The sequence below is a fragment of the Haliotis rufescens genome, unplaced genomic scaffold (genome assembly GCF_023055435.1).
Source record: "Haliotis rufescens isolate VD_foot unplaced genomic scaffold, xgHalRufe1.0.p SCAF_10, whole genome shotgun sequence".
NCBI classification, from domain to species: Eukaryota; Metazoa; Mollusca; class Gastropoda; order Lepetellida; family Haliotidae; genus Haliotis; species Haliotis rufescens.
Genome location: NW_025963780.1, coordinates 3355717 through 3644074, shown reverse-complemented (window position 1 = coordinate 3644074; position 288358 = coordinate 3355717). Strand labels below are relative to the sequence as shown.

At 40.6% G+C, this 288358-nt stretch overlaps 4 protein-coding genes across 7 annotated transcripts; 2 read left to right on the top strand and 2 right to left on the bottom strand.

The window, feature by feature from the left end:
- The first annotated feature begins 48228 nt into the window (after window positions 1–48228).
- Window positions 48229–164938, top strand: LOC124119073 (calcitonin gene-related peptide type 1 receptor-like). Of its 2 annotated transcripts, none has more exons than XM_046481470.2 (13): window positions 48229–48923; window positions 92631–92741; window positions 96619–96725; window positions 101653–101768; window positions 121313–121439; window positions 123014–123167; window positions 145321–145387; window positions 149192–149255; window positions 150212–150291; window positions 154265–154400; window positions 155134–155175; window positions 160560–160736; window positions 161912–164938. In XM_046481470.2, exons 1-13 carry the CDS (start codon window positions 48800–48802, stop codon window positions 161969–161971), a joined length of 1365 nt encoding a protein of 454 aa, XP_046337426.1. In that variant the 5' UTR covers window positions 48229–48799; the 3' UTR covers window positions 161972–164938. The 2 variants fall into 2 exon arrangements, with proteins under 2 accessions (XP_046337426.1, XP_046337425.1); XM_046481469.2 differs by having other exon boundaries at window positions 160560–160745.
- A 55019-nt stretch (window positions 164939–219957) lies between these two features.
- Window positions 219958–227566, top strand: LOC124119070 (uncharacterized protein 1-like). Its single transcript, XM_046481466.2, has 3 exons — window positions 219958–220072; window positions 225735–225811; window positions 226674–227566. Exons 2-3 carry the CDS (start codon window positions 225757–225759, stop codon window positions 227366–227368), a joined length of 750 nt encoding a protein of 249 aa, XP_046337422.1. The 5' UTR covers window positions 219958–220072; window positions 225735–225756; the 3' UTR covers window positions 227369–227566.
- An 18000-nt stretch (window positions 227567–245566) lies between these two features.
- LOC124119078 (glycoprotein 3-alpha-L-fucosyltransferase A-like) lies at window positions 245567–265504 on the bottom strand. 2 transcript variants are annotated; one of them, XM_046481477.2, is made up of 2 exons: window positions 265227–265504; window positions 245567–246906 (listed from the first exon to the last, which is right to left on the bottom strand). In XM_046481477.2, the coding sequence occupies exons 1-2, from the start codon at window positions 265278–265280 to the stop codon at window positions 245569–245571; spliced, it is 1392 nt and encodes a 463-aa protein (XP_046337433.2). In that variant the 5' UTR covers window positions 265281–265504; the 3' UTR covers window positions 245567–245568. The 2 variants fall into 2 exon arrangements, with proteins under 2 accessions (XP_046337433.2, XP_046337434.2); XM_046481478.2 differs by lacking the exon at window positions 265227–265504 and adding an exon at window positions 250218–250349.
- Window positions 265505–266864: 1360 nt separating this feature from the next.
- LOC124119079 (alpha-(1,3)-fucosyltransferase C-like) lies at window positions 266865–287334 on the bottom strand. 2 transcript variants are annotated; one of them, XM_046481479.2, is made up of 4 exons: window positions 287239–287334; window positions 286342–286463; window positions 274833–274933; window positions 266865–273270 (listed from the first exon to the last, which is right to left on the bottom strand). In XM_046481479.2, the coding sequence occupies exons 2-4, from the start codon at window positions 286366–286368 to the stop codon at window positions 272181–272183; spliced, it is 1218 nt and encodes a 405-aa protein (XP_046337435.1). In that variant the 5' UTR covers window positions 286369–286463; window positions 287239–287334; the 3' UTR covers window positions 266865–272180. The 2 variants fall into 2 exon arrangements, with proteins under 2 accessions (XP_046337435.1, XP_046337436.1); XM_046481480.2 differs by lacking the exons at window positions 286342–286463; window positions 287239–287334 and adding an exon at window positions 275610–275891.
- Between the last annotated feature and the right edge of the window lie 1024 nt (window positions 287335–288358).

Here is a 288358-nt window from a genome sequence, read left to right as displayed (position 1 = left end):
GTGAAATTAATGCAATGATGAGTCACCACATTAATGCGAGTGTCCACCCCTGGCCTAAAATACGTCAGGAACTTTATAAGAGTAGCCTTGTACATAGCACCCAGACTGTAGACTCAGAATTCCATAAAGGAGTTCTGGCTGACGTTCGACCGAATAATATCATTTGCTATCTTCACAAACTTAACTTCCATTAGTGTATGTGAAAAGTTCATATGTTCATAGGCTTCTTCACCGAGTGTACACTGTAGTGGACGTTTTCAGTTAAGGTTTAGTATTATATCTTGAAAAAATTAGGATATTATTGTCATTGTTATTCCTTCAGATTATTACAAACACAACTTATTTTATGTTTCACATTAAACAGTGAGTGAGTGAGTGAGTATGGTTTTACGCCGCTTTTAGCAATATTCCAGCAATATCACGGCGGGGGACACCAGAAATGGGCTTCACACATTGTACCCATGTCGGGTATCGAACCCGGGTCTTCAACGTGACGAGCGAACGCTTTAACCACTAGGCTACCCGACCGCCCCACATGAAACAGAGAGAGGTATGGAGATTAAGGAGATTTGGGCATTATTAACATTATTTTTAACTCTTGAGGATATTATGTTTTGTTTTTTGTTGTTTAATGCCGCACTCGGTAACTTAGGGATATTACAACATACACACATGTAAGTTGAGTCTGTATTATTAAATTTGTATTGTTTTGCAGAGACTTGACAAAGTGATAATGAATGTAAAGTCCCTATTCTGAAAAGTAAGCATATAATAGATGTAATTACCAGAAAAAGTGCATAACAAATGATAATCATATGTCACGACTCTTTTGTACGTCGAATTCAATGATATTTGTGATATGGTATAGCTACACGATTGGTTGGACACGGACTGGTCATGATACGCCAATGAGAAATTGACATATATTTGATGTTACATGACTAGACACTGATATTATCTCTCATGTTTATCAGTTAACAAAAGCGACAAGAGCCCAGCCAAACGTCGACTGCACGATTCCTACCACATCAGGATCCGGAGCGCGTGTCATGATTCACTATCAAACAATGATGATACTGGGCGCTCGCCACCTGGGGACCGCCACAATCACATGCAAAGGCAATTGTTTACCCTAATAGGCACGGGAACACACGGTACATATCAAAATAGGGAATTGCATCGCACATCATTTGGGTCACTGATACGTCAAATCTGGAAATGCCGTCTACACGTCCAACACAAAACCTTTGGAAAGCCCCATGCACCCAGGCCCTGAATCCCTTGAACACGACCAAACAACCCCCGAGCACGACGCTTGTCGAACTCCAAAGTTATGATAATTACAGACATTTCACCCTAACCCAAAGTAATCTATTCTAGTTCTGGAGTAGATCGTATTTACCCGTATTAATCGTGGTATGACATTTAGTGCCAGTTACAGGAGCCCGCGATAAACAGAACATGATAAGACACGCACCAAACCTATTCTCTTGATGTATAGGTTGCTCTTATTTAAAAAACTGTTGGGTTAACAAGAGTGAGTGAGTATGGTTTTACGCCGCTTTTAGCAATATTCCAGCAATATCACGGCGGGGGACACCAGAAATGGGCTTCACACATTGTACCCATGTCGGGAATCGAACCCGGGTCTTCGGCGTGACGAGTGAACGCTTTAACCACTAGGCTACCCGACCGCCCGGGTTAACAAGATACGCGTATTATGCTATGCTTTCTTTCCCGCTGTGCTGTCATTCTGATTTGAAATAATGACATAAATTGTTACCGCTCATCTTCCCGTATAATTTAAACAAGGTTGGGTTCATGACAAACATATTTAAATATATACAACAACTATACTTACTTATACTAAATTTGATATCTTATTATTTAAAGAAAATACCTGTGAAGATCCGGGTTGGAATACGTTCCAAGCAACCCATGCTTGTCATAATCGGCGACTAACGGGATCGGGTGGTCAGACTCACTCACTTGATACATATCCCAATCGATGCTCATGGTGTCAATCACTGCATTGTGTGGTCCAGACTCGATTATTTACAGACCACCGTTATATAGCCGGAATATTGCTGAGTGTGGCGTTCAACAACAATCAAACAAAAAATATTATTCAACACCCTCCGACATTTAAACTACACATAGTATAATCAGAGAATAGAATAGACTATAATTTATGGTCTCTGGTGTAATATAATGATTCGAATGCCTGTAACGGGCATTGTTTAAGAAGGAAATAATAGCGGATTTGTCCTCTTGATCAGATATGCGCTTCAGTAGTGGTTTTGTATATCTCCAGGTTGGTGTTTACAGTGTAGCTCTAATTATTTGTTGATAATTCAACAAGCAAAATAAAACAAAACTATTCTACCATGGCGATAGGTGAGGTGAGGGTTAACGTGGCCTTCAAGATTATTGCTCTTATATGGCGACCTGCATGCCGCACGTGCATGTGTGTGTGGCTGCTTGTATAGTCCGGAGATTTTAGAGTGCCAGTCGACTGAGATACCATGCCACATCATGAATACCCACTCAAAAACATTGTACTCCGAGCGGACCAGTCTTTATTTTAGCCCCTTAATGCCGAGTGTCAGGCAGGGTAACAACAAGTACCAGCTTTTAACGTATTCTGGTGTGACGAGGCCGGGGATCGAACCACCGACCTTCCTCTCTCCGGGCGGACCTTCTACCACTGGACCACGGAGGCTGTCGATCGCATTTTTCGCATAAATGTCATGCTCGCATTAATTTCATGATTTACTGAAGATAGATTTGAATATTTCTGAGCAACGATCATGTTAGGGTAAGGGAAGTAAATCTTGTCTCCGCTTGCAATTGGATTCAATCGGGCGAGCAGTTCCGAGATCGCAGCTTGACTGTTACGGCCGAAAGGCGGAATCCATGTTGCTCACGCTCCGCTGATCACGAGGCCTCATTTGTCTGTATTCTGCTTATGAGCCGGGATGCGCATGAAACATGGGTGTCAAAACGAATATATTTACCAATTATACGTACGGTCAATTAGCCAGTCCAAGAGACAATACCCTGGTTCTACCACCTTTAGGTGTAATCAAGTCGCATGCCCCTGGTTCACGGTTCGTCTGATCTCCCGTCATAAAACCACGATGATTATTTACCTGGAGCCTCAGACAGCGCCGACTTCCTGTGTACATGTACGTACATGGCAATAAATGGTTTGACAGTTGTTTGACGGAATCAATCAATAATTATTGACAGAGTGATGTAATTAAATTTTGTCACTATTCACAACTCCTATTTTGATTTTCTATTGTTTAGCTGTATTTTCGATCAGTTTTATATGTATAAAAAATCTTCTCTAGTATTTATAAACCAAACATAAAAACATTATATAAGAACAATTGTGTTTCTAAAACGTAAGTTTTCTATTAAAACAACCATGCAAGTAAGATTTCAGCCGTAATATTACTTTAGTTACTGGTTGGTTTGGTTCGTTCGGGGATTTAACGTGCGCTTTCCGCATGTAATAAATTACATTTAGCGTATCTCGCACACGGGGAAGCACTTATACTAAATAGGAAAAAAAGCGTAATGAATAGATAAGAAGTGCGACCCAAAAAAATGTAAATGAAGTAAACCTAAAAAATTAATCTAGGGGGGTGGGTTTGGCTGGGTGGGGTGACGGTAGTAAAAGAATAATAATAATAATGTGGAAAAGTTTTGGCGTGGGAAGGCACGGCGTCGGCTGGCGAGCTGGGACCCGTTCCACAAAGCGATCTTAGCGCTACGACTGTTGTAAGTCAGTGTTAAAGAATGGGGTGGGGGGTTGGGGGGGGGGGGGGGGGGGGGGGGGGGGTGGTGGTTAGACACTCAAAAATTGACCTATTAGGCATATACCTATCAGACATTACCCTGCTGGATAATAACCATCAAATATTGACCGTTAGCCATATGCCTTTTATATATTTACCTGTTAGGCACACACTTATAACCATCAAACATGTGCATTGACCTGTAGGACATACACCATCAAATATTGACCTGTTAGATATAAACCATCAAAAGCTGACCTGTTAGACATGTACCTATCAAACACTGACCTGTTGTATTGGACATGTACCTATCAAACACTGACCTGTTGGACATGTACCTATCAAACACTGACCTGTTGGACATATGCCTATCAAACACTGACGTGTTGGACATGTACCTATCAAACACTGACCTGTTAGACATGTACCTATCAAACACTGACCTGTTGGACCTGTACCTATCAAACACTGACCTGTTGGACATGTACCTATCAAGTACTGACCTGTTAGACATGTACCTATCAAACACTGACCTGTTGGACATATGCCTATCAAACACTGACCTGTTAGACATGTACCTATCAAGCACTGACCTGTTAGACCTGTACCTATCAAACACTGACCTGTTAGACATGTACCTATCAAACACTGACCTGTTAGACCTGTACCTATCAAACACTGACCTGTTAGACCTGTACCTATCAAAAACTGACCTGTTAGACATGTACCTATCAAACACTGACCTGTTGGACATGTACCTATCAAACACTGACGTGTTGGACATGTACCTATCAAACACTGACCTGTTAGACATGTACCTATGAAACACTGACCTGTTGGACATGTACCTATCAAGCACTGACCTGTTAGACCTGTACCTATCAAACACTGACCTGTTAGACCTGTACCTATCAAACACTGACCTGTTGGACATGTACCTATCAAGTACTGACCTGTTAGACATGTACCTATCAAACACTGACCTGTTGGACATGTACCTATCAAGTACTGACCTGTTAGACCTGTTCCTATCAAACACTGACCTGTTAGACATGTACCTATCAAACACTGACCTGTTAGACATGTACCTATCAAACACTGACCCGTTGGACATGTACCTATCAAGTACTGACCTGTTAGACCTGTTCCTATGAAACACTGACCTGTTAGACATGTACTAATCAATCGTTGGCGTGTGGGGTGAGTACGTTCCTCATATCTGACTGTGAATACTTTAAAAAACATTTGACATTGCATGTTACACTTTGAACGACCTCAAAGTTGCCTCAAATTTGTTGGCATCTTTTGAGTTCTTCACGCAACAAACAACCATTTGACGTTTCTTTTATAAAGATGTTAATGTTTAAATTTTAGTTACTATTTCAATATTTATGTGTCTTTCGGGTTTAAATTTGTATTGTTGAAATTTCCAAATTGTCGAACTTTGATTGCGATTTTTAAAAAAAGAATCAATTTATCAGTTTGTATTTGCAAAAGCTTTTAATGTCCATGTTTAACGCAATGTCTGTTTTTCGTAACTAAATATATGTTGCTCATTCAAACCCGTCCGATTAATTTTCACAGAATTGTGTTTAAAAGTCCGCTCGCAGATTCTGTAAACATAAAACGTCAACGCCAGAGATTAATGGCTCTCGATTATCTGCCGAACAGATTCCATTTGGCGTAAAACACAAAACAGTGAGGACAATTATGGGAACCTATTTCCATAGCGTCACACTGCTATGTGTGTTAATTGGATTAACTCTGTATAACCAGGAAGAAACATCTCCTTTACTCGAAGTCTTCGTCCTATCAAATATGTTTCGAGTCATCCGATGTTCAAAACAACCGGTTAGCTAAATCCTTGACCGGGCATTAAGTCACTTCACTTGTAAGCGGCAGAATAATAAATAAAGCGACTAAACCCTTTCTATATCCAATAGAAGTATCTGCATAAAGCAGTGTCGATAGTATGGTTCCGACTATATCATGAGCATGTGTTTATGCATCACTATCAAATGGCATGGTGTTCGCGAAAAGGTTAAGCGTATCCTGCCCCAACGGTGGCACCCGTCACAAACACATGCATCCTCCACATTTCGGCCATAAAACGTTTTGAGTGAGTGAGTGAGTGAGTTGGGTTTAACGCCGCTTTTAACAATATTCCAGTTATATCACGGCGTGTCAGCTTAATGTGTGAGGAAAGCCCGAAGTGATGCAGGTCTCAGACGTTTACCACTTCGGTGAAACCCACGAGCACGGGTATGGTGCTGACAAACCTAGAAACATAATTGCGGCGAACCGGGATTCGAACCCACAATCATAGGTTTCTGGCATGCCCAAGGGACGCAACTCTGCACAGCGAATCGCGGCGCCTTAGACGACTGTGCCACCCGTGCCCCCTAAAACGTTTTTAAAGCTTCACTGAGGCCTTGAAAATTGTCGCCTTCATCAAACAACTTCTGAACAAGAGTCGTATGACGCTCTTTGAAATCTTGTTAGCAAGAGCATGCTCGATTGTATCTCGAGTTGTGAAATGTAAAAACCAAAGGCTGGAGCGGCTGGAATATTGCTTAACATGAAGGGCAAGTTGACTACTGGAAAGTTGATGTCATCCCTCTTGTCGTACAGTCTTGTGGAGAGTGTTTAGTCACCATGAGTCTTTATGCATCGATCTTAATATGATACAGATTCAGAAGTAATTCAATGTTAACATATCGTTTCCAATTTCATCAAAATCAGTAAACGCGCTAGCGTGAGAATGGATTGTCTGGTCCAGATTCGATTGGTTACAGGTCGCCATCGTATGGCAGGTGTATTGCTGGGTATGGCGTGAGGCAACTATCAAACACTTACTTTGGTCAACTCCAGGAAGTGGCCGGTGCTAAAAGGGGAGCAGGACATGGGTCTCACTGATTTTCAGTGATCATTTCATGTAATTTTGATCATTACGTCTTTTGAGTGAGTGAGTGAGTGAGTATGGTTTTACGCCGCTTTTAGCACTATTCCAGCAATATCACGGCGGGGGACACCAGAAATGGGCTTCACACATTGTACCCATGTCGGGACTCGAACCCGGGTCTTCGGCGTGACGAGCGAACGCTTTAACCACTAGGCTACCCGACCGCCCCCATTACGTCTTTTGGAATCTGTTTCGACAGAAAATCAATACTAATTCTCCGGCGTTGACGTTCTATATAGACCTTAAAACGTCATATCGAGAAGGCCAAGGTCGAGTTACCAAGTCTTAATGTTACATACAACTGAATGACTTAGGAATAAAGCCGTGCTTAGTTTCACACGTCATTCATAGATCACTGGCCTAATCATAAACCAAACTGCAAAATGACGTTCAGCATTATTCAAACCTTTGCGACGGTTGATACCACGGCTGGGTTTCTTACGTGGCGCCCATCTTTGGAAATCGAACCAAATCATTCGACGTGAAGCTTTAACCATTTGGCTACCCAACAACTCTTGTACAAGCTAACACTACTGTAAGGAAAAGCCAATGTGACCTACCATCTTTAGAACAATGTTCATTGGTACAGTTGTACTTTAGATGAACAAATAAAAAACACCATCCTGGATCTAAATGCATCACGTCATTGATAAATACCTGACTATGAGTTCAAAGTGGTATCCCCTTGCTTTGAACCCCTTGCTGTGATATAAAATCCTTCTCGGTGTCCTTTTGACACTGGATAGAAATATAGTGCTGATGTAGCAGTTTTACTACGCATATTATTTGTTTGTTTGTTGTTTAACCCCGCACTAAGCAATATCCCAGCTATATGGCGGTGGTCTGTAAATAATCGTGTCTGGATAAGACAATCCAGTGATTGACATCATGAACATCCACCCACGCAATTGGGATACGATGACATGCATCAACCAAGCAAGCGGGCCTGACTGACCGATGCCGTTAGTCGCCTTTTACGACAAGCATAGTCGCCTTTTACGGCAAGCATGGGTTGCTGAAGACCTATTTTACCCTTCACGGGTCAATGAAATCTTTGGTAATGTAGCAGTTTCTGTCCACATTTTGCTCACCTTGCTTGTTCAGTTATCACGGACACGTGTGACGTTATCCGTTGTATCATGTCATCGCATTTCGGGGGAGGTCATAGCATTCCAACTATGGTAGACACGTCGAGAGTAGATTCTACCCCTGATCTTCACGGGTCTCTACACATATAAGGAAAACCTGAGACGAATCAGTGATTGTGCAAGGAAACAATTCCATTACGAATGGCACGGTGTAGGTAGCCTTCTTGACAACTACCATGAGGTCAACACGTGATTACAATGTACCTGGAAATGCAATATCTTCAATTGAAGTTTAAGACACTGTCGTATCAGTGAAGACGTGGATTTTAACCTGGCCTTCCATTACTATATTCATCCAATGCGACATTTAGGTACAGAGGATATTATATTACAGATATACAGATATTACGCATGTACCGAAACGTCGCATTGAAAGAATAAAGTTGAAATTCACAAGAACAAAACTCATGTAGCAAGGGCAACAGAAATTATTATAGCTCTCAGGTGATTTTATCACATGTTTTTTTTTCAGTTAAAAATATCTTCAGTTAGCGATATTGCATTTTTACAAAACTGAACTGTACTTGGCCTCAGTTAAAACGTTTAAACATTAAAAATACAATTTCTATTAATACACAAGTGTTGGTAGGTATCTAAGACTGAGAATCAATAAATTTCTTTTTTCGACAAAAAAACATTGTAAGGGCCATGTGGTTGCAAATGTATTTATTACCCCAATCTTCATTGAACATATCTATTTTTACACACAATTACCCAGCAACAGATGACTTTTTGCAAACTGTTGCAGGAAGAAGTGATGGTTAAATAGACTCAATCAAATTTAACAACAGTACTTTCAATTTTCATTTACATGAAAAAATCTGGGTATAGTTTCTTTTACCCTACAGTTTATATACAGTGTGGCCGAGTATTGGCTATCCTCTCCACGCGTGTGCTCGTGGATACTACACATATACCAAACTGATTCCTTCAGTTGCATGGTTTCACTGTAATGTGCAGTGAGTGTGCAAACTGTGCATATGGTACAGCATTTTAGCGTTGCTTTTAACAGTACTAAAGGTATAGCATTTGTGTAAGTTTCTGTTGGGAAATAGCCAGGGAAGACGCCAATTGCAACGGTTGACCATTCTGAAAATACTCAAGTACTAGTATCTAAACAATATAGGATCTAAACTAACAATAAGCGGATCCTGGTAGTTAAGGGAGGTAAATATGCACGGGTGTTCGTAAATGCATCCATCTCAGATATCAAAAATGCATTGTTCGCGGATTTAAACATAAAAACCTGTCACCACGAAGTTTATTTACTCGGCGTCTATGCGCTATGCACGTGTGTCTGAATCTGTCTGTGTCTTCCTGTGTCCGGCTGACTTTCTTCCTGTTTGTGTCTGTCACTTGTTCTGTATCTGTGTCTTCGTCTGCCTGTGTCTTCCTGTGTCTGTTTGTATTAGTGTCTGTTTTTGTCTGAATCCGTTTGTGGTTACCTGTATCTGTCTGCCTGTGTGCCTCTGTTTATCTGTATCTTGGTGTGTGTCTGCGTCTGCCTGTGTCTTCCCGTGTCCGTTTGTATTAGTGTCTGTTTATGTCTGAATCCGTTTGTGGTTACCTGTATCTGTCTGCCTGTCTGTTTCTGTTATCTGTCTCTTGTTCTGTGTCTGCGTCTGCCTGTGTCTTCCCGTGTCCGTTTGTATTAGTGTCTTTTTATGTCTGAATCCGTTTGTGGTTACCTGTATCTGTCTGCCTGTGTGCTTCTGTTTATCTGTATCTTGGTGTGTGTCTGCGTCTGCCTGTGTATACCTGTGTCATTTGTTTACGTTTTACAAACAATGTTCCCTAGATTGGAAAAAATAAACATATTCCTTTTTCCGCACTGAGTGACCCAACAATTACAGACCCAATATATCAGCAGTAATACCCCTCTCCTAACTGGCACATGCAATGCAAATTCTTCCTTTATCGATATCCAAAATGACAATAAATTCAGACGCCCATGTATGTCGTTATGACTTCAGAAAAAAAATATATCACCTAGTCTGCATGACCGGATCTAGTTATTCACATTGCTGAAATATATAGCAGATTTCAACCACTCTATGCAACCCAGGTCATCATAACGCAATTGACGTGCTCTGAGAGGACAGCCGTGAAATGGTTAACGGCAGACAACCGTGAAATAGTCCTAGGTAACCGATAGAGGGAGAAATTACCGCCAGAAAATTCTGATCTGTAAGCAGAGATATGACGCCTGAGACGACACAGACAGGGTCGTCTACGCCGATGTACCAGTGTCTACATATATGTTTACCAATTATTATAGAACCCAGGGAACCCCGTTTAAGACGTATTTACATTGCAAGAAATATACAGTCTGATGTCGATGCATGAGTTATTGGTGCCGGTGTCGCGATGGGTCAAGTTGATAGCCATCACAATGTCAAGCAAGTCGGGGTTTAGTATATTATTTGAAAGAGTAGTATTTGATTAGTTGTCATGTTGATGAACAACCCGTCTCTGAAGTTAGACGTAGTTTAAATGAAGTCCTTGACCTTAAACGTTAGAAACGTGTGTTCAACGCTTGCGTGAACGTATGTCTGAACATAACGGTGTTCCAAAGGTGCAAGGATCGTGGACGTTTACTCGTCAGGTGAGACCAAAAGCATGGGAAGGATGTTGAAACAAGTTGGATAATCAAGATGAATTTTGGAATTCGAACCCAAGATCAGCGGATCCAGGCACGGGGGCGAAGGACCAGTCAGTACAATAATTTTAAATTAATTAATTCGACACACCAATGACGTATATTAAGTATAACACTCATTTTCTTTTCATTTTGGAACAAGTGTTGAGTCTGCTAGCTGCTGAACTATAGTCTACTGGATGCTGATCGCGAACTACAGTCCACCTGATTAAGGAGTAAGTATGTACTCCGAAACGTTGTGTCCCTCATAATAAAGAAGTTGGCATCCATATATTCTCTTCCTTATGTGCATCATTTCAAAGATTTTTAGTCTTCGGGTTGGTAAACTACATTTAACGCCGCACTCAGCAATATTCCAGCTATATGACGGCGGTCTGTATATAATCGTGTCGGGACTAGACAATCCAGTGATTGATATCATGAGAATCGATCCAAGCAATTGGGATCGATGACATGCATTCATCGACCAAATCGGCGATCCCGTAAGTCGCCTCTTACAACAAGCATAGTCGCCTTTTACGGCAAGCATGGGTTGCTGAAGAGCTATTCTATCCCGGCTCTTCACGGGTCGGTTCACCTATGGAAATACAAGGATATCAGCCAAGTCGTCAGACTCATTCAAATCGAATTCAGGACCCCCCCCAAACGGAAATGATCTGAAAAAGCGAAACGATAAAATAAAATATATAATGAATATTAAACTGTGAACAACTTAGGTCCCCTAATTTGTTTGGTTACCTATGTCCAAGCGTACATGGTACCTATATGGGCCAACTCCTTGTTGCTTGTGGTACACGGTGTATTACCAACGTCATCGAATAATTAACAAACTTCATGACTTTAGATGAAAAACGTACAAGGAAAAAACACTTACCAAAGGGAAGGAACGTCACTCAAAAACGCATGTGAAAAACGAACTTTTTCCAGGACCCGACAATTACGGGTACCTGCTGAAAGCGGTACCTCTGCCTGTTGGGTCTGCATCACTTCATCTTCCCGAGGCAAGGGAGTTAACTGACTACAAAAGTCCAGTTTCTACCCTTGCCGAACTAAGCTGGAATTTCTGGGCTCGGTCGTAGCGCCACCAGTGGCTATTACGAGTTATGTCCCTTCTATGCCTCTCCTATGGACCTATCAGATTCCACCTCTCGTGTCACTTGCATTTGCTTCAAATAAAATGGCGGCGCCCAGTCAAGACAATCTGTTCGATAATCAAGATTTATATTGTGATAAAAAGGGTCTTACATCGTGAAGTGCATCAAATCACGTGAGCACCTTGATTAAAAACATGAACAGATAAGGAAAATATATGTTGACAACGAATTGTCGGTGCACATGCTTTGTAAATCCTGCAGTCGGAGGAAATCTGCATGAGGGTTTAAGAACTGGATTTCAATTTCGTTGCGCGAGTTTGATTGGATTATGCATAGACGCGTTAGTCCAGCCAAAATGTAATTCCATAATACCAGCCTAGTTCGGCAAGGGTGGAAACTGGACTTTTATTGTCAGTTAACTCCCTTGCCTCGTGAAGATGGCATCACTTCAGGCGTTCGCACAACAACTGATACGTGAACAATCTCTTTGTGGACCGTAGTTCATTAAACAATACTAGTCCGAACGTTCTTTAGACTTTTGTTTTAACTTTAGCAGAGTTGACTTTTCTAATGTGAATCCTGTTCACTTAGACGGGGTTCCCCAATAACATTGCTACAGATATCCACCACATTGACCTAGTTTTGATAAATGTCTGATATACTACGGAAACCTGCTGAAAGGTTCTATCGTATGATGCAAAGAAGCTGAAGAATCAATTTAAAGGCTAGTCAAATAAATATTTCACCGTCGAAACTACAAAACATGTCGTTAGATCGCTTTTGCTTTCCTTATTTTAATTAGCGCCATGCGATCAAAGTTGTTTAAACAGGGTTACAACATTCAAGGCTTCAGAAAAAGTTTTCAAAACCTTTATGGTAGACATGTGGGGGACATTCCAAAAATGACGCATTTGTGACTAAGATTAAGTTTGATACAATTCCCTATTTTGACTTGTACAATTATGTTCCCGTATAGTTTTAAGTGAACACTTGACTTGCCTTTTCATGTGTTTGTGACGAGTGCCACCTGGTATCATCGCTAATTGATAATGATAAAATATGCTTAGGACATAGTTTAACCGGACAAAGGACACCCCTCTTAGGTTGAGATTTCTTTTTGTAATGGAAATGTTTTCGTCGCTATGGATATGAATTGTGAGTGAGTGAGTATACTTTTAGCAATTTTCCAGCAAGGAGGGGGACACCAGAAATAGGCTTCACACATTGTACCCATGTAGGGAATCAAACCCGGGTCTTCGGCGTGACGACCGAACGCTTTAACCCCTAGGCTACCACCACCGACCCTGTCATTTGTGAACACAATGTGTGTCATCGCTTTTAATACAGGATTCCAATTTTTAAATAGCCATTTAATATGGCAATATGTATTAGCGTTGTTTCATTTTCTTCCTGGTGAATACACCTACAATGGTCGACTTGTGAATTCTCAAGGTTTTAAAATTGTAAATTTGTCAACACATTACTGCCCAAGGAACTGATATGGACGAAAAATGACACACTATGCCAAAGGTCACTGCGCTGATTAATCACGGAAATACCCAGCAACTGACCTTATCAAAGCATAAAGGCACTTGGAGCAAATATTGTCTAAATGCAAGAAGAAATCAAACGCGTTGATCATCCATTGAATACAAGAGTAAATGACAGAGGCCTCACACATTTCAATTACAAGTGATATTTATAGATGCTGACCAATCGGAAGTGTATAATTTCAGCCCCTTGACCAAAAATGTCCATCTTTCCACCTTGAGAGACACTTACAGGCCTGGAAGTAATCAACGCATTTTATTCGCCAGCAGAATGGTTTTAGCAAACGTGAGTTATCTACCCTTGCTTAAATAACCCCGACCCCCATATCATATCAATAGATTGAACTTATCCAGGCACAGTTACATTTGCACTAAGTAACATATACTTTTCTATACAAGGAACACGTGTGTCGGACCTTGACAGACATGGACGGGGGCTTATCGATCAGGTTTTTGCAGATCGCTGTGATTGATGTCTGGCCGCAGCTACATGTATGATGGTACATGGATGCCTAATACGATATCTGATGGGATTTACCGTTTTTATATATTTTCCTGATAAATATAAGTTGTTTTTCACGTAAACACTTAGGGCGTTATGTAAAAAAGAACTTGTTGATTAAGCTTGTTATTGGTATATTATTAAATACATAATTTGATACTTATGTGAGGGGGGCGGTCGGGTAGCCTAGTGGTTAAAGCGTTCGATCGTCACGCCGAAGACCCGGGTTCGATTCCCGACATAGGTACAATGTGTGAAGCCCATTTCTGGTGTCCCCCGCCGTGATGTTGCTGGAATATTGCTAAAAGCGGCGTAAAACCATACTCACTCACTCACTCACTTATGTGAGGAATAACCTGTCTTACAGAACGTAAAGGTAATATTGCTGTGTTCTCGGACAATCGGCCGGGCCAGTGGTCTCCAGTTCTCCGATGCAGAGCTGCTCTGGTATATGTGCCAAGTACCAATGATCATGGGTTCGAATCCCCGAATCATCCAGATTATGTTTCAATGTTTGTCATCACCATATCCGTGCTCGTGGATTTCACCAGACCGGCTCCGTGGTCTTATGGCAGAGCGTCCGCCCGGAGAGCGTCATACCAAAAGACGATAAAAGATGGTACTTGTTGTTACCCTGTCTGGCGCTCGGCATTAAGAAGCTAAAACATGGACTGGTCGGCTCGGAGTCAGTATACTGTGTGGGGTATTCATGTTAAACTGCGGCATGGTATCTCAGTGAGCTAGCACTATAAATCGGCATCAGTCCGGACTAGTACAAGCAGCCACACACACATACCCACGTGCATGCACGTCGCTATATAAGTGCAATAATCTTGGACGCGACGTTAAACCCCATTTCACCTCACCTCACCCGTGGATTTCACTAAAGTGTGCTTTTAGACCCGTATCACTTCGGGCAAGCCACCTGCAGTTGACACACCGCGGCATAAAGAGGTTTGAGCAGGCTCATTATGTCCCGGGGGCACGGGTGGCCCAGTCGTCTAAGGCGCCGCGATACGCTGTGCAGAGTTGCGTCCCTTGGGCACGCCAGAAACCTATGATTGTGGGTTCGAATCCCTGTTCGCCCCGATTATGTTTCTAGGAATATCAGCACCATATCCGTGGGTTTCGCCGAAGTGGTAAACGTCTGAGACCTGCATCACTTCGGGCTTTCCTCCCACATTAAGCTGCCACAACGCGATATAACTGGAATACTGTTTAAAGCGGCGTTCAACCCAACTCACTCACTAATTGTGGTCCATCGTTCATCGAATAGATTAGTCCGAACTTTCTTTAGGATTTTAAGAAATAATATTTAACTTTAGCGGATTTAGTTTATTTTGTAATATGATTGCTTTTCAACCAGAATCATATTACTACAATGTACAGAACGTTTTCAACGTGGAACTATTGAAATCCATTGAGAGTATGCAGCCATTAACAGAAACCGTCCGAGATATCTTATCGGGTGTTACAACATCGTACATAAGTTCTACTCCGATGGCGTGGATCGTTGATGACAATAATCACTGGTTTGCCCGGTCCAGACACAATTAGTTACAGACCGTAGTCATGAAGCTGGAATGCGACTTGAAACAGAAAAGGAAACACGTGTAGAAAGTATCATGTCAAATCATTCAGTACAAGATTGCGATATGGAATTGAGAGAGGGTTGACATTTTGAAATTCTGATATCTTACAGCGGATTGCCTTGTTCTTTTCAAATCTGGATGAAGTTACAGTGTATACCTCTAATTGTGATGGAGATAGCGATGGGTGGGCGGCATCTGACGCAAAGTTGGGATAACACATCTAGGTCGACATTTCATCTCGTGGCAGCATTAAACTAATTCCTTTTAAGGATAACTCAAATTGAGCGAGCAATACACGTACAGTTACATAAACAACGTACCCCCCAACCCCCCCCCCCCCCCCCCCCTCCCCCCCCAATCCAACCCCCCATACACACCCACACCCACGTTTTGTTAAAAAATATTAAATATCATCGATTTGAGTCACATGAAATACTTTGATCGGGACAAATTGTAGACCACACATTTATATGAAATCTTAAACACATACAACTTCTTCACACCATGGATGTCTACATAGTCGTTCGGGTCAACAATCTCTGCTGTGCTAGCATTTGTTCATACACACGCATGTGTCCAGCAGTGTAAAGCCGGGTAAAAGAAATGTACACATGGAAATTGGATGTGCCCAATAATTTACAAACATTATCAAAAGATGACTAGGCTGAAAACATTCTCTGAAACACAAGGTGCAACATAAGATGCAAACATAAGGTGCAAACATAAAGTGCAAAACATAAGGTGCAAACATAAGGTGAAAAACATAAGGTGAAAACATAAGGTGAAATCAAAAGGTGAAAACATAAGGTGCAAACTTAAGGTGCAAACATAAGGTAAAAACATAAGGTAAAAACATAAGGTAAAAACATAAGATGCAAACATGAGGTGCAAACATAAGGGGCAAAACATAAGGGGCAAGACATAAGGTAAACACATAAGGTGAAAACAAAAGCTCAAAACATAAGGTGCAAACATAAGATGCAAACTTAAGGTGCAAACAAAACGTGAAAACATAAGGTGCAAACATAAGGTGCAAACAAAACGTGAAAACATAAGGTGCACACATAAGATGCAAACTTAAGGTGCAAACAAAACGTGCAAACACAAGGTGCAAACATAAGATGCAAACATAAGGAGCAAAACATAAGGTAAACACATAAGGTAAAAACATAAGATGCAAACATAAGGTGCAAAGAAAACGTGAAAGTATGAGGTGCAAACATTAGGTGAAAACAAAAGGTGAAAACATAAGGTGCAAACATATTGTGAAACATAATGTGCAAACATAAGGAGCAAAACATAAGGTGCAAATATAAGGTGAAAACAAAAGGTGCAAACATCATTTGCAAAACATAACCATGATAGCCGTGTCAAATACATCACCATCGAATAACCACTTGTTTGTTTGGTTAATTTCAGCCACCATCAGATATGGGTGTAAACTTTCTTTTGCATGGCAGTGTATATCAGCAGATTTCGACACATGGATATACAGGATGTTGATCTCAGCAAGCTGAGTTGAATGAACCAGCCACAGCCTTGAGAGATGTTTGTGTGTTGACTTCCAATAGCTAAGTCTGAGTGAGAGTAACACTCAAACGTCAGTGGTTCATTCACTGGGAATACATCAATCTGTCTTTTGAATGAATGCAATAGCAGAGAGCATGATCGATGTGCAAGCCGCGCCATCATCATAAACCATTGCCTTTGAGGCTCAGTCAATATGCATGTTTGTCAGAGTAAGGCGATATTTTAGATGCCTGGCCTACATACCCTGCATGTGTAAACAAAATTAACCTTGTTATGTCGAAATTGTTGGCCTATTAAAATATTTCGAAGTTCGAGTTGTGACCGAAGGGTTCGAGTAATGGCGTTCGAGTGAGTTATAGTTTAATGAGTGGCATGGCATACCTTTGTGGGAAGTTTAACTATCGTGGAAACTATAATGCGAGTTGGAATAAATAACACAATATAATTTTTTCTATGTTTTGTGGGGCCACTAGGTTCGAAAGGACAATGTTTTAGTGAACAGTATTTGACAGAAAAGTTAACAATATTTCACAAAAGAATATATTGGATTACACTGTTCCTACGTTGGTAACAAGACGAACAGAGGTCTCTCGATATGAAGGAAATGACCGTTTATACAGGTGTAGTGAGTGAGTATGGTTTTACCCCGCTTTTAGCAATATTTCAGCATATCACGGCAGGGGACACCAGAAATGGGCCTCACACATGTACCCATGTCGGGAATCGAACCCGGGTCTTCGGCGTGACGAGCTAACCGCTCGGCTACACGACCGCCCCTGAACTGGTATAGTTCTGAAGTGTTTGAGTATTCGACATATGAGTATCATCGAGTCCAAATATAATGTTCTATTTATCTCGTCGTTTTGCCAGCAGTGTTAAAGTACTCATGGCATGATAACCATTTTTGTTGGTGAAACTTATGTGTTACCTCAGAAATGTTCGAATTAGAAGCAATTTCGAGGTAAAGTGTTCACGTTTTCTGTATCATGAGTAGCATGAGTGAGTGACATGATATGCATTTATGAAGGTGAAACAAGGAAATCGCCTAAATTTCGTAAGAAAGGAGGTAAGTATTTGTGAGCAGAAGGGTACTTCACGTCAACGGTAAAATGTGGCATGCACGGCACTAAAACTGAAAATGTCGCTCTCCTGGTCGACATGCCAATAACATGAGTTTCCCGTCCCTTGACGTACACTTGGTATTCCGTTTTGTCTTTAACGATCCACAAAGATGGGCATAAAAGTTGAACTGAGAAGCAGATGTGACTATGACCATGCTTATTCATCTTATTGAATGTGATCACTTGAATATGCATAACTCAACCCCCCTCTCCCGTGCAACTTTAGAATGTAATTAGGGTGAAATCTTTACCTTCTAAAGATGTAGTATTAAATAAGTAAATTGTAATCAAATTTATAGCGGAAAACATAAATTGTCTGCCTCAACAAATGTTTTTAAAAAAGAAATTATTTAGGCTCATAGTCTTAAGTAAAAATGTATATGGTTTTGTAGGTGTAACATAAAGTACATAAAGAATATAACTGTCCAGAACAACATCTTTTAATGTATAGATGTAGATTTCTTATATCTCCCCACGATTTAACTATTGTACCCATTGTCTTTGGTTATCTGTTATGCAATGTTAAAGAGGAAAAATGTTCATTCATTACACAACTCTCCTACTTATCAGAATGTATTGTATTATTAATTGTATAACTATAGGCCTCCTCAGTACGGAAAAAAAACTATTCATATTCATGAACGTGAAGAATGTTGTTACAAGATTAAAGTTGGCATAAATTATAACTCAGTCTGTCTTTATTTGTATGTATGCGTCTGTGTCTGGTGTGTGTGTGTGTGTGTGTGTGTGTGTGTGTGTGTGTGTGTGTGTGTGTGTGTGCGTGTGTGTGTGTGTGTCTGTGTGTGTCTGTGTATGTCATTCGTATCAGGAAGAATACTAGAGGAAGCATCAACGCTGTGTTGTGTTTTAATATTAAATATATTCGACTGCGCAATCGAACTGCAAGTACTTATACATAAGATACAGTTAAAATAAATTCGGAGAAGTATATGATGCATAATAACTTCTTTATTGATATTATACACAACGTTTCATCGCTACCTCTTGACATCCATTTATCCATCCATCCGTCTATCCATACACACACACATACACACAACATACATACATACATACATACATACATACATACATACATACATACATACATACATACATACATACATACATACATACATACATACATACATACATACATACATACAAACATACATACATACATACATACATACATGCGAATCATGGTTTTGAGAAATGCTTTTATTTTCAGTCAACACCACTGTGAATGTCCTGACAGTGATTTACGTGGGATCATCGTCATCGTAATGTTGCCATGCTGTTTGATAAGGTGCTTCAGAGTCAGGAGTCCGAACATCCCGATGGCACTGACATTTAAATCCACAGAAAGTTGAATTCGATCCTATAACCATGTGTCTGATCATCATCATGATGGATAATGGCTTGAAATAGTGTCGCATTCTCTCCTACAGGTCTTTACTTAATCCATCAACCCTAAAGGTTAAAAAGGAAAGGAAACACGGCATTATACATCGCTGAGACAACTTAATAAACGTTGCCGGGGCATCATCTTCGCTATGTGTTGGGTAGCTCACAGTGTCCTGAGCTGCATCAGAATCTAGGAATTCAGAAGCAATATATCTCGAATGATACCGTGGATGTATTATGAAGACGAAGGCTAAAGTTGTGGAATCGCCCACGACTGATCATGACCCCTATAACAGGTATTTCTCTTAAGTTAGCAGTTTTGATAAGGTTATCCTCCGCGTTGTAACTCAAGGAGACGATACCTCTGGATTCTGAGGTGAGGTGAAATGGGGTTTAACGTCGCGTCCAAGATTATTGCACTAATATAGCGACGTGCATGCACGTGGGTGTGTGTGTTTGTGTGGCTACTTGTACTAGACCGGACTGATGCCGATTATAGTGCTAGCTCACTGAGATACCATGCCACAGTTTAACATGAAAACCCCACTCAGACACAGTATACTTACTCCGAGCCGACCAGTCCTTGTTAAAGCCCCTTAATGCCGAGCGCCAGACAGGGTAACAGTAAGTACCATCTTTTAACGTCTTTTGGTATGACGAACCCCGGACTTTCCGCTCTCCGGGCGGACGCTCTACCATTAGACCACGGAGGCTCAGGATACTGATGACTAACTGTCCGGACAACGGAGAAAGCTATCGGTACGAGTCATGAAATTGTAGCGTTACGTCTGTTGTGAGTGGGCACGGTGGGGCGTGACACAGGTTTAACGTTCACTCGTAGCGCCGAAGACATGGGTACAATATGTGAAGCCAATTTCTGTGAAGCCCACATTTCAGCACCACACATAGAAAACATCTGGGACCCGTATCATTTCGGGATTTCATCCCATATTATGTTTACGCGCCGTGATATAACTGAAATTCTGCTGAAAGCGTTATTATATGTAACTTGCCCATCTCTCACCTAATTATAAAGTAAATGAATCTATTATAAATATGTTCTGACACTTCTATTTTAATATCTTACTAAGTCATCATTTATAGAATCGTTAAGCACACACGAAAAAGAGATATCCGTACTATAAATGACTTTCTCTTTTATCGTGGATAAAAAAGATCAAAGAGTGTTAGAATAGAATACGTTTCAATTACATAGGCTATTTCATATTACAGATGACAATGATGATGATGATGATGATGATGATGTTGATGATGTTGATGATGGTGGAGGTGGTGGTGGTGCTTGTGTTGCAGGTGTTGGTGGTGGTGACAATCACATAGGCTATTTCATATTCAAGATGATGATGATGATGATGATGGTGATGATGATGATGATGATGATGATAATGATAATGATACATATACGATGACAATTCCCTTTAAACTCCTTATGCATCTTATATAATGATGATGGTGATGATGATTGAAATTCGTAATGAAATCACCCACGAGTGAATGAGAATGGGGTTATTGAGCTCGCGCTGAAAAAAACGGTATAAGTCCGAAGTTCATATGGTTATACGCGTCTCGCGTTGGGTTCTATCGCACGAGCCGGACGCGAGTGGCTCGAGTTACATGCGGGACAAATAAAAAACCGCACGCATGTACCCCGAGTTATACTGCTACAACGAATTTATCTTACCGACACGTTTTAATCTGCTATCGTAGATGAATTGAAACAAATTCAAAATTGATAGAAAACAGCTGTTAGATTTAGCTGAGGTTAACTTGTACAATGTAACGTGACTTACATTGACTCTGAAACGTTTTTGTTTTGTTACCTTGTCATCCATGATAGAGGATTATTCATCAACAATATAACTTAAAAAGCATACCATTAACAACATAACATAATATAATGTAACAGTAGCTGTCCTTAATATCCTGGAAACTTCTTAAACCATTTTCGTTAACCATGGCTATAATTTGATATATATTTTATATTCACTCAGTTGTTCTTCAAAAAGTCGGAATCTTTAAAGCGATTAAGAAAGTATTAGTGAGTGAGTGAGTGAGTGAGTTTGGTTTAACTCCGCTTTTAACAATATTCCAGTTATATCGCGGCGTGTCAGCTTAATGTGGGAGGAAAGCCCGAAGTGATGCAGGTCTCAGACGTTTACCACTTCGGTGAAACCCACGAGCACAGGTATGGTGCTGACAAACCTAGAAACATAATTGGGGCGAACCGTAAGAAAGTATTAAGGCTTCATCATTATTATATCTTAATCATATACATATTTCAGTCTTACTGTTGAGATTACACATATAACCCAAATATTTAAAAAGTCTTTCCAAAATAGATTATAGACATGATAATATTGGTATGATCTCCTTTATAAAAAAGATTAGGGAAAAAGAAAAGTAGGATAGTTTGGCTGTATTTTTATTGCTAGACTGTTTCGGAAATGAAAGTTCTTGAGAGTCATTAAAAGCCATGAAATCGATCATCCGTAAACCACAGTCGTCATTAGTCTTAATAAAATTTATCCTTTTCATTTCATTCTAAATAAAGTACCAGAAAATCGGATTCGGTAATGAGGTAAAAATAACCACTATTGTTGACAATGCAAGTGTTATGATGATGATGATGATGATGATGATGATGATACATATACGATGACAATAATACCCATTAAACTCCTTATGCATCTTATATGATGATGATGTATAGAAGATGACTTATTCACTCAACATTAAAGGTTAGAATGCTTACCAAGTTACGTATTTCTAGCGTTTATTTAGTTGCCAGAAAGGAAAAATGAATTAATTTACTGGACTGTATGTTTTTGCTGATACATCATCTATCGTATTGAAATCAGCCACGAGTGAGTGAGAATGGGTGTTGAAAAGTTGTGTGCAATTATGCCATATGGATGTAATGACAAACTGTACGACGTCGGTAGTCTTTCCTACCAATGCACCAACGCCAATGTATACTGAGTCTGTTACAGGCATCCCAAAGACGCCGTCGCAGCCATGGTCACAAGAAAGGGCGAATACCAAATGATGCCATTGATTTGGACGATATCTTACCCCTCCTTCAAGAACCATTGAAACTGTACAAAGTAGGTACAAGACAAAACAAACAAGAAATCAGACGGTTTCGGGAACTTTTACTGATGGATGGCTCTACAAACAGTAAGAGCCCACAGTATCGACTTGCGAATAGAGTTCTTGATGTTGTTTTGAAACATTTGGCCAAACCAGAAGCAGATTACACTAACCCAGAAAACAAGAATTTTTTTCAAACGATGGTATTAATCCTTTAAACGTAAATAAAATTCTTAGAAAAAAATATATATTCAGTTTCCCTAAATCTCTTGCAATATTTAAAATTTGAGGAATCACCAACCACTTGATTTTACAAAACGAGCGCCGTGTCATCCAAGTTGTTCAGTTATACCGCCTTTCCACTAAGCGGCGCTCTTACAAAGCGCCATAGATCGCAATATAGAGCGCTAAGATCTCCAAAAGCGTTAATACCCCCATTCCACTAGGCGGCGATCCACGGCGCTCCGTGAGAGCGCCATAGAGCGCCATATAGAGCGCCAAGATCGCCAAAAGCGCTAACGGATCGCTAACAGATCGCTTACTGATCTCCATGATCGCCAAGGTCGCCGCCAGTTGACTCCCCTGCACAAAGATCCGTGGCTCTCCACCCAGGGCGCCATCAGATCGCTACTTGATCGCCAAGATCGCCATCGGAGCTCTACTTGATCGCTAAGGTCGTAATCAGAGCGCTATCGTATCACCTTAGAGCGCCGCCGATCGCCACGAAAGACGATGACCTACCCCTCTGCTACCAAACATAGAACTGATGAGCGCCTCAGAACGCTACGAGGTCTGATAGGATCGGACCATAAATTCGCCGATCGGGTCGCTATAGGATCCCACAGAACGCTGATTGAGTGCTAATGGATCTCCATAGGTCGCCTTGGTCGGTATCGGATCGGAGTGGAGCGCATCAGATCGCAATGATCGCCATCGGAGCGCAGATAGAGCGCCATTTGATCGTATCCTGATCGCCTTGGATCGCAAAGAGAGCGGGAAATGATTGTGAAGATCGCCACATTTTGGGTTGTTTTGTTACGATCAAGGGTCTTCAAGTCGCTATCGGGTCGCATAGATCGCTACTGGATCGCAACAGGAGCGCTATGTGATCGTATTCAGACCGTAAGTTACCCTAAATCGCCGAAAAATGAGGAGACCTATGGCGCTCCCCCAGAGCGCGAAGAGTGCAGTAGAGCGTCGCCTAGTGGAATGGGGTTACAGGAACGAAGCGTGGGCCAAAAAATGGTGAACAATTGACTTGCCTTTGCATGAATTCGTGACGGGTACCGACGTTGGAGCAGGATACGCTAACCTCTTTGAGCACTATTTGATAGTGATCCATATACACCTGCTTATCACATGGTCAGAATCGTGGAATTTGTCTGATTTTGGGAAGGGTTCAGCCTACTTTATTTTGGTACAAGAAACCACACAAACACAAACACACACACCGAGAGACGTGCATGTACGTCACTGTTTTAACGCAACGTTAAACCCAATTTCACCTCAAACAAGCAGGGCATGTTAGGTTTGGGCGGCATGCGGCTTTAAGCTGGCATGCCGATATAAACGTATAAATGTTTAAATACTGTTCTAAGCGGGTTTAGCCAAACAAGGCATATATATGTAACGATTCTGCTTCATCTGAACAACAAGGATGCTTGTCATGTAACGTTAACTTGACAAAAGACGAAGGATGATGTTGTCGTCATTATCTTTACAACTCCATGTGCATAACCGTAAATCAAAATCATGCCCTACGGCAACATCATTATATAACAGTAAATGACAAGTTGGATTAGCCGACAAACATTGCTAGCAGGCTTCACCTTTCTTCCATTAGGGAAATTGTGACGATGTTGCCGTTTATCAAAGAGAGACGGATACAGACAAATTGTCATAACCGTCAGTGTCATAGAAACATTTTAGAACGAGCACAACAGAACACAGTTAAAAAATGGGAAGCGAAAACAATCCTCATGGATATCACAACAAAGGAATGATTGCGAATGTATGAAATGAACAGCCATGTTCTGTGTAAGTAGCTGTGCAGGTACATATATATCTGTCAGAATCTGTGACCGCTGCTGAGATCCTCGAAATCCTTGTAACTGTCTCAATCCGAAATTGGACACATTTCTGAATAATGTTTATCACCTATATATAAACTACAGATTGGAAAGAGAATCAAGTTAAACTCACTTGGATTAATTTTCCAATGGCATTTCCCTAATTGTAAATATAACCTCAACGAAATACATTTTGAAATCTTGAAACCTTTATTGATTAAGATATCATTATTGCGACGTCATTATTCACGTGATGATGTGACTGAAAAACGGCTTCAATTACTTCACCAGATCAGGTTTAGGTACAGATTATTCAAAGTGTCCGACACTCATGGTTTATAGTGGTACACAACAAAGGGAAAACGTCCAGATTGGGGAAGCATGGTTTTGACAAATATCCTTATAATTCCTCGAAATAATCGTTATTTCGATGTCATTTTTCACGTGACCATGTGACTGAAAAACGGCTTCAATTACTTCAACAGATCATATTTAGGTACAGATTATTCAAAGTGCCCTACCCTTATGGTTTATCGTGGAACATAACAAAGGAAACGTCCAGATTGGGGAATCATGATTTTGACAAATAGTTATTATTCATCGAAATAATCGTTATTTCGACGTCATTATTAGTGAATTGAATTGACAGAAAAACGGTTTCAAATAACTCGATAGATACGAGTGACCAGAAGTTATACACGCACAATGAAACCTGTTTAAGCCCGACCTTTCGGTTACAAGTGAAAAAAAACGGATTTAAAATGTATGGATTAACGAATAATGGTCTTGAGAAACGTCACTTAAATAAAGGATCGTCCGGGAGAAGGGGTTTCGCGACTTTACAGTCAACTTCACCCACACATGTAATATATCTGACTGCGATCGGCACGGTCGGGTAGCCTAGTGGTTAAAGCGTTCGCTCGTCACGCCGAAGACCCGAGTTCGATTCCCGACATGGGTGCAATGTGTGAAGCCCATTTTGGACTTGCTAAAAGCGGCGTAAAATCAAACTCATTCACTCACTCACTGACTGCGATCCTGACACCCATACGTGAGAATGCCCTGACAGTGCCGTGATTCGTGGGTGTGGTCATCTCAATCCCGGTGCCATCCTGTTTGATCAGGTGAATCAGTCTGAACATCCTCCTGGCTTTGGAATATATATTTAAAGAAAGCTGAATGCTAAAATTCGATCCTGTAACCAGCTGTCTGATAATCATCATCATCTGATAATGGATTGAAATAGTGTCGCATTCTCTCCTGCAGATCTTAACTTCGTCAAACATCATTAAAGGTTAAAGAGGAAAGGAAACACGGATTCGACATGATACATCGCTCAGGTGACTTAATAACAGATGAGTCATCATATACACCACGTGTTGGATGTTTACGGTGGTCCGGACTATAAATGAATCAGATAAGTAATAACATGAAACCGATTTGATTAAGAAACAAAAAGTCAAAATCCGCAGAAACGATACTTGAGTGTATTTGGAAGCTAACGTCTAATGGTTTGGAATTGCTCATGACTGATGACGACACCGAAAGGTGTGGTATTTCTCTGATGTATGTTTGATGAGCTCATTTTCTGTGTTGTTCTCGAAGAGACGATAACTCTAGATGCTGACAACTAAATGTCCCACGGATAAAGTAGTATGAGATTGGTATGACTAACGTTCCCGTTGTTGTGTTAAAGTGTGGCAGTTCCAATCATCTCAACGCCCAGATCGCTATGTAAAAAGAGGTCATGAATTTATTTAAGACTATACCATAAGCATTTGTTAAGAATCACCATCAAATGGTGATGACATCAGATGTTCACGAAAATCTTGGCGTATCCTGCTACACACGAGGCCCCTGTCACAAACACATGTAGAGGCACGTCAACTGACCACTTCAAAAAGCACAGTTTAGAGACATAAAGAGAAAATTAACTTTTGGAAAATTGAAGTCATCCCTCTTGTCATTCAGTCAAGTGGATAGGTTTTTGACCACTCTGCATCTTTATGCAGACATCTAAATATAGAGCTGATGAGGCGGTTTTACTGGTCTCTTTTATTTCTAGTTCAGGCTCAGATGATGGGAATCGGCTGTTTGACCGTTATTGATCGATATGCCATCATCGACATACTTAAAGCTTGGCCACATTATTTTGTTTCTTTCGATCCGAGCAGAAATTCTGATTCATTATGCATAAAGAAATAGATAAGTAAGAAGTGAAACACAATTGGTGCACATGGGGACGGCTACTTCTTGCCTCAGTGTATTTTGTCTCATCTTTTATATAGATATTCTCAATGAGGAAGTCCAAAAAGTAGTCATTAATGGTTATACCTCAGAATCAAAATTTGTACAAGCTGGGGTCCCCCAAGGGTCGGTCTTTGGACCACTGCTTTTTATTGTTTATATAAACGACATTTTCGAAGGGATCGAGAGTAATATACGCCTGTTCGCAGAGGATACGTCTATATATGTCATCATTGATGATCAAATCTCTGCAACAAATTGTATCAATAATGATTTGGCAAAAATCTCAATCTGGGCCCGAAAATGGCAAGTAGGTTTCAATCTTAATAATACCAAAACTATAACATTCAGTCGCAAAGTCAATTCTGGTTTTAGACCAAACTTATACATGGAGAGTACTGTTATTGAAGAAGTACAAAGTCATAAACATTTAGGAATTACATTTCAATCTGATTGTTCATGGAGAATACATATTAACGAAATCATTAGAAAAATTTGTCTAATGATCAACTGCCTAAGGATCTTTAAATACAGATTAACAAGAAATACACTTGAAACTATGTACACATCTTTTATCCTACCAAACTTCGACTACTGCTGGCATATTTGGGACAACTGTACAAACGAACAATCATTGTTACTCGAGAATTTACATTTGGACGCATTGAGAGCTATTTGTGGGGCGGTTCGGGGTACCAGTCATGTTAACATTTATAACGAAACAAACTTTCAGTCCTTAAAAGAACGACGACACCGCTTCAAATTGATTGCATTTTACAAAATGAAAAACAGTATTTCACCTGTATATCTCAACGATATCAATCCAAGTCAAGTGTCTGATAATAGCAATTATAACCTTAGAAATAGATCTAACATACTAACAATCAAATGTAGAACCCAGACCAATGCTAAATCATTTCTTCCGGATACGATTAACCTGTGGAACACTCTACCCAATGAAGTTACTAATGCTTGCTCATTAAAAGAATTCAAATCCTTAATTAATCGTTCTGATACAATTATTAATAAGTTTGACGTAAAATAAGGTCATAGATCATGCCAAATTGTCCACTGTCGCCTTAGGCTCGGCTGCAGTGACTTAAACGCTGATAAGTTTAGACGACATGTATCAGACATATCAGACTGCACTTGTGGATATCACTTTGAAGACGCAATTCACTTTTTCTATACCTGTCAAAAATACGATAATATCAGAAACACTATGTATTTCTACACACATGGGTTTGATTTAAAAACGATATTACATGGCAGTAGTTTAGTAAGCAGTTCTACAAACATGACTATTCTTAAATCAGTTCACGATTTCATTGTCAAAAGCAAAAGATTCGAGTAGCTTAATTTTATGCATGTGGTAATGGAAAACTGCATTATCTTATTTCACAGACACCACTTGCCTCAATGTACTGGCTTCATGTATTTCATTTTTGCATTTAATATGTTTATGTTTATCACTTTATCTTATATACTACTCAAAAGAAGTTAAGGATCACCCGATTCTTCCATATTACATGCTATGACAGATTAACATTACCAATATGAAAGAATCGGATGATCCTTAACTTCTTTTGAGTAGTATATATAACCAGCTGTTGTAAAGTTATTAACCGGAGAGGTGTTTACATAAACAGGTTTTGTTTGTTTACCGATCCAGATTTTTTTAAAATAAAAATATGCTTAAACCATGTAGTGTTGATGTAGATTGTCCCGTGAGAGCTCCAACTCTATCAACACAACTGAAATATACACTGAGTCGTGTTGCTTCTGAGGCAAGTGTTTATGATGATTACAACCGTCAGATACATGACATAGGTTAATATATTTTCAGTAGATGAACCACTACCGTAGAATAACACGACACACTCTGACGTACACTAATGCTCACAACTCCATACCTCTTTATTGCGGTATGCATAGCGCGGTTCTCATCGATCCGCAAAACTAGCCGCGGTACCAACATAGTACATTTACGGAATTAAAGCGGTACGTACGTGTGCGGATATAAACGGTTCTTTTGTGGAACAGCACTTTGAACATTATTTCAGTGCTGTAATTGAGTGAGTTGGGCTTAACCTCATTTTGAACAGTTTTTCAGTGCTGTAATTGAGTGATTTGGACACAACGTCGCTTTGAACAGTATTTCAGTGATGTAATTGAGTGAGTTGGGTAGAACGTCATTTTTGAACAGTATTTCAGTGCTGTAACTGAGTGAATTGGACATAACGTCGCTTTGAACAGGATTGCTGTGCTAAAGCGGCGTGAGTTGGGTTTCACGTCACTTTGAACATTATTTCAGTGCTGTAATTGAGTGGGATGGGCACAACGTCATTTTGAACAGAAAGTCACTTTGAACAGTATTTCAGTGATGTAATTGAGTGAGGTGCGGTTAAAGTCATTTTGAACAGTATTACAGGTATGTCACGACGTGATAACTTGATGTTCCAGGAAAACCTGAAGTGTTGCGTGTACAAGAAGCTTGATGAAATCAACAAGTAGGATATCGTGTGACAACAAGAATCACAGCCAGATCGAATCCAGGGTTCGAGCCCACCGACATCATCGTTCTGGAACCATTAGGTATTCTGACATAAATGAAGGATCACACTTGCTCATCCAGGTCATAAATCCCGCAAGAAATTGCTTCTGGACCTCATGTGACTGTACCCGACAACAGGTTGTGCACCCTAACACCGCCCCCCCCCCCCCCCCCCCCCCCTTATCAAACTTAGAAGAGAAATAGCACACTTATGAATCACAACCAATCGTAGGCGATTCCACGACATTAGTCATTATCTACCAAATAAAAATACTCACTGTAATACCATCCTTCCTGCTATTTTAGGTATTTATTTTAGATTCTGATATCCTGAGACGATCAATCAGTTCTGTGTCATTATCATGCACAGAGAATCGTACACATAAATAATCGGATCATTGTGCGATTCTGACGACATCAGAGCATGTGTTTATGAATCACGATCAAATAATGACTATACTTGGTGTCAGCGAAAGGTGAATGTATCAAGTTTGTATTGCTTTCGTAATAGGCTTTTATGTTTCTGAATCAAATCGGTTAACTTTCATGTTAGTACTCTATATCTGATTCCTACGTAACTCGGAGCCCTGTGAAGTATCCCACGCATTGCGAAACTGGTGACTCAAATTTGATTATGTCGTCTCAGCGATGGATAGTTCAGACTGCTGATTTCCGTTCTTTTAAAACTTTTAATGTTGATGGATTTAGTTAAGATCTGTAGCAGAGACTGGTACTATTTCAATCCACCATCCGACAATGATGACGACAGTGATGGCCACAACGTTGAGATGACGACATCCACGAATCACAGCCAGGGATGACACCTGGACAGGTCGTGTATATGTTGGAAGAACGAGTAAGGACATATTCAGTGGCCATTAGTACCGATTTGTAGTAGAACCTCGATAGTTTTAAACCCCCTTCTTCCGAACGATCTTTCAGTGAAATTACATTTCCTGATTCAGACATTCAGACATTTTGTTATCCTGACTGTCTCGCTTGAAATCACGAGATCCAGATTAACTGGGTTCGCTGTAAGTGTATATTTTCTGATAACTATCGAGTTATTTGAAGCCGTTTTTCCACATTTCCGCAGGAGTAATGACGTCGAAATAATGGTTTTGCTAATTTTTCAAGGAAGTTTCAAACCACAACATGGTCGTTTTCTTTACAACCTATATGACTCTTTATTGGGTAATTAATCCAAATGAATCTAGCTTCATCCCCTTTCCCCCAAAAAGTCGTCAATGTTGCCGGATTGACGGAGTCCGGACTAATAAGGTTTTACTGTACTTTGATTATATACTTTTAGAAAAAAAATCAACAACAAATAATAACAAGAACTGAATGTAAAAGATCCAGTTGGAATTGTTCAAAACGATTCATATAACAAATGGAATATGGTACGTTTGAGGCTTGTGTATGGACGTTTCTTGGTATTACTGTGTCTGATTCTTGTGAAGAATGTGAAGCACCTCACGCATTGCGAAATTGATGACTTCCGTTGTTGTTAAGTCGTCTCGGTGTATAAGCATGTGAACAGTTCTAACACATCTATAGGTACCTGCACATCAAGTCCAAGGATTTATACACTTTGTTCTTTTAACAGATAAGAGTCAACGATTGATATTATTGGGGTGTAATGGCAACATAAAAATATCACATGAAACTTGTGTTTAGCACACACGGTCGTTTAATAATGTGTAGCGTGAATATGTGAGGTGAAATGGGGATTAACGTCGCGTTCAAGATTTGTACACTTATATAGCGACGTTCATGCACGTGTGCAAGTGTGTGTGTGTGTGTGTGTGTGTGTGTGTGTGTGTGTGTGTGTGTGTGTGTGTGTGTGTGTGTGCGTGCGTGTTTGTCTGCTTGTTCTAGTCCGGACTAATGCGGATTTGAGCGTGTTAGCCCACTGAGATACCATTTCGCAGTTTTAACATGAATATCCCACTCAGACACAATGACTCCCAGCCGTGAGTGCTTTATGGCCCTTAATACAGAGCGCCAGACAGGGCAAAAACAAGTACCATCTTTTATCGTCTTTTGGTATGACGCCACCAGGGATCGCACCCGCGATCTTCCGCTCCCATGGTAGACACTCTATCCACTGGACCACGGAGGTGGTCTATTGCGTCTATAGTACTTGTATCGAGATGTATTGTGTACCAACTTCTTTAAAGGAAATATTGCCCATTTAAACTTTGTCTGATGTGAAAATGGTTCTCAGACATCACCTGTTTTCCCATCTTTTCCTAAGGGCATTGCACGAAAAAAACCATGTTAATGGCGTTGGAAATATCAAAAATTATTAAACGTTTACAACTATATTTCTTCTGGTCACAAATATAGAAATATTTATGAGAGTAAATGTCTTTGAATGTCACGAATGGCAATTATTCCAATGGAATGGTTTTCATGTGGATTGTGTTCGCTTCCCATTCTGGAACTATGTTTAATTATTCTGGAGAAAAAATACGCCCTTAAATGTCTTAGAAGGTTAAGAAACTAATTCTGTCTTTGTCTCTCTTGGACTAACGGTGCCATTGTTAACAAAAGTCACGATTTCATTATGGAAGAAACTTGAAGCCTGCTTGTCGGTTAATCGAACTTGTCATTTACTGTTGTATAATGATGTTGCCGTTGGGCATGATTTTGATTTACGATGTATTGCAAATGGAGTAGTACAGATAATGACTACAACAACATCCATATACAGCCTGTAGAAAATGTGACCCTATATGCCCAAGATTTTCTCTGTTCAGAAGAAAAAGTTTAAGTAAAAGAAGTGGGAGCGATTTTAACCGACAAGCATTGCTACCAGGCTTCAAGTTTCTTTCATGATGAAATCGCGAGGTTTGGTTACCATGTTGCCATTTTTCAAAGCGAGGTGGAGTCAGAGACAGAATCAGTTTCTTAACCGTTTGTTTCAACACATGATGGTAAAAGACATAAGAGCGAGTTTGTTTCAACACATGATGGTAAAAGACATAAGGGCGAGTTTGTTTCAACACATGATGGTAAAAGACATAAGAGCGAGTTTGTTTCAACACATGATGGTAAAAGACATAAGAGCGAGTTTGTTTCAACACATGATGGTAAAAGACATAAGAGCGAGTTTGTTTCAACACATGATGGTAAAAGACATAAGAGCGAGTTTGTTTCAACACATGATGGTAAAAGACATAAGGGCGAGTTTGTTTCAACACATGATGGTAAAAGACATAAGGGCGAGTTTGTTTCAACACATGATGGTAAAAGACATAAGGGCGAGTTTGTTTCAACACATGATGGTAACTGACATAATGGCGAGTTTGTTTCAACACATGATGGTAAAAGACATAAGGGCGAGTTTGTTTCAACACATGGTAAAAGATGTTATAAGGGCAAGTTTGTTTCAAAACATGGTAAAAGACATAATGGAAGAGTATGGTTGGACACCAAAACATCACTGATTTTCAGTTGCTCATTCATATAACGCTCATCCCTACATTGCCTGTTACGCCTAGTGCAATCTGTCTCGGCATGAAATCGAGACTAGATATTCCCCGACGTTGACATTATGCGGGTGTTTTTGAACATTTAAACCACGGCGTGTCAGCTTGTGGGATGAAAGCCCAAAGTGATGCAGCGAGATGGTCGATCCATCCTGGCATTTCCTGCTTGTTAGATATTCATTCAGAAGATTTTGACTTGAAAATGATGAAGGTCGTCTTCTTTCGTTGCCTCATATTGTTAAGTGTAAAGGAACACTGATGGCACAGTGATCTAAGGCGCTGCAATGTGGCAAGTTGAGCTGTTTGCATGTTTGTTTGTGAACAGTTAGAGAATAGCGTACTCACCAAAAGCTCAGGACATTCATTACAACTTTCATTTACTCGGGGCAAATGATTCGTATTTCCGAGTTCCGAGGATGTAATTACATGTAGTAGTATGATGAGAGCGGATCTGGGATTCTAACCCAAGATCATCGGATCCTGGAAGGGTTAAGGGAGGCAACTTTGGACATGCAGGTTATTGCGTCGTCTTTGGCTGATTTTCGAGATTTAACTGAATTATATCACGTGAATCTATTTAACATTATCAATGGACACAGATATCTTAACACAGATATCTTAACATTTCAACTTTCACAAATTTGTAATAACGGGAAAACTGCAAACTGAAACCCTCCTATCCCGAACTCGACCAAATTAAACCCACCTCTTTCGAACATTGCAAGTTTAAACCCTAATTTCTCGAACACTGCAATCTGGGACACCGCAAAGTGAGCCCTAACATCGCGAACACTGCAATCTGGGACACCGCAAAGTGAGCCCTAACATCGCGAACACTGCAATCTGGGACACCGCAAAGTGAGCCCTAACATCGCGAACACTGCAATCTGGGACACCGCAAAGTGAGCCCTAACATCGCGAACACTGCAATCTGGGACACCGCAAAGTGAACCCTAACATCGCGAACACTGCAATCTGGGACACCGCAAAGTGAGCCCTAACATCGCGAACACAGCAATCTGGGACGACGCAAAGTGAGTCCTAACATCGCGAACACTGCAAAAGCGAACACTTCATCTCGAACACTGTTAGGATATCAGTGTTCAGTGTTCGAGTTTGCATTGTTCGAGATGTTAGGGTTCGCGTAAATAGATTCACGTGACATAAATTCTCGAAATGCAGCCAAATTCAGCCAATAACCCGTTATTATTTAGCCACAATAACCTGTATGTCCAAAGTTACCTCCCTTAGCCATTCCGTGATCCGGTGATCTTGGTTTAGAATCCCTGATTCGTTCTCATCCTAATATTACTGTCTGGCACTCGGTATTAAGGGACAAAACAAGCACTGATCGGCTGGGAGTAAGATAACTGTTTCTGAGTGGAGTGTTCACGTTAAAACTGCGAAATGGTATCTCAGTGGGTGAGCACGCTAAAATCCGCATTAGTCCAGACTAGTACAAGCAGCCACACAGATACCATCAACTCACACACGTGCATACACGTCGCTATATTAGTGCAAAATTCTTGAACGCGACGTTAATCCCCATTTCACCTCACCTTTTCACCCTGCACATTATTATATGAACGTGTGCCAAACAGTTTCACGTGAAATGCGATGTTTTTTTTGGTTATCATTAAGTAGTATTTAATTTCAGAGGCATTGCCATTAAACCCCAAAAATACCAATACAGTAAAGTACAGTTATAACGAACTCAAAGGGACTACTAATTTTAGTTCGTTATAACCGTAGTTCGTTATAAGCATATATACAGTATAACAACAGCAAATAGTCGGGACCCAAAAGTAAGTTCGTTATATCCGTCAGTTCGTTATAAGCGTGTTCGTTATAACCGTAGTTTACTGTAGTTGACGCTCATCTGTTAGAAAGAAAAAAGTGTAGACGTCCTTGCTAAGGAGTAGGTGTGCAGGTACCTATGTGTCAGAACTGTGCACATACTGGTACACCGTGACGGCTTTGTAACATTTGAGTCATTATTTTCGTAATGCGTGAGGTGCTTTCATTCTTCACAAGAATCAGATACAGTAATAACAAGAAACGTCAATATACAAACCTCAAACGTACCATATTCCATTTGTTACGTGAATCGTTTTGAACAATTGCAATAGGTTTCTTAACGTACATAATCAAAATACAGTGAAATCATATCAGTCCGGACTCCTTCAATCCGGCAACATTGACGACTTCTTTAGGGAAAGAGGATCAAGTTAAATTCATTTGGATTAATTACCCAGTAATAACATGAGACCGATTTGATTCAGAAATAGGCTATCATCGAAAGCAACACAAACTGGAACACTCACCTTTCGCTGACACCTAATCGGAATCGCCCAATGGTCTGCTGGAGACTTCTTATGATTAGGTAACGGTTTTGTCGCTTTTGATTACTCTGCTCAAGTGAGATTGTTTTACGTTCGCGATAGGATAACATACAGATGATCTGAATATTTATATGTATGAATCTCCTTACTTGATTTAACACAGTACTGATTTGTAGTCTGAGGAGACTAGAAAATGAAAAACATATATCAAAATTAGCAGGAAGGATAGTATTTCGGTGAGTCTATTTCGAGAACGGAGTCTTAGAATCGCCAAAGATTGGTTATGATTAATAAGTGTGATATTTCTTTCCTGAGTTTGATAAGGTCATCCTCCGTGTTGTACTCGAAGAACTCTGCGTACTGAAGACTAACTATCTTCTGGATAACGGGATCCGGGTTAGAATACGTCTTCAGCATCCTATATTAACCTTTTCTTCTTCTTCTTATGCTTGCCGTAAAAAGCGACTGTGCTTGACGTAAGAGGCGAGTAAAGGGATCGGGTGGTCAGGCTCGCTGACTTGGTTGATGCATACCATCGTATCCATATTGTCAATCACTGGATAGTCTGGTCTATCGCGCCGCGATTCGCTGTGCAGAGTTGCCTCATTTGTGCACGCCAGAAACCTGTGATTGTGGGTTCGAATCCCGGTTCGCCCCGGTTATGTTTCTAGGTTTGTCAGCACCATACCTGTGCTCGTGGGTTTCACCAAAGTGGTAAACGTCTGAGACCTGCATCACTTCGGGCTTTCCTCCCACATTAAGCTGACAGGCCGAGATATAACTGGAATACTGTTAAAAGCGGCGTTAAACCCAACTCACTCACTCACTACAATAAGTGTTAGTGCGCTAACGAATGTTTAGAATTGTTCAGTTTCGAATGACTTGAAAACAGGCCAATCTCTGTTCTGTTCCAGAATTGTACTGGAAGCTGGAAAGAAATCGGGTTTTAGATAGACATCCCATGTAGACTTGACATGTAGATACCACTCAAGTCAGGTCGTCAAATACCCGAAATCGTCCTCGTGTCGCTCTAATAAAATAGTTCCAGCCATTCTTCTAGAAACTGTCCCATCCCCAAACTTCCAACAACCAAGCTTGCTGTGTGTGTTTACAACCAGGGGCAATAACTCTAATCCCACTTCCTGGTAGTACTTGACCATTACAACAGTCGACATTTTACCAGCGCTTTAACCATGTGCTGCCGCTGACAATGACGACAAATACACCCACAACAATCCCTCCTGCCACATGATAACAGCCACAAAGTAATGACTAATGACTAAGCCTGCTTATGTTCAATGTAATAATTCAATTTCTAAAAGGGTGTTGGGGTAGCCAAGGGGTTAAAGCGGTCGCTTGTCACGCTGAAAGCCCGGGTTCGATTCCCAAGTGGGTACATCGTATCCTGGAATAGTGAGTGAGTGAGTATGGCTTTACGTCGCTTTAAGCACATTTAGGGCTTCACACATTGTACCCATGAAGTGACGAGCGAACGCTTTAACCTCTAGGCTACCCGACCGCCCCCCAAAGGGTCAACCACAATGATGAAAACGACATCACCCCCTGCGCATCAGCATCACACCAGACGTCACAGAGGAAACAAAGATGACGTCATCTCGGTCATGTTGTCACATGTATGGTTTCTGCCATGAACTAGATAACCTTCAACAAATGAGAGACCCGATCAACGCCTGAGGTTCGAAGTCCTACATACAGTTTAAAATGTAACAACTAAGTGCTCCTTTTAAAAAACTGGGTTAACTTTCTTTGGAATTTATGATGTTAGCATTGGAGTCTGTGACAATAAACCAGCAAGATCTGAGGCCACGTGTGATGAGTGCCCGGATGTCCGCTTCTGAACGGTCACAGGCTTGACCGATTTCAGAGTTCCAGAAAACGACGCCAGCGAAGACTTAGGTAAGTCCTTTGATTCGAGATCAAAGTTACCGTGTGAATAGATCACGTAACAATAAAGAAACAGAGACAGGACTGTGTTCGCCCGACACTGGAGAAGAATACCTTACAGCTACGTGCGCGGGGCATGAAAGACTTTCGCGATCACTCCTCGTTATATTCATCTTGTTCCAACCTCCTCAATTATCGTTTGGTGGCGCTTTTTATATGTTCGCGGTTTACGGATCCGCCATTCGGGATGAGAAAAGAAAATGGCATCTGAGAATTAATGTCATGATTCCCCAGCAATCCTTTTGTCTGTGAAAATACGAAAAACAATAATACTGGTAAATAGAAAAGATAACAAACATGATATATTCTGAAAAACTGAATAAAAATTCGGCATGAAATCCAACTCTGACACTTGAAAACACAAGAATTTCAAACTTCCTTCAATTATGACAACAAATTGTAATTTGACCGATCGACTGCTTTATTTTAAAAGAAAATTGAAAAATGAATATAGGATGATGTTTGATTCTATTTTTTACGACCTACACTTAATATAATATCTGCAAACAATTAACACTAAAATATCTATAATACCCAGCTTAACTTGTACTGTTGATGCAACTGTTGGACCAACCATGGATCGAATTTTTACGATATAAATTAAATCTGTTTTGTTGGAAGTTGCAATGTCATGGCCAGATGTGGAGATGGTTTAAAAGATTCCCGTGGTATTTCCAATGTTTGTCTTTAGAGTTAATCGGTTGGTCAGGTTGTATGACGAGGCTGATTACATATCATTGTACCTCGTTAACGTGGAGCGTCGTTAATACTTGCAGTCACTGGTTTGACTGGTCCGGATTCGAACATTTTGTACCGCTGTGATATAGAATGTATAGTTTGAACAGTGCCGACTGAGGCGTGAAGCAATATTCATCCATGGAATCTTTCTCATCCATTGGCTTCCTACTTGGCTTCCCACGCGTGTAGTGTCATTGGCTGTGGTTGACGCCATTGCACCTGTCTATCCAACCGTGATCGAGAGTCTTGTGGCCTGCATAACGGGGATGATGTGTCGCACAGAACTGCACACCATCAAACTTCCACCGAATCTGACGACTTTCTTTGGGCAGTTCGGCACACAACGTTCCCGTCGACGTCTTTACACCCGATATCTTCCATTTGTGCGACGAAACAAACCACACAGCTCTCCGCTAGTGAGGGCATACTCTGTGGATAGGACACCACTGACGTCGTAGTCGATGATGTCGGTCCGTCAAAATGACAAAGACCCGTCTCACGTAAGCGGTTCCTTACCCTCTGGGCTGAAACCCTCCGCAAACCTGGTTTTGCGGAAGCTGTGGAGGCTGCAGTGGTGGCCATTTGCCGAAGGTTGCAAATCCCGATATTGCTGGCCTGGGCTTTGGTCATGACACACGGTCTACCGGATCCTGCAACGTTAAGTCTTGTTCGCTCCTTTGTGGTGGCAACGATTCCACGAGTCTCGTAATGTTCACCCGTCTCCAAGCGACCGATGGCGTTGTTTCTCTCTGCTTCAGTACGTCACTGTATGGCTTTGCTGTTATGAAATCGTAAACACGAAAACCAAAAAACAGGCGCTACAATATATAGGCCTTGTGCAGATCGCACATGTCCAATCTATCTATCTATTTACCTATCATCTATCTATTCAACCATCATCTATCTATCTATCTATCATCTATCTATTCAACCATCATCTATCTATCTATCTGTCCAACCATCATCTATCTATCCGACCATCATCTATCAATCTATCTATCTATCTTTATGTCCAACCATCATCTATCTATCCAACCATCAATCTATCAATCTATCTATCTATCTGTCCAACCCTCATATATATATCCGACCATTATCTATCAATCTATCTATCTATCTGTCCAACCATCATCTATCTATCCAACCATCATCTATCTATCTATCTATCTATCCATCCAACCATCATCTATCTATCCAACCATCATCTATCTATCTATCTGTCCAACCATCATGTATCTATCAACCATCATCTATCTATCTATCCAACCATCATCTATCTACCCAACCATCATCTATCTATCCAACCATCATCTATCTATCCAACCATCATCTATCTATCTATCTATCTATATTATTTACTTAGATGTATACATACTGTAAACTGTTGTATCATTTTACAGGCGCTTCAAGTGGATCCGATTCGGGTGATTATGGGTTCGAATCCCAAAATTGTCCTTATTATGTTCCTTGGTTTGTCAGCACCATACCAGCATTCGGGCAACCAAACTGGTTAACGTCTAAGACCTGCATCACTACGAGCATCAATCTGACCCAGCCTGATATAATTGCTATACCGTTCCAAGTAGCGTTAAACACGACTCACTCACTCACTGAAATGAATCGTATTCACACCATTAGTTTCCAATCCAGCTGTATCTAACGTTAATACCAGAACATATACCCCTACAAACACACGGTCTGTCATTATTACGCATTACCGCCTTACTTTATCACGTCTAAAATCTGTTAATCACAATCTGGAATAACAATGTTCAGTTGATTAAATCCCAGTGGTTTTCGGCATGAAATATCAGCGGGGGTCTTGCACATGTCACTGTGCGTAAATAGTCTCTTGTTCTATTCTATTGTAATTGACAGGAGTAGTGAACCAGTAAATATATTTACACACGTAAGGAGGTAGAAAACATACAATTGTAGAGAGCTTAAAGACCCCGTAATTCATTAATCCCTTAATGGACTGACATTTACAAATATTTACATGGAAGATTTTGTATTACTGACGTGGGTTTTAAAGAGGCTTCCAGAGAAACAGATTCACTTAGCAAATGTGTGATTTTTAAATCGGATAAGTAATAGATTTTTTCCAGTGATAAGTGATTATGGCTGGGTGCTACTTCGTCGTTATTTTCAGGGATCTCACGACTTGTCATCGAGCACAGTAATAGCACTGGTGGATCGTCAACAATAAAGAAGCATCACGTTTAAAAATTCAAACTGGAATCGGAGGTTTTACGAGCAGTATTTTCGGCATTCTCAGTTTTGAGTGAGTGAGTTGGTTTATGGCCGCTTGGAACAGTATTTCAGTTGTGTCCAGCGCGTCAGAATGATATGGAGGAAAGCCCGAAGTGATGCAGGTCTCTGACATTCACCTAAAGTATTGAGTTTGCAGTAGTTACATAAATGTATATATTATACACAATTCAAATTGAATTAAATTAAAGTCTTGTTTAAACTGAAACAACAAAAGATCGATTATTATTATTATAGTGATTATCATTATTATAGTTATTATCATTATTATAGTTGTTATTATTATTATTATTATTAAGACATCGGAGGCCTCAGTAAAGCATTCAAGACGTTTTATAGTGGACATGTGGAACACATTTCTAATCTGACGCATCAGCGACAAAATTTATGTCCGACGCAATTCCCTATTTTGATCTGTACCAGATGAACAATTTACTTGCCTTTGCATGTGTTTGTGGCGGCTGCCACCGTTTGGGAAGGATACGTACACCTTTTCGCGAGCACCTGGTATCATTACTATTTTATAGTGATTCATAAACACATCCTCATGATAAAGTCGGAATTATTTTTAACAGGTTAAAATAAAAATTGCAGCAAAGTGGGTTTGGGTGATCCTCGCACAGTCAGGCTCATCATCAGCTCAGGGCCCTTTCCCCCTCTACACGCAGCCCAGACAACGAAGGGGACTTCTCCCAGGAAGCGCTGCCTGGTCGGACCCACCCAGAACTAAATGTGAATTCTGGCTTATTGTGTATCATGCCCGATGGCGTAAATCTTTGTTCACACTATCAACCACTCGTCTACGTGACCCAGATACACTTATTTACTTGCCGCGGCGACATAGCTAGAATAATGCTGATGTTTGCGTGAAACATCCACTCACTAAAGATCGACCATAATCGCATAAGCAGTGCACATCTATCATGGCATTGAGACTACACGTACAATCGAGATCACATAATGTAATGCCTTGATACCAAGGAACAGTACGGATCACCGCTAGTCTCTACGCTATGATGAGATTATGCAAGGATTCAAGCCTGCGTTGTCTCCCATGATTGACCTATGTAATCTCCGTGTCTATGTATACTAAACCAGTCCTATGCTTCCATTTAGAAATCAATATACGCCATCTATTCACAGAACAGACGGCGGACAGGGTCCCAGTGCAACACCCAAAGCCTATGTAAAAGGATTAAGTGGTTGCACCTACGAAATAAATGATTTATCTTTTATCAAAATTTCGGACTCATGCCCGCTACATGTATTAACAAAGGGTTTGAAAGCGATGTATCATTCATGTCTACAGGAAATGCTGGAGGGTACTCTTCGGCTAAACTGAATGGCCATACTTATTCACGTGTTCCCGGGGGCACGGGTGCCCCAGTCGTCTAAGGCGCCGCGATTCGCTGTGCAGAGGTGCGTCCCTTGGGCACGCCAGAAACCTATGATTGTGGGTTCGAAACCCGGTTCGCCCGATTATGTTTCTAGGTTTGTCAGCACCATACCCGTGCTCGTGGGTTTCACCGAAGTGGTAAACGTCTGAGACCTGCATCGCTTTGGGCTTTCCTCCCACATTAAGCTGACACGCCGTGATATAACTGGAATACTGTTAAAAGCGGCGTATAATCCAACTCACTCAATCACTCACTCATGTGTTCCCTGTAGACTTAAACTGTGTTTTCAGTATATATCATCATGATAACGCATTTAAGCTGTAAATATTAACCGTATGCCCTTTATTCATATCAATATGATACCCCTTTCAGTTTTCAACTTTCAGCTCCCTGGTGAAACCGGAACTTAAAAATTCTTCATTTCATATGATGTGGGGAAGCGAACCCCGGTCTTCGCCGTGACGAGCGAACGCTTTAACCGCCAGGCTACCCCACCGCCCCTGATAGTGATTAATATACACATGCTTATGAGACAGTGGGAATCGCACAATGCACTCTTATAGAGATCTTTATCATTGTGGAAAGGGTTTTGTGATATTATGGCACAATTTCACCTTTCATTTGTTCGAGTCAAAAGTATATTTCAAAGTTTAATGCAGGATGGCCAAATTTGACGCAGGACATAGACTTAGTGAGTGATGTGTGACGCCGCTTTTAGCAATATTCCAGCAATATCACGGCGGGGGACACAAGATGGGCTTAACACATCGTACCCAGGTCGGGAATAGAACCCGGGTCTTCGGCGTGACGAGCGAACGCTTTAACCACTAGGCTATCCGACCGCCCCCGCAGGTCGTAGATATTTACCAGATTGGCGAAACGCATGAGCGCTGTATGACGTGGGATTCGAACTCCGGAGAAGCAGATACTGATTTATAAATGTGATCCACAGTAAACATCACAATCCCAGTGAATGAGTTACAGTAAACTACATTTATAACGAACACGCTTATAACGAACTGACGGATATAACGAACTATTTTTTTGTCCTGTCTATTTGCTGTATATATTCCGTGCATTTGCTTATAACGAACTACGGTTATAAGTGGTCCCTTTGAGTTCGTTATAATCTGTAGTTTAGTATTTGTTCAAATGATTAGCTTGATACGGAGGAGGTTTTTAATTTGACCGTCATCGTTGTGTGTTCCACATCTTTGTTTGTTTATTTTGTTTTCTCCTCACGCAATATTATTTAGCCATTTATAATAATGACATGAAATAGCTTTCCAAATTTCCTACACAGTAATTACCCCACGGGCCAAAACGTGCCATTGTTATACAGTAAACTACGGTTATAACGAACACGCTTATAACGAACTGACGGATATAACGAACTTACTTTTAGGTCCCGACTATATGATGTAGTTATGCTGTATATATGCTTATAACGAACTACGGTTATAACGAACTAAAATTAGTTATCCCTTTGAGTTCGTTATAACCGTACTTTACTGTACGTTTATAACGAACACGCTTATAACGAACTGACGGATATAACGAACTATTTTTTGTCCTGTCCATTTACTGACAGTGTATATATTCCGTACATTTGCTTATAACGTACTACGGTTATCACGAATTAAAACTAGTGGTCGCTTTGAGTTCGTTATAACCGTAGTTTATTGTACCTTATCGTTTGACACATATTGTTTGTTTTTGTCTGGTTTAACGCCTCACTTATTCCAGCTATTTGTCTCGCCAGACAAACCATAGAGAACGTTGTTGGGGTAGAATGACACCAACCAGGACACTGAAGCTGAGTATCCAATCAATGTATATGTTACACCCAGTCTGTGTAACTGACCAATGCGTGCAATGGACAGTGACGTGGATGAGTTATAAAATCTTATTCACAGAAGTCAAAAGGACAAAGTTATTTTATAAGGATCTATTCACCGAAATATTTTACAAATATCTGTTCAGTGAATTGTTTTCACACACAGATGCATCAACATTTAATCATAAATTACTCTGACCAATTGTACTTACTTACTTACTTACTTACTTACTTACTTTGGAGATTTAACGTGCGCTTTCCGACTGATGCGTATTTCGCACACGGGCCCGGCCAGGCCATTTAATGTGTTTCCGAAAGGGGCGAAGGTGGTCTGTGCAACCCAAGAGGGGGGGGGGGGGGGGGGGGGGGGGGGGGGTTTAGGGGTTGCTTATATAGAATTTGGGAATTTTGAGATTTGGAATAGATGCCGATGGGATTGGGGAGGAGAACTAAGGGAGCTGGGTATGGTGGATGTTTGTTTGTTTATGTGATTTTGATTTGGTAGGTTATTGTGTTTTTAGATGCGTTTTATTAGTTCCGTTTTTATAGGAATACGCCTAAGGCCTTGAAGTTTTCTAGTTTATTTTGTGGGTTTAGTATTGCTTCTAGAGTGAGAGCCTTGTTTAGATTGAGGGTGGTTTGTAATGCGGTTCGATGTTTTAGGTAGTGTGTGCAGTGGATGAGTGCGTGTTCTGGGGTTTCTGGTTGTTTGCAGTGTGGGCAGTTACCTGTAGTTTGTTTTAAAAAAAAAATTAGGTGGTTATTTAGGTTGGTGTGTCCTGTTTGGAGTTTAGTTGACCAATTATAGACTTTAATGCGCACCAAATAAATGCGATCATGCATTATTTTATTTTTTAAATTTCGAAACGATGATCTTCGCTAAATTATATCTACTCACGAAACTGTATTTCCTGCTTACATGGGTCGGGTTATGAATAACTGACATACAGTATATTGTTTTTACATCAATTTACCTGAATAAATAAAACAAGTTATCCTTTTAAAAGGTGTTCATTGTATTACATTTAGTCCATTTAGTTTCTCCATCTTTGAGAGGTGTTTTTATAACGTAAACAAGTACACCCTTCATCTAATTGCAGTTTCCCTTTGATGTTCCCGAAGCATTAGCAAAGGCTTTGTCGACAACTAATTAGTCGCTTCATACGACCACAGTTCGTTGAAATTCTATTCAAGTTCTTCTCGTAGCTCCGGCATCTAAACATCAATCTTTAACTACTTTAAGTAATTATATATAATACCATTTAACATAGTCTCGTTAAGTATAGTAAAACATATGTAAATATCGTATCTATTCTGTTCTAAATGTGTGTAATTTATGTCGTCTTTGTTGAGCAATACATATTATCATAATTTGGAAATAACAAGCACACGATTATAATTTGGAAATAACAAGCACATTATTATAATTTGGGAATAACAAGCACACATCATAATCTGGATGGAGAACAAAACGGTGCTGTTTGTTCGTGTACATCGATATGCAAATGTGAGGGTTGGCGATCCTTTACAGAGGGTTCTTGAAAACACGGTGCTTGGATGCACGGGCGAGGGCTGGGCGCTTCGTGATGCATATAGGACGCCAAGGCTGTTTTAGACACAAAACTCCTTGCTGGAGGCTGCCATTTTGGCACATATGGAAATTGGAAAATGGTAAAAGAAACGAAATCAAATATAACAAAAGTGGAATTAAACAACGAAACGAAGTAATAGACATTTTGGCTCAAAAGGCTTTCTGACAGTTCCTACACGATTGATCATATTTTGTCGTCACGGTCAAACAACCCCTTTTAACGAATGACAGGGGTTGAAATAACAGAGACAAATTAAGCAAAACCAAGTCCGGATTATCGACAAACTGTCATTGCCGTTCTGAAATCTCGTTCACGCAGATATGATTAATGTGTGTAGAGTGAAGAAAAATATTTTTTTCGTTCGTAGCATGTGGTGGCTATATTTATCCCCGAACGACTCGTGTAGGCTTTTAATACTTATAGCGACATATGTTGGGGCGGGGTTTGATTACTGCCATACGAATAACATGCAGTGAATTGCAGTGGAAAGTTGTCGCCATAACACGGCGATGACGATGCTACTGAGCAACGCTGCCGACGTGACGTGACGATTTTAAGGCGCAACGATGATGACGTGACGACGATAGGATAAACCAATGGATAAACGTTACTGTGATGGTTGTACACATCCGTCTAACAACCTCAAATGTAAAAAGTGTGTGCACCTGAAATACCGCCTCTGTCCGGATTATTAGGACCGGGTTTTGTCCGGGTTTTAATGTTTGACGGACAAGGGAGATAACTCCAGTTTGTTTATGTTATACTCCATGTGCTCCAATAATATGAAGTAACGACCATTCCCCATTTCGGGTTGAGGACTGTTTATTTCAATGTGAACAATTCACTGCAGCGACGCGCGTCCCATAGAGCGAGGGGCGGTCGGGTAGCCAGGTGGCTAAAGCGTTCGCTCGTCCCGCCGAAGACCCGGGTTCGAATCCCGACATGGGTACAATGTGTGAAGCCCATTTCTGGTGTCCCCCGCCGTGATATTGCTGGAATATTGCTAAAAGCGGCGTAAAACCAAACTCACTCACTCACTCACCCATAGAGCGAAGCACTACCGATGTGGCATGGCTATGACGATCTCATTGAGCAACGTTGATGACTTGACGTGAAACTCATCGAGCAATGCCGACGACGTACACATACGTGACGTGGATATGATGATCTTATGGGGTAGTGCTGACGGCGTGACATAGAGGTGGTGATTTCATGGAACGTTGACGATGCGTGGGGGAAATGACGATCTCAAAGACAACGCTGACGACCTGGGAGTGCTGATCTCACTGAGCAGGTCTAACGGCATAATGCTCTGATGGAGGAACGTTGACGAACCTGGGAGTGCTGATCTCACTGAGCAGGCCTAACGGCATAATGCTCTGATGGAGGAACGATGACGACCCGTGTTGGACATGACGATGTCACGTAGCAACGCTGAAGACCTGAGGTGGAAGTGATCATAGGATGGAGGTACATTCACAACGAGGGTTTGATTGTGTTCTCATCGAACTACCGTGACGACGTGACGCAAAGGTGCCGATTTCATGGAGCAACTTACGGCGTGATTTGAAAGTGACCTCATGGAGCAAGGTTAATGACGTGACGACATGACGTGAGGAGATGGCCTAATTGAGCAAGGATGATGACGTGACATCATGACGTAATTGTGACCTCATGGAGCAAGGATGATGACGTGACGACATGACGTAATGAGTGACCTCATGGAGGAAGGTTGATGACGTGACGACATGACGTGAGATGACCTCATGGAGCAAGGGTGATGGCATGACGACATGACGTAATGAGTGACCTCATGGAGCAAGGTTGATGACGTGACGACATGACGTAATGAGAGACCTCATGGAGGAAGGTTGATGACGTGACGACATGAAGTAATGAGTGACCTCATGGAGCAAGGTTGATGACGTGATGACATGAAGTAATGAGTGACCTCATGGAGGAAGGTTGATGACGTGACGACATACCGTAATTGTGACCTCATGGAGCAAGGTTGATGACGTGACGACATGACGTAATGAGTGACCTCATGGAGGAAGGTTGATGACGTGACGACATGCCGTAATTGTGACCTCATGGAGCAAGGTTGATGACGTGACGACATGACGTGAGATGACCTCATGGAGGAAGGTTGATGACGTGACGACATGACGCAATGAGTGACCTCATAGAGCAAGGTTGATTACATGACGACATGAAGTAATGAATGACCTCATGGAGGAAGGTTGATGACGTGACGACATGCCGTAATTGTGACCTCATGGAGCAAGGTTGATGACATGACGACATGACGTAATGAGTGACCTCATGGAGGAAGGTTGATGACGTGACGACATGCCGTTATTGTGACCTCATGGAGGAAGGTTGATGACGTGACGACATGGCGTAAATGTGACATCATGGAGCAAGGGTGATGACGTGACGACATGGCGTAAGGGGTCGATCTGTTGCAGCAAGTCTAATGACTTCATGGAGCAATAATAACGACGTGACATGGCGATCACGATGTCTTGGCGCAAAGCATGGAACAACAATGACGATGACTTTGAGGCAGTAGACGTATATATATTGCATCCACAGCTTAATAGGAACGAACACGCTAAGATCTTGCAGAGTGTACATTCAGAGGTTTAACAATATGTTTTATAACGTCCCACTAGGAATATTCCAGCAATATATCGCCGTCGAACATCACAAAAGCTAATATCACTGATATTCTAGCACACAGACTGTGATACCGCCTCAAATTAAGACAATATAACTCAAGCCTTTCTGTTCTGTTTCCGTTCCATTTCCAATTTTCAGCAATCTATTACTATCTTTACAGCATCCAATAACAATCCTTTATTTCCATACATTGTTTACGTTCATGTTAGATTTCCAAATCGTTCTACAAAGGCGACAGCCCTGAAATTATTACAAACCCGAAGCCATGAAATAAATATCAAAATGAATATATTTTACTTTCGGACTGAACGTATTTTATTAATCTATATTCAACATGGTTACGACAATACCAGTAATATCAAAGTAACTTAAGAGAGAACTGTGTCAGTAGATTGACCATTAACCGATTCTGTTGACATGGTCACCTCGGAGGGCCAGGGGTCGCCACGGTGGCCTTTATGATTTATTAGCATTGCTCCATCTGCCGATAAGTATTGACCAGATATCCGTCCCGGTGCCGTGAACGGCCAAACTCTTTACGACTTGCGAGTCGCGATGGAAGAAAAACTATTTGGTCATCAAGAGAGTTGTGCCCTGCCTATGGAACCTCCAGCACTATGGCACTGCATCCAGTGTGGGAATTAAAAGGCAAACAATTGTAGTCTATCCTATGCCAAATCATGGAGAAGGAAGCCTTAACAGCTAGCCACGAGGTTTTATAGAACGTGTAATTATTATTGAAGAGCTAAAGGATTGCACGTATTGGCTAAATTGAAACGGCAGAGGAAAGCTCCGACGATTGACGTTGCCTTCAATGCTCCGAGTCGCGTTTAATGGTTGCGTATCGGCACAACTTTCTGATTGAATTACAAGCTACCCTACTGCCCCGAAGCAAACCTTGTCTGTCCAGCGGAAGGCGCATGGCGACGCCTATATAATAGCAACGTGCTGCAGCACAGATGGCTGGTAGTTTGTGAGAGAGATAGAGAGCGCAACAGATGACTACACGTTAACGTGGAGTTCTCGCATACTAGCTTTCCCTGCCTACCTACAACAGGTGTAGGCGTGTGTGTGTGTGTGTGTGTTGTGACGACTTGTCGAGTGAAACATCTATTGGAAAAGTATGTCTACAGAAGATGAAGCCTCTGGGAAACTTAACATCATCAAAGGACACTTTTTACATCCAACCTTGATTGCTAAAACGAACTGTGAATTAGAAGTGTTATCCAAGACGGCGCCAGATGATGGTGAGAAAATATATTTCATTTTATTGATGTCTCGATCGATAGTTTGCACATTTATTTGTATTCAATATTGTGTGCGAAAAGTTGAATGAAGTTAATAATTTGATTTTGATATAATCAATACCACACGGCGCACAGGGGACTCACGCTGAGAGAAACTAATTTACATTCATGTTACAAATATTATGTTTCCACCATAATTATTAATATATATTTACTTTTTCATTACTTTTCAAAACTATATACTCCGATATGCTCAATACATACACTATGTCAAAACTAATAACGTCTTGAAATAATGATTTTGTTGAGCATACACACGTGATCAGTACTATGTGGGGTCTATACTTTATTTGAAGTTATAAGGTTATGCTCATTACATACACAAACACGTTACGTATTATACATGTTGGTTGGTGAGTTGGTTGGTTTGTTGTTTAACGCCTCACTCAGCAATATTCAAGCTATATGATGGCGGTGCATTATATATGTACCATACAACAAACAACATATAAATGCATGTACATGACACGATGAAATTTATATAATGTAATATGTGCTTATATCTACCAATTCTTACGCGAGTGTTCTTTTCTCCATAAACTGTGACACCTCGTTAGTCAGGACACTCAGCTTTCCGGACGACAACGTCTTAAAATTGCGTCATTTATATAACGTCATTTATACGGCACTGTGACTTGTTAACCAGGGAATGTGACTTGTTAACCAGGGAATGTGACTTGTTTAACCAGGGAATGTGACTTGTTAACCATGGAATGTGTTTATTCGGTTGAACAATATCCGGATTAACAAGTGTTCTCTGCATCGGATTTCCAACCTTCATTACCTTTACACCAGTGTTTAAAGCAGCCAATCTGCTTCCAGTGAACCATAGAACAACCATCCTAATAACTGGCACCTTACCATGACATGAGGGTGCGTGTCGAAATTGCCTCGATTCGAAGCAGATTCTAGTCCCACCTGTTACTGCTTTCTTCTAACCCCCCAGAAATATCCCACTTAGTCATATCCCCTATTAGCCACACACCAATATATTGATAAAAAAATTCTTTTAAAACTAATGTAAAAACGGTGATATGTTTAATATGAAACCAGATCTATAACATGGAATCCAATGTCAGTATGTGTGTAACGCGAAACCCTTTCAGAGTACATACTGTTATTGCTTACTGACAATTAATTATCACTTTCCTCTTGTTAATACATTTATTTCATATCTGTAATGGTTTGGATAACAGATAATATTTTTTTTTAAATATACACTGAGATTGGGTTACTAATTATAGCTAGGGATACACTGTCAATAGGGCAAATGACAGGGGGTGGGGGTGGGGGTGGGGTTGGGGGTTGGGGTGTTGTTGGGGGAATGTCATGGGGAAAATGACCGGCGGGGTAGGGTATGAAGGGGATGGGGTAAAATTATCAGCGACTGTGGGGGCTGGGGCGGTGGTGGTGAAATGAGGGGACGTGACCGGGGATGGGGGAAAGACCAAGGGAGAAATAGCCTGCTACACATGCATCAGGAAACATACAGTCAGTGATTGACAAAAAAACGATACATGATCATATAAAATACACAACCAATTTTTAAAATTATCCGTGATAAGTACTGATGTACTTTGACTATAACACATTTAACAAAATTAATCATGGGATTATTTCCAAACAAATAACCGTATAAATCTGCCGTGCAGGTTGACATTCAACTATCGAAATGTAAATAGTAAAGTACTTGTGACTTTAAAAATGCATAATATTCATCGCGTGATCGCACCAAACTTAACTGATGAATCAAAAAGTCACATACATTTGGCTGATATATTTTCTATTGACAAAACTAATAGGACAACAAAAATAAAATGGTATGAATCGGAGGCACGCCTACAGCCACGAAAATGAATTCATGATTTAATCAGAACAGTATAAATATTTATTGTGAAACTGAAGAGGTTCGGTAAACATCAGATCTGACTGATGTACTGATATCTATTGTATTAGGACAATGCACAGACGCGCCGCACCTTGTCAAAGTGACAGACCCATTCAAGCACACATATGCTATCACTCTCAATTTACTATATCGGGAATTCTGTATTGGTCTTGTAGGCATGAATCCCATTCAATTAGTTTAATCCCACCTGTGACTTTATATTAACTGTCTACATCTCGACACCATTGCTATTCCGACACTGAGCAAGTCATTTGGAAGTCATTTGTCATAGCCTGTTGTGCAGAGAGAGTTTAATGTCAACATATAATTTGTAAATAGGAGTTTGTGCACCGAGCGTGTGCTCTGATTATTTGATAAAGCTTGTCAGTCTTGAGTAGGGACGTGTTAATGGAGACAAGCAGCTGGTTATACAGGAATCTCAGTTTTTCATGCCCGTTGATTTGATCGATCTCGTTCATCAGATCGATATATTTTACATGCAAGCTGACATGCTTCCTTGTAAAGATGTTTTGACATTGTGTTCTATAATGAAATACTTTTTATGCATCGTTTGACAGTTACCTTGGAGCTTTCAAAGTTTTATCATACTGCCATATGATACCATATTTTGTCATTTGTTAGTTTTGGCTGTTTATCTGTCTTTGGAATGTCTTCGCCGGTTTTTCTATGTTACACATCAGATAATTATGATGATGGTAAAAACGACAAAGGCAATAGAGCACCTTTCAGGAGTCCTCATACAAAACAAAGTGACCGGACTTATAATCGTCCATCTACGTTTCATGGAGATGTTGACCGAACTTCGTACATGTATCAATATGTACATGTACTCGCTGGGTATTACTGGACAGGGTACACTTTGTCTTTGTGTCTAGGTTGATGAGGCCCCGTGATTTGGCGTTCATGTAGTCTTTGTGTGGATGCCCGCGTTGATGAGTTCTCGGGCACCCCGTGCGTGGCGTCTTCATGTAGTCGTTGTGAGCATACCCGGGTTGATCAGATCTCGAATACCACGTGCGTGTCGTTTGTGCATCCATTGTGAGCATCCCCGGGTTGATCAGGTCTCGAATACCACGTGCGTGTCGTTTGTGCAATCTTTGTGACCATCCCCGGGTTGGTCAAGTCTCGATCGAATACCACGTGCGCGTCGTTTGTGCAATCTCTGTGTGCATCTCTGGGTTCATCAGGTCTCAGGTACCCCGTGTGTGGCGTTTGTGTTATCTTTGTGTGAATCCCTGTGTTGATCAGGTCTCGAGTAACACGTGCGTGGGGTATGTGCAATCTGTTTGTGTATCCCTGGGTTGATCAGGTCTCAAATTACTCGTGCGTGTCGTGTTCATGTAGTCTTTGTGTAGATACCTGGGTTGATCAGGCCTCGAGTGTCCCGTGCTTGGCGTTCATGTAGTCTTTGTGTGCATCGGGTATGTTACGGAAAAATCAAGAAACATAATCAAGGCGATTATATGTTTTTCACATCAATAAAGGCAACATGTGCATCTAATGTATATACATTTGTTTCTTCTACATCAAATGTTTTATATGATCTAGAAATCCAGGATCGTACGCTCGAATCCCAGATTGGCCTTCATTATAATTATGTTTCATGATTTGTCAGCACCCTACCCATGATCGTGGGCTTCATAACAGCGGTAAATGTCTAAGACCCGCATCACTTCTTATTTTCCTCCCACGTCGGGATGGAACTAAATAAGTGTTAAACCAAAGGCTCACAGGACCTTGGTCTTGATTATTTGCCTATTGTATGACCATAACAAATTTGGAAACGTATTCCTGGATAATGAAGACCCGACAACATATGGTATTGGTTAGATTCAGGCAGTATTTGCAGTTCTGAAGACCAAAATTACACATATCTGCTTGTGTGTAATCCATCTTTGTGATCATAGAGATTGAAATCCTATATCCCCAGGAGAAAAATTAATAAGTCTGATATCTATTTTGGCCCTTTTGATAGAACATTTGGCATCTTTCTCAATGATTTTCACACAGATAGACGTATGGTTAAGAACCCTCACTAGTCTGTTCGGAAGTCTCATATTTACCGTCGGGTAAATACTTAACCTAACTATGCTGGGAAATGGCAAATGTCGGTGAACTCAATATCTCAGGGCATCACCATTGTGACAGCTATCGAAGTGGTTTCTGACCATAAACACATCTGTCAGTGTACCTTGAGTTATGGTAAAGAGAAGTATATATATAAGGAGAAGTATAAGTATATACTATATACAGGGAGAGAGAGGGAGAGGGAGAGAGAGAGAAAGAGAGTATTAGAGAGAGAGCACACAGAAGAAATCAACACAGACAGTGACAGCTGTTGAAATGGTTTCTGGCCATAAACTTGTCTGTCAGTGTACCTTGAGTAATGCTAAAAAACAGAGTTTGTGAGTTATGTGAAGATGTTAAGAGTCCAGATATTCGTGCTTGTCAAAACTCCTTTATCCACACAACATTATGCTGTCGCCTCGGACTACGTTTTACTTCCCCCTCTATTATCACTGTTACATCATAGGCATTATGACGTCACAAATACTACTGTTGTGAGTCGCCTAGGACAACAATGTAAGTTAAAGTTTTCATTACACCTGAAGAGCCGTTGTACGGCGAAAGATCTTGTGTGGATAAAGGAGTTTTGACAAGCACGAATATCTGGACTTTTTGTATTTTTAATACTTATACACCTGATGAAATCATGTGTTTATATATATGGAGAAAATATGAGGGGATGATGATCAGAGAAGCACGAAGTGGTAAAGGTGAGGTGAGGTGAAATTTGGTTTAACGTCGCGTCCAAGATTATTGCACTTATATAGCGACGTGCATGCACGTGTGTGTGTGTGTGTGGCTGCTTGTACTAGTCCGGACTGATGCCGATTTATAGTGCTAGCTCACTGAGATATCCTGCCGCAGTTTAACACGAATACCCCACTCAGACACAGTATACTGACTCCGAGCCGACCAGTTCTTGTTTTAGCCCCTTAATGCCGAGCGCCAGACAGGGTAACAACAAGTACAATCTTTTAACGTCTTTTTGTATGACGCGGCCCGGGATCGAACCCTGGACCTTCCGCTCTCCGGGCGTACGCTCTACCACAAGACCACGGAGGCGGTCCCGAAGTGGTAAAGAGAGTAACTGGAGAAAACTAGATGACACAGAGAGAAGATGATAGGTAGAGGAAGAGAAATGACTGCGAGAGAGTGATATTGGCAGAAACAAAAGACATAGAGAATGATAGTGTATGAGAAATGAGGGACAGGCAGTAGAGAGAGGAATGAATGTATGTGTATATATATGTATGTGTATAATATACGAATTTACACGAAGAGAATGACAATGGGAGGAAGGTATTTGACAGAATGTGAGTGGCAGAAACAGTCGTGACTGAATGAGAGAGTGTGAAAGAGAAATGAGAAATTGTGCAGGAACAGGAGAGTGAATGGAGAAGAAATACAACGGATAAATGAAAGAAAATGAATAATGTGAGATCAACGAGACACGTAGAAGCAGACAGAAAAACGAATGAATGGAGAATAGTGGAGAAGGGGACAAGACTGTCAAATCAATATTTCCCTGATCAGCTCACCACAGTCCACCTTATAATTCCACAACCATTATTACCACAACAACTCGTTGCCGACCCCGAACCAGTCTGTTGGAGCATACAAGACAATTTTCCGTTTTAGTGACGTTTACCAAATCCACATGCAACGCTTCTAATCCCATAACAAAAAATTGTGAATAAAAGCTATTTTTGAAAGGCAATTATGCCTTTATTTCCTTTGATTTCAACAAGTATGCCTGGTGAGGTAACTGTTATAATAACGCTCTGCTGAACGTCGCCAAAGACATCGACTTTTGGCGAGACGAATTTTGACCGTGGCAATAAGGTGATTGCTTACTCGTTTAGTTCTCACTGTTTCATCAATACAGTGCAGGAAGCAGTTCTGTGATTGTCCATTGCTTCCAATATAAAGACCACAAACCCGGAAACCTTGGCGTTATATTTGGAACCGTCAATGCATTCTCTGAACAACTCATTTCAGCATTAATGCTATGACATTTCCGTAGCTAATTGGCTGACTGTTTTTGCCGTGGATTTCCTGATAAACATTTAATGAGATAACGAGGGAATAATCACAAGTGTTAGATATTTGTTTTACATTTCCTTTACGCATATGTTTAATGACGTCATGATTCCAGATTGGATTACGTCTTAGGTGCAATTGCTCTCTTTTAATGATAACTTGACGATGGCAGTTTTTTCCGCGAACACCTGTGTCATCACTGATTTTCAGTGATCCGTTATATAAGTTTAATCAATATTTTACCTTTCATGTCCCGTGGAATCTGTCTCGGCAGATAATTGAGATTGATTATTCTCTGACGTTGATATTTTATATTTATGGATCAAAACATTTTCTGTTCACAACATGTTGTACCGCATTGTCATTCATTGGTCGATAATATATTGCATGTTCATTAATGAATACAACCGGTGATATTTCGCATTGAAGCTTGTTTGATGACTTGTGGAATTGTAATTGTCTCTTCCATGTGAACGAGTCTTGTTTTGACAATTTTTTAAATTCTCGGCTTTGAATTGGGGTGGGATTGCTTCAGGTGTCATTTTATAAACCTTCAGTATTATATAGTATAAATTGGTTCACATAGCATGGTGTGCCATTCTGACAGGTCTTTACAATCATTTGACCCGTGAAGATCCGGGTTAGAATAGGTCTTCAGGAACCCATGCTTGTCGTAAAGGCGACTATGCTTGTCGTAAGAGGCGACTAACGGGATCAGGTGGTCAGGCTCGTTGACTTGGTTGATGCATGTCATCGTACCCCAATTGCGTGGATCGATGCTCACGATATTAATCACTGGATTGTCTGGTCCAGACTCGATTATTTATAGACCGCCGTCATATAACTGGAATATTGCTGAGTGCGGCGTTGAACAACAAACCAACCAACCAATTATAATCATTTACACGACTACTTCACTCCCCTGTTTCCTTTTTGTGTTTGTCTGCGTATTCAAGACAACGCCATGGATGGAAAAGGGATGTGACGCAACGGTCCACCTTAATAAAATATTGTTATAAACCAGAAACTTGAGGCGATTGCTACTTGTCTGCAAGAAAGGTTAAGCCGACTGTCGTAAATGGCGATGGCCAAATGAAGTTTTGCACCACGGGAAAGTACAAACTTTAGAGTGAGTGAGTATGGTATTACGCCGCTTTTAGCAATATTCCAACAATATCACGGCGGGGGACACCAGAAATGGGCTTCACACATTGTACCCATGTCGGGAATCGAACCCGGGTCTTCGGCATGACGAGCGAACGCTTTAACCACTGGCTACCCGACCGCCCCTACAAACTTTAGAATTGTTCAAATCTTTTAATGGCATTTAGAAGTGGTACACATAAAGAGGAGATTTATGGATGTCAACTTCTTTATTATGTCGAAACACAACGTTTCGGAATATATGCTAACGCCTTTATCAGGTGAATGAAGGAGTAAGCATATTCTCCGAAACGTTGTGTTTCGTCATAATAAAGAAGTTGACATCCATAAATTCTCTTCCTTTAGAACTGCTGATATTACTATCTGTGCGAGGGGAGGGGAGGGGAGGGGAGGGGAGGGGAGGGAGGGGATTATGGAACTTATGTGATTTGTTTGTTTGTTGTTTAACGCCGCATTCAGCAATATTCCAGCTATATGACGGCGGTCTGTAAAATAATCGAGTCTGGACCAGGTAATCCAGTGATTGACATCATGAGCATCGATCCACGCAGTTGGGATCGATGACATGTATCAACCAAATCAGCGAGCCTGACCACCCGATCCCGTTAGTCGCCTTTTACGACAAGCATATTCACCTTTTACGGCAGGTATGGGTTGCTGAAGATCTATTCTAACCCGGAATCTTCGCTGGTCGGCACTTATATAGCAATGTACATGCACGTGTGTGTGGCTCATTGTACCAGCCCCGAATAATGACGGTATTATAGTGCTAGCCCACTGACATACCCATGCCGCAGTTTAAAAAGGATACCCCACTCAGATACGCTATACTGTCTTCGATGCGATTAATCCTTGTTTTTTGCCGAGCACCAGGCAAGACAATAACAAGTACCATCATTTGAAGTGTTTTGGTATGGGATCGAACTCCCAACCTTCCGCTCTCCGGAAGACGCTCTATCCACTGAACTAGGGACCCATGTGTTTATGAATCACTATCAAATAGTAATAATACCAGGTGTTTGTGAAAAGGTGAGCGTGTCCTGCCCCAACGGTGGCACCCGTCACAAACACATTCAAAGGCAAGTCAATTGTTCACCTGAAACTACACGGGAACATGTGGCACAAATCAAAATAGGGAATGGCATCGGACATCATTTTTGTCACTGATGCGCTAAATTTTGAAAAGCCCTCCACATGTCTACCATAAATCTTTTTGAAAGCTTTACTGAGGCTTTCTATGGTATAACCTTGATCAACCAACTTCTGAGAAAGAGTCGCTTTTGGATCAGCTCTGAAGAAATCCGACGAAATCCTTGAAAATTTTACCCGACCTTGAATCCTAAAAAAATAGCTGGGATCAAAGACTTCTCGTTCTCAAATAATTGAAACAAACTCTTCTTGAAACATAAAAAAGCCTTTCATATGTACATTTGCATTGTGTGTTGTCCTGAAGGAATACATGTTCCGTGGTGCAGCGGACAGAGCGTCTTCCCGGAAAGCGGAAAATCTGTGGTTCGTTCCCATGGCCGCGTCTTACCACAACACGTGAAAAGATGGTACTTGCAGTCCACCAGCCTGCGCTCGGCTTGATTATTCTTTGCCTGAGTGTGGTATTCATGTTAACCCGCAGACTGTTATCTATGAAGAACACCGGCATGAGTCCGGACTAGAACCAGCAGCCAAACACTCAGTACAAGCACGTCACTAAATAAGAGAAATATTCTTGAACACGACGTTGAACCCTATTTCACCTCACTTGAACATGCAATATTTAAGATTTCTCTTTCTCATTCAATATATCATATGAACACATCTGATAACATTATGTCATATGAGTTTTCCTCATTTGTCCTTTGAGTTATAGTCTTTAGATTCACGTGTAAGAGATGACCCAGACGAATATAAACTGAAATGTAGTCATGCTTCACAATTAATTGACATTTTTTCTTTAGTAATAACGTACGTTGCTGCACAGCTGGTCGTAAGTATTTTGTGGATAGCTCACCTGGATATGAAATATATGCTAAAAGATTTTATAAATGACAATACAATATTATTTGGACCATCACGTTAGACATCACAGAATCACGTTAATCTACAACAAAGGTGTAACGTATTTATGCCACTGGACCGTGAAATAGTTCAAATGAATTGAACATTCTGGACCCGAGATGAATTAGCTTGTCTAGTCAATATAGTTCGTCGCGACACCTGTGTGTTTATAGTGTACCAGCTGCATCTCCACAGGTGTCGAGAGTTGTGTGGAATAGGTGTAAAAACGTGACTGCGATAGGATCACTACGAGACGTGTTGATAGTTGACAAAGCTAAATGTAGATGAATTATTAATGCAGAATCTTCAGTGTCACTGATTGCGAATAAAATACCGTGAAACTTAATTAATCTGGACGGACTATCCTTTGTGTTTGTTTGTTGTTTAACACCTCATGATCACTCACCAATATACAATGAGCAGTTATGTGAACATAATTTATCCTCCATGCGTACCCTTATAGAAAACCTGCACAATCTTCATCCATTATACCAAATACGTACCTTCAGAGTACACGTGTTCAAAGAAAAGACGATTTCTTGCGTGTGATTAAGCCGAGTTAAGTTTTCGCGAACGCTACATCGGGTTTCCCCAGAAATAACTAAAATCAAGAGGCGGAGATCAGACATGACAAATCTAGAACACTGTTCCCGAAGGTAAATGAGTGTGAAGGATGCTTCAAAGAATCAAGTAACCGGCTCTTACTCAACTTTCCTGTCACTTGGAACAATGGATATCGACTCAGGAACATATGTGTTTCAGGGTTTTGATAAAAACAGTTTCGGCAGATGTTGGGTTGTCTGAGACATGTTTGCACAACGCCCTGAAGAGTTGAACACCAGTGTCAAATGTTATAAAAGCAGATATAATAGGGTCGGAGTGTTACAATGCGTGACCAGCTGGTTGTGGGTCATCTTGCCCCGACGGCGTCGGTCGTTGCTCTTGCTATCAACCATTGGTCTTGGCCTGCGGCACAAGACAACATTTATTTACGTTTTGAACACCGTTTTTCAGTGTGAAGGATTTTGCAATAATGTTGTGAAAATGGCGAAACAGGAATTTTATTATCCGATACTAGTTTCCAAAAGTGATAAACACATAGGATATGTAGGCATATGATCATTTGGAGATGTATATTTTCTACATTTTGATTAGTTGCGTGATCGTTTTCGATCATAGATCGGGGGCACGGGTGGCCCGGTCGTCTAAGGCGCCGCGATTCGCTGTACAGAGTTGCGTCCCTTGGGCACGCCAGAAACCTTTGATTGTGGGTTCAAATCCCGGTTCACCCCGATTATGTTTCTAGGTTTGTCAGCACCATACCTGTGCTCGTGGGTTTCACCGAAGTGGTAAACGTCGGAGACCTGCATCACTTGGGGCTTTCCTCCCACATTAAGCTGACACGCCGTGATATAACTGGAATACTGTTAAAAGCGGCGTTCAGAAAGTCGCCAGTGACTGCTGCACAGCCCTGGCCCATCTCAGTCTGTGACGACTGTGTAGAAACGTTAACGTCAATAGGCACAGAGACCATACAGGCGGAGTCGTCTAGCAACGGTCCTTCTGCTGACGGGATGTCAAAGGCTGTTTGCGGATGATGACGTCACAGTTAGGAATCTTGACCTTAGGTGAAGCACCCGTAAATACCGGTCTTCCTGCAGGGTCGTGACCTTGGGTCTTCCACTCCTCGGCCTGTCTGCAGTACTGCCAGTTTGCCTGAGACGTGTGACAAGTCTGGCGATGGTGCTCTTGAAGCAGCCCAGGATCCTGGCGACGTGCTCCTGCGTCGCTCCCATTTGCAACACGCCGATGGCTCTCTCCATCTCTGTGGTTAGTCTAGGCATGTCCGTTGTTTTAAACGGTTACATGTGATGAGAGAGTACAATCCTGCTCAAGTTTTATTCCAGAATTTCACACTTGTAACGTTGTGCACATTTTGCATTTTTTAGTGATTAAATTCACTTTTCTACCATATCACGTGAAGCAGGTGCACATGTTCAAAGGGAATAGGTAAGTTTAATTCCAGCTATGCGTCCCAACTGTTTTCGTGCTGTTTGGAAAATTTGTTGAAAACTGACGACCATTATTTATTTGGTTCCGTTTCTTTTGCCCGCTAGTTTATATGAGATAATGCGTCGAGAATGTCTATCTGGGACACAAGAAATACCTAGACGCTTTGATAAAGGATAATTGGGACACATTATGAAGGCCACAGCTACTGTGTTGTATTTTCTTTCACACGCAAACGCTGTGTAACAGTTACGGTAATGGATGAGATTGTCTGTGAGTGTTCATACTGGCACGGCGGTTCCTGTACATGACCCTGGGGTATACTTGCCAACCTCGTTTACATGATAAATTGGCGGAGCCCTGGGTTCAGTCCGAGTCAAATTTCTTTTCTGACTTCAGCTTGGGAAAAGAAAAGTAAAATATCCGCAAGGGGTGCTATAAAATAATCCACAAGAAAGTATTTCCAGAAATGGACAGGGGCAACTTAGGTCAACTCTCGCCATGGTGCCGTGTGCCTTTCAAGAATTGCCGAAAAGCGCTCTTCCCCTGTTTTCCCAATCTTAATTGACGTATTTTTGCCACACGCGTAGGTTTAAAGAGTGAGTGCGTGCGTGTGCGTATTGGTTTGGGTAGATTAGCGAGTGAGTGCGTTTGGGTTTGGGTGATCATGAGTGAGCGAGTGAAAAGGTAAGTGAGTGAATTATTCATGAACGTCCACTCAATTGTTATAAAGAATTTGTTTATCCAGAAGAACCTTTCCACGTTCCAAAACGAATATTTTATCAGTCTCCTGCACATTTTGAGTGAGTGAGTGAGAATGGTTTTACGCCGCTTTTAGCAATATTCCAGCAATATCACGGCGGGGGACACCAGAAATGGGCTTCACACATTGTACCCATGTCGGGAATTCGAACCCCGGTCTTCGGCGTGACGAGCGAACGCTTTAACCACTAGGCTACCCGACAACCCCTGCACATTTTGAGAACATGCTGACTGGAGTCAGATGACATATAGAGGCCTGAACAAGACTATATATGTTTCGATTGTCCTTTAAAGTTAAATAAACCTTTAATTAGACAAACGTTTGAAAATATATATTGTTTGTTTCACACCATGTTATCGATCATTTCACGTTTTAAATCAAACGATGCGGGTTCGAACCCGCTGGAGACCTAGGTTTTCCGACACAACTTTAGTGAAAACAATCATTCAATGTAAATACAAAAAAATAGTTCCGTCAACTCCCCCAACTCTCCATTCTTGAAAATTAACGGATCCTTTCAATAAGAGTGGAACCAAAGATCTGTTTTAAGTAGGGCATGCATAATTCAGATTCCCAAAACGACCCCTTGATAAAAGAATACCTACTGTTACGAAAGGGTGAAATCGTAAAGGTTAACACCATGTGTTCGTGAGGCGAAGGAGCTGTCAAGCCCAACAGGTCACACTAATCGTGATAAATGCATCTCTTTCCAGGCGGCCCTGGTCCTCTCTATATATTTTTCAAATTGAGCCAAGTCTCTAAGCTGCATTGGCATTTATCCCTAGGACGTGAAAGATTTCGGAAATGCCACTGGCACACCGTGGGTACGACTAAAAGCGACATGCAACGTTCCTCGGTGTTGTGGATAACTGTATTTTTTTAGGAAACTAGACGGCCAGTCCACATGTTACACTTATGTCGTAGACTTCCCTGGACAGATATCGGAATGGATGTTTCAATTAAGTATTTGTTCCCCATTGATACACATGCTGAAGGGAACAAATCGTCGTAAGTGCCACATAAATCGATTGACTTAACGGAAGTGTTTTATCAGAATCCGAAGGAAGCCTTTAACAAGCCTGTTATTACGGACTGTCAGATTAATGTGTTAAGAAAGCTCAAAACAGACAGGACACGTTATCACTGTAATAAAATCCACAAATCGATGGGTTTACTCAGTTTTGCTTCATCTCTTGTAAATGAAGGATGCTTGCTTCATTGTAGTACAGTAAACTACGTTTATAACGAACACGCTTATAACGAACTGACGGATATAACGAACTTACTTTTTTTGTCCGGACTATTTGCTGTAGTTATGCTGTATATATGCTTATAACGAACTACGGTTATAACGAACTAAAATTAGTGGTCCCTCTGAGTTCGTTATAACCGCAGTTTACTGTATTGAAATATCAGTACAAATGTCATACTAATTACCATATGCCTCCTATCTGTAAACTTCACTTTCATATATCCCTAGCTCTTAATGTAACACTTGACTTGCCATTGCATGTGTTTGTGCGGCACCACCACTATGACATGTTATGCTCACCTTTTCGCGAAAAAACTAGTATAAGCATTATTTGATAGCGATTCACAAAGACATGCTTGCATATATATTACAGTCGGAATCGTACAATGGACTCTGCTATAAGTGGATATTTCTCATGATTATGGAAATGGTTGTGGCGCTTTTAATGATAGTGATCATGAAGTACACGTGCCCTACTTGCTATAGGAGTGGGGAAAAAAGGTTGAACTTAAAGCATCCACAAGGTAACTAATTTTAATCTGAGTTATGGTTGGGAAATATGACCTGATTTTCTTTCTCATTTCCATGTCTTCCCTCTCCACGTAAATCTCAGTATGGCGAGGAAGAGCTTTTGATGTTGGTACCTAAGGTATAGCAGTGTCAGCTGCCATTGATAACCAGGGACGCCATGAGAGAAAAAAAACAAGGACAAAACTAATTCACTAATGAAGAAGTAGACCAAGGACAGATTTGAATTAAAAAAAGAACTCTTTAATGTGTAAAGCGCATTATTGATTTGAAAGAGACAGTTTAGAAGACGCCGTGTTTATTTTGTTAGAAATCTTTTGAAGTAAGAACCTCTTTAATATGTCGTTAACTATTTCTCACTAAGGAACACGTAAAAAGGTCGTAAATGAATATAATTTCAAGCTGAGCAAAAGAAAAAGGAAATGAGCAAAGATTTGGTAATTTGGTTTTATTCATGTATGAATGAAATGAGTTTCTGATTTCATAATGTTATTTTTTTATGAAATTAATTTCTTCTTACATATTCACTCAAGGTTGATACTTTTAAAATAAACTCAGCGTCATTTTTGAAAGGGCACCTAGGTAAGTAGGGTGTCAAACATGAACATTTGCCATCTAGCGTCATCAGGTCTGAGTTTGTTGACAATACATGTATAAAGAACATGTTGTTTATGCCTTTCACACTGATTGGATGTTTATTAAAGCTTACAAAATCGACAGCGACTATTAAAAACAATGAAATGTGCAAAATTAAAGGTGATGGGACAAGTCTGTGCAAAACACACGCCTGAAAACAACCAGTGGTCTCGCCCCTGCACGAGCAATACCTGACAAGTAACAGTTAATGTGGCTATAAAATTGTTCATTCAAGAAACAACTGTTATGCTCTCTTGAAAGTTTAAAATACGACGTTATATCTCTTATCATCTCTGTGTCCCCGCAATATTGGCGCTGAATAAATAAAGTCCAGATAAGTGAATGGTGTATTTAATGAACTACACATTTTGCAAGGTTTTTCGAGGTTTCGATGAAATTTCCGTGAACACATGGTGTTATCACTGATTTTCAGTGATCAATCAATATAATTGTCATCACTAAATTTCCCTTTGGAATCATTTCGGGACCTTTTTTCTGATCACATATTCGAGAATATAAATTGGGGAATTTAATAATAAAACACAACAATTACATTCCATAATAACACTGTAACAAAAGATCATTGATTAAAAATTGTGTTGAATTTGTAGCGTAAAATGTAGTCCAATGCTCTCTGGTGTTAAAGGTTCCCCGCAAAGTTAGCTATCAATTACCATGATCAGGAATACATGGGACTAAAACCAACACATTTGATAACGGAATGAAGCCCATTCTAATGATAAAACCCGGAACGAAAACACGATTTGTCAACTAGGAAAACATGCTGCAATTTTTCAACTCATCGGGAACATAAAACACCGCCCATCAACCCCATTCGCACAACATTGCCATCAAATACCATCGACAAACTGCAACACATAACGGACTACCAACGTAGTTATAACACTACAACACATTTAATGTCTCGTTCCATTGCCTATAGAAGACTTTCAGGGTCGGAAAGTAGAATTATAGGGGTCCCAGATTGACCCTAGTCAATATCAGAAACAGAAACGCCTTTATTGCCTTGGAGCCGAATGTCAGGAAGAACACTTTGTTTACGAATTGAAACAGGCATACGCAATGGAATGAATGTTCTTTTCAAACAGGATATTTCAGTCTTCAAAGCATTTCATCCACGTATTACACTGAAGGTACATGTATTTTTTGTCATCTTTGAATAACATATATATTTATTTAAATTGCTAGAGTGGCAGAAATTGTTCCAGATGCACATCTACATTACAGATAATTCAATAATGTGTTCCTCAACATCTATTACATTAGAGTTGTGTGCCAGATGTCAACTTTTTGTAAAACGTTTGTTCGTAAAGTAACATCGTATTAAGTTTAGGTAGATGGCCTTCTTTGTTGCGTGTTGAAATCAGTTTTGTTTAATGTTTTAATGGAGCATTTTACATGGTAACAATCTTCAACAGGATTGGCTGCAATCGTTTATCAGGAATACGGTTTTTTAATAAAATACAGTAAACTACGTTTATAACGAACACGCTTATAACGAACTGACGGATATAACGAACTGTTTTTTTGTCCCGTCCATTTGCTGTAAATATGTTGTAAATATGCTTATAACGAACTACGGTTATAACGAACTAAATTAAGTGGTCCCTTTGAGTTCGTTATAACCGTAGTTTACTGTACCAACAAAATTCAGACCGACGTTCCTTTGAATTTTGTGACTAGCTCGCCCAGATATAAAGTCAATGGTTAAATCATATGTGAAATGTACATGTACATGGGAATCAGCCATATATAAAATGAGTTCCATATGCAATTTGTCTATCTATCCTTAGGGACTGAAGGTGCCTGAAGCTTGCATATACCGCGTGGATACAATACAAGGTCAATAAAGCTTGTTGCTCATTAGTGAAACGTAGAATATATAGTCACTATAGGAAACATTTACAGGTAACGTGGAACAAGCATCTGTTTATATAATAACGTCATGGTAACCAGATGGTTTATATGTCGATTCCCATACACGCGGGCCACAAAGCTATTTATATTCAGACTTAAGAATAACAGTGCAATAAACACGGTTATAGTTTTTTTAAAAAAAAGCTCGTTATGTAATTTGAAAACCCAAAATACAGCTCAGCAGGACTTTAAAAATAGTACTAACTGACAAAAGAGAGTCATTGGCAATACAGGATATATACTAGTACACAACGATTGGTCAAGATGTCATTCACTATTTACATGAAATAGATATGTACATATACACAACTGCAATACAGTGAGTGAGTGAGTTGGGTTTAACGCCGCTTTTAGCAGTATTTAAGCAGTATATCACGGCGTGTCAACTTAAAGTGGAAGGAAAGCCCAAAGTGATGCAGCTCTCAGACGTAGTCCAGAAACCAAGGAACATTATCGGGGCGAACCGGCATTCGAACACATGAGTTTCTGCCGTGCCCAAAGGATGCAACACTGCACAACGAATTGCGGCGCTTAAGACGACTGGGTCACCCATGCCCCTCTAATACAACACAAGTGAGAGATTCATTGTTTGAAAAAAGGTGATTTTAGATATTCAATATAGATATACCGGCGACATATATTGTCTCATTATATTGATATTATAAATTGTGCATCATTGGTGTTCCTATGGTCTAATAAGGCGCCTAAAATCATTGCCGAACTGTAATGGAAATTAATTGTCATGCTTCAAGGGGTGGCCTTTTCGCCTAAGGCGTCGCGATTTGCTATGTACAGTTATGCCCCTTGAGCGAGCCAGGAACCTGTGATAATGGGTTCGAATCCCTGTTTGCTCTGAAATTGGTTCTAGGTTTGCCAACACCACACCCGTGCTTGTGGGTTTTGGGCTGTTCAGTCACATCTAGCGGACACGTCGTGCTATAAGTGGAATAGTTGTTAAACCCAACTCACTCACTCACTCATCCCATTTGGGAGGAACATGACGTGAAGTGAGTAAAGAGCCCTGATACACAAACTGAAAACATTTAGTACGGATAACTGTAACTACAAGCCCAACTGTTATTGTAGACAACTTTATAGATGACCATTACCTACGCAACATATATATCCTACGTACAATGCACAAAGATATTAGGGTTGCATATTTAGGCAGACCATACTTTAAGCACGTTTTGGTCGAACTCTGTTAATGACAAATGTATACCATTTTCGATCTGTTGTCCGATCACGTTTTGTGGCGTACATTTGGAGGACTTTCCAAATTCGACTAATCAGTGACAAACATGAAGGCTCATGCTATTCCGTATATTGAGGTGCACCACGCCTTCCTTACTTCGCCTTTGCATGTGTTTGTGACAGGTGTCACGGGTGGGACAGGGTCAGTTCGACTTTTCGCGAACACCTGGCATTATCACTATTTGATATTGATTCATAAACACGTGCTTTTGATATATTTGGAATCGTACAATGGACTCTGCTATTAGTATAGATTTCTTATGATTATGTAAAATTAATGTAATATGGCTTATATTTACATCTTAATCTCCAAGTTGGAATATCTTTTTCAACAGATTAACATGTAAATGTGTCGCTCCAATTCGAAAACATAATTAGTTTTTACCATTTCATCAGACATTTAAAAATGTTGTTGGTTTTAAAGCAAGTGCCTACTGGATTCTCAAAAACGTCACAAACTTTGACTATTAAAGCGTTGGAGTGCAAACATTGTGAGTGCGTTGATAGTGAGCCCTCAGCTAGATGTTTCCCCTTGCAAATAAGATTTTTAGACCATAATTTTTCTGAATTACGGTTAGGTTTAATCCCGTAATGCATAAAAAGTCAACCAAATAAGGTAATACAAGCCTGGTTGGCTATTCTAGGAAGAACATATCCAGAAGACGCTCATAATTCTTTTTTTCGTTTTCTGGAAGCAATTGGACGAACGGGTAAGTAGAGGCAGAGTCACAGAATAGATGGACATTGGATGTAGCGCATCTCATTAAGAAGGAGCTGGAATGCAAATTGCACTCTTCGTCCATTGCACACGATATGTCATAAGACACATTATCCCAGGACACACGATCATGGGACATTGTAAGCATTATCCAGATGCTATTTGGGGTAGTGTAGCATAGTAAACGGACGAATATTACTTGGGTCGTCAAACACAGACGTACTGCTACGTTATACTACGTGATTCTTTAATGACATACATGTCTTATTTCTCAGGAGATTTTCATTTACATTGGAAAGATGAGACATCGGATTTAATATTGTGTCTTTATTGACACCAGGTAGGTCCAAGATGACTTACAAATGTCTATCGTGATTTGGGAGTCTTGATATGTCCGATAGTAATGGCTGGTTGAAATATCAATATATCCATTTACTCCAGTTTCTTATGAGGTAAAGGGGCGGTCGAGTAGCCTAGTAGTTAAAGCGTTCGCTCGTCACGCCGAAGACCCTGGTTCGATTCTCTCATGAGGGAGAAACTGAACTGAAAGTTCATCATGCATGTAAGGTTACGAGTGAGAGAGTGAGTATGGTATTACGCCGCTTTTAGCAATATTCCAGCAATATCACGGCGGGGGACACCAGAAAATGGGTTCACACAATGTACCAATGTCGGGAATCGAACCCCGGTCTTCGGCGTGACGAGCGAACGCTTCAACCACTAGGCTACCCGACCGACCCTGTCAGGTTAAGAGTGCAGTAAGATGTCGTCGACATGTCACTTAAAATGGCGGCCCCAGTGATCGGGTGGATGGAGCGTCTGCCGGAGAGCGGAAGATCGTTTGTTCATCTGGCCGTGTCATACCAAAAGACTTTAAAGATGTACTTGTTGTTACCCTGCCTGCGTTAGGCATCAAGAAGATAAAACAAGTACTGGTCAGCTCGGAGTCAGTATTATGTGAAGGGCATCCGTGTTGAACTGCGGCATGGTATCTCAGTGGGCTAGCACTATAAAACTAGTCCGGACTAGAACAAGCAGACACAGACACACGTATATACATGTCGTTATATAAGTGCAATAATCTTGAAAGCGAAGTTGAGCCCCATATCCGATGAAGATTATGTAGCTTTATTGTTCACGTAAAATACTTATCGGCGCTTGAAAATACGGAAATACTCGAAATACAGTACACTCGAAATACGGTATACTCGAAATACGGAATACTCGAAATACGGTACACTCGAAATACGGTATACTTGAAATACGGTATACTCGACACGTAATGAATGGTCCGCATGACGAGGCTCCACAGTATTCATGTTATATTCATATCAGTATATTTATATCATACCTGACCATTGTATTTGACTGGAACATGAAACGTGTCTCACACATGTACTGGAGGAACTGTCCAGTCGCCTATAGCGCCGGAATACACTATGCAGTGTTGCATCCCTTAGATGCAACAGGATCCACGAATTGAATCCCAGATCTGCCCTGATTACGATCCTTAGTTTGTGTGATTCACTAATGTTGCGAACGTCCAAGACGTGGATCATTTCGGATTTTCCTCCAACAATAAGTGAAAATACTATATTACTGTTTAAAGTGGAGGTTAAACCTCACTCACTTATGTTTTGGTACAAATGTGAGGGACAACTTCTCATTCACTCACTCACTCACTTACTCTCTCACTCATGTTTTGATACAAATGTAAGGGACAACCTCTCACTCACTCACTCACTCACACACTCATGTTTTGGTACAAATGTGAGGGACAACCTCTCACTCACTCACTCACTCACTCACTCACACACTCATGTTTTGGTACAAATGTGAGGGACAACCTCTCACTCACTCACTCACTCACACTCTCATGTTTTGGTACAAATGTGAGGGACAACTTCTCACTCACTCACTCAATCACTCATGTTTGGTACAAATGTGAGGAACAACTTCTCACTCACTCACTCACTCAATAACTCATGTTTTGGTACAAATGTGAGGGACAACTTCTCACTCACTCATGTTTTGGTACAACTGTGAGGGACAACTTCTCACTCACTCACTCACTCACTCACTCACATGTTTGGGTACAAACGTGAGGGACAACTTCAGCTCAATGCTCATTCAATCAAACAATTCCCAACTGGCAGACATAACAAATAACCCAACCACATTTACACGAAAATGAAACAGTCTACGTCGACACCCGCTGGTCAAACGTCTATATCTTACCGTCGTTCAAACATTGTCTACGTCGACACCAGATATTCACACCATGACGATGTAACACCAGGTTTTCAAACATTGTCTACATCGACATCAGATGATCGAAGAATGTTCACAGTGACACCGAGTGTTCATGAAAGCTAGGCCTACACTTGCATTTGCACCTGTCTGGCGTTGAGTTAAAGTGCACTTCACCACTGACTAGAATACATCTAACATTTTATACCGGTTTCAAATTGATCATTTATAAGCAGCTAGTCTATTTTAAATATCGAAACTCAAGCAGACGCAATCAGGGTTCTCTATAACCCACCTGACAGGTTACACAAACGTGTATAAAAAGACATTATTGTCCATTCTGAGGGCGAACATCTTATACAATGGCACTGTTTCTATATGTGTACCTGTAAATAACGATATAGCATTTCAAACTGGCATAAAAACTATGTGTTAGAAAATATGGAGATATGAAGATATTTACAGACGTAATCCGACCAGTCTTTTGCTTGTATTACATCGTTGTTTCGATAAAAAAACCCTATAAACCTAAGCTCTGACGCATTCTAATCTATACTAAAACCACCCACGCCAGCGGCAACTGTTTTATTGTCATGGCGGGTCGTTATAGTAGTGAAATATGATTAATATTATTGAAGTATGGTTATTTTTGTAAGACTTGATATGACGTTAGAGCTAGTATGGCTTCTGATTATAGTCAAACAATTTGTTTTTATAAACAATGAGGCATCCATTGGCATCTTGAAGAACGACACTGGATAAGAGGCCTTTTTGGCCGAGTGAAAATGGCATATTTTGAAAAAAACTTTAATATGTTGTTTTGAAGGTTATTGATTATGTTCATACCACTGACAACTCATTTCCTTTTGTCACTTGCAAGCCTGGATTTCTGACATGAGCAAAAACAGATTACAATGTATATTAGCTTGACGAATCTTCGAACTCCTGGTTCAGGACCGCCTCCGTGGTCTAGTGGTAGAGCGTCCGCCCGGAGAGCGGAAGGTCCGGGGTTTGATCCCCGGCCGCGTCATACCAAAGACCTTAAGAGATGATATTTGTTGTTACCCTGTCTGGCACTCGGCATTAAAGAGCTAAAACAAGGACAGGTCGGCTCGGAGTCAGTATATTGTGTCTGAGTGGGGTATTCATGTTAAACTGCGGCATGGTATCTCAGTGTGCTAGCACTATAAATCGGCATCAGTCCGGAACAGTACACACACACGTGCAAGCATACAAGTGCAATAACCTGGACGCGACGTTAAACCCCATTTCACCTCACCCCACTTGGTTAAGATCTGATAACGAGCATGCCCATTGCACATGATGACTTCAATTTAATTTCCTCAGAAGATCAGCGTCCGTCAAAGACTTGGCCATGTTCAAGGATTAGAGAACGCTAAAAAACCGCTCTCAATTAGCCTTTTTGACACGTTTCGTGTTGCTACAAATGAAAAAAACCATTCCAATGTTGAAAATTCTCAATAATTGTAATACGTACTTTGAGTACTGTTTTTAAATTCATCCTTATATTTAAATTAGTAGAAGTGGGAAGTAATGGGCCAATATCTCACATCGTCATCTACCTAGAATAGCATTTGTTGCCCTTAAAGGGCAAGTTCACACGGAAATGAACCTAATTTTCTTGTACTTTTTCCACAATAAAAGTGTTAACTTAGAAGTGTCATAGACAAAAATATAAAAATATCACAATTAATTAACATATGTTTTGCATTAAAACGATTTATATTTTTCACATTTACCAAGTGTTCTATTTCCATAACAAAAACACCATGGCTTATGCCCCTTGCAATATGACGTCATTGGTGCCAATTGATAAACATTATGACGTCATCATGCTTTGTTAGAGCCGCTTCACGTGGTGTAGGTACAGGTGTGTGATTCTAGCGTCTCAGATGCCAGCCAGCATAGTGTTATGCTGAGTCACCACTGCGCCGGAGTGTGTCGTAGGCCATGTTGTTTTACCGAAAACTGGTACTTGATATCTTTTGCGTTCAGAATAGACAGGGACCCGGTTGAATTGGCACCAATTACGTCATAATCTAAGGGGGATAACTCAGGCCTGTTTAGCTCGAAAAACGAAGGCCTCATAACGGCATATCATTTTCACACTATTGTGAGCTTCCTACTTTCACTGTGTAAAAAATGAGTGTATATTTTCAAACACAGATACTAACTAATTCTAAAATTGCGTTTTGTTTAGAAAAAGAAAGAAAGCGATTTTTGCGTGTACACTTCCCCTGTAAAGGGAGACGAGGCTATATGAGCTGGCGGCCATTTCCTGGCGAGATCTAGACGTTGTAATTGGTGGCTTATGCAAAATTCCAACATCTTCTGTGTGTACTTAGTATAATCGTTTATCATTTATTGATAAAGATAATAAACCATGAGTCACCAGACAAGTGAAGTGTGGCTTCAATTACCTCTTTAGTGTAGACTGTCAATTGGGCAGAGCCATGGCCTCTTTAAGGATTATATAAGGGGCACTAAAAGGACTTTATTGATACTGTCTCTGGCCAAGTACTACTGCTAGTGCTATCTTAGTTACGCCGGTTTTTGAACATTCAATGTATGTGCATAGGAGTGAGTGAGTATGGTTTTACGCCGCTTTTAGCAATATTCCAGCAATATCACGGCGGGGAACACCAGAAATAGGTTTCACACATTGTACCCATGTCGGGAATTGAACCCGGATCTTCGGCGTGACGAGCGAACGCTTTAACCACTAGGCTACCCGACCGCCCCGCATGTACGTATGAAGACACGGGGGATCTTAATCACTGTACGTACAGCATGTGAAATGACTTCATTTAACAATCACTCAGCGTAGAGTATGTGATACTTATATTCTTATATTCACTTTACATACAGTATGACATGATTATACCGATCCTTCCATATTACTATAGTTAAACTGTCATGACATGAAGGATTAACTAATTTGGTATGAAAGAATCGGAAGTTCTTTAACTTCTTGTCAGTAGTACATTATACTGAAGAAACACGTTTCATTTCTCCTTAAGAGAAACACACACTTTCTGAAATATACCATTGTGTAAGATATAATATCAGGTTGGTCATGGTCAGTCAATGAAATACATAAAAGAGGTGTACGGTGCACTATTTAATTATTTAATTGAAGTGAAAAAAGCTAAAGCCTTAATATAGTTGAAGATAAAGTCGATTAATATTTCCAGTACGAGTGGAACCTATGACCTCGATAATCCGGGCAGCACCATCAACTGTGCCATTGTCCGGATTAAACGAACGTCCAGAGAAACGAATTTATGCTCCACGGTAATGATCTTCTGCACTTGAATACAGCACCCAGAAGTCAGGCTCAGGGTCTCGACTAACGTTCCCTGCATTTCAGAACCTGTCCTCCTCATGATCAAACGTAGATGAGCATGTACCTATGTGCTATGTGTGCACAACACAAAAAGAACCAGCTTGTCCCTAGAATACTACAGTGATGAATAATTCGCGTGCAATGCTCTTTGCAGTCCAGTCTGAGAACAGTTCCTGCACACAACAGTCAATGAAACACAGAAGTTCAGTATGGACTGTAACAACTGTGATTCGACATAAAGATGAAGTTGTAAATACAAGAATCATTAACTCATTACCGCTTATTCGTCCCCCTATCCCGCCAAGGGCATCAAGGGGACAACATAATTGCAACAATTCATCCCCGGCTCTCAAGTTAGTCAGAACTGATAATGAAGAGCCGTTAAACCTGGAATTATCGGAATCCAGCGACATCCCACTTCCCATATTGGAGGTCACGGCGAAAGGGCGTTGTAATAATGACCAACCAGACATGCCAGTGCGGCATAGGCCTAACACCGTGGGGCAAACAAATGGAGACAATTACATCTCGGTACGTAGCAAATACAATTATGATGGCCTTTACTTGCATTGTCCGTGTGTATGTAACCTCTCTTGGTCCGGGGATTTAGGCTAATGGCCATAATAACCACATCCCATTAGCTGGATCCGAGGATTGGAAATTATGTTTCAACTTGTTTTTGTTCTTCATTGCGTTACGGTTCGGAAGGGAATCTTTTAGTTTCTGATAAATGTTGACGTTTCTGCAGTAAGGCACCGTGTTCCATAACGCTATCTTAGTGTTGCGCTGTCTTAACTACCATTGAATAATGTACGGCAGCTTTAGCGCTTGGTTCAATCTTGAACGGGAACCTTGACCCGCTCCACGAAACGATCTTAACGGTGTGACTACCATATTTCTACCCAGGCATGTGTGGACGTTGCGCTAAGCTTGCTTTGTGAAACGGGACCCTAAACTGGAGCATTTGCACAAAGCGATCTCAGAAGTATGACTGTCGTCACTACCATAACTTCACAGAGATGTACGTAGTCGTAGGACTAAGATTGTTTTGCGGAGTGCTGCCCTTGGTGAGTACACTTCCACAAAGTGATCTTAGCGCTAAGCCTGTCATAACTACAATATGCACTTGCGACCGACGTTGCAGTATAGTAATCATGTCGAACGGGGCCTACAGCCTAATCCACACTTTTAAAGTGATACGTCATTAATAATTCTAATACTCTAACACAAACTGATCTTTGAACGTTGAGCTTGTATCTATTCCTACCCCTGAACAGAATTTACGTTCATTGTAGAGCTAAGGCCCAATTCCCTGTTCCAAAATGCGATCATTGGGCTGCTACTAACGTAGTAAATGTGAAAGTTACGTCCGAACGCTTAGATCGCTTCTTCAACGCCTTGTACAGAGCAATCTTAGCATCAAGACTATTGTAAGTATATGTTATAGTTAGGTACTAATCATTGCCCATTACTAAGCTACTGATCACTGTCCATTACTACACTAGTATTTAATGCCCATTACTACGCCAGTAATCAATGTTGATTACTACGCCAGTAATCATTGGCCATTACTACGCCAGTAATCATTGGCCATTACTACGCCAGTAATCATTGGCCATTACTACGCCAGTAATCATTGGCCATTACTACGCCAGTAATCAATGTCGATTACTTCGCCAGTAATCATTGGCCATTACTACGCCAGTAATCATTGGCCATTACTACGCCAGTAATCATTGGCCATTACTACGCCAGTAATCATTGGCCATTACTACGCCAGTAATCATTGGCCATTACTACGCCAGTAATCAATGTCGATTACTACGCCAGTATTCATTGGCCATTACTACGCCAGTAATCATTGGCCATTACTACGCCAGTAATCATTGGCCATTACTACGCCAGTAATCATTGGCCATTACTACGCCAGTAATCATTGGCCATTACTACGCCAGTAATCATTGGCCATTACTACGCCAGTAATCATTGGCCATTACTACGCCAGTAATCATTGGCCATTACTACGCCAGTAATCAATGTCGATTACTTCGCCAGTAATCATTGGCCATTACTACGCCAGTAATCAATGTCGATTACTACGCCAGTAATCATTGGCCATTACTACGCCAGTAATCATTGGCAATTTCTGCACTACTAAGAAATATATCCATTACTATGCTACTAATCATTGTCCATTACTACGTTAGTGATCATTATCCATTATATACTACGTTACTAAGCTTTGTCCATTTAATTAGTATGCTACTAATCACTTTCCATTGCTACGGTACTAATCATTGTACTTTACTATGCTACTAATCATTGTCCATTACTAGGCTAGTAATCACTGTCCATTCCCATGCTGCTAGGCTTTGTCCATTTAATTTACTATGTTACTAATCATTGTCCTTACTAAGTAACTAATCATTGTCAATTACTATGCTGCTAAGCTTCGTCCATTTAATTTACTATTTTACTAATCATTGTCCTTACTTTTTAACTATCATTGTCCATTACTATGCTACTTATCATTGCCCATTACTAGGTTAGTAATCATTGTCCTTACTAAGTAACTAATCATTGTCCATCACTATGCTTCTTAGCATTGCCAATTACTAGGTTAGTAATCATTGTCTATTACTATGCTGCTAAGCTTCGTCCATTTAATTTATTAAGCTACTATTCATTTCCCATTACTAGGTTAGTAATCATTGTCCATTACTTTGCTACTTATCATTGCCCATTACTAGGTTAGTAATCACCGTCCATTACTATGCCGCTAGGCTTTGTCCATTTAATTTACTATGTTACTAATCATTGTCCATTGCTACAAAAAGCATTACTATTCTAGTAGATCTTATTGATCGTAAGCTCGACGGACTTATTGGAATGTGTCTTTCAACATTTGCGACCTGATTCAATCTGATAGAACTAATGATAACCGTACGGCTAGACGGAGAGTAGGGTGCGCTATGTATTTTCTAACATCCCTGGGGCAGGCACATTGGTGTTCTTTGTCTACTAACTCACTGACTGTGTATTATGAAATAACTGCCCGGCTAGACCAGATACGACTTTATGGGGTCCCTGCTAAAACGAGTCATAAGGCATCTAGCTATTTTATCGTCAGTTTTTTTTCCTTCTTAACTCCTAACTAGAAGTCAAAACATTGGAGGTGTGTGCGGAAAGAGAATTCCATATGAGGTGAGGTGAGGTGAAATGGGGTTTAACGTCGCGTCCAAGAATATTGCACTTATATAGCGACGTGCATGCACGTGTATGTGTGTGTGTGTGTGGCTGCTTGTACTAGTCCGGACAGATGCCGATTTATATCATGCCGCAGTTACCATGAATACCCCACTCAGACACAGTATACTGACTCCGAGCCGAACAGTCCTTGTTTTAGCCCCTTAATGCCGAGCGACAGACAGGGTAACAACAAGTACCATCTTTTAACGTCTTTTTGGCATGACGCGGCTGGGGATCGAACCCCGGACCTTCCGCTCTCCGGGCGGACGCTCTACCATTAGACCACGGAGGCGGTCGAATTCCATATGAAGACGTATTTTGGCTGGGACGTAAGACGGCTTTTGGTAGGTCTGTCAAACGTTGGATATCGCTTGAGTCGATAATTCCTTGTTGTTTCTGTACTCAAGGAGGTGTGATTTCCAGCTAATTTTCTATTTAGTGCATTCCTGCTTTTAAAGTCCCATCTGTGTGAGTGAGTGATATGGGTTTAACACGGTTTTGAACAGTATTTCAGTAATATCTGTGAGTGAGTTTGGTTTTACGACGCTTTTAGCAATATTCCAGCAATATCACTGCGGGGGACACCAGAAATGGGCTTCACACATTGTACCCATGTCGGGAATCGAACCCGGGTGTTCGGCGTGACGAGCGAACGCTTTAACCACTAGGCTACCCGACCGCCCCTCAGTAATATCACGGCGTGTAATCTAGATATGATCCATGTCGTGAAACAAACGTGTAAGGACATGGTGCTGTCAGACTGAAGGTTGATCAGGTAGAAATTACATTCCAACCCAGTATATGCCTCTACGTGACTAAGCTACGGGACACAATTCTTCCTTGCGAACTGCGGCTCCTTCATCACATTAGCCGTTCTGTACAGTGGCCTTGACAAAATTACATTGCCTTCGTTGTCTGTTTTATTTTCCTATCTTCCTGGCAAACGCCCATCCCTGCAACACTCCAAGCTTAACAGTGACAGGAGACCAATGGGCGTCAATCCAGGAGATCTTGCTTTCAACATGTTTCGGGGGCCACGTATTCACTTGAAATAATCTGTCCATAACGTTATCTTATAAAAACCGAAACACTTCGTGGGTTCGAGTCAATTCGGCCCATTTAATTCACATGTCCGTTTAAACATTTTTAGCAATTTAAAACAAAACTGAAGATCGATATGACCTTGATTTGGTCCTAAATCCACATTAGACTATGAGATCAGTAACGATAAGAATAAGGACGAAGGTAAAAGACCATGGGTTCATTACACTAATCATTGAACAAAAAACACGAACTAGTATGTGAAAAGCCTTTCATGACATCAATAAGGATGAGGATGCGACCATTGTAGCTTGTGCTTTATTGCCTCTGTGTTCTCCCCTACTGACTCGAGCCGCGTGTTCGCGCTGTCGGTTTTTACAGCCCATCATCTATCCCAGCAGTCTAATAGCGGACACGGCAGAAATCAACAGATCCAATTACTAACCAACTCGTGCTCCACGGCCAAGCTGTACATTCACAGTGTAAATCGGGAATCCCAGGGTGTGCCTGTATATTTCAAACAACCACCACACGTTTTCCAGTGTTTCCAATTACGACAAATTATGTTTTTATTTGTACGTTTTTTCTCTCTAACTCTGAAAACTCTCAATTAACTTCAAATCAAGCAGCAACGCTGGTCACAAACTCTAAGCATCTACGCTGAAACCGTATTAGGAGTTATCCAGGATTTATTCAACACAATCACGTGGTAATTACGTGTAAACGCCACTATCCCTGCTTTCAAGATGGTGTTCTGGAACCTGTTAAACATATCATTTATGTTCAGTCGTCAGTGAGTCTGCTATCTTTACCTGAGTGAGCCCTGTTTCAGATCCCTATATCAGCTGCGTCTGCCAATTATATCCGTAATGCTGTTGAAACATGCGCGTTTGATGTACATGTATGTCGTATTTCCCCGAATAAAACTAAAAAAGATGCACCCTTTTCAATTCTTAGATCTGGTTGAAATGAACAAACAACTAGCGTTTATGAATGCGATGGCTTAACTTGTGCTCCCGTGGGATTCCCTGGGAATTTGGTCCCTACCAACCTATGCTGGTTGTAAGAGGAGAGGGGCGGTCGGGTAGCCTCGTGGTTAAAGCGTTCGATCGTCACGCCGAACACCCGGGTTCGATTCCCGACATGGGTGCAATGTGTGAAGCCCATTTCTGGTGTTCCCCGCCGTGATATTTGCTGGAATATTGCTAAAAGCGGCTTAAAACCTCAATCACTCACTGTAAGAGGAGACCTGTGTCAGGTGGTCATGTTCGGGAACTTGGTTGATTGTGTGTCATCGTTGGGTGTTGCTCATGATATCAATCACTTATTTATCCAGGTCAGACACGAGTCTCAACCGTCATATTGATAGAATACTGATGAGTCCTGCTTATTAACAAACAAACAGTTCTACAGATGTTATATACAGTATGGGTACCTGGAACATATTATCTAAAATTATCTTGATCATAATTGTAACAATATTTTTGTCCTTTAATATTTTTACCCACGATCTAACGTGAAACATTTGATTGACGAGTCAGCAATATACTACATTGAACTGTAAGAGCAATAATAATGTATCATGAGTACAGGTAACTGAAACATGACATTTTAATCTTATATTGATGATTGACAAGTGCTATATTTCAATACTGACGACATTTAAAGGTGTGATCTACATGGACTAAATATCATCATTTGTCCTAGAGCCATTTGCACACTACCAGCACGCCCACGTCTTGACAGTCTGTAACGTCATGAATAAATAGCAGATCAGGCTTAAGTCGGCATCATCATTTTTCATCATCGTCATTATCTCTGATTCTGACTTCCGGTTTATTGTACTTCCGGCTGTGTTGAACATTTCGGCGCCGTCGTTATTTGGAACTTTATATCTTTACCCTCTATCCGGGATAAATTGACACACTTATTAAATATCCCACCTAGTGCTGACATAAAGGGAATAAAACAAGGACTGGTTGGCTCGGGGTCAGTGTGCTTTACGGTATGGTATCTCCTTGGGGCTAAAACTATAAAACCGGCAAGAAGCTACACACACACGCGCGCAAGAACACACACACACACACACACACACACACACACACACACACACACACACACACACACACACACACACACACACACACACACACACACACACGCACGCACGCACGCACGCACGCACGCACGCACGCACGCGCCGTCAAGAACACACACGCACACACACACGCACACACACACGTACACACACACACACACACACACACACACACACGTGCATGTACGTTGCTATATAAGTGCAATAATCTTGAACGTCACATTTAACCCAAGTTCGCCTCACCTCACTTATATACTTAAATCGTATAGACTGTTTTAAATAACATAATATTCCCCTCTTGAATGTGAATCAAGACTTCAGATACAACCCACATGCAATTAATGCTTTCCCATTAACTGAAATTAGTACACAAATCACGGTACTAACCAAAATGGGAATTCCGAAGTGTAATCATTTACATCTCGTGAGACCGCCACCGTGGTCTAGGGGTAGAGCGTTCGCCCGGAGAGCGGAAGGTCCGGGGTTCGATCCCCGGCCGCGTCAAACGTTAAAAGGTGGTACTTGTTGTTACCCTGTCTGGCGCTCGGCATTAAGTGGCTTAAACAAGGACCGGTCGGCTCGGAGTCAGTATACTGTGTCCGAGTGGGGTATTCATGTTAAACCGTGGCATGGTATCTCAGTAAGCTAGCACTATAAATCGGTATCAGTCCGGACTAGTACAAGCAGCCACACACACTATAAATGCAATAATCTTGGACGCGACGTTAAACCCAATTTCACCTCACCTCACCTTTACATCTCGTGAAAGGTGACTCTGTCCGGGTGGTTAAGGACGTGTCTCCTTACCCCGACGGTGTACATAGTTTCTCGTAATATCAATCACTGACTTGTCTGTTCCAGGCAAGATTATTAACAGCTGGGATAAAGCGTCAATATTGCTGACGCTTAACAACAAACAAACACTGTAGTGTATGCACGTTGCGTTGATAAGGTTTAATATTAGCAATATCAGCAATATACCTACGTTAACACGGTTCGGTTTTTACAAATGTGAAGAGGCGAGCGTGTGATTATATTTGATGATCTTCATCAACCACTTCCAGGGTCGGAAATGAGGCTTCATCACCATTGCAATCATGCTTTGCACTAGATTTACCACATATCAAAGCAAATCATGCTGAGTCGTCTCTCACAGAAGCTATATTTTCCTGCATATCTGTCTTCTGTGTTGTGCCATCATGGCGCCAGCATCATTACATGAACCAAAACAGCAATACGGTTGATGGTTCTAAGATATATAGAGTATTCCTGGTAGCACAGGTGTTTCTAGTTTTTCTCAGTTTCGTTTAATTTTTAATCGTGATAAAGTAACGATGTTTCGTCGAAATAGTATCGCCTCTGTAATAATTGAATGGCGATCACTGAACTTAGCAAGGGGTGTTTGATAGGATATGTACACTATCTCCACATTAACATTTTAAATCATGTCCTCATGTTGCACCCCCTGACGCATCTTCCCGAGGCAAGAGAGTTAACTGACTATAAAAGTCCAGTTTCCACCCTTGCCGAACTTGCCTTGTATTATGGAGTTACATTTTGGCTGGACTAACGAGTCTATGCATAGTCAAGCCAAATTCGCGCACCGAAATCGAAATCCGGTTCGTAAACTGTCGTGCAGATTTCGATCGATTGCAGGATTTGCAAAGCATGTGCACCGCCAACTCGTTGTAAACAGAAATTTTCCAAATCTTTTCACGTTTTTAATCAAGGTGATTTGATGCATTTCGCGATGTAAGACCCGTTTTATCACAATATAGATCTTGATTATCGATCAGATCGTCGAGACTGGGCGCCACCATTTTGTGTGAAGCAAACGCAAGTGATGGAATCTGATTGGTCCATAGGAGATGCTTAAAAGGGACATAACTGGTAATAGCCACTGGTGGCGCTACGATCGAGCCCAGTAATTCCAGCCTAGTTCGGCAAGGGTGGAAACCGGACTTTTAAAGTCAGTTAACTCTTCTTGCCTCGGGAAGATGCCCCTGACGATGGCGTACACATGTCAGTGAGACGGAGGTAACCCCTGTCTTGCACTCTATGAATGACATCACAGGACTATCCAGTCTTTGTTTTGTCCTCTTAATGTCGAGTGACAACCTGTAGCATCATTTAACGTTTTGCTTTATGTATGACGCGGCCGGGAATTGAACCACCAGTCTCGCTCTCCGGGTAGACACTCCATAAGACCACGGAGGCGGTCAATATTGGCAAGATCAACAAGTGTTGGACAAAACGAGAAAAGGTCCATGCATCGTGGATATTACCACTGTTCACTGTCAGAAAAGACAATTACTTGTAAACATTTGATCTCATTTTAGACGCTTCTCAAGGAAACACATCCCCGGAATCGAGACAGTGAAGGATAAGACTGAGTTTCGGCGGATAATCAAGATTGGTTATTCTCTTGCACTGACGTTCAATATTTTAGTGGATTTCAACTTTTGGGGTGGATTGTGGACGTTTACCGCTTCGTTGAAAGTGGGACATGTGGGAAATGTTGTAACAAACCTAGAACGATAATCAGGGCAAATCTGAGACCAAGTCTCCCGATCATCATCATCATCATCATCATCATCATCATAATCATCATCATCATCATCATCATCATCATCATCGGGGCACGGGTGGCCCAGTCGTCTAAGGCGCGGCGATTCGCTGTGCAGAGTTGCGTCCCATGGATACGCCAGAAACCTCTGATTGTTTGTTCGAATCCCGGTTCGCCCCGATTATGTTTCTTGGTTTGTCAGCACCAAACCCGTGGTCGTGGGTTACACCGAAGTGGTAAACGTCTGAGACCTGCATCACTTTGGGCTTTCCTCCCACATTAACCTGACACGCCGCGATATAACTGGAATACTGTTAAAAGCGGCGTTAAACCCAACTCACTCACTCACTCATCATCATCAGTTATGTAGTATATTTATTATTATCGTCACATAAAAATACACATGATTTACAAACATGATGAGCTTAGAATTATCTGACAGTCATCCAATTGAGAACATGATACTTTAAAAAGACTAAACGTGGAGACCTTTGACAATCTTATCAGCGCAACTCACATCAGACATCAACGGTCAGACCAGCATCAGGGAAAGCCCTAATCCCTACTATCCCTTTAACTCCGATCAATGCTCATCGTCGGGGGTTGGTCTGTCAAGGAATGATCAAAGGGCTTTTCCTTCCATCGATAGATCGGAAACATGCAATTAACACGAAGGTATGCGAGTAAATCGCGACCAATTGAAGAAAATAGGCAGATGTATGGACCATTGATCGCTTTCACAGCCTTGATTGTTTCATACGGATGATTTCAATTTGCAGGGCTAGACACCGAGAACGGTTTATTTGCCCATGATTAGCCAGTGTTGACTCTTGGATGACATTTACCGTTATGGATGCTGCTGTGTACATGTATGGTGATGGTAGATAGTCTGGTCTGGGATGTGGATGAACTCTGGAATTCATGGCATTTGAGATGGACAGTGAGATGTTTATTCAGACATTATTTCAACAAGTGCTCAAACATATAGGTTTTGTAGCAGAAAAAAAGCGCACATGTCGGGAACGCGTCTGTTGGTTTGGTGCCATATTTACGTTGGGTAAATAGTTCATGCATATGTATTCGTTAATCTGATGTTTTATGTTGAAAGAAGCCAAAGTGATCTGAAGGAATGAGTGAACTTGGAAAGTGATGGAAGTTGGGACATGGCGCTGCCACTGACTTGTATTCATGACTTTCAACACTGTACAAATATCTGTGATCCTTAACACGTGCTGAAATGACATTGAGTAATAAGGTATTCAATATGTCTCCTTCATCAACAAATAAAAGCGACAAAAATATCCTTATCTACATACGATGGTACGATTCATGAGCATGTGTTTATGATTCACTAAAAGGTGAGCGTAACCTGCCCCACCGGTGGCACCCGTAACAAACACATGCAGAGGCAAGTCAATTGTTCATTGCAAAATACACGGGATAATATGGTCTGAAAGGGCAATGCATCAGACATCACTTTTGTCACAGATGCACACAATTTGGAAATGTCCTCTACCATAAATGTTTTGAAAGCTTTAAGAAGGCCTTGAGTGTTGGTACCATAATCAAACAACTAACGCTCTTTGAAATCTTGGACGAAAGAGCATGCTCGATTGAATCTCAAATGTGGTGAAATGAAAGCACCAAGAGCTGGTTCTTCAGGAACATTACTCGACATGAAGGGAAAGTTGACTTTTGTAAAGTTAAAGTCATCTCTCTTTTGTCTCCCTGAATCGTTATGCATAGATCTACATCATGGTTGTGTTTATTGTCTGATGTTTTACAAGAATGCATGGTGAGAGTAGATAGCTGTAGGTACAAGTCAAGTAGGTGAAATGATACGACTATGACTGACGATCTTTTAACCCGTGTGGTATTACAGTCAAACACCGTTGTGTCGAAGTGGAAGGGACTGCCGTAAATACTCCAAATTATCCGACGTTCGACACAAGGAATAAGCAGGGACCATGTTTATACTTCGAGACAACCATAAGTTCGATACATCCAAGTTCGACACAATGGTGTTCAACTGTATATAATTTACGTTTAGTAGCACAAAGGTGAACACTTGTCAACAATACTTTTGGCAGGGTAAGGTTTTCCAGATCAACGAATCCGTGTAATAAAAACACAAATGGGAGTATGTGCTGCAATCTGACAAGATGAACAAATTATTGTTTAATGGGATTGCATCCCGGAAATCTTTCCTTTTGGATCCAGGAAATGAATGCCTTTCTTGATAAGTATCTTTTTCCTCAATCGTCTTGGCAAAACGAACGCCATGCTATTTAGATATAAAGTTTTAATCAATATTTATCAGAAAAAAACTTCGATTTAGTTTTTTTCACATTCCAGACTATTTCAATGAGGTGACATCACCCATTGTATCATGACGTCATCGCATTCCAGAGTGATAGTTCAACTGAAGAGAGAGAGAGGTCGCTGCTTCAGAAAATGAACTTTTTGTATTTTATTATGGTCGATAAGCATTATGCGTTTTCAGACTTCTCTTTGAATACTTATCAAAAGAACTTACACGTAGAGGCCCGATTATTTCAGATGACTTTAGTCGATCTGTCATGCCATTTACATATGTTGTCGCTTCATCGTACAGTAGTCGCACGAAAAGCCAATTTCAGGACTGACAATGGGGTCTCACTGTAGGTAGACGTTACTGGAAACCGTCCCGAATGCGGTATTTCAGGATTTTTTTTCCGGACATAAGGTTGTGTTGTAAATTACACGTTTTGCTTTAAATATGTGATAAATCAATGAGAACAAAAGCAACAGTCAATCCAATGCAGACTGGGTTGTTTTAAGCAATCACAACACACGCTTTTGAAAATGCTCCAATGTACGTTTGGAGTGATCAAACAAGCACTCTTAGTTGTTTTGTAAATTTCGCACACAACTGAGCGAATTAACAAATGCCTGTCCAGCTGCTGATGCTAAAAAGGAAATGTCACTCATCTTGTTTTCTAACCAAGTAATCGTGTTTGTTTAAAAAACATGTTCTTGTCGCTCAACAAATGGTATGGAAACATGTTGTCATAGCGTTTTCTCTGATCTTTCACCGTTTCAGTACGTGTATGTCAATGTGTAAATGTCAGGCAGTGTGTGAATGCTGACGGTGACAATATGACTGATAACATCCTGTTATTTACCATACCATTTAACAGTCCGTTTAACACAAATATTTGGAGACCGTCGACTAGCGTGACTTAAAGTCAGTCCTTTGACCAGCGGAAAAAATGCATGTTCTAGAGGTGTAGAAAAAAATAATGTTTGTGAACGTTGTAAGGAACACATTACCCCACGACTAACGGAACTTCACAGGCTTACAGTCAGAGGAGGAATTGAATCGAAACAACTAGTTTTTGTCTTTGAGGCGTTCGGTCACCTGGCTCCATTATATATCCCTGGAGTTATTCACTTCCTACCAGCCAACACAGATAGACAGTGGCCACATGTCTCTTGTGTGTGCTACTTTACCCGCCCACACAGACATTACGATCCATGCCAACTGTGTGTGCTACTTTACCCGCCCACACAGACACTACGATCCATGTCAACTGTGTGTTACTTTACCAGCCCACACAGACACTACGATCCATGTCCACTGCGTGTGCTACTTTACCCGCCTACACAGACACTACGATCCATGTCCAATGTGTGTGCTACTTTACCCGCCTACACAGACACTACGATCCATGTCCACTGTGTGTGCTACTTTACCCGCCTACACAGACACTACGATCCATGTCTATTGTGTGTGCTACTTTACCCGCCTACACAGACACTACGATCCATGTCCACTGTGTGTGCTACTTTACCCGCCTACACAGACACTACGATCCATGTCCCCTGTGTGTGCTACTTTACCCGCCTACACAGACACTACGATCCATGTCCACTGTGTGTGCTACTTTACCCGCCTACACAGACACTACGATCCATGTCTATTGTGTGTGCTACTTTACCCGTCCACATAGACACTACGATCCATGTCTATTGTGTGTGCTACTTTACCCGCCTACACAGACACTACGATCCATGTCTATTGTGTGTGCTACTTTACCCGCCTACACAGACACTACGATCCATGTCTATTGTGTGTGCTACTTTACCCGCCTACACAGACACTACGATCCATGTCTATTGTGTGTGCTACTTTACCCGCCCACACAGACACTACGATCCATGTCTATTGTGTGTGCTACTTTACCCGCCCACACAGACACTACGATCCATGTCTATTGTGTGTGCTACTTTACCCGCCCACACAGACACTACGATCCATGTCTATAGTGTGTGCTACTTTACCCGCCTACACAGACATTACGATCCATGTCCACTGTGTGTGCTACTTTACCCGCCTACACAGACACTACGATCCATGTCTATTGTGTGTGCTACTTTACCCGTCCACACAGACACTACGATCCATGTCTATTGTGTGTGCTACTTTACCCGCCTACACAGACACTACGATCCATGTCTATTGTGTGTGCTACTTTACCCGCCTACACAGACACTACGATCCATGTCAACTGTGTGTGCTACTTTACCCGCCTACACAGACACTACGATCCATGTCTATTGTGTGTGGTACTTTACCCGCCCACACAGACACTACGATCCATGTCTATTGTGTGTGCTACTTTACCCGCCTACACAGACACTACGATCCATGTCTATTGTGTGTGCTACTTTACCCGCCCACACAGACACTACGATCCATGTCTATTGTGTGTGCTACTTTACCCGCCTACACAGACACTACGATCCATGTCTATTGTGTGTGCTACTTTACCCTGCCTTCACAGACACTACGATCCATGTCTATTGTGTGTGCTACTTTACCCGCCTACACAGACACTACGATCCATGTCTATTGTGTGTGCTACTTTACCCGCCCACACAGACACTACGATCTATGTCCACTGTGTGTCGTCGGAGCTGCGCCAGAAACCTATGGTTGTGGGTTCGAATTTCGGTTAGACCCGATTTTGTGTCTATGTTTGTCAGTACCATACCCGTGCTCGTGGGTTTCACCGAAGTGGTAAACGTCTGAGACCTGCATCACTTCGGGATTTCCTCCAACATTAAGCTGACACGCCGTGATATAACTGGAATACTGTTAAAAGCGGCGTTAAACCCTACTCACTCAGATCACCCACTCACTCACTCACTCCAGACCTTCACAACAAGAAAGCCTAATCCACATTGATATGAACACATCTAACATCTTTTATAATGGTACCAAAAAAGGTTTCTCCGTAATCACTTGTGAAATAATACACCTACCCGCCCCCCTCAACCCCACCCCCACCCCGCCTCAGATTTAACGCTGCTTTGAACATTATTTCACGGCGTGAGAGGAAAGCCCGAAGTAGAACCATTCTTAGACGTTAATGATTTTCTGAAACCACGAGCACGGGTATGGTGCTAACGAAGCAAAACACATCATCAGGGTGTATCAGGGATTCGATCCCACGATCATAGGTTTCTGGCACGCCTAAGGGATGCAACCCTGCACAGCAAATTGCGGAGCCTTGGGATCCCTTGTCCATCCTCCCTTTGGTGATAACTACGCGTAATTATACACCGTTCTTAAATGCACGGTAGTTAGGAAAGAAATGATAAGCTGTTGAATACAGGACTTAGAATGAATGGATCCTAACTATGGCTGCTGTAGCCCTTTACATACTGAAGTAAGACTCATCTTGACTTGCAATCTGTCATCCTCTAGAGGTTTAGCATTATGTGTTGTCAATGCGTGTTAAAGTTTATTTGATGGGAGAAATTTTAACATTTGCAACTCTAGTGATATCATTAGTTTCAGCTAAACTTCTCACCCTCAGTGTCACAGCTAATCATGTTCTAATGTTACAGTTTTTCATTAGCACTGCCATAAAAGTCGATCACTTCCTTTGTAGCAATGTTAACTGAACGATAATTCAACGGCTTGGTTTGAGGAATGTGAAGCCATATGAGTTGTGAGTGAGTGGCATGTGTTTAACGCCGCTTTTAAAAGTATTCCAGTTATATCTCGGCGTGTCAGCTTAATGTGGGAGGAAAGCCCGAAGTGATGCAGGCCTCAGACGTTTACCACTTTGGTTGAAACCCACGAACACGGGTATTGTGCTGACAAACCTAGAAACATAATCGGGGCGAACCGGGATTCGAACCCACAATCATAGGTTTCTGGCGTGCCCAAGGGATGCAACGCTGCACAGCGAATCGCGGCGACTTAGACGACTGAGCCACTCATGCCCCCCGACAAATCGGTTGAAAAAGTTTTAAATTAAATTAAAAATAAATGATAATGCTGTAATAGGTCATTTTGCGATAACCAAAAATGTTTAACAAGAAATGAATTCCTGAGATCCGTCTCGAATGTTCTTATCAATACACATTGAAACTCCATAATGTGCCATACACTTATGTTTTATAGTATTACCACGTCATGTTACCACGTGTCCAGTTGGCAGAGCGTCTGCCCGGAGAACGGAAGGTCGGTGGTTCGATCCCGGCCGCGTTATACCAAAATACCTTATATATAATTACTTGTTGTTACCCCACCTTGCGGATTGGTCGGCTCGGAGTCAGTATACTGTGTCTGAGTGTGGTGTTCATGTTAAACTGCGGCATGGTATCTCAGTGGGCTAGCACTATAAAAGCAGCAACACACACAGACACGTGCCATGTCAACTCAACTGAACTCATGTAATGTTGCTATGGATTAAACCCTTAATGCCCGTCTAAGTTATTAACAACAATATATTATTTTGTATGTGTATATCAGTATAATATATCAACTTCCATACAATATTACACCGATCTATGTGGTCATTTCATGGAAACAACTACCTAACCCACAAGAAACCATTCAGGTATAGACGTATCACCATTGTTAGGTTAATCAACATAATCATTGATTCCTGTAATTAGAAAGGTCGAAGATTTCCAAATCCATTCCTGTACATTTGAAAAAGGGCAATATTATTACCCTTGATGCAATATCATCTATTTATGTGAGTGAGTGAATATGGCTTTACGCCACTTTTAGCAATGTTCCAGTAATATCACGGCGGGGGACACCAGAAATGGGCTTCACACATTGTACCCATGTCGGGAATCGAACCCGGGTCTTTGGCGTGACGACCGGACGCTTTATCCACTAGGCTACCCGACCGCCCCAACCGCCCCTCTATTTATGTAATAAGAAAGAACGAAGAGATATTCACAATGATGATGGTGTATTTCAGTGTTAAGGCAAACTGCCCACGTACAAAAACATTGCAGTGTGAAATTAACATGATGACAAGCCAATTATGAAACAGGATGTAGCTATTCAGTGACATGTTTCTTTGATACAATGGCGTCTAAATCACATAGTTGACATATTCTTTTTTATAACGTAGTCATTTCCACCGTCGGGTAGCATTTCTTTAAGGAAGTGCCGGTGCTCTCAATAGGAATAACAATTGTCATGATTCTCTGTTACAGCAATTAAGTCATATTCTGTAAAGTATAGTAAAGATTGAAATTCTTTATCAGTGGTTAACTTCCTTGATTCACATACCAGATAAAACCATTCTTGTTGAGGACAGTCTGTGATTCTTTGTGTCAGAACATCGATGACGTATGCCACATCGCCAACATCTTGCGAAAGATATACAACACTTCATCTATTCTTAAACAGAATTGGCCTTTTAAGAGACCCACGTTGTTTTCTTTTGTTGATAGAAATATGTTTGTATGACATATATAAAGTTGTTTAGGCATATGTTATGGGGCAGTCGCGGCAGCTTGGACCAATATGTGATACTAACGTAGGCTACACGTCCATCTCCAAGAGCTGTAACATTTGAAACTTGTCTTCCGGTAGATACAAAAAATGTACAGAATTTAATTGAAACTGTTCGATGATTGATCTTTTCTGAGGTTCCAATATTTCTGATCCGTACAATAGGTTTGGTTTTATCAAATATATTTAAAAGCTTATCTAGATGTACCATGTATGTTCTTGAAACTTCTTTGTAGTGATTAAATTGTGAAGAGTGCCTTGTTTGCAATCAATGGTAAACTGTGGACGGATTTGTTCCCTGATAATTGTTCGTTCGAAAAAGAGCAAACAGATTAGAATCAAGCAAATAGACGCCCAATTAACTGGAAAGTAACAATGAAGACACCAGATGTTCACCATGAAGTTTGCTTCGTAATCACTGACAAGTTAAAGACGCCGTAATGTTACAACTTAAATACTCTTCAAAGTGGTTTGAAACATTCTAAAGCAAACAGACACATGTATCCTTGTCTGAAAATCACAAACTCAGGCGAATGAATCAAGGACATTGATAATATTCTTTAACATCAGATGTGCCATACAGTATAGTTGTCTGAAGTCAATGAACTCATTATTTTCTATACGAAAGATCTTCTTTACCCCTGCACGCCAAAATTAAAACTCCTCGAAAGTACAGAGTATTCCAATAACAACCCATAAAAGTCCATGCAGATTAACATGCGACCTTATCATAGATAATGAAACCGACAAAATGCTGTTCCTGGCATGATTAGCATACATTTCCGGATTAATCGATTTATGGGTGCGTGGTATTATCGCTTAAATTACTACTTATATCCCAAACAGTGACCATCTCGGAAGACGTACGGATACGTAGGCGGCAGATTAACTGAGTATCACTGTATACTTCATAATTTACAACCTCCGTTAAGATCCGTTAGAATTGGTGTTCAGTAACCCATGCGTGTCCCTTGTGAAGATCCGGGTTAGAATTGTTCTTCAGAAACCCATGCTTGTCCCTTGTGAAGATCTGGGTTTCAAAAGGTCTTCAGGACATAAAGCGACAAAACGCTTTCCATATCCGATAGAAATCTCTGCATAACGCAGAGTCGATTGTACGATTCCGACTATGTTGTGAGCATTTGTTTATGAAACACTATCAAATAGTAATGACACCAGGTGTTCAGCAACCCATGTTTGTCCCTCGGGACGATCCGGGTTAGAATTGGTCTTCAGTAACTATGCTTGTTCCTCGGGACGATCCGGGTTAGAATTGGTCTTCAGCCACCCATGCTTGTTCCTCGGGACGATCCGGGTTAGAATTGGTCTTCAGCCACCCATGCTTGTTCCTCGGGACGATCCGGGTTAGAATTGGTCTTCAGCCACCCATGCTTGTTCCTCGGGACGATCCGGGTAAGAATTGGTCTTCAGTCAACCATACATTTCCCCGTGGAGATCCGGGTTAGAATTGGTCTTCAGCAACCCATGCTTGTTCCTCGGGACGATCCGGGTTAGAATTGGTCTTCAGCCACCCATGCTTGTTCCTCGGGACGATCCGGGTTAGAATTGGTCTTCAGCCACCCATGCTTGTTCCTCGGGACGATCCGGGTTAGAATTGGTCTTCAGTCAACCATACATTTCCCCGTGGAGATCCGGGTTAGAATTGGTCTTCAGTAACTATGCTTGTTCCTCGGGACGATCCGGGTTAGAATTGGTCTTCAGCCACCCATGCTTGTTCCTCGGGACGATCCGGGTTACAATTGGCCTTCAGTCACCCATACATTTCCCCGTGGAGATCCGGGTTAGAGCTGGTCTTCAGAAACCCATGCTTGTCATAAGAGACAACTCAGGAGATCGGGTGTTCAGGCTTGCTGACATGGTTGATGTATGTCACCGTATCCCATTAGCGTTCATCGATGCTCACCAGACTAGACTATTTACAGACAGCCGTAATTTTGCTGAAGTATTACCGAGTTCGGCGTTAAACAACAACCAACCAACCATAATATACAACAAATAAAAAAATCCACTTTTTGAATTTAATTCTAAGAAAGAATTTATGAATAGATAACAAGACAAATCGAACCCCTTACTTGCATAATATACTGAAACCCTGTTTGTCGGGAAAACCGTCCTCCCGACGTTTTCTTCATCTTCTGACATCGATCTCCCATGTTTCTGTTTCTACCAATGTTTTTTACCGTTTTTCAACAGATATTGAATTGAGTATTCTATTAGATAGTCACTGGCGTTTGTAAATTACCACTGCTAAAGCTGTTAAATGGTTAAATATTAATTGCACTGCACATTGTACATTTTGCACATATTTGATATTGACGTGTAAATTTCATTGATGTCAACGTCTTGATATTCCAATATCACATGGAATCGTATTAATGCCACAGTCTAAAATAATGTATCATCCACGTAGATGAAACTTATATCTACGTAGATGTTTCTACTCACATCTACGTTGAATATACTTTCATCTACGTTCATAAAATAATGATCTACGTAGACGAAAGTATCATCTACTGTCAAATTATCGACTAAGGTAAAAATATTTTCTCGAGAACTCGACACTAGTTCCGGATAATTAACATTTAACCTGTGGCTTAATTAATAATGACCGATTTGTTAGACTTTCAACCTTGACATGTCTTTATTAAGATACTACCTAAACATTGCATAAAGTTCATCTTCATTTCAATGTGTCGACGTTTCTTGAGAATGACACACGCTACACCCTCTTACAACTGTAATAAAGAGAGAGGATCACAAAAATGTTCTCCAAACTACAAACAAACAAACAAACAAACAAACAACTATATATTATTCAATATTTTAGATAGCATAACATGGTTAAAACTGAAGAAATCACTCGAATATGTCATTCAAACCAGTATTCTATATTCTAGTTTGCTTATTACAGGACGGTCATACTGCAATGCCACGTTTGATGGGTGGGGATGTTGGAACCACACCCTTGCAGGGGAGACAGCCTTCATTACCTGCCCCGCCTTCATCACCTTCAACCCAAATGGTGAGTATAGGCCTTCGTGACCTTTAACCCAAATGGTGAGTATAGGCCTTCATCACCTTTCACCCAAATGATGAGTATACTTTAGGCCTTCATCACCTTTCACCCAAATGGTGAGTATAGGCATTCGTGACGTTTAACCCAAATGGTGAGTATAGGCCTTCGTGACCTTTAACTCAAATGGTGAGTATAGGCATTCGTGACGTTTAACCCAAATGGTGAGTATAGGCCTTCATCACCTTTAACGCAAATAGTGAGTATAGGCCTTCATCACCTTTAACCCAAATGGTGAGTATAGTCAGTTTTATATCTTTCACTGAATAAGTGAGTCGAGTTTTATTCCGCGTATGTTTAATCTTCAAATTGACCTTTTTATTCAGAGATAAAAAGCCAGGATATAACCGAAACAGTGGGTTGATATTCTTCTCCGCCGCATCATGGCAATGAGTGAGTAAGACAGTGAGAGAGATACTATATAACTATAATCTGTCTGTATGACGGCTAGTGACACAGAAATAGACTCCGCACCTTCGGCGTTATCCACTAGGCTCCACCACCTCTTCCACATTGTTTAGTCCTCTGGCCGCGTCATACCAAAATACGGCAAAAGATGTGCCTGCGCTCGGCCTTAAAAGGGGCTAAATGACTGGTCGGCTCAGTCAGTATACTGTGTCTGAGTTGGGTAGCCATGTTAAACTGCGATGTTGTATCCCAGTGGGCTAGCATTATAAAACTAGTACAAGCACAAACACACAGTCACACACACAGACACATACAGACACACAGACACACACAGACACACACACACACACACACACACACACACACACACACACACACACACACACACACACACACACACACACACACACACACACACACACACACACACACACTGAGGCTGCTGAGCCAATAACAATGCATGCCTGACATCAGGAAATGGCGACTATGCTTGTATAAGAGGCGACTAGCCAGATCAGGTGGTCTGGCTCGCTGACTTGGTTGATGCATGTCGCCGTATCCCAATTGCGTCGATCGATGCTCATGATGTCAATCACTGGAATGTCTGTTCCAGACTTGATTGTTTACAGACTGCCGTCATATGGCTGCAATATTGCTGAGTTCGGTGTTAAACAACAAACAACAAACAACAACAAATAGAAATCATGGTGATGTGTTATATTTTTGTCAAAGCACAGTAATGACGTCACATCTTATTTTGTTTTAACGTCATGCAGAGCATATTGACGTCATGTATATGTTGACACTCTTCATGATCAAACTGATATCATGAGCATCGAGCACGCTGTTTAGTTATGGTGACACAGTCAGCTAGATCGCTCACAATAACCAGCCAATCCCAACTCTGGTTGACTCATACGATTCGCAAATATAATCAATGGGATTAGGTTGAAAATTAAATCATTTTAACGTCTTTAGGGCAAGTCTTTTCATGTGAGACTCAGAACAATAACTGAATCACTGACGTCAGACTTTCTCGCATCTTAAAATAATAGTTTTATGGAGACAGAATAACATTTCTGTCACTGATTCGGAATCAATACAAGCAATTTTGTTCTCTGAAAGGAAGCGCTAAAAATAAACTTGGGAGACGCAAAATATATTTTTCAGGACACCCGTTGACAACAACAAATACGACCCGAGACAGAAATACCGTTTTACAGTATTTTCATTTCATTTCCCCCAAAAGTGTGTGGACTCATTGTTTGAGTCCTGGGTTATTTGAGGTGGCCCGGTGTTGTGTAAACCGACATGCACTGTATTGAATATTAATCGCTCCCCTATGCGTGTCAGGATCCGTTGCATATGTTCCAGAATCGCACAGATTGTGAATCTTAGTCGGGTTAGAATTGTCGTAAGAGGCGACTATGCTTGTCGTAAGAGGCGTCTAACGGGATCGGGTGGTCAGGCTCGCTGGCTTGGTAGATGCATGTCATCGTATCCAAATTGCGTGGATTGATGCTCACGACTGAGCATGTCAATCACTGGATTGTCTGGTCCAGACTCAATTATTTACAGACCGCCGTCATATAGTTGGAATAAGCAAACAGAACCATCTCCGTCATGAGACTTAGGTTTGGGTCAATTTACATCACATTAAGATGAAACCCTGTTAAACCGTAAATAACCTTCCTCCTGTAAATGATATTGGTGTCAGCTTAATTTGAGAAGAAACCCACAGTGGTGCAGCTCTTAGACGTTTACCTCTTGCATGATACCGACGAGCACGGTATGATGCTGACAAACCTAAGTCATAATCACGGTGAATGTGGGATTCGAACCCATGATATTGTTTTCTGGAGCGTCTAGAAGACTTCACGGAATACAGCGTTGTGGACGACATGGCCACCCTACCCCCGTAATATAAGGATCGAGATAACGTCGCCTATATTATATGTTCCTAAGTTCTAAATATATGATTTTAATTGTACCTTCACGAACCACATTGAATGACGTTGAGTTTATGTTCTGAAACATACATTCCTCTATAATTCCTCCACAAAGTAAAGAGTGAGTGAGTTTGGTTTTGCACTGCTTTTAGCAATATTCCAGCAATATCACACAGGGGGACACCAGAAATGGGAATCGAACATTTACCCATGTGAGAAAGCGAACACGGGTCTTCGACGTGACCAGTGAACGCTTTAACCACTACGCTATCGCACCATCCACAAAGTGAAAAAAGCTATAGTATAAATATTGATGCGGTATTATTAAACACATCATTAAACCCGTGCGTATAAATGGACCAGAAGAAGGGAGATAACTTTGTAAATTACGCGTCTTTTACAGCATTTGTTGGTTTGTCCAATCACATGAAAGACTTTTAGATGTTTATAAGTTTTATATTACTTCAAACACGTCTGAAACGCCAGCATAAAGGAGTAATGGGAAAGCTATTCCAGGATCCAAAACACAAATTATGTGCTGATTCTGATCTTAAGTAGATCTAGTCTGTGAAGAACAAGCTTTTAGACCAAATTGGGTCCTTGGTTATGGAGAAAATGTTAAAATGATATAGTCATATTGACACTCAAAAAGCCATGAAGACCTTTTAATAGTTGATTCGTCTTTGATTCGTTTCATCACTGGAAAACCCAAATAAAATTCTTTTTGCGTTGATGCGATTCTAAATTGAGTCCATATTAAATAATTGAAGTATACGCAAGATATGGTTTTATACATCTGAGGCAATAACTGGCGTGAATGCAATGACCCTTTTAAATATAATGCAGCGAGTATATTATCAGTGAGTAGTTATTCTGTACCACTTATACATAACATTTTTTTAGAATATTGTGAAGTAACTCTAGTTTGGAGAAAGTCTAGGCTGACATTTGTTTTAGCTTTTGCTTGTGTTTAGTAATAAACTAATCTTTACCTATAATTTTAAAACGATTGGGCTCGATGAAGCAATCTGATTGCTTGAAAGCTTTGATAACTTCTATTTGAAGACAGAAATCTTCAGGATTTTCTCCTGCGGGTGAATACATTAACAAGAATAATATCAGAATGTGCGAAACGCGACATAAGGAATATTAATGACAGCAACAATTCATCATATCAGAAAGACATAAAATGAGTTGACCCTTCTGACCCTTCATTTGTCACAGTCATATGACGTCATCCGTTGTATCATGACGTCATAACATTATAACCTGACGTCTTGTCTGTATCGCAGTGCAACGGAAAACTACCGATAGCGTTTTGTATAAAAATTATACTGTCGATAAACATTATGTTCAAGATTTGCGGTCGTTACTGAATATTCGATGCGCGGTTAAGTGGGCTTTAAATACTCAATAACACCCTCAAATGTTCTACTAAGATCTTACGATATATGCTCGAACTGTTTCAGCGACCGCCTTCAGGGAATGCGGAGATAATGGGACATGGAAGGACCACCCGTTATCTGGTCGGCCATGGAGCAACTACTCGGCATGCAGGCAGAGAACGACCAATCAGGTACGGAGAACATTTCTCAAACTTAAACCACTGAAGGTCATTTCCACAGAACACCTCTCCCCTTTTGCTTTGTAGAAATACTTGCAGATATATACAGACCATCTTATGATAATGGTCTTATAGACGCAGGGCTGTATACATTCATTGACAAATGACGTCATGCCTTTTTCGACGTCATCTACATTTGACGCAATGCAAGTGTGACGTCATCGAATAGACATCACTCGTGTATATCGTGTTTTAGTCTTAATTATCTAATCCTAGCGCACTTTTTACTCTCTCACAGGTTTGTTTAAATTTTAGGTTTAATGGTTATTCATGTATCATTCACGTACATAAAGGTTACCGTATTATCTTTGTTATTGATCATGTTTGTAGATACGTCATAGAAAGATTAGTCATAGATAGGATAGAATCCGACCACACGTTTGGGGGAAATGAAATGAAAATACTGTAAAACTGTAGTTTTCCTCGGGTCGTATCGACAGTTGTTGTCCAAGGGTATCCTGAAAAATATGTTTAGCGTCTCCCAAGTTTGTTTTAGCGCTTCCTTTCAGAGAACAAAATTGCTTGTGTTCATCCTGTATCAGAAATGTTATTCTGTCTCCATAAAAATATTATTTTAAGATGCGAGAAAGCCTGACGTCAGTGATTCAGTTATTGTTCTTAGTCTCACATGAAAAGACTTGGCCTAAAGACGTTAAATATTTAATTGTCAACATAATCCCATTCGACATTTATATACTTTTGGCAACGATGTTTAAGGGATTGTATCTCAGTTTAGTCGACGTACGTTTGTATCTTGGCTTGTAGGGTTTAGAACTTATCACTTTGCCTGACAAACTGATCCAGTCAAGATCCCTGTTTGCATTGGAACAACTGTTTTAAATCCTTTATTTTAAACTTAATATTTCACAAGGGAATTAAATTCAGACTGACGAATACATAACATTGACGCCATGATGTCAATTATTCATACACTAGTTATTAAGTGCATATGTTTATGGTGCTTCTTAATCACCATGAAAATAACACGCGTTATTTCAAACAGTTAAGGCAGAGATTGTGCGAAACACAAGAAGCCATTCCCGTGCAAGTAAAACACTCATATGTTTTGAAAACAGAATAAAGTAACTACTTTCAACAACAATAAATAGTTTTATCACGTTATTGCATACTCTGCGTCATTTCCTAAAGGAAATGAAAACACCATCGATAATAGATCAAATCCTTTTGTTCTTGTTATCGAACATCCTACGTTATTCTTGAATAACACCTTTGAAAAAACGCCTTTTCTGTCTCTATGAGAATTATCCTATCTTAAGAGCGATCAAATGTTTCACGCAAATATAGGCCAACATCTTTCAACAGCAGTGACATATCATGAATATATGGAAGGAAATTTCATTGATTAAGTAATCCTCGTGTCGGATATCATATCACCATTGACGATAATTCATATCCCCCACGCCCAGTAATGAGTCTTGATCGAGGTTTTCACCGTCACCGTCACTCTCCTAATTGTTTTCTTTAGTAGTGAGTTTTAGTCGTATTACTCCTCAGGTCAAATACGTCCTCAGGGGACGTGTAGCCTAGTGGTCTCGGCTTTGTCAATTATGGGTCAAACATATATCATATTCGGTACAGTAACAGTCTATTTCACCAACAGACATGTATACATATCCTGAAGTGGCTAGCGTTCAAGAACGGAAGGTCTAGATGTTTATATAAATCTTTTTATATAATTATGTTACATTTTTATAAAGTTGTTATGATTCATTTGTTAATGGCGTTAAAATAAAAAAAGGTTTTTAGATACATAAAGTGTCATACATTGTGAACAAAATCTTAATTAATCTTAAGTAATCTCCTCAGACACCACACAGTCGAGGAGATCGGAAACATTGATATGTGTATCATCCCCAGGGGCTGATGAATGGATCATGTTCGTGCCAGTAAAAAGAAAAGTCGTTCATTGACATACTTCAAAATGTAATATACTTAAGAGTGAGTGGGTATGGTTTTACGCCGCTTTCAGCGATAATCCAGCAATATCACAGCGGGGGAACCAGAAATGGGCTTCACACATCGGGAATCGAACCCGGGTCTTCGGCGTGATGAGTGAACGCTTTAACCACTAGGCTACCCGACCGCCCCATAAACTTGAGAAACTTCTTCTCAGAAACCAGAAGACCAAGAATACTGAATTTTTACGGGATATTTTGGACCCTAAAATGTTACATGATTTTTTCCGTGGCATGGATTTGACTAATTTGGTTATCTTTTCAGAAATCAAACGTTACAGAGAGTTGATATTTTGGTACGCCGTGAAGCAGATTTAATCAAGGCATTTAGTGTAATAAATTTAAATTTTCTTTGACATATAAATATCGTGGTGAAAGGTTGTTTAAGATGTACTGATGATCAGTATCTCTTAGGCGCTAAACTTTGGTTATCTTTGATAATATTGCGAAAACATTTAACATCTCAGAATCATAGGGCTGACATAATATATTGTTATAGATATTGTCCTCTTTAAGTCACATTAACCACCCAAATAACAGCTACGGTCTCCTTATTTGATGGTTAATCATTTCACTACATTTAGCTGACGTGTATCTGTTGAGTGAGTGAGTGAGTATGGTTTTACGCCGCTTTTAGCAATATTCCAGCAATATCACGGCGGGGAACACCAGAAATGGGCTTCACACATTGTACCCATGTCGGGAATTGAACCCGGGTCTTTGGCGTGACGAGCGAACGCTTTAACCACTAGGCTACCCGACCGCCCCGTATATATGTTGAACAGCAGTGCATTGTTATACTATACATTACAGAAGCTGTCATACAGTGCTTAGCTATTTCACTAACATCTTTTTGTATATCAATCAACCCGCATCAATGCTTGGATTCCTCTCGCATGAAGCTTGTGTAACTTACAGTGTTCAAAACAGCGTTGATCCAAACTGACCCCTTAATGCATATTTTAGGTAGTAAAGAGCCTCGATATGCTATGATATCGCCGAGGAAGGGTTGTTAAGATATATGCAAAAAAGTTAGTTTGACTTTTATCGTCTGAGTGTGGGTGTATCTGAGCAATATCCTTCACATAGTAACACTTGAACTTCTACCACGCAGGATCTGGGAGGCTAGAAGCATTAGTATGATCAAAGACGTGTTTTTTTGGTAAATCTTTTTGACACTTTCAAATGGATGTGAAAAAAATACGTCGTTTACGCCTCTGCAGGATCTTTATATTTCCTTTTACCTTTTGGAAAATGAGAGTGATTATTGCTTAATGCCGCATCAGCCATCTTGCAGCTATTCGCGGAGATTTGGAAAAATGAAGTCAGCTATTTCAAACATTTGCACCAGAAAAGCTTCCTGCACTTTTGTCTTGTTGTATCCATGAAAACACATTGCACTATGTTTTGTGATATTTTTAAAGTCGCAGGCCAGATATATCTTGGTAGCCTGTAAAATATACGTGTCTGGAGGTGACATCAGAGATCTTTTCACGATATGATGGCATGCAGGCCTGACTACCTGATACATAAATTCTCCTCTTACAACAAGCACAGGCTACTGGGGATCTAGGGAAATCCCGGTGTTAGGTTGTTAGTATAAATACTTGCGTCACTGATAAGACAATTATTTATTTGTTGTATGTAAGTAAATACGACAGAAATCATTTCCATCATCATACGTAATCTCTTCTATAACGAGGGTCCATTGTAGGATTCAGACTGTATCATGAGCATGTGTTTATGAATCACTGTCAAAGAGTGATGATACCAGGTGTTTGCGAAAAGGTGATCTTATCCAGCCCCGACTGGTGGCACCCGTAACAAACACATGCGAAGGCAAGTAAATTTCTCATTGCAAAATACACGGGATAAAAAGCAAATTTTAAGGCAACCCAAGTCCTAGTGTTCACCAGATAACATGTGGTATACAAAATAGGGAATTACAGCGGACATCATGTTTGTCACTGATGATTCACATTTGGAAATGTCCTCCACATGTCTGTCACAAAATATTTAAAAAAAACTTACTGACGCTTTTAATGATGTAACCTTGATTAAAAAACTCCAAAATATATATATTGTTTTTGTTCAACGCCGCACTCAGCAATATTTCAGCTATATGACGGCAGTCTGTAAATAATCAAGTCTGGACCAGACAATCCTGTGATTGATTTCATGAACATCCTCCCACGCAATTTGAATACGATGACATGCATTAACCAAGTCAGCGAACCTGACCACCCGATCCCCTTAATCGGCTACTCCTCTTAATTCTGTTCACATTCAACTGCCATTGTGACCACCTGATCCCCCTCTTAACGTCTCGTAAGATAAAACCATCATGTGCGGTACTGGAAGTGAGTGCTTGAGGTCAGTTATGTCCCGGCGTATCAGTTTCATATGGAGGAAAACCCTAAAACATTTTCAACATTAAGTGAAAGCAACGAGCACGGGTATTGTGCTGACAAACCACGGATCCTGGTCAGAACGAATTGGAGATTCGAACCCGCGATCATAAGTTCCTTGGATCTATGGGGGACACACGTATTAACAGAGAATTGCGTCGCAGACTGGGTTACCTTTTCCCTACAAGTACTAGCGTCTACTGCAATCACAATGATGCTGCACAGAGAAACAGAAGCTCACAAATAAACTTTATATTTATTAGCGCTAGAATGTGAAATGACATTGAGAAATATGTACACATTCAAGTACTATTTTGATGACTGTCTTAAAGACAACTTCCTGAAGGCTCCGACATTTTAGAAATGTCAAATTGTAGCCTACAGTCCCCTTGGTGTCTTTTACTTCGGAAACGGCGGATGACCGGAAATGCTCTGAATTGAGTAGCTTTAGATATTTCAAGAGGCAATTAGAACTTGTGCACGTTATCGTTTCAGCTGCTCCAACTTGACTCATCGGACGACGATCGCCGCTTCATCTATATTTTTATTGGTGGATTTTCCTTTTCCATCGTGATGCTTTTTATCTCTTTGATAATCTTCTTCTCATTCAGGTAAGTGAACCAATACTTATCATCTAGAAGAGTTGCGTTATCCACAGAACATGATAAGATCTTTGAAAGTGCATTGCAAATATCCGTGACAGATGTTGACTTATAGACTGATGAAGACAATGAATACATGGCAACTTGATTGGCTGTAGTTGGTCATATAATCAGGAAATAGCAGATACAGTGAGAATGCAACTATTTCATGGGTGGGATGTTGGGAGCACACAGATCTAGTCAACGCAACATGGAGACTTGATTGGCTGCAGTCAGACATGTTAACAAGTATGAACAAGATACAGAAACTATTTAGGGGTGTCATGTTGCTAGTACCATAATCAACCTAACATGGCAGCTTGATCATCGACGTATTGGCCAAATAAGCAGGAACGAACTGAGCAACAGATTCACCAACTATTACAGGGGTGTCTTGTTGGCAGTCCATAGATCTAGTGAACGCAAAATGGTAACTTGATTGGCTGCAGTAGGAGGCATTAACCATCACAATCAACCCAACATGGCAGCTTGATCTTGAGTGGCAAATAAACAAGAAAGAATTGATCGACAGATACAACAAATATTGCAGGGGTATTAAAATGGAAGCTCCCCGAATCAACCCAACGTGGAAAATGGATTAGCTACGGCTATATTAACAAGGAAGAACCAATAAAATAAGAAAGCAACTGTACTGACAATACAAGCACAGACCATAATGTACCCTATATTTCGGATTAACGCTTACATTGCATGCATACGGAACCACTATCAGCTGGTTCTAACGTACCTAGTATATATGAAGGACTATGTTAATACATACATAACTGACACATAAGTCAAATGACCTGTACATGTACAAGTGTTGTCTACATTGCCTGTACTTCACATGGTAAAGATCTATCAGTTGTACATGTATGATATACCAGTACTACAGTTGTACATCCATCAGTTGTAGGATATGCCAGTACATGCGAAAGGGATGCCTACTTTGTCAGAACTACAGAACAATACATGGTGAACATCCATCATTAGTATGCTATGCCAGTACATGCGCAAGGGCTGCCTACTTTGTCAGTACTACAGAATTATTCATGGTGAACACCCATCATTAGTATGATATGCCAATACATGCGCAACGGATGCCTACTTTGTCAGTACTACCGGACAATTCATGGTGAACACCCATCTAAATTATGATATGTCAGGACGTATCCAAGGGCTGGCTACTTTGTCAGTACTACAGAACTATACATGGAGAACATCCATCTAAAGTATGGTATGCCAGTACATGCGCAAGGGCTGCCTACTTTGTCAGTACTACAGAACAATGCATGGTGAACATCCATTTAAAGTATGATATGTCAGGACGTGTGCAAGCTAAGGGCTGCCTACTTTGTCAGTACCACAGAACAAAATATGGTGAACATCCACCTAAAGTATGATATATGTCAGGACGTATGCAAGGGATGCCTACTTTGTCAGTACTACAGATCTATATATGGTGAACATCCATCTAAAGTATGATATGTCAGGACGTATGCAAGGGCTGCCTACTTTGTCAGTACTACAGAACTATACATAGAGAACATCCATCTAAAGTATGATATGTCAGGACGTATGCAAGTGCTGCCTACTTTGTCAGTACTACAGAACAATACATGGTAAACATCCATTTAAAGTATGATATGCCAGTAAATGCGCAAGGGCTGGCTACTTTGTCAGTACTACAGAACAATACATGGTAAACATCCATTTAAAGTTTGATATGCCAGTACATGCGCAAGGGATGCCCACTTTGTCAGTACGACAGAACTATACATGGTGAACATCCATCTTAAGTATGATATGTCAGGACGTATGCAAGGGATGCCTACTTTGTCAGTACTACAGAACAATGCATGGTGAACATCCATCTTAAGTATGATATGTCAGGACGTATGCAAGGGATGCCTACTTTGTCAGTACTACAGAACAATGCATGGTGAACATCCATCTTAAGTATGATATGTCAGGACGTATGCAAGGGCTGCCTACTTTGTCAGTACTACAGAACAATGCATGGTGAACATCTATCTTAAGTATGATATGTCAGGACGTATGCAAGTGCTGCCTACTTTGTCAGTACTACAGAACAATACATGGTAAACATCCATTTAAAGTATGATATGCCAGTACATGCGCAAGGGATGCCCACTTTGTCAGTACGACAGAACTATACATGGTGAACATCCATCTTAAGTATGATATGTCAGGACGTATGCAAGGGATGCCTACTTTGCCAGTACTACAGAACAATGCATGGTGAACATCCATCTTAAGTATGATATGTCAGGACGTATGCAAGGGCTGCCTACTTTGTCAGTACTACAGAACAATGCATGGTGAACATCCATCTTAAGTATGATATGTCAGGACGTATGCAAGGGCTGCCTACTTTGTCAGTACTACAGAACAATGCATGGTGAACATCTATCTTAAGTATGATATGTCAGGACGTATGCAAGTGCTGCCTACTTTGTCAGTACTACAGAACAATACATGGTAAACATCCATTTAAAGTTTGATATGCCAGTACATGCGCAAGGGATGCCCACTTTGTCAGTACGACAGAACTATACATGGTGAACATCCATCTTAAGTATGATATGTCAGGACGTATGCAAGGGATGCCTACTTTGTCAGTACTACAGAACAATGCATGGTGAACATCCATCTTAAGTATGATATGTCAGGACGTATGCAAGGGCTGCCTACTTTGTCAGTACTACAGAACAATGCATGGTGAACATCCATCTTAAGTATGATATGTCAGGACGTATGCAAGGGCTGCCTACTTTGTCAGTACTACAGAACAATGCATGGTGAACATCCATCTTAAGTATGATATGTCAGGACGTATGCAAGGGCTGCCTACTTTGTCAGTACTACAGAACAATGCATGGTGAACATCTATCTTAAGTATGATATGTCAGGACGTATGCAAGTGCTGCCTACTTTGTCAGTACTACAGAACAATACATGGTAAACATCCATTTAAAGTTTGATATGCCAGTACATGCGCAAGGGATGCCTACTTTGTCAGTACTACAGAACAATGCATGGTGAACATCTATCTTAAGTATGATATGTCAGGACGTATGCAAGGGCTGCCTACTTTGTCAGTACTACAGAACAATGCATGGTGAACATCTATCTTAAGTATGATATGTCAGGACGTATGCAAGGGCTGCCTACTTTGTCAGTACTACAGAACAATGCATGGTGAACATCCATCTTAAGTATGATATGTCAGGACGTATGCAAGGGATGCCTACTTTGTCAGTACTACAGAACAATGCATGGTGAACATCCATCTTAAGTATGATATGTCAGGACGTATGCAAGGGATGCCTACTTTGTCAGTACTACAGAACAATGCATGGTGAACATCCATCTTAAGTATGATATGTCAGGACGTATGCAAGGGCTGCCTACTTTGTCAGTACTACAGAACAATGCATGGTGAACATCTATCTTAAGTATGATATGTCAGGACGTATGCAAAGGCTGCCTACTTTGTCAGTACTACAGGACAATATATGGTGAACATCAATTTAAAGTATGATATGTCAGGACGTATCCAAGAGCTCCCTACTTTGTCAGTACTACAGAACTATACATGGAGAACATCCATCTAAAGTATGATATGCCAGTACATGCGCAAGGGCTGCCTACTATGCAGTACTACAGAACTATACATGGTGAACATCTATCTAAAGTATGATATGCCAGTACATGCGCAAGGGCTGCCTACTTTGTCAGTACGACAGAACAACACATGGTAAACATCCATCTAAAGTATGATATGTCAGGACGTATGCAAGGGATGCCTTAATTGCCAGGCATTTACACGCACCCACATATATATGTTTATAAAATCTAAATACTAGTATTTCCGTCAATCGTTAACAAAGTGTGTTCCAGTTAAACATTATACTTAAAAAAGCAATCAATTCAATGATGCAAAACATTGGAACTCAATCCATTATTCATCCTGTGCTGTTACCACTTATTATAAAAAAAGTAATAAATACGTTATTTGCCATGACTAACAAATATTCTTTAATTAACAACCTTGGAAAACAGAGTTAGAGGATTAAACAGTGCCCCTAAGCCTTTCGCGAATGTTGGAACCCATTATATGAAGTGAAATTGATTTTGTCCAGGATTGTTATAAGATAATTGTTGTCTTGTGAAAGAGTAATGATCAAGAGATGAGCCTTGAGGGATGGAACGGAAATATAACTCTTGTGGAATTTATTTGTTTTGAAATTGATTATGACATGCGCGTTATCGATATGAGATCTTTACGTTCTATCTATTCCATTTGCATGGACACTCTCATAGAATATGACAAGTGAGTTATCGATATGAAATATGCACGTTCTGTCTGTTCTTTTTGCATGGACATTATCGTGTACATATCGGATGCAACGACGGATTTGAAATTGAAATGATCTAATTTGGCTTCGTAAGTGCCTCTAAGTACGGACTCTGATAAATTAGATATGCTTATCAGCTTCCGATGTTGAGAAGTTAAGTTCGAAAAGCCTTCCTGAGGTTTGTATTTCATATTGCTCGTGAACACTTCTTCTTGAAGTGAATGTACAAATATTGACTGAAATGAAACATCACTCAAGCGCCCAGCAGCCCAGTGCTAGTCATCAAGTTCTTGAATTTTCGACGATGGAACTCATGACGAAGATAAAGAAGTTATACTGCATTAAGAATGATTAAAAAAAAGCAGTTACCGAAATAAAGTCTTTCAGATTTCATTTGACATGTTAGCGACTTCCATCTCAAATTCTGAAATTGAAAGGATAATGTTTATCGAGATTTTAAACTAGCAAAATTTCAGTCATGTTTCGAAGCACTCTCTCTCTCTCGTTCTTTCTTGGGGGACACGGGTGGCCCAGTCGTCGCTGTGCAGAGTTGCGTCCCGTAGGCACGCCAGAATCCTATGATTGTAGGTTCGAATCCCGGCTCGCATCTGTTATGTTTCTTTGTTGTCAACACCATGCCTGGGGGTGTCACCAAAGTGGTAAACGTCTCATCACGAGTCCTGCATCACTCCGGGCTTTCCTCCCACATTTAGCTGACAGACCCTGATATAACTGCAATACTGTTCAAACCGAAGATAACACCAACCCACTCACTCCCTATCGACGTTAACCCTCACAATTGTGAGACAGACATGACGTCACTCTGGAGTGCTATGACGTTACCACGGAGGGCTATGAAGTCACTATACAGTGGCGTCAGATGCTTCTTTGATACCTGGACTCGCATGAAGCAGAAAGTGGAAATGAACAACTAAATCGAAGTTGTTCTGACAGATGATATTCAAACTTAAGCTGCTATAACGTTATATCCATTTAGTCTTTTTTCAATCTTTGGTTTGAGAAACATATTCTTATCAAGAAAAGTGTCCCTACTTGAACCCAGTTAAAAATCGTCTTCAAACATTCAGTTTGCAGGATACACACTGCAATTCACTTTACAATGTCCGTTACTTTTCGTGTTATTTTATTCGTATCTGACCACACGATGGAAACTAAATACGGTAATTTTCTCACCCGTGAAGAATACAGCTTGTCGTAAAAGGAATCTATACTTGTGGTAAGAGGTGACTACCGGGATCGGCTGGTCAGGCTCGTTGGCTTAGGTGATGCATGTCAACGTATCCCAATTGCGTGGATCGATGCTCATGATGTCAATCACTGGATTGCCTGGCCAAGATTCGATTATTTATAGACCGCCGTCATGTAGCTGGAATATTTCTGAGTGCGGCGTTAAACAACTAACAAACAAACCGAGAATTTAGAAGCCTCGACGTGCTTGCAAAGCGATGTTAAACCAAAGTTACCCACTCCAAAATGTGTAATGGTCATATGTTGCTTGTCAGTGAGGCTATGTCAGCACGATTTTGCTGCATCTTATTTTACCTTGTTCTTCACCATGACGTGTAATATTGCTTAACGACCCGTGAAGATCCAGGGAAGGTCTTCAGAAACCCAAGCTTGTCGTAAGATGTGACTAACGGGATCGGGTGGCCAGGCTCGCTGATTTGGTTGATGCGTGCCATCGTATCCCATTTGCGTCGATCGATGCTCATGTATCACTGGATTGTCTGGCCCAGACTCGATTATTTACAGACCGCCGTCATGTAGCTGGAATATTGCTGAGAGCGGCGTTAAACAACGAACAAGCAAACAAACAAACATGCCATAATATCCCAATTGCGTAGATCGATGCTCATGATGTCAATCACTGGAGTGTCTGGTCCAGACTCGAAATTTTACAGACCTCCGTCATATTACTCTACAACAAGTGATTGCGGCGTAAACCAACAAAAATAAGTAATTCTCATAATTCTATATTATAAATTTTATAGTTCTTTCACGGGAAACATTAAGTGTCTTTTAAAATTGATATAATAGTTGATATTGACCGGGGGTCGTCTGAGGCGCCGCGATTCGCTGTGCAGAGTTGCGTCCCTTGGGCACGCCAGAGACCTATGATTGTGGGTTTGAATCCCGGTTCGCCCCGATTATGTTTCTATATTTGTCAACACCAAACCCGTGCTCGTGGGTTTCACCGAAGTGGTAAACGTCTAAGATAGACTTCGGGCTTTCCTCCCACATTAAGCTGACACGGTGCGATCAGGGTGCGATCTAAGCGCGATCGGGGTTCGATCTAAGCGCGATCGTAGCGCGATCGTAGCGCTATTGCATTACAATCAGTCGCGAAAGGACCGCAATCGAGGGAATGATTGTTATGAAGTGTATTGCATCCACGCAAAGCAGCCGTGACATTTAAAGAAAATCCGCAAAGTTAACGCCAGAATAATCTTCCTCTTACATTTACATATAGCATCATGCCAAGTTGTATTTTCATTTGCACATGTCCGATGTCAAACGGCATGGAGATCTAGCTTGGTTCGCAAATGGAAACACACCCTTTCCATCACGCCAAATGGTCAATCCATAGGGTAAATTAGCCAGGAGTGCACTGGTTATTCTCCCGGGTAATAAACTGGCATGTATTCCTCATTCCAAGCCACCAACCTTGTATGATTACCCACTAATATCCCTCTGTCTGATTGGCGAGTGATCGGTTTAAAACAGACATATACGTCAGTTGTCTGGCATATTGGGCGAGATATATTGCCGTTGTGTCATAGTTTATCCTGCAATCATATCAATTCGACCTTCAAATAAACGAGCCCTTGGGTACAAGAGGTTTGTAGAATAAGTAACGATCTATCAGGATGATAGAGGACCAACAATGGTTCACATTGCAGCAACCACATTTTAACAGGACAGAGTGTAGACGTGCCTTGTGTCCGACTGGTTGTAATTGGTCTCCAGCAACCAATGCGTTTAATTGATCCTGTGGTCAAGATTCGTGAGTGAGTGAGTTTGGTTTTACACCGCTTTTAGCAATATTCCAGCAGTATCACGGCGGGGGACACCAGAAATGGGCTTCACACATTGTACCCGTGTCAAGATTCGAACCCGGGTTTTCGGCGTGACGAGCGAACGCTTTAACCACTAGGTTACCCGACCGCCCTCAAGATTTGTGACTTTATTGTGTGGGTCGTTACTCCCAATCAATCACTGGGTTATCTGGTCCAAGCTCAAATATTATTCTTGGAATAATGCTGAGTGTGGCGTCGCAAGCATTTACACGCACGAGTGAGAGAGTGAGTATGGTTTTACGCCGATTTTAGCAATATGTCAGCAATATCAGAGCGGGGAACACCAGAAATGGGCTTCACACATTGTTCCCATGTCGGGAATCGAAACCCGGTCTTCGGCGTGAAGAGCGAAAGCTTTAACCACTAGGCTACCCGACCGCCCTCAAGATTTGTGACTTTATTGTGTGGGTCGTTACTCCCAATCAATCACTGGGTTATCTGGTCCAAGCTCAAATATTATTCTTGGAATAATGCTGAGTGTGGCGTCGCAAGCATTTACACGCACGAGTGAGAGAGTGAGTATGGTTTTACGCCGCTTTTAGCAATATGTCAGCAATATCAGAGCGGGGAACACCAGAAATGGGCTTCACACATTGTTCCCATGTCGGGAATCGAAACCCGGTCTTCGGCGTGAAGAGCGAAAGCTTTAACCACTAGGCTACCCGACCGCCCCTTACACGCACGGACACACACACGTAACTTACTTTGCGGCTTTAAACAACACGCACACGTACACACGCACGCACGCACACACGCATACACGCACACACGCACGCACGCGCGCGCGCCATGCATTGTACTCGCGTCGGAAATCGAACCCGGGCCTTGAACGCTTTAACCACACGGCAACAAAACCTCCCCTTATATCCTTTTAATAGTGGTGGAAATATGTGGAATCAGCACTTACCCGATAACATGACAAAAATAAAACCATTAAGCTTGTAAGAACGTGAGTAGCTCCGACAGACTCAAGTCGAAACGCAAAGAACACACATTTGATGTACTGTTAACATCAGTTTCTGCAATGTGTTATTCCTATTAAGCCATGATGCCACTGACCTGTCTGCATCTGATTACGACACATGCTATAATTACATTACTTGTATCTTCGGGATGACATCATAGGCCCTCACGACCGTTATCAGAAATAGTGTTTTTGCTGCTGATAATTGAAGCATATCACAGAAACATCGCACGGCGAATTATCATTTCTAGTGATTGAGTAAAGGTTGTACATTATCTGGTACCCTTCTGAAATAGCTCCAAAAGATCACAAACTACTTAAAACACGTGAACGCTATAGAATGGAGTTCTTCTTGTAATAGAATAAAAAAGACGAGTAATAGTACGGCTGATAGTATATATTTATTAAGGACGAGGTTGAAAAGGTTCAATTCTCATCTCGGTAAAATGTGTGAAGCCAATTTCTTTGGTCACCTGCTGTGATATTGCTAAAAGCACATTGGCCTTGGCGTAACACCATTCGATGGGCGACTGAAAAGTTGTGAGCCTATAAGCTAACAAGGAGTGATTGAGTGAATGAGTGAGTGAGTGAGTGAGTGGGTATGGTTTTAATATTCAATATACCAGCAATATCACGTCCCAATGTACCCATGTCGGGAATCGAACCCGGGTCTTCGGCGTGACGAGCGAACGCTTTAACCACTATGATACCCTAACGCCCTAACCAGGCACGATGTACAGTACACACTTAACAGTTTGCATGTATTAAGTACAATACTGTCCATGCTTACAAGCTGCATTTGAGCTAAAACCAGAACCAGACAGAATATTTCTGCAAGCATTAAAGTGACTAGGTATGTTGATGAAAAAGGACAAAATGTGCTACGCGCTATCACCAAGTAACTGTATCTCAAACTGAAAGGGTTAGCTTCAACAGCCGTCTATGCAGACATGGCGTCAAGTTTAGGGGATGATGCTGTTAAGCTATGGGCAGCGGAGTTCAAGAGGGGGAGAGAGAACCTCGAAGATGTTCCAAGACCAGGAAGACCTTCAACTGCCACTAATAAGGAAAATGTTGATAAAATATGTGATGTGATTATGGATGATCAACGAGTCACCACACGCCACACCGTTTGTGAGAGTTGAGGAATGAACTGGGCATGACACTGTTTTCGGCACGCGGGTTCCAAGGCGTGAGAATTTACGTCGTTCTGAAGCAGACCCAGCTATTATGTAACCATGGTTGAGTGTCGGGTTTACAACAAGAGACTCAACAACAGTCAAGGCAGTGGGAACATATAAAGTCTCCTCCCCGAAGAAGCCAAAGTCTGTTCCATCAGCTGGATTCTAGTAGCCCTAATAGTGGACTATCTCCCGAAAGTCAGACCATTAATAGTTAATATTATGATAATTTGTTAAGCCAAGTGCGTGAGAATAACAAGGCTAAACGCCGTAGCTCCTCACCAAAGGTGTTTTGTCCAGATATGACAATGCACAAGTGCACAAGTTTCTTGTCCCCATGTCTGCAATGCATGGCACTGGCTTTGGAGTCATTGAACATCCTCCGTATTCATCAGGTGTGTCACCGTCAGATGTGCACTTCTTTACAAATTTAAATATTGCCCTTCCGGGCAAGCTTTATGCAAATTATGATGACGTCATTTCCGCTGCGGAGAACCTTTTACGCCACCAGAAGGAAGCCTTCTACGTCAGTGGAATCCAGGCACTCGAATCATCTGAAAACGAGGCGGGCGTCAGTGAGGTTTATCTGTCTTTTCACACGATTTTTGTTTGTAAATATCACAGTGAGCAAAATATGTTGTATAATAACCTACTCCAAATGTGGAGGTAAGATTAATATAAGTTGTCCTTGTGGATGTCATTTATATATATATAAAGTCAACGCCAGTGAATAACTGGTCTCGACTATTCACAGAAACAGATACCAGTGGGCGTCAAAGGTAAATTGCGGTGAAATTTATACTGAATGATTTTTTGAAAATCAGTGATGACACCCGGTGCTCGCGAAAAGGGTGAACATGTCCTGCTCTACCGGTAGCACCCGTCACTCAAGTTCCCGCCACTCTCAGGTTCTTCACCAAAGGCCAAAGCCTTTCACCATGTCTTCACTGGCAGATTATCAGTACTATTTGTTCACCGTAGCCAGTTGGTTATCCTCTAAGTCTTACCATTACCCCGAAGCGTGTCCTTAACATACCTTATCCCGAGATTAAAAGTATTCCCACAAGACCATCACATATGCAGTGAGTTTATTAGGTTCTAGACCATCTGAACGCTATTTCAATCATTTTTGCATTTACAGACTCCATCATCTTTTGTCGTAAATTTTACGAAACTGAAACGTGTTATATATCAAGGCCACAATGTACGGCCAACCGCTGAATACAATTTTCTGAGAGTAGAAAATGAGACTCAACAAGAGACAGATTCATGGGGATTATTATCCACAAGAACATGACCATTTCCCCCAGACTGCAAGTATCCCTGCAAGACCGTCACTATATGCAGTAAGTGAATTAAACTACAGGCCTTCTATACACAATTTCAGTCAAATTTGTAGTTACAGATTCCATCATCAATTGTTGTAAATTTTCAGAAATGTGTAACCTAATTAAGGTAACATCTTAGGCTGAATTCATTTTTCAAAAGGTATACAAAATCTCATCAGGATCCATACTCACAGGAACGAATGACAAAACAACGTAACCATTGTGTATTGTACTTTGAATAAAGATCAAGAGACACTGAACTACAAATAAATGAACAAGTTCTTATGGACCAATTTCAAAGCATTTGGACACAAAGCAACACCGTAGAGAGCTTTTTTGTAGATAGTTGTCATTTCCAATTAGGGGGGCGGTATGGACATGTTGAAAGTACACATCCCCTGTTAACGTTGAATGGCTTAATCTTAAAGTCAATTAGTGTGCTGGTGTGACTGTCATCTCAACGGTATTGGCGGTACAAGGGTCGCACAGAAACACATTACTATAGATTGCAATGAATGTCAAGTTTGGAAGGCTATGAATACATATGTTTTACTTCCCGCTTATACTAATTTCAATTATAATATTTCATATTTGATGTGGAAGAGGGTCTGACGAGAGCGGAAGGTCGGTGATACCCTGGCCGCGCCATACCAAGAGATGTTAATGTATTTTGTTAAAAAACTCATTTACAAAAATAAACAGGAAGGACTGCCAACTTTTAAATATGTAACTTAAAATGTCAGAATACTATAATGTAACAAAATGTGCAGCTGTTATCGATAATTTGTCCTGGTCAACATGTCACATTTCTTTCATGTAATTGTGAAATAGATATATATGCATTAAAGATGTAAAGGAGAAAAAAAAGAAAAAATGTTAAAAGATAGAACTTGTTGTTACCCTGCCTGACGCTCGTCATTGAGGGACTAAAACAAGGACTGGTCGTCTCAGAGTGAGGTATTCGTGTTGAGCTGCGGCATGGTATCTCAGTGGGCTAGCACTGTAACACTAGTCCGAATTAGTACAAGTAGACACACACTCGTGCATGTATGTCGCTGCATACAAGTAAAATAATCTTGAAAGCGACGTTGAACCCTATTTCACCCCTGTAGAATACTTATCGGCACTTGAAAACACGGCTCGGAGTCAGTATACTGTGTCTGTCACACACACACACACACACACACACACACACACACACACACACACACACACACACACACACACACACACACACACACACACACACACACACACACACCGTATCGGCTGTCAAAAAAGGTACATTGTTATGTTTATGGGTTCCACAAAGGAAACGTACACAAACTTAAAACAATCGCAATGTCCTTATGTGTTTCAAACAAAGTCCTCATCCCTGACGTCAATGATCTCGGCCGGCCTCGTGGCTAAATATGACAATGATGCTCGGATCGTCATGTTTTTGGTTCGAATAACAGATTGCAAACTCAGATTAATATTTTAATCTTTAGACCCTCCTTCTTAGTCTAGTGAGCTTTTCCCACCAAGTACCCCGTGGGACCCAGGTCCCTATTACTGATATTACTTGCCGTAAGAGTGAGTGAGTGAGTAATTTAGGTCGGGAATACGAATTTGGTAAGTTTAGTAACACCCCGCTTTGAACAGTTTTCCAGTTATGTCACGGCATGCCAGCTTAATAGAATGAAAGTCTGAAGTGATGCATGTCTCAGACGTTTACCACTTAGGTGAAACCCACGAGCGCGGATTTTGTGCTGACAAACCTAGAAACATGATAGGGACGAACCGGGATTCGAACCCCGATCATAGGTTGCTGGCATGCCCATGTGACGCATCTCTGCACACCGAATTGCTCTTGACTAATTTGGATAGGGGTAGCAGGATCAGTGTCGTCATCAATGTCGTCAATCGCCACCTACGGCGACATCAAAATATCCCGCGAATAATCCACGAGCTTGATATACAACACCAGAATAACGTCCAGTGAGCTTTATCTGTGTCTGTCTGTCAAATATGAGTCATTGACGTAGACATGAGGCATTACATACTCTCCTTACCCAACAACCCTATATGCAAGTTCTATAAGACCAATGCGATTAAAGAGATGTAAGTTTATGAGTCATAGCAAACTTTTGTTATGTCTTTCCGAGAATATCCACAAAATGAGAAAGAGATATAATGCTCAAGTAAAACTGGTTTTGTTCATAATTGTCTCAGGGCAAATCTTTGAAAAAGAAGAATTAGATTCCCTCTTTGGTACAGTACGGCTACAGCCTCTATTCATTCCTTTGTCAGCGAGTTGTCAAGAATATACAGCCGTTACAAGGCGGTGCAAGAATTAAGTTGAAACACGCGTTGAACTTTTATCTTACAAGACACTCTGTTAAAAACTCAAGCCTCGGGGGATTTCAACCGTGACACATACATACAATGGTTAACAAATCAAAGTGCACATTCCTGTTCCTTTAGGACCTTCTTTGTCAAAAGTATCCCGATATACCTACTCCTTGACAGAAGACTAATTGAATAAATTATACCCTATCAACCTGTGGGTTAATCGAATTCAGTTAGCCCAATCACATTTTACCCTTCTGAGAAAGCAAAGGCTCACGGGACATTTCCAAAGGGATTCAATTATTTGGTTAATCATTCTTTCGACTGGTATTATTTTTTTATTTTTTGTTAATGACATGAGCTTTGTTTTGCTAATTGTATGTAGATTGAACCAGTGAATGGATTATATATATTACATTTGTCGTTATGAAAGTCCCTTTCGGATGTCGCAAGACCGCCTCCGTGGTCTAGTGGTAGAGCGTCCGCCCGGAGAGCGGAAGGTCCGGGGTTCGATCCCAGTCCGCGTCATACCAAAAGACGTTAAAATGTGGTACTTGTTGTTACCCTGTCTGGCGCTCGACATTAAGGGGCTTAAACAAGGACTGGTCGGCTCGATGTCAGTTTATTTAGTCTGAGGTGGGTATTCATGTTAAACTGCGGCATGGTATCTCAGTGTGCTAGCACTATAAATCGGCATCAGTCCGGACTAGTACATGCAGCCACACACACGTGCATGCACGTCGCTACATAAGTGCAATAATCTTGGACGCGACGTTAAACCCCATTTCATCTCACCTCGAATATCGCTCAAACGAAGTCAGAGAAGCAACTGTACTGCAGTTGGTTACTGTTAGCCTGTCTCACAGTCCCTGAACCGTATTATTTCCCCTATCGATCAGCATTTACTGTAGTGCTATAGCTATACATGAAGCATGTCTACATTCTCCACAGGTTCATCTCCCATCCCATCTTTGTCTCCTTTTAAAATTTAATGTAGTTGCTTGTCTCTGTCAAAAGTATATACTACTAAGCTCTATTCAACAGGAACTGCTTGTTTGTCATGATGCTATATCTAAGCAGCCTCTGAAGCTAATCGCTTGTCTTACCTTTTTCAAACATTATTGCGATGGATGTAAGAAAACAATAATTTACAACAGCTCCTGCATGTATGTTATGATGCTCTTAAGCTGAGCAGCCTCTGAAGCTAATCGCTTGTCTTACCTTTTTCAAACATTATTGCTATGGATGTAAGAAAACAACAACTTACAACAGCTACTGCATGTTTGTTATGATGCTCTTAAGCTGAGCAGTCCCTGAAGCTCAGTTTTCTAACCCTTTCAAGCAATATGGAAATAGATTTTTATCAGGTGAGGTGAAATGGGATTTAACGTCGCGTCGAAATTCATTGCACTTATATAGCGACGTGTATGTACGTGTATGTATGTGTGGCTGCATGTACTAGTCCGGACTGATGCCGATTTATAGTGCTAGCTCACTGAGATACCATGCCGCATTTTAACATGAATACCCCAATCAGACACAGTATACTGACTCCGAGCCGACCAGTCCTTGTTTGAGACCCTTATTAATGTCGAGCGCCAGACAGGGTAACAGCAAGTACCATCTTTTAACGTCTTTTGGTATGACGCGGCTGGGGATCGAACCCCGGACCTTCCGCTCTCCGGGTGGACGCACTACCACATTTTTATCAGACAACAAGCATGAATTAAGTGAAGGGAATTGGGTCAATTGAAAAAAGGGTATTCTGAACAAGTCCCAATGTTGAAGCGTAGCAATATTACATCAACGAAGGTGTGGTCGTTAAACGATCACTCGTGTATTCCTCCGTCAGTCCCTAATATGTACACTACTATCTCTTTTTCCGATAGCACATCGGTCCGATACGGTCGAAAATATATTGTGTTCCTTTGGATGGGAAGTTCCCCCGAGTATGGGGCCTACACATTCACGTAGTTATTTAAATTTAATTATTTCTGGACCCACCAAATCCATATTGTCCTCTAGGGTCTCTTATAGCAGAAACAAAAGAAAATTAGAAAACACAATTCGTGAACAGATCAACTTGATAGGTTTCTTTTTCTTAGAAAAATGAAATCGATTTCCCTTTATGACAAATGTTGTTTAATAGTAGCTTAATGTGTTTCGCTAATCAATTTCACATTGTCTGAAATGCGTGTCACACTGACATTGTATCAACCCATTCGGCTTGTTTTCCCAGCTTGAGTTTCAGTGTAATCTATAGCTGTTTGTTTCTGTCAAGTGAACGTCTTACGACTGCAAAGAACTACACTTCAGGGACCGATCGACTTCATTTCGATCCGTCAGCGTTGGCAGCATGGTAGTATTACGCGTTTCCAGCTCGTCTGGATATTGACAAATGAAGGTCCAGATTAATCTTCCGGCCTGTACACAGAAATGCGGCAACTGTTATTTTAATTCCTTTCTATTCAAACGTAAACTCAGCGTCGGAACATGTCCAGTGGGGGCGTCATTGACACCGAAAATATTTATTTTATCTCAGGTTGAAGGATTTAAATAACATGATCTTATTTCCCAATGGTTCTTCTGTCACTATTAATTTATAAAAGCACGTACAATAGAAATGCTAAGCGTTTTAACAGTCGTTATTCATACAATCCTCTTCACACTCAAGTTCAGAGGCGGTGGGGTAGCCTAGTGGCTAAAGCGTACGCTCGACACGCCGATTGCCAGGGTTCGATTCCCCACATGAGTACAACATGTGACGACCCGTGAAGATCCGGGGTAGAATAGGTCTTCAGCAACCCTACTTGTCGTAAAAGGCGACATTGCTTGTCGCGACTAACAACAATCATACTAACGGGATTGGTTGGTCAGGCTCGCTGACTTGGTCGATGGATGTCATCGTATCCCAATTGCGTGGATCGATGTTCAAGATGTCAATCACAGGATTGTGTGGTCCAGACTCAATTCTTTACAGACCGCCGTGATATACATGTAGTTTGAATATCGTTGAGTGCGGCGTTAAACAACAAACAAACAAACAAAACAACGCGTGAAGCCCATTTCTATTGTCCCACGCCGTGATATTGCCGGAATATTGCCAAAACGGCGTTAATCCTATTCACTTACAGTTAACTACGGTTATAACGAACACGCTTATAACGAACTTACAGATATAACGAACTTTTTTGGTCCCGACTATTTGCTGCTAATTATGCTGTATATATGCTTATAACGAACTACGGTTATAACGAACTAAAATTAGTAGTCCCTTCGAGTTCGTTATAACCGTACTTTACTGACTATTAAGTAATACACTCACATTCAAGTCTAAATTCCTCTTTGTAGGCTGAAAGGGAAACAAAATTCATACCACGGTTGATGGAAATATGATAAACGCCTCCGTCAGTATGTCATAATAGTAGCTTATTCCATAACCTGATACGTAGAACGACCTTTATAATACGCTCACCTTTTCGCGAACACCTGTATCATAACTATGAATCGTACACTCTACTCGATATTTCTTATGATTATTGAAAGGGTTTTGTCACTTTTATTTATATTATCATGTGAACTTACATGTAGGCTTTATATTAACTGTAACATGGGGATAATTGATAAATCTAAGTACAAACTGTATACAAATTCCGATGGACACATGCATATGTCTTGTCGAATACATCAAGCTGCAACCATGACATTGCAGAACTATGAAGCCTTGGTAAAAGAAAATAGAAACAGAGAAACAATCTATTCATATATTCATGTTAGCATTTATCAAGAAAAATATAACTAATATATAATTATGTATTTCTTCGAAAACATCAATGTCCTTTCGAAAGAACTATAATATCACCCTTGCTTTCTCGATTTCGAGGAATAAATGAATTATTTCTAAAAAATGATTAGGATGGGAGTGGTGAGGCAGAGAGCATATATATGTTCATGTAAGGACATATATATGCTCTCTGCCTCATGGCATTCATTCACCTGATGAAGGAGTAAGCATATACTCCGAAACGTTGTGTTCCTCATAATAAAGAAGTTGACATCCTTAAAATCTCTTCCTTATGGAATATAGACATTTAAATATTGCCGATCTTGGTATCAATTCAACATTAAATTGTAAACGTGTGAACTTTGATTATTGAAATATACTGCTGCTCACACCTTCTTACCTTTCAATATCAGCCAGTTCCGGAAACATGCCGCTGTACCTCAGAAAACCTTTGTGGAGTTACCGCGATACGTTTGCGTAATAAACATGTTGGAGATTTAACGTGCGCTCTCTGACATTATGCGTATGTCGCACACGGGTAATAATCACAGCGCGCATGGGGAATTGATAGGTACGTTTGTTGAGTTATCGCGGTACATTTGCGGAATAATCACGGTACATTTGCGAAATTATCAATATGCTATTGAAAAACAAATCACAAAAATATACGTTCTTGTGAGCGATGGTGTGCATAACGACAAATGAGATCACACACTCATATTGGTTTTCACTGGGAATATTAGTATTATCGCGATGACAAATCTGTTCAACGGTATGGTTCCTGCATGGTGTTGGGGTCTAACATGAGACCAGCCCAAGGTGTTTTACACACTGACGGGAAACCTCTCTCAAGATTAATCTGATAGACCTCTTTTTTTTACAGTGATGCCATTATTTAAACAATTGGATTGTCAAGAATTTCTATCACCACTTTTAGAATTACAGTGAAGATCATTTGTTGGGTTAAATGTGAGATCAGATGCGATGTATTGGCTATGAATTGGAGCACACACTGTACCTAGGATTATTTACATGCCTGCAACGTACACATATAAGTTTCTTATAAACAATAATGATAAGCTTCTTATATTTGGAGTTAGTGTGAATCATACACTATCAATGCATATATTTATGCTTATGCTTACAAGAGAAATCATTATTATGTACAAATTAAAATAGAAAAAAAGCAGCACACAGGGCTCGGGTGATCCTGGCACAGTCAGGCTGGTTAGGCTCATCATCAGCTCAGGGCCCTTGCCCCCTCTACACGCAGTCCAGACAGCGAATGGGACTTCTCCCAGGATGCACTGCCCAGTCAAACTCACCCAGAACTTTTCGGCGAATGTGAAGACTCCCCAACATTGCAGCCTTCTGCATTACCCAGATTGTCAGAAGGGATGTATTCCTGGTAGCAAACCCGGATACTCTCCCAATGTCAGTCAACAGATTAGGAGGTACCAAACCTAAGGTACCAAGAATAATGGGGAGTCGGACAACTTGGTTCTTGGGATGCAAGCGTGACATTTCTAAAGCGAGGTCCGCATATTTGCCATGCTTTTCCCGAATCTTGTCAATCACATTGGTGTCAAAAGCGACAGAAAATTCGATCTACGTGTCATATTTCCATTTTGATGCAAAATCACACATTGACGTTTTTGAGTGGGAAGTGACTGGTCCTGAGCAGCAAACAAAGCCTTCTGTTTCACTTTTCAGGCCAGCCGACTTCATCCAAGCGAAGGACTTTACAGGGTTGCCTAACTTTTCGACACACTGTATATAAACTCGATGCAGTGGTCGTTCAGATAGCCTCCCCTTGAAGACTCTGAATCTGGGCCGATTTGATATGGCATTTCGCTTGGTTGACATTCATTTCTGTACCGTCCAGCAGTCCACAACAACAAAATTAACATTAACATTGAGATTATGTCCCACATCCTTGGGTGTGCTATGCGATTGAGTTAGTAATGGAACACACTATCTTAATATGAAAAGAAAGGCACATGAATATATTGCCTCGAAGTCATGAATAGATCTCTTATAATAGCTTTCAACAGTTGAGTAACAAGTGAAACAATATCACAGTAAACTACGGTTATAACGAACACGCTTATAACGAACTGACGGATATAACGAACTTATTTTTTTGGTCCCGACTATTTGCTGTAGTTATGCTGTATATATGGTTATAACGAACTACGGTTATAACGAACCAAACTTAGTAGTCACTTTGAGTTCGTTATAACCGTACTTTACTGTACATCATTAATCTACACAACCATTAAGAGTACGTGTACTAGGGCTGGTAAATGCCATAACGTCGTGGATATTTAAGTAAAAGTGTGCCTAAGTTTTATTTTTGTCCTGGAACAGTTTATTGCAATTGGCTTTTGGCATTGGAGGATAACAGTCGGCCACCGTGTTATGGTGCTTTAACTCCTTCTTACAGACAGCTGAGATGTGAACGCATCACAATCCACAAGAACATGTTCATCTCCTACCTGTTGACGGGCGTGGCCTGGATCCTATACTACACCCTCGTCACCCTGGACGGAACTGTGCTCGTCGAAAACCCGGTAAGTCTTTAAAACTAGTAATGAGATCGATGGAATGGTTAATGTCTCCATCGTGCATACTGTCCACACTGTTCTTACAACACACATACTCTAAACCCTAATAACCCTGGACAGTGCTGAGCTTGTCGTAATCCGATGAGATTTTAAGTTCGACGTGAAATACGACCGACGACTACATAGTATTACTGTGCCCACTGTTCTGAAATTACATTGACTTATTCTAGGGGGAAATGGCTTCAGTGGGGGATATTAATGATAACTGACCATTGGACATTCTTTATCGCCAAATATTCCTTTTGCATAGGAAAACTGGATAAAATAATGTGTCTCAAGTTTTAAATAATATTTCTCACCGAATCTTCTGAAAATATGAGCCGTGGGTCCCCAAAAGCAGTAACCCAAAAATATTCTGTCGCTAACATAAATATCCCAAATCCTAAAGTACCCCTTTTGACGAAGTAGTTCCATTTATTTTGTTCTTCATTCAACGTGCTCAACGTACAGGAACCAATTGGAGTAGAAAATAGCAAACCCCCTGTTCACAATAGTACCAGTCTGAAAAAAATATAATTCCACTTCCTGCTGACTCCAGACTTCATACCACGTCTGGGGGTTGCATTCCTGGTTTATCATTCTTATATTGAGTCCTGGACAACAGGTTCCACTTCCGAGATCTATTCTAGAATGTTAAACGTCAACGCCCGAAATGGATTCCATTTGGCGTTAAAAGCAATACAGCGGGGAAATTGTATGAATAGATCACTGAAGACGTTTACCTTTCCCATGTTGCTTTCTTTAATACTCCTTCCAAACACTATTCCAGGGAAGTCATTGATTTACTCGTCACATTCTGTAACCCCCATAACGATCCCTATTTGCATGTTTGGCTTCAGGCACTGACAGCGTGTCTGTCAGGCACGTTCGATCATTACTGTGTCAGTTTAATGTGTTTGTTTACGTTTAAAAATACTCTGAATTCTTATTTACTAATAAATATTGAATATGTATTCGCACGATGATAAAACAGGAGCATCTAATTAAAATCAGATCGTGTACTTCCATACGATACCCCCCTCTCTCTCTCTCTGTGTCTCTCTCTGTGTCTCTCTCTGTCTCTCTCTCTCTCTCTCTCTCTCTCTCTCTCTGTCTGTCAGCGTGAAACATGCGGACACCCAATTCCACAAGATATTGCAACAGGTGAACGCTCAGATCGACGAGGCAGCGTCGAGGCTTCCAAATTATCGGTTTGTATGTTGTTTAAAGCCGCACTTAGCATTTTTCCAGCTGCATTACGGCGGTCTGTAAATAATCGAGTCTGGACAAGACAATACAGTGATTGACATCATGAGCATCAATTCACACAATTAAGATACGATTGCATGCATCAACCAGTCAGCGAGCCAAGATCGAGGCCCATAATGCCAATCACTGTCTGGTCCATTCTCGATTATTTGCAGACCGCCGTCATATAGTGGAATATTGCTGAATGCGGCGTTAAACAACAAACAGAAAATATTGCTTAAATATCGCGTTGGTTTTATCCCACTATATCACACGTTTCTTGTTTTTTGCAGGTTTGGTGTAAGGTGTTGCATGTGATTGCTCAGTACTGTACCGTGTCTAACTTCGCCTGGATGTTCTGCGAGGGCCTCTACCTCCACACTATAATGGTGCAAGCCTTCAGGACAGGAAAAGCTCTGATGGTCGTTATTCTCATTATCGGATGGGGTAAGGCACTTAAATGAATATAGAAGTAGAACCAAAGGACAAGTCACGGATATAGCTTTGGGATTACTGCTATTAACAATACTTTTGAATGGACGGCTTCCTGATTTTTGCTGTATTGAGTAGGTAACCAAGGACATAACGATCTAAATAGAACACGTTGGATTTGAACAAAGTCAGTAAATGCGCTATCGTGTCACTGGATTGTCTGAGCAAGATCCAGGCAACAAATATTGCGTCAGGCAACAAATATTGTTTTTTGCAAATTGTGTGAGTAGCGGGTACTACCGGTAGGGCAGGAAATGCTTACACTTTTCGCGAACGCCTGGAGTCATAAATAATTTTTGGTGATCTATTCATAGAATTTTCACCGTATTTTGCGTTTTACGCCAAATGGAATCTGTTTGGGCAGATAATCAGCTTCGATTCTATGGCGTTGACTAGCATGGAGTTGAGGTGAGGTTAAATGGGATTTATCGTCGCGTCCAAGATTATTGCACTTATATAGCGACATGTATGCACGTGTGTGTGTGTGTGTGTGTGTGCGTGTGTGTGTGGCTGCTTGTACTAGTCCGGACTGATGCCGATTTATACTGAGATACCATTCAGAAGTTTAACACGAATACCCCACTCAGGAACAGTATACTGTTTTCGAGCCGACCAGTCCTTGTTTTAGACCCTTAATGTGCCAGACAGGGTAACAACAAGTACCATCTTTTAACGTCTTTTGGTATGACGCGGCCGGGGATCGAACCCCGGACCTTCCGCTTTCCGGGCGGACGCTCTACAACTAGGCCACGGAGGCGGTCGGCTCGCATTGAAAAATGACAAGTATTACGTAACTGTGTTATTTTTATTCTTTGTTTTATGTTTTATGTCACAAACAACAGTATTCCAGGTATATTAAGCCAGTAAATTAATACCCCAGCCTACAAACCAATGATTGATATTACGATCAATGTCGGAGTAGGACGCCACAGTAGTGTAGACGATGAGGGTACGACAACATATGGTGCCTCAAAATTTAAAACTTAAGACCTCCACGAAACTAAGCTTGTCACGATCTGGGTCTCATCCAGATGGGATGGCGTCGTGCCCCCATCGTCTGTACTACTTTGCCACACAGCAACCCATATATCGCTTCGTACCAGCAGAGGGTACACGGGACCTTTTCTCACCTGGAATCCCCAAATGGTTGTTTTCCATTCGTACTTTGGGTTGTTCAACTTGATAAAGTACATCATTGGAATGTGCGATGATACAAAGTAGCTCTTTAACACTGACCACAACGATATCCGATACAATTCCCTATTTTCATTATGGAAAACAGTTACAACTGAAAAGGTTTTTGTCCTTTACAAATCCAATTTGATGGCATCTTCATGCATAAGATAATGGGGTAATAGAAAGATCAGTCATCTTTCCTTTCCAAACTGTGACATACATTTCTAATGCGATTTTCTTTGACTTTAACAAATGTTCTTAGTTAAGTACATTTCTAGTACGAGTCCCATACGAGTGAGGCACCTAATCGCCTGCACACAAAGTCAGCGATCTAATCCACTCAGCCATCGAGGCTTCCGCCAAAATGAAAGTCCGGCAACTGGTAGTCTAGGTCACGTACTGCGTGTATCCCTCTGGCCGAAAGCTATGAACACAAAGTACCTTTTAGAAAGTTGTCAGATGTAACAAATGTTATATTTGGAATAGCACTTTCTTAGCAAAGTACAGATTCTGGTACTTTTTTGTGTTGAGTCCCCTGTGGGATTCTGCCTCACTCAACTCCAAAAAGCACTAGAATCTGTACTTTTTACTCAGAAATTGTTATCCCAAATATAACATTTGTTACATCTGATAACTTTCTAAAAGGCACTGGTGTTCTTTGTCCAGTCTGAATACATGAAATCCCCGAATCTCAGAAAGCTGATTGGGTCCTTCATCAGATGAATTTAACACTTGGCCCAGATTACTTTTTAATTTTCAAAGACAAAAGAGTTTGAGCTATGTATGTGTGAATAATGAAGACGTAAAAACAGTTACTTTACCTTAGAGGAAAGTCGTATGCCATTAACTGACGGGCAAAAGAAAGTAGACAGTCACTAAGTCTTGAAAAGTGGATTTGACCAAGATATTGCCAACTTTATGGAAACGGTACCAGGCTGATAACAATCCTCGAAACACTGCAAACTTAAGGTCCAAAACACAACGATGATCCCGTATCAAACACATCACCATGGAATAACCATTTTTAGTTTGTTACATGAGTGGATACTTTATTTTGCCCGGCAGTGTATATGAGAGATATGTTACAAAAGGATTTATGTAACATTGGCTTTAAACATTTCTGTATTAAAGAACTGTGAGGTATTGTTCTTCATGACTTTAAAACAATACGTATCTGTATGTCAGAATGCTTAAACCTGTATATTCTTAAACCTTAAACGCTTAAACCTGTATAACCTGTATATTGACTTGAAATTGAAATTGATATACTGTAACAGTTATGTATGTAACGCAAATAGCTGTGGGCATATGAATACCAAAGTTCTCAACATTCCCAGCCGAATAGCCTCAGACCGTGAACTTACAGACATGACATACCCTCTCGAACGAACGCTATTAAGTTCACTGCAATTGGGATTTTAGTACGTTGTTTGCGCCATGTTGTGCCCTTTTGGACCAATTTTATAAGTAGCATGACACAAATTACTTGAGGCTTGAGAGAGATCGAGAGTAATAACTATATCCAAAATGGCGGATTTAAATCCATTGCACTTGCACTAAAGTTGATTCCGCCCTTGATTACTCGCGCTGACATTGGCAAACCTTTGAGAAACGTTTTCTGGGTGATGCATTGTGTGGGGATATCTTTGAGCATTGATCAGTGACGAGTACAGTTTTTTTTACAGGATATACACGTATTTCCTCCGAAGGCGTCCATCATTCTATAATTGCTTTCCTATGATCAATACTCAGGACGGGCGGTCATTCCATCAAGCTCAAATATCGCATTTCTGTACATGCTTTGTATAAAATTCTATTTTATAGCATGTTCATTATTTTGTTTCTGTAAATGTTCCATCGTAATCTTCAAACTGCATTGATTACATTTTGCATTTGTTCATAATATCGATCATTTTAAACATTTAGGTCATATGTATCTTTTACATTCTAGGCCACTGGTTCATATACACGCGTGGTCACATGTCTTCATATATATTAGATGTCATGTTGAAGGCCTAGGGTATACGTACTCAGCTTCTATTATTGAAGGTTCACCTAGGTGAGGTGAGGTGAAATTGGGTTTAACGTCGCGTCCAAGATTATTGCACATACATAGCGACGTGCATGCACGTGTGTGTGTGTTGCTGCTTGTACTAGTCCGGACTGATGCCGATTTATAGTGTTAGCTCACTGAGATACCATGCCGCAGTTTAACATGAATACCCCACTCAGACACAGTATACTGACTCTGAGCAGACCAGTCCTTGTTTTAGCCCCTTAATGCCGAGCGCCAGACAGGGTAACAACAAGTACCATCTATTAACGTCTTTTGGTATGACGCGGCCGGGCATCGAACCCCGGACCTTCCGCTCTCCGGGCGGACGCTCTACCACAAGACCACGGAGGCGGCTAACCTAGGTACGTAGGGTGTCAAACATGAACATATGCCATCATACGTGTACAGGTCTGAGTATGTGATTAACCGTTGAAGAACGTGTTGTTTATGCCCGTCATACTGATTGGATGGTGTAATGAAACTGCCAAAACGACAACAACTATTAAAAACAATGAAAAGTGCAAAAGGAAGGTGATGGAAAAAGCTACCAAAACACACGCCTGAACACAACCAGTAGTTCAGCCCCTGCAGGTCGATACATCACTAGTTACAGTCGGTATATAATGATTCATGTCAGATGTACTGAACTGCACTCTTGAAAGTTTAAACTGCGACGGGTTTTTTTAAATCGTGAATGTCTTATTACCAGCGTGAACCCACAATAATGCCGTTGAGTATATTTGGTTTTCATTACTTTGGGTAACAATGCATGCTACATAGAAAGATCTGGGTTGAATTGTGAAGTTATCCCGTAAAGATTCCGGGTTAGAATTGGTCTTCAGCAATCCATGCTTATTGTAAGAAGCGACTAACGGGATCGGGTGGTCAGGCTCGCAGACTTGGTTTGATGCATGTCATTGTATCCCAGTTGGATAGATCGATGCTCTTGTTATCAGTCAAAGTATTGTCTGGACTCGATTATTTACAGACAGTTATCATATAGCTGGAATATTGCTGAGTGCGGCGTTAAACAACAAACAAACAAACAAACATTGTGTAGTTTCCTCATTTCCAAACATTCATTTTCGTTCTGAAACTGTTTTGGTTCATAAAACATACATCCTAAAAGGAATGGTATGTTCAATAGAACGCGTGTGTAATATCAAACACTCCTTCGAGGGATCGAGAGTAATATCTCACTACTCTCAGGTCAACCATTTGGCTATTTTCTCTACTTTTCTAGAAAGTAACAACACACCAATCGTTAGGCGGAATCTTCACTCTAGGATGTGGAATAAGGAAGCCAATATGACCACTTCGAGAATGTAGTAGTTGGATTTATTCGCTTCTGTCGACGACATACCACAAGGAAACTGATCGGATTTACTGAAATTGATCAGATGTTCACATTACCATAACTCTCACAATTAACACGACGGTGGCTGTTTTTTATTGAACGGTCGAGTTTAAGGTCGATGTGCTGATTATAGTTCGTCAATAAATGTCTCGGCTCATTCGACGTGATTTTGACACTAAGACGTGTTTTAATTACTTTGTTGACAGATTCGTCCACATGAAATTCCACTAATGTGGCATCAATGTGAATTTTTACAACTTCCCATTTGCCCCACGAAGTCTTTTCACTAGTTTGAGCGATGCAAAAATAGATAAACAAAGGAAGCGAACTTTCCCTTCTATTTGTTACCAACAACGCACTTATCATGTTGTCATTATTTGACTGGGCCGATAGTTCTTTTCAGGAAGAGTGAGTGAGTGAGTGGATATGATTTAACGCCGCTTTTAGAAATACTCCAGCAATATCACTAGACACCAGAAATGGGCTTCACACATTGTACCCATGTCGGGAATCGAACCCGGGTCTTCGGAGGGCGTGACGAACGAACGCTTTAACCACAGGGCTGCCCGACCGCCCTCTTTTCAGAAAGAAGCACTATATTTTTGTTATTGTGTTTATTTTGACCACCGACCAAACTCAGTTTTAGAATAGTTTATTTGAATCACGCAATTCAGCTCATTTCCATACGCAAGTTCCTATATAGGCAAGAAACAAGAACAAGAACTAGTGCACATGTCTGTGACATGACACAACACAACCTGGTATTTCTGTTACGCATAGAATATCGTATCTTCATGAACGAACTATATGCGGTAGGATCTGGCTTTGCATGATTTAAAGTCAATTCAGGCTGTATGCTCCATTACTGCCCGAGGTATGATGTGGGTAGCGGTTGCTTATATTGCCATCAGCTAGTCAAAGCTACCAATCAATCGTAAACTAATGGTTATATTACTGGACTTTTACCGTATTTCACCCGCTTTGTGCAGATAACAGGCTGACCGCCTCCGTGGTCTTGTGGTAGAGCGTCCGCCCGGAGAGCGTCGTACCAAAAGACGTTAAAAGATGGTACTTGTTGTTACCCTGTCTGCCGCTCGACATTAAGGGGCTAAAACAAGGACTGGTCGGCTCGGAGTCAGTATAATGTGTCTGAGTGGGATATTCATGTTTAACCGCGGCATGGTATCTCAGTGTGCTAGCACTATAAATCGGCATCAGTCCGGACTAGTACAAGCAGCCACACAAACACACACACGTACATGCACGTCGCTATATAAGTGGACGCGACGTTAAACCAAATTTCACCTCACCCCACACAACAAGCTTCTCCACTACTAACTCTACCTCATACTTGTTTATATGTTCCTCGTCCAGGCACTTCACTTGCTTGATAACGGTGTGTTACGACGTAAATTCTAATAACACGGTAAATTGTAATAAACTGCGGTAAGTTAATAACACTGCGGTAAAATGTAATACTGCGGTAAATTGTAACAACTGCACTGCGGTAAATTGTAATAAAACTACAATTTACCGCAGTTTTTATTACGATTTACCGCAGTGCAGTTATTACTATTTACCGCAGTATAACATTTTACCGGAAGTACAGCTTTATTACAATTTACGTCGTACAACGTTGTCAGAACCCACTCCGAAACGTCGCCCCTAATTGTAATAAAGATGCTGTTCGTCAATATATATTATCCTTCACTGAGTACTCAAAACTTCTCTGCCTCTCAAAGAAGAAACTGTAATATCGTTCAAAACGGCAAAAAACAACAACTTAGCTCGTGTGGACCTGAGCTCAGACATGGAATAAAGAGCCCGTTTTTGCCATAAATAACGAGTAATGCGGACTCTTATTCTCAAGATGGTTGTGTACATGAGGCTGTACTGCCAGCACAAACGAGTGACCACCGCGGAAGACTTGAGTGAGTGAGTGAGTTAATATTTAACGTCACATCGGCAGTATTTCAGCCATATCGTGACGAGAAGTTATACATTAATGATACATATATTTAGACTACATAAAAAGCAGTCAACGATGGACAGTACAATAACTAGAATATTACAGATTTGTTTCAAAACTTGTTTAGAATATTAAAAGTTAGTAAGTATTAGAGAACAACACAATATAAGAATGGGCTAGAGATCGTCAGCCACTGATGGGTGATCACCATACTAGGGACCATGGGTATTTATAGTACCTTTCCTTCCTGCATGGTAGGATGCGGAAGATTAGATAATAAGGCGACATGGCAGTCTGTGACAGACATCGTGACAGGTGACATCATCCCCCCGTCGGGATGTCATGGTGATTCCAGTACCCAGTGCTTGTAACAGCCGACTGAAGCAGATAGGGTGATTACAATATTTGACCTGGTTGATAATGTGTCATCGTGCCCCGACGGTGTGTAAACCTTGTTCTTGCTGTAAACCTTGTTGACGCCATGATGAAGCTGGAATATTGCTATGTTCGGCGTAACTTAACGTAAAGAATGCATGCATTCAAGTCATATTGCACCGTTTTTGTCTGGTTGGGTTATTGTTTCATCGTACTCTAATCATTCAATTCGATATGGTCTTACATTATCCGCAGCAGCTATTTTCAGACGACTATTGATGAAATGGGCCATCACATTCCTAACTGCCCTGGTATTCCGATACAATGGCCCCTGATGTCTGCATAGCAATCGGACTGTGGGTTTCCTCGCCAGATTGTAAAGGTTTAAGTAATTGCAAATATTCTTTCAACCTGGCTCTGTTTGCATTTGAATGTACCCTTCACAACAGTTCAATGAAATGGCATGTCCAATGCTCTTTGATCTTGTAAACCGGCAGGAAATATGTCGCCTATCTCACCAAAATGCTTTCTGACAAAATGCTGAATTTTTACGAATTCTTCAAGCCTATCAGATTTATTCGAAGATTAAAGGTAGTGTTATTGCGATTTAGTTCGACTAATCACTCTGGATGAACTCTTACAAATACTTAGAAGTTGTGACTCTTACAAATACTTAGAAGTTGTGTGGCGTGAGTGTAAGTGATTTCCATCATAATGTATTCCAGATCCATATGGAATACTCGTCAATCTGTTTGAAGAATTAGTTTACTGTCAGACTCACTGAGACTCTGCTGTAGATCATACTTTAGAATCCATGTTGTAGAAACGTATGGATGTGTTACACGTTATCTTCATATCTCAAGGTGCATTTATTCCCACCATGTTCCAATAATATCCCTGGGCGTCTTACCATTTCGAATATTGGAATAAGTGAGCGAGGAAATACTGTTTCTTCCTGCAGAAGTCAGCAATACATTAAAGCAAGAACACGTTTTGATGTTAATATATTCCACGACGTGTAGTCTTTTATACATAATATTTGATATTTGAAGTTGAATCATGGATAGGTCGGAAATTAGCGTCTGCCACTGACAGAATGCATTTCCGGACATTACCTCAAGCCAAATTTCCACGTCAATTGTTATTTCACACAACACAGACCCGTGAAGATCCGGGTTAGACTAGGTCTTCAGCAAACCCATGTTTACCGTGACAGGCGACTTTACTTGTCATAAAAGGCGACTAGCCGGATCGGGTGGTCAGGCTCGCTGACTTGATTGATGCATGTCATCGTGTCCCAATTGCGTGGATCGATGCTCATGTTATCAATCAATAGATTGTCTGGTTCAGACACGATTATTTCCAGATCGCCGTCATATAGCTGGCATATTGATGAGTGCGGCGTTAAACAAGAAACAAACAAATCACACAACACATTGTTCAGGACATTGTTTAGAACCTGAGAAAAAACGTTGTGGGCAATTATTGTTTTTGGACAAAAGATCCCAACTCCAAATACATCTTATCCCCTCCCCTCCACACACCCCCCCCCCCCCCCCCCCCACACACACACACACACCCACACCCAAACACACCCAGTACCCCACCCCCACCCCACCCCACCCCACCCCCCCACACACACACTGACACACACACACACTGACACACACACTGACACACACACACTGACACACACACACACACACACACACACACACACACACACACACACACACACACACACACGTCTTCGTCTCATACAAGGCCATCACTGATCCGAACCCTCAGATGAATTCCTAACAATGCATGAAAACGTCAGATTAGAACACAATGGATGATACACTCTGAAAAATCCGATGGTGGGTGCGAAGCATAAGGGAGAATATGAAAAAAAACAGCTGGCAGGTTAAAATGTGACACGCCGATGTCAGAGAAACATTTCCATTTTGAGTAACCTTGCCTTGCTTAATATTAGTGAAGGCAGAGTTAGTTCATGGAATTTTGAACTTCTGTATTCTTTCAATGCGACGTTTCAGTGCAGATGTAAGTAGCTTTATCAGAAATAGCTCTTGCTTGATAAGTGTACCAGCATCTGTGCCGATGTTTCAACTCTTTCTTGATTGATATTGCTGCCTCTAAAATGTCACTCTAACATATTACTTCCAGAAGAAGTAATACGTTCTTCTCTCATTTGATCCGTGTACATATATCATTGCCTTGCTTATCAAAAAGACAGACACAAAAATAATTTGTTAGCAAAGTGAAGGAAGTGAAGTGCCCTATTAATGTAGTTTCACAGGTTCGTGATGTAGCAATCATCAGCTTTCAAGGAAAGTAGGCAATGTAACAATAGCCTATCAAAGTACACAGATTTGGAACATCAAGCATGTGCTTTCAGGGGATTATAGAAGCACATCTCTGAGTGGCAAGCTAAGTGAGCTGACATACTGACCTCAAACTACATGATTATATTCAAATATACTGGTTTTGTTACATGACACTGGACGAAAAAACCTATTTCCGTTAAAGGCAAGAATATGTAATGAACGATGATTGAAATTCGACCCTTTTCATTTCTGGAACATTATTGTAGTTACATGGGGTGGGGAGCCCAACGTGATGCAGGTCTTATAACTATACGTTTTTCATTACTACAGGGAAACCCACGTACAGAAGAACGGATCACAATCAGGGCAAATACGTAATTCGAATAGATTTGTGTTCGCAATTATGTGATTACACAGTATTGGATTATTTAGATTATTTCAATAGGATAAAACAGTTCTTTTGATTATAGATCAATACCCAACGTTTTATAAAATATTTCTATATTATGCAAGGTTTGGATTGTTTGAAGTTTTTGTCCAGTCTAATAAAAAATGAGGACCACCGATTCTTGTATGTACAGTTAATCTGTCTTGGCATGACAGAGTAACGACAGGAATATGACAGAATAGGGAGGTCCTTATCTTCCTTTGAGTAGTATATGACTGACGATGTAGTGGAGTACGCATATCAACTTGCAATACAATTTTCAGGGTTTGTGAATGACTATCAAATAGTGCTGTTATCATGTGTTCGCGAAAAGGTGAGTGTATCCTGCCCCACCGGTGACAACGGTCACAAACACAATGTCATGTAAGGGTAAGTCAACCGTTCACTTGAAGAAACACGGAAAGTGAAAATAGGGAATTGCATCGGACTTCGTTTTGGTCATTGGTAAGTCAAATTTGGAAAAATCCTCTACACTGAAAGCTTTACTTAACCCTTGAATTTTGTAACCTTGATCAAACAACTTTTGAGCAAGAGTCAAATGAAATCTTTGTGGTAAGAGCATACTCGAATGTACCATACAAGTTGTAAAACTTACACCAAAGGTCTGGGCTGCTGGATATATTGCTCGACAAAGGTGAAGACATTTACAAATTTGACGCATCAGTGACCACAATGACATGTATCCTATGCAATTCCCTCCTTTGCCTAGTACCATATGTTCCCTTTATTCAGGAGAATACTTGACTTGTCTTTGCATGTGCTTGTGACGGGTGCCAGCTGTGAGGGTACTCACTTTTTCTCGAGCACTTGGTAGCTTCACTGCAGCAATACTATCCAATCAAACCTACCACATATGATGGTGATTGGAGCTTGAGACAGTGACGTGGCAGCATGATGGTTGTTTTCATCGTAAAGGAATGGAGATATGTTAAAACACTACTCGAACTCTGAATTGCAACACTTGTATATTTTTTTTTTCATTGGCTTGAATGCTTTATCGTTTAACCTTCACCTCAAATTGTTTTTCACAAATATTGTTCACAAAGTCTTGATTAGGATTTGTTTAAAATCAGCTTCAACATGTTTTGATCCCTAGCTACAATACATGCTTTATATAGACCAATATCATACAGTAAGACTTCGCGATAAGCACAGTCGGTCTCCACACTGTTGACAAGAGTTGCTGATTGACGCTATAAATCACAGAAATCTTGACATTGTTCCCAAGTGCCAAATATTTTCCATACGATCGAAGAAAGCATCGAATGGTTGATTAAAGCCATTCAATGCAGTCCCCAGTTAGCAGAGCCTGAAAATGTTTCTGAAGAAACGTCATTACAACCTGTGGTCCCAATGAAATCTAGATAATTATGGCCTTCACACGTAACATTGTTGTCACTTGTTTGAATGAATTTTTTGTTCGGCTCCATAAATCTCTGAAAGTTCTTTTCCAAGAAAGCGAATTATTTGAGTGATCTATCAAATTTGTAATCTACGTTTGAAAATGTTTGCGTTAGATATTCGTATTACAAACCTTGAACATTAATTGTCCCAGTCATGCTATCGATCGAACAGGTTTTGCATTATAAACACAAATTGCAATTTGACTTTTATATAAAACGGCTTGTTTTAATAATCTCAGGCGCCAATTGTGCTTGTCATCAAAATAATTTTTAATCAAACATTCGATACAAATTTAAAAATCTTTGATTTATTCATTGTTTACTTGATGCTAGCCTTTATACCCTCATGTATATATCAGACCTGATGTGGGACTGTTCATGAAGTATACGACATAGGAATCAATATCAGGCGCCACCGTGTAGATTGCGTCTATGACTGATGCTGAAATGATGAATATGATCCGTGTTTTGATGCTCGTAGCTGTCTATCATGATACACAGCAATGTCCACAGCTCTTCAGCAGATACCATCGGGAAGCCAGCAACGTCGCCCTCTGTAATAAGTTATTATGGTGGACCCATTACACTAAGAGTTTGGCATATTTTCATCTATGGTAGCAAAACACGGTTTGACAATTCAATAGTTTCGAACGTACGTTTTTTTTCTTGTGTTTTGTTTGGTTCTTGTTTTTTACAAAAGTTCCAGTTAATTATTTCAAACGTGGTAAATATATACATTGCTTCCTAACTGAAGTGTCTGTTGACATTTTTAAATGTGGTAAATATGTTAATTTGTTCCCCCTAAAAGGTTCTAGTTAATTATTTGAAAAATGTTTGATTTGTAAATTGGTTCCTAACTGCAGTTTCAGTTGTGTTGTGTTGGGATAAACATTTTCCAATTTGCCGCAGAGTAGTTTTATTCATTGAACACTGGCCATTGGATCTTATGAGAATTTGGTAAGAATTTTGCCTTGTGGCTTGGGTAAAGGGGTCATTGTTGGAATGTGTTGTCTTTCATCTTGACTTATATGATCTGGCGTGGAATATTTATGAAAAAATAGACTCGTTGTTCAAGCAGTGTGTAGGAAGGCGTGTTGAATGCATGCCTGTGTTCAATTCCGAGGCATTAGGCCTTGGGTATTTCGTTTCTTTTAACATTTCGAACAAAATGACGCAGGCCTATTGATGAATAACTATCATAATGTATCGTGGATATCTAGGATAAAGTGTTTGTTTCCTTTTATGGCTGTTTGACTAAACGGGACTAAAACCTGAGTGTTTTAACAATAAACGAATCAGAATATCAGATTGTTGTTAGAAGAAAACACAAAAGATAATTGTAGATAATTACTTGGTGAAAACTACGAGAACGAACTTATGTGTGTGAGAGAGCTGAGCCCATACTTGGGATGACCTAGGGACTACCCAGTTTACCCGTAATGTGATTTAGTCAACTAATGAAATTGAATTGAATACATTTTTAAACTCCCGATCTATTCTTGGACGATCTCTGTCAAGCTATCAGTTACTGTATATTCTATAACGAGACTTGGGGTTATACTGTACGCTAGATATGATTGGAATTGTGTAACAGCTTTGAGATGAACACTACACCTAGGCAACTAAACTCAAAATATACGAATTTTGTATGGTTATTAATTACAGACTACAACGAGCAACTCAGATTCTGTTAAGGTACATAAATGCACGAGAGACAGCTATTTTGAGTTGGTTATTTCAAATGCTATGATATTTTTAGTGAGTTGAGTTTTATGACGCTTGGCACAGTTATATAACGGTGTGTCAGTTTTATGTGGGAGAACAACCCGAAGCGATGAAGGTCTCTGACGCTTATCTTTTTGGTGAAACCAACGAGCATGGGTATGGTGCTGACAAACCTTGAAAGATAATCGGGGAGTTCCAAGGGACGCAAACGAATTGCGGCGCCTTAGATGATCCGTGCCCCTTTATTATCATTTTAAGAAAGAAAATTAAGAGAAACATTTGCAATCTCACCCCTTCAGACACACTTCCCTGAAGTCAGTCATTGTGTGGTCAGATGACTAATGGACATTCTTTCTCAGATTAGACTACTGCTGTAGATATGAGCAAATCTAAACGACATTTCCTGGTCACGTTACTGGAAAAAATGATTCCTCGAATGCTCCTGGATTCAGATAGTTTGAGTTGTGTCTTTAAGCATGAGGAGTCTGTATTTGATCTAAACTAATCAAAGATGTATTATTGTAATCATTATGTTATAATTGTTGTTCACTGTTGCCGTCATAAACAATGTATGACGTGTCATAGTGATGTTCTCAACAAAAAAGCAATGTCACATCGCTTCACCTGACCAATCGGACTGGAGAACAACTAAAATGCATTCAGTCGTTCTATCTGTTTTGCAATATTGAGGAATTATGTGATAATGATAATGAAATATGACCCACATATGTTACATTATAGGAGGCGTATAATGTTGCTTGTGTTTAAAGTTGTTCTGAAACCGTCAATGAATGTCCTGGAATATATCACGGCGAATACGTGACGGATCTGTGACAGAAATACCTGGCAGTTCACAGATTCCCAATTGTTTACTGCACTGAAATAGAATAGGAAATAAAATTGGAAACCCTTAAACAACCGACTATTTTGGCGCTCATTATATAATTGTGCCACGTAAAATGAAATCACACAAATAGAATTGCTTTGGGTGTAACAATTTTGTGAACCATTTGATCATTTCTACACACGAAAAAGACTTATTTCGCACACCCTTGAAGATTTCTTTTACCATGAACAGCTTCCTCCTCCCGGACAGAATTGACTTTTTCTTTTAGAAAATACGATTGATTCGCGATACTTCTCGTCATGATATGGCTGAAATATTGCCGATGTAATGCTAAATTTTAACTCACTCTCTCTAAAAGGTTCAACGCAGCTGATTATGAAATATAACACCTTAAGAAATGCATACACTGCACTTCAAAACGCCCTCTCGATCGCGGTCGGGTCTCGTGGACCGATCGATCCTATAGCGATCCGATCCCGATGCGATCGCAACCAGAAAATTCTTCGATAGCGATCGGATCGCGTTCGGGTTGTGATCGGGTCGCGGTCAGGTCGCGGTCCGGTCGATGTTACGACAAGGTCGCGATCACGGTGACGTTAGTTTTGAAGTGTAATGTAAATATTATGAATTCTCTACGAGAAAAGTTATCAATGTGGTTCATGATAATATTGATTGTAATGTATGTGAACACAATTATTATCGAAACGTTGACGCGAATGTGGGTTTTCGTTCTGTAAATGCAATATTTATTGTTTTATCTTTTCTTGATGACAAACTGGGTAGCAGCTAAGTGAGTGTGTATGGTCTTATGCCGCTTTAAGCAATATTCCAGCAATTGGGCTTCCCATATTCTACCAAGGGAACTACTTATCAACGGCAATGCAGTTATGATGTGCATGTATATAAATTTATTGTGGTGGTACTGGTGGATCATTAGTTGTTAGGATCCGTTGGCGGTGGGTTCAAATCCCAAGTTAAACAACAATATAAAATATCTAGAATTGCGAGTGGGTTAAAAATGAAAGAATGAAATGGACAGGATTAATGAATAATTATGTTCTCGTTTAAAATGTTTTTGGAAACTATTTTAGTGTCAGTTGTAGTCGAAAATTACAATTAAAATTTCAACACTTAAGATGTTATACCAAATATGTTTGTCTGTTTGTTGTTGAACTCCGCACTCAGCAATGTCCCAGCTACATGTATATGACGGCGGTCTGTAAATAATTGAGTCTGGGCCAGACAATCCAGAGATCGACATCATGAGCATCGTTCTAAGCAATTGGAATACGGTAACATGCATCTACCAAGTCAGCGAGCGTGACCACCTGAACCCATTAGTCGCCTGTCATGACAAGCATTGGTTGCTGAAGACCAATTCTAACCCGAGGGCACACACGGGGCACAAAAACTGATAATTGTGAGTGTTGTAATACAAATACTGTGAATAGTGTGAATAGTTGACGTTAGAAGCACATAGCTGAATAAGATGCTGATGCTATTGTACGTGTTTTAAACAAGTACATGAAAAAGTGTTTTCAAAGTGGAATAATATTTAAGTTCTCTACTACTTATGGACCATTTATCCCCAAACATGCCGCTTAGGTTAATCCTATTTTATCCTTTATGGACATGAGTGGCAAATATGTTCTTCAAACAGCAATCAATATGGCCTGATAGCAAAAGAATTCCCAGTCTCTTTACGACGCATCACGAACTACAGTTAAAAATACCCTATACATCTCAATACAATTTGATATGACAAGAAGTAATTCACACAATGCATTAGCTAAATGGGGCACAAAATCATTGTTGAATGGTCAATTCATCAGGACAATGTTAACCGTTTTAGCCTGAAGATCACCCGCTAATTCCCCCACTGAGCGACATCGTCTTAAACGTTCTGCGAAGCAACCACGCCGATGCTATTGTGCTGATGGATATCATTTCTGATTCTTTCTCAGGTCAATCTACTGATGTAGTTATCGGCAAATCCAAACGACATTTCTTGCTCACGGTGCTGGGGAAATTGACTCAAATGCTTCTTGATTCAGATGGTTTCAGTTATCTCCAGAGGCATGGAAAGTCTGTACTCGATCTAAACTCATTAATGATGTCTTATTCTATTACCAAAAATGCCCTTACGACTTATTGGTTCATGCCTTGTTTTGTTCATATTTGTTCAGACAATTTGTTTTGTATAAATAATTCATTAACCAAAGATTGATGGCCACGCCAGAAACCTATGATCGCGGGTTCGAATCCCGGTTTCCTCCGATTATTTTTCTATTTTTTTCAGAACCATACACCTGATCGTGTGTTTTAACAAAGATGTAACCGTCTAGGACATGTATCAGTTGGGGATTTCCTCCAACATCCAGATGACATGCCGTGATATAACAGGAACACAGTTTAAAGCGACATTAAACCAAACACATCTGATCAACATATTTGCAGTAGTTAAACGATTTCGTCATAGATAATAACATGCCCATCAAACCAACATAGATCACTATCTTCACAGTCTTGAGAGAAAGCTTTAAACGTATAAACACGAAACACATGAAAATAGCGTACAAGACCAATACTTCTCTTCGTAAAAACCTAATAGAATTTCCAGAAGTAATTGCCCAGTTAATCCTACTGACATTTTGGTCTGTACAGTCGAGCACAAACATGCCAGTATGTTTAATCATTTTCTATGCATGTCCGGGAGATTTAAGCTCCAAAAGCCATACAATAGGCCTGGTTGATTGGCTTCTCATATTAGGCTTATTGGAGACTAATATTGAACGTAGATAGGCCTCATTGAAGCTCGCGAGTGACACCTGGTTACACATTTCTGATCGATACCGATATCGTATTTGCCTTTACACATGTATCACGTCAGACGCGTGTAGTATCTGTCTCAGACCACTTGATACTCCTACTACTGGATGCTTTATGCAAGAGTAGGCGAGAGAGCAAATGGGAATTCCCAAGTAGTTTTTTCCCATCAAGCATTAGCTAGATTTTTTCACCTCAGGGAGTGATATGGAGGAACGTTGCTTTCTGGTGTATTTGTGTAGATGTGATATACTTCATGTATGTCACATTCCTCTCGGCATTATTATATATGAAACATTTTGGACAGAATTATAGTTATTTTTTTAATATGCTTTGGAATAGGTCAAACTCATTATTACATGTAGTTTGTTGTTTGGTACTTCTTCAATACTTCATTTAAATTGGTTATTGATTCTGAGTTCTTCAAGTATTATTTGTGATTGTATGTTTCTTAAAGTTCTATATGGTTGAATAGTTCAATCAAAGAAATGTTGTGGGTGGTTTATTTTCGACTTCTATTTCCGATTTATTATTTCTCCAAATTATTCTGTCTAAGTTGTATACTTCTTCAAATTGTAACTTTATTGCATACTGCTTCTAATTGTGTTTTTCATGAAATTGTATTTGTGATATTATATTTCTTCAAATTGTATTCGTTGTTGTATATGTCTTCAAATTGTATCAGTAGTTGCATCCTTTTAATCGTATATGTGACTGTGGTCTGCTTGAAATCATATTTTGTGGCTGTACACATGATATTGTATTGGGGATTGCATATTTCTTCAAAGCGTAATTGTGGTTGAACGCGGGTGACCTGTGGCAGAGAAGGCAAGACAATAATTGTGTCTGTCAAGCACATGATCGTTGTTCCAATATGATTTGTATAAGAGGACTATATTGACTAACGATGTTCACAAACACATGTGGAAACCCTTAATGAACTCGACTTCAGTCAGGATATGTCGAAAACATTCATCCTTTCAGTGACATTCAGGTGCACAATTGAAGTTGCACGTGTTTGTGACTGGTGCCACCGATGGAGAACTATAAACTAACATTTCGCGAACACCTGGTATCACATAACACGTGCTTATGATATGGCCGGAATCGTAAATCGACACTGGGTTTAGGAGAGATTTCTTATGAATGTGAGGGGGCTCGGGTGGCCTAGTCATCTAAGGCTCCGCGATTCGCTGTGCAGAGTTGCGTCCCTTTGGCACGCCAGAAACCTATGATTGTGGGTTCGAATCCCGGTTCGCCCCGATTATGTTTTTAGGTTTGTCAGCACCATACCCGTGCTCGGGGATTTCAAGTGGTAAACGTCTGAGACCTGCATGACTTCAGGCTTTCCTCCCACATTAAGCTGACACTCCGCGATATAACTGGAATAGTGTTACAAGCGGCGTTAAACCCAACTCACTCACTCACTCACTAACTTATGAATTTGAAAAACGTTTTGTCGTTTTTATTTTATGTCACATATTTTGACGAGGGCTTTTAAGGTGTGGGTTTCAGCCACAATGCAGGATGGCTCTTTGCACCACGAAAAACTCTGATCATATCGCATACATATATTGGTACCATTATATACGCATTTTGTAAATGTAAACCTTTTCAGTGTCAAAGAAAGGGATTACATTTCCTTGAATGGACTTCCTTCCGCACGACGTATTCCCAAGGTGGAATAATCTATCGAAGTGCTTGAAGTAAAAGGCAATGACAAGAGGAGAGTGCGTCCAGTCGAGATTGCTTTGATATCGAGTGCATGTTATTCTTATACCAACGTGGACTAAATTCGGACCGTGAGCAGGATATATACTCTGAAGCAATTTAGAAATAACATCAGTTACTTTGATCGACCTGGGGGTAGCTTTCTGTCTGAATGGTTGTCTAATGGAAATGTCTCTACGGTCTAGCGAATACAGACAGTCTAGGTCAAGGCTTCCGAAAAAACTGCTCGTGTGACCTTTGGACGTTTCTTCAATATAACAATCCTTTGCGACAAGATCTAAGCAGATTAACAACCTTGACATTCGTGACAAGTGTGTTTTCAATGATGGTTTGTCGGTTACAGATGCGCATGATTGATTTGTGTGTGACGTCACTTTGAACAGTATTTCAGTGTCTCGACGTGTCAGTTTTAAGTGGATAGAAAGTGATGCTGGCATGAGACGTTTACAACTTTGGTGAAATCCATAAACATACTTTTGTTAGGTATTGTGTCGACAAACCAAAATACATTGTGATTTGAACTAATGGCCATAGCTGTCTGGGATGCAACCAACGGGCACGGTATGGTGTTGGGATATCAAAACTCAAACTAGCATTCCCAAGGGTAGGATGAAGTGGGTGGGACGTGGTTGAACTGAACAAAAATGTGGACACTTTAAATAATGATCGGTCCCTTGTGGTCGTGCGGTTTCCCAGGTTCGCCCCTCTTACAACATAACCTCACGCGTGAGACCAATGGAACCGTCTCATCTGTTTCGTGTTTCTAATCGGTGATCAATTGTTGTATGTTTGTTTGTTGTTAAGCGCCGCCCTCAGCAATATTCCAGCTATATGACGGCGGTCTGTAAATAAACGAGTCTGGACCAGACAAGACAGTGATTGACATCATGAGCATCGCTCCACGCAATTGGAATTGATGACATTCATCAACAAAGTCAGCGAGCCTGACCACCCGATCCCGTTAGTCGCCTCTTACAATAATTGACTTGCCCTTGCACGTGTTTGTGGTAGATGTCACCGGTAGGGTAGGATGCTCTAACCTTATTGTAAAAACCTTTACCTACTCTATTTGATAGTGATCTAGTCGGAATTGTACCCAAGGCAATAGACTACGATTTCTTCTGATTTTGGAACAAATTTGTCACTTTTATTTTCAAGTATATGGTAACGGTGTCCTGCGCCTTTTGTGCTTTCATCCTACGTCAAGCGGACTCCGTCATATTACTGAACCGGGGTTGAACATGCACCTTATGCATTCCTCGGGCAAGTTTGACCACGCTACATGTATAAAATCCAATTCCGAAACATGTCCTTCAACAAATACATTAACTACTTTTATAACGAACACGCTTATAACGAACTGACGGATAAAAAATTATCTTGAGTCCCGACCATGTGTTGTATATATGCTGTATGTATGCTTATAACGAACTACGGTTATAACGAACTAAAATTAGTGGCCCCCTCGAGTTCGTTATAACCGTAGTCTACTGTACTACAAATTAAAGTGTTCTTTCTGAAACAAATTACTGTTCAGAGGTCCGATTTCAAAAGCACTATTGACACAAGACGATTGAAAGTAATTTTTGACGAAGATGATTAGAAATGTAAAATATTTCAAGTTCCAGACGAAGGAAAATCCAACGCGCCAGGCCAGAAAAGGGCAGCGTCTAAATACGGGACTTCCAGTCGAGCGTTGATGCATGTCACAATGACCTACAAAGAAGTTGACTGCCAATTAAGTTGGCGATCATCTCATATAAACTTATGTCTGATTAAAAGTTTATGTCGAATATGACGAACATGAGTGATTAATGCTTTCAGTAAATGATACCTACAGCAGGAATCTGATGTCATTTGGAAAAATGACAGGCGTAATGATGTTACGAGTTACACAGGCTATTTGCTGGCTTATGACTTCAAACAACGGGTCATTTCCTTTCGAGGCTTTTATTGCCTGAATAGTAATTCAGCTGGTCGTTATTTGTAGATTCATTTGTGTCAGATCCATTGAATCAACTCAAAGGCTGTTGCCATTCCCCTTATATTTTATGTTAGTGTCTACATCTTGGGAGATGTATTCCTCAACAGTGTGACACATCTTCCGATGATATCTCTATGGTAACATAGCATCTTATAATGACCGTATCTTAAATAAAGCGACAAAACAATTTCCATACACATCAATATTAGTGACAAAACTCTTTCCTTTCCAAATTCACGACATTTCTGTTAAATGTGGGGTAGAGTACGACTCCGACTATGTCATGAGCATGTGTTTTAAATCACTGACAAATGATGGCAGGTATTTGCGAAAACGTGGGCGTATCCTGACCTATCGGTGCCACTCGTCACAACCACATGCAAAGGCAAGTCAATTGTTCACTTGAAACAAATAGGGAATTGCATCGGACATCATGTTTGACAATGATGCGTCAAATTTTAGAAATGTTCTCCACATGTCTAACATAAAACTTCGAAACCTTTACCGAGGCCTTGTCTGTTGTAACCCTTTTGAGTGAGAGTCGTATGGCGCTTCTTTGAAGTCTTCGAAAAAAACCATGCTCGATTGTATGTCAAAAGTTGAGACATTTTTACGTCAAAAGCTGGAGCTGAAGGGAAAAATGCTCGACATATTGGGGATGCTGACAATTGTTAAGTTGAAGTCATCCCTCTTGTCATATAGTCTTGTGGATACTTTCTTTTTGTCACTCTGAATCTTTATACACAGATATAGATAGGAAACAGATGAGGCGGTTTCTCTGACACATCATCAAACTCGTTGGGAAAACTTTATTGTAATCCAAATTTACATATGTGGACTTTTTATCCGATGAATGACACGTATAGGGGAACGATTGTAGTGAGTGAGTGAGTGAGTTGGGCTTAACGCCGCTTTTAACAGTATTCCAGTTATATCGCGGCGTGTCAGCTTCATGTGGGAGGAAAGCCCGAAGTGATGCAGGTCTCAGACGTTTACCACTTCGGTGAAACCCACGAGCACGGGTATGGTGCTGACAAACCTAGAAACATAATAGGGGCGAACCGGGATTCGAACCCACAATCATAGGTTTCTGGCGTGCCCAAGGGACGCAACTCTGCACAGCGAATCGCGGCGCCTTAGACGACTAGGCCACCCGTGCCCCCTGGGAACGATTGTAAAGTCGTATTATCTGCTTGTGTCAACATATTATGTGATTAATATGTGATTATTGTAACACTATGAGTGTGGCGTCCCAAGTGTGGGGTAACCAGTTGAATGTCTACTCATAGATAGTAAATAGTTGATTTGTGTTTTCACTTCATATTTTAAATCCCTCGTGAGGATTTCGGGTTAGGATTGTGTCCCCAGCAATCCATGGTTGTTGGGGGAGGCGACTAACGTCATCGAGTGGTTAGACTCTTGATCGTATCCCATTTACGTGGAACGATGCTCATGATGTCGATCACTGGATTGTCTTGTCCAGATTCGATTACTTACAGACCGCCTTCATGTAGCTGGAATGTTGCTGAGTGTGGCGCCATTTGGCTGGATTGTTGCAGGCTGCTCGTTAAAAAAGGTCGAGCATGTGTAAGAACCTTAAGCTCGTGAACACTGATTTAAGTGAGTGAGTATTGTTTTACGCCGCGTTTAGCTATATTCCGCACGTCACGCCGAAGACCCGGGTTCGAGTCCCGACATGGGTACAGTGTGTGAAGCCCATTTCTGGTGTCCCCCGCCGTGATATTGCTGGAATATTGCTAAAAGCGGCGTAAAACCATTCTCACTCACTACTATCTTTAACAATGGAAAGAGATTATAACCATCCCAAATGTCAATATATGAATCAATGTGTAAATGCCATTAACAATCGTTTATTTATTTCAGGGATACCTGCTCTATTAACCATAATATACACAACAGTGAAAGCTACACGGGGGCATCACAACGACAGGTTAGTTTACTTAAGCCTCATATAGTTTTTACTTGATATATGTGTTTTACTTGTTTGCGTGTTTACTTATTTACTTGGCATATTTGTTTTACATGTTTACTTGTTTTACTTGGTATAATTATTTTACCTGTTTACGTGTTTACGTTTTTACTTGGTATATTGTTTTACTGGGTATATGTGTTTTATTTGTCTATTTGTTTTACTTGTTTTATTGATCCGCAGGCCTAACAACAACCAATCAGTGTTGTATGTATGTTATGCCGCCGACATTAAAAATCATTTTGAGAAGAAATATATTCTCAAAATATTTCCCTTCGACTGATCATCAAAACTTGAAATGTCATGAATACAGACCCTTACAAATCTGACGTAAAATTATTATATAAGGGACCCATTTAAGTTTCAAAATTTCAGGGCAAGTGACTTTGTTCGAATTGTGCCTCTGTTCATCCTGCAGTGAATGGGTACCCGGTAGGATGAGATGTCAATGTGATTGTTAACCTTTGAGGGCCTCACATACAGCTTTGGTTGTATACTCCCCAGGGAGCTGAGAATAATTTTTTTTAGTGCAAACTGATCCATTGACCGGGGTAATAAAATGTCTAAGCGCTGAGAACATGTCTATGCATGGAGTACTAAATGGATTATTATTATTATCATTATTATTATAATCATTATTATTATATATTTTGCCGAAGCATCAGATTTTTATTTCCACCAACCGACCAAATTTTCTGCAATAAGACCTGTTACCTTACAAAAAAACAAAACAGTCTGATAGTAGTACTACCTTGAAATTCTTTCTGAACTCTCTTTGTTATGAACTATTCGATTTCCGGATTTGTTTTGGGGAAAAGCACTCTACCCCTACGTAAACTGTCAGAGTGATAAGTGAGAATTGACGTCGTGCTAGAAATGTCATTACGTCATGAACCAACAGATTACGCCATATGACTCCGTGATAATTAACCCTACCTGCTTAATTAGCAGAATGTGGAACATTGCAACTAAGTCCATATTGTTCTGTATTGGTGTGGTATCCATTTTGTCCAGTCGAATGATACGTTTACTACAGCAACGAAGCGCGCTGTGTGCTGTATTGGCAGACAGTCTCATAACAGGGAGGAATGTAGACTTGGAAGGTCGAATGTAGACTAAGAAGGTCGAATGTAGACTAGGAAGGTCGAATGGAGACTCGGAAGGTCGAATGTATACTTGGAAGGTCGAATGTAGACTTGGAAGGTCGAATGTAGACTTGAAAGGTCGAATGTAGACTTGGAAGGTCGAATGTAGACTTGAAAGATCGAATGTAGACTTGGAAGGTCGAATGTAGACTTGGAAGGTCGAATGTAGACTTGAAAGATCGAATGTAGACTAGGAAGGTCGAATGTAGACTAGGAAGGTCGAATGTAGACTTGGAAGGTCGAATGTAGACTTGGAAGGTCGAATGTAGACTTGGAAGGTCGAATGTAGACTAAGAAGGTCGAATGTAGACTTGGAAGGTCGAATGTAGACTTGGAAGGTCGAATGTAGACTAGGAAGGTCGAATGTAGACTAGGAAGGTCGAATGTAGACTAGGAAGGTCGAATGTAGACTAGGAAGGTCGAATGTAGACTTGGAAGGTCGAATGTAGACTTGGAAGGTCGAATGTAGACTTGGAAGGTCGAATGTAGACTTGGAAGGTCGAATGTAGACTAAGAAGGTCGAATGGAGACTTGGAAGGTCGAATGTAGACTAGGAAGGTCGAATGGAGACTTGGAAGGTCGAATCTAGACTTAGAAGGTCGAATGTAGACTTGGAAGGTCGAATGTAGACTAGGAAGGTCGAATGGAGACTTGGAAGGTCGAATGTAGACTTGGAAGGTCGAATGTAGACTTGGAAGGTCGAATCTAGACTTGGAAGGTCGAATGTAGACTTGGAAGGTCGAATGTAGACTAGGAAGGTCGAATGTAGACTTGGAAGGTTGAATGTAGACTTGGAAGGTCGAATGTAGACTAGAAAGGTCGGATGTAGACTTGGAAGGTCGAATGTAGACTTGGAAGGTCGAATGTAGACTTGAAAGGTCGAATGTAGACTAGGAAGGTCGTATGTAGACTTGGAAGGTCGAATGTAGACTTGGAAGGTCGAATGTAGAAGTTCACCCAACAAAGAAAAAATGGCATTTTCCAGAAAAGATAATATTCTTATAAAATTACAGAAAAACGCTGACTGATTTGTTGCAATATAATATTTTGGGTCGAGATTTTAGATTTCAAATGTTACGTCACCAATTATGTATGATCTATACAAATAAGCCTCTCGTTGTGTATTTACAAGTGCGAAGAAACGGTGCACTGACAATCTAGTTTTAAAACCAACATTCAGTTATGTATTCACTGACTGCTTCCTTGAACACGCTTGTTAAACATCATAAAGATGCTAAATGGGGACGTTATTTAAATGACATTGATATCTGACACTTGAGACTTTGAGCCATCCCCTGCAAGGAATATGGCGCCATCTAGTGAGGGATCCGAAACCTTACGAAAGTGGGCCAAGCTGTGATTGTTCGTTGAAAGTAATCCCCATTTCAAGAATGTGGCTCTAAAAACAGACGGCTATCTATGATCATGCTAGGTGCCACACAGACCATGAAGGATCAAACCTCTGACACTGAAACGGCATTGCCATTAACAAGATGTGGAAGATGTACACTGGTTTGGCTTTATCACATTTGATGAAAGAAAAACAACCTCATTATTTCTGATTCTTGAATCTTCTTCATCAGAATCTGATAATTGAGTGTTAACGGTTCTTGTGTTTTCCTCTCAAACTCATATTTAATGTCATAAATGTAATGCACAATGTTCTGCTTGTATCTTTTTCGTAGCTTAAAACAATGATCCTATTAATACCCCGTAAGAACGATTGTCGGTTGAATTGATATCGTTATTAGTACGACCGTGCCTTTAGGTCTTGTGTCTTGCCCGTCATATATTGTGTTTTATGTCTTGTGCGTCATGTCTGTGCTTGTATGTCACGACTGCGTGTTGCATCTTGTATGTCATGACTGCCTGTTGCGTCTTGTACCTCATGACTTGTGTGATGCGTCTTCTACGTCATGACACGTGTTGCCTTTTGTACGTCATGGCTGTGTTGCGTCTTGTACTTCATGATTTATATGTTGCTTCTTGTACGCCATGACTGACTGTTGCGTCGTGTACATCATAACTTGTGTGTTGCATCTTGTACGTCAACACTTGGGTGTTGCGTCTTGTGCGTCATGCCTTATGAGTTGCGTCATGTACGTCATGACTGGGGGTTGCGTAATGTACATGACTTGTGTGTGGTGTCTTGAACGTAATGACTTGTGTGTTGCTTCTTGTACGTCATGACTTATGTTGCGTCTTGTACGTCATGGCTGCGTGTTGCGTCTTGTACGTCATGACGTATGTTGCGTCTTGTACGTCATGGCTGCGTGTTGCGTCTTTTTCGTCATGACTTATAATGCGTCTTGTACGTCATGGCTGCGTGTTGCGTCTTGTTCGTCATGACGTGTGTCTTTTACCCTTTGTCTCGTGTCTTGTACGTCACATCTGGAAATTACTGTACGTCATGTCATTTACGGTGTATGGAGTATATTGTACGTCATACACATGTATTCTAAACCGTGTTTGTTATCAAGTGTACGTCTTGTCAGGTTCGTCGTGCCTGGTTCATATATGGTATTTCTGGTATATACATGTGTATTGTATTTCTTGTGCGTGTATGGTGCGCCCCTCTTTAATTTAACAGGCAATGCAAAAATAACATATCTTCTTTCAGCTGCTGGGTATTTCCTGATTCTTACCAGTGGATTCTGTACGGTCCTGTAATATTCTCAGTACTGGTAAGTACAACAGTATTGTCTGAACTATCGGCAGTAACTCTTTTCGCCAACATTAGATTACACCTCAAAACATCCTCACATTGCTTGTTCCAATATAAGAGTGTGAGTGAGTGACAGCATTCCAGTTATGTCGCGGCGTGTCGGCTTAATGTGGAAGGAAAACCAGAAGTGATGCAGGTCTCAGACGTTTACCACTTCGGTTCGAATCCCAGTTTTACCATGATTGTGTTACTAGGTTTGTTAGGACCATTCCCGGGTTTATGGTGATAAACGTCTGAGATCTGCATCACATCAAGCTGACCTACTGTGATAAGTACTGTTCAAGCCGTCCTTAAACTGACTGACTGACTGACTGACTGACTGACTGACTGACTGACTGACTCACTCACTGGCTCACTCACTCACTCACTCACTCACTCACTCACTCACTCACTCCCTAAGACTGTATTCAAATACCGATATTCAAACATGCGTGTTTCCGAACATTAAACCGCCGATGTTACCTTATACTTTATTTTTAAAAGTAAAACGTTAAATATCGGTGACAAAAAGCTATAAAGTTAGCTAAGTTATGTTTTTGTTTTATGAACGAAAAACATGAAAAAACATTTCATTGTACCATTTCCTCTCTGTAAATACACATGTATTTTCTGTTTTCTATCGCCCAACGCACGACAACATGGAAGCTGTTTCTAATAATTAACGGGCCGATGTCCCCAGTGATTAATAAACCTCTCTCTTGTTGGTGTAGGGTTCTGGACAGGCAAAAAGACCTCAAAACTAAACTGGCAGAAGCTTTTGAAGTACACTCAATCATATTAACGACACTGGGGATGGAGGTGGCATGTTTTGAGAACGAAAACAGCATGGGTTGTTTGTGTTATTGATGTATCATCGTTTATCATCTTGCCACTGCTGTCGTGATGTCGTGACTTGTATCTTTTGATCCGTTTCAGGTCAACATCTGCATCTTGATCAACATCATCCGTTTACTTGTCACAAAGTTGCGACAAATTCCAGAGGCGTCACAAAGCAAGTGAGTGCATAGAGTGAGTGGGTGATTGCATAGAGTGAGTGGGTGATTGCATAGAGTGAGTGGGTGAGTGCATAGAGTGAGTGGGTGAGTGCATAGAGTGAGTGGGTGATTGCATAGAGTGAGTGGGTGAGTGCATAGAGTGAGTGGGTTATTGCATAGAGTGAGTGGGTGAGTGCATAGAGTGAGTGGGTGATTGCATAGAGTGAGTGGGTGAGTGCATAGAGTGAGTGGGTTATTGCATAGAGTGAGTGGGTTATTGCATAGAGTGAGTGGGTGAGTGCATAGAGTGAGTGGGTGATTGCATAGAGTGAGTGGGTGAGTGCATAGAGTGAGTGGGTGATTTTATAGAGTGAGTGGGTGATTTTATAGAGTGAGTGCATAGAGTGAGTGGGCGAGTGCATAGAGTGAGTGGGTGAGTGCATAGAGTGAGTGGGTTATTGCATAGAGTGAGTGGGTGATTTTAAAGAGTGAGTGGGTGATTTTATTGAGTGAGTGCATAGAGTGAGTGGGCGAGTGCATAGAGTGAGTGGGTGAGTGCATAGAGTGAGTGGGTGAGTGCATAGAGTGAGTGGGTTATTGCATAGAGTGAGTGGGTTATTGCATAGAGTGAGTGGGTGATTTTATAGAGTGAGTGGGTGATTTTATAGAGTGAGTGCATAGAGTGAGTGGGTGAGTGCATAGAGTGAGTGGGTGATTGCATAGAGTGAGTGGGTTATTGCATAGAGTGAGTGGGTTATTGCATAGAGTGAGTGGGTGATTTTATAGAGTGAGTGGGTGATTTTATAGAGTGAGTGCATAGAGTGAGTGGGTGAGTGCATAGAGTGAGTGGGTGAGTGCATAGAGTGAGTGGGTGAGTGCATAGAGTGAGTGGGTTATTGCATAGAGTGAGTGGGTTATTGCATAGAGTGAGTGGGTGATTTTATAGAGTGAGTGGGTGATTTTATAGAGTGAGTGCATAGAGTGAGTGGGTGAGTGCATAGAGTGAGTGGGTGAGTGCATAGAGTGAGTGGGTTATTGCATAGAGTGAGTGGGTTATTGCATAGAGTGAGTGGGTTATTGCATAGAGTGAGTGGGTGATTTTATAGAGTGAGTGGGTGATTTTATAGAGTGAGTGCATAGAGTGAGTGGGCGAGTGCATAGAGTGAGTGGGTGAGTGCATAGAGTGAGTGGGTGAGTGCATAGAGTGAGTGGGTTATTGCATAGAGTGAGTGGGTTATTGCATAGAGTGAGTGGGTGATTTTTATAGAGTGAGTGGGTGATTTTATAGAGTGAGTGCATAGAGTGAGTGGGCGAGTGCATAGAGTGAGTGGGTGAGTGCATAGAGTGAGTGGGTTATTGCATAGAGTGAATGGGTGATTTTATAGAGTGAGTGGGTGATTTTATAGAGTGAGTGCATAGAGTGAGTGGGCGAGTGCATAGAGTGAGTGGGTGAGTGCATAGAGTGAGTGGGTGATTGCATAGAGTGAGTGGGTTATTGCATAGAGTGAGTGGGTTATTGCATAGAGTGAGTGGGTGATTTTATAGAGCGAGTGGGTGATTTTATAGAGTGAGTGCATAGAGTGAGTGGGTGAGTGCATAGAGTGAGTGGGTGATTGCATAGAGTGAGTGGGTTATTGCATAGAGTGAGTGGGTTATTGCATAGAGTGAGTGGGTGATTTTATAGAGTGAGTGGGTGATTTTATAGAGTGAGTGCATAGAGTGAGTGGGCGAGTGCATAGAGTGAGTGGGTGAGTGCATAGAGTGAGTGGGTGAGTGCATAGAGTGAGTGGGTTATTGCATAGAGTGAGTGGGTTATTGCATAGAGTGAGTGGGTGATTTTATAGAGTGAGTGGGTGATTTTATAGAGTGAGTGCATAGAGTGAGTGGGTGAGTGCATAGAGTGAGTGGGTTATTGCATAGAGTGAGTGGGTTATTGCATAGAGTGAGTGGGTTATTGCATAGAGTGAGTGGGTGATTTTATAGAGTGAGTGCATAGAGTGAGTGGGCGAGTGCATAGAGTGAGTGGGTGAGTGCATAGAGTGAGTGGGTTATTGCATAGAGTGAGTGGGTGAGTGCATAGAGTGAGTGGGTTATTGCATAGAGTGAGTGGGTTATTGCATAGAGTGAGTGGGTTATTGCATAGAGTGAGTGGGTGATTTTATAGAGTGAGTGCATAGAGTGAGTGGGTGAGTGCATAGAGTGAGTGGGCGAGTGCATAGAGTGAGTGGGTGAGTGCATAGAGTGAGTGGGTGAGTGCATAGAGTGAGTGGGTTATTGCATAGAGTGAGTGGGTTATTGCATAGAGTGAGTGGGTGATTTTTATAGAGTGAGTGGGTGATTTTATAGAGTGAGTGCATAGAGTGAGTGGGCGAGTGCATAGAGTGAGTGGGTGAGTGCATAGAGTGAGTGGGTTATTGCATAGAGTGAATGGGTGATTTTATAGAGTGAGTGGGTGATTTTATAGAGTGAGTGCATAGAGTGAGTGGGCGAGTGCATAGAGTGAGTGGGTGAGTGCATAGAGTGAGTGGGTGATTGCATAGAGTGAGTGGGTTATTGCATAGAGTGAGTGGGTTATTGCATAGAGTGAGTGGGTGATTTTATAGAGCGAGTGGGTGATTTTATAGAGTGAGTGCATAGAGTGAGTGGGTGAGTGCATAGAGTGAGTGGGTGATTGCATAGAGTGAGTGGGTTATTGCATAGAGTGAGTGGGTTATTGCATAGAGTGAGTGGGTGATTTTATAGAGTGAGTGGGTGATTTTATAGAGTGAGTGCATAGAGTGAGTGGGCGAGTGCATAGAGTGAGTGGGTGAGTGCATAGAGTGAGTGGGTGAGTGCATAGAGTGAGTGGGTTATTGCATAGAGTGAGTGGGTTATTGCATAGAGTGAGTGGGTTATTGCATAGAGTGAGTGGGTTATTGCATAGAGTGAGTGGGTTATTGCATAGAGTGAGTGGGTGATTTTATAGAGTGAGTGCATAGAGTGAGTGGGTGAGTGCATAGAGTGAGTGGGTTATTGCATAGAGTGAGTGGGTTATTGCATAGAGTGAGTGGGTGATTTTATAGAGTGAGTGGGTGATTTTATAGAGTGAGTGCATAGAGTGAGTGGGCGAGTGCATAGAGTGAGTGGGTGAGTGCATAGAGTGAGTGGGTTATTGCATAGAGTGAGTGGGTGATTTTATAGAGTGAGTGGGTGATTTTATAGAGTGAGTGCATAGAGTGAGTGGGCGAGTGCATAGAGTGAGTGGGTGAGTGCATAGAGTGAGTGGTGAGTGCATAGAGTGAGTAGGCGAGTGCATAGAGTGAGTGGGTGAGTGCATAGAGTGAGTAGGTAAGTGAATAGAGTGAGTGGTGAGTGCATAGAGTGAGTAGGCGAGTGCATAGAGTGAGTGGGTGAGTGCATAGAGTGAGTAGGTAAGTGAATAGAGTAAGTGGTGAGTGCATAGAGTGAGTGGATGAGTGCATAGAGTGAGCAGGCGAGTGCATATAGTGAGTGGGTGAGTGCATAGAGTGAGTAGGTGAGTGAATAGAGTAAGTGGGCGAGTGCATGGAGTCCGTGGGTGAGTGCATAGGGTGAGTGGGCGGGTGCATAGAGTGAGTGGGCGAGTGCATAGAGCAGGCGGGAGAGTGTATAGAGTTAGTGGGCGAGTGCATAGAGTGGGCGGGCGAGTGTATAGAGTGAGTAGGTGGGCGAGTGCATAGAGTGAATGGACGAGTGCATAGAGTGGGCGGGCGGGTGTATAGAGTGTGTGGGTGGGCGAGTGCATAGTGTGAGTGGGTGGGCGAGTACATAGAGTGAGCGGGCGAGTGCATAGAGTGCGTGAGTCGTTGAGTGCAAGTAATACCTTAGTTATATAAGTGCATTGAGAGGGTTCATGGCGTGAGTGAGTGGAGTAGTAGTAGTAGCAGTAGTTGTTGTAGTAGTAGTAGTAGTAGTAGTAGTAGTAGTAGTAGTAGTAGTAGTAGTAGTGCTGTAACAATATAAATCACTATTCCAGAAAGGCGGCTCGGGCCACGTTGATCCTGGTCCCCCTGTTTGGCCTTCAGTACCTGGTGTTCCCAGTCCGCCCTGACAAAGACTCTCCCCTCTACGAGTTCTACCATTACTTCATTGCGCTGTTGACGTCACTGCAGGTAGGTGTTGCAACTCAGGAGGTGTACATGTAAGGGGTATGTGTGGAACTTTTGTGAATACAAAAAAGGAACTATTAGTGATCATAATTCTTTGCGCGTACTCAGTGTTTTGTGAGACAGACATGATGTCACTCTCAAGTTCCATGATGCAGCGTGTGCTTGTTTGTTGTAAAACGTCACACTCTGCAATGTTCCAACTGACTGACAGAGGCCTGTAAATAAATGAGTGAGTGAGTGAGTGAGTTTGGTGCTTTGAACAGTACTTCAGTATATTACGCGTGTCAGATTGAACATTTATTTTGGCATCAAACCGCCGACGTTCTGCTCTCCAGGAAGATACTCTGTTCACTACACCAAGGAGACGACGTTCAAGTTTAGAAGACAGATACATTTCCACAAGAGAACATGAAATACATATGTCCTATCACCAATTCAAGTTTTTAGACCCGCGAATAGGGTTAGAATAGGTCTTCAGCAACCAATGCTTGCCCTAAAAGGCGACTCGCTGACTTGGTTGATGCATGTCATCGTATCCCAATGGCGTGGATCGATGCTCATGATATCAATCACTGGATTGGCTGGTCCAGACTCGATTTATAGACCGCCTTCATATAGCTGGAATATTGCTGAGTGCGACGTTGAACAACTAACAAATAAACAAACAAACAAACAAACAAACACACAAGTAACTAAAATCCCATTCTTCCTAAGTGCTTTTGTTCTCTGGTTGCAGGGAGCCCTAGTCTCGGTCATGTACTGCTTTTGTAACGGCGAAGTAAGTACAAGTCTATTAATTCTTTGTTATCCCCGCCCAACAAAGTTGGCGGGGATATAGAAACGGGCTCCGTCCGTCCGTCCGTCCATCCGTCACGTTTCGTTTCCGGAGCATAACTCAGAAACCGTTCAATAATTTTTCATGAAACTTTGCAGGCCTGTCAAGTACATGCTGAACTTGTGCCTTTTGCTATTAAGAAATTTTAGAATTTTTTATTTTTTACGTTTCCATGGCAACAAGATGGACTTCAAGATGGTTCCAAACTCTTCATTTTGTTACAATTACCATGACAAGTTCCACCTCGGTTAAAAAAGGAAGGTTAGGGTTTGTTTAGATTTAATTATGTCATAAATTCTGCAACAGGGGCGGGGGATATAGCCACGTTAGTGGCAAACTCTCGTTTCTGTTACACCACAAGATCCTTATCCAACTTATGGCAACACCTAACCTGATCCCCACGGAGTATTTTGTTACAAACACATACAAGCCAAAAAGGCCTTCAGTAACTGGGCTCACTTGCAAAGAGTTCACACTTTGTTTGATTTCACGTGTATATCCTGGGTAAATATCCCTTTGTGCAAGTGGTGCAAATTCTATAGCATACAGCGACCTTTGTATAATTTCATAACGTTAGCAAACTAATAATAAGATTATACCTCTGTTTACCCACCTGTGAATGGGTACGCGGTTGGATGAGATGGTAATATGGCTGTTAACCTTCTACCACCTCACTTTACTGACTTTACTGATATCTATAATTCATTGCGATGATTATGTATTCAATCCATTTGTTACGTATTCCCAATAGGACACAACTTCAGTTTTCTCATGTCAACTGAAACTGAAACTGCAATCAAGCAATTATCATAATATGTATATCAAGAAATGATATATATATATATCATCTCGATCTCTATCAATATGGTATAGTTTCCCACGCAAGGTGATGGTTTGTGGCCGGGACCTTCGGCCTATAGGACGTGATGAATAAACACATTTGATGTCCCATAACTGGCTTGCTGTACAGGCGAGTGTGGACTTTTAAGATCTTGGCTCTCGCCTATCGGTGTATCGCTGGTACAGCAGTTATATATCTGTCCGACCTACTGCAGGCATACACGCCCGTGAAATCTCTCTGGTCCTCAAGTCAGATAAAGGAAGGGCACAGCTAACGACTTATCATTTCGGACTCTATGCCAACCTATTGATTCTGTTATTGTTATGCGCTTTTACCTTGGTGTTGTACAGATGAACATCTATATGAAAATAGTACCAAACAGTTGGTTTCTGATGTAATAAACCGATGCGTTTTGCCATATCCGACCTGAGATCCGACTACATTGCATCCATTGGACGCATATGAAGTATCGTCATGATCATGTTCTTTTTCACAAGTACATGTTATATATACATAAATTTAATATAAATCACGTCATTAAATAACTAATTTTCGGTTCCTGTATCTCAATATGCATGCCACTCGGTAAACAAAACCAAATGTGCTTCGTCAGAAAATAAATACTGGATACGATTTTAATAATTGCTAATTTACATGGAAATATAGATAGTTAGTGGTGCTTAATTATTGTCCAGACGTGTATACCGTAGCCTATGTTATGTCATACTACTGATTTATTTACGGTTAAATCTTAATAATAACCTTTTGTCTGTTTCCCGAGTCACATACAAATATTGTAGACATTTGATTCTCAATTGTGTGCACAACGACACGCTTCTATAACGTTAACACTACACGTTCACATTTTCGCGAACACCCAGTGTCATCATTATTGCATAGTGATTCATAAACACATACTTATGATACAGTCAGAATCTTACAATGGACTCGGCTTTTAGTAGATATGTCTTATGATTATGGAAAGGGTTTTGTCGTTTTTATCTACATCTTGAATTGGTCACAATGTACAGTTCGTGGAATGGCCACACACTGCTGCGGCCAGGCGTGGTGCCAAACTAAATACTGATTTGATGTCAAGGGGCTGAATGCTTGAAGAGATTATCAGACAACATATAACGTCTTGGATGATGAACCGAAGTGTTTACGACAGGTCAGGAATATTATTCTTCCCCAGATAGCACAGCAATATAGTATAATGGTACACCTGATTAGGAGTTTATATGTCCTATTAAATATATAGGTCAAGGGGTTTCAGATTTGCTGAACCCTAATTAATTATCAACTATTTTTTATCGCTAAGCTGTTATCTAAGGTTAAAAGCGGTTTCATGATTAAATGCTTCACCGTTAAGTATATATTGACATTGTTGTATTGATAATAACAGTTAAGCGTGATACGAACGCTGTATGTACAAATGCATCATAAGTGAGTGCGTATGGTTTTATGCCGCTGTTAGCTATATTCCAGCAATATCATAGCAGGGGATATCCAAACGGGGCTTCACACATTGTACCCATGTTGGGAATGGAATTCAGGCCTTTGGTGAAAAGTGAACTTTTTTCTTTTCTTCGCAAATACTTTGACGAAAAATATTTCGGGAGCAGATTATTCAAACAACCATTTCGACACCTTTCAAACAAGCAGATCTTGTAACGAATAGTCCAAAACTGATACACGGCGTTATTTGGTACAGCGTTTCAATAATCTTCAACCACATTTACAATTTAGAGTTTTGAGTTATATTAGCAGAAAATCATTTAAACTGACTTATATCAGTTCGACTCTCCAAGGATCTCCACGGTTCCATTTGCGAATCCGTGTTGCCTCTCAGACGCCAGGAAAGAGGTTGTCCACTTCAAATGATTAAAGTACCTTATTCTCAAGACAAGTGGAGAGCATATCAGATTCCATTTGGACAGTGCGTGACTTGCAACCAATTGGCAGAACTGCTGCAGAATCGCTTAATATGGAAGGACCTTTAGCTCCTGGCACGAAACCTACCAATTCTTAAAATCTCATCGACTGGATGTTTTAGTTGTTCTTTCTGGCTTAAACTCGAAATAATGCGACAAACCTCTGAGGTATCTGCGTGCTGTGTCTGTTACACTTGAGGACAATTTGATTTGATGTATCTGCAAATGGCAAATATTTCCCCTTAAGATTCCCGACTTGCGTTTCACGTCCAATGAACTAGCCAAGTGACGCTGTGAATAAAAATGGCCACTTATTTATGCGTTTTACTCACACCAAGCGCGTGATCATTTGTGTATACAGTGAAATAACGTTATCAAATTTCTAGAGGAACATGTCAGCTTTTATATGGATTAATCTAACACTAATAGTTCTAAATAGAACAGACAACCATATAACTAAGTTACAGCCTTGGTCTTGTTCCCTTCCAAAGTGGCCCTTGATTTAATATCACGTTTAATGTCAAGACTAATCTCATGAAAAGTAAACACGTTTTTGTTCACATTGTGCAATGATGAATTTTGTTGATGCATATGGACGTATCATCGCATTGTGAAAGAACGTAAAAGTCCAAAGGGTGTAGGAAATTACAAAGTGTTACTTATTGGTTTTCCCTATGTTAGTTGTGTGTAAAAGAAGCGTTACTTTGTGGCGGTACATAGACGTTTTTTGAAGGTTATAAGATGTCTTCGTGTTGAATTCAGTTAAAGATACTTTGGTTGAGGATGTTTTGATTGCATGAACACATCGAACGTGGAAGAAAACCTGGATTACCAGAGGGCTGACAACCTGTTTTAGGATATGTTGTGTAGTTCAGTGTAATGGGTATTTTTTGATGGTTGTTTAACGTCACACTCAGCAATATGCTAACCATATGACTGCGGTCTGTACATAATCGAGTCTGGACTAGACAAAACAGTGATTGACATTATTATCTACGTAATCGGGATACGATGACATGTAATCAACCAAGTCATCGAACCTGACTACCCAATCCATTCGCCATCTCTTTCAAGAACAGGTTGCAGGGACATATATTCCTACTCGGTATCCCAATCGGTCATTTCAGTGTAAACGATTATGAGTACATGAATGTATCCTCATATTTATAACCCAATGTAGCTGTATTTTTCAACAATATCAAGTGTATTGTTGTTTTTTGTCACGTCATGGCGTACAGGGAGTGAATGAGTGAATATGGTTTACGCCGCTTTTTGCAAAATTCCAGCAATATCACGGCGGGGATCCGGGACACCAAAAATGGACTTCAGCACGACGAACGACCGCTTTAACCTCTTTTATTTTATTGTTTATTTGTTGCTTAACGCCGCACTCAGCAATATTCCAGATACATGACGGCGGTCTGTAAACGATCAAGTCATCATGCATCAACCAAGTCAGCGAGCCTGACCACCCGATCCCGTTAGTCGCCTCTTACGACAAGCATAGTCACCTCTTACGACAAGCATGGCTTGCTAAAGACCTCTTCTACCCCGGATCTTCGCGTTTAGCTTTAACCTCTAAGTTACCCCACCTCCTTCGTGTACAGACAAATTCGAAGAATACAATACGATATATTTCATCTTTCATTACACAATACATTTCTCTCCTTTAAATACACAATATTTTCCAAAAGCCGGCTAGACTTCGATATCATAATCTAGACTATTTTTGGTTTCATAAAATACATATATTCGACAGTCCTGCAGAACTGTATATGACTTTCGTGGCACCATATACAAAATAGATTTTGTTAGGACTACATAAAGTACAGACACAGATTGCCTGAAACGACATACATGTATAGTGAGTCATAACATTCGTCTTGTTAAACCTTGCACCCATACCTAACGGATATATGAACCATGAAGACATGAAGAACATGATCAAATGATGACATATTAGGAACTCGAGTTTCTGAAATTCTACTAAAACGTATTTATAACAGGCAGTTAAGTAATTTGCTCACGAACAGGGCTCCTTAATTGTTTACAACTTCATCAGTAATATCCAGAGATCCGATAAGCAGAACGTTTAATATGATATACAGCCATAACACAAATTCTAAATAAGGTGTTCGCTGTCTCGTATTTTTCAAAACCAGCTTTGTATCGGAAGTATCGCTTTGATGTTGAGAGTGGGTATGAGTTTCCAGGATTCGATTCCTCAATTATACGAGCTGTGCTTTGCGGCGCCTTAGATGACTTGGATGGCAGAGTTCTAATACAAGCGTAGAATGATTCATTAATCGTATTTCTGGAAGAAGAAAAAATACCATAAGAAACATATTTGCTAACAAAGAGCATCAAAAGTTGCTTAATTAGGTTAGTTAAGTAGGGGTTGTATTATGGTGGGCTGTGCCTTTAGAAAATTGGAAATAATAGTGTTACCCGAGTGTCCTTGGGCATAAATGGGTCGTTATTCTTGTGATGCTTCTTCAACGTTGACGTAAATCACTGACAAAAAAACTCATTATTTTTGTCTGTTCTGGCAGGTGACATCAATAGTCCGCCGGAAGTGGCACCAACACAGACTGATGACTGGCCATGTCCGGAAGAACACGACCTCTGCTACCTTGTATACAGAAGCCTACTCTGTCATGCACTCCTCCAACAAAGATCTCTCTGGACAAAAGTCAAAGGTCGCTTCCGATCTTTACAATAAGGCGTTGGTAAGTAAAGTAAGTATACACTTAGCTTTTTCAGATATTCTTTGACCAGGGTTTCAATGATTATCGAAGGTTTCATCATCAAAGGCCCCGTTTAGTCATTCAAGAAATGTTATGGCAGATGTTCAGAGGGATTTTCGTTTTTCATCACGATGCTCGAAGCTATTCCATGATATGGCCACTTCACACGTCCTTACTCTCTAGCACTTAGTTCTTTTAAGGAAAATTGTGTGAGTGGCGGGTGCTACCGGTAGAGCAGGACATGCCTACCCTTTTTGCAACACCTCTTGTCGTCAGTCATTTTCAGTGATCCATTCAATTTGTTACTAAAGGCCTTTTACGCCAAATGGAATCTGTTTCGGCAGATATGCGAGACTGGTTATTCTTTGACAATGATGTTTAAAATTGTTATACTGGAATCCAAAGTCCGGTGCCTATTTACAAGCATTTACAAGGGGCGCCATTCCACTGTAATCAATGTTACGGGGTGTTTATCGTCACTTCAGGAAATTATTCCTTTTCCATTGAAAGGAGAAGTCATAATTTTATCCAAGACTGGCAACCAGCATTTCCTGTGAAAAAGTTAATATATTCCCAAAACCTGAGGCCCAATTATATTTTCCCATCATTTTCTGAAACCTAATATTTATTAATTATTAAAAAGTAGCTTCTTTACTTCATTTTAACTAACTTTGAATTTTCTCTCATTCCTGACTTGATTTGAAGAGAAAAAGACTGTTCTCAACAATTTAACTTTATTGTGCTCAGGAGATCAACAGTGTTTATTATCCGCCGAAACAGATTCCATTTGACGTGAAGGGCGAAATAGCTGTGAAATGTAAATTAATGAATCACTGGCAGATTTTATGTCTCAGCCCAAACATTTCGTGGTCCGTGGTCTAAGGTATTACAAAAAACGGTTTAGATTGAACTAGAAGCAACACACATTAAGTAGAGCCATGTAACATATCGTTTCACTAATTTGATTGCAAAATTATATGATCGATTGTTTCAATCCAGTCTCATATTTTAATATAACTAGACACAGAAAAGATAGAAAGACCTAAATAACTATTAATTAATTACTCTAGATTTGATATATAAGCTTCTTATGGAAAAGGATTTATTTTGTCTTATATATCAAATATTGACCACGACCTCGTTTTAAATTTTGATAGGATTCTGTCCAAATGAAGCCTTTGAAGATAGAGACAACATCTACAACAACTCTAACGTGATAACGTCAACAACGACGTTCAGAGGTCAACGCTTGCCCTCGGGAGATTCAGTGGTCTGACGCCGACTAAGCCAAAGAAGGCATCTTCGATTGGAAGGTCTCACTCACATTCCTGTGCACTCGTTCCTACTCGCGCCTATTGTCGTGGCATGATCGTTTGGGGAAAACAGTGACGTTACCGTGATACCATACACATCGGTAAATACAGAGCACGTTATGTCTGAATATTCCAAACAAAATTGGTCTGTTCTTGCAAGACATAATAAAGATGTTCTTGTAAATAATTGTGGTTCCTGGCCAATATTATTTGTTTATATTTGTATATTATTTAAAGGGATATTCCAATCAAATATTTAAAGTATTGTATTAACTTTAAATATACCCAGTACTCATATGCGTAATAAGTTTAACCTGTTCTTATATGGGCGATCTCTGAAAGAATAATAATGAAGATTGCTTACAAGTACAAAAAAGAAAATGCAATGTGAATATTTTTAACCATAGTAAACGCTATGTGTCTATCAACAGCTAACATAGCAAATTCGACTGTCATTGAACCTATCTGATAGCTTTAACCCCATCATTCTGAAGTCTCAATAAACTTTCTAAGGTTAAGTTCATCGCTTGCATCATGTCCGATCATGTCTTTGACGCATCCATTTCAATCTCACCAAAGTTTAAAAAGCTGAATTTGGGAATTTACTTCAATGTTCAATGTTCTATGTTCTACTCTATCGCCATTGGATTGGGTTTGCATGGTGTGTCGATGATGTCATAATCTCACGACCTATCGTTCTCGTAAGACATCCGAGACAACAAAATGGCGATCTCCACAAGACGGCAAAACACTTTGCTTACCATAGCGCTTTTATGAGCATAAACAGCCTGAACCAAAGTTTCAAACACATCAGTTTGCCTCTGGAATATCCCTGTATGTGTGTACATTTCTTTGGGTCAGTCATTTCTGTGTAGAATACCAATCAATATATATTTCGTTAACTTACAATAATTATTCACCTATTTAATACCGTGTTAGAGGGTTTTCGTGAAATGGTAGCACATGTAGAGTGTTTTGTTGACATATTAAGATTACAGGTTTATTATTTTTTTCATTTCTCATCATGTTCAGTATAAGCATCATTTTTGCTTTGATGTGATTATGGTATATACTATTAAGTTTCTTGTTGTTCGAGAATATATGTGCTGATTTTGAAGTGGTACGCATATAAAGTCGCTATATATCAGGCTTGATTATGTAGAGAAAGAATATGAAAGAATGTCGATAGCGCTAAACATTAGCATTGTACATAGCATCAACCAGTATTACAATATTTTCCATATAAACATATTTTGTATTGTGTATGTACTGTACGCGGAAGTGAAAATAGTGTCATTTGTGTTAGGTATATGTTTTTCTTTCACAGTGAATCGCTTTTTTCTTTAATAAAATCACAATTATTCATTTCACTATTACGTACTACTAAACATTTGATCGGAAATATCAAAAGAAATGTTGTTTTAGATTGTGTATCTGCATATGCTTGTTTTAAGATGGAAAAGATAGACGCACACCTGTAGCTGTTTGTTGATATAAACATACTGTTGATGACATTATGAGTGTAAGTGTTTGTGAGTATTTTACAGTTTGTACTCTATAGTATTCTAGAAACATGTTGTAAATATGATAGTCTATGTTTGTAGTGTAATGTTATCGTTATCATAAAGGAAGTTTTTTTAAGGAATCTTAGTGATGTAATCGTTTTATATATTGTTCGAAATGGTAAGCACATAGATAGTTCTCTTAACAATATACATTGTGAAAACTAGGATATATACATATATGCGAATGTTAATGAGTATTCTATTTCTACATCTGACAACACATGTTTTCCGACAGAATTTCAGAATACATGTCATTTTGGTTTTCGGTAGCATTCTCCCTTTACGTTAACTCTCAAAGACTGACATGACGTCACTCTGATGCAATGGATGACGTCATATGCTTCTGAGACATGTTAACCCCACTGTAAAATAAAACATGGAGAGAACAAGCTCAGTCGAAGTTGTTCTGATTGATACTGATTACACTTAATGCATAATTAATGTGGTATTCGCTTTGTCAAGTGTAAGGGCACGTTTTTTCTGTAACCTGGAATTGAGAAAAAATAAATGCTTATCAAGGAAAAATTCGTACGCAGTTAAAAGTCTTGGAGACGTTTTTAAACCAACCAGTCTTCCATTCATTCAAATGGATTATGATATGTAATGTGCAGAAATGTAATGATGTTATGTTTGTTTCCATGACGATATCTTACATTGTTATTCCAACCTTAGAGTTGAAAACAAACCCGTTTTCAGTTTCAGTTCATATGGATAGCCTTGATGCTATCTGAAGATGAGAACCATGTGATCTACGATTTAAAACGCAATTTTATATGTTTGATATTATCTTGTTTAAAACATGTTCTACTTGATCCTGAAGAAATTGAAAAAATACTGAACTGATATTTGGATCAAGTGTATTTATTATCAAGTCCTTTTATGAGGATGAATGTTTCTGCCAAAACAAATGGTTGGTACAACAAGATTATCTTCTGAGAAATATGCAAAAGTAATTTATCATCCTGATACAAATCTGTACATTTTTAGTTGGAAGATACTGTAACAACCATTAACATCTGCGTTCAATGTACAACATGTGGACCCTAGGTGTGAACACTGTTATGAAGTTATTTGTGTGTATTTTAATACCTTTTCATTTTCATCTTTTTACTATAGTCTGTGTACGACATAAAAAGATGTGCGTGAGGAGTGGTTATTACTTACAAGTAGTCATTGACAAAATATTGTTACTTTGCGCTGTATTGTTGACGGTCAGCCATCTATTGTGATAAATTAGCTTTGCTTCAACTGAATTGTTAATTGTTATACAATGTTAAATGAGTGTTAATAAAATTTATGTTGATGAAACTTTGCTTGTATAATGAATCCTTTTTCCTGGATATGACCAAGACTATATTGTCACTGGAAGCTTCATAATCAATGCCTTAGTTATCTCCAGCTTCCAATATTATATATGGGCATACATACATTTCACTTCATTTTATACATCCTAGGGAAACAACTGTCATTTAGCAAAGAGTTAGTCATAAATATTATGCAATCTCATTAAAATCAGATCTCTTAGTTCTCGCCACCGCTAAACAAAGATCTGAGGACATCCCATTACGGGTCACGTCAGAACGAACTTTCATCCAACCAATCAGAGCGTCGCTTACCATATCATGAAAGTGACAGTCAGAATGTGTTTTCTGATCATGCAACCTCGAACTATTTAACAGAGGGTATTCCGAACGATAGTTACGGGTTTTATGATTATATCCATACAATCTAGGCAATCTATAAACCATTCCAGAATGTACTTTTGATCAGTTTTAATTTTTTTAATCGAGAATACGTCAAATTATGTTTCGAAGCGTAGTCGCCAGTTTGAAACTAGTATGGTTAAGCTCGAGAAAGCTGGCTTCTGATTGGCTAATGTCGCTTTCTTCTCAGTCATTTCATTGGTCGGTCAAAGTTCGCGAAAGGTCGTTCAGACGTGACCCGTAATGGGATGTCCTCAGTTCTTTGTTGAGCGGTAGCGAAAAATAAGATCAGATTTTAATGAGATTGAAGTATTATGTTAGTGCACAGTTAAATATTGTTCAATGATCTAGTTGAGCAGTCTTATTAAAATCACACTGCGTTACGATACCCTCTGCGTGAAGACACTTCCATAGGACATCCGGCGCCATTACCCCACTAGTGTCTGAATAGCGACTTCAACCAATTGGACACCGTTGGGGATTTTAGTAACAAGCTATGAGAAAAGGTAAAGAAACCTCGGAACTGTTGTGCACGTACATTTTCTTTCACTCACTTAATGAACCGAAAAGTGTGTAAACTGAAAATACAAATAAACATCTGAGGTCGGTGAATCGGTGTAATCGCGCTTTTAACAGTATTTTAATTATTATCTGAAAATATGAATTATACATTCGAGAGAAAATATTATATATGTAATATTACTTCATTTGAGTGAAATAACGCTTTATGCCACAGCTACTTTAAAACTGCATCAATGACAATGTGGCTTTTAGAGTTCGATCATGAAGATCAATACATTGTAAGTTATTTTCGTTATAAAAGACATGTTCTTCTCATCTCGTTACCCGACAAAGTGCCACTCATGAAGATTCCATTTGACAGATCACTGGATGGAAAAAACATCAGTAGTGACCTGGCTAAATATATACGTACCATTTGCCACTGTCTCGTGTGGAGCACTGGTAAAGTGTTTGGTTCCATGCGTCTGTAAAGATTATTTAATCATATCACGGGGTGTCAGCTAATTGTCAAGCACAAAATGATGCAGGTCGGTGAGATTTGGTAGCAGTCTGAATGGTGCTGGCAGATCATAAAAGAGGATTCGAAGCAAAGACCGCCGGATACTTGCACAAATAAGGGAAACAACTCTGCATATCAAATGTCGTGCTTGAATCAAGTGACACGAAATCAACGCGAAATAGTCTCAAACGGGCAACATGTCAATGGGGTAGAGGAACCGGGTTTGATTCCGAGGGGTTCAATGTGTAAACAAGTACTGATGTCCCGTGCTGAAATGCTAAAACAGGCCTGAAAGCTTACCTACTCCGTGCATGGAAATTACCCAACAACCAGAGTCTCCAAGCCGTCAGGCACCATGCTATTCTGCAACAATGCTTCGAGAATGCGAAAGAAACTGTATACCAGTGCTACTGATATTGATTGCTCTTTTAGTATAATAAAATCGGCAAAACCCTTTCAATAATCAAAAGAAAGCTCTTCTAAAAGTAAAGTCCATTTTACGATTTTTTCAAAAGGAAGTGTTTCACCAGGTATCATCACTATTTTGATGATAGTTATTCATAAACACCTGCTTTTAGTAAAAAAAGCTTCAGTTAAGCGTCCAAAGAGTTTTATGGTGGACATGTGGAGGACATTATCCAAGCTTGACGCATCAGTTTGACAAAAATGATTTCAGATGCAATTCTCTATTTTGACTTTTACCATATGTTCCTTTTTGGGGTGAACAGTTGACTTGCATTTGCATGTGTTTGTGATGGGTGCCACCGGTTGGGCAGGATACGCGCTGGTATCATAACTACATGTATTTGGAAGTGATTCATAAACACGTGCTCATGATATAGTTGGAGTCGTACAATCGACAATATTTCTTATGAATATGGAAAGGATCATGTCGCTTTTATTTAAAATCTTGCAGATATCTCTTATAATTATGGTATTGATTTTGTCGCTTTTATTTTGAATCACTATACAATGGTGGTGATACGGGTATTCGGTAAAAGGTAAGCGCATCCTGCCCCACTGATGGTAAATGGCAGTTTTGGGTTGAACAGATGAAGCGGTGTTGCAGTTGGTAAAATCCCTCTGGCGCTGGTTGGTATTATCAGCTTGAACATATGTGTTTGTTCCTGATAATAAAACTGTACCTCTATATCAATGTCAGAATATACCATTTGTGCGAAGCCGTCTGACGCTGTTCTAACATGCCGAGAACATTTCTGTAATCTCGCGATTAGCTTATGTGCGATGCAGAGGTAACAATAATGTATTAGGTATGTGGTGATGAAATATCTGGAAAAAAGAAGCGACAATTTACTCGTGTGGACATCTGTTATTTCCCTCGAGTGAAATGACATAGTACCTATCTCATTTGAATGAAATAGTTAGTGAGTGTGTGAGTTACGATTTATAGTCACATCGGCAATATTTCAGCCATATCGAGACTAAATCAAGTTGTACAGTTATAATACATAAATATAGACTATAAAATCTGTCGATAAACGACGGTACAAGAACTAGAGTATCACAGCTATAGATATAAAACTAGTAAGTAACAATAAAATTTTGACTAATCAGTACAATACATTATAAAAGTTGGCAAGAGATCATCAGCAACCAAAGTTAGCCACAATACAAGAGACCACGGGGACTTACGGTACATCTGCTTCCTGCGTGGCACCCCAACATGATTTACACCATCCCTAAGCAACTGTTGATTGTTAGAAAGTTTAAGCCAAAGCATTTAAAAACAAACAAGTATTCTGCAATTAAAACCATGAAAAATGAAACATACTTTGAATGGAATGGAACACTTACATAACTTTTTCAAACTGCCTCCACGACACTGTGGTTTTCAGAGTAGAATCATTAAAATCCGTAAAACGATTCATTATTAATCGAGCATTTACCATTTCTTGTCCAAATACATTCCTCATCTCGTGAACTGATCATGAAAATTTCATTTGATAGATCACTCGATGAGGTAAACAAACCATCACACTGTGAGATAAACAAACGAGGATGACTTGGAGTGGGTGAGTTTGAATAGTGTTCAACTTTTATCACCGTGTGTCAGCTTGATGTGGAAGGAAAGCCCGAAATGATGCAGGATATCAGACGTTGACCACTTTTGGTGAAACCCACGATTACGGGTATGGTGCTGACAAAACTAGAAACATAATTAAATCGAACCAGGATTCGAACCCACGATTATTGCTTCTTGGCAAGCCTGATAAGGGATGCTACTCTGTACAGTGAATTGCGACGCTTTAAACGACTGGGTCACATGTGCCCCCATCCCTGGATGAAGAAGCTCCATTTTCAAGCATGGAAAGAACACCGAGTGTGTGACTAATGCTTAACGCCGTATGAGCAATTTTGCAGCTATCGGCGGCGAGGAAAGAACATCGATGTATCGAGTGACCGCTACTTATATTTCCAGTGAGTTTTGTGTGAATTGTATTGGATTTCATATGCCTGCATTGGAATGTTTTCGATAGTGTTTGAACAGTGTTTCAGTTATATCACGACGTGTCAGCTTGATGCTAGAGGAAGGTCGTAGATGGTCAATATTTTGGTTGACACGCGTATGGTGCTAACAAAACAAGGATCGGAATCGAGACGAATATTGGTTTGAACCAGTGATCGTCGGATTCTGGCATTGGTAAGGGACGCAATTCTACTGCTGCACCTTAGACCACGGGTGCACCTGTGAAAATTACACAAGCGTATTTAGGTCACGTGTTACGGTAGGTCTTCCAGCCTTCGTTTAATTTTTTATATCTTTTCGAAACGCCCATGACATGGGTTCGATTCGTAAGCCTTTTATTTGGCGTCCACATTCGTGATGTTCCTGCAGCTGCAGCCTTTGGTGTCTACATTTCATGACTTTTGAGGTACACTAGATCATTCTCCATCTTCCAACATTTTAAAGAGCTGACATTTACACGAACATTAGGTATCATCCCTATTTGATACTGATTCACAAACACATCGTATTGATAATGTCGGATTCTGCTTTTAGTGGAGATTTCTTATGATTATGGAATATTTTTTGTCGCTTTATATTTGCTAGGGATATTGAGAGTGGCGGAGAATCATTTACTTATGATATGTATCAAAACAATGAGGTTGACTTGGCAAATATTACGGGATGTGCCACATGCGGTCTTCTTGAATTTGCTACGCTGTATCTTCTTCGTAGGACGTAATATTTCTTTCATAAGACTTCATGTCTCCTACATAGGACTTAATATATCCTCAGTTAGAGGTTATGTCTCCTTCGTAGGACTTAATGTCTCCTTCGTACATGTGCATGTAGGACTTCTTCGTAGTATGTAATATATCCTTCTTGGAACGTTATATCTTCTTCGTAGTATGTAATATATCCTTCTTGGAACGTTATATCTTCTTCGTAGTGAGTAATACATCCCCCGCAGGATTTGATATCTCTGGATGGATTTAATATCTACCTCGTATTATAAAAATATCTTTTTCATTGGACTTTATATCTTCTAAGTAGTACGTAATATATTTTTCGTAGAATTGAATATCTGCCCCGTATGATGAAATATCTCCTACGGTGGACTTAATATCACCTTCGTACGATTTAATATTTGCCCCGTATGGTGAAATATTTCATTGGTAGGACATGTCTTTTTCATAGGAATTAATATCAGCCCTGTTGTAATACCTCCGATCCCTTGAAACACTTAATCTCTTTTTTTTACCGTAGGATTTAATATCTCCCCAGAGGATGTAATATCTCTTTCGTAGGACTTAATATCTTGTCCACAGGACGTAATATCTCCTTTGTGGGACTTAATTATATTAGGAGATAAATATACTGACAATGCATTTTCAATGTAGAGCCAGGTTACCTGTAGATTTAACAGCGCTAATTTGAATTTTGAACCAAACGCGCAGCGATAACAATAAAAAACACATGAAAACACAAGGTGGTGAAATAGAAATACAGGCAATAGTGACATACATAAAACTTAATGTAAAACCCAATCAGCTGATACGACCTGGAATGAAAAGACCATTGAATTAGATCGAAAGAGAATAAAACACCTTTCTTAATATCAGATTTATGTTGCACAATATACTTATTCCAATGTACGCTGTAGGAAGAACGAATATAAACCCTTCTATTATAATGCCTGATGCCATGATCAGTCAGCAATTCTTTATAAAACCAATTCCTTCATTTCCGCACTTGCAGACCTCAGTGAAAAATGAATTTCAACCAAGACACATGACTTTCAGTTATCAATCACATCCTAGAATACATAAAAAATCGTGCTAAGCGTTCCCTGCGAGGAGGATTTGGACAGGGAATGACAAAGTTTTTGACCCCTCAAGCTCTCAAGTACCCCATCAATTTCTATGAATTCACACCACAAATCCCTATCACTATGTGATTTTTATATCTGTAGCCATGGGCAAACCTCCTCCCAATAGACGTAAAGAGAAAAGAAGCATTTGTGCTCTCTCCTGATACTTCATATTCTTCTTCACATAAATGAATCAAAATCACTGGCTGATTAAAATTCTTCTCCATGTTTGAATTTTTGTGTTGAAAATTGCTCTTCTAGACGCCAGGTTTTAAAATATTCTATCACCTGATTGGTTTCTAATTATAGTCCTTAAAATAACATACGTTCAGGGCATGCATATGTTATTGCGGACCAATTCATAGAATAGTAATTAATTTTTTTTAAAGTTAACAGTAATTTTATCTTCAGGCCATTAGGCTTTACTGAACACGAAACTGTTCATTCAGAGAACACAAACAAGAATCAAGGATGAACGTTACCTCATTTTTCAAACGTAACCTTGCAATTTATCAAGATGCTGGACGCTTAATGGTTTTCTTACTTAATGGAATTGGATTGGAGGAATTCATGTAATTACGAATTGCAATACTTATCGTAACATCAATTTTTATTTAATTTAACAGTAATTGTCCACAGGTGGTTGTTTTGAATATGCTTTTAACCATTCCTTTTTATCTGTACCTACTTATTAATCCTTCTATTAGTCAGTCCACAAATTCATTCCGTGGTGTAGTCTACCCAGAGAGCGGGGGTCGGTGGTTCGAGCCCTGGGCGCATCACTACAAAAGACGTACATGGTACTTGTTGTTACCCTGCCTGATGCTTGGCATTAGGGTGTAAAACAAGGATTGGTCAGCTCGGAGTCAGAATACTGTGTCTGAGTTGGATATCAATAAGTGGTGTAACGATAAGGCGATATAGTAATGTATCGCGATACAAGGCCCACACTATAATACGTCGATGTACAACCCCTGTATCTCGATACATACAATACATTTCCTTTTACAAGTTATATTGGTGTCAAGATATGAATAGTAACAGAAACTGTTCAACAACCAGTATATGTAGATTCTCTAATATTTCATTCATTAACATTCACAGTGCCTTGTAGTTTTTACCCTACAACCCAACTGTCATCTCTGAAATTTAATAACAAATGATTCAAGGTTGTGATTCACCTGCAAAAGGAAAGAATATCAACTTGTGAAATAAAAGTACTATATCTCGATACGAATCGTATCGCATCCTAAGCATCGTGATAGGTATCGTATCGTGACCCAACCATATCGTTACACCTCTGGTATCAATGTTAATCAGTAGTATGGTAATACGACGGCGCCTCTCTCCGAACTCACTGACGCTGTGCCTTTCCAATATGAAACAATTCACAGTATTTATTTTCATTTCAAATATGTTTTTCGGGAGTTACTAAAAATTGACGATTAGCAAATCTGTGCGACTAACAGACATTATATAACTGACCAACATCAGTAGAAAATACCTAGTTAAGTATTTATTTCTGATTTCATTTTCTGACGAATATCTAAAATATCCGCTAATTGATTTCAAAACAAATTTTAAAGGCTTCAATTATATATAAAGCATTTTAAATATGTTTTTTAATCCTAAAAACAATGTGTATGTTTTGCAAAGAAATAATGAATCGTTAAAATTGACTCGTTGTGCAGTTTGCCATATCCATTTTAAATTTACATGTCTCCTGCCTGGTCAGTGATATGTTGTATTACTTACGTGTAACTGCACGTGTTACGACACAATTTCTACATTGGAATTTGGTCATATGCCGGATAACCCATGTTTCTTTTATTTCATTGAGATTCAAATGCCGAGACATTAAATGAGATACAAGCTTACATTACATTAACGTTGTGATTTCAACCTGTGATGTGGAAAAGCTCAGTCGACAATCCCAAATCATCCATACAAATTTATAACTTTGTTTACGTTTGCATTCAACGATGAATTGACAAGGCAGATTTCTATCAAATCAATATGTCGTACATAGTAAAGCCAGTATCACAATTCTAACTAAATCTGAGTAACGTTCATTGCAAGAAGGACATACAATATGAGGGAAAAGTGTGATGCTTGTCGCTAGAAGCCCCTATATTGTCTCTCAATGAGTATGATATATTGAAACGGTTACATTTGTGGAGACGCTATCATAATTTCGATCGTACGAGTGAGACTTAAAGTCATTACAATAATTGTGAATGTCTGGAAGAGACAAGGAAACATTACAATAACTTCCATCGTCTAAACGAAATCTAGTAGTGTCTGTTACATTGGTTGTCAATGAAATAGGATTATTTCCAATTTAGAAATAGGCACCGCTGGTTTCTAACGCCCTATTAATGGAACTCACACATTGTACTGACAGCGATAGAGAACACCCTGGCGCCAGTCGTGGCGTTAATGTACATATTTTGTCAAAACATGCATCACGTATGTTATCTGCTTGTTGACTTGGCTCTTCACGCAAAATGCTGCGTCGGATTGAACCTGTGTCCATCCCAAGAGAAATCTTTAATAAAACTCGCTTTCATGTTATCAAAGTCAATTGGCGTTGTATTAACGTACATAACGCGATGACGTTCTTATAGACCTCGGATTAGGTGAAACCTCGCTGTGAAGGGTCCATAGATGGTAGTACTGATGGTGGCGGTGATGACGACGGCAGATGGAGAAGATTTTGTTACCGTGACTGCACATCAAACGAAACGGTGTCTCTTGGGAAGTTTAACTATAACGACCATTTTCAGAAACGTGTTGGTACAGTAATAGATATTGGGCTAGTAATATCGGTTATATTTTTTATCACGAGAGGATGTTAAAAAAGGACCTTTGAAACAGATCATGAGATATTGATAGGCTCGTTATTTAACAGCTCTCGGACTTCATTTAGGGAATATGTTAGGCATGATGGGCTTTTGTTTTGTTTCTCACTTGTTTTCATAGTTACACGTAAATACAAAACGTCAACTCCAGAAAATAACCAGTCTCTCCGAAACAGATTCCAGTGGGCGTATAAGGCAAAATAGCAGTGACAGTTATATGAATGGATAACTGATAATCAGTGATGACACCAGATGTGCAGAATGGGTTTATCTTTTGATAACTGCAAAAATAAGTCGTAGTATTTGGTTTGAGATTAGCTTTCTTGATGTTTAGGAACCCAAAACAGTTTTCCAATACAAACAGATGCCCAATTATTAATTATTTTTTTTAAAACACTTGAAAATGGGACATTATTTTATTCTTACAATGTTCTATGTAATATATCTCCAGTGACACAGGGGCTTGATTATTAACCTATATACACCACATGAAATATGAAGACGTACATTGTACACAATAATGCAAAACCTTGAAACCAAGGCTTATTTCCCTCTCATTTAATCGAATCGTCCAAACTCAGCGCGTGCACAGGACAGCAACATAAACACACAACCTGCTGACACAATGGACACAAAACGCCATGGTGGCGTAACCTAAGAGTTTGCTTGTAATTGTGATCGCCTAAAGGGATTTAGTATACAAATCATTTAATGCTTTGACTTCTTTACCAAATTATAATTGAGGGTCTTGGTCGAACAAAATCACATAGATAATAAAGGGCCACGTAGTTAACCATTTCATAAAACAGCCTAAATACAAAATCCTTTGGTCTGTCAGTTTTATTCCAGAACCAGAACAAGTCATGATTGTTTCCTTAGTACTTCATCCTACTCGTAACACAAAGCAAATACTTTCGAAATTACATTGACTGTCTTAAGACATCTAATTCCATCCTAAGTACAGTTTTTGTCGGTCGATTTCCTATCGTCTCGCCGTATTGTGTCATGCAGTACATTCCCCCTGTCATCGCAACTAAACTGTCCATCTCTCATTTCTGTAACAGCACCTCACATCAGTCGTTGGCAGTGAGACATGTCGGATCAGAGGGTCACCCAACACACCCAGAGATATGGGTCTTTGGGAGTTGCTTGCGTGTCAGCAAACTTACCAGCTGAGGGGATATCGACCAAGGGCAGGACGAACCTGTGGCGCCCCCACAAGAGGACAACGGAGAAAGGGAATCGAATCCCCAATTAGTTGGACCTCGCTGAGAGATTATCCATGAGGGTCGTACATGTCACTGAAGGAGCCAACATGTAGCGAGCAACTACGATGGGGTGTTTTCAAAGCATATGATTTGTGTCCATCATTGATGCTGCGTACGTGTGTATGGTTCTCGCCTTCCTGCAGCTGAGCTTTTGCAGTTGGTGATGTTTGTCTTCTGTAAATTCTTGAAGTCCGCCATGATAATGATGCGCGAATTCTCTTTACAAGTATATGGATATCACTTCCCACTCGAAACCGTTAATGTGTGATTTTGCATCAAAACATAAATATGAAATGTAGATGATGCAATTCAATTAGACTGTCCAACACATTGTCAGTATATATGTATTGTCCTTTTCATAAATCCATTGAAATCAAAAATATCTTTGAATTCTCTATCCCTTTTAGGCGCTTATCTGATTGATAAAACATGGCAAATATGCGGACCTCGCTTTCGAAATGTCACGCTTGCATCAAAGTACCAAGTTGTCCGACTTCCCATTGTTCTCGGTGCCTTAGGTTTGGTACCTCCCAATCTGTTGACTGACATTGGGAGTACCCGGGTTTGCTACCAGAAATACAGCCCTTCTGGCAATCTGCCTATGGGTAATGCAGAAGGCTGCAGTGTTGGGGAGTCTTCACATTCTCCGAAAAGTTCGGGGTAGGTTTGACTCGGCAGCGCTTCAGGGAGAAGTCCCATTCGCTGTCTGAATTGCGTGTAGAGGGGGCAAGGGCCCTGAGCTGATCATGAGACTAACAAGCCTGACTGTGCCAGGATCACCCAAACCCTCTTTGCTGAATTTTATATTTTAATCTCGACAAATTAATAACAATGAACTGCCATTTCAACAATTATAGAAAATCTTTACTAAAAGCAGTCCCTTGTACGATTCCCACGTACTTGTATATCCCATATCATATGTTGTGCACTTGAAAAAAATCGTAAATATATGGCACAAGAACATATGCATCGAACATCATTTTGGTTACTTAAGTAAGTGAGACGGTCGGGTAGCCTAGTGGTTAAAGCGTTCGCTCGTCACGCCGAAGACCCGGGTTCGATTCGCGCCGTGATATTGCTGGAATATTGCTAAAAGCGGCGTGAAACCATATTCACTCACTCCCTTAAGTAAGTAGTGGAACTTAAAATCTGTTTTACCATTTGCCTCATTTTGACTGTAACCTGTAACCTGATCGAGGAGTTCCAAATTAACCACTGCCACGTATTCTCTGGCTTGTTTTATTTGAAGCTCACATACATGTTAAGTAGAGGAAGACTCCAAGAATTTGGAATCAGGGCCCACTTGCACACAACTATCTTAGAGCTACGACTCTTGAAAGCCTATGTTAAAGCATGGGAGTTACGATCATCTTAGCGCTAAGATCGCCTTGTGCCCTGGTCATCGGAACACCCCATTAAGGTCGTGCATTACTCTAGCATTATTCTAGCAATGAATGGAACAAGGACAGCTTCACTAAAGAGATACAATATTGCACTAGACGCTCATTTAGCAAAGTCTTGACCTATGTAAGGAAATTGGCAACAAACTCTTTGAGCCTAGCGCCCTACCTTGAATTATGATAAATGTTCGGGTTCTTCTTCAAAATGTCCTCTTCGGTTTCGCTATAAGTAGTGCATCAGGGAAGCGTACTGACAATAGTGTCAAACCATAACACATTATCATTGAATTGCTTCTTCGAAAGTTTAATCTTGACATTATGAGTAGATTAATGGTCAAGTAATACAAGACTGATGTTGTTAAATAAATCACGGTTAGAAATTTATCAGATGGGAAAATAAAAATGAAGTGAAAATATGCAACCTAGTTATTTTCTAGACTAAATCTTAATGATACAAACGAGTAAACCCTTTCCATGATAATAAGAATAATGATAAGACATCTCCACTAAAAGCAAAGTCCATTGTACGATTCCTACTACATGTACATGTATAACATAAGCATGTGTTCATGCGTTACTGTGAAATGGTGATGACACCAGGTGTTCACGGAACGGTGAGCCTATTCTGTCCAGCCTGTGGCACTCGTTGTTCGGTTCATCTGTGCCACAAAGGTCATCTTAACACGTGTTAACTGATATCATAGAGTCCAACCAAAGTATTCAAGAACAAACTGACAAAACATGATGGCTGTAGAAGGCTACCTGACACAGTCTCTACCGTATACAATAAAAGGGAACAATTTTAAGTTCAAACTCGGACGGATCTTTAAGGCTTTTCACTATGTCGAATAATGCAAAGAACTGGACGTTGTTGGTACAGATTCTCATCAAACCATAGATGTTGTGAAGGAGCACATAATCGTTCGTGAAAAAGAATCGCAGGGGCGAAGTGATTCTTATTTACGAGCCACTGAAGCTTGTTTACTGAGGCAAAATTATACAATTATGAACACAAAACGATCATCAACAAATGTTCTTTTCTATGTGTGTGTGTGTGTGTGTGTGTGTGTGTGTGTGTGCGTGCGTGTGCGACTTTAACATGAATACCCCACTCAAACACAGTGTCCTTCTTTTAGCCCCTCAATGCCGGCAGACAGGGTAACAACAAATGCCATCTTTTAACGTCTTTTGGTATGACGTGGCCGGGGATCGAATCCCGGTCTTTCCGCTCTCCGGGCGAAAGCTCTACCACTAGACCGCTCTCTCGACATAATGTGTGGGGGTGACAGCAAATGCCCAGGGTGGGGTGGGGTAGTGTAGTGGTTAAAGCGTTGGACGTCACACCGAATGTCCGGTTTGATTCTCAATATAGGTACAAAGTGCATTGTGCCCGGTCTGTCATATTGCTGGAATATTGCTAAAGACTAAAATCATACTCACTTGATAATTCTTTCAATCTCTCGTACATTCATTTGCTCACTTAATACTAAGAACAGTGTCTTGGCTCTGTTCTGGGTAAAATCATTCTAGGTCTCAAGCTGTATGCTCCCTAGGGGATTGAGAATGATGTTTGAGTGCACACTGACCCCGAGATCGAAGTATCAATTTATTTTTGTTAACTTTTTGTGTGTGTTGCATTTTCATTTTACAGTTGCGCATATTACACATATAGTAACTGTACTTTAAGAGAAGATTTAATGACAGCTTGACCAGTACCTGTTGAAATATCCAATATCATAATTTACATTTTCCAAGATATGTTGGCAGTCAGTAGTATTGAGCAAGCTCAAATTGCATATCCTTGAAATGAGTATTAATAATGTAGCACCATGAACATTTACTTAGTGAATGGAATCTAATGCATTATAGATGGGATTTTAAAATTACTTCAAATAAAAGTGACACAACCATTTCCATAATCATAAGAAATCTCTGCTAAAAGCAGAATCAATTGTACGATTCTGACTATATCATAAGCATGTGTTTGTCAATATTTATCAAATAGTGATGATACCAGGTGTTCGCGCAAAGGTGAATCCTGTTCCATCCGAAGGGGCACCGGTGGTCCAGTTGTCTAATTCAACGGAATTCACTGTGCAGAGTTGAGTCCCTAAGACGTGCCAGAATCACACTGCTTTTAAAGAATGTCTGCCTCCCTTTTCTGGGTCCATCATCACGAACTGGATGACCTGCGTCGAGTTGGTTGCCTCCCAAATTAAGCTGAAACGGCTTGATTTAAATGAAAACCTACTCACAGAGCGATACTTTGATATTAGGCAGCTAAACGTAGACATCACACACAGCGGTAGAGCTTCCGGGACAATAGTACTGCTAATGAGACCACTGTGATTCTAAGAGCATCATTTTAACGTGGACAAAACTTTGACCCGGAGTCCCTTCTAACCCTACTACTACCGCAGAGGGACCAGAATTAGTGAGCTCTATAATGAACTTTTTGTTCTGCCTTCGTTCAGCATCAAAGCACCATAGATTTCATGATTTACAGAAAAAAATCATTTTCCTTCATTCAATCATACATTTTAACTTGATTTGCACTCTACTGTGTACCCTTATCTATTCCATTAATGCAATACGGTGTATTTATTGGAATTTGGCTGGGGTAATTGGGGAACTTGTCAGTTTTAGTATCGTTGTTATGGTGACGGTTACAAGGGCCAGACGTCGTGCCCTCTACTGCCATTCAAACTTCAGTTGTATTATCTGTTTACTGTACAATCAAGGTTATCACATAAATACAGCATTTAAAGTGGAATTGGTTTCACTCGATGTGCCCTTGTGCTAAACTGAGCACAAATCCACCGCTTTAAGCACAAGACATCCATGAAGAGACCCCCAAGTACACCAAGTTGTGTATGACTTTAACGCTACTAAACATTCATTTCACATTTCACACATACAAAATAAAAAAAATATATGTTGTATTTTTTTCTTTGTACAAACCTTTTTTTCACATAACCAATTAGTTTGAAGCATAATACTTTTATTTATCTTTATTTCGAGCATCGACTCGAGATTTCGATGAGGTATATCCGTGAAGTAAATAATATATACTAGTAATAAAGGCCTAACTATAATGTATATTGACAATACATGTATTCACAACACAATTTTGTCTTGTAAGATAACTGTAAAGGTTGCGTAAAAGAAAATTCGCAGGCAAAACATCTGTTTTTCTTCTTCATCGTAGATGTATAGGGATTTCGTTTCGTGAAAACCTGGTGTCATCGCTGATATTCAGTGGTCCATTCATACACTTGTCACAGCTATTTTGCCCTTAAAGGACAAATGGAATCTGCTTCGAGTGATAATCAATATGGTTATTCTGTTGCATTGACATTGTATATTGTCATACTTCTTTATTATGCATGTGTAAGGATTCTTTATCATACATGTATGGTGGTTTCAATATTTCTTGTATTCCACAATTAATGAAAAAATCTATATTTCCTTCATTAGTATCGGAGAATACATACATGGAAAACAATTAATCAATCTCGACACCCACGATTACCAAGTTTGTGATCACAAATATGATCTACATATTGGGAGGTGACAAACAGATAATATGTGTGAGCTTATTTCTTAGTTTCCTTTGTATTCTTGTGAATTGAGCCCATGTGTCTGCTACCACAATGTAATGTCACAACTCTGACTTCGTTGTGTGTACAATCTTCTAGTTTCAAATATTGATTAAGGCATAGTTAATCAAGAGGATATTTATGTCGCGAAACAGACTGTTACAGTTCATTAACTGTTGTAGTACAGCATCGTGACATTTTTCTTCACACATCACACAAAGACCAGTTAGTATACGAGAAAAGACCAAGTTTAACTAGAGCATATATTATTGGCCTGTAAAAGCCATACATATTTCACAATTTGGGTGGAACTAGTCTTTCATGCATGATATGGAAACGTTGAAGATCTTGGTGAGTGGACACCATTCCGAGGTACTGAAGAGTTAACAACCGCTTTCCATGGTATCTTTGGGGGCGGTCGGGTAGTCTAGTGGTTAAAGCGTTCGCTCGTCACGCCGAAGAACCGGGTTCGATTTCCGACATGGGTACAATGTGTGAAGCCCATTTCTGGTGTCCCCCGCCGTGATATTGCTGGAATATTGCTAAAAGCGGCGTAAAATCAAACTCAATTGTATCTTTGGTTCGAAATGTCCGGCAGAGAGATGCGTGTCTATGAAATGAGATAGATTATTCTCTCCGAGAAGGCCTAGTACATCATGGATACCAGACGTATCTAATACACTGTTTTAGGTGCTGTTCCAGTCTGATGAGAAGTATGGTTTTAACGCAATCTACAGTCTAACAAGTTCATCAAGTTTAGCCTTGTCAATCACTGCTTCCATTGCCCATAGACCATGAGGTTTAGTAGTTACAGTTAGTGATCTGTTGTGGAAGGTCCGTATTGATCTGGCAAAGTGGCGTTGCAGTAGTTCTAATTCACGGAGATCATTTGATGAAAATGTTTCAACATAGTTCATAAGCATAGATGTGTAATGCAACCACGATCTGTCAAACATTCATTCACTCGACGAGGCATACTGCGTATAAGTCTCCCATTGGTGACTTAAGGGAGTCTGTCCCTTTCCTCTTGCAGGGCCTTGCAAGGTTCAGCCAACATGGTCGCCGGCGTATGACGTCTCCTTATCACATCCAGACGTTTTCAGTGGGGCTGGGCTCATTGCTGGTCATGGCATTCTATGGATATTGTGATGTTGGAGGCGAGCATTGGTGATTCGTGCACGGTGAGAACGGACGTTGTCCTGAAAGACAAAACGTCGACGCACACGCCTTGCAAACGAGACTACAAAGTGTGTCAGTACCTTGTCCCGATAGTACTGTTCAGTGACCCTTCCTTGCACAATACGGAGTGGGTTCGCTTAGTCATAGTAATGCTACCCCACACCATACCGATACACCACCAAATCTGTCATGACGTCTCAGTTTGACATTGGCTTGACGTTCATTTCGACTTCACCAGACACAACCACACCTTCAAGGAAGTGTAAATTGAATCGGGACTCACCTGACACGTGACCAGCAACGATTACTCCAATTTCGACGTTGTATACACCAATGGCGTATGTTGGTAATATGGGGCGGTGGGGTAGCCTTGTGGTTAAAGCGTTCGGTAGTCACGCCAAAGACTCGGGTTCGATTCCCCACATGGGTACAATATGTGAAGCCCATTTCTGGTGTCCCCAGCCGTGATATTGCTGGAATATTTCTAAAAGTGGCGTAAAACCATACTCACTCACTGTTGGTAATATGACGACTTGTAGAGGGCGGCACAGCACATGGTCGCCGAGCATGGAGATAAGCTGCATGACGACGATTTCTAATCATCCGATCTGTAACTCCAGTAGCCTGATGAAATCGTGCAGAAATTTGATTCAGGCTTCGGATCAATCGATCCTGTACTCTTGTCGTTGACCTGGGACGCCCTGTACGGGGTCGATCGTCAACATTTGAGGCTTGTCGATACCTGTTCCATAGTCTGCTAATCACAGACTTAAACAGTGAACGTATTTGCCATGGCATGCTGACGTCTGCAGTTTCCACATGCCAAAAGTCCGTAGACGCTTGGCGCGTTGCTGACGCCGTATTGCTTGTTCGTACACAGACAATGAACTAGTATGATAACATTTGGCTTTGCCTAACACCTTGTTGGTCTGTACTGGAGATTGCCTAAAAGTCGGCGAAGCAAAATCGGGCCGGGCCAGCAGTTCATACTGTTTATCCGTAGTACGAGTGTTATCATTTTAGAACAGAAATATGTAAAAAGCTAAGGTCCAATCAATGAAATACGAAATGTAAATCATTTGAGATTTACAATTTGAACACTGCATTTACTAAACCGGACTAATTTTATCGCGCTAGCCCACTGAGATACCATCACGCAGTTTAATACTGTTTATCCGTAGTACGAGTGTCGTATCGGATGGCAGGCGCAACCATGTATTCCGGATACAAATAGTATGAGTTGAAGTCCATCATGACAAATGCTGTCAAACGCTTTCTCACGATCTATGATTACTGCACATACACTCGTTTTTATGATAAAAAGATAAATATATAGTAAATAGCAGTTGTACCTGCATGTTCTTTTCTAAAACCTCATTGAAAATGTATGATTTTGCATTGTCATATATGCTTCTAGTCTGATTAACAAATTCCGTTCAAAGATCTTTCCGAAATATGAAATGAGAGTTTATTTTGTATATGTCTTTGTTATTTATTCGTTTTCATACACCTTCACATTCACATATAATTAAATAGAACATTTATATAATAAAAAACAAAAAAGGGCATGAAAATAAACACTTGAAAATATTCCACCATAAATTGTATAGAGTACACATAATTCAAATTGGTATAATTTGAATTTTTAAGATAATACAATTTTTAGTCCGTTTGATAAACGACTGAACGTGGGATGATGATGTCCACGATTCCTCAACATCAGAGAGTGAGTGAGTGAGTGAGTGAGTGAGTTTGGTTTAACGCTGCTTTTAACAGTATTCCAGTTATATCACGGTGTACCAGGTTAATGTGGTAGGAAAGCCCGAGGTTGTGCAGGTCTCAGACGTTTACCACTTCGGTGAAACCGATGGGTATGGTATTGACAAACCTAGAAACATAATCGGGGCGAACCGGGATTCGAAGCCAGAATCATTCGTTTCTGGCGTGTCCAAGGGACGCAACCCTGCACAGCGAATCGCGGCGCCTTAGACGACTAGGCCACCCGTGCTCCCGATTAATATGAACTTGTAACAATGATGGTGTCGTAATATTTGCAACCAAGCATGCGAACAAGTGAATGTAGCATCTCCTGCAATTACAATCGTCCCGTGCAATAAATTGCTTTCTGTGTGAAGTACTGGGACCTTGGCGTCATAATCATAAGGCTTATGTTTTCATGATGGCGGATTGATACGATCAACGTGACTCGGTCATGACCTCTTCACAACTTTACATGCCCCAGGAAGTTCCTCCGCGTCGATTCAACATTGATCACGAGTCATAAAACCTGATTAATACAGTCTCCGTCACAACTAGTTTTATATAAGTTGACAGCAGCGATCGCCACTATGATTACATGTTCTGTGAACATAGCGCTAACCAAATTATTGCAGCGATTTTTATTGTTCAGTGGTAGTCGTCTATAAAACTTCTTGGTAAGGATAAAGATATTTAACCACCGTAAGCCTCAAAAATGGCTGCACATAAAAACTGGAACTGAAATTTAGTTGCAGATTCGGGAATTTTGTCCGATTTTATTATGGATTGGAACATTTATAACTCCATCATGTAAATACTCGACGGTACTACTGCGAACCAGGTTTCCTTTGTACCAAACCACTACTGTCATTTTATGCGAAATAAATCTCTCCATGGAGAACCATTTCAAATCTTCTCAAGAGATGCTCTTATCTTTGATAGTAAATCCAATCTAAGTACTGGGTGATCGTTTTCCAAGATCGTTTGATGTGGTGATTATTTTTTCTTTACCGACAGGTTTCTAGTTTTTATTCCCAGACGAGTTACAGCATGAAATAGTTTTTTTTGCTAATCTGGTTACCAAAACATTCAGAGTTTCACTCCTAAAACAAGCCATCTTTGATGAATTAAAGTACCGCGGTAACATAAACATAGTGTATAGAATACTAAGGAATCAGTTAGGTCAGAATGCATATCGGAGGGGCAGATGTTCTTTAGGCGTTCTTTTGATGTAAAAAATTTACAGAAATATTTACATTGTAGGTCGTTTACCTCATCTTCGGTTTATGAATTTGTGACAGAACACAACTTTTTTATATAACGTTTTTTTGAACACCGAAAACCTTCCGTGATTATTCGGAACAGAGTCTTACTTATTAAAATACATTAATCATAAGAAACGCGTATACCACGCAGTCGGAGCTCGAGGATTTTTAGAGCAGGTTTAAGCTATGCTTTCTTTATCCCGTGGTCCTGATTAAAAGAAGGAGAGTGTTTTACGATATTTCAGCGCTATAATGCTGGTCTGTTAATAATCGAGTCGGGACCAGACAATCTAGTGATTGACATCATGAGCATCTATATACGCCATTGGAATGCGATGACATGCATCAAAAAGTAAGGGAGCCTGACCATCCGATCCCGTTAGTCGCCCCTTGAAATAATAATAATAATAATAATAATAATAATAGAGCGTCCGAAGTCTAGGGGTTTGGGAGATTTGTTTTACGCCGGTTCTCCGCTTGATATTGGGTGAAGGAAGCCATACGTGACCATACAAGTCCAAAGTTTTTACCAACGATAAAACCCACGAGGACGTATTTGGTGCTGACAGACCAAGAATCCCATAATAAAGTGTGTTTGGGATTCAAACCAACGATTATACGTGGAGTGTTTACGGAACGCAACATTGCATCAGACCACTGGGCCACCCATACCACTGCACTGCTGACAAAGAAAGGATCGGCGTTAATCTGGGATTCGAACCTACCATTAGTGTGTCTTCACCTGTAGTCAAGTTTCAGTTTTGAAACATAGTTTACATTAAATGTATGCACATAGTTAACATTAAGTTTGTGCAAATTGTTAAAATTAATTATATGCATATAGTTAACATTAAATTTATGCTTTCGGGAATTCCATATGTATTCTGGCATTCAACGTATAACAACACTATGACTAACTCATTTGGTGACATATTTAAAAAACAATGACACGATTACTAAACTGGCAACAATTTATAACTTTATTTTATTTTCTGTTTTGATAGTCACAGAAAAATATTGTGGATTCGTTTGAGTTTCTGACCGAAAACAAACTGGTCGTGTTTCAGAGTTGGACGCCATTTCGTTTTCCAAAACCTCTCACCTGTTTTTGTTTTCGATCTGTATTCATTACTTAAAATTCACTTTCGATGAACTATTCGGTATTTTGGGGTAAATGATGATCAAGGAATAGACTGTACATAGTTTTCAAAAATAGTTTATGATTTATAGCCCACGGAAACGTAGTAGTGTGTTGAACGATGTAAATTCTACAGCGCAAATCCGACGATTTTCTTACGTGACGTCCGCAGCCCCTAGTCATAAACACAAGGAAACAACATTATACTGTAAACGCAGCTATCTTTGACAGGACTTTACGGCGGATCCATAATTATTTTTCATCCTTGCCTTTACTAATCATCATATACCCGTATACAACAATCAGTGTTACCAGTCATTACCCCACTGTAATTATAGTAATCATATGCATTATAGACCAGTGAAGATTCCGGGGTAGAATAGGTCTTCAGCAACCCATATTTGCCGTAAAAGGCGACGATGCTTGTCGTAAAGGCGACTAACGGGATCGGGTGGTCAGGCTCGCTGACTTGGTTGATACATGTCATCGATCCCAATTGCGTGGATCGATGCTCATGATGTCAATCACTGGATTGTCTGGTCCAGACTCGATTATTTTACAGACCGCCGTCATATAGCTGGAATATTGCCGAGTGCGGCGTTAAACAACAAACAATCAAAACTAATCATTATAATTTGAAATTAAAGACCAGTGATGACACCAGGTGTTCGCGAAAAGGGTAAGCATGTCCTGCTCTACCAGTAGCACCCGCCATTCAAACAATTTGCATACGAAAAGGAGTATGTATGCCTGACGCAGCACAGCAGTAAAGCCGGTTTTACAGTACTCCTGCTATGCGACACCCGCCAGCCATTAACACATTCTCGTGATATAGTCTAGATCGTACAATGGACTCTGCACTTACCAGATATTTCTTATGAACAAAGAGAAGGTTTTCATTTGATTACAAAAGTGTTTACGATCAAACATTTTGTTGTCATGACATTAATGCTAATGTAACTGTAAACTACATGTATATCAAATTTAATTTATTTGGTTTTGTTTCAATTACAATACATTATACTGTGAGTGGCTGATCAGAAATCATGCAATAGTGTTTAATATTATGATATAGTGCAATACATTTGATGTAAAGAAAAAAATATATAATAACATTACTGATTTGTCTTTGTGGGAGTTTGAACAATCATCATTTTAGAAGATAAATATGTAAAAAGCTAAGATCCAATTAATGAAATACAAAATGTAAATCATTTAAGATTTACAATTTGAACGCTGTTCATCGTCATTTTTTTGTTAATTTAGAAGATGAAAATATGTAGTAGGTAAATATCCTTTAATATGTATTTAAGATATATAGGATCATAATATTGTGTCTGTGACAAATATTTCTAATATTAAAAAAAGACTAAAAATCTTTTGTTAAAATTATATCTTGGGCTAATCCTAGGTGAGGAAAAATGGTGTTTAACGTCGCGTCCAAGATTATTGCACGTGCACTCTCCTCTGTGTGTCTGTGTGTGTGTGTGGGGGGGGGGGGGGGGGGGGGGGGGGGCACGGATGGCCCAGTCGTCTAAGGCGCCGCGATTCGCTGTGCAGAGTTGCGTCCCTTGGGCACGCCAGAGACCTATGATTGTGGGTTCGATTCCCGGTTCGCCCCAATTATGCTTCTAAGTTTGTCAGCACCATACCCTGACTAATTTTATAATCCCAGCCCACTGAGATACCATCACGCAGTTTAATATGAATACCCCACTCAGACACAGTATACGGACTCCGAGCCGACCAGTCCTTGTTTTAGCCCCTTAATCCCGAGCACCAGGCAGGGTACCAACAAGTATCGCGTTCCGCAATCTCGCAATTTTTCTGCTTATTAGCCTAATCCCCGATAATAATACATAATGTGGATACGTACACAATTATCAATAAATATATGTTTCAACGTCTGTAAATCAAATATCCACAGGGGCGGTCGGGTAGCCTAGTGGTTAAAGCGTTCGCTTGTCACGCGTAAGATCCGGGTTCTATTCCCGACATGGGTGCAATGTGTGAAGCCCATTTCTGGTGTCCCCCGTCGTGATATTGCTGGAATATTGCTAAAAGCGGCGTAAAACCATACCCACTCACTCACTCAAATATCCACATTAATTTAAATTGTGTAAGAGTTTGCCTGGACCAGACTGTGACTTCGACACAACCGGGAACTGTACGAGTCTCCCCGGGGTCCAACTGTTTATGTGTATGTAATTGAACTGTTATGAAACCACCCAAAATTTGAAATGTAATTTCGGTTTATCCTGCACAAGGTCCCTGAAGGCATGATGTTTCTTGCAGTTCTTGAAGCAAATAACCAACCACGGCTGAAGCGAATACAATGTAGTCCATCATGAAACCAATTATAATCACATCCAAATATCGTTTTGATGAAGGAAACGGTGAGGAAAACACACGCAGAGCGTTTTCAAAGCTGTTACAAGTTCTAAGCCATTTCCATTTCCTTGTGAAAATAACGCTTTCATTTTGTTGTTGCAGGCCTAATCATCACAGGCAATTTCATGTTCCGTGGATGTGCATTCATCAATGTGATGAGGAACATAATTTATTTGTGTCCTCTGTCCGACGAATTCAACCGCTTTATGACACTTTAACATGCAAAAACGAGCTTGTGGAGTTTTTTCCATGTTAAAATTCTTATTCGAATCACTACTATTTCAATCACTCCTTGAATAAACAGCCTCATTCTTATTCCATGTCATTTAGGTTTTGTATTGGGCCTATGTGTCTTGTGTAAAGGACTCGGTCAAACGGAAAATTGAATTGCCGGGACTTCGCTGGGGATATTGTATGGTGTGATGCTTCAGGGTTTAATAAGATGGGCACTTTGAGTGCAAATGAAGTGAGCGATTGATTTTGATTTAAAACAAATTCGTTATCACATGCTTGTGTTTATTGATCCCCCATAGCGTTGTCTTTGATCTATTAATATGGTATATGTTAAAAGTTAAGCAAATGTTTGTATTTGAATCTCGAAGCAATTGTGTGCCTTAAACTATGACCTGAAAGACATTGAGTGGGTGGGTTGAATTTAATCCCAATTTGAACGGTATCGCAGTTGTATCAGGGGGCACGGGGACCTAGGCGTTAAAGGCTGCGGAGAGTTGTGTCCCTTGGGCAGGTTAAAACCTACGATTGATTTGGATCCCGGTTCGCTGTGATCATGTTTCTAAGTTTGTCAGATCCACTCGTGCTCGTGCTAAACGTCAGAGACCAGCATCAATACTACCAATACCCAATGTGAATGAAACGCAATGGCGAAAGAGATTATCTGGAGCCCATAAAATGGGGTTTGACGTCGCGTTCAAGATTATTGCACTTATGTATTTACGTCCATGCACACGTGTGTGTGTGTGTGCGTGCGTGCGTGCGTGCGTGCGTTCGTGCGTGCGTGTGTGTGTGTGTGTGTGTGTATGCGTATCTGTGGCTGCTTGTAATAGTCCGAACTAAAGCCGGTTTTACACGTGTACTGCTAGCCCAGCGTTACCATGCCACAGTTTCAATGGAGATCAATGCCTGGCAGATTACGCAGTCAACACACGTTATCAGGACGGTACCAATATCAGAGTATACGTCCTGATCAACTCATTTCCAGAGAGACGCATTATATAAATAACCATTACGGAGTTTTGTCCTTTGTTAACCTCTCGACTGAGAGTGTTATTTATGTTTCTTTTGTTATATTTTGACGCCTCCCAATATGACGGCGGTCTGAAAATAATGAAAACTGGACCAGATAAACCAGTGATTGATGTTACGAGTGACGGCCAATGCCGTCGGGTTATGCTGACATTCAATCAAGTCACCAAGCCTGTCCGTCGGGTCCATTCAGTCGCCTCGTCCAAAATCACAGATTGCAAACTCCAACAATCTACTCTCACTTGAATCCCCACGGTGGAGTGGTCTCTCTTTAAACCTCGAGTGACGAATTTGAACTCCATGTAAAAACTAAAAACTCCTCTGCATAAATACATGGGAAGCTTACATAACACCCTACAATGGACTAACAGCAGATCATTCAACAATTTCTTACGTCAAGTAATTACACGGATAATAGTCATTTTGCGCTGACAGGTGAAGGTCAACCAGGCAGATCTGATGATGAAGAAGGGGATGTACACGATGTTATATGGATGTATTTGTGTCACCAGTTCTTGAGAATGTCAAGTGCTTTTTTGTCGGGACTTCGGAAGCCATCAATTTTAACGTTGTAGCACTTTTTGATATCCATTTTCATTATATGCTTTTAATTTCATGTTTTTGTCTTCCGTATGAAACCGTTCAAGAGTTGTATATGATTTAGATGCATCTACTTCATTATGGCATTCGTGCAGTGCATGTGACCAACGTCCATTTGGTTTTACGTTTTTCGAGGATTTAGTTGTATGTAGACCTTTTTTGTAATATAGTAAATGAGTATGGTTTTACGCCGCTTTTAGCAATATTCCAGCAATATCACACCAGAAATGGGCTTCACACATTGTACCCATCTCGAGAATCATTAGGCTACCCGACCACCCCTGTTGTACGATACGAAACACGAGATGAAAAACTGGACCATATGATTTATCATTGCTTCTCTATTGCTTTTCTATGCTTCTCAGTAAATGTAACATTATGGCTGCTTGAGGGTGTGTATATTCTCTTTTATCTGGCGAAATAGTAAGCCTTTACATGAATCGTAAATCGAATCACTTAGTGAGTGAGTGAGTGGGAAAGGGAGTGAGTGAATGAGTGAGTGAGTGAAACACATCAGTAGTGCGTACGAATGTTCACCCACGTGTCCCGTAAACTGCTTAACATCGCAAAACATGTCTCCAAGTGAAATGATTGAATGTTCGTTGCATGAAACTTGAACATATGTACATGTGAGATTTAGGAAGCGTCATGGGCGGTCGGGTAGCCTGGTGGTTAAAGCCTTCGCTCGTCACGCCGAAGACCCGGGTTCGATTCCCGACATGGGTACAATGTGTGAAGCCCGTTTGTGGTGTCCCCAGCCGTGATATTGCTGGAATATTGCTAAAAGTGGCGTAAAACCATACTCACTCACTCACTAGAAAGCGTCATGTCAGTCATTCGCTTCCCTTTCAAGTCTAATCGGAGACCCACTTCGTCAATCCTTCAATTTATTCTAACTCCAAGTACTATTCATAAACAAACTGACAAGAATTTATTTGATGATAAGTAGCAAATATATATACTGGTAAAATACTTTTCATGTGCAGCGAAAAGGAGATTTCGGTGTATTCCTATGAATAGTGGTTAACGTGAACCAAGGCACCATGTTCTTTGAAACCAAAACACGATATATACTTAGATAAGGATATAGGTACACGAGAGCATTATTCCGAAGTAATGGGAACATACATCGCCATGGCTGAGGAAATGAAACCTTTTTTTAAAAAGCATGATAGATATATAGGGGGCAAGAGAGTACCCTTGCATTACTCCCGTCTCTTGCAATAATCGAACCACGAAACGCCTTCTTGCCTTAGCCATATCCTTGACGCCAAGCTCAAAGGGTATTTTATGAATATTCCGAAATTACCCCCAAGCCGCATCTGGCCTTAAATATACACCAAACGCTGAATTGCTGGTCATTAAGAACCTATACTTTACTGAAGAATAAAAGACAAATTATCGCCGCTTAGCCTGCGTGTTTCAACACTCTTTGTGTACACAGACAACAAGCCTGGGTTAGAGCAGTTTTATGGGGGGCAATTATTGGACTAGAATGCGGGATTTATAGAACGAAGGAAAAGTCGTGAAGCTTAATGACACATTTGTTATTGGGAAAGACGGTACGGCCAGCATATACTTCACAATGCAGACTTTTGAGAAAGCCTCGTGATGTAGTCTTGTTGGAAATCGTTGGCAGCGTCTTGCAGATGTGGGAGGTTAATGTTAGAGGCAAATGCCAATATTTTTTTCAGATGGTAGAAAGTGAAGATGCAGCGTGTTTGAAAGGACACTGATTGCTGTGGTATTAAATCCTGTGGAATAGCATAAGACTGATGATACAACATTACTTACAAGTACTGTTCGTAAAAGATTTTTTTTTAATTGTCACCTTTTCAGTTCGGGTAATTTTTATATATACATCTGGATATTTTTTCTGTATTTCCATATAAAAAAGCCATGTTTTCAAACTCGTATCTTGAATTTTTACGAAGCAATATTCATGTGAATATCAGCAGGTTCGTTTCGGTACTAGTGCGGATTTTATTAAACGCGGTTCCCAAAGAAACTACCGCCGCGCATTGGTGGAATCCTCCTGTCGTACCGCCGGGATATGAAAAGGAAACAAATCTGTGCAGATGATCATTAGTGCAGGAAATGCAGAAAAATGTAGGACTATGGTCCAGAAAGCGCTTATGTCGCTACGCCTATCGCAAGTCTGGGTTGTGGTATTGTGTTTGTGCTAAGATCGTTTTGTGAAACAGGGCCTTGATGATTAACCGGATTGATACCAAGAAGCGTACGGCCGGTACTTGAAAAGAAAACACAGTTCATTGTACTTTTAGTCGACAACACAGCAAACAACTTTCAATGACTAGGGATTAAAATCCATCTCCTGTATCGTTGCATTTATTAATTATGATAAATATTGATTATGAAATTATTGACAAAAGTGGTACCTGATGCAATTACCTTTTTCACATTACCGTGTGTTCCCGTGTTTTTTTCAGGTGACCAATTGCAATATGACCTGCCTTTTTGGAAGGGCAGGATACGCTCACCTTTTCGCGAACACCCGGTAAATTGCTATGTGATAGTGATTCATTAACACATGCTTATGATATAGTCGGAATCGTACAACAGACTCTGCAAATGATGATTATGAAAAGGGTTTTATCGCTGTTATTCGAGTGAGGAGGACAGCCCGAAGTGATGCAGGCCTTTGACGTACACCACTATGATGAATCCCACGAGGACGGACATGGAGCAAACGAACCAAGAAACATAATAAGGTCAACTCTTGGATTCGAACCAACGACCATAGTTTGCTGACCGCCTTAAGGGGCGTAACTCTGCTCTACACCTATGATGATTTGGTCAGTACGCAGAGTTGCGTCCCTTACCTTTGATCGTGGGATCGAATCCAGGTTCGTCCCGATTATGTTTCTAGGTTTATCAACACCATCCCCGTGCTTGTGCGTTTCACCAAAGTGGTTAACGTGTAATTCCTCCAAAATCAAGCTGACATATAACTGGAATACAGCGGCGTTCAAAGCGGCGTTAAACCCAACTCACTCACTTACTCGAAATAAAGTATTCGACACATACAGATACATCACATCCATCCATAAGCTTAGACAAAAACAAGGTAAAAAAACACCAGAATCTGGTCAAACAGTAACCTGTAAAATCACAACCAATTATAGTCATAACGCATTGATAGAAAAACTACATCACTGCCACTGGGCGTCGTACCACTGGTGTTCAAGCATGCTTAGTCAGCAAAATGATTAATCTGTTGCGCATAACCACTATTATACTTGCAAATCGGAGCCATGCGCCAGCGATTGAATCAGCCAAGTTTTATTAGGCGGTGAACGATCCATTGATTATTCGAAATTGGCCAAAGTGATCCGAGGGTCATCGCGAAGCTCCTGAGAGATTGCTAAAGCCCTGTAATTTGTTCGTTAAATTTCACCCATAGTGTTAGTACTATTAGTATTGGGAAGTCAGCCGTCGAACCACATGACTCGTTTGCTTCGCAGGACAAGACGTGGTGCCCCCAGCAGCGATTTCCGACGTCATCGCTTTGAACCACGGCGATGATGAGTTACAACAAAAAGATCGTCGTTAGTGGTAGGATTATTTTCGACTTAAGCCATCATGGAACTGGGCTTCTTTATTTAATTACTTCGATGGTTTGAAGCGCAGTAATTCATAGTACAAGCTAGACCTAGCTGTTTTATCGGGTCGCTTTAGTTTTTTGGGGGTAAAAGCTTATTGTATCATGTAATTTCTCGTTGACGTTAGTGTGGCTTTTCTGCTTAGCTAATGACGTTGTGGGGTTTCAACGTGAACGAATTCAGCACGACATTCAGGCTAAAACACAAAATTAGCGAATGGGAATGTGTGCAGCAAGCTGATTTGTTAAATTGAGTGCGATGTTTCGTTGCGTGATTTCAGCGTGAACGAATTCAGTTCGAGGCTAAAATGCAAAAATAGTGAACAGGAATGTGTGCATCAGATTGATTGGTTGAATTGAATGCGTTGTTAAAAGGTTTTCGGATCGATGATCATGATATAAGTCAATGGACGTTTTGGTCCAGACTCGATTTTTTACATACCGTCGTCATAAATCTGGAATATTGCGGAGTGCGGCGTTAAACCAAAAGGAAAACATTCAGATTGGTCAATAGAGAATCACATTTCATTCAGCTTGGAGAATAGAGAATCACATTTCATTCAGATTGGACAATAGAGAATCACATTCCATTCAGATTGGTCAATAAAAGATCATATGTCTTTCAGATTGGACAATAGAGAATCACATTTCATTCAGCTTGGACAATAGAGAATCACATTTCATTCAGATTGGTCAATAAAAGATCATATGTCTTTCAGATAGGACAATAGAGAATCACATTTCATTCGGCTTGGTAAATAGAGAATCATATTTCATTCAGATTGGACAATAGAGAATCACATTTCATTCAGCTTGGACAATAGAGAATTACATTTCATTCAGATTGGACAATAGAGAATCACATTCCATTCAGATTGGTCAATAAAAGATCATATGTCTTTCAGATTGGACAATAGAGAATCACATTTCATTCAGATTGGACAATAAAAGATCATATGTCTTTCAGATTGGACAATAGAGAATCACATTTCATTCGGCTTGGTAAATAGACAATCACATTTCATTCAGATTGGACAATAGAGAATCACATTTCATTCAGATTGGACAATAGAGAATCACATTTCATTCAGCTTGGACAATAGAGAATCACATTTCATTCAGATTGGACAATAGAGAATCACATTTCATTCAGATTGGACAATAGAGAATCGTATTTCATTCAGCTTGGACAATAGAGAATCACATTTAATTCAGCTTGGACAACAGAGAATCACATTCCATTCGGCTTGGAAAATAGAGAATCACATTTCATTCGGCTTGGAAAATAGAGAATCACATTTCATTCAGCTTGGACAATAGAGAATCACATTTCATTCAGATTGGACAATAGAGAATCACATTTCATTCAGATTGGACAATAAAAGATCATATGTCTTTCAGATTGGACAATAGAGAATCACATTTCATTCAGCTTGGAAAATAGAGAATCAAATTTCATTCAGATTGGACAATAGAGAATCACATTTCATTCAGCTTGGACAATAGAGAATCACATTTCATTCAGCTTGGACAATAGAGAATCACATTTCATTCAGCTTGGACAATAGAGAATCACATTTCATTCGGCTTGGAAAATAGAGAATCACATTTCATTCAGATTGGACAATAGAGAATCACATTTCATTCAGCTTGGACAATAGAGAATCGTATTTCATTCAGCTTGGACAATAGAGAATCATATTCCATTCAGATTGGACAATAAAAGATCATATGTCTATCAGATTGGACAATAGAGAATCACATTTCATTCAGCTTGGACAACAGAGAATCACATTTCATTCGGATTGGAAAAAAGAGAATCACATTTCATTCAGATTGGACAATGGAGAATCACATTTCATTCAGCTTGGATAATAGAGAATCACATTTCATTCAGATTGGACAATAGAGTATCGTATTTTATTCAGCTTGGACAATGGAGAATCACATTTCATTCAGCTTGGACAACAGAGAATCACATTTCATTCAGCTTGGACAACAGAGAATCACATTTCATTCAGCTTGGACTAAAGAGCAACATATTTTATACTTCATATAACAAATTACCTGCTGGCATTGTGAGTTCAAATGCGGGATGGTATAACAGAATACACTTGCTGGTTCTCCAGCCCACCAAACAGTGATACCTAAAATGTTGCTGACGCTTATCAGATGAAGACGGACGATGTATCAACAGAGTATAGTGGCAACGTCTCGCTGTACGACGCCGTGTCTTGCCAGGACAACCATGATGTATGACTTGAATCTCGACCGAGATATCACACAGGGTATTTACTCGCCGCGTGGAGGTCAAGGCGAGACCAAGAGAAAGACGCTTGACGTATGGCAGTATCTATATCGTGAGCTTTGGTATGCGACGTGGGATGATATTTTTCTTAGAGGCCGATTGTTTTCCCGGCCCACCACATACTTTTTCCTCGCATCCAATTTAAGAACTCATTAGTCATATTAATGTACACAGCTGCTTCAAGTAAATTAGAGAGTGAGTGAATATGGTTTTACGCCGCTTTTAGCAATATTCCAGCAATATCACGGCGGGGGACACCAGAGAAGGCTTAACACAATGTACCAATGGCGGGAATCGAACCCGGGTCTTCAGCGTGACGAGCAGACGCTTTAACCACTAAGCTACCTGACCGTCCCTCAAGTAAAATAGTTTTGTATTTACGCATAGACTGCATGACGAAGCTTGATAATAAATATGCAATTGATCTGTCACGATTTGCAAGAGCGAAAAAAACCGCCGAAAAATACAGTTCAACATTGAAATAATGGCATCCGCGTACCAGATATCCATGTTATGGCATCTAGCATACTGCACTGTGGCATCCGGAATACCTCCTAACAGGGCTCGCATCCGGAGTGAGTGAGTGAGTGAGTGAGTGAGTGAGTGAGTGAGTGAGTGAGTGAGTGAGTGGGTGTGTGAGTGAGTGAGTGAGTGAGTGAGTGAGTGAGTGAGTGAGTGAGTGAGTGCGTGAGTGAGTGAGTGAGTGAGTGAGTGAGTGAGTGAGTGAGTGAGTTGAATTTTAAAGTCGCATCGGCCTTATTTCAGCCACACAGCGACTGCATCCGCAGTACCAAAAGGGGGTTGACATCCTCTTTTAATAGTGACGTTCCACGCTGTTCGGGTTAATTACAGGCATACAACCAATTCCCAGAACAAGACCCGACCCAAGTTTCCCGCCTTTAGGATAAGACAGTTGAGAGTGATAGCGACATTCCTGGTCCCAGAGGGTAAAATGGTTTTAGGACATCGTGTAAAAACGATAAATTCGTCACATATGTCATGTTACATTTGTTACTCATAATATAGTTTTATTTGTTTGTGAATGAGTAAGTGAGTGAGTGAGTGAGTGAGTGAGTGAGTGAGTTGAATTTTAAAGTCGCATCGGCATTATTTCAGCCACATAGCGACTGCATCCGGAGTACCAAAAGGGGGTTGACATCCTCTTTTAATAGTGACATTCCACGCTGTTCGGGTCAATTACAGGCATACAACCAATTCCCAGAACAAGACCCGACCCAAGTTTCCCGCCTTTAGGATAAGACAGTAGAGAGTGATGGCGACATTCCTGGTCCCAGAGGGTAAAATGGTTTTAGGACATCGTGTAAAATCGATAAATTCGTCACATGTCATGTTACATTTGTTACTCTATAATATAGTTTTGTTTGTTTGTTTGTTTGTTTGTTTGTTTGTAGCTTAACGCTGCAAAACGTTGTGTATGTGTAATAAAGATGTTATCCCTAATAATACCCCTTGTCATGCGTGTCGGTTAGCCTAGTGGCTAAAGCGTTCGCTCGTCAAGCCGAGGACCCCGGTTCGATTCCCGACATGGGATATAATGTGTGACGCCCACACTTTTTGGTGTCCCCCACCCGAGATGTTCCTAGAATGTTGCTAAAAGTGGCGTAAATCCTCACTCATTCACACACCTAACACTAACCCAGAATATAAATATTTCCAATTGTTTATTTCACATCATAATCAAGTATTACTTAAATGATTTTAGATAGTTTTTTTTATTGTTTTAGTATCTTGAGGCAGCGGTTACACGTGAACGTTTTGCTGGTCACGTCACCCTGGCGCATGACGTGACATCTCGCTGCTTGTTGTGCACGTGCGAGACCGACAGCCGTTAAATTAGAGATCTGTCGATACCACGTGGCAGTTCATTTCAGCTCATCAGACTAGGGAGATAGGATGACTTTCCTGTACTCGTTAACCCCACTCGAAATATTTCGTGACACACTCGTAATTCAATTCACTGACGAATACTTGTGTTTTTGTACTCATTTCCCGTTAACATCCATCCATTTAACTTTGTTAATAATTAAGATGCAATAGCTTGTAAAGAATGTGTAACGCTTCTGGGTTTTTTCCAGCCTCCAGCCTCAAATTTGCTGTTTAGCTAGATTAACGCTTAGTCTCTGGAAATATGTAATATTGATAGAAACAAATAACTCCCTTTAAATAGGAAAGGGGCCCATGTGAGGTGGGATATTCAGAAGCTGCGGGAAATCTAGATTTGCTTTATTTACGGTTTTTGCATTTCAGTAATAGCTGGGTGGAAGGGAAAATAATATGCTCCAGGGACTGTGAGACAGACTAAATATTAACTTGAGTGAGTGAGTGAGTGAGTGAGTATGGTTTTACGCCGCTTTTAGCAATATTCCAGCAATATCACGGCGGGGGACACCAGAAATGGGCCTCACACATTGTACCCATGTCGGGATTCGAACCCGGGTCTTCGGCGTGACGAGCGAACACTTTAACCACTAGGCTACCCGACCGCCCCAAATATTAACTTGAAATAAAGACAAGAACGGTTACCCGAGCAGGCGGAACCATCAAGCCAGAATCTATTTTCTAGGCCAAATGCGGTGTCGTAAGGCACACACGCGCAAGAACTACACGTTTTCATCTTATCGCGAGCACCCGGTATCATCACTATTTGTAGTGATTCAAAAACACATGCCATAGTCGGAATCGTACAATTGACTCTGTTTTGTGGAGAGAGTTCTTATGAAAATGGAAAGGGTTTTGTCCCTTTTTTATATATATTGTGGAAGCTAGATCTCTGAAACATGGTGTCGGAGGCCCGCCGCCTTGATAGGGTATTTTGCGGTTATTGTACTGTCGCCATCCAAGGGAAAATTCCGCATCCCTGCTGTAACAATGTATTTTTATTCAACATAACGGTTTGTGTAATTGAAGGGTTAGTAAAATCAGTCCGCAAGACGATCAATGGATCTCTCAGTGAAAGGAAAGGTTAGTTTGAAGGGCTTGTAAAATCCGCAAAAGTTAGACGTTATAATATGATTTTTTAAAGTGACTGGAATGCAAAGCAGGTGAGGTGAAATGGGGTTGAACTTTGCATTCAGAATTATAGCACGAGTATAACGACGTATGGGCATGTGTTGTGTGTGTCTGCTTGTACCAGTCCGGTTTTATAGCGCTAGACCACTCAGACACATTTTACTGAATAATATAATCGAGTCCAGACCGTGAAAACCTGTGATTAGAAGTATTATCTCGTCAATTAGCCACAGATCCTGACTATCCGACCCATTACGATACATGGGCAAGCGGCAACACGTTTTTCGAAAAGGAGGTTTGTATTTCGTAAATCGTCAATTCGTGAAGATATTAAACATTTTACGGACACTAATAATGATGTAAATAATTTGTTTACCTTTGTTGGTTTATTTGTTTGTTTGTTGTTTAACGCCGCGCTCAGCAATATTCCAGCTATATATGACGGCGGTCTGTACATAATTGAGTCTGGACCAGACGATCCAGTGATTGATATCAGGAGCATCGTTCCACGCAGTTTGGATACGATGACATGCATCAACCAAGTCAGCGAGCCTGACCACCCGATCCCGTTAGTCGCCTTTTACGACAAGCACAGTCGCCTTTTACGGCAAGTATGGGTTGCTGAAGACCTATTCTACCCCGGGTCTTCACGGGTCGATTTTCTATAGATAAAGACAGCACGAATATGTTATGAAAGCATATCGTGCGCCACGAACTTGTAGGAGTTTGATTTTCTCACGAATAATAAAAAATCAGCATTTGAAGGAGTCATTTTTGCTATATTGTATTTGTAAAATTAGGCATTTCCAATGAACCATAACAGGCTATACCCATCCAGTGTACTTTGATTAATATTTATCAGAAAATGTCATTGTTGATCTCGGTTGCACTTATGAACCTTCTTTAAGAGGAAAGACTTGCAAATGAAGTCACTTTAGGATGCAATAGCGCATTCAAACAATGCATGTCTGGATAAGATTTTAGTACCTGCGGCGCGCCACTTCAGGTTTAGATTGAGAAATGTGGCCGTAAGCGTGAAGTTTTCTCTTCAAGTTTAAAATTAATTTTAATTTAAAATTCATAAAATATTCAACTCATCTTGTTAAACACCTTTATGTCTTATTATGCTATTATGCAACTGGGGAAGATTAATTAGTCCTAATACTTTCCGGGTTCAAATCGCATTTAACAACCCTTTTTAACCAATCGAACTGCTTCATACTTGTTAATGTACATGTACAACGGAGTGTCAGGAGTCAAGACATGTTCTTATTTGAGTGTATGTCACTCAGTCGTCATATATGCTGAACTGATGTGAGAAATGAGAAATACATGTCAAACTTTGTGTTTTGTGTGTTTCAAGCTTCGTGCCATAAAATCAGCGAATGTTATGTGCCATACAATCAGCGAATGTTATGTGCCATACAATCAGCGAATGTTATGTGCCATACAATCAGCGAATGTTATGTGCCATACAATCAGCGAATGTTATGTGCCATACAATCAGCGAATGTTATGTGCCATACAATCAGCGAATGTTATGTGCCATAAAATCAGCGAATGTTATGTGCCATACAATCAGCGAATGTTATGGGCCATACAATCAGCGAATGTTATGGGCCATACAATCAGCAAATGTTATGTGCCATACAATCAGCGAATGTTATGGGCCATACAATCAGCGAATGTTATGGGCCATACAATCAGCGAATGTTATGTGCCATACAATCAGCGAATGTTATGTGCCATACAATCAGCGAATGTTATGTGCCATACAATCAGCGAATGTTATGTGCCATACAATCAGCGAATGTTATGTGCCATACAATCAGCGAATGTTATGTGCCATACAATCAGCGAATGTTATGTGCCATACAATCAGCGAAATTCAATGTTATGTGCCATACAATCAGCGAATGTTATGTGCCATACAATCAGCGAATGTTATGTGCCATACAATCAGCGAAATTCAATGTTATGTGCCATACAATCAGCGAATGTTATGTGCCATACAATCAGCGAATGTTATGTGCCATACAATCAGCGAATGTTATGTGCCATACAATCAGCGAAATTCAATGTTATGTGCCATACAATCAGCGAATGTTATGTGCCATACAATCAGCAAATGTTATGTGCCATACAATCAGCGAATGTTATGTGCGATACAAATCAGCGAATGTTATTCTGCATTATAGCATTATACAGTGTTATGTATTCAGTGAGAACGGTTTGAATATTTCTAGTGAGTGAGTGTTTGAGTGAGTATGGTTTATGCCGCTTTTAGCAATATTCCAGCAATATCACGGCGGGGGCTTCACACATTGTACTCATGTCGGGAATCGAACCCGGGTCTTCGGCGTGACGAGCGAACGCTTTAACCACTAGGCTGCCCGACCGCCCCTAATATTTCTAGTAGCGACAGGACGAGAACAATATGTTGGCCTATTTAGTTTGAACAACATAACAGCTGTGCCGTGTCAGCTTCAAGTGACGTAGGTCAATTTGTTTTCACTTTGTTGACACTCACGAGCAAGGTCACGGTGCTGACAAACCAAAGATCATCTGGGATTTGAACCAAAGACCATCAGATCCTGATACGCTTCAGCGAAATACCTCTGCACTGCTAAAGATGATTGGGGCAACGAGTAGATTGGAGGCTGAAAAATAATGTGACAAAGAAAACTGAGAACAGAAAAAAACGAGACATCCACTGATAAAGGGATGGGCAGATGATGAAAAAGGAAAGGGTTACTGGCATTTCATGTGTACGTCACTCAGTCATCATATATGCAGCACTGAATACAAGGAATGGCAAATACATGTTAAACATTATGTTCTGTGTTCCAAGAATAAATATTACAGTGCTGGGTTTGTTATTTAAGTCGGTGACTTTAGGTGCAGCGTCATCTTGTCTATATGTTGATGGTAATTAAAGAATAATGATAAATTCCTTTTGTAGTCACGTCATGTCAAAACTACCTGAAGTGCCGACCAAAAGAAAGTATATATTAGAAAATTGGATTTGATCCAAGAACATTGCAAACGTAATCAAAACGTTACTAGGCTGAAAACTTAAGGTCAAGCACGATAACTATGATGTCCGTATGTAATACATCATCATCGAATAACATCATCATTGTTTCATTCTTAGCAAGCATGGTGTATACTTTCTTTTTCCGGCATTTTATTCAACCATAATAGCTTGTCATGTGCGGGGGCGATAGGTTAGCCCAGTGGTTAAAGCGTTCGCTCGTCACCCCGAAGAATGTTATGTGCCATACAATCAGCGAAATTCAATGTTATGTGCCATACAATCAGCGAATGTTATGTGCCATACAATCAGCGAATGTTATGGGCCATACAATCAGCGAATGTTATGGGCCATACAATCAGCGAAATTCAATGTTATGTGCCACACAATCAGCGAAAGTTATGTGCCATACAATCAGCGAATGTTATGTGCCATACAATCAGCGAATGTTATGTGCCATACAATCAGCGAAATTCAATGTTATGTGCCATACAATCAGCGAATGTTATGTGCCATACAATCAGCGAATGTTATGTGCCATACAATCAGCGAATGTTATGGGCCATACAAAAATCAGCGAATGTTATGTGCCATACAATCAGCGAAATTCAATGTTATGTGCCATACAATCAGCGAATGTTATGTGCCATACAATCAGCGAATGTTATGTGCCATACAATCAGCGAAATTCAATGTTATGTGCCATACAATCAGCGAATGTTATGTGCCATACAATCAGCGAATGTTATTTGCCATACAATCAGCGAATGTTATGTGCGATACAAATCAGCGAATGTTATTCTGCATTATAGCATTATACAGTGTTATGTATTCAGTGAGACCGGTTTTAATATTTCTAGTGAGTGAGTGAGTGAGTGAGTGAGTGAGTGAGTGTTTGAGTGAGTATGGTTTATGCCGCTTTTAGCAATATTCCAGCAATATCACGGCGGGGGCTTCACACATTGTACTCATGTCGGGAATCGAACCCGGGTCTTCGGCGTAACGAGCGAACGCTTTAACCACTATGCTGCCCGACCGCCCCTAATATTTCTAGTAGAGACAGGACGAGAACAATATGTTGGCCTATTTAGTTTGAACAACATACCAGCTGTGCCGTGTCAGCTTCAAGTGACGTAGGTCAATTTGTTTTCACTTTGTTGACACTCACGAGCAAGGTCACGGTGCTGACAAACCAAAGATCATCTGGGATTTGAACCAAAGACCATCAGATCCTGATACGCTTCAGCGAAATACCTCTGCACTGCTAAAGATGATTGGAGCAACGAGTAGATTGGAGGCTGAAAAATAATGTGACAAAGAAAACCGAGAACAGAAAAAAACGAGACATCCACTGATAAAGGGATGGGCAGATGATGAAAAAGGAAAGGGTTACTGGCATTTCATGTGTACGTCACTCAGTCATCATATATGCAGCACTGAATACAAGGAATGACAAATACATGTTAAACATTATGTTCTGTGTTCCAAGCGTCGTACCGTAAAATGTTATTGTTGATTTTAGCATCATACTCAAAAACACTGTGTTCAGTGAGAACGTTTGAAGATTTCTAGAAGCGATAACTTGAACAATATGTTAGTTTGAGACACGTGCAGATCCGGGTTAGAATAGCTCTTCGACATTCGTTTTATTACAACAAGGTTATTTTTGTAACGACGTAAGAACAGTTGTTTGTACGTCGTTACATAGGTAAACTACCCGTGAAGATCAGGGGTAGAATAGGTCTTCAGCAACCCATGCTTGCCGTAAAAGGCGACTTTGCTTGTCGTAAGAGGCGACTGACGGGATCGGGTTGTCAGGCTCGCTGACTTGATTGATGCATGTCATCGTATCCCAACTGCGTGGAACGATGCTCGTGATATGAATCACTGGATTGCCTTGTCAAGACTCGATTATGCCCAGACCGCCGTCATATATAGCTGGAATATCCAATTGCGGATGATCTTGATATCAATCACTGGAATGTCTGGTCCAGACTCGAATATTTGCAGACAACCACCACATAGCTAGAATATTGCTGAGTGCGGCGTTAAACGACAAACATTAGTTTGGACACCAGCTATCATAAACGTGTTCCACTCACAAACCAAGGATAATTATCAGGGAATTTGAACCAAAAGGATCATCGGATCCTGATACGCTTAAGCGAAACAACTCTGCAGTACCCAAGACGCGTGGGGCAAAGAATAAAACAGAGGATGAAAACATAGCGTGACAAAAATAATGGAGAACAGAAAAACGAAAGATCTTTCTCTGATGGATCTCTTCGAAAAACATCTTTAATACTTGTGCGTGTATTAAATCATTATATGTCTATATTCGGTGACATCAAATGAGCACGATCTATACCCAGGTCTCATTGTGACGTTTATAGCTCAATTGTCTGAGATTAAGGAAGATATATGTGACATGAATACAAATACCTGAAGCCACCGGGAAAGAAAAACATTCCTCCGAGATTACAATGTCGGTATTAGTCATGGGATCATTAAATCATATCTATCTTCGTGTTGGAAATTAACCGTCAATAATATTAAACACGTATTAATTCAGAAATACGAAACATCACATAATGAATTTCTTTGATGCTTTTAAAACATCTTTTCAAATGTAATTTGTAAGCTTTCTTTGCTTTGTGTTTCTGGTATTATGATATTGGGAATAAAAATGACAGTTGCAGATATATCGTTCTGAACATCTTTGAAAAACAAGTGTCACACTAAACCATGTGTAACTATTTACATGACGTGTTTTTATGTTTTATGTCAGATTGCGCTGAAGTTTATCACATGAGTTAACGTCGTAGAGTGTTCTAGAAATACTTTCATTTTTCGAGATGACATTTTATTTTGTTGACCAATGTAAATAAAAGCGACAAAACCTTTTCCATATTCTTTAGAAATGTCTGCCAAAAGTAGCGTGGATTGTACGAATTAGACTATATCTTGAGCATGTATTTATGAATCACTATCAAATAGTGATGATATCAGGTGTTTGCGGAAAGGTCAGCGTATCCTGCTCCTCCGGTTGCCATGGGAACATAGGGTTCAAGTCAGAAATGCATCGAACATAATTTTGTCCATGATTGATAAATTTTATTAAATTTGGAAATATCCTTCACATGTCTACCGTAAAACCTTTGGAAAGATTTATAAGAGTCGTATGACGCGCTTTGAAATTTTGATAACAGTGAGCATGCTCGATTGTACCTGAAAAGTGGTAAAAGGCTGGAGCTGCGGTAATATTGCTCGGGAAAGTTGGCTATTTGAAAGTTGAAGTCATCCTCTTGCCATACGGTCTTGTTGAAGTGTTTTGTCACTTTCAGTGATCTTATGATCTTTGGATCTAAATATGAAACAGATGAGGAGGTCTCACTGGTCTCCTCTGCACGGCTGGAACTGAACTGATCTCAGTCAATATCGTGTGTGTCCCCATTGGTCTCGCACACGTCGTCTTGCAGATTTCGTTAGACGTTGGATTACATCATTCGACGCAAGGCGCCATTCTCTGTCCAATGCAATTCCCTATTATGATCCTGTGTTTCCGTGTATTTATAGGTGAACAATTGACTTGCCTTTGCATGTGTTTGCGACAGGTGCCACCGATGAGGCAGGATAGGCTGCGAACACCTAGTATCATCCCTATTATAATCCCTAAACAATTGCACATGATGTAGTTGGAAGCGCACAATCGACTCGTTTTGCAGATATTTCTTATGCATATATGAAAAGAGTTTTGTCGCTTTTATTTCATTTCAACCATATTGAGTTTACAGTGACAAACAACATACCCTGATGACCTTGTTGTCCTTTTGGGGATGGTGGTGTTGCGGGTAGCCTTGTGGTTAAAGCGTTCGCTTATCACGCCGAAGATCCGGGTTCGATTCCCATCATTGTCACAATGTGTGAATATAAAATGTCAATGCAAGGGAATAACCACCCAAGAATTTCTGTCGAAACCCTTTTATGTTGCTAAGAGCGACGTAAAACCATACTCACTTATATACTCGACTATTGTCGCTGCAAGTACTTTAATGTGTCATTGCTATCTATAGAATTATTTCATGATTATAAACCCTCCATTATATTTGATATATTTTGGTATACAGTAAACTAAGGTTATAACAAACTCAAAGGGACCACAATTTTTGTTGGCAATTACCGTAGTTCGTTATAAGCATATATACAGCATATATACAACAAATGGCTGGGACTATAAAATAAGTTCGTTATATCGGTCAGTTCGTTATAAGCGTGTTCATTATAAACGTAGTTTACTGTAATTTCGTTTGCTCGCCAGTGGAACAGGTCCTTCTTGTACAGAGCAAAATCACGACTGTTTCTACGGAGAAACGAATACAAGCTACTGACGTTTACACTGTCAAAGCTAACAATGATATATAAAGGCTGTTTTCGGGAAAAGTACAAGTACAGTATATACATTGTTGGCAGCCTCATGAATAGTGTACGACCTGAGGGCATAGATGATACGCCCGGTGTTGTCCATGGACGTCACATGATCGTCATAGTAGCCCTGTGAGCCATGCGCACCCAATACCCTTTATTGGACTCCGGTTCAATGAACTCACTAACCGTGGCTTCATATTTCCATTGACACACAACCCATCGAACAATAATAGTTATGCTCGCATTACAAATGGCGACACTACCTCTTTAATACATGGAACTATTAAGCCGTTAATGTTTACATCACGAACTGGTCAAGACATTTATTGGGTTGTTGATAAATCATGAAGATATTCATCAATAGACTACATTTATTGCTATTCTTCTCTTTTGCACTCTCACTCTCTCTCTCTCTCTCTCTCTCTCTCTCTCGATGAATGGATGGATAAATGAGAAACAGGTTAACAGGTATTTTTTGCATCGAATTTATCTTAGGTTTGAAAAGAAAGTGGGGTTCTGTTTGCAAATGGTTGAAGGTAATGAAAGTCACTAGTTAACATAAAGTTGATATATCACTAATATATGTGAAAAGATTAGAATAAATATTACAGTGCTGGGTTTGTTATTTAAGTCGGTGACTTTAGGTGCAGCGTCATCTTGTCTATATGTTGATGGTAATTAAAGAATAATGATAAATTCCTTTTGTAGTCACGTCATGTCAAAACTACCTGAAGTGCCGACCAAAAGAAAGTATATATTAGAAAATTGGATTTGATCCAAGAACATTGCAAACGTAATCAAAACGTTACTAGGCTGAAAACTAAAGGTCAAGCACGATAACTATGATGTCCGTATGTAATACATCATCATCGAATAACATCATCATTGTTTCATTCTTAGCAAGCATGGTGTATACTTTCTTTTTCCGGCATTTTATTCAACCATAATAGCTTGTCATGTGCGGGGGCGATAGGTTAGCCCAGTGGTTAAAGAGTTCGCTCGTCACCCCGAAGACCCGGGTTCGAATCCCGACATGGGTACAATGTGTGAAGCCCTTTTTCTGGTGTCCCCCGCCATGATATTGCTAGAATATTGCTAAAAGCAGCGTAACAAAACCATATTCAATCATCCACACATAATCTTAAACGCGACGTTGAACCCTATTTCACAGCATAAAGGGTGTTTGATCTGGTGAATTAAACTGCGGCACGGGCACAACTCTATAAAACCGGCTTAAGTCCGGACAGGTAAATTGAGCCACACACTCGAGCATGCACGTCGCTCACCCCACCTATTTCACGGTCCATATTTAGAGGTAAAATAAAATATTCTCTGTTCTACATAACTTACTTGTGTACAGTAACTTCACAAGACCGAGCTTTTGACCGACAAAAGTCAAATCAGAGGGGCATGCAGCAAATAGTTAAGACACTTACAAAACAAAACTTGTCCGCTGTACATTTTATCTATCGCATGCCACAGGGTAACATGGACGAGAAGTCAGTACATGCGTTGTCCCTTGTCATGAAAATATATAGCAAACCCTGTACCCTGGATTGTAGGGTAGCTAGCTTCGAAACTGATTGATGAACCTGTACATGAAGCATGACAAAAGTCGTGGGTACTTCATCAAAAGGGTTTGGTTAAATCTATTTGAGAGCCTCGTGTGCCTTGTACGAAGACAAAAGGAAGGATCGTTTATCATCTGTTTAACCCCTTCTTTATGTACAATTCGGATGAACAGTTTTGAAACCGGCTTAAACACTCCATCACTACATCATTATTTAGTTCTGAACGACTTATATATGACTCATATTCCAGTCGACAACACAATGAAAGTCTAATTCTTTGATATATATATATATATATATATATATATATATATACACACACACACACACACACACGTGTGTGTGCGTGCGTGTGTGTGTGTGTGTGTGTGTGTGTGTGTGTGTGTGTGTGTGTGTGTGTGTGTGTGTGTGTGTGTGTGTGTGTGTGTGTGTGTGTGTGTGTGTGTGTGTGCATAAGGTATCTGTACACATGTTTGTTTTCTGACAATTAACGTCACTGTAATGAATTATATTTTGCCTGTAGAAAGCAAATGAACTATATCTTAACCTGAGAGAGAGATGCCATTCAAATGATATCCAACGTGTCTGTAAAAAAATGTCTGTAATGAAGAACGTCTGTAATAACCAACTTGTCTGAAAACAACAGCGTCTGTAATGAATAACTTGTCACAATGTCTGTGTTGATGGCGATTGGTGGCAAGTTTAAGCCAACAATGTACATATAACAATAAAGATACAAATTATTATATATCCCGAATGCTTATTATGTGTAGTGTAAACAGTTCGATCTTGTACGCATGTATAATTTTCATTGTGTTCTATAAATTATCAGTTGCATCTTCTGTTTGTGGATTTTAGTGAAGAATAAGTTCCCATTTGTTCACGCATGCCGTATAATGAGGATTGAGTGACAGCAATATGTAACCTCATGCATGGCGTATAATGAGGATTGAATGGTAGCAATGAGTGACCTCATGCATGCTGTATCATGAGTATGGACTTTAGCAATGTGTAACCTAATGCATGCCGTATAATGAGGACTTGGTGGCAGCAATGTGTGACCTCATGCATGGCGTATAATGAGGATTGAATGGTAGCAATGTGTGACCGCATGCATGGCGTATAATGAGGATTGAATGGTAGCAATGAGTGACCTAATGCATGCTGTATAATGAGTATTGACTGTAGCAATGTGTAATATAATGCATGCCGTATAACGAGGATTGAATGGTAGCAATGGGTGACATCATGCATGCTGTATAATGAGTATTGACTGTAGCAATGTGTAATATAATGCATACCGTATAATGAGGATTTAATGGTCGCAATTTGTGACCTTGATAGCTGTCACCTTGTGCCCTGTCGGTGTATTTATCTATGACACTCACTAAATACTAAATGGAAACGTTCAGTTTTATTTTATTTCACCTTTAGGCCTTTGTTTGCTTTTTTTTATTACCTTAAATTTAACTGACGTGGAATTTAAAAAATTATGGGGACAGTCGTGTTTTGTTCACGCCGAGTCGGTTTATCTATTTTAAAAATGGCTGACAGGATAAGCTAGCTCCGATGCCCGTAAAGAAAGACATTAAAGATGGTATGTGTGTAATAATTGTTACCGTGCTGACAAGGCGTAACGCTTAGCTGTAAAAGTTGCTATACTGGTCATGGGCTTTAGTTTGTTTACCCATCAAATATACTGAGAGTCTTAACCTACAGAAAATGACAATGCCAAACCAAGTACATCTGACATTGTTGAGTTCATGCTTGTAACACAACACGCACTTAGTCAGAGATAAATGTCTTCACGGTTATACATGAAGACACAATTAATACTGCTTGTATGAAAATGCAATGTCAGCAGTTTGTCCATCCTGTAATTATGCTGAATGTGACGGACAAATGAGACAAACATGTCACGATAGTGTTTTATCATTCTTCTTGCAACTCGTAAACCTCGTCCAAATTAGCCACATCACAACATGTGAGATGTTAACGATATATAAGTGTCTCCTTAGAGAGGAGGATTGCATGTAAAACACCAAATGCAATAAAATAATATGTATTGACCATTTAATTTCTTTTATAGGTATATATGTAAACAATGAATTTGCATATAAATGCTCACATGCTGATAGAGAGAGAGAGAGGCGGGGTTGAGAGATTGAGGGAGAGATATACAGAGAGAACGAGCGAGCAGTGTGTTGATAAAGCAATTAATACAATATCTAAAAGGTTATAATATGTATTATATACAGTTCCATGTTCGTACACAAACTCTACATCGTGAAGACCCATATTTAATTGTTAATAATTTAAATTTGAGGAGCTACGACATCATGATTTCACCTTTTCACGAACACCTGGCACGAGGGGCGTTCAATATGTTTTGCAACTTCAATATAAGACCAAGTCGCAGAATATCTTTTGCACTTTTGTTTTTCAATATAATCTCCATTCAAAACACTTATTCCATTTGTCCTTCAAGGTTTTAATACCACTTTTATAGAAATCCGTAGATTGGCCCTCTAACCACGCCTCTGTGGCAGCCTTTATGTCCTCGTCATCCTGTAAGTGTCTTCCACGTAGGGCAGATTTCATTTGCCGGAACAGGAAATAGTCACTGGGGGCTAAGTCTGGGTTGTAGGGTGGGTGAGTTAACTGTTCGAATCCACATTCACATATGGCGGCCTGTGCAATTCTCGACTTGTGAACCGGAGCATGTAATGAACTTTATTTACAGCGCGTTGTTCATGTTTGAGAGAATCCATGATTGTGACCACCCTTAGGTGAATGAAGCCATCACATCTAACTTACTGTTGTGTCTGGATCTTGTTATGACACGTGTCAGCTTGATGTTATGACTAGTGTCACACCTGCCACAAGCTGACATTGTTTGTGTAAACACAAATGCCCAGGTTGCAAAACTTATTGAACGCTCCTCGTATCATCACTATTTGATAGTGATTTATAACATTATGCTCAGGATACAGTCGGAATCCCGCAGTCTCCGCTGCTTTCAGCAGATATTTCTTTTGAATATTGCAAGGGTTTTGTCGCTTTCATTTGTTCTAAAAACTGCAATCGTGTTGATAAAATCATGCAATCTTGTGTGGGAAGAACCAAGTTAAGACGCCGTTGGCCGTTCCTCATTAATCAACCACTGGGTCGTCTTGTCAAGACTGGAACATTTACAGGCACCTCGAAATAGCATAAGGCATATTGCAAACTGCGGCGTAAAACAAAAACAAATAATACAGAACAGCACGACGTTTGTCTCAGGCGCTGCAATTCGCTATCCATAGTTTCTGTCCTTTTGCGTGCCATAATCATATGACGGTGGGTTCGAATCCGCAGGTCGCCTAGTATATATTTCTTGGATCAGCACCATACCAATGCTTGTGATTTTCAGAACGTCGTGTACTAGACGCGACTAAGTGGAACATCTGCCAGAATACCTTCGTCACGTTCCGTCACTGATATATTTTTCAAATCACAGCTGAAACCTATCTATTCGAAATGTACTACTCTTGAACCAAGAACATAAACAGGAACACAGTTTGTGTTTGTGTTTATAGTAGTAGTAGTAGTAGTAGTAGTAGTAGTAGTAGTAGTAGTAGTAGTAGTAGTAGTTATAGCAGTAACTGTAGTACTGCTGTAATTCTAGCATTAGTAGTAGGAGTGGTAGTAGTAAAAGTAGTGAGTATGGTTTTACGCCGCTTTTAGCAATATTCCAGCAATATCACGGCGGGGGACACCAGAAATGGGCTTCACACATTGTACCCATGTCGGGAGTCGAACCCGGGTATTCGGCGTGACGAGCAAACGCTTTAACCACTAAGCTACCCGACCGCCCCAGTTGTTGATGTAGAAGTGGTAGTAGCAGTGGTAGTAGAAGTAGTAGTAATAGTTTTTGTTTGTTTGTTGTTTACCGCCGCACTCAGCAATATTCCAGCTATATGACTGTGGTCTGTACGTAATCGAGTCTGGACCAGACAATCCAGTGATTGACATCATGAACATCAATCCACGCAATTTGGATACGATGACATGCACCAACCAAATCAGCGAGTCTGACCACCCGATCCCGTTAGTCGCCTCTTACGACAAACATCGTCGCCTTTTACGGCAGGCATTGGTTGCTGAAGACCTATTCTACCCCGGATCTTCAGGGGTTGCAGTATTAGTAGTGCAAGTAGTAGTAGTGGTACTAGTAGTAGTAGTAGTAGTAGTAGTAGTACTAGTAACAGAAGTAGTAGAAGTAGTAGTACAATAGTAGTAGTACAAGTTGTAGTATAGTAGTAGTAGTAGTAGTAGTAGTAGTAGTAGTAGTAGTAATAGTAGTATTAGTAGAAGTAGTAGTAAAAGTAATATAGTATTGGTGGTAGTATAGTAGTAGTAGTAATAGAAGTAGTAGTACAATAGTAGTAGTACAAGTAGTAGTATAGTAGTAGTAGTACTAGAAATAGTAGTACAAGTACTATAGTAGCAGTGGTAGTAGTAGTAGTAATAGTAGTAGTTATAGTAGTAGTAGTAGTAGTAGTAGTACAAGTCAAAGGCAGTTATCAAATAACAAAGCACCGACAGCTCAAACCTGACATTCTAGTATACCTGTGAATGCTTTTCTGTCGACTTAATACGCATTTGTTTCCTCGATTATAAATCTCCAGAGCAGCAATCCTTTTCCCTGCTGGTGTCAGAATAATTACCCTATATCAATTCTCAAGTGAGACGTATGCCATGTGTTCCCTTGTTGTTTCAGGAGAACAACTGCCTTGCCCTTGCATGTGTTTGTGACGGGTGCCACCGGTGGGGTGGGATACGCTCACCTTCAAAATAGAACCATAGTAGATTTGATGTTTGCTAATGACATGTTTTTACATGTTATTTATCATGTCAATCAATCAATCAGTTTATTCATATATAACTGTAAGGCCACAGGCCCATGGTACAGAATACATGACAATGTGGAAGCGGTTAGGAATGTTACAAGGATTCATTTCTTATATACATGGCATGATATATAAAGAGAGAGAGATTTTGTATAGCCGTTTTGCTCACATGTGAAATTAAAGAGATAAACTTGTATTTATTTGGATGTACATAGTATTTCTGTTCAATATATTTTTTCCTTAAATTATCATATTTACAACATACAAGTAGAAAATGAAATTCATCTTCGACAACATTTAAAGAACATTGTTTACATAATCTTAAACATTTGGGTATTTTGTTGTGCCTGCCAACTTCAACCATTAACCTGTGTGAGCTGCATCTAAATTGTGTTAATGATATTCTGCATTTTCTTATATTTACATCAGTTAAATATTTTTCTGCGCATATGTCAAAAGTAGTATTTATGTGATGTAGGCCATGAATAGTTCACATGTCCACGTCGAAAAAGGTCAATAACACAGTGACATGTATTCCCTCAACTCCCATAGCACGTGGACCGCATCTCACGGGGATCGTTAATAACATGTATAGTCCTGTGTTCAGTGTTCGTGCACAAAGAGACACATGTAGGAATGATGGGGACATGCATCATTTGATATTGCTGCAGAAAATGTCAACATTGTCATGTTTTTGAAGTTCTCATTTTTAACGCGAAGGGCCTATTTATATCTAAATCTATAAATCAATCAAGTGTCAGAGATACTATATATATACATAAAATGAGATGTGTGTGACACGTAGTGAACGCAGAACTGGTACACGAAGTCAAACCCTTGGCTTCAGAGAGCGAGTTGGGCTTCACGCCACAGTAAACCTTAAGTCAGTATATCAAGGCGTGTTGGTTTAAAGTGGGAGGAACGACCAACTAGGTGCATGTCTTAGGCCTTTAATTACCACAGCCCAGGGAGCTGATAAACAAAGGGTCATAATCAGAGCTACTCTGTGATTCGAAACAACGATCTTGGAAACGTGAAGAACTGCGCAAGAAACGTTGTCTTAAGAACTGACCATTTTATATGCAATGGGGCTACAGCTATGGGCCTAAATATTGGAGAGAAAAACATATTTGGATGAGGAAGGAGGGCTTTGGGTGATGAATTTTCATGTCTTTGACAAAATAAACTCAAAGTAAATAATGCAATGTACTATTTATGTATTTATGTATTTATGCTTATGGACAGTAATGAATATATTACAGTTGAAATACCCTTCTTTCGAAATAAATAATAATCTGTGGTCAAATTATCTCCAATTATATAATCAATCATAACCAATCATAAAAAAATCATCAAAAGATTGATGTTTCCAATCCCCAAACAGCAGGCTATTTTACGATAGGCATAAAGTACCTTGTTCAACACCAAAGACTTGTGAAACTTGTGAGAGAGAAATAAATTACAAGACTTATTCGATTGGGAAAATGCAATCACATGTTACAAGATAAAAAAATTGTTAGAATTTCAGTTCAAGCTGATAAGCAGTTAGAGCCAATGGTATTGATTAGATAGTATGTATGATAGTTCTTGATATTGCCTTGACATGTTTGGCCAAACCAGAAACAGACTCAACTAAATCAGAAAAAGACCACATATATTATTATAACTATCCAGCTTCATATTATTATTATTTATCTATTATTTAGTTTAAAGTGGGCCATGTACGTAACAGATGTGACATTTTGTGACGTTATTTAACTTGAAAATTATTCAATTCCTTTAAAAAAGCTAGTGGATCCATGTTCGCGTCAAAACAATCCAAGGTCCCCTTCTCCCACATGAGATATGTTTCATAACACCCATAAACTTTATATAAATATTTTTGTCTTTAAACGAAATAAAAACTATTTGTCAACTGACAAACCAACGATAGAGTAAATTAATGAATGCTTCCTTTTCAGGTCAGAAACTGGTGATGATCAGGTTTATTTATTAGACTTGTCGTTTTGTTATTATCGCCAGGTGGGTCATGGAAATGTAGTAGATTACACATGCGGATTGGGACCACGTACAGAAAGCAATTAACTATTGTGAAAAAATACAGTAAGTAAGCATGGTAGCAATTTATGTATGAATAGCGTTTATCAAACTGTACGTAGAACATGGAGAAATTACAATGTTTGAGCCAAATGGAGCATGTGAAGAAATGACAATATTTAAGCCATATGCGAATACCGCATTTGGAGAAATGGGCACATTAAAGCCACATTGTGTATATTGAGAAATGGCAACATTGAAGCCATACGTGTGATATGGAGAAATGTCAACATTGAAGTCATATGTGTGATATGGAGAAATGGCAACATTGAAGCAATACGTGTGATATGGAGAAATGTCAACATTAAAGTCATACGTGCAATATAGAGAAATGTCAACATTGAAGCCATATGTGTGATATGGAGAAATGGCAACATTAAAGTCATACGTGCGATATGGAGAAATGGCAACATTGAAGCAATATGTGTGATATGAAGAAATTGCAACATTGAAGCCATTCTTGTGATATGGGGAAATGTCAACATTAAAGTCATACGTGCAATATAGAGAAATGTCAACATTGAAGTCATATGTGTGATATGGAGAAATGGAAACATTGAAGCAATACGTGTGATATGGAGAAATGTCAACATTAAAGTCATACGTGCGATATGGAGAAATGTCAACATTGAAGCCATATGTGTGATATGGAGAAATGGCAACATTGAAGCCATATGTGTGATATGGAGAAATGTCAACGTTAAAGTCATACGTGCGATATGGAGAAATGGCAACATTGAAGCCATATGTGTGATACCGAGAAATGGCAACATTGAAGCCATATGTGTGATATGGAGCAATGACAACATTGAAGCCATATGTGTGATATGGAGAAATGGCAACATTGAAGCCATATGTGTGATACCGAGAAATGGCAACATTGAAGCCATACGTGTGATACGGAGAAATGGCAACATTCAAGCCATATGTGTGATACGGAGAAATGGCAACATTCAAGCCATATGTGTGATACGGAGAAATGGCAACATTCAAGCATTACGTGTTATACGGAGAAAAACCACGGGCAACATATGAATACATGACAACATTCAAGCCATACACAGCACAATGGATAAATGGTAACATTGAAGCAATACACAACATATAGATGCATGGCAACATTCAAGCCATAAGCAGCATACGGATAAATGACAACATTCAAGCCTTACGTGTCATACAAAGAAAAGGCAACACTTCGTAATGGGTCACATGGAGACCATTAAAGCTATATGGAGCATACCGGAGACATGGTAGTATTCAAACTGTTACATTATTCAAGCCATATGGAGCATATGGAGATATGACAACATTGAAGCCATACACAGCATATGGAGGAATGGTAACATTGAAACCATACGTGTCATGTGGAGAAAAGGGAACAGTCAAGAAAAACGGAGCATGTGGAGAAATGTCAAGTTATACCGAGTATATTGATAATGGTAACATGTACATTCAGGCCAGATCATATGATGAAATGGCAACATTCACACCACAATGAGTTACACATGGAGAAATGGAGAACTTTCTGATCATCCTCATCTTACAGGGCAATGACAACATTCATGTTTCACATATTATATTTGGGATTCCACACACTTTGTAAAGTACAGAATCTAATACTTTTAGGGTTGAGCCCTACCCGGAACTCGAACCCTCACTCTCAGAGTGAGGCTCTTCATAGGCACCGAGGCTTCTTCGGTGGCTGAGTGGGTTAGATCGCTGACTTTGTGTCCTGGCGATGGCGGGTCTCACTCTGAGAGTGTGGCTTCGAGGGGATTTTGGATTAGATCAAGCGATATCTACACTGTAGATATCGCTGCAATGAAATTACATCACAATGCTTTGCAGACCATTGTGACGTCACTGGTTACCATGACATCACAATCATATGACATCACTAATGGCTCTGCTACTGAAGCTGTTAGCAGTACTTTTTACACTGAAGACACTGATAATTACTGAAAAAGATTGAAATTGAAAAAGTTGGAAAAATGATGTTGGATGATAAATAAAATCTCACCCTCATGTCTTTAGATATCAAATATATCAACACTCGTTGATAAAAGTGGCAAAAATCCTCGGCAAGCCTCGGAATTTTTCCACTTTTATCAACGAGTGTTGAAATATTTGATATCAAAAGACACGAGGGTGAGATTCTCTATTTATGTTACGGGGTAATTTGAACTCTATATTTCACAAATGGCAATACAATGGATAAAAAAAGTTGCAGCAGAAATAAGTAACTGTCCCCATAAAATATGTTAGTGTACTTACGAATACAGACGTTCTACAAATATGACTTATCACTTATTTAAAACAAGTGTTCGAACAAAGAAGGGCTTGTGAGTTTTTAACAAAAGGTCTCCCAGTAATATATTGTCCTTTATGCAAGTACATGTAGTGACATGATTGTCAGATTTAGAACAAGCTATTGTATTCCGAAGAGTTATGTCATATTATACATTGTAGTTCACTGTCTGCCGTGACAGTGTAAAAAAATCAAATGGATTATAAGGTTAGAAATCTGACAGCAAACGTGGAAGTGTACATGTCATCAACATGAGATCACTGATGCAGATGTACCTGCATCATAGGAAAGCATTTTTGACAGATGTTCGTGTACGATATGATATGTTCTTTCACATTCATGTGAACGCATTTAGCCTTACACTCGACCAAAACATTATTCATTCATTTGGATACTTTAAACTTGGTTGAATACTTATCTAAGAAATATGATTACGCTTATTTATTGGGGTTAGAATTGGTCTCCAGCAAATCCTGCTTGTCGTAAGAGGCGCCTTAAAGATTCGGGTGGTCAGGCTCGCTGTCATCATGTCCCAATTGCATAGATGAAAGCTCATGAAGTCAATCGCTGGATCGTCTGGTCCAGACTCGATTATTGTACAGACCGTCGCCATACAGCTGGGATATTGCTGAGTGCGGCCTTAAACAACAATCAACAAATCCAATACTATATGATGGATTGAGGTAAAACCTCATCCTTGATACAGATGTACACTACGTCGCGTTTTCCAAGAACGCATGTTGGCTCTGGGTTTGCAGCGATTGAAGACGAAATGTAGGGGTGACGTTTTAGACGACAGCAGCCAGTTTAACTGTTGATGAGTGAAAAACAGTCAAAAAGGTATATGATGGCACCGTGTGGCCGATATTTGTGGTGCAGAGACCCGCTATCGCTGCGATCAGTCGTAGATGATCGGGGTCGGTCTCCGTGATTGATCATGTTAGGCAGGTTGTGCAGATAGATGTATTAAATAACGTGGGGCAAGATCAGCATAAGATACATACGTAAGATCCGACGACGTGAGTCAGTGTTAACTGACATTTAAAGGTAGCGCTGGGGATTAAGGGCCCTGCCCGGAGGTGGTTTTATGCCCGGTGGGATTACGCCGAATGCTTGCTGAACATATTAAACAGACAAAGGAGAATTCAATTGGATAGAAGAATTTCAGTGCAATTTTTTATGAAACCTATTGAAGCGGTTTCAAAAATGACACGTTCAAGATTAAACTTTTATACAGCTATGTGCACGTGTGTGTATGTGCGTGCGTGCGTGCGTGCGTGTGTGCGTGCGCTCGCGCTTGTACTACCCCGAGCGGATATAGTGCTAGCTCACTGAGATACCATGCTGCTAAATAAGTGCGATAATCACCCCGCCTCGCCTCACCTCACCTCACCTCACCTCACCTCACCTCACCTCACCTCACCTCACCTCACCTAAACAGACACTAAATCACTACAAGCTTAAGATCCAAAACACCACTGTGATACCCGAATCAAGTACATCACCGTCAAATAACCATAATTTCCTTTTTTCTATCTTTTTCACCTAATATATGTAATCCCACATTTACGGCCATGTGTTCCAATGCGTAGTAAACGTAATTGCTAGGGAAGTTATGGTACGTTGAAGGGTTACACGCTGACAAAGTATGACATTAAAAAGACAGGAAAAATGGGATGTATATAGTTGTCCTCTTTGTTTAGCAATGCTGAACACGTGCTGCGAATAAATCAACGGACCCCTGATTGAATATGAAACGTTTATGCCACGCTTGTTTTTCCTAGCCAACTGTATATCCGTACCAAGAAGTAAAGATCCGGTATTCAAATATCCTGGACGTTTATGTGGATAATGAATTGTATATTGTAGTATATTAGATTTAGTATACGCGTTCATATGGCTGTTTATCAAAGCCGTAAAAAACAGGATTAGGGATTGAACAAGGGAAGAAAGATATGCATCTGGAAAAAAGTTAAGCACCGCCTCTTCTATCTTATTTATTCCGTGCTGTCATGTTCGGAGTGAGTGAGTGATGAGTGAGTTGGGTTTTACGCCGCTTTTAGCAATATTCCAGCACGGGGACACCAGAAAGTGGCTTCTAACCTTGTACCCATGTAGGGAATCGAACTCGGGCTTTCGGCGTGACGAGCGAACGCTTTAACCACTAGGCTACCTCACTGTCCCTCCATGTTTGGAAACGTCTACTTGTGACATTGGTGTTATTTTGAAAATGACCATTGTTACAATTGAAACAGTCCACTTTGTACAAGGACAATGTAGGTTAGGCCAGTCACAGTTACAACCGATTCCGTGGTCTAGTGGAAAGAGCGTCTGCCCGTAGAGCGGAATCTCGGTGGTTCGATCCTCTGGCCTCTTCATACCAAAAGACGTTAAAAGTTGGTGCTTGTTGTTGCCCTGCCTCGCGCTCGGCATTAAGGCAATAAACAATGAATGGTCGGTACCTTGTCCGAGTGGGGTACCCCTGTTAATTGTTTACTGGTATGTCAGTGGTCTAGGATTATAAAATGGATTATAAGTACGGACTAGTGCAAGAAGCCGCTCACAAAATTGGTGGAATAATCTACAACGCGACATTAAACCTCAGAGGCAATAATTCACTGAAGGGGATGGAGCCAAAAATGTGTATTGCCATGGAACAGTCGCAAAATATGTCATGAGATGATCGATTATTTGGTTTCTGTAATTCAATATGGGAATGCCAATTTGTAGTCAAAAAAATGAATTCACAGAAATTAATACAGGATGCCATTTAAAAATTGAAATTTTGTAAGGAAAGATGTTTCAGGTGTATAGAAGTAGTGAGTGAGCTGACGCCGCTTTGAACAGTATTTCATTTATATAACGGTGTGTCAGCTTGATGTTGGAGTAGCCCGACGTAATGTATGTCTTGGAAGTTCACCCCTTTGGCGAAACTAAACAGACAAAAATGCGGGGAAACAGAAAAATGAAAAGTGATGGAGTGACCCAGAGATGGTGAGTTTGAATGAGAGCAGAGAGTGTATTAGAAAAATGTTAATTAAAGAGGGGAGCCAAGAGGGAGATTGAAACAAAGAAAGACGGGGATAGCCATTTAGATTCCGAAGTCTCATTCTAAATGTGTCCTCTCCTGCACCCTCTGACGTCCGCGCGAGTTTAGAGCTTCATAGGCCTGCATTCTGATTGGTTGACAGACACATTGACTGATTGGAGGTGCGTGACGTACACGACCATTCCATCACGTTTCACGGGGAGGTACTGAATATAGACACACACTCATACATACATACATACATATATATATATATATAACAGTCTGTCCTTTAGTTAAGAAAGAACTCTGTTGTCGCTGAGGCTGATACACTGCTCATTGGTAAGTGTATATTCTACATCAACGTTTACTGACATTTTTGTATTTGCTTGACATTGTCCTTTCTATTCCCAAATTCCCATATATATTTTTCAGTTATTTTTTTTTACTTAATTGGAGATTTTTTTTCAAATAGGTATGTGTGTAGTTGTCCTTTCAAAAGATGGTTACATTTGGATTTGTGAGGATAAGGGTTTCTAAATCACATCGCGTTTTCATTTCAACTTTAAATTTGAATATACTTATTAGAGATGCAATTCTCTAAAACAAAATTCATTGACCCTTTTATTTTTTGACAATTTATGTTATTTTGAACAATGGTTTCTTCTAAAGTATTCGACGGCACGTGATTAACTATCTTTGATTTTCTTGACAAAGTAGGAAACGGTGCATGATATCCCCAAGTCTACCATAGAGCTGGCAAAAAATGAGATGCACAAATGATTTTGCCCTTTAGTACTTTATAAAAAAGCTATCAATAATACTTTCATAAAACAAACGTATTTTTCTTACCTACAAAGAACATACCTATCCATGTTGGTTCTGTGATAGTGTACATTTAGATCACTAGTACCTCATTGTAAGATAAGGTTCGACTTCAAAAGAAATCGTGATGCCGTAACGCCATCGCATCGCATCGCATCGCATCGCATCGCATCGCATCGCATTGCATCGCACCCCAGCGACCTGGATCATTGACAATGCTTTAACTGACAGATGCGTCTAGTCCAGACTCTGTTAGCTTGGAGCATTGATGAAGCTGTGCCTTTGTTAACTGTGGCTTGACAAAAGCATCTTTGCTTTCCTTTTTAAAGAAAGCCTTAAGGGTAGACCTCGAAGTTAAGGAGAAGTGAAGTAGCGAATTGGTAAAGCGTTCGCTTACCATGCTGGCACAATGATGTACCCGACGTGATATAACTGGAATATCACTTAAAAAGGCGTAAACCAATTCTCACTCACTCGGTCACGCTTATGGATATATAAGTAAATTCCCTAAAATAAAAAGACAGAGAATTATCAGTCTCGACTATTTGCTGAAACAGATTCCATACGGCGTAAATGGATCACTTAAAATGAGTATTGATACCAGGTGTTCAAGAAAAGGGCAAGCCACATATGCACCTCCTTGTCACACACCGACGTATTCGTCCTGCGTTTCCTCATTTACGCTGGGGGCACGGATAGCCCAATTCGCTGTGCAGAGTTGCGTCTCTTGGGCACGCCAGAAACCTGTGAGCCTGGGCTCGAATCCCTGTTCGCCCCGATTATGTTTCTAGGTTTGTCAGGTTTAGTGGGTTTTACCAAAGTGGTAAACGTCTGAGACCTGCATCACTTGGGCTTTCCTCTCACATGAAGCCGACACTGGAATACTGTTCAAAGCGGCGTTAAACCCAACTCAGTCACTCGTTCACACCTTATTTATGAAAGTTACAGATGGCTTCATTTTGTTTGTATCTTTGTTGTATAGGTATTATTACTCTAACTGGGGGCACGGGTGGCCCAGTCGTCTAAGGCGCCGCGATTCGCTGTGCGGAGTTGCCTCCCTTGGGCACGCCAGAAACCTGTGATTTTGGGTTCGAATCCCGGTTCGCCCCGATTATGTTTCTAGGTTTGTCAGCACCATACCCGTGCTCGTGGGTTTCACCGAAGTGGTAAACGTCTTAGACCTGCATCACTTCGGGCTTTCCTCCCACATTAAGCTGACACGCCGTGATATAACTGGAATAATGTTAAAAGCGGCGTTAAACCCAACTCACTCACTCACTCACTATTACTCTAACTGTGTCTGACGTTTTATAAGCTTAATACTAAGTATTTACGAAAAAAAGTTTGTGATTTATGATATTGTCAAAACAAATTTGAGCAACAATGCACATAAATCTACCCAATGATGATATATATTGGGAGGAAGGGTGATAAGGCAATACTCCACATTAACATAATATCGCAGTAATACAGCGACAAGAATTATGTGTAAATAAAATCCACAAAGCTCTCTCTATATTCATTTGAATCTCGATTGCACATTTCCGACTATATCATGGGCATGCGTTTATGAATCACTATCAGATCGTCATGATACAAGATTTTCGCGAAAAGGTGAGCGTACTCTACCCCATCGAAGGAACATGCCACAAACACATGCAAAGGCAAGAAAGAAACACTTGTAAGAAAGACTATTTTTAATTACACGTAAATTCATCAACTTGTTTGTTGAAGTATGGAGAGTACCTTTTTAGTTGCTACTCAGAGAATTATGGTAAAGTAGCATTTGTTGAACAGTCTGAAGAGAGAGTAATCACCAAATGCCAATCTAAAGTCATCGTGTAAAACCGCCTCCGTGGTCTAGTGGTAGAGCGTCCGCCCAGTTAGTGGAAGGTCTGGGGGTTCGATCAACGGTTGCGTCATACCAAATGACGTTCAAAGATGAAACTTGGTGTCCCCCGTTGTGATATTGCTTGAATACTGCTAAAAGCGGCGTAAACCCATACTCACTCACTTACTCACTCAAAGATGGTACTTGTTTTTACCCTGTCAGGCGCTCGGCATTATGGGACTAAAACAAGGACTGGTCGGCTCGGAGTCAGTATACTGTGTCTGAGAGGGGTATTCATGTTAACTGCGGCATGGTATCTCAGTGGGCTAGCACTATAAATCGGCATCAGTCCGGACCAGTACAAGCAGCCAAACACACACACGTGCATGCACGTCGCTATATAAGTGCAATAATCTTGGACGCAGCGTTAAACCCTATTTCACCTTACCTCACCTCATCGTCTAAACTTCCGGGCAAAAGAGAGTATACACCAATGTTTGTTTGATGGTGGCTAAAATGAAACAAACAAGAAATGGTTATCCGATGGTGATGTTTTTTATACGGGTATCATAGGCGATAAACATGCATCATATCACATCAGAATCTCACAACAGAATGTTTGCAATTTTTGGGTAAAATCCAATTTTCAAGAGAATACTTTTTTTTGTCCGGTAGTTTATTTCTTCGTTTGAAGTAGTGATATGAACATTTGAGGCAACATTAAACGTACCCTGGTCTTCATTTATTTTCGGGACTACGATAGACTAACATCTAGTATTTTACAGATAAAAACAGTTGTTAAATTGTATTTAAGAAAATATAATTATTACGCGCCGTGATATAATTGGAATACTGTCCCAAAGCGGCGTTAAACCCAACTCACTTACTCACTCAAATACTTTAGTTTTAAGCGGAGGGGTCCCTCGTTTTATTCATGAATTATAATTAGGAGCAAAATGTCATCTCGCTATAACACAAGAAAAAGTAGGGACATCTATGCTTTTTTATGCGTTTTATTATTAAAGCTTGGATGACCGAGGTAATTAACTTGACAGAGTTATATAGCGACGTGCATGCACGTGTGGGTGTGTGGCTGCTTGTACTAGTACGGACTTATGCCGGTTTATAGTGCCAGCCCCCTGAGATACCATGTCGCAGTTTAACATGAATGAATTACCCACTCAGACAACAGTATACTGACTTCTAGCCGACCAGTCCTTTTTTTTAGCCCCTTAATGTCGAGCGCCAGACAGGGTAACAACAAATACCATCGTTTTACGTCTTTTGGTATGACGCGGCCGGCGATCGAACGCTCTTTCACTAGACCACGGAGGCGGTCCTAACTTGGCAGAACCTAAAAGGAAACGTAAAATGCAAGGAAACAGTGTTGCAATGGATCGTTATAAAATCCCTGTCCTCGTTCCTTTGTGCAACAAATGTCAAGGCGGGGAGGAAGTTCAAAATATAGAACACCAACAAAGTTTCATTATTTAATGAAAATATCAACAATAGATATTATACCATCCTGGTGCATATCAAAATACACAATTGACTATAAATACCCATCTATTGTACTTATTCATTTAAACATTGTTTTTATTTATTATTGAATCAGTTAACAAAACTAACAAGCTGTATCTTTTTGGCTCCTCACCAAGGAGTAAGTTGGGCAACTTTGGTCTACGTCAATTCGTTGGCAAAGTTACGTTTGTCTTCAGGTATGCTGACCAATGCTTTGTTTGTTTGTTTGTTTGTTTGTTGTTTAACGCCGCACTCAGCAATATTCCAGCTATACGACATCAGTCAGTAAATAATCGAGTCTGGACCAGACAATCCAGTGATTGATATCATGAGCATCGATCCACGCAACTGGGATCGATGACATGCATCAACCAAGTCAGCGAGTCTGTCCACCCGATCCCGTTAGTCGCCTCTTACAACAAGCATTGTCGCCTTTTGCGGCAAGCATGGGTTGTTGAAGATCTATTCTACCCAGGATCTTCACGGGTCGCTGAACAATGCTATTATATTCAACTATATATTGTTTTGAAGACTTCTAATTAAAGGTTTTTTTAAATAGTCTTCTTATGATCTTTGAGTCTTCAAAGATCAAGAAAACACCTGTATTTTAATTTCCCGTCGAACGTATACTGATAAGTGTTTAAAGGTTACCATTTGCTAGGGGCGGTCGGGTAGCTTAGTGGTTAAAGCGTTCGCTCGTCACGCCGAAGACCCGGGTTCGATTCCCGACATGGGTACAATGTGTGAAGCCCATTTAAGGTGTCCCCCGCCGTGATATTGCTGGAATATTGCTAAAAGCGGCGTTAAACCATACTCACTCACTCAATTACCATTTGCTAATTGATTGAATTAATATGTAGGAAACTGTGTCTAAAGCTCTTATCTGTCGATTATAATTTGAGTTTCTGCAACTACTGGTCAAAAGTAAGTATACCCCCATGCTCAATGCTGGCTAAAAATGAAACAAACAAGAATAGTTATCCGATTGTGATGTATTTGATACGAGTAACCATGGATGTTTTTTGGATCTAAAGTTTGCAGTGTTTCGGCGATTGTTGTCAGCTCATTAATATTTTTATAGCATTTGTAATTTTTTGTCAAATTTCTGGTCATTTTTTTTATCTCAAGTTTATACTTTCTGCCCTGCAGTTAATGTGATCGACCTGTATGAAGGTAGTGTGACAAATAACGGTCACGCAACCCTCCGGCTGACATATTGCTGTCAAGATTGTGAGAGGTGTTTGACAAAGATATATTGTGTTTTGCCCGTTCTGTCTTCAGGGTTAGTGGAGGCCGATCTCGCGTGTCATATAAGACAAATGTGACCCAATCTTAGCTACCGCTATTAAGTGGCATTCTGACACGTGAGACCTAGGAGTGAGTGAGTGAGTGAGTGGTGAGCGAGTGAGTGAGTGAGTGAGTAGGTGGGTGGGTGGGTGGGTGAGTGAGTGGGTGAGCGAGTGAGTGAGTGAGTGAGTGAGTGAGTGAGTGAGTGAGTGAGTGAGTGAGTGAGAAATATTGATACCCACAATGATTAGCGAAATACGTCCGCACGCAAAACCTTCTTTCGTTTTGTCATTTGGTCAGGACCTATTCTAAGCGGGTGGGGGGGGGGGGGGGGGGGGGGGGGGAATTAAAGACAGCCTGCACAGGAAGAATCGTGATTTCGAATCAACGGCGGATGGGTTCTTGTACGTACTACTTTCAGAGGCTGGTTGCAATATATGTCATGCATGCTGACGCCGCTTGTTTTTTTAGTAGATTGTTCGTGTTTGAACATTTTTTGTATTGTTGATACGTTTCCTAAAGTTATGTTTCTTCACACAGATCTCAAGACAGCAGCAACAAGATGGTTCTTCACGTAATTACAGTCCTGTTGTCCGTGGGACTATGCTTCGGCATGCGTAAGTAACATTCGTTTTTTACCAATAGCATATTTGTGTTCTTAAAAGAACAAGGGGTGGTGCGGTAGCTTGGTGGTTAAAGCGTTTGCTCATCTCACCGAAAGTCCAGGTTCATTCCCACATGGATACAATGTGTAAAGCCCAGTTTCATGGAAATGGTTTTGTTGGCTATTTTTGCATTTCGTCAACTTAACCACTCTTAACAACCTAACATCACGATTGAAAAAGTAGAGAGTATGTTTTGCGACCATATCAGAAATATTATATTTCGTTATGAAAATAGCGATACAAATGCGGAACCCGAATCCAATGAGGCATACCAAAATGTAACAATAACGTATGATCCGGTCGAATTTTAAGGTTGGTGTAAGTGAGTGAGTTAGATTAAACGTCGCTTTGAACAGTATTCCAGTTATATGACGGCGTGTAAGCAGAATGTGGAAGGTAAACACGATGTGATGCAGGTCTCATATGTCTGCTACTCTGGTGAAACCCACTAGCATATGGTGCTGACAAACCTTGAAACATAATCGGGGCGTACCGGGATTCGAAACCACAATCATAGGTTTCTGGCGTGCCCAAGGGACGCAACTCTGCACAGCAAATCGCGGCGTCTCAGACGACTGGGCCACGTGTCTTCTCAGAAACAAAATAAAATTAAATTGCAAATATATGTATGTATATGTGTGTGCGTGTGTGTGTGTGTGCGTGCGTGCGTGCGTGTGTGTGCGTGCGTGTGTGTGCGTGCGTGCGTGCGTGCGTGCGTGCGTGCGTGCGTTGGCGCGCGTGTGTGTGTGTGTGTGTGGTTGCAAAACGTATGAAGGAGAATTGCAAAACGAAAACATGTATCCGTTTTTTTCAGCTCCCGCCAGTAATACCAAACCTGCAGCCTACAGTGCCTCGCAGCAACAACAACAAGCAGCACAGGCCAGTCTCTTCAACCAACAACCAGCACAACAAACACGTGGTGGACTCTTCCCGCAACAACCACCAAATCCTTCCTACCAGCCACAACAACCAAACCTCGGTTCCTTTGGCGCGTCACTCTTCGGCCAGAGCCCTTATAGTGCCGCTCGGAGCCAACAAGGCGGTCTTCTGGGACAAGCCGCAGCCGGAGCCAACAGGCAGCAGGCAACCAACGCTGGCGCCGGCAACCTCATGAGTTCGATCTTGCAAAATACAATGACAGGCCGTATGATGGGATTGGATAGCCAGGAAATTGCTTACTTGAATTCTGTTCGTACCCAAGGTGTAAGACGCGCCAACATCGACCGTCTGATGAAGATTGACCAGATACCATCCTACAACTACTATCTATCTCTCAAAAACAACCCCGCTCAGTTCGCCAAAGCCCAGGGTTACCTTATGCGCTTGAACACGATGGAGAGGGTAGCAACAGATGCCCAGCTGGAAACAATGGGCTTGAGGATGATGATGCAGCCAAATCAGGACCCCGTTATTGCAGGGATGCTGCAGATGGATGCTGCAAGGGGAGTCTACGGAGACGCCCTGCAGCGATTGATTCAACGTAGAACCCAGATGTCTGTATTGGGATAATTTCATTAATCTTTAAATTTTGAATGCATAGATCTGATTGTGCGGAGCATCATTGTTTGCGTGTTTCGATTTCTTATTTGTCGCTATTTATTAATCTGCACCGGCTGTTCTCACACCAGCGCAGGATCCGCTTTTCAAAAGTGTTTGGGAATATGATGACGTTGACGTTGGGTATGTAATAAAAGCTCAATGAGTTTTTGTCTTGGTAATTACTATCTTACAACATTTGTCGGACATTGCACGAACGATCATTTCAATTGGTGTAGGTGTTTAGAAACTAACTAATCAGCTCAGAATCACGATTCATTAATTGTTTGTTGTTCAACGCCGCACTCAGCAATACTCCAGCTACATGACGGCGGTCTGTAAATAATAGAGTGTAGACCAATCAATCCAGTATTGACTTCATGAGCATCGATCCTCGCAACTGATATACGATGACATGCCTCAACCAAGTCAGCGAGCCTGGTCACCCGATCCCGTCTTACGACAAGCATGGGTTACTGAAGACCAATTCTAAACCGGATCTTGATGGGAAAGTATATTTATACCCATCAGGATATATATTGGCTGAGATACGGATTGGCTGTCCATATCGACAGGGAGGGCTGTACAAACAGATTTCATTCTCAAGAGTCAGACAATACGCACGTTTGTGTTTCAAGTAAGCATAGATGTGTTTGTTTGTTTGGTTAGTTGGTTGGTTGTTTAACGCCGCACTGTCAGCACTGATACGCACATGAATTGCCCTTCGGGTCTCCAAACGGCCCATGCTGGTCGTAAGGCGACTTCTTGGAAAGGGCAGACAAACCCGGTGACTGTTGATTGCGTGACACCGTACCCCACAGGCGTGGATCGTTGGTCATAATATCAATCACTGGTTTGTCTGTCCCGGATGTGGTTATTTACAGGCACCGTGATATAGCTGGGATATTACTGAATGCAACGTTCAGCTACCAAAAAAGAACAGTGAGTTAATGATGATGATGATGATGATGATGATGATAGGAAATGTGTTGTAAAATATGCTCTAAACAGTTATCATCAACAGTAAATTACTGCATATTCTATAGGACTATCTCCAAACAAAAGCAATCATGTGGTTACACATTTTGTATAGAATCTCCGTATGAATTATTACACTTGGTAGACCTCGATAGCTGATTGTAGGAATACCCTATGCAAGAGTGAGTGAGTGAGTTGGGTTTTACGCCGCTTTTAACAGTATTCCAGTTATATCACGGCGTGTCAGCTTCATGTGGGAGGAAAGCCCGAAGTGATGCAGGTCTCAGACGTTTACCACTTCGATGAAACCCACGAGCACGGGTATGGTGCTGACAAACCTAGAAACATAATCGGGGCGAACCGGGATTCGAACCTACAATCATAGGTTTCTGGCGTGCCCAGGGGGCGCATATCTCCACAGTGAATCGCGGCGCCTTAGACGACTGGGCCACCTGTGCCCCCTCCCTATTTAAGAAATCAGTTCACTCTACTCTATGTGTAGTGTCATAAAGGTGACGTGGGGTTTAACGTCGCACCCAAGATTATTGCACTTATATAGCGACATGTTTGCACGTGTGTGTGCGTGTGTGTGTGCGTGTGCGTGTGTGCGTGTGTGCGTGTGTGTGTGTGTGTGTGTGTGTGTGTGTGTGTGTGTGTGTGTGTGTGTGTGTGTGTGTGTGTGTGTGTGTGTGTTGCTGCTTGTACTAGTCCGGACTAATGCCCTTTTTATAGTAATAGGCCACTGAGATACCATGCCGCAGTTTGACATGAATATCCGACTCAGACCAGACCTTCTGTTAGCGACCGCCTCTGTGATCTAGTTGTAGAGCGTCCGACCGGAGAGCGTAAGGTCCGGGGTTCGATCCCCAGGCGCTCGGCATTAAGATTTTAAAAACAAGGACTGGTCGGCTCGGAGTCAATATACTGTGCATGAGTGGGGTATTCAAGTTAATCTGCGGCATGGTATTTGTGACACACACACTCACTAGAATGCACGTCTCTATATAAGTGCAATGATCCTGGACGCGACGTTAAACCCCATTTCACCTCACCTCACCTCACCTCACCTCACCTCACCTCACCTCACCTTAAACATTAATGCCGGGCGTCAGGCAGGGTAACAACAAGTACAGTCTTTTAACTCCTTTTGGTATGACGCGGCCGGGGATCGAAGTCCGAACCTTCCGCTATCTGGGCGATCGCTCTACTATTACACCGAGGATGTAATAAAGTGTAGTTTTGTTCTGAACTATTACAGTTAAAGCACGAGGACGCGTATTAACAAACATCCATTTTATATTAGTTAGAAATTTCAGTATAGCGTTCACACCAGATTGTGTTCCCTATTCCGTTTTGACATCCGACTGATCGCTTTCCTCGCTGCTGTCAAGACTAGTTTGACTAACCACTGGCTCCTATCGATATGGACGAGTACGTGTGTGGTCACTGAGCGAATATTCAACGTTTTGTCAGGCAGTGCCATGGCTAACGCTAGTATTCTACCAAACACTACGGAAACAGTAGTCAATGAACAAGTCATCAACTCTAAAATTGACGTCACGTCACGTGATGACAACGCTTTTCATTAACTCTCGGTAGTTTCCGGAATACGAGTAGGTTTTAACGTTTTGTCACAGATATGCATTTTAATTATTTTCCTTCAACATAGTTGTTTTAATGTGCATATAAATGAGTTAATCCCATATTTAAAGGTTACTGTAAATCTCCTTTAAAATGGATGCCACACTCAGCCATGGTATACTCCGAGCTGACCAGTCCTTACTTAATCTCAGAAACGTCTTTTGGTATGACGCGGCCAGGAATCGAACCACAGCCCTTCCGCTCACCTAACAGACACTCTTTATTCTCCTGACTAGGGGGGCAGTCAAATCGAGATATAGTCATATCGAGCTACTTACCACAGCATTACGTTGTTTCAGTTGTTAACGTTGTAATTTTAAAACCAAACCAAACATAACGTGACTACCCGTAGTTGAACGCCCACTCATTGATGATATATTGTAACTGTTGCATGCCATTGAAGCCCAATTTTTGTTTGTTTGTTGTTTAACGCCGTACTCAGCCATATTCCATCTATATGACGGCGGTCTGTAAATAATCGAGTCTGGGAAAGACAATCCACTGATTGACAACATGAGCATCGATCCACGCAATTGGGATACGATGAGATGCATCAACCAAGTCAGCGAGCCTGACCACCCAATCCCGTTAGTCGGCTTTTACGACAAGCATAGTCGCCTGTTACAGCAAGAATGGGTTGCTGAAGACGTATTCTAGCCTGGATCTTCACGGGTCTGTATCCCAATTACGTAGGCGCATGATGCCGATCACTGGATTGCCTGGTCCAGGCACCATTATTTGCAGACCGCCGTCATATAGCCGGATTATGCCAGGCTGCACGTTAAGCAACAAGCTAAAGGAACAGAAAAAACAGCCATCAATACAATATAAAAAACTATGAATGAAACTGAATGAGTCTTGTTGTACGCTGCTTTCAGTAGGGACACCAGAAATGGGCTTCACACATTGTACCTAGACCGAATCGAACCATTGTTTCCGGCGTAACAAGATAACGCTCTCCCCTCCCCTAACGCACACCCCTCTCCATGAATAAACATGGAGAAACATAGACAGTACAGTATTCAGTGAAAGATGTGAGGGTTTAATATTTTACACTCAGTGCTCATTGCTTGTCAGATTTAGCGAAATAATAGGTCGTGGTATATGTTTACTGAATTGTTTTAACGTCGCTAATTTAGATCTCATCTTTCGCTTACAGGGGCATCTGTTGGTTCATATCTATCTATGAATCGTGACAACAACTCATAAACGGGTCCTTGAACGTTGAAAATCATGCTTATGTCACGTTATTCTTGTAACGTCACACATCACGTTCAATCAATCATTTTGTCAGCCTGGCAAGTAACACGTCTTTTATATATGATACCAAAATAAACGTCAATTAATGACTTTCAAAATATAATAACGTGATTATGGTTTGTTTCTTGTTTACGTCGCACTCAGCAATATTCCAGCCGTATGATGGCGATCTGTGAATAATCGTTTCTGGATCAGACAATCCAGTGACTGACATCATGAATACGATTTCGTGTATTTGTACACATTTCTTTTTACTTATGTGGATTCGTGTTCGTACATGTAGTGAGATTCAACAGCCTCCGTGGTCTAGTGGTAGAGCGTCCGGCCGGAGAGCGGAAGGTCCTGGGTTCTATCCCCGGCCGCGTCATACCAAAAGACGTTAAAAGAAGTTATTTTTCGTTACCCTGTCAGTATACTGTGTCTGAGTGGGGTAAAAAACACATATTTCATTTTTGAAAATATAATTGACTTTCAAAAGGGTTATCGAAATATACATGTAATAAAAGATGTCCTTCAACTTCAAACCACATTTTTTTAATTGTTTTCTCTGTAAATGATTAGAACGGTTGCAAAGTCGACATTCAATAAGCAGATACACTGGCGTTATCAACCTTAAAAAGTGTATTGCGAGGAAACCTGAACTGACAATGAAATATTGATAGAAAAGGTGAAATACAAATTCTGAAAAGATAGAAAAAGCGCTAAGATCAGGTAAATTACATTACTACACCGTTGTCCTGCACAAACGTCATACATTGACGCGTTCTAGTAGTAGCCCAGTGGTTAAGGCGCTGGTTCTTCACACCGAAGACCCAGGTTCGTTTCCCCAAACATGGGCACAATGTTTGGAGCCAACCTGGTCGTGGTGTTCCCTGACATGATAAGGGTGGAATATTGCTACAAACGTTGTGGACCTCTTTTCACTCACTTATAGTGGTATAGGTTAAGGAAACAGGCCGCTCTACGTACCAAGTTGAAGAATTACACTTCCGGCACATGGACAGGTTATTTAATATCAGCAGGAGGATCGGGCCCCTGGTTACACGTCTTAAGATTACTTGACCGAACCATGTATTCGTTTGTGTACTGACCATAGATTCGATAAAACTGGTTTATTTATCATATATCCTTTACAACATTGTACGAATATATTCAACTTAATATGGGGGCGGTCGGGTAGCCTAATGGTTAAAGCGTTCGTTCGTCACACCGAAGATCCGGGTTCTATTCGGGTACAAAGTGTGAAGCCCATTTCTGGCGTCCCCCGCCGTGATATTGCTGGAATATTGCTAAAAGCGGCGTTAAACTATACTCACTCACTCAACTTAATATGTTGTACTAACTTCATTATAATGATCCTCTGACAAATATTTATGAACCAGTTTTGTATTATGAACGTATTATAAATTATAAAAGGAAATAATTCATATTGGTGTAGGACAATATCCTCTTCTAATTCTTTGCCACATATTTATGAACCAGTTTTGTATTATGAAAACATTATTTATCATAAAGGTTAATAATTCATATGGGCATAGGCAAATATCCTCTTCTAATTCTTTGCCAAATATTTATGCATCAGTTTTGTATTATGAACGTATTGTGGTTTAAGGACAGTAAGTTACATAATTGTAGGCCGGTTTATCTGCAGTCTTCTGTGTGAGCCTTTGTTAACAACAAATAGGGTTTAGATAGGAAGGTACTCAAGGCACCAGTGCAATTAGCCGTGAGTTTAAACAACAGTAGTTCCCCCAGGTTCCACGCTGACGTCACACAGCTCAAATAGACCGTGGCTGTCTGAACAAACACAAAGAAGAATTCTCATACTGCAGCTGAACAATTTCTGAAGACATACTTTCGTGTTTGTGTGTGTGCGAGCATTTATCTGTGTGTGTGTGTGTGTGTGTGTGTGTGTGTGTGTGTGTGTGTGTGTGTGTGTGTGTGTGTGTGTGTGTGTGTGTGTGTGTGTGTGTGTGTGTGTGTGTGTGTGTGTGTGTGTTTGTGTGTGTGTTTGTATTTTTTTTTTGTGTATGTGTGTGTTTGTGAATGTGTATGAGTGAATTGTGTGTGTGGGTGTGTGGGTGTTTTTGTGTGTATGTGTGTGTATGTATGTATTGGTGGGTGTATATGAGATTTGTGTGCGATGGAATTTGCGTGCATGTGCTTTTTTGTGTATGCATTTGTGTGTATTTGTGTGTAAGTGTGTGTATGTGTGTGCGCGTTAATTTGTGTGTATGCATTTGTGTGTATTTGCGTATGAGTGATTGCATTTGTGTGTGGTGTGTGTATTTGTGCCCGTTTGAATTTGTGTGTTTGTGTTTTCCTTTGAGTGTATTTGTGTATGATTGTGTGTGTTTGTGTGTGAATTTGTGTATGTGTGAGTGTGAATTTGTGTTTGTATGTATATATGTGTGTTTGTGTATTGTATGTGTGTATTCGTGTACGTGTGAATTTATGTGTGTGTTTGTGTGGAATTGTGTCTGTGTGTCTTTGTATTGGTGTGTACGTGTTAATGTGTGTGAATTTGTGTCTTTGTATTTGTATGTGTATGTGTGTATACTTGCGTGTCTGTCTTAGTATGAATTTATGAAAATATGTGTGTGTATTGTATATGTGCATTTGTTCGTGGTTGTGTGTGTATTTGTGTATTTGTGTATTTGTGTATTTGTGTGTAATTGTCTTTGTACTTTTGTGTACGTGTGAAATTGTGTGTCTGTATTTGTATGAGTTTGTACTTGTGTGTGTATGTGTGAGTGTGAATGTGTGTATATTTGCGTGTGTCTGTACGTGTGAATTTATGGATATACGTGTGTGTGTTTGTATGTGTGTATGTGTGTGCATTTTTGTGTGGTTGTGTGTGTTATTGTGTCCGTTTGAATTTAAATGTGTGTGTTTTCCTTTGAGTGTATATGATTGTGTGTATTTGTGTTTGTGTGTATATTTGTTTGAGTGCGCATTTGCGTGTTTGTATTTCTGTGTATATGTATTTGTGTATGTGTTTGTATGTTTTTGTGTATGTGTTTGTTTATGTGTGTATTTGTATTACTGTGTATGTGTGTTTTTGTGTGTGTGAAGTTGTGTGTCTATGCGTGAGTGTGAAATTGTGTATGAATGTGTGAGTGTGAATTTGTGTGTTTGTATATGTGTGTATTTCTGTATATGTGTACTGTGTGTTGTATGTGTGTATTTGTGTAAGTGTGAATTTATGTATGTGTATTTGTATATGATTATGTCTATGTGTGTGTATTTGTTTATGTGTGAGCGTGCGTGCGTTTTGGGTTGTTCTAGAACATCGATGTACGTGTCTTTCTTTTTTTCTAAAAAAAACATTTTTAAAACAACAATTTCCAGGTATTTTTCCCTAAACATATGTTGGTAATTTCAGTGCAGCAAGCTGATATTATGTTCTGTGCAACTGGGTTTTTTTCAGGTAAGCTCTATTAATAAAGAGTATATGATGATTTTTCTTTGGTCCTGACACCAGTCGATCCGGAAAAGACATCCGACTTAGTACACAACTTTGGCTCAGTGACTTTTAGTACTAAATAACGAGTTTACAAGACATTTTGCAAGGTATTTCGCATCGAGGTATCGTTGCTTATGTATGTTTAATTGCTTATTTACAGCATGTGCATCATATATCTCGCCAGACAAATTTCGTTTTTTCACATCGAAAACTTCATCATTCTAAAATTATTTACAGCAGTTAAAACATTTACCCTTTGACTCTGTAAAAAGAATATCTGTACCTCGTTATTCAATAAATTGTGGCAGAACATTCAAACCAATGCGCATATTTCCTGTATGGTAAATATGCTATCGCTTTCAGTTAAAGCAGGCTTTCTTGCGTCTTATTTTTGTCTCTATTAAATCCCAAACTTGGACCGAAAGTTGTAAAATTGTATCAGAATTGCATTCCTCTAACCAAACGTTATGTCGACCGCCTTCCGTGGTCTAGTGGTAGAACGTCCGCCCGGAGAGCGGAAGGTTTGTGTTCGATCTCCGGCCGCGTCATACCAAAAGACGTTAAAACTTGGTACTTGTTGTTACCCTACCTGGTGCTCGGCTTTAAGAGGCTTAAACAATGACTGATCGGCTCGGAGTATACTGTGTCTGAGTGGGGTATTCATGTTAAACTGCTGCATTGTATCTCAGTGGTCTAGGACTATAAAATCGGCATTAGTCCGGACCAAACACACGCACGCACGCAGGCACGCACACACGCACGCGCGCGCAAGTCGCTATATAAGTGCAATAATCTTGGACGCGACATGCATTACCAGCCATCGACAGAACGAATCAAAGAACTGGATATTATATCGTTGAATTTTGAAGCAGGTGTTAAAGGTACTTGGATATTCCAAGTATGAACTGAATCCGAATCGGCACGACAACGCCGAGTCAACGGAAGCGGACGTAAACGAAGATACGTATCCATAGGGAGGGAGCTCATATCATTTGTTCGTTCATTTGCTCGATTTTTTCGTTCGTTTGTTTGTTTGTTTGTTTTGTTTTTCATATATCAGCTTTATGCCGACAGTCAGAAAATTAACGAGTCTTGTCCAGACTATCCAGTTATTGGAGACCTACCGACGGGCCTGATTATATCGACTTTAAATCTTAATGTAAAGATGACGGTTATCTGCCGTTACCGGATAATTGAGTTCGATGACATTGTTTTTCAACAATCCTATTTGATAAGTTACGGTACTTGTCTCAACGATCATCAGAGGACCGAGTGAGGAGTAAAAACTGACAGATATTATAAGATTACCGTAAATCGTGAGAATTGTGAGCGGCGGAGTCTCATGGTTGGTTGCTTGGTTTGTTTAACGCCGCATTCAGTCGTCTAAGGCGCTGTGATTCGCTGTGCAGAGTTGTGTCCCTTGGACACGTCTGAAACCTATGATTGTGGGTTCGAATCCCAGTTCGCCCCGATTATCCGCGCTATTGGGTTTCACCGAAGTGGTAAATGTCTGAGACCTGCATCACTTTGGACTTTCCTCCCACATTAAGCTGACACGCCGTGATATAACTGGAATACTGTTAAAAGCGGCGTTAAACCCAACTCACTCACTCACTATTGAAAAATGCCAGCCGATTAACAAGTACGTTTAAGCACACAACACAGGCAGAGGAGGGGAGAGGATTTTCACGTGCAGGGTATGTTTATAGTTTGTTTGATGACGAAAGTCACAGGTCACCGTCAGGGTTCAAGGCTGCAGAGAGAAAGTTCGGTAATTTGGTAAATTAACCCATGTGTTGCATTTACCTAACCTGAGGCAGCTACAAAAAAAATGTTTGGTCCGAGACATTAAAACCGCCACCAGCGGTGTTCAAAAACGAATATATTTCTCAAACGTTTTTTTCTTTACTTATGACCAGCAAAATCTCTGCACTTGTACGGAGCGAACGTAATTCAAACTTAACATATTGTGTTTAGTTTCAACAACACCAGTAAAGACGCAATCGTGTCATTGAATGTTCTGGTCCATCGATCACTTGATTGTCTGGCTTGTTTACTGGCCTCCTTTGCATGATAGGGGTACTTTTGAATTCCGTCTGCTGTGTACAATTGTAGATATTGTGCTGCTTGTAAGTAAAGAAAAAACCGTTTAGGTAATATTTCGTTTGCATGAGAGTAAAACCATCCAATTTGAGGAGTGTGGGATGTTAATTTGGATTGTTTGTTTGCTATTGTTTTACGAAGCACTCAGCAATACTCAAGCTATATGACGGCGGTCTGTAAATAATCGAGTCCCGACCAGATAATCCAGTGATTAATATCATGAGCATCGATCAACGAAATTGAGATGCGATGATCTGCATTAACCAAGTCAGCGAGCCTGACCACCCAATCCCGTTAGACGCCTTTTACAAGCATAGTCGCCTTTTACGGCAAGAATGGGTTGCTGAAGACCTATTCTAACCCGGATGTTCACAGGTTAATTTGGAGCCGACGGGAGATGGGACACACACATAAAAATACAAACGGCTTTTGATAACCAACACCTGAAATTATTTGCACAATAAGGGCTGTATTGGTAACCCGGACATACAATGTGGGTGATAAAATAAAATGCGAATATTTTATCGAGATAGTTCGACATATCAACACTCAGCAGGTTTGCACTCCCAAAAGGTTTGAATAACGCTATTATGTATTATTCATGAGCTGCTGTAATTAACAGAAACGAGAAGGGCGTTTCATTGTCAAATAATGCTCTACGCCTATTCCTATTCATAACATTGTTCGTGAAGAGACATGACTCTATTCCGTTTGTTTGGACACCCACCAAGTGAAACAAGCGGGTATTTGAGACATGAGGACAAGTGTACGTCGTGCTCACAGACTCTGCACACTGCCCTTTCATACCGTCACGAAGATTGCTGTCAGGATACTAATGAAGAGAGCTGGCATTAGAGGCTTGCATTGTTGGTTGATCATCATTGATAAAAGTGGGGACATCTCGTGATGCCTTCACACTTCTCCTGTTGTGCCTGCGTACCCACATATTGCCAAAATAAATACCGGATGATATACTACCATGTGGAATGAACGCGAGTGTGTTCTACAATCTTACTGACTGGAACACGTTGTTTCTGCGACTGGCTCTTGGAATTCATTCGAACATTTCACTACCTGTGAATATTCTTCTTGATAAGTAGTTTGAAGAAAGAAACACCATTAAAAAACTCGTGTCGTTCGGCTTGCCGAAATGGATATTACATAATTAAGTATTACGTTTGATCAATGTATACAAAACAAGTTAATTTTATAATTTGTCCCACATTCTGCTGACCAAGAGGGTTCGGGTAGAACAGAAGCAAATGACGTCATCAATTGAATCATGACGTCATAGTATTTCAGGGATGTCTATCTCACAACTGTTAGTGTTCAAGTAGAGAGTGTGCTGCGGAATATTACTGATAACGTTCGAGATTTTCAATGTTCATAGACAGTGTCTATTTAAAATTATACGGGTTTCATTGACTATTTCAATTCCAGGAAATTTGAACTTTTGAAACCACTGCTTTACCAACACATTTTGTATAGAGACTGGATATGACTCAAGCGCCTATCATAAAACGTTTTGAAAGCTTGAAAGCACAATTTTTCAGAGAGAAAGAAACCTCGTGCACATCGTGCACATTACTGAATGCTTCTTTCATTATGAATATTTGAGATACTACAAGGGTTACCCAAACATTGTGAAACGGGAATATTTCAATCTTTATTTGTTGGATGATATTTTGTACCATCAAACTTGATCCTTAGCAAACTTTGAGTAGTATATTTGAAACAGTCTCCTTCAACGGACCTACCCTGATTTCTGTTGTAAACAGAAATGATTGTCGGTCTTTTATGTCAAGTCGCTATAGGTGAGGTAGTCCTGCACCTTGACCGTGGAATATATTTATTTTATGAAAAAATAATAATCTAGAAAAAGCAAAAAGCAACTCTAGCCAGCCCAAGCTAGCTCTCTGAAATCAGCACAGGGAATTTTTTTTATTTTTAGAGTCAAGAAGGATATTGTGTAATATACGATTTCAGAGACTAAATGTTAGTCTATAGGTGAGGTGAAATGGGGTTTAACGTCGTGTTCAAGATTATGGCACTTATATAGCGAAGTGTATGCACGTGTGTGTTTGTGTGTGTGTGTGTGTGTGTGTGGCTGTGTGTGTGGCTGCTTGTACTAGTCCGATATATAGTGCTGGCACACTGAGATACCATGCCGCAGTTTAACATGAATACCCCACTCAGACACAGTGTACTGACTTCGAGCCGACCAGTCCTTGTTTTAGCCCTTTTATGCCGAGCGCCAGACAGGGTAACAACAAGTACCATATTTTAACTCTTTTGGTTTGACGCGGCCGGGGATCGAACCCCGGACCTTACGCTCTCCGGGCGGACGCTCTACCACTAGACCACGGAGGCGGTTCAAGTCTCTTTTAACGTCTACAAATATATAATTGTGTAAAATATCGCCTTGGTATGCTGGATATATTGTATTGTATTGTACTCAGCAATATCCCTGCTGTGGCAAGGCGGCCTGAAAATAATCGAATCTGACTCCTGGCCGTAAGAGTACGACGACAGGAAATCAACCTGGTCACCGAACTTGACAATCACTTTCCTGATGTCGCTTGTTAAGAACACTAGAGATTGCTGGGGACCAACTCCAACCGCGGGATCCTCACTTGTTGTATGCTCCAGTGAAACCCGTGAAGATCCGGGGTAGAATAGGTCTTCAGCAACCCATGCTTGCCGTAAAAAGCGACTTTACTTGTCGTCAGAGTCGACTAACGGGATCGGGTGGTCAGGCTCGCTGACTTGGTTGATGCATGTCATCGTGTCCCAAATGCGTGGATCGATGCTCATGATGCCAATCACTGGAATTCTGGTCCAGACTCGATTTAATTACCGACCACCGTCATGTAGCTGGAATATCGCAGAGTGCGGTGTAAAACAACAAACAAACAAAATTTGCTCCAGTGATGCATGTCCAGGTCTGATATGTATAAATATACAAAAAAGTCATTCTTCTCTTATTTCCTGCTTTGTCTTCCTCTTCTTCTGTACGACTGTGCGTGTGACTTACTTTCCACATGTACTTTTTTCCCGTTTTTCTTCTGCATGTGTGTCTTATCCTGTGCGTGTGACTTACGTTCCACATGTGCCACATGTTCCCGTGTTTCTTCTTGTTATCTTCTGAATGTGTGCCTTTTCCTGTGCCCCTGTGCGTGTGACTTACGTTCGACATGAGCCATATGTTCCCGTGTTTCTTCTTATCCTCTGCATGTGTCTTCTCCTGTGCCCCTGTGCGTGTGACTTCCGTTCTACATGAGCCATATGTTCCCGTGTTGCTTCTTATCCTCTGCATGTGTCTTCTCCTGTGCCCCTGTGCGTGTGACTTCCGTTCTACATGAGCCATATGTTCCCGTGTTTCTTCTTATCCTCTGCATGTGTCTTCTCCTGTGCCCCTGTGCGTGTGACTTACGTTCCACATGAACCATATGTTCCCGTGTTTCGTCTTGTTATCTTCTGCACCTGTGTCGTCCCCTGTGCCCCTGTGCGTGTGACTTCCGTTCTAAAGGAATCATATGTTCCCGTGTTTCTTCTTGTTATCGTCTGCATGTGCGTCTTCTCCTGTGCCCCTGTGCGTGTGACTTACGTTCGACATGAACCATATAATCCCGTGTTTCTGCTTGTTATCTTCTGCATGTGTGTCTTCTCCTGTGCCCCTATGCGTGTGACTTCCGTTCTACATGTGCCATATGTTCCCGTGTTTCTTCTTGTTATCTTCTGCATGTGTGTCTTCTCCTGTGCCCCTATGCGTGTGACTTCCGTTCTACATGAGCCATATGTTCCCGTGTTTCTTCTTATCCTCTGCATGTGTCTTCTCCTGTGCCCCTGTGCGTGTGACTTCCGTTCTACATGAGCCATATGTTCCCGTGTTTCTTCTTATCCTCTGCATGTGTCTTCTCCTGTGCCCCTGTGCGTGTGACTTCCGTTCTACATGTGCCATATGTTCCCGTGTTTCTTCTTGTTATCTTCTGCATGTGTGTCTTCTCCTGTGCCCCTATGCGTGTGACTTCCGTTCTACATGAGCCATATGTTCCCGTGTTTCTTCTTATCCTCTGCATGTGTCTTCTCCTGTGCCCCTGTGCGTGTGACTTCCGTTCTACATGAGCCATATGTTCCCGTGTTTCTTCTTATCCTCTGCATTTGTCTTCTCCTGTGCCCCTGTGCGTGTGACTTCCGTTCTACATGAACCATATAATCCCGTGTTTCTGCTTGTTATCTTCTGCATGTGTGTCTTCTCCTGTGCCCCTGTCCGTGTGACTTCCGTTCTACATGAGCCATATGTTCCCGTGTTTCTTCTTATCCTCTGCATGTGTCTTCTCCTGTGCCCCTGTGCGTGTGACTTACGTTCGACATGAACCATATAATCCCGTGTTTCTGCTTGTTATCTTCTGCATGTGTGTCTTCTCCTGTGCCCCTATGCGTGTGACGTCCGTTCTACATGAACCATATAATCCCGTGTTTCTGCTTGTTATCTTCTGCATGTGTGTCTTCTCCTGTGCCCCTGTGCGTGTGACTTCCGTTCTACATGAGCCATATGTCCCCGTGTTTCTGCTTGTTATCGTCTGCATGTGTGTCTTCTCCTGTGCCCCTGTACGTGTGGACCGCCTCCGTGGTCTTGTGGTAGAGCGTCCGCCCGGAGAGCGGAAGGTCCAGGGTTCGATCCCGGGCCGCGTCATACAAAAAGACGTTAAAAGATTGTACTTGTTGTTACCCTGTCTGGCGCTCGGCATTAAGGGGCTAAAACAAGGACTGGTCGGCTCGGAGTCAGTATACTGTGTCTGAGTGGGGTATTCATGTTAAACTGCGGCATGGTATCTCAGTGAGCTAGCACTATAAATCCGGACTAGTACAAGCAGCCACACACACACACACACATACACGTGCATGCACGTCGCTATATAAGTGCAATAATCTTGGACGCGACGTTAAACCCAATTTCACCTCACCTCACCCTGTACGTGTGACTTACGTTCCACATGTAACATATGTTCCCGCGTTTTCTTCATGGTCTCCTGTGCCCCTGTGGGTGTTATTTCCTTTCGATTTGTGCCATATGTTCCCGTGATTCTTCCATTTCTTCTTCTGTACCCCCGCGCGTGTGACTTACGTCCCATGACATGTTTATGATATAGTTGGATGCAATCGAACAATGGACTCTACTTTTAGCAAAGATTTCTGGTTACTATCGATATATTCTTCAGGCCTTTATAGACATTCTCTTCCACTGTTCCGCGGTTTTGGCAATACATAATTAACATGCACCGCGTTGAATGTATTTTCATTAATTTAACAAATATTCCAGGTATATATAATGCAATAAATATATAACTTAATGCAGTAGTTATGGTAACAACTCAAATACTTTACAAATTGGACAGAAAACCGTCAAAACTACCTAATATACATATTCATAGATAAATTCACATACAAAGAAATTAGATGTTTTACATAATTTATTATTTATTTATGACTAAATTGTGATTTCTTGTCTTCCTTCCATGCCTTATTTAGAAATACACAAAAACTATATATGAACCAAGAAATACCAGTAAATGTAGAACGTCCACGCCAACGAATAAGTCTGGACTATCCGACGAAACAGATTCCATATGGCGTGAAAGGCAAACTAGCGGTACAAATAAAAGGTTGACATAGGCAATGTTTGAACAAGGTAACGGTAAATCAACCCCATAACCGGTCATGACAACCTGATCCAATATATTTGCCTTATTTGCCCACACGTTCTTACAACCCCGTTTATTCTATTTTATTGGACGTTCTTTCACATTTTGTCTTATGAAAAAAAAATGGATTTATTGCCATGTATATTAAAAGAAGTGCTCGGATAGACACACACTTGCATTTTCCTAAAGCTTTCGTATGACACAAAAATAGCTTTCTGTGACTTTATAGAAGCACGTCATGAAATAGACAACACATGTGAACAGAATATATAAATATTTGCCCCTTAACGAAACAAAGAAACATTGTTCATATGCGTGAATCGGAGCATGTCACCCTCTTCATTCGAACAGCCCTGTTTAATATGGCAAACATTATATACCACCGCACTGGAGCGTTCTTTGAATTTGTATAACTGTCCGCATTGTATGCTTAATGTGGCCCTGAAGTAAATAAAGTATTGATCGATATCCTGTATTGCTTTTATAAGTGGAATTATTTCGGCTGAGAAATTCGAGGATCAGTGAATGCCTTTATTGCTCCGAACAATGGCTGGTTGGTTTTGTCTGTAGGCAGCTCTCGTGTATTGTTAGGTTTAATGTTTGAGCTCATCTTATGTGATCCCGTACGTGACATACATGTATCTGAAGTATTGCTAGGAGCTTTTCACTTTAAGTGACATGATAGCAAAGTGTTTGTCAAGTTGCATGATTGATAGTCAAGCTGCATGCATGAGTGAACTTACTGAATCTAAATATCAAAATGTGCTTGATTTCAAACTTGGTAAACTTTTTGTAATTGTAAGACGTGATAGAAACCGATTTGTTCATTTTCAGGGTGAGAGTGGATTTGGGGTGGCGGTTGATAAAGACATTATATATTTTCTATCACTGCTTCAAGACAACATATTTCTTTTCACGACTTCCAACATGTTCAGTGACCATTTCTTTTTGTAAAAGCCGAGGACAAATTAATTTTTCCTATTATTTCTGGTTCATATTTTAAATCTACCCACCAGATCACTCACCCACCCAGAGATGGCACAGTCGGTCCGTGGGTGCGTGACCATGGATTGTATGCTATGCAAATTATTAATCATGGCAAATACAGACTGGGCACAATGAGTAGACATCAACGTTTGGTGTCATGCCTTGCTTCAAAAGCTTCATGGCTTTCACCCGAAATGTTCGTGAACAATATACAAATTGAAATAATTATTAATTACTGATCTTTTTGTTTATTTGTGGTTTAACGCCGCACTCAACAATATTCCAGCTTCTAACGGGATTGGGTGGTCAGGCTCGCTGACTTGGTTTATGCATGTCATCGAATCCCAATTGCGCTGATCGATGCTCATGATGTCAATCACTGGATTGCCTGGTCCAGACTCGATTATCTACAGACCGACGTCATATAGCTGGAATATTGCTGACTGCGGCGTTAATTACAAGCAAAAAAACCAAAACATTCCAGCTGTAAGACGGTGGTCTGTTAATAATCTTGGTCAGACAGTCCAGTGGTTGATATTGTGAGCAAACGATGCACGCCGTCGGGTACGATAACACGCTATAAACCGAGCCTGACCACCCGATCCGTTTGGTTGCCTCTTACCACCAACGTAGGTCTGGGGGACCATCTCTAACCCGGACTATCGTCGGGGAACCACCAGTGTTTAGGGACACGAGTTGTGTTCCTTGTAACATGCAGTTTATCCGACTTCGCTCTACCCAGGGGGTACTAAGAAAGTGTTGAAATATGTTTCAGTACCATTATCTAATACGTTTCCGCAAACTACAATGGTTACACAGTTTCATGAAACATTATATTCACTGGTTGTGCGTTCGAATCCCAGAATTGACCCACTTTTCATTAATGGTTTGTCAGCACCATATGCGTGCGTTCGAGTTTCACTAAAGTGGGGAAAAGTCTATTCTAACTGCGTCACTTGAGCTTTGATAGAGGCACGGGTGGATCAGTTGGATAGAGGTTCCGTGGATCAGTTGGATGGAGGCACAGGTAGATAAGTTGGATAGAGGCACGGTGGATCAGTTGGATAGAGGCAGAGTGGATAGGTTGGATAGAGGCACGGTAGATCAGTTGGATAGAGGTTCCTTGGATCAGTTGGATGGAGGCACAGGTGGATCAGTTGGATAGAGCACGGTGGATCAGTTGGATAGAGGGAGAGGGGATCAGCTGGATAGAGCACGGTAGATCAGTTGGATAGAGGTTCCGTGGATCAGTTGGATGGAGGCACGGGTGGATCAGTTGGATAGAGGCACGGGTGGATAAGTTGGATAGAGGCACGGGTAGATAAGTTGGATAGAGGCACGGGTGGATCAGTTGGATAGAGGCACGGGTGGGTCAGGCGTCTATAATGTTGCGCAATTCGCACTGCAGAATTGCGTCCCTTACGCGTGCCAGAATCCTATAATCTTTCATTTGTTCTCATTATTGTTCTAGGTTGATCTGCATCATGCCCATGCTCGTGTTTTTCACCAAAGTGGTAAACGTGAGTGAGTTGGATTTAACGCCGCTTTTCGCAGTATTCCAGTTACATCACGGCGGGTCAGCTTAATGTGAGAGGTAAGACCGAAGTGATGCAGGTCATAGACGTACACCACTTCGGTGAAACTCAGAAGCACAGGTATGGTGCTGACAAACCTAGAAACATAATTGGGGCGAACCGTGATTCGAACCCACAATCATAGGTTTCTGGCGTGCCCAATTGACGCAACTCTGCACAGCGAATCGCGGCGTCTTAGCCGACTGGTCCACCCGTGCCCCCAGTAAACGTCCAAGACCTGCAGGATTCGGTCTTACCTTCGACACATCAGGCTGGCCTACAGTGATAAAACTGAAATACGCGTAACACCAAACATAACCAGCAAGAGACCGGCATGGCTGAAATTGTTCCCAAACGCCGTTTAACTCTTTCCTCTCACCAATGCGGAAAATGGTTCCAGATTGTCTCTAAGCTGGGAGAAAAGCTTCAATATTAACTAAAATGAATTACATTTATTTTTTACTTTATTATGTCATTTGGTAAATGACATTTTTCTCTGGACAACCAGTGGTTGATATTAGCATAGTTTTTCTTAACTAAAGGTTTGTGTAGCTTTTCACACAGACCACACCATGGTAATGGAAAATATACCCGTTGTTTATCTTTTTCTCTCAATAGTTCTATGTAGGCTTTATCATTGGTTAAAAGAAAGTTCAAATAATAACCTAGCTCTCTTATGGTTGCAAAGTCTTTTGAGTCTATGATGTAACCACCTCCATAAAGGCTCTTGTAATTTGGGCCACCACGTACCACTGGAATCACATCATGCAGAAATGTTTTGAAGAATTTCTCGGTGACATAATTCTCACAAAAGGAATTTTCAAAAGCAAGAAAGAATTTATAGGATTTTAACTTTTCATAGCAATCTCTGCCGCATTTGCTATCACCACACCTCCCGAACACATCTATATCGACATACTTCTGTAATTCATTGACGTATTTCTCTCTTTGGCTATGTGAAACGCAACGACTTACGAACCATGCGACACTGTTCGTTTTTTCTTTCACTAACTTTTCATAATGTTTCCCTTTCAAACCGGATCGCCGTTTTCGTACCATTCCATAAGGCCTCCATATATCCGAATCTGGGCGATAGCTGATTGTCCAGTTAAAAGCGTCTTTCCAGTTTTGGGGTATTGTTAAATATGTCGGTGGTTCAAAGGAAAATAGAGCAAATATTTGATTGGCTGATCTAGGTGGTGGCGCACCCTGGTGTAGATTAAATCCATCAACAAGCACCACATCTGCTTTAGCGAGATCTTGACGATCGTACGATACTGTACACATTTTGTATTTACAACCTCCAAACAGTTCTGAACCTTTTTGTCTTGGAATCCATGCTGGTGCATTGAACCACACAATTTCTTTCACTGCCTTACGTTTGCTTGTAGTGTGTAGCAATTCTGTAACACTTCTTGACACGTCCTTGACACTTCTGACTACGTTCTTGACACTTCTGCCCACGTCCTTGACACTTCTGCCCACGTCCTTCACCTTCAAAGAAGTCCTCTTGGAAACAGGTGATGTACCCACACTCTTTACTTGCGTGATAACGTCATCAAATTTTCCCTTCAAATTTCGCTCGACCCACTGTTTTCTAAATACCATTCCTTCATGAAGCGAATTCTGATTAATTTCAGAGAATTCATTTGGAGCAATTTGATTTGCTGAACCATTACTCTGAATTTGTTCTAGTCTGGATATTTCACGAAAGCTGAGGACGAATGTTGCCACAGCGAACATTGTGGTCATGTAGACGTGGTACTTTCGAAATTTCCTGGATGCCAGTCCAAAAAACTGAAACATTAATGCATACTTATATATTAAAAGCGACATAATCATAATTATGATATAAAACATTAACGACAGAGACTATACTACTCCGTCTCATTTATCTACCGAAACAGATTCTATTGAGCGTAAATGCAAAATAGCGGTGAAAATGACATGAATGGATCACTGGTCATCTGTGATGACACCAGGGCCCACTTGCACAAAGCGATCTTAGCGCTAAGACTATTGTAAGCCTATGTTAAAGTATGGGAGTTACGATCATCTTAGTGCTAAGATCGCTTTGTGCAAGTGGGTCCAGGTGTTCGCGAAAATGGTAGGCGTGTTCTGTCCAACGTCATGTCCTGGTTAATCGTACTTGGGGTTTGATTTAACACTTGACGTTGTCCACACTACAGGGTGAATAGGTGTGGGAACCCCACGCTAATAGTGTTGCAATGATGACACAAGTGTTGTTTGTTGTTTAACGCCGCATTCAGCAATATTCCAGCTATATGACGGCGGTCTGTAAATAATCGAGTCTGAATCAGACAATCCAGTGACTGACATCATGAGCATCGATCTACGCAACTTGGATACCATCAACCAAGTCAGCGAGCCTGACCACCCGATCCCGTTAGTCGCCTGTTACGACAAGCATGGGTTAATGAAGACTTATTCTAACATGTGACCTACATGTGAAATATGATGTGACAATTCGTCGGACACAAAACGTCCACGCTCGTATATTTCGCAAATTATTTCGAGTGTAAGTGCATTGAAACGCGCAATTTTGTTGCTCTTGTAAGCATTATCGAAACTATTTACAGCAAACTACGGTTATAACGAACACAAAGGGACCACTAATTTTAGTTCGTAATAACCGTAGTTCGTTATAAGCATATACACAGAATATATACAACAAATTGCCGGGACTAAAAAATAAGTTCGTTATATCGGTCAGTTCGTTATAAGCGTGTTCGTTATAAACATAATTACTGTAAGTCTGTGGTTAATTGAGATGTGTACTGAATATTGACTATAACATATAAGTTATTATCATGATATTATTTTTCTGTGGTAATCTTAATAATTGTGTTCACTTTAAACTTCGTGCCTTGAATCGAAGCGAATAGCTGCAAAAATTGTTGAAGCGACGTTAAGCAATAATCACTCACTCATACCAAGAAATATGATAACGGATACGAAAATGAGTGAGTATGGTTTTACCTCAAATATTACATGTAGCAATATTTCAGCTATAAGGTAAAACTAGAAATATACTACAATGCATATATGTATGAACACTTAAGTTGTTGTAAATATTGTAACAAATTAATATTCAGTTTAGAGGTGAGTTGGAATTGGGTTTAAAGTCGCGTCCAAGATAATTGCACTTATAAAGCGACGTGCACTTCACGCGTGCGTGCGTGCGTGCGTGCGTCCGGACTGATGCCGATTTATAGTGCTAGCCCACTGAGATACCATGCTACAGTTTAATATGAATACCCCACTCAGACACAGCATACGGACTCCGAGCCTACCAGTTTTTGTTTTAGACCCTTAATGCTGAGCGCCGGCCAGGGTAACAACAAGTACCATCTCTTAACGTCTTTTGGTATGACGGGGCCGGGAATCGAACCCCAACCTTCCGCTCTCCAAGCAGACGCTCTACCACTAGACCACGGACACTGCCCTCAGTTTAGAAGATACCTTTATTTGAGAGAATTATATGTATAGAGAAGTGACAATTATTTATCAATTTTACACTCAGGAAATACCAGTATCAGCTGTTAATAGTGACTTTACGGGTTGTGTTGTCCAACTCGATGCGTTTCATCGTACTCCAATGGCCATATTGCTCATAATGTCAACCCCTAGTTTATCTGCCAAGGTTAACTGCCGACATATGTCATCGTGTGCATTGCACGTCAGATATATCTGATTCAATATATTTGGTTATTGAATAATATTGATATCCGTTTTTTATGGATATTTCTTTTTATCTTTCCATGACACACAAATCTGACTCTCATACTAAGCCAAGTGTTTATCTAAACATATCTGACATATCTGAGTATCCCTATCAAAATTTAGTAATATATTTAAACTCCTCAGATGTTATGAACATAATGCATTAGCGTGGAAATTTAAACACCTGGATTCGATCCCAACCATAAGCAAAATGTGTGAAACATGAATGATATTCCTCAAATATTGCTAAACTTGTAAATCGCACTCACTCAATAATAGAAATTTCAAAAAGTGTACTATTTCAATAAATTCATCATTGTGTTAACACTAGTCAGTCATCAGAAAGGATTCGGTGTGTACCAAACTGTTTACAAGACGCAGCCCCCGTTAAGATGTGGGTTAGACTTGGTCTTCAGCAATCCATGCTTATCTTTAGGAGCGAATAACGGTATCAGGTGGTCAGACACGCTGAATTCATACGCATGTCATCGTATCCCATTTCGTAGATCGATGCTCATGATTTCAATAACTGGATTATCTGGTCCAGATTCGATTGTTTACAGACAGTCGTCATATAGCTGGAATATTGGTGAGTGTGGCGATATACAACAAACAAACAAACATAGCATCGTTTACATTACTTAGGAAAAATACTACTATAGGTGAATTGGTTCACATATGTGGCTACCATCACGAAAGCCCATTTTACACCGTTGTAGTTTGTATTTTGATTCAGCCTCTAGGCTAGCCTTTATTTGAATATGGTTCCTTTCACTTTTAATTCACACGGGCCATAGCTAGACACGCACGCAGGAATATATTTAAAAGGATTAATATTTGAGGTATGTCGAGTAGTTATGAATGCTACCAACCCCTGCTTTAGACCCATCCTCTCAAACTAACACAATACAACAAGCTTATAACCCGAATATTAGGAATGAATTAACGAAACTTTTAAACATGACTCAAGAAAATATAGCATTACTTTCAACTACTTTCAATAACAGACTTAATGTTGTGTAAGAACATATATGGTTTTCCGATATGACACTTTCAATTCATCATTTTGCTTCATGATTATGGGACCATCCTATTTTTTCACCTTTTTCTTGAACCTAAGGCCCTGACGGCCATTTACATTGTACATATCTGCCAAAAGAAGAGTCAATTGCAAGATTCCGGATTATATCCTAACCATGTGCTTGTTAATCACTATCAAACAGTGATGGTACCAGGTGTTCACGAAAAGGTGAGCAAATGCAGCTCCATCGGTGGCACGTCACAAATACATGCAAAGGCAGGTAAATTTTACATCTGAAACAACACTGTAGCATGTATGGTACAAGTGAAAATAGGGAACTTACCCCATTTTTCCCCATGTCTCCCCCAGGATCGTCCCGGTTCGTTGTCGTCTCCCCCTAGCAAGACGAGCAAGTGAGCCAACAGCCGGCGTAACCGCTCTGTACTGCTTGGAGACACACCGCACGACACACGGTATGGGCAAACACCAAACCGTTTACTCGGCGGCAGTGGTCACACAACGGTTTTTGTGTTGTATGGGAGTTAGTCAATAGATGGTGTATTTGCACGTGGTTTCGGGCCAAAATATTTAAATTAACTTTTTACAGGTCACGTTCATTGCAAACAATGTCCGGTTTCAACTTTGCCAATGAATATTTTAATTTGAAAATATTACGCTTTGATACTTGATATGTGTTCATGTCTTTCTCGCATCAATGGATTTATAGCCGTTATACTGACGCCAAGCACTTGCATACCCGGCGTTTAAGGACAAAGAAAGATTTATTTGCCCGCTTGTCAAAGTAACCCCACCCAATTGTGGGAGTATGAATGTGATCAATTGATAGACTTAACTGAATACCCGTAAGTCGTGAGATTTAAATCGTATAGTCGCCAAGTGTTGGTGATTCAGACAAAATACAAACATTGTAAACAGGGTTATATGAGAAAAAAACTGAAAATCACTTTGAAATCGAAACGATATATCTGAATTGCATTCACACTTATATATTATATACACCATAAAAAATGGTTAAAAGGCAAATTATATGAAACAATGTGTGAACGTGGACTCCAAACCATGTTACTTAATTAGGGGCCCGACCATTTGGTATTCGTCGGGTGGTGACGGGGTGGGTGGGTGGGTGGGTGTTGGGGTGGGGAGCTGGGATTTTGTCTGGAAATTAAATATTTTTTATCAATTATAAGTCCAAAACCACTTATTGTTAAGATAAAAGCTATGAGCCTGAATATACATTTTGAAGAAAAACACCTTGCAACAATGACGTTTTTGTGGTCCTTTTTCTACGATCTCAAGCGTGAATAATTTTTGCCAGAATTATCTGGGACAATATTTTTGTCCGATAATACAGCTGCAGAACATTTCCACAGAACATAGCCGCAGAACACAGCTGCAGAACATATCCACAGAACATAGCCGCAGAACACAGCTGCAGAACATATTCATAGACCATAGCCGCAGAACACAGCTGCAGAACGTATTCACAGAACATAGCTGCAGAACATATTCACAGAACATAGCCGCAGAACACAGCTGCAGAACATATTCACAGAACATAGCCGCAGAACACAGCTGCAGAACATATCCACAGAACATAGCCGCAGAACACAGCTGCAGAACATATTCACAGAACATAGCCGCAGAACACAGCTGCAGAACATATCCACAGAACATAGCCGCAAAACACAGCTGCAGAACATATTCACAGAACATAGCCGCAGAACACAGCTGCAGAACATATTCATAGAACATAGCCGCAGAACACAGCTGCAGAACATTTCCACAGAACATAGCCGCAGAACACAGCTGCAGAACATATTCACAGAAAATAGCCGCAGAACACAGCTGCAGAATATATTCACAGAACATAGCCGCAGAACACAGCTGCAGAACATATCCACAGAACATAGCCGCAGAACACAGCTGCAGAACATATCCACAGAACATAGCCACAGAACAAAGCTGCAGAACATATTCACAGAACATAGCCGCAAAACACAGCTGCAGAACATATTCACAGAACATAGCCGCAGAACACAGCTGCAGAACATATCCACAGAACATAGCCGCAGAACACAGCTACAGAACATATTCACAGAACATAGCTGCAGAACATATCCACAGAGTATAGCCGCAGAACACAGCTGCAGAACATATCCACAGAACATAGCCGCAGAACACAGTTGCAGAACATATTCACAGAACATAGCCGCAGAACACAGCTGCAGAACATATTCACAGAACATAACCGCAGAACACAGCTGCAGAACATATCCACAGAACATAGCCGCAGAACACAGCTGCAGAATATATTCACAGAACATAGCCGCAGAACACAGCTGCAGAACATATCCACAGAACACAGCTAGAGACCAAAGACGCAGTAACGCTCAAATACTAGGCGTTAGGATGGTTATGTTTTCACACATAAATACCATTTTTTGTGCAAATAGTCATATTCATACAGGGTTTCACGTGCAACGTTATGCAAACACCCCTGCTGTACATTCACACGTATGTTTGCAGGAAGGATCATGTCGCTGATCAAACAGCCATTGTAAAACAGAGGCAAAGAACTACACCACACATTAGTGACAGGTGCTTTATCCTTCCTTGGAGACAACCTTTAAGTGTTACGACTCTGCTCCTGCAGCCCTCGTTTCACTGGCCCCCTGTTGTCACAAGACTAACTGAATACCAGGAGCCCCCCCCCCCCCCCCCCCCCCCCCCCCCCCCCATGCTGTGTTGTTCCATTGGAGTGTACCCTCTACATTGTGTTCATACCCTCTACAGAGATTGAATAGCTTTTTCCTTTCCGCTAATGAAACAGTTTATACACCTTTCCACGTATCAATCAATCAGCTGACGATATTAACGTATATATATATATCAAACCCAGGCCTTAAATATATCAGTATTAGGTTTTTTTATTGTGTCATTGTGTCACTAAGTTTACGTGTACAATGCACCTGGTCATATTTGACCAAATCGACATTTATTCTTTCAATAATAATAATAATAATAATAATAATAATGATAATGATAATAATAATAATAATAATGATAATAATAATCTATTGTTAACCATGTCACCTCTACATATATACCATTGTAGAAAAGGGTGTTTGATCTAAATATCCTCCCATTCAAAGTTGCTCCGACAGTATATATTTATGGGCAAACAAAAGCAACTATGAAATATCGCTGTGAGAAAAACCTTTGCATGGTTTAATGCATATTTGCTAAACACTTAAACTGCGACACTTCAGGTATAGAAGAAGGTATGTATGAAAGGTATGTGTCAGCCCTGAATGGCTGCAGTCCTCTTTAGAGGGCGTTCAGAAAATCCGCTCTTATGTCACTGGGCTTGCCACCACTTACCCACAGAATATCATCCGTGCGTGATGAGATTATTAGCATAGTCATTGAACATATGTTCACGCTGGTTGTAATATTTATACACATTTATATCACCATATTCCATCACAATAATCAGGTAAATCGCATGTGTTTGCATGTAAATATGGTCCCTACAGCGCCCCGTACTTGACGTATGAGGGCACAGAATAGAGATCAGTTGGGCACAATAGGTAGGTGTCATCGTACATGGATGCTTCATATTAATGATAAATTCATTTATAATGCGTCAGGACCTGTGGAGTTCCGGCATAGAATAGGTCTTCGGCAACCCATGCTTGCTGTAAAATGCGACTATGCTTGTAGTTGGAAGCGACTAATGGGATCGGGTGATCTGGCTCGCTGACTTGGTTGATGCATGTCAATTGCGTGGATCGATGTTCATGATGTCAATCACTGGATTGTCTGGTCCAGACTCGATTATTAACAGACCGCAGTCTTTGGATACTGCTGAATGAGGCGTTAAACAATAAACAAACAAACAAAATGATGATCATTACCCCGGTCTTTGGATCAGTGTGAACTCAATTTTCAATCTCAGCTCCCTGAGGAGTATGCACACAGCATGGCACGTGATGAAGCTGGAGCAGTGGTGACTGTGACGTCAAACAACATTCATTTGGCTTATTGTTTCTTTGTTGTTTTACGTCTGCATTATTCCAACTATATGACGCGGCTTGTAAAAATCGAGACCAAAACAATGGATGATATTATGAGCAACATCTCATCACTATATGTAGGGGGCACGGGTGGCCCAGTCGTCTAAGGCGCCGCGATTCGCTGTGCAGAGTTGCGTCCCTTGGGCACGCCAGAAACCTATGATTGTGGGTTCGAATCTCGGTTCGCCCCGATTATGTTTCTAGGTTTGTCAGCACCATACCCGTGCTCGTGGGTTTCACCGAAGTGGTAAACGTCTGAGACCTGCATCACCTCGGGCTTTCTTCCCACATTAAGCTGACACGCCGCGATATAACTGGATTGGTGTTAAAAGCGGCGTTAAACCCAACTCACTCACTCACTAGATGTAATGATTTTGTTTTGTTTGTTGTTTAACGCCGCTCTCAGCAATATTCCAGCTATATGACGGCGGTCTGCAAATAATCGAGTCTGGACCAGACAATACAGTGATTGACATCATGAACATCGATCCACTCAATGGGGAACGATGACATGCATCAACCAAGTCAGTGAGTCTGACCACTCGTTTCCCGTTAGTCGCCCCTTACGACACGCATGGGTTGCTGAAGACTATTTCTAACCCGGATCTTCATGGGTCACGTTTGTAAAGGTACAGCGCATGCTTTGTCAAATGTCACGACCAGCACTGTATGCATCACGGCACAAAGTGAATAAGGCACACAGCACTGACAGATCATATTATACATTCTATTAATGATATTGACAGGACGTTACCAAAGGGGTACACTGTGTGAAGCCCATTTCTGGTGTCCCCGTCGGGATATGGTTGGAATATTGCTAAAAGCGGAATACAACCATACTCTTTGGTTGGTTTGGTTGGTTGGTTTTGTTTTACGCCGCACTAAGCAATATTCCAGCTATATGACGGCGGTCTGTAAATAATCGAGTCTGGACCAGACAATCCAGTGATTGACATCATGAGCATCGATCCACGCAATTGGGATACGATGACATGCATTAACCAAGTCAGCGAGCCTGACCAGCCGACCCCGCCCTTCAGTGTCAATTATATGTGGTGTTCATGTTGCGTATTTGCTGAAACATGCTAATAGATTCTAGGTTTCATAATTATCATTGCTGATTTGATAAATCACAGATACCCGCGATAACTAATTGCTATTTTCATTCCATTCGCCATATCACTCACTCACTCACTCCATTCGCCACTCACTCAATCCACTCACCAACTCACTCACTCACTGAGTGGCGAATGGAGTGAGTGAGTGGCGAATGGAGTGAGTGAGCGAGTGGCGAATGGAGTGAGTGAGTGGCGAATGGAGTGAGTGAGCGAGTGGCGAATGGAGTGAGTGAGTGAGTGACGGAGTGGCGAATGGATTGAGTGAGTGAGTGAGTGAGTGGCGAATGGAGTGAGTGAGTGAGGGAGTGAGGACGCGGCGAATAGATTGAGTGAGTGAGTGAGATGGCGAATGGAGTGAGTGAGTGAGTGGCGAATGGAGTGAGTGAGTGAGCGGCGAATGGAGTGAGTGAGTGCGTGGCGAATGGAGTGAATGAATGGCGAATGGAGTGAGTGAGTGAGTGGCAAATGGTTGGTTGGTTGGTTTGTTGTTTAACGCCGCAATATTCCAGCTCTATGACGGCGGTCTGTAAATAATCGAGTCTGGACCAGACAAGCCAGTGATTAATATCATGAGCATCGATCCAAGCAATTGGGATCAATGACATGCATCAACCAAGTCAGCGAGCCTGACCACCCGATCCCGTTAGTCGCCTTTTACGACAAACATAGTCACCTATTACGGCAAGCATGGGTTGCTGAAGACCTATTCTACCCCGGAATCTTCACGGGTCGAGTGGCGAATTGAGTGAGTGAGTGAGATGGCGAATGGAGTGAGTGAGTGGGGAATGGAGTGAGTGAGATGGCGAATGGTGTGAGTGAGTGTGTGGCAAATAGTTAATTATTCTTAACCACGTGGGTTTCTTGGTAATAACAGGTTTGTTGATTTCCTGTAACCGTATACATACCCCGACGTCGTTGAACGTTGCTCACACAATCAATCACTGGATTGTCTGGTCGATACTCAATATTCTATTTACAGGCATCATATAGCTGGAATGTTGTTAAGTGCGGCGTTAAACAAAACAGATGACATATACGTATGTGTGGCACCTATGACTGATAAATGCACCTACACGTTTATCGTCAATCTACACATTAGCAATCCGACCTAAGGTATACAAACTCAGTAGTCTTAAGTGAATGAGTTATTTAGTTTAGCTTTGAATAATAGTTTAAATAGATCACGGTGTGTCAACAACTAATGGAGGAAAAACATGTGGCTCGAACCCGAGATCTGCAGATTCTGGTAACAATAAGGGACGTAACTCTGCACAGGAAATTGTAGCGACCAGAGAACTCTGTCACCGGTGTCTCGTAATCTAAAAATAGTGCCTAGCGTTGTGACTGTTTTCAAACACATCATGAGAGCGAACATACATCGCTGTAGGGTATGGGAGGTCTTGCCTTTGTGCTTCATGCATGCCGGTGAGGAACATAAGCGTGATGTTTGTATACTGACACAATGAGGATTGTGTTGATCCTGTACGGTACATGCCTCTATTCAGGATAACGGCTTGTGATGTGCACTGTAAAGTACCGCTTCACCTGTGATGAATATAGACTGCACTATAACTTTTCACTGGGAATATATCCATACCTTTCTGTAAACACATACATGATACTTATCATCATCATCATCATCATCATCATCATCATCATCATCATTATTAGGGCGGTCGGGTAGCCTAGTGGTTAAAGCGTTCGCTCGTCACGCCGAAGACCCGGGTTCGATTCCCGACATGGGTACAATGTGTGAAGCCCATTTCTGGTGTCCCCCGCCATGATATTGCTGGAATATTGCTAAAAGCGGCGTCAAACCATACTCACTCACTCACTCACTCACTCACTCATTATTATCATCATCATCATCATCATCATCATTATTATTATTATTATTATTATTATTATTATTTACCTACGTTTTAATAATGCATCAAATCCATCTTTTCTAAGCATGCTCAAGCGCGACACTATTACCTCGGTCAGTGGATCAGTGCACATGTGTACGGAATTTCTCTCTCAGCTCCCTCCCGGAGGGGGGGATATACAACCTCAGCTACACGGGTAAACGTCACATTCTCGTCCTGTCGGGTACCCATTTACTGTCCCAAACAAAGCAACTTGCCTGAGGAGACACCACAGGTAAAATGTGTTTCAGGGCAGGAGAGAAGCCCTTGAAATTCTCAGTCGTCAACGTTGCAGAACCCGGTCACCCATCCAACTCTTCTCCGCAACCAACGTTGCTTAATTAACTTCGCCTGATAAACCTGTGCGTTCTACAAGGAACCAATAATGCAATTCCAATATCCCCAAAGAGATCACAAAGAAAGAAAAACAGATTTTGTCACGAGTCACCGAATGTAGGGTTAATATATTCTCTTAAATTTTCCACGAAATCGGTTGTGTTCCACAAATTGCAAAATGAAAAACACGGATGTAATGATCAGTGCCTGTGACGTCATAGTGACGTCATAAGTACGTCATCTACGAGAAGCTGTGACAAAATTCAGGAACAGCCTTCTCCAGAACAAGTTACTGTATGGTCACACATGTCCGACATCATGATGAGTGAGAGGATTTTATTACGCTTTTAGCAATATTCCCGATATAACAACACCACAGGGGACACCAGAAATGGGCTCCTCACCTTGTAACCATGTAGGGAATCGAACCCAGACCTCCTGTATTATATATCTTTTCCCACCTGCATCATCTTCATCCCCAGCGTCTACTTGTTTATTTTCCGAATTTTTAACTAAACACGAACGCACGCACAGCCTCGTTCTCTCGTGCACGGCCAATGTAGCGCAACCGCAGCCTACCCAGAGAGGTACCATGTTTGTTTGTTTGTTCTTTAGAGTTTTCGTTTGCCGATATTCTCTCAACACAGATTGTCCTAACATGATCTGAATTGACCTTCCGTCTCCTGCCTTCGTGACGTTATGAAAAGCTAAGGCAAGGTATTGTTTGTTTGTTGCTTAACGTCGCACTCAGCAATATTCCAGCTATATAACGGCGGTCAGTAAATAATCGAGTCTGGACCAGACAATCCAGTGATTAGTATCATGGGCATCGATCCACGTAATTGGGATACGATGACATGCATCGACCAAGTCAGCGAGCCTGACCACCCGATCCCGTTAGTTGCCTGTTACGGCATCATGATAATCAATTAAGACATCATGATCATGTCCCGAACTTTTCTGAATTACTGCGAAAAACACATCTTAATACCGGAAACATCAACTGCCATTAAAATAAGCAATGTAAATAAACTTCGTCACGTCATTTAGTCTAAACCAAATTACAAGAAACATCATTATTTCTCTGGCCTTCAAGCATGCAACGAGTGGAACATTGAACCCAAACAGTTCGATAAGCATTATTTAGAAGAGAGGTGAGGTGAAATGGGGTTTAACGTCGCGTCCAAGATTATTGCACTTATATAGCGACGTGCATGTAGGTGTGTGTGTGTGTGTGTGTGTGTGTGTGTGTGTGTGTGTGTGGCTGCATGTACTAGTCCAGACTGATGCCGATTTATAATGCAAGCCCACTGAGATACCATGCCGAAGTTTAACATGAATACCCCACTCAGACAAAGTATACTGACTCCGACCCGACCAGTCTTTGTTTTAGCCCCTTAATGCCGAGCGCCAGACAGGGTAACAACAAGTACCATCTTTTAACGTCTTTTGGTATGACGCGACTGGGGATCGAACCCCGGACCTTCCGCTCTCCGGGCGAACGCTCTACCACAAGACCACGGAGGCGGTCAGGAGGTGACGGAAGACAAAGTAGACACAATTTATGAATAACAGCTTCTTTAATAACTGTGAAGGCGAATTTTCGGTATAGATCCTTATACCGTTGTCAAGCAAGACTCAACAGTCGCCTTCACAGTTACTAAAGAAGCTGTTATCACTAAATTGTGTCTTCATTGTTGTCCTCAAAGCTTGTCATAAAATTATACTCAACGGCTTGAAGATGTGAAGTAGCACGTGTTTAATATGCCACAGTTGATTTGCAATCCAGCACACGTCAGATTAAACGTAATTGGCAAAACAAACAATTTATTGAATACATACTATAATGTCCTGCCATACTGTAGCATAACTTACGATCGTCGTACTGCGAAGATTGATTTGTAAGGAGTACTTCTTTTGCCACACAATCCTTCGCTCTAGCCGTTTGACTACCTTTGTCCTTTCTTGCTAAATGTACCATCCTCAATACACGCCTTTGTACTGGCTGTTAATCAGCACGTGTCAGTACAATTGTACTGGTCTTGTTGCAAGGTGCGGGAGCCTTCAGTTGTTGTGTCTGGGGAATTCCTGATGTCATGGTGTACTAGGTGTGCATTCCGACTGCTAATGCTAATGTCATGCAGGCTCGTGCCTGAGGGAAAGACGAGCACAACAGCACCACAGCACGTGTTTGTTGTCTTTTTGAAGTCTCGCGTTTTCATCTCCCAGTACTGTTACTGAGTACAGACTGGTTTTGATATGGCAGGACTTATTCTGGTTTATTTTGTGTAAATATAAATATCGTATCATGTTTAGTGAGCTGTATTTTAATAATTATGATAAGATGATAATAACGTTTGTTGCACAGCTCAGTACTTGTACAAACATTGATCTAGCGTAGTCCTAGTTAATTTTCTTTTAATGTTATTGTGCTGTAAGCTGTGAAGCTAGGGCCATTTGGCAGTTGTATCTATCTATCTATCTATCTATCTATCTATCTATCTATCTATCTATCTATCTATCTATCTATCTATCTGTCTGTCTGTCTGTCTGTCTGTCTTTCTGTTTGTCTACGTATCTATCTATCTGTCTGTCTGTCTATCTATCTATCTGTCTACGTATCTATCTGTCTGTCTTTCTGTCTACGTATCTATCTGTCTGTCTGTCTATCTATCTATCTATCTATCTATCTATCTATCTATCTATCTATCTGTCTACGTTTCTATCTGTCTGTCTACGTATCTATCTATCTGTCTATCTATCTATCTGTCTATCTATCTATCTATCTGTCTACGTATCTATCTGTCTGTCTGTCGGTTGTCTATTTATCTGTCTGTCTATCTACGTATCTATCTATCTATCATCATCATCTATATACCTAGCCAGCTAGCTAGCTATTATTTATCTACCCATCCGTCTGTCTATCTGTCCATCTACCTATCTAGCTGGCTAGCTATCATCTACCTATCTAGCTGGCTAGCTATCATCTACCTATCCATCCATCCATCCATCCATCTTTCTGTCTGTCCATCTACCTACCTATCTAGCTATTATCTACTTATCTAGCTCCCTATCTACCATCTATCAATCAGTCTAGCTATCAAAATATCTACGTATCTATCAATCTATCATCTTTGCATCATCGCCCCCATTAAGCTTAACGTTGTCAGAAAATGTACAACTTTTCGAAAATATCGTATCACGTTTGGTAAACAGTAATTAAACGCAGAAAACCTTTGCTTACAAAACTCAGTACAGGCAGGGACATAAATAGCATAACCCTAGTTGAGGTGAGGTGAATTGGTGTTCAACGTTGCGTTCAAGACGATTTTACTTATATAGCGTGTATGTCGCTGCTTATACAAGTCCGGACTGATGCCGGTTTTCCAAGCCGACCAGTCCTTGTTTTAAGGCCCTTAATGCTGAGCGCCAGGTAGGGTAGGAACCAGTACCATCTTTTAACGTCTTTTGGTATGACGCGGCCGGGGATCGAACCACCGACCCTCCGTTCTGTGTACTAACGCCAGTGGACTATCCTATATTTAGCGAGCTGTAATTCAACGCTGCGTAACTGAGGGTGCAAATATCCGAGTTTACATTGTCACTTGACCCGTGAAGATTCCGGGGTAGAATAGGTCTTCAGCAACCCATCCTTGCCGTAAAAGGTGACTATGCTTGTCGTAAGAGGCGACTAACATGATCGGGTGATCGGGCTCGCTGACTTGGTTGATGCATGTCATCGATCCCAATTGCGTGGATCGATGCTCATGGTATTAATCACTGGATTGTCTGGTCCAGACTCGATTATTTACAGACCGCCGTCATATAGCTGGAATATTGCTTAGTGCGGCGTTGAACAACAAACCAACCAACCAACATTGTCACTTAATCAGTATTCACTAAAACAGATATCGTAGCTTGTTTAGCTTTGTAAAATGTACCCACCTTCCTGCAGAATAACTAGGGATGGGGTTACAGAACGTTAAGTGACGTAAAAGGTATATTCCTACTTATGTTTATTATTGTGTTAAATGGAATATTATTAAACTCAGTATAATATGCTTCTATATCCTAGAAGTGTTAATGAGTGAGTGAGTATGGTTTTACGCTGCTTTTAGCAATATTCCCCATGTAGAGAATCGAACCCGGGTCTTCGGCGCGACGAACGAAAGCTTTTACCAGTAGGTTACCCCACCGCCCCTCATCAATCTGTGATGCCATTCACATACATAAACATCTGAAATTCTTACACATTCTTGCTTTTTGTGCAACATACGTGCCTCTCGTCACACATTCCAGAAGGAAAAATAATTTCAACAGTCTAGATTGTCACCCCAAAAGACACACGTGTTTTATCTTTCAGCTGCGTGCGTCCACACTGGAGAATCAACTTTGAAGGCGAATAAGGAAGTCACCGCCCCTGAACCATAGTATTTTCCCGTTCGCCAAGCCCTTAATGTAATGCTTTATCCCTAAATGAAGTCTAGATTTTGTTTGTTTGTTTGTTGTTTAACGCCGCACTCAGCACTATACCAGTTATATGACAGCGGTCTGTAAATAATCAAGTCTAGACCAGTCAAGCCAAGCAAGTAAGCGAGCCTGACCAACCGACCCCGTTAGTCATCTCTAACGACAAGCATAGTCGCCTTTTACGGTAAGCATGTGTTGCTGAATACCTGTTCTAACCCAGTCTCGCTTGGGCTCCTTTCATGTTAAATATAGTTGCCCGTTTCTCTGAAAAATATAATTATCAGAGACAAAGCGTTTGTCTTGTTGATGAGGTTAGAAAATGTCGGAGAGTTGTTTGAGGTTATTCTGAAAGTACAAGAATGTGCGAGATTTGTTTGATGGGTTAAAAACGTGTGCTATTCTTGTGCATAAAAGTCATAGCACTGTTCGGAGGATGATTTATAAGGAAAACAGGTGACTGTTGGAGTGTTTGCTTCATCAAAACAACTTTATAACAACGTATATGTTTCTTTGTCGCTACCATTGCTGCAACTACTACCATGGATGGGTGTAATATAGAATTATCAACTCAGTTAGAAAATCTCCAACTAGAAGCTGCCAGAGTAGTTACTGGGCTCCCAAAGTATACTTCGCACACACATCTGTATTATGAAACAGGATGGGAAACGTTAATAGAACGAAGAAGGAAACGCAAGCTATGTTTGTTCTACAAAATACAAAGTAATATTGCCCCAACTTACCTTAAAGACATTGTACCAACCACTGTAGGTTCAAATATATCATATAATTTAAGAAATTCAGACAATATTGTGATTCCATATACTAGATTAAAACACTCAACGTGTTCTTTTATTCCATCAACTGTAAGGTTATGGAACACTATTCCTGCAGCAGGCAGAAATTGTACATCTACATCCCAATTCACGACATACATACAAAAAGAGCAAGTCATTGCACCTCCATATTTTTCCTATGGTGTTAGAAAGTTGAATATTTATCATACTCGATTAAGATACATGAAAAGCCAGTTAAATTATGATTTATACAGAATAGAGGTAAAATGTGATCCAATATGTCAATGTGGTGATCCATGTGAAAACGCATATCATTATTTAATAAAGTGTCCATTGTACGTCCACCAAAAAAAAACTATGTTAATAATAATTCGGGACATTTTACAGAACGCCGTGAACAAAAATGCTAAATTAGATTTAAATTTGATGTTAAACGGAAATGAATGTTTGTCCATTACCGAAAATCAACACATCTTTAAGGCAGTGCAAATGTTTATAAGTCATACAAAGAGATTTGGGTAACACTTTAATGTTCATATACTAGTCTCTCTCTTTTGTACATCTCTTGTTATCTTTACACTCATCTTCTTTTCTGTTTTCCTTGTATATGATTTACTGTACAAGGTTTGTAAATACCATGGAGAGGGAGTCCTAAGTTGGATAACTTGTTCCCAATCCATTTTAATCTGAATAAAATATGTTTAAATCAACTACCAACTCCATGGTTCAGTCGATAGAGCGTCGCTGGAGAGCGGAAGGTCGGGTATTAGGTCCCCGACCGCACCATGGGATAAAACAAGGACTGGTCGGCGCGGAGTCAGGGTGCTGTGTCTGAGTGAGGTATCCATGTTAAAACCGCGGCATGATATCTCAGTTGGTTGGCGCAATAAATATGGCATTCATCCGGCCTTGAACAAGCAGACACGCATGAACGCACAAGTGAATGCAAAACGTGCAATGTTGCACGAAAGGTTAAACCCCATACCACCTCACCTCACCCCGCCGCGATTCGCTGTGCGAGTTGCGTCCCTAGGGCACGACAGAAACCTATGATTGTTGGTTCGAATCCCGGTTCGCGCCGGTTATGTTTCTAGGTTTGTCAGCACCATACCCGTACTCGTGGGTTTCACCGAAGTGATAAACGTCTGAGACCTGCATCACTTCAGGCTTTCCTCCCACATTAAGCTGACACGCCGCGATATAACTGGAATGCTGTTAAAAGCGGCGTTAAACCCAACTCACTCACTCACCTCACCCAGTAGAACATGGTTCTGGGGTTTTGTATCGAGATTGGATTTTTATTCAGCTACAAAACCAGATATTTTAAACCTTGCAACAATGGATTTTTAAAATTATTTTAGAGTCTGAAGCACAATAATGTTTTTCAAATATTTCAGCAATTGGTCGGGTTTTATGTCTTTTCTAACATCTTGACCTCCACATTGTGGCCACACTATAGGGGGGCATTCAATGAAGTGAGTGAGTGAGTTTGGTATAACGCCGGTTGTTACATCCCGTTGCATGTTCACGTTGTGCGTAAGAAACAAGACTCAAGTAATGACGATTGTTCATACTTACCACTTTGATGAAACCCACATGCACGATATGATGCTGACAAAGTGTTAAACACAATGGAATTATGCATTCGAGCCAACGATCATTGGTTTCTGTCACGCAAAAGGGAAGCAACTCCTCACGTCGGATTACAACGGATTATGAAAAAGAAATTACTGGAAAATAAACCCTGAAGGTATTTGACATTCAACCCACAATCTCCGGCCCCTTGGCCGCCTAGTGGAGTGAGTGAGTGAGTTCGGTATAACGCCGCTTTTAACAGTATTCTTGTTATATCGCGGCGTGTCAGCTTAATGTGGGAGGAAAGCCCAAAACGATGCAGGTCTCAGACGGTTACCGCTTTGGTGAAACCAACGAGCACGGGTATGGTGCTGACAAACCTAGAAACATAATCGAACGAACTGGGATTCGAACCCACGATCATAGTTTCCTGGCGTGCCAAAGGGACGCAACCATGCACAGCGAATTGCGGTGCTTTTGATGACTGGAAGCTAGAGGAACAACCCTTTGCAGCGGTTAGACCACACGGGTTGGCGCAAATAGGTCTCTTTCGGGACCAGCTTGGCTCTGCATCCAATTATAAATACTACTAGACCACATGCCTGTCTGTCCCATGTTTCTGAAACGTTCATTCGCACACGTTTCCTATTTGTCATATTTTCATTCCAATATCCGCTACTTTGCTTGAACGGAAAATCTATTTAGCTGACTATACACAGCTTTGACGAGCGTCGGAAATATTTTCTTAACTGAATCTGTGACATTTTTTGCGTTCTCGCACATGTTAAACATCCTTCCCCAACTTCAACGAACAGACATAGCATTCACTTACACTCTCTCTTTCTCCCTTTCCCACTGTTTCCTTCCCTTTCCCTTGCCTTCTTTCCCTTCCTCTTTTTCTCCCCTTCTCCACTTCTCTGAGAGTAACTGTTAAACGCAGTGCTTAGACATTATCCGTATCTAAGAATAGCATCACCAGTCAGTCTCTGCAAATACAACGCCATCGGGTAACTTTCTCACGATCAGCGGACCATACCTAACATCTGTATTCTTACCTTCATGTTGTCCGACCATGGGCAGTCCAGTCTGGGTGCTATCCATCCAACCATACGTAGTTCCTCCTGCCGGCCCCTGGTTCCCCTCCCCTCGACCAAGCATCCTATGTTCACTATGCTCCAAGCACCGGATGTCTCGTTAAGATGTTGACAGCTGCAGCGTCGGATTCGATAGATTTGGTTACGTTAGTAATGACTTCGCGTTGATGGAATTGTAACGGTTAAGGACCTTTTTGTCTCATGCAGGGTGGCTTAATGGTTTGTGTGTTCGCTCATCATGAAGAGGTCCTGGGTTCGAGTATCCTAGGAAGCATATTAGTCCATACGATTGTGGAATACACACACACACACACACACACACACACACACACACACACACACACACACACACACACACACTATATATATATATATATATATATATATATACATATATATATATATTGTTTGTGTGTGTGGTTGTACGATAGACCGCCTCCGTGGTCTAAAGGTAGAGCGTCCGCCTGGATAGCGGAAGGTCCGGGGTTCGATCCCCAGCCGCGTCACACCAAAAGACGTTAAAAGATGGTACTTCTTGTTGCTGATGCCCTGTCTGGCGCTCGGCATAATAAGGCTCAAACGAGGACTGGTCGGCTCGGAGTCAGTATACTGAGTCTGAGTGGGGTATTCATGTTAAACTGTGGCATGGTATCTCAGTGAGCTAGCACTTAAAATCGGCATTGGTCCGGACTAGTACAAGTAGCCACACACACACGCCCTGCACGTCGCTATATAAGTGCAATAATCTTGGACGCGACGTTAAACCCAATTTTACCTCACCTCATTGTACGATAAACAACGACCACGTGTCGTTTATTTCTTATATGAAGGCGCCGCAATTCGCTGTGCAGAGTTGCCCCGCTTGGGCACGCAGGAAACCTATGATTATGGGTTCGAATCCCTGTTCGCCCTGATTATGTTTCTAGGTTTGTCAGCACCATACCCGTGCTCGTGGGTTTCACCGAAGTGGTAAACGTCTGAGACCTGCATCACTTCGGGCTTTCCTCCCACATTAAGCTGACACGCTGTGATATAACTGGAATAATGTTAAAAGCGGCGTTAAACCCATCTCACTCATTCACGCAAATGAGATGTCAACATAATGTACAGAATCTTTAAGGATGATGATGAAATGTACAAGTTTTAACAATAGTTACCAATATTTTGATAATGATGACTGCCTCAATAGAATCCGACCATGGCTATGTCGGACAAGTGCATAGGTGGGTAGTTCCCGCATATTCTCACTGTTGTGTGTTGGGTGGGTTGGAGTGTGGTGGGTGTTGGGGGCCTCAACACTTATGGGATGAAGTTCTTTATCCGACATTGAACCTTTGATCTGAACAGTTATGCCACCAAGGAGTCGTCATGACCGTGACAGTATTCCAGTTATTTCACGGCGTGTCAGCTTGATGTGGGAGGAAAGCCAGAAGTGATATACGTCTCAGACTTTTACCACTTTGGTGAAACACACGAGTACGGGTAAAGTGCTGACAAACCTTGAACCGGGATTCGAAACCACATTTATATATTTCTGGCATACCTTATGACATCTCGCAGGACATCGAATTGCGGTCATCACCAAGAATAAAAACGCAATAAAATGTATTTAATTTTATTACGAATTCATGTAAGTGAATATACAGAAGAAATAATCGTGACACATATACAAACTTATGTATATACATAAAATATAAATATTTTTGACACCATTTTCTTACAAATTGTTGAAACATTACACGTTGATATGTTTTAAAATACAATATCATTCCTTTACGTCCCATGGTTTGCTTTTTCAAACTGACCATAGTCGTCGGGCCATACCAAAACAAAACCACACCTAACGTAACACGTGACATAATACGTCAACATTCAATTCAATCTACCTTTCTGCATACATCAACAGTAAAAGAATTTTAACGTTATAATAAGACACCCACTGTAGACCAGCTAGTTCATACAACATCCAGAAATCCCGACCTCTTGGTGACCGATAGTTCATACAAATATCCAGAAATCCCGACCTCTTGGTGACCAATTGTTTATACAATATCCAGAAATCCCAACCTCTTGATGACCGATAGTTCATACAATATACAGAAATCCCGACCTCTTGGTGACCGATAGTTCAAACAATATCCAGAAATCCCGACCTCTTGATGACCGATAGTTCATTCAATATCCAGTAAAACGGGCTCTTGATGACCGATAGTTCAAACAATATCCAGAAATCCAGACCTCTAGTTTATACAAAGGATATTAAGTAACAATGATTCGCTAATCATTTAATCCAGTCGATTTTGATGTAAACGGTACTGTCCAGTATAACGAGGTGTCGTACTTCACATATGAATAATAATTCCCAGCTCAACATACCCAAAGAGCCAGGATGATGAAAATTTATCTTTACTCCATTTACCAATGAAATTCAAGTATTTTTATTGTAAGGTAAAGATAAAAGTTTGAATTGGCCCAAACCTTACAGTTTCAACACAAAACATATTCAGACTGAAGACTGCCAAAAACTAATTTAATCAATGAAACAGTTAAGAGCTACATGTACGTATCTCTGTGACGTCCAACTATTGAAAAATAGAAAAAAAAACACTGTGATGAGATATTCCGCTGTTTTCATGTTATATACAGTGGGTGATTTCAACGGGGCCTTGAACAATATCTAATCATATCGCGATTGTCAGCCTGATGTGGGTGTAGTTAGAAGTTGTGCAGTTCTTTGAGCATAGGCGTGGTGTTGAGAAATCTAGAAAATATAATCAGTGAAAATCTGGGATTTGAACCCATGATCATAGGTTTCTGGCACGCCTGAAGAAGGCAAGTTTTCATAGCGAATTTCTGCGTCTTAGATGACTGGGCCGCTGTGTCCCTTTGCAAATAGAAAAAGATGGCATTCCAGACGGTAGACTAACGCCAAGTCTCAGAAAATATATAACTTTGATGGAAACAAGCAACTAAATTCAAATTGAAAAGGAGCCCCAGTGAGATGTGAGAACATGTGGAAAACGTAATCTTGCTTCATTTAGGCGTAGAGCATTACAGTAAAAACTGGGCAAAGGGAATACAATATGGTTCCCGGACTGTGAGACAGTCTAGCCAGTCGGTTGCCATGTAGACAGGATGACAAGGAATGCTGATAAAACCTTTGGAATTATAATATTTGTTGTTGGTTTGTGTTTTATCAAAGAATGAGCAGATAAGTCATTGTCGATGAGCAGGTTTGTTACTGTACCGTACGTGTAAACAATGCATGTAAACAACAACATACATCAAAATATACAAAGTATCATCTAAATATTGATTCTAAGGGACCGACCAATTGATATTGTAGAGGGTCGGGGGTATGGTTGGTATGGAATGCGAAATTGTTTCAGCTAGAGCCGCAAAACCACCAGGAACTGTTTCAGTCAAAACGAAGAGCCAATTCTCTAAACCATCTTCAACAATGTATTTTGTTGTGGTACACAATTTCTTCTTTTTATTCAGTTGTCTAAAGCATAATTTTTGTTCCATTGATTTGTGTTCCGTAAAATCTCATAAACCCTCTCACCCCAATCTCACTCCCAAGAATATCAAATAGTCGGCCCCTATTGTATTTACAAAGCATAAAACAAGACATGGAATGTTGGAAAAGCAGTCATATGCCTCAAAACAAGTGCAATGATGTCTTACAGTGTGAAACTACTGATTTTGAAACACTATTGAGAAACAACGTCAAGTTAATCAACACAACATAATCATTATATGAAGATTATTGTATTTTTCTTCTGCAAATGTTTGCAAGGTCATATGTGCAAATGATTGAATATTCCTGAGAATAGAAATTTCAAAGTGACGTTTATGACACGAACATGAAAAAATACGACAATGTGTGTGAAACGAAACTAAATGCAACAGATCATCTTGTGTAAAACATAACTGAATGCATCACATCGTCTTGTGTGAAACATTACTGAATGCATCACATCATCTTGTGTTAAACATAACAGAACGAATCACATCATCTTGTGTGAAACATAACTAATGCATCACATCGTCTTGTGTGAAACATAACTGAATGCATCACATCATCTTGTGTGAAACATAACAGAACGAATCACATCATCTTGTGTGAAACATAACTAATGCATCACATCGTCTTGTGTGAAACAATTGAATTCAACACAAAAATGTGCAAGACATCACTGAATGCAAAACAGTATTGTGACTGCAATACATTGCATCATGTGAAACATAACTGAATGCATCACAATTCATTGTGTGAAACATACGTAAATGCAACACAAGTTTATGTGTGAAACATGTGAACATGGTAAAGGTAATGCCGCTTGACACTGTTTGTAAAATGAATGCCACACAACACTGCCAAACACTGGCAAAAAGCGTGTTGAGAACATTAGTTCGGGGAAGCAATGTAACTGTGTGAACCTGGAAGTTTTTGCAGTGAAGAGAAGTTTGTCGGGGAGTGGAATTTGACCCAGTTTATCCGAAGTTTGTGTTTCAAGAAAAGAGGTTCAGAATGAAAAGTGACACACGACGAATTTGAAACTTGCTGGTAAATCGAACACACGTGTAAAGTTTCCAGAGATAATAGTCGTGCTGAATGTCTAAAGTATCAAATATCAACTTTATACGTATCTGGTATCAATTTATCAAGTATCAATTTCATCAAGTATCAAGATAATGTTCAAGGAAATTCTAGGTACGACACTTGGAGCCTTCGTAATTACACATACAGTAAACTACGGTTATAACGAACTCAAATGGACCACAAATCTTAATTCGTTATAACCACATATACAACATATATACAGCAAATGGCCGGGACCAAAAATAAAGTTCGTAATAACCGTCAGTTCGTTATAAGCGTGTTCGTTATAAACGTATTTTACTGTATATCAATAAACTGGTTTAAACTACGTGGTCTATGGAGCACGTGGTACTGTGTACTGCAATTCAGGCGAAGGTAAACAACGTTGGTCGCAGAGAGTACGCGGATGGGTGACTGTGGTCGGTAGCTTGACTGCTAAGAGTTTCTAGGGCTTCGGTCCCATCCCACACTGAAATACATTTTACATTTTATATCTCAAAAGGCAAGAAACTTCGTCTGAAATACGCCTTTGTTAACCCAGCAGTGAAGGGGTACCCGGTAGCAAAAGATGACAATGTGTCTGTAAATCATCTAGCGCCTCATACGGCAGCTTATTGTGTGTACTTCCCAGGGGGGTGATAATAAAATTTGAGTGCACATTGATTCATAGACCAGGGGAAAAAATGTAACTTAGGTTTAACGCCGCTTTTGACGGTATTTCAGTTTGATCACGATTGTCAGATTAATGTGGGAGGAAGGCACAAAGTTAAGCAGGTCCAAGACGTTAAGCACTTTGGGGAAACCCACGAGTATGGGGAAGGAGCTTAGAAAACTGGAATAATAACCAGGGTGAATCTGGGATTCGAACACTCGATTATAGGTTTATGGCACGTCAAAGCACGCAACTCAACTTAACGTATAGCGGCGGAAATTTTGAAAAATAATCAGTTCCTACAAACACTGTTTTTTTGTTGTTTAACGCCGCACTCAGCAATATTCTAGTTATATGACCGCGGTCTGTAAATAATCGAGTCTGGATCAAACAATCCAGTGATTAACATTATGAGCCTCGACCCACGCTATGGGGATATGATGACATGTATCAACCAAGTCAGCGAGCCTGACCACCCGATCCCTCTTAGACGCCTCTTACGGCAAGCATAGTCGCATTTTACGGCCAGCATGGGTTGCTGAAGACCTATTCTACCCCGGATCTTCACGGGTTCTACAAATTATGGAAAATATACAAAAGAGCACTGGAATGCATCAAAAGGCCAAGGTACATATTTTGGAAGAAACGATAACTTTTAGGAGATCAAGATGGATATCTCGACGAGTCAGACCTTAGCGCTGTGAGGACACAACGGCAAAGCATTGTCGTCTACGGACCGCAGTGACATGATATAACAACCTTCTTGGGTGAGACCGATTCATCTAACAGGCGAAACCATCTGTGGTAGGAGGGTGCCAATGCCCCTTATCTTGGCATCCGGCATACCACTTAATTTGTCTTGGCATCACTTGACTCATATAACTGAGCACAGCTGGTACAAATTAATTAGACCGGGACTTTCACATACAATAAATGGTCATGCGTGCTCAAAGTTTAAAGGCTAAATATATTACTCATTTGTCACTCTTACATGACATCCAGCGTCCTCGCACTGTGGCATCCTGAATACGACAGGGCTCGGCATCCGGCGTATCATTGGCATTGACAATGCAATTCGGTGTCCTTATGACATTAAAAATGGTATATTATTCAGCTAGGGTCTTCCCAAAAATGGGATACATTGACAAGTGTAGGTGTTCCCCTGGATGAGGCTTGCCACAAAACTGTCTAGTGTAATCACACTGATACAAATTTGCTCCGAAAGATTTTAAAGTCAGAGTGTTATGCTATGGGGTTAATTTGAAACCATAGTATTTACTTGAACGTAAATCTGTTGGCAAATGACAATTACGTTTGTCTTGCAAGGAATGACTACCACCCAGTAATTAAATGTATTGGCAAATTTTAGTGTTCTCCGGGATGAAAGGAAGCGTTGGCCTGCTTTTAACAACCTGATACCAATTTGATGATATTTGTTTTTAAAAAGCAGTAAGGAGTTAGGAAATATTATGATTTACTTGAATATAAATCTGAAGTCAAGTGACAATTACGTTTGTCGTGCAAGGAATGTCTACCACCCAGTAATTAAATGTATTGGCAAATTTTAGTGTTCTCCTGGATGAAGGAAGTGTTGGCCTGCTTTTACCAACCTGATACCAATTTGATTATATATATATCAGTAAGGAGTAAGGAAATATTATGATTTACTTGAACGTAAATCTGAAGGCAAGTGACAATTACGTTCCCCAAGCCAGGATTCGATATCAATTCTTTTACTATATTCTTCCGCATTGTGAAGCTTTTTACATAAGTCACACCATGGCCGAGGAAAAGCAACATAATATTTCTGCTTTTCTCTCAATATTTTTAAATACTCTGTGTCATCCTTCATTAAATAACTCAGGTATGCGCCAAGCTTTTTACCAGATCGAAAATCGGCTGTATTGATGAGAAACCCATCACCAAACAAACTCGAGTAATTTGCTCCACCTCTTACCACAGGGACAACATCGTATTTGAACGTTTTGAAGAATTTTTCTGTAACATAATCAACGCACAGGGAATTCTCGAAGGCAAGAAAGAAGCGATACTGCTCCAGCTTTTGATAGCAGTTGCTGCCACACTTGTACGGACCACACCGACCGTAAATATCAACTTGAATGTATTTTTTTAATTCGCGAACATATCTCTCCCGTTTGCTGTGGGACACACATCGACTCACAAACCAAGCAACAGCTTTGGTCTTTTTTTTCAAAATCTTTTCAAAATAATCCATGCTGAGTTTTGTCCTGTTGCGGCGCAGTTCTCCATAAGATCTCCATACATCCGAGTCCCGTCTGTAGGTAATTGTCCAATTGAAAGCATGTTGCCACTTGGTGGAAATATCCATGTACACTGGCGGCTCCAGACTGAAAAACACAAACATTTGCTCCGGTCGTCGAGGTGGTGGTGAGCTGTCGCTGATGTTAATGCCGTTCACGAGGACGGCATCAGCGGTGGGAACGTCATGATGGTCGTAAGACATTGTGCACTGGCTGACTTCACATCCAGAGAATATGGATTCTGACGAAAAGCGAGTAAACCAGTTCGGTGTATTGAACCACACAATTGATTTAGTATATTTTCTTTTATTCTTGGTCTCGTGAGATTCTTTTCGCTTTGAAGAGCTCGCGTTAAACATGCTTTCGTTGATATGAGGGAAAATCAACCGTCTTTTTTCTGTACTATCTTTCAAGACATCTGCATCCCCGAAGATCGAATGACGTCGACGGAAGTGCTTCTCAAATCTGGAATATCAAAAAATATGTTGAATCATATGTAAATTAGAACTATTTACGTAAATTTAATTTGATAGATTTAAGCAAGTCGGTTACAGCCAAGTATCACTCCTTTTTCCAAAGTTAGTGAATTTTTAACGCCGCTCCTGGAGATAATCTTACAATATCACGGTAGGGGAGGACTAGACTTGCACAAGTCTCTAAGGCAATAGTTATTAGTTTAAAAAATAATTGCTAGATTATGTAAATAATATTTGTTTGTTTGTTAGTTGTGTTATGCCTCACTCCAGCTACATGTAAATAATCGAGGCTGTACCAGACAATCCAGTGATTGACATCAGCGATCAACGCAGTTGGGATGCAATGACAAGCATCAATCAAGTTAGCGAGCCTCTTGCGACAAGAATATTCGCCTTTCACGGCAAGCATGGGTTGCTGAAGAATTATTCTACCCCGGATGTTCACGGGTCATGTAAATAAAAAGAACAAGTTGTCCCTATAAGAGTCCTTGTACTGTCGACATATCTGGACTTGTCCATTAGGAGGATAGAATTAGTACACATCCATGGATTTATCTTTCAGTACAGCCTTGGAGCAAGGCTAGGGGAGCGAACACGTTAACCACTAAGCTAATCAACCCATATTAACCACTAAGCTAATCAACCCCATATTGTTCAGTATGACGATATTTTACGTTCGTAGCAGAATCCTCAATACACTGGGTACATGTAGGTAATCCATATGTCTCGAAGTACGGATAACACGACATGTTCGGTGTAAGAGAGGAAACGCGCCTCCGAGATCCAATTTACATTTGACGTTACAACAAGACAGTGGTAAAGCCTGTTTATTTATCATCCAAAACTGGCTCCCACAGGAGATATGGCTTGGATAAGATCAAGCGATATCTACACTGTAGATATCGCTGCAATGAAATTACATAACAATGCTTTGAAGACCATTGTGACGTCACTGGTTACCATGACGTCACAATCAAATGACATCACTAATGGCTCTGCTACTGAAGCTGTTAGCAGTACTTTTTACACTGAATACACTGCTAATTACTGTCTACAAATTGAAAAAGTTGGAAGAATGATGTTGGATGATAAATAAAATCTCACCCTCGTGTCTTTTGATATCAAATATATCAACACGCGTTGATAAAAGTGACAAAAATCCACGGCAAGCCTCGGAATTTTTCAACTTTTATCAACTCGTGTTGATATATTTGATATCAAAAGACACTCGGGTGAGATTCTCTATGTATACGACTGTTGGCGATAGCAGTCGCTGCACGAAAAATTGTTGAAAATGTAAGCACCAAAACCGAGAAGTGAGAAGTAAAAGAAATACAAGAAAAATAAGGACACCATACTAAATACCAGGTCTTGCAAAAATAAAAACTCCCAAGAGGTTATTAGGGGATAGGAAGTATAGGTGAGTAGAAATATAAAATAATTCTTCAAAATCAAATCCTGGAAAAACATAATTCGGCTTCAGGGTTTACAAAGATGTTAAGGTATTACTGATAATGCTTTATTATTATCCAACGCGTGAAGAATAATTACCTGGAAATCTCCCTCATGGACAGCACGAATGTACAAATGGCGAACGTCACCGTCAGCACGACATGCACTGAACGCACCGTCCTCGTCGGAAGAAACATCTTCTGCAAAACAAAACAGTTTGAAGGCACATACGTCGCCACATATTTACAAAGGCTATGATGACACACGGTTGTGTCGACGTGACTGAAATGGACCTTTTGTTACTCATACACAAACATTGGTGACTTAGTGAAGGGTGAAGCTTTGTTGGTTTGTTGTTTAACGCCGCACTCAGCAATATTCCAGCTATATGACGGCGGTCTGTAAATAATCGAGTCTGGACCAGACAATCCAGTGATTGATATCATGAGCATCGATCCACGCAATTGGGATACGATGACATGCTTCAACCAAGTCAGCGAGCCTGACCACCCGATCTCGTTAGTCGCCTCTTGCAGTGAGGTGAGGTGAAATGGGGTTTAACGTCGCGTCCAAGATTATTGCACTTATAGAGCGATGTGCATGCACGTGTGTGTGTGTGTGTGTGTGTGTGTGTGTGTGTGTGTGTGTTTGTGTGTGGCTGCTTGTTCTAGTCCGGACTGGTGCAGATTTATAATGCTAGCTCACTGAGATAACATGCCGCAGTTTAACATGAATACCCCTTAATAATCTTGGACGCGATGTTAAACCCTATTTCACCCCCCTTTTAATCTACCCCATCGTTTCTACCTTTCGACAAAAACTACAAACATCTAGAACATTAGTAAAACATATCTATGCATTTACGTTTAATCTCACCTTAATACAACGACACATTAGGAAATGGAACTCAACCGAACGTCACCCTCGTGTACACCTCGGCAAAGACTGTGAATGTATCTAACCGTTAGACGAGTGACAATGGGCACCAATGCGTAAGACTCTTAAACTCCTCGTACGAAGTCAGGGCACGTTTTATAGTCGAATAGTAGTGTCACGTAACAGGCACGCGCTGGACTGTCGTGGATCATTTTTGAATAAGGAAGTGGTGATCGCATCAAAGCACTTTCAACATAATGACATATCCCGTTATCGAGTGGTGTCCCGTTAGCGACTGAAACATCCCGTTATAGTCTTTCCCGTTATTGGACACATACACTACTGCCTAGAAGTTCATCCCCCTTACACGCATGGGCAACGCGTTACGCAACCAGTGTGCATCGGGTTGGTCACTCGTGTGGAACCCGTCCGCCACGCGTGTGATACTCGTGTGCACCCCGTTCGTCACTCGTGTGCAACGCGTGACACACTCATTAGAGGGGGAACAAACTTTTGACCAAAGGAGGACCCGTGTTAAGCTGAACCTGTATATAGACGTGTCTCGTCATTGCACACGTATAGAGAAGTGTCCTGCCATTGGACACATTTTGAGACGTGTCCTGTCATTGCACACGTATAGAGTGAGTGAGTGAGTGAGTGAGTGAGTATGGTTTTAGCAATATTCCAGCAATACACGGCGGGGGACACCAGAATTGGCTTCACACATTGTACCCATGTCGGGAATCGAACCCGGGTCTTCAGCGTGACGAGCGAACGCTTCACCACTAGGCTACTCGACCGCCCCCACACGTATAGAGACGTGTCCTGTCACTGGACACTTTCAGAGACGTGTCCTGTCACTGGATACTTATAGCCACGTGTCCTGTCACTGGACACTTTCAGAGACGTATCCTGTCATTGGACACGTATAGAGACGGGATCGAACCACTGAACCAGCGGGCGCTCAGTCCACTTGACCACGGAGGCGTTTACAGTGGCACCTAGGCTACAGCGAGTCAAACGACACTTTCAACAGTGTTTCAGTTATATCAGGGCCTATCAGCCCTATGAGGAAGGAAAGCCCAAAGATAACGTCGGTTGTCGTTGTTGATGTAAAGTGTTGAGACTGGACTTGGTGCTGACAATAACATGCATATCAGTAGAGGAAACTCTGGGATTCGACCTACTATTTGAAATATATTGATCCACGCAAATGTTTCTGTGTTTAGTTCGCCCTTCCCAACTAAGGATTAGTGTTTCCTTGTTGTTGTTAACGCCGCACGAAGCAGTGTTCTAGATATGTGACGTCGATCTGTGAATAATCGAGCCTCGACCAGACACTGCAGGGTTATATCAGCTAACAGTACCACAAGAATATACTGAGTGGCCTTAAATGAACCATTAGAACCTCTTAGTAAACGCTGGTGCAGCAGCCCAGCCTCTGAGGACATGTTGGTGCGGTAGATATGACTCCAGGTACATGTTGGTGTAGTGGACACGTCTCTTACTACATGTTGGTCTAGTAGACAAGCCTCTTTGTACATGTTGGTGTAGCAGACGTGCCTCTTAGTTCATGTTGGTGTAGCAGACGTGCCTCTTAGTACATGTTGGTGTAGCAGACGTGCCTCTTAGTACATGTTGGTGTAGCAGACCAGTCTCTTAGTACATGTTGGTGTAGTGGACATGTCTCTTAATACATGTTGCTGTAGCAGACGTGCCTCTTAGTACATGTTGGTCTAGTAGACCAGTCTCTTGGTACATGTCGGTGTAGCAGACGTGCCTCTTAGTACATGTTGGTGTAGCAGACCAGTCTCTTAGTACATGTCGGTGTAGCAGACGTGCCTCTTAGTACATGTTGGTGTAGCAGACCAGTCTCTTAGTACATGTTGGTGTAGTGGACATTTCTCTTGGTACATGTCGGTGTAGCAGGCGTGCCTCTTATTACATGTTGGTGTAGCAGACCAGTCTCTTAGTACATGTCGGTGTAGCAGACGTGCCTCTTAGTACATGTTGGTGTAGCAGACCAGTCTCTTAGTACATGTTGGTGTAGTGGACATTTCTCTTAGTACATGTCGGTGTAGCAGACGTGCCTCTTAATACATGTTGGTGTAGCAGACGTGCCTCTTAGTACATGTTGGTGTAGCAGACCAGTCTCTTAGTACATGTTGGAGTAGTAGACAAGTCTCTTAGTACATGTTGGTGTAGTGGACATGTTTCTTAGTACATGTTGGTGTTGCAGACCAGTCTCTTATTACATGTTGGTGTAGTGGACATGTATCTTACCACATGTTGCTGTAGCAGACGTGCCTCTTAATACATGTTGGTGTACTAGACCAGTCTCTTAGTACATGTTGGTGTAGTGGACATGTCTCTTAGTACATGTTGGTGTAGCAGACCAGTCTCTTAGTACATGTTGGTGTAGTGGACATGTATCTTACCACATGTTGGTCTAGTAGACAAGCCTCTTAGTACATGTTGCTGTAGCAGACGTGCCTCTTAATACATGTTGGTGTAGTAGACCAGTCTCTTAGTACATGTTTGTGTAGTGGACATGTCTCTTAGTACATGTAGATGTAGTAGAAATGCCTCTTAATACATTTAGGTGTAGTAGACATGTCTCTTAGTACATGTTGGTGTAGTGGACATGTCTCTTACTACATGTTGGTCTAGTAGACAAGCCTCTTAGTACATGTTGGTGTAGTAGACATGTCTCTTTGAACATGTTAGTGTAGCAGACGTGCCTCTTAGTACATGTCGATGTAGCAGACGTGCCTCTTAATACATGTTGGTGTAGTAGACCAGTCTCTTAGTACATGTTGGTGTAGTGGACATGTATCTTAGTACATGTTAGGGTAGTCGACATGTCTCTTAGTACATGTAGATGTAGTAGACAAGCCCCTTACTACATGTGAGTCTAGTAGACAAGCCTCTTACCACATGTTGCTGTAGCAGACGTGCCTCTTAGTACATGTTGGTGAAGTAGACCCGTCTCTTAGTACATGTTGGTGTAGTGGACATGTCTCTTAGTACATGTTGGTGTAGTAGACATGTATCTTAGTACATGTTAGAGTAGTCGACATGTTTCTTAGTACATTTTGGTGAAGTAGACCAGTCTCTTAGTATATTTAGGTGTAGTGGACATGTCTCTTAGTACATGTAGGTGGAGCAGACAATCCTCTTAGTACATGTTGGTGTAGCAGACCAGTCTCTTAGTACATGTTGGTGTAGTGGACATGTCTCTTACTACATGTTGGTCTAGTAGACAAGCCTCTTAGTACATGTTGGTGTAGCAGACGTGCCTCTTAGTTCATGTTGGTGTAGCAGACGTGCCTCTTAGTACATGTTGGTGTAGCAGACGTGCCTCTTAGTACATGTTGGTGTAGCAGACCAGTCTCTTAGTACATGTTGGTGTAGTGGACATGTCTCTTAATACATGTTGCTGTAGCAGACGTGCCTCTTAGTACATGTTGGTGTAGCAGACCAGTCTCTTAGTACATGTTGGTGTAGTGGACATGTCTCTTAGTACATGTAGGTGGAGCAGACAATCCTCTTAGTACATGTTGGTGTAGAAGACGTGTCTCTTAGAACATGTAGATGTAGTAGAAATGCCTCTTAGTACATTTAGGTGTAGTAGACATGTCTCTTAGTACATGTTGGTGTAGTGGACATGTCTCTTACTACATGTTGGTCTAGTAGACAAGCCTCTTAGTACATGTTGGTGTAGTTGACATGTCTCTTTGTACATGATGGTGTATTAGACATGTCTCTTAGTACATGTTGGTCTAGTAGACATGTCTCTTTGTACATGTTGGTGTAGCAGACGTGCCTCTTAGTTCATGTTGGTGTAGCAGACGTGCCTCTTAGTACATGTCGGTCTAGTAGACAAGCCTCTTTGTACATGTTGCTGTAGCAGACGTGCCTCTTAGTACATGTTGGTCTAGTAGACAAGCCTCTTTGTACATGTTCCTGTAGCATACGTGCCTCTTAATACATGTTGGTGTAGTAGACCAGCCTCTTAGTACATGTTGGTGTAGTGGACATGTCTCTTAGTACATATTGGTGTAGTAAAAATGTATCTTAGTACATGTTAGGGTAGTCGACATGTCTCTTAGTACATGTTGGTGTAGTGGACATGTCTCTTAGTACATGTTGGTGTAGTAGAAATGTCTCTTAGCACATTTAGGTGTAGTGGACATGTCTCTTAGTACATGTAGGTGGAGCAGACAATCCTCTTAGTACATGTTGGTGTAGTAGACGTGTCTCTTAGAACATGTTGGTGTAGTAGAAATGTCTCTTAGCACATTTAGGTGTAGTGGACATGTATCTCAATACATGTAGGTGGAGCAGACAATCCTCTTAGTACATGTTGGTGTAGTAGACGTGTCTCTTAGAACATGTTGGTGTAGTAGAAATGTCTCTTAGCACATTTAGGTGTAGTGGACATGTCTCTTAGTACATGGAGGTGGAGCAGACAATCCTCTTAGTATATGTTGGTGTAGTAGACGTGTCTCTTAGAACATGTTGGTGTAGTAGAAATGTCTCTTAGCACATTTAGGTGTAGTGGACATGTCTCTTAGTACATGGAGGTGGAGCAGACAATCCTCTTAGTACATGTTGGTGTAGTAGACGTGTCTCTTAGAACATGTTGGTGTAGTAGAAATGTCTCTTAGCACATTTAGGTGTAGTGGAAATGTCTCTTAGTACATGTTGGGGTTGTAGACATGTCTCTTAGTACACTTTGGTGGCGTAGACAAGCCTCTTAGTACATGTTGGTGTAGTAGACATGTCTCTTTGTACATGTTGGTGTAGTAGACATGTCTCTTTGTACATGTTGGTGTAGTAGACAAGCCTCTTAGTACATGTTGGTGTTGTAGACGTGCCTCTTAGTACATGTTGGTGTTGTAGACGTGCCTCTTAGTACATGTTGGTGTAGTAGACATGTCTCTTAGTACATGTCGGTGTTGTAGACGTGCCTCTTAGTACATGTTGGTGTAGTAGACATGCCTCTTAGTACATGTTGGTGTTGTAGACGTGCCTCTTAGTACATGTTGGTGTAGTAGACATGTCTCTTAGTACATGTTGGTGTTGTAGACGTGCCTCTTAGTACATGTTGGTGTTTTAGACATGTCTCTTAGTACATGTTGGTGTTGTAGACGTGCCACTTAGTACATGTCGGTGTAGCATACACGCTTCTTGATACATGTTGGTGTAGTAGACATGTCTCTTAGTACATGTTGGTGTAGTAGACATGTCTCTTAGTACACATGTTGGTGTAGTAGACATGTCTCTTTGTACATGTTGGTGTTGTTGACGTGCCACTTCGTACATGTTGGTGTAGCATACACGCCTCTTAATACATGTTGGCGTGGTAGACAAGCCTCTTAGTGCCTGTAGGTGTGGTAGACTAGCCTCTTAGTACATGTTGGTGGCGTAGACATGTCTCTTAGTACATATTGGTGTAGTAGACGTGCCTCTTAGTGCACGTTGGTAGAGTAGACGAGTCTGTATGCTGGCACAGAAAGGGATGTCATTCTTCAGTCTTGTGATATTGACATTTCCTAAATTCTTTCACCAAAAAAGCTCAAGAAAAAGGTTATGCACTGATTAGCTCACTGACCTCATTTACGATTTCTCGCCATTTAACACACTTACGTCGAACGTTCCTTTAACCACCGTACACATGTTCTTCATTTGAGCTTTTAGATATGGAACCTACGATAACGATAATAAATTCTTATGAGACTTGTTTTTCATTTTTCGCCTTTGTTTATCAGATACTTTTGTGTTAAGTAGGGTTGCCTAGGCTTTGTAAGCCGATCATGGATCTTATGACAGTAAATAATTTTCATTGTACGTCCCAGCATAAAGATAAGGCAGTACAATCACAGCTATATCACAGGTGCCATAACAAAATCGAATAGTACTTTTGACATGGTATTTATTTCACTTGCAAAACACTATTTTTTATTAGCTATGAGTAGTCGCGGTGAAAATATCCTTCATAACGTGTGTCCGTATCTCATTCATGAGTTTTTGATTCGAAAACTGAATAATTATTTTTCTCACATATGCACATTTTATGACAAAAACGTGTTTCCTTCATTTTTAATTTTCTGCTAATGTGGTATCTCAGATTTCTTCCAAGATAAGCTAAATTATATCTGTCCCTTTCAAGTTAGCAGCGGTGTGGTGCTGATAATATCTCGGAGACTCGAAGGGTAATATTTTACTGAGGCATTTTGAAAATTTAAACTTTATGAAGTGTTTTTTTCATTTTCTCTCATTAGGTAATAAATTAGTTCAAACGTCTTTCCTAACCTGGATACTCCGTACATAAGATTTTTATCATTTTGGAAAAAAATACTTTTTTATGGTTTATTTATTTTGAAATGAATGCAATGGTTTATTTATTTTGAAATGAATGCAAAACTTCCTATGAACCGTGAGTAAGTGTCTTGGGTTAAACGCCACTTTTACAGTTTTCAGTCATATCACTGCCTGCCTAATATGACGCCGGTCGTGGACGCTCACATTGCTGACAACCAAAGTCTAATAATCGGTGGGAATCTGGGATTCGAACCCACGACCAGCGAATCTTAGCAGGAAAGGAACATAGCCTATGTGCTAGCCGCGCTCAAATAACACACACATCAGCTTAAAGTTTGTTTGTTTGTTTGACGCCGAACTCAGCAATATCTCAGCTATATTACGGCAGTCTGTAAATAATCGAATCGGGGACAGACAATCCATCGACTAAAATCATGAGCATCGATCTACGCAATTGGGATACGATGGACTGCATCAACCAAGTCAGCGAGCCTGTCCCCCCGATCCCGAATATTGCTGAGAGCGGCGTTAAACAACAAACAAACAACATAATCGAATCTGGGCTACACAATCCAGTGATTGACATCATAAGCATTGATCTAAACCAATAGGGTACAATGACATGTATCATCCCACCTGACCACCTGATCCTATTAGTCGCCTGTTACGACAAGCATGGGCGGGTGAAGACCAGTTCCAACCCGGATCTTCACGGGGCCGGATCATGGTAGCATAGCAACTCTGCGTCACTTTGTACCCTTACCTTTACCTGCGAAATAAGTCCAATGTGACAAGGGATGGGGAAAATATAGTTTGGATACTAGGACGGATAAAACAGTATGTGCGATAAATATCCTATTACCAATATATGCTTGAATTCTTCCATGCAGGTGGAATACAGGAGGCATCAATTATCAAACAGAAGCAGAATACCAGCTCGGTACCAGCTTGTTAAAATGTCGACGCAAAATATAAATTCATATGAAAGTCAGTATATGATTTTTAGAATACTCACGTATAGTATATCCACGTTAACAACAAACGTTCTCAAGGAATAATTCTCGATACACTTGCGTATTCACTTTATATGAAATGAATTCATTGCCCCGTGCAACAGTCAAAGCAATAAAAATGCCATAGTTAATCCACGATCCTAAAATAACATACAAATACCTGTATACCTGCCTAACTTCGTTAACAATGCACTAACTAACGCCAGGATGAGGTTAGTTGACCTTGGAGCATTGCGTTCTACATGGTAGAGGCTTTCACTGGATGTATATGTATGTGGAGGAAATGAAACATTTCATACAGTGTATCGTTCAGTATGTTTTTTGATGAATTCGTCAAAGGTGAAACCTTCTCGTAAACATGGTCGGGTGGTATGTTTATATTTTTCAAAATTGAAATTAAATTTAATTACACGTATATTTAAAATCATTGTAAGCTGTTAAAAAAACGATAATTGTGTTTTGTTTGTTTCTTTGTTGTATAACGCCGCACTCAGCAATATTCCAGCTTTATGACGGCTGTCTGTAAATATTCGAGTCTGGACCTGACAATCCAGTGATTGGCATCATTTGTTTATTGCTTATATACTTTCATGTATAATGCTAAGTAATTCCTATCAAACAGGTTCATGTTCCCTCCCCTGATACCTACCTATGGATAACAACATGATCTCGATAACCCAACACTCGGTACACCACTGTAGAGAATACTATGCATAAGACAAATAATTGATATCGAAACGAAATAACATATAATTACCTATATAGGACATAGTTCTACTGAGCAAACGAAGTTAGGGATCAAGAATATCTGGGGGGATATGTTTTTGTAGTGAAGACTTGGTAACAATTTCTTAAAAAATATCCCCCAAAATATTCATAATCCTTATTGTTCAGTTGTTATATTATTATAGTTATTGTTATATGCTACGGCATAGTACATTCTGCCTGTTTCTCATAGGCAACTAACTTTTTATGCAAATTGTGTCAGTGGCGGTTGCTACCCGTATGCTTAACCTTTTCATGAGAACACCTGGTGGCATCACTGATTTAATGATTCTTTCATGTAATTTTCACCGCTATTTTGGTTGGTTGGTTGGTTTGTTGGTTGGTTGTTTAACGCCGCACTCAGCAATATTCCAGCTATATGACGGCGGTCTGTAAATAATCGAGTCTGTACAAGACAATCCAGTGATTAATATCATGAGCATCGATCCACGCTATTGGGATACGATGACATGCATCAACCAAGTCAGCGAGACTGACCACCCGATCCCGTGAGTCGCCTCTTACGACAAGCATAGTCGCCTTTTACAGCAAGCATATGCATGGGTTTATGAAGACCTATTCTACCCCGGATCTTCACGGGCCACCGCTATTTTGCCTTTTACGCACTGTGGAATCTGTTTCGGCGGATAATCGAGACTGGTTATTCTCTGGCGTTGACGTTTTATATATTGCATATATCAAAACTATAACCACCCTAGCCTGTCACCAACTGTAGAATTACTGATCATAGAAAGGTGTTTAATCGCTGACCAAAGATGAGTTGTACAATATGGGACATAAAAGATCACATAAAATGATCGTTGAAACATTTGTAATGTTTGCTACACTGACAGATATGAAAATTAGTCCTTGAGGAAAAAAGGACATCGTATTACACATGAATGGTTTAATAATGTCAGCTAATGGCCAGAAACAGTCAGATGCATCAATTAACTACATAAAGACGACTTTGAAGTATCTCTTATTGCTGGAAAGAATAGCATCAACAGTTCACGCACATGATTTGTATGTTTCGTTTGGGTAACTGCGTGGCTTGAAATTTCAAATAAACCAATATGTCGACATACATGCTACAAAATTAACCTTTCCCGCATACTTCCCCGCCTTCAGGGAGGGGAAGAATTAACAATATATCGTCTTATTGGGGTACACAACTCATTGCTCTACTCTCAAAAGTAACATAAAAATTGTGTATCACATTTCACATCTTTTCCTTCAGCTAACATCGCCGTTGTCATAAGGTCGGACTTGCTATCACAAAAAATATGTTCGGAAGAACGCCACAACATTCTGGAATCCCCATATCCCTGATGGCACTATATACAACAGAGAGCACCTTTGGGAACATTAATGTACTTATTATTTGGTTTGGTTCGATGTTTTACGCCGCTCTCAGCAATATTCCAGCTATATGACGGCGGTCTGTAAATAATCGAGTCTGGACCAGACAATCCAGTGATTGATATCATGAGCATCGATCCACGCAACTGGAATCGATGACATGCATCAACCAAGTCAGCGAGCCTGACCACCCGATCCCGTTAGTCACCTCTTACGACAAGTATAGTCGCCTTTTACGACAAGCATGGGTTGCTGAAGACCTATTCTACCCCGGATCTTCACGGGTCAATGTACTTATAAAAGCAAACAATAACACGAACCTTTGTTCTCTGCTCATGAATCAAATGAATCAAGGAGCAAAGAATAAATTTATCATTAACATAACGTTTGAAAATATATGCAAATATTAAACGTCAACGCCAGGGATAACCAGTCTTGATTATCCGACGAAACAGATTCTATTTGGGCGTGAAAGACAAAATAGCGGTGAAAGTTAAACGAATGGATCACTTAAAATCAGTGATGGCATCGGATGTCCGCGAAAAAGGTAAGCGTGTCTTGCTTCCTGGAGCATCCTACGGTCCACTTCTTAGAAAGCAACATCGAAATAGTGAATGTTTTTTCAAGTTAAATAATGACATAAGTATATCGTAGGAGACAAAAAAATAAGTATGTCCACATGCTAAACGACGCAAGGGATATATGATGGTAATTGTACTTGTCTAGTATCAAGTTATTCATGCATAAACCATGTGTTTTTTTGGTTTGGTTTGTTGTTTTACGCCGCACTTTACGACAAGCATAGTCGCCTTTTACGGCAAGCATGGGTTGCTGAAGACCTATTCTACCCCGGAATCTTCACGGGTCCATAAACCATGTGCAACGACACATTGAGGAAAAACAAAGTAAACAAAAGATATACCTTTAGCAAAGTCCTCAAAGATATCCACGCCCATCCTTTCATTATCAGTTCGTATTGAACGACAATCTTAACATGTTCCCAACAACCACTACGTTACGTCAGTATTCGTCATGCAGCAGCTGTGAAGATTATTATGATTGTTATACAACACCGACATGGTTGCCAGCTAGTGCGGAAAACCATAAAAGCGAACTTTGGAATATAGGGCGCATAAGGCAGTGGCTTGATGAAAGCCACATTTGATTTGAGCAGCTTAGTCGGCAAAACGTAAATGCTTAGAAGTACTTGCTCGTACTTTCCCACTGAAGGAACTGAATACGCTCCTGTCTGAGGTTATTCTTACCAGCAAACGCCGAGTAGGACACGCCATGACCTCTTGAATGATGCTTCGAGATAAATTCTAGGTCAAACTGTTTTCCCAACACTCTCTGAGGATATTAGCTGTCACTCGCCAGCTCTCACACACTGAAACAGATTTCACTGCCTATTACGCGTTCTACTGGTTATACGATAAGTATCGTGTTATCATCCGCTTAATATATTATATAGGTTATTAGAAAACGTGGTGACATGTACAAGTAAACATGACGAAAAAATGCACGTATAGCAAAAATTTTGAATTGTTGAGAAGGGATGATTGATGCTATAATTGTCATTTTGCTGACATTTGTCCATGCAAGTAATCATTTTGCAATGAAAAGGTGAACATTTGTTTACTGTTTGCTTGTGACACAGTTCCAATTTCTGTTACTGTTAAAAGCGACAAAATCATTACTATAACTTAAGAAATATGTGCTACACACAGAAAGGTTCTGAAAGGATTAAATAGTGCTCTTTTATTATAAAAATGTACAACAGCTCGAACATGACACAAACCAATTCACAAAATATTTTGAAAACTAGCATATCGTCTTGACAATAACAGCCAAGTCATGCATACCTTTCGAGAACAATTTCAAACACTGTCCTATGTAATCAATGACAATAATATGAGAGTTTAAACTCTAATTCTTAGAAATTAAAGGAAATTCTACGCGTATAAGCACCATCTATGCCTGCAGTGAATTTACAGTGTCTTTGCGTCGCATTCAACCGATCGCTGTTTTCTTTAACGCAACGCGCAGAGCTGCCTAAAATGCAACATTGCAGTCAATCTTTGGACATAAACAAACAGCCCTGAGTTAGGCAATGCCATTACAAACAACATGCTTATGTGACGTAAATAACTCAAAATATGTACCTGGCATAAGCTCCCTCATTGCGCCATATCATCCTTTGTTCCTGTGTTAAATAGTGTACCAGTCAATATTGCTCGCTCCTAAGCGGGCTTCAGTGAACGTTGTGTTCAACACGACTTTGGTGTCGAGTTTCCTATCACGTTTAAATGGTTCTTGACATTCGTTTCTAATATATGCGGCCTTAAACATCTTACGCATGCTTATGAAAAAACGTGACAAACGACGTTGGCGATTTATGTCGTCATGAAAAAGACTTTTTATTCCATATTTATTTTTTTAGAAATAAGTGGAAATAAAATGTGACATAGATCAAATGTTGGAGTTTATCTAAATTACTAGCCCCTGACAGTATTACTCCTGACCTCAGGCAAACTTGCGTGTGCTTGAGTAGCAATAGCACAATTGCATATAGCATAATTAAGAATATTAATAATAATGATGATAATGTTTGATTATTTGCTTAACGCTGTACTCTGCAATATGCCAGTTAATTGATGACATAATAATACTAAGAAGAAGAAGAACAGGAAATTCAGGATATTGACACCCTCACACTAAGAATCAGGTCAGCCAATAGATCCCACCACCCTCGTTCTTCCCCAAATCGCATATATTTACCAATTTTAATGGGAGGGAGGGGTTTGATTAACGTGGAGGCTCTTTGTGATAGAATTGTATTGTGCAATTTTACACACATTTATTTGTCTGATGATCCTCTTGTGAAGCATGTCAAGACTCATGATGAAAACAGGGCATTCCACAGTTTTCTTAAACGAGCCAAAGATGTGGGACATAATCTTAATGTCGGGCGTTAAAAAACCAAAAAACAATATGATCAGTGTGTGTTCCTTGTTGTTCATAAAAATGTGTTTAATCGGTTTAATTGTCTCTCTGGTAACGATATATAGATGTGACACCGCAAGTGTCAGTTTAATAAGATGTGGGACATAATCTCAATGTCAGTGTTGATTTTGTTGATGGTTCTGTGCTGCTGGACGGTACTGAAATGAGTGTCAACCAAGTGCCATATCAAATCGGCCCAGACTTTTAAGGTTGAGGCTATCTAAACGATGACTGCATCGGGTTATGTGCAGTGTGTTGAGAAGAGCAGCTACACCGCAC

What these genes read in the sequence shown, in the direction of transcription:
- LOC124119073 (XM_046481469.2), top strand. Translation starts at nt 48,800, where the DNA reads ATGTCTACAGAAGATGAAGCCTCTGGGAAACTTAACATCATCAAAGGA. An exon ending in ATAATCTTCTTCTCATTCAG is followed by an intron (nt 101,769 to 121,312) that starts GTAAGTGAACCA and finishes TCCTTCTTACAG; the next exon opens with ACAGCTGAGATGTGAACGCA. An exon ending in CGCTGTTGACGTCACTGCAG is followed by an intron (nt 154,401 to 155,133) that starts GTAGGTGTTGCA and finishes CTCTGGTTGCAG; the next exon opens with GGAGCCCTAGTCTCGGTCAT.
- LOC124119070 (XM_046481466.2), top strand. Translation starts at nt 225,757, where the DNA reads ATGGTTCTTCACGTAATTACAGTCCTGTTGTCCGTGGGACTATGCTTC. An exon ending in GGGACTATGCTTCGGCATGC is followed by an intron (nt 225,812 to 226,673) that starts GTAAGTAACATT and finishes CGTTTTTTTCAG; the next exon opens with CTCCCGCCAGTAATACCAAA.
- LOC124119078 (XM_046481477.2), bottom strand. Translation starts at nt 265,280, where the DNA reads ATGGTTGGATGGATAGCACCCAGACTGGACTGCCCATGGTCGGACAAC. An exon ending in CATGGTCGGACAACATGAAG is followed by an intron (nt 246,907 to 265,226) that starts GTAAGAATACAG and finishes TTAATGTTTCAG; the next exon opens with TTTTTTGGACTGGCATCCAG.
- LOC124119079 (XM_046481479.2), bottom strand. Translation starts at nt 286,368, where the DNA reads ATGGCGTGTCCTACTCGGCGTTTGCTG. An exon ending in GTCCTACTCGGCGTTTGCTG is followed by an intron (nt 274,934 to 286,341) that starts GTAAGAATAACC and finishes TTTGTTTTGCAG; the next exon opens with AAGATGTTTCTTCCGACGAG. An exon ending in TCCATGAGGGAGATTTCCAG is followed by an intron (nt 273,271 to 274,832) that starts GTAATTATTCTT and finishes TTGATATTCCAG; the next exon opens with ATTTGAGAAGCACTTCCGTC.